The following is a 274785-nucleotide window of genomic DNA, read 5'->3' as shown; positions in this document are numbered from 1 at the left end:
CGGAGAGAGAGGGCGAGACTTCAGTAAAGAGCGCGGAGAGAGAGGACGAGACTTCAGTAAAGAGCACGGAGAGAGAGGGCAAGACTTCAGTAGAGCGCGGAGAGAAAGAGCGCGAGACTTCAGTAAAGAGAGCGGAGAGAGAGGGCGAGACTTCAGTAAAGAGCGCAGAGAAAGAGGGCGAGACTTCAGTAAAGAGCGTAGAATGAGAGGGCGAGACTTCAGTAAAGAGCACGGAGAGAGAGAGGGCGAGACTTCAGTAAAGAGCGCTCTCGGGTAAGGCAGCTGTTTATTTGTTTCAAGAAAAAAAAAATGGTAATGTGATGTCACAGGAGACTGTAACCTGATTGGCTGAAAGTCAGACTGGGCTAAATTTGAATATCTGGAGTTACTGATTTAAATACTAGTTTTGATTTGACTTAGATTACCATTTTTAAGTTAGAACATAGAACAGTACAGCACAGAACAGGCCCTCCGGCCCTCGATGTTGTGCCGAGCAATGATCACCCTACTCAAGTCAACGTATCCACCCTATACCAGTAACCCAACAATTTAAATTAATATTTTTAATTTGATTTAAATTGCTTTTTAAATTTCAATTAAATAGTTATTTTTAAAATTGTTGTCAGATCAAGAGGGATAAATACTCAGTTTAAAAAAAAAATCTAATAGTACACAGGGATTGGAATTAATCTGACACAAAAATATCTTTCTAAAGTTTAATTTCAAAGCTTTAATTTAAAGGAATAATCCAAGGCAGGACAGCTCCAAGGCGTGGTCTGCTCCTCTTGCTCCATGTAGCAGGCTAGTGACAGTTCCAGTCCCCAGGGTCAGCATGTGTGCAGGAAGTGTCTCCAGTTGCAGCCCCTGGAAGCTCGAGTTTCAGAGCTGGAGCAGCGGCTGGAGACACTGTGGAGCATCCGTGAGTCGGAGAGTACCATGGATAGCACGTTTAGAGAGGTGGTCACACCGCAGGCTCAGATTCCGCAGGCAGGAAAGGAATGGGTGACCACCAGACAGAACAAGAGAGCAAGGAAGGTAGTGCAGGAATCTCCTCCTGTGGCCATTCCGCTGCAGAACAGATATACCGTTTTGGATACTGTTCAGGGGAATGGCCTCTCAGGGGAAAACAGTAACAGCTAAACTCATGGCACCATGGTTAGTTCTGCTGCAGAGGGGAGAGGTGATAAGTGTAACAGTGCAATAGTTATAGGGGATTCAATTGTAAGGGCAATAGACAGGCGTTTCTGTGACCGCAAACGAGACTCCAGGATGGTATGTTGCCTCCCTGGTGCTAGGGTCAAGGATGTCTCGGAGCAGGTACAGGACATTCTGGAGGGGGAGGGTGAACAGCCAGTGGCCGTGGTACACATCAGTACAAACGACATAGGTAAAAAAAGGGATGAGGTCCTAAAAGCAGAATACAGGTAGCTAGGAAGGAAGTTAAGAAATCGGAACTCAAAGGTAGTGATCGCAGGATTATTATCGGTGCCTCGGCTAGTCAGAGTAGAAATGACAGGATATATGGGATGAATACGTGGCTGAAGGGATGGTGTGAGGAGGAGGATTTCAGATTCCTGGGGCATTGGGACCGGTTCTGGGGGAGGTGGGACCTGTACAAACTGGACGGGTTACACCTGGGCAGGACTGGAACTGATGTCCGAGGGGGGCTATTTGCTAGAGCGGTTGGGGAGTGTTTAAACTAATGTGGCAGAGGGATGGGAACCAATGCAGGAAGTCGGAAGGTAGTAAAACAGGGACAGAAACAAAAGACAGTAAGGGGGAAAGTGTAAGGCAGAGAGGCCATAGTCAAAAATCAAAAAGGGCGACAGTACAAGGTACAGTGACTGAGGGAATCTCAGTGAATAGGCCCAGTAATACTAAAAGGAATAAAACAGGAAGTAAAAACATAAATGGAAAGCAGCGCGGCAGATTGTTACATGAAGATATGGGTTCAACGACTCGGAAAATTAGGAGAAAAGTTAAGAGGAAAATAACTTACGAGAGGTTACTGATCAAGGTGTTAAGATTCAAAACAGAGGCATAAAGGCCAACATAAGTGAATGCTCGTAGTATTTGGAATAAGATAAATGAATTGATGTTGCAAATCATCGTGAATGACTATGATTTAATGGTCATTACTGAAACATGGTTAAAGGATGGTCACGACTGGGAGTTAAATATCCAAGGGTATCAAACTATATGGAAGGACAGAGTGGATGGTAAAGGAGGTGGTGTAGCTCTGTTATTTGAGGATGACATCCGGGCAATAGTAAGGGATGACATCGGTGCTATGGAGGATAAGGTTGAATCTATTTGGGTGGAAATCAGGAATAGTAAGGCGAAAAAGTCACTGATAGGAGCAGTCTATAGGCCACCAAATAGTAACATTATGGTGGGGCAGGCAATAAACAAAGAAATAACGGATGCATGTAGAAATGGTACAGCAGTTATCATGGGGGATTTTAATCTACATGTCAATTGGTTTAACCAGGTCGGTCAAGGCAGCCTTGAGGGGGAGTTTATAGAATGTATCCGTGATAGTTTCCTAGAACAGTATGTAATGGAACCTACAAGGGAACAAGCGGTCCTAGATCTGGTCCTGTGTAATGAGACAGGATTGATTAATGATCTCATAGTTAGGGATCCTCTCGGAAGGAGCGATCACAATATTGTGGCATTTAAAATACAGATGGAGGGTGAGAATGTAAAATCAAACACTAGTGTTTTGTGCTTAAACAAAGGAGATTACAATGGGATGAGAGAAGAGCTAGCTCAGGTAGACTAAGAGCAAAGACTTTATGGTGGAACAGTTGAGGAACAGTGGAGAACCTTCCAAGCAATTTTTCACAGTGCTCAGCAAAGGTTTATACCAACAAAAAGGAAGGATGGTAGAAAGAGGGAAAATCGACCGTGGATATCGAAGGAAACAAGGGAGAGTATCAAATTGAAAGAAAAAGCATACAAAGAGGCAAAGATTAGTGGGAGACTAGAGGACTGGGAAATCTTTAGGGGGCAACAGAAAGCTACTAAAAAAGCTATAAAGAAGAGTAAGATAGATCATGAAAGTAAATTTGCTCAGAATATAAAAACAGATAGTAAAAGTTTCTACAAATATATAAAACAAAAAAGAGTGGCTCAGGTAAATATTGGTCCTTTAGAGGATGAGAAGGGAGATTTAACAATGGGAGATGAGGAAATGGCTGAGGAACTGAACAGGTTTATTGGGTCGGTCTTCACAGTGGAAGACACAAATAACATGCCAGTGACTGATGGAAATGAGGCTATGACAGGTGAGGACCTTGAGATGATTGTTATCACTAAGGAGGTAGTGATGGGCAAGCTAATGGGGCTAAAGGTAGGGTCTCTTGGTCCTGATGGAATGCATCGCAGAGTGCTAAAAGAGATGGCTAGGGAAATTGCAAATGTACTAGTGATAATTTACCAAAATTCACTAGACTCTGGGGTGGTCCCGGTGGATTGGAAATTAGCAAATGTGACACCACTGTTTAAAAAAGGAAGTAGGCAGAAAGCGGGTAATTATAGGCCAGTTAGCTTAACTTCGGTAGTAGGGAAGATGCTGGAATCTATCATCAAGGAAGAAATAGCGAGGCATCGGGATGGAAATTGTCCCATTGGGCAGATGCAGCGCGGGTTCATAAAGGGCAGGTCGTGCCTAACTAATTTAGTGGAATTTTTTGAGGACATTACCAGTGCGGTAGATAACGGGGAGCCAATGGATGTGGTATATCTGGATTTCCAGAAAGGTTTTGACAAGATGCCACACAAAAGGTTGCTGCATAAGATAAAGATGAATGGCATTAAGGGTAAAGTAGCAGCATGGATAGAGGATTAGTTAATTAATAGAAAGCAAAGAGTGGGGATTAATGAGTGTTTTTCTGGTTGGCAAACAGTAGCTAGTGGTGTCCCTCAGGGATCAGTGTTGAGCCCACAATTGTTCACAATTTACATAGATGATTTGGAGTTGGGGACCAAGGGCAATGTGTCCAAGTTTGCAGACAACACTAAGGTGAGTGGTAAAGCAAAAAGTGCGGAGGATACCGGAAGTCTGCAGAGGGATTTGGATAGGTTAAGTGAATGGCCTAGGGTCTGGCAGATGGAATACAATGTTGACAAATGTGAGGTTATCCATTGTGGTAGGAATAACAGCAAAAGGGATTATTGTTTAAATGATAAAATATCAAAACATCCTGCTGTGCAGAGAGACCTGGGTGTGCTAGTGCATGAGTCACAAAAAGTTGGTTTACAGGTGCAACAGGTGATTAAGAAGGCAAATGGAGTTTTGTCCTTCATTGCTAGAGGGATGGAGTTTAAGACTAGGGAGGTTATGGTACAATTGTATACGGTGTTAGTGAGGCCACACCTGGAATATTGTGTTCAGTTTTGGTCTCCTCACCTGAGAAAGGACGTACTAGCGCTGGAGGGTGTGCGGGTGAAAGCAGAACTAGGGGACATAGCCTCAAAATAAGGGGAAGTAGATTTAGGACTGAGCTAAGGAGGAACTTCTTCACCCAAAGGGTTGTGAATCTATGGAATTCCTTGTCCAGTGACGTAGTTGAGGCTCCTTCATTAAATGTTTTTAAGTTAAAGATAGATAGTTTTTTGAAGAATAAAGGGATTAAGGGTTATGGTGTTCAGGCCGGAAAGTGGAGCTGAGTCCACAAAAGATCAGTCATGATCTCATTGAATGGCGGAGCAGGCTCGAGGGGCCAGATGGCCTACTCCTGCTCCTAGTTCTTATGTAAATTAAGTCATTTCAGAGACAGGTGAACCAGCTGGCGGTTACGTTGTGCATACATTTAAACTAGCTGATGCACAATTCCTACAACTGGCATTGAGCCCCAATTGGTAACAAACTCATGGTGTTTCTGGTGCACTTCCTGGGTGATAAAGACATCCAATCCAGTTTTGTGTGAGGCCCATTTCCAGAGTTAAACAGTGTTGGGAGATTGTTACCAGATCTTGGAATCAAGAAAGCAAATGGTCTCCATGCCCATTTACTCCTCCAAAGATTTTTCAAAGGACTTGGTCAGGTAGCTTAACATTCAAAGTCGAAGCAATGCTAGAATCCCTTGACAATCTGATTTATTCCGTTTCTTTAATTTGTTCTTTGTCAAACAAACCTCTGGTCGGAATCTTCCCAAAAATGAGCAGAGTGTTGGCTCAGGCGAGAAAACTGACGTGTAGCTCACACCCATATTGAACAACACTGTGTAGTTTAAAAGGACAAATGAGGTTCACACAGTCAGCTGGAGGCCAGGGCCAAAAGACGGCGGCAATGCTAACAACCCCGAAATCGGGGAACCCCAATCTCTGACTAAAATAAAGTGCTCCCCCACAACGGATATCCCCCAAAGGATTAGAGCACACCCCAGGAACAAAGTCCTCTCCCCTGCCTACAACGATGCAAAAATCGGGACACCCAGCCCCTATGCAAACATTATCTTCCCACACCTCCCCATCACATAAACATTGGGGCAACCCATACTGTCCACAGACATCAGAGATCTCCCCTTCCCTCCCCCTCACAGGCATCAGGTCTCTCCCCTTCCCTCCCACCACAAGCATCAGGATTCTCCACTTCCCTCCCCCTCACAGGCATCAGGATTCTCCACTTCCCTCCCCCCACAAGCATCAGAGTTCTCCCCTTCCCTCCCCCTCACAGGCATCCGAGTTCTCCCCTTCCCTCCCCCTCACAGGCATCCGAGTTCTCCCCTTCCCTCCCCCTCACAGGCATCCGAGTTCTCCCCTTCCCTCCCCCTCACAGGCATCCGAGTTCTCCCCTTCCCTCCCCCTCACAGGCATCCGAGTTCTCCCCTTCCCTCCCCCTCACAGGCATCCGAGTTCTCCCCTTCCCTCCCCCTCACAGGCATCAGAGTTCTCCCCTTCCCTCCCCCTCACAGGCATCAAGATTCCCCCCTTCCCTCCCCCTCACAGGCATCAGAGTTCTCCCCTTCCCTCCCCCTCACAGGCATCATGATTCTCCCCTTCCCTCCCACCACAAGCATTGTGGGCGCGATTCTCCGCACCCGTGAAAAATCGCGAAGTTGGCCGTTAAAACGGGCGCGTTTTACGACGGTCGGGAAGGGTCCATTTCCCGACGTATTCACGTCCGGGAAATGGGCTAGGAACGCGACCGCGTCAATCACGTGCGCGATGACGACGGAACGCGACGACGATACGACCACGCCCACGTGACGCTGCCCGACGCCGTAAAAAGGCGTGGGCGAGCACAGAATCTGTCGGCCATGATGTCGGAGCTCAGGAGAGCTGCCCCTCGGTTTGTTGAGGCCGATGACGAGATGCTGCTCGATGTCGTCGAGCAGAGGAGGGGCATCATCTGCCCGCGTAGAGGGCATCGCCAACCTGCCAGCGCTGTGCGCCAGGCCTGGCGTGAGGTGGCTGCTGCCGTTAGTGCTGTGGGGCAGACCCCTCGCTCAGCAGAGCAATGTCGGAAAAAGATGCACGACCTCACCAGGGCTGCCAGGGTAAGTGCCAAGAGGGTGCCCCCGGGTCACAACCATCCCTCCCCCCTTAACTTAATCACCCACCTCCCCCCCTGGCACGAGGGGTGGAGGGGGATTGGGGCAGAGTGAGTTGAGGGTGGTTCACAAAGTTGTCACAGACCCAGCGCTCTGGCCCCCGTGGAGAGATGCAATGGTCTTATTACAACTTGACCCCCAAACTGTGCCAGTATCTGAACGGACTGCTGATACCTGCCATATTGTAATGATCTACCTATGTCCCCTCTCCTAACAGGCCAAGACTGCTCACAACACCCGTGAGCGGCACCAGACTGGAGGGGGTTCGCCCAACCTGCACCCCCTCACCACGTTTGAGCAGAGGGCACTGGACCTTGTTGGGGGGTCTGGCACCCGGGAGGTCGCGCTATGCGAGGTTGGCGGAGCTGCAACAAGTGAGACAATCCTCCATGACAAACACCCCCTCCCCCCTCCCACATCCTCTGTCCCTTCACACACCCTGCCCACTTGGACACCTCCCCCATCCTCTGTCCCTTCACACCCTGCCCATTTGGACACCTCCCCCATCCTCTGTCCCTTCACACACCTTGCCCACTGGGATACCTCCCCCATCCTCTGTCCCTTCACACACCCTGCCCACTTGGACACCTCCCCCATCCTCTGTCCCTTCACACACCCTGCCCACTTGGACACCTCCCCCATCCTCTGACCCTTCACACCCTACCCACTGGGACCGTCCAGCGCCCGGCCGAGCGAATCTAAATAACCCGTTTCATTCTCTTCCCTAGGACGTGATGCCGAACGACCAGGGCCGTCTGCCTCCAGGCGGAGACACACATCTGGCCCCACCTCACCCAGGGCTACACAACATTCGGTGCCCGATCAGCAGGGAGTCCCATCCTCCCCAACAGAATCTGTGGAGCAGGACGCCCAGAGGGCGGCGACACAGCAGGAAACAGAAATGGCCCGCCAACGCCCTGCGGCCTTTCACCTGGACGATGACAAGGAGGAGGCGTCAACCCAAGACGGCCTCGAGCTTGTGGCACAGCTATCTCCCACACCATCCACCATCCCAGAGACACTCACCCCGGCTGGCCTATTTAGTGATGAGGCTCCTGGGTCACAGTCTGGGTCGCACATCACAGCTGAGCAGGTACAGCAGGTGGAGGTCGGAGCAGACGAGGGCCCGGACTGGCGGAGGCCAGGCCAGGCCCAGCATGCAGCTGGCTCCCAGACGTTTTCTGAGTTCCTGGAGTTTCTCAACCCACCCGCACAGCCGATGCCTCAAGAAACCCAGGGAAACAACGACGGGATGAGGGCTGTCTTCCTGGCTCTGCAGACGCTGTTAGAGGAGTCGAACCGCGTCCACGAGCAGGGAGTGGTGCCGCTCATGGCAGCGACCCAGTCTGACACCGCACGGATGGCATCCGCGGTGGAGGCAATGGGTCAGGTTATGCAAGGCGTTGGGGTTAATGTGCACGCGTCATCCTCGGACCTGGACAGGGTTGCGCTCTCACAGGCAGCAATATGCCAGAGCCAAAACGACATTGCCGGCGCCCTGCGGGCCTTGGCCCAGTCTCACCAGATCATGGCACAGTCCCAGCAGTCAACCGCCTGACACATGTGCTGGATGGCGTCGTGCACTCACAGGTTGAGGTCGCACAGTCCCTGGCGGGAATGTCTAACTCCCTGGACTCCGTCTCTGCAAACCTTCGGATCCTGGTCGATACCGTCGCAGGCCTCCAGGACCGGCAGCGCCAGGTGTCGGTGGCGCGACGGGGCACCTTCCCGCTCGCACCTCTGTCCCAAAGTGAGGCCCGGGGGCCACCGGGCTCCCCGAGGGAGGAGGAAGTTTCGGGGCCCGTCCCATTAACTCCATCACGGGACGTCCCGGAATTCTCAGCCTCCCCCCGTCCCATCCCTGGTGCATCGGGTGGGCAGCAGGCAGAGCAGGGTGGCACAACATCACCCGAGACGCCCGCAGAGCAGCCTGGCCCATCAAGGCCAGGTCGCCCCAGGAAACGCTTGGCCAAGGAGAAACGAGTCGAAGGGGGCGATTCGCAGCAGTCCTCCACTCCTGCTGTATCATCTGGGGACTCACGTAGACGTAGTGGTAGGGCCCGTAAGGCAACAAAGTGAGACACAGAGTAAGTTGGCACGGGTGAAGGGCACAGTTTAGTTGTAGGGGCTAAGGCACCTGTAAATGTTTGTTCACATTAAACGCACTGTTCCACCTTACTTGTAATACCGTGTGATTGTTCCACAGCCACAGGAATCGTGATGGTGACTGAGTGTCGCTGGGGTTGACGAGTGGTGAAACTTCGGTGCCGGGTGTGCAGTCCCTGCCCCCCCCCCCCCGCCCCCTTCCACAGCTAGCCCACGCGGGCACGTGATGGAGTGTCCGTGACGAACTCAGCGGCCACCAAGGAGGATGGTTCAGCTATTGCCATGGGTCAGACTCTCTCTAACGATTCTGAGCTCACAGCTCTTCGCAGAGCGGGCTGTCATCATTCCACATGGCACTGATCACACCCGCTGACACAGCCATCAATGTTGTGCCATACCGTCTGGACCCAGTGGTAAGGGTGATGTCGAAGTAGAGCACTGTACACTGAGAAGGGGTGGGGGGTTGTGGTGGTGGCAGTTATGTGTTGACCCTCTGCACGACTAGCGACGCAGGTGGTGGTTTGGTGTTCAGCGGGGACGTCACATGCGACGCGTGAACCGTGCTGCCACCAAGGCGTCGCGTGCCCGCCATCCTCGCCGGGTCCGTCATGCCGCCTCCTGGACATCACCAGCACCTGGGTCGTGTCTGCGTGCTGCGCCCGCCACTCCGCCAGCCTCCTCCTCCTCCTCCTCCTCTGTGCTGGCACCACTGCCACTGGCTTCTCCCTCCGCCTCCTGCAGCAGGTCATCTCCCCTCTGCATCGCGATGTTGTGCAGCGCACAGCAGACCACAACAATGCGAGCGACCCAGTCGGGCTGGTACTGCAGGGCCCCTCCGGAGTGGTCCAGGCACCTGAATCTCATCTTCAGGAGGCCAAGGCAGCGCTCCACCACACCCCTGGTTGCTGCATGGGCCTCATTGTATCGTGTTTCCGCATTGGTCTGAGGCCTCCGTATAGGCGTCATCAGCCAAGACCTCAGCGGATAACCCCTGTCGCCTAGCAACCAGCCCCTCAGCCGGGGGGGACGTCCCTCAAACACCGCAGGGATGAATGACTGCGCCAGTATGTAGGAGTCATACACACTCCCTGGGAACCTTGCACAGACATTCATGGTCCTCATGTGGGGGTCGCATACCACCTGGATATTCATGGAGTATGTCCGTCTCCTGTTTGTGAACATGTCCCTGTCCCCTGCAGGCGGGCGCATGGGGACGTGAACACAATCGATTGCCCCCTGCACTATCGGTATCCCGGCCACTCTGGCAAATCCACGAGCTCGTGAGTCTTGAGTTGCTCGGTCCTCGGGAAAGGTGATGTAGCGGTCCGCGATGGCATAGAGGGCGTCGGTCACATCCCGGATGCACCTGTGCACCGATGACTGGGAGATCCCGGAGAGGTCCCCGTTTGGAGACTGGAAGGAGCCGGTCACATAGAAGTTAAGAGCGACCGTCACCTTGATGGCAACCGGGATCGCGTGTCCTCCTCCCGTTCCACGTGGGGCGAGGTGCGCCACGAGGTGACAGATATGTATCACCGTCCGCCTACTCAGCCGGAGTGTCCTCCTGCAGGTGATGTCCGTCATTGTTAGGAAAGAGACCCGGACACGGTACACCCTCGGCCTTGGTCGTCGCCTCTGGCGCTGTGGCTGCACCCTCACTCTCTCCTCTTCCTCCTCCTCCTCCCCATGCTGCTCGACGACTGGCAACTCCTCAGCCCTTCCCTCTGCTGCTGCAGCTGGCCCTGCATCCACTGCGGGTTGTGGCTGTGGATGCTGCTCCATCTCCAAATGCAGTGCAGCGGCGCCAACCACTGCGCAGAACATAGCCGTTCTGTTCACAGACATTGTGCTAACCTACAGAAGGGTGGTGGGGGCAGAGAAACGGGACATGTTAGACGGAGGTTAGTCGACACCTCGGCAGCCGCCTGCCATGGGATACCTGTGTGTCCCGGTGGCCTGGTCGCGCTGCTGACACGCGGGCAGCCTAACCCCTGGTCACTTTCTGCATCCAACGGGCAGTTAACTACGTCCTCTTCACCGGTGCGTCAGTGGCCTGTGGCCGTAAGCCACAGGGCAACCAGCGGCCGTGTACTCGTGACCGGCACGCCATGGCATGGTGGCAGACATTTTGTAACCGGGGTTGGACGGTTCACTCGCTCACTCTCTCCCTACCCCCCCCACTCCCACTCCCCTCCTCCATCCCCCCCTCCGTCTCCCCCACTCCCCCCCTCCAACTCCCCCACTCCATCACCCCACTCCCCCCCTCCATCCCCCCCTCCGTCTCCCCCACTCCCCCCCTCCATCTCCCCCACTCCATCACCCCACTCCCCCCCTCCATCTCCCCCCCCCCGCTCTGGACCCCCCTCCCGTTCTCGGGGATGCCTTCCCCGTTGTGGCCAGACTCCAGCGGTGCGCTGAGCGGTGCGCTCACCTCCTTGAAGCTGTGGTGTGTTTGACGCCGTGTAAACAGTGCGTGATGACGTCGGGACTTCGGCCCATCCGGGCTGGAGAATAGCAGGGGGCCAAAAACTAGCGATTCTGGTCGTATCGGGGGCGCGTTAGAGGCGTTTGGCGGGAATGGCGACTTGGAGTTTGTGCGGGGTTCGGAGAATAGCGGGAGGGTGTCGGACCAGCGTCGCCGTGAAAATTTGCGCCGCCCGCTCTTCTCCGCCCCGTCGTGAGTGCGGAGAATCGCGCCCCAGGTCTCTCCCCTTCCCTCCCCCTCACAGGCATCAGGATTCTCCCCTTCCCTCCCCCTCACAGGCATCAGGTCTCTCCCCTTCCCTCCCCCTCACAGGCATCAGGATTCTCCCCTTCCCTCCCCCTCACAGGCATCAGGATTCTCCCCTTCCCTCCCCCTCACAGGCATCAGGATTCTCCCCTTCCCTCCCCCTCACAGGCATCAGGATTCTCCCCTTCCCTCCCCCTCACAGGCATCAGAGTTCTCCCCTTCCCTCCCCCTCACAGGAATCAGGATTCTCCCCCCTCCCCCCTCACAGGCATCGGTTCTTTCCTTCCCTCCCCCGTCCCAGGCATCAGGGTTCTCCCCTGCCCTCCATCCAGGCATCAGGGTTCTCATCCCCCCCCCCCCCCCCCCCCCCCCCAGGCATCAGACTGGTCCCTGTCATGATATGCAGACATGCACATAATGAGATACAACAGGCAGCTAATGAATACAGTGAACAGGACATAACCAATCAGCAAGCAGAACACTTGGGTGTGGTTACCCACTATAAAAGGCACGAGGCACTCACACTCCGCCTTTCCACTGGTGACATCTACAGTGTGAGTCAGGGTGTACATATCATATAAGTCCTACAGCACGTGGCTAAGAGCTAGTCTGGTTCAGTCAGACAGATTAATCACACTGGGTTAGCAGAGAGTCGAACTCGCAGAGGATTGAGCTAACTGTGTGACAGGTTCAATAAATCATACTGAACTAACTTCAAGGTGTGGAGTATCTCTCAGGGAAAGTTGCATCCAGTTGCAGCCCATGTTATCTTACTGTGCTCAACATAGAACACATAGGCACAGTTCTTAGGATCAGGGGCCAATCATTTAGGGCTGTGATGTGGCGGTATTTGTTCAATGAAAGCGTTGTGAATCTTTGGAATGCTATAGCAGAGGATTGTGGATGCTTCATCATTGAATGTATTTAAGGGCTGAGATAGAGAGAGTTTGGGGGCCTGAAGGAATCAAATGATAAGGGGAGAGGGCAGGAAAGTGGACTTGAAGCCAAATATCAACCATGATTGGACCGAATGTTCATCAATGAAAAGGGCTTTGTGATTCTTGGGTCGGGTGTGTAGACAGTCTGGGTCATGCTGACATTGAAAAGGAGGAGATCGTAGGTCTTTTAAAAGACATTGAGGTAGATAACTCTCCTGGGCCGGATGGGATTTACCCCAGAATACTGAGGGAAGCAAGGGAAGACATTGCTGGGGCCTTAACTGACATCTTTGTATCCTCATTGACTACAGATGAGATCCCAGAGGACTGGAGAATGGCTAATGTGGTACCGCAGTTTAAGAAAGGTAGCGGGGGGGGGGGCGGTATGTGGTGCAGTGTTAGCACTGGGACTGCGGCGCTGAGGACCTGGGTTTGAATCCCGGCCCTGGTCACTGTCTGTGTGGAGTTTGCACATTCTCCCCATGTCTGCATGGGTTTTACCCCCACAACCCTGTGTTGGTTAGGTGGATTGGCCACGCTAAATTGGCCCTTAATTGGAAAAGAAAAATAATTGGCTACTCTAAATTTATTTTTAAAAAAGGAGGCAGGGATAATCCTGGAAAATAAAGGCCGGTGAGCCTCACGTCGATAGTAGGTAAATTATTGGAGTGAATTCTCAGAGATTGGATTTGTACCCAATTGGAAACAAATGGACTCATTAGCGATAGGCATCATGGTTTTGTGAAGGGGAGGTTGTGCCTCACTAACTTGATCAAGTTTTTTGAGGAGGTGACAAAGATGATTGATGAGGGGAGGGCGGTGGGTGTTGTTTACATGGATTTCAGTAAGGTGCCTCATGGCAGACTGATACAAAAGGTGAAGTCACACAGGATCAGAAATGAGGTGGCAAGATGGATAGAGAACTGGCTCGATCACAGAAAGCAAAGGGTAGCAGTACAAGGATGTTTTTCTGAATGGAAGATTGTGACAAGTGGCGTTTCACAGCGATCGGTGCTGGGGCCTCTGTTGTTTGTAGTATACATAAATGATTTGGAGGAAAATGTAGCTGGTCTGTTAGTAAGTTCGGGGATAACACCAACGTTGGTGGAGTGGCAGATAGTGTTGGGGACTGTCAGAGGATAAAGCATGGCTTAGATAGGTTAAAGACTTGGACAGAGAAATGGCAAATGGAGTTTAATCCAGACAAATGCGAGGAAATGCATTTTGTTAGGTCTAACACGGAAGGGAAATATACCGTAAATGGCAAAACTCTTAGGAATACAGAAAGTCAGAGAGGTCTGGCCGTGCAGGTCCACAGATCTTTGAAAGTGGCAACACAAGTGGACAAGTTAGTCAAGAAAGCATACGGAATGCTTGCCTTCATTGGACGGGGCATCGAGTATAAAAACTGGGAAGTCATGCTGCAGTTGTATAGAAACTTGGTACGGCCGCACTTGGAATATTGTGCACAATTCTGGTCGCCATACTACCAGAAGGCTGTGGAGGCTTTGGAGAGGGTGCAGAGGAGGTTTACCAGGATGTTGCCCTGGTCTGCAGGGTGTTAGCTTTGCAGAGAAGCTGAATAGACTCTGACTGTTTTCATTAGAGCGACAGAGGTTGAGGGGTGACCTGATAGAGGTCTACAAGATTATGAGGGGCATAGAGTGGATGGGCAGGCACTCTATCCCAGGGTGGAGGGTCATTCACTAGGTGGCATAGATTTAAAGTCTGTGAGGTAAACTTCAGAGGAGACGTGCGAGGCAGGTTGTTTGCTCAGAGGGTGGAGAGTGTCTGGAACATGTTGCCAGGGGAGGTTGTGGAAGAAGATACATTAACGGCATCTTGACAAATACAGGGTTGGATGGGTATTGAGGGATACAGCACAAGGAAGTGCTGAGGGTTTTGGCCAAGAGTGGTATCATGACCGGTATAGGCTTGGAGGGCTGAAGGGCCTATTCCTGTGCTCTATTGGTCTTTGTTCTTTGAAAGGTGGATCAGTCTCAGTGGACCACATGGTACTCTCCTGCTCCTATTCCTTATGTATGTTCCTAGTTAGTGGTTCCCCCAGCAATAAAATGTTACTCAGCTTCTCTAAAGTTGTGCAATTTTTGTCACCTGTTCAAATGATTTTCTTACCATGAGCAACATTGTTAACACAGTCCAAATATCTTCTTTCCTTTTCATCAAACATATATTGCCCCTGAGCTCTGACAATCTTGATGGGATCATCTGGGAAAAAAAGCTTGGAAGAAGATCTGCAAATAAAAGCACAGAGATCACGATGTGATGAAATAATTTATAGATGTCTGATACTGATATTCTTTTAACCTTTGGTTTACTAATGTTATTTTTTTAGTGGATAGTAAACCAGAATGAGATTTTAGAATATATTGCTGTCATTTGAAATAAAATGGGCAAAATCACATTGAATAAGCCCAAGTTCTGTTCCATTGTCCACATGTTAAAAGTGTGCGATGAAGCGACAAGAGTGTCAAATCAAAAAACAAAGAACTTTATAGACGGAACAGTACAACTGCTACTCAGATCTAGTTCCCTCGATTCCCAAACTTACTCTGATGATGCCCTTACTGTCAGCTCTGAGTCTAGGCTCTCGATAGGCTGAGGTACTCCGTCCCCGTAAGCTCCAGGTGGGTTACGTGGCCCGTGCAGACTCGCCCCCTTAAAGAGGCCTGGCCAGGGCAGCACAGTGGCACAGTGGTTAGCATTGCTGCCTATGGCGCTGAGGACCCAGGTTCGAATCCGGGCTCTGGGTCACTGTCCGTATGGAGTTTGCACATTCTCCCCGTGTCTGCGTGGGTTTCGCCCCCACAACTCAAAAGATGTGCAGGATAGGTGGATTGGCCATGTTAAATTGCCCCTTAATTGGAAAAAATAATTGGGTACTCTAAATTTATATTTTAAAAAAGAGGCCAGGTCACCACACCACAATACAGGATTTCCAATTTGTTGCCTGTTTCCGAGTACTGAATACGTGTATCTCCTGAATTATAGGCCCATATTTGAGGAGAATGGGGCATTTATCCAGAGCTTCAATCCACAACAGTACTTTTCACGGACTTCCGGTTGCGGCTATGACCAGCTAAGTCGCACGTTTGGCTGCTCCTGCTACAAAGGTGTTTTCGGGCCGATTGGAGGGCCCCAACGGCGCTGTAAGGACAAATCCCGGTGGGGGAAGGCTCCCTGAAGAGAACCAGACCAACTTTATGGTCGGTACCCGGAGTGGGGTGGTAAAGAAAGCAACAGCAGCTCCCAAAAAAAAGCGGGGGAAGAAGACCAAAATGGCGGCCGGTGGAGCACCCGAGGAATGGAGGAAATGGGCGGAGGAGCAGCAGGCCGCTCTCCTGCGCTTCTTTACGGAGCTGAAAATGGAGCTCTTGGAGTCAATGAATGCGACGACCACCAGGCTGATGGGAGCCCAGGCGACCCAAGAGGCGTCGATTCGGGAGCTGCAACAGGAGATGACTGTGAGGGAGGAGGAGGCCACGGTCCTCGTGGGAAAGGTAGAGGTGCACGAGGCACTCCACCTGAAATGGCAGAGCCGTTTTGAGGAGCTGGATACCCGAATGAGGCGGAAGAACCTGAGGATCTTGGGCCTGGCAGAAGGCCTGGAGGGGTCAGACCTCCCGGGATATGTAGCAGAAATGCTGAGCTCCCTGATGGGGGCAGGGGCCGTCCCTTCGCCCCTGGAGCTGGAAGAGGCCTACAGGGTCATGGCTAGGAGGCCAAGAGCAAATGAGCCCCCGAGGGCGGTGCTGGTGCGGTTCCAGCGACTCAGCGACCGTGAGAGAGTGCTGGAGTGGGCCAAGAGGGAAAGGAGCAGCAAGTGGGAGAATTCGACGGTGAGGGTCTACCAGGACTGGAGTGCGGAGGTGGCAAAGCGGCGGGCCCGGTACAACCGGACGAAGGCGGTGCTACATGCAAAACGGATCAGGTTCGGAATGCTGCAGCCAGCGCGCTTGTGGGTCACCTACAGGAACCAACACCACTATTTTGAGTCCCCAGAGGAGGCGTGGGCCTTTGTACAGGAAGAGAAACTGGACTCGAATTAGACCCAGGGGATACTTGGCGGCCGTAGCCGCTCGGGTACTTTCAGCTGAATTCTTTGTTTGGATTTTGAACTCTTGCTGTGGTTTTTCTTCTGATGTTTTTTCCCCCTTTGCCAACTTCCCTTAGTTATTGTTATTGTGGTTATTCATGGTTATTTATGGTTATTTATGCTGTTTGGTAGAGGGCGACTGTTAAGTACATTGTTATTTGTTATTTATCTGTTATTTATAATGTTAAGTTGGGGAGGTGGGACGGGGGGAGAGCAGATCGGGGATATGGGCTCCTAGGGGGGGTTCTTTTACAGGCATGGACGGGGACGGGGGTGGAACTGAAGATGGCGGGGTGGGGTGTGGCAGGGCGAAAGCGCGGGCTTTCCTCTGTTTTCCCGCGCGCGGGGCAGAGGAGGGGGGAGGGGAGGAGTGCGGGGCGTGGCTAGCAATGGCGACCTTTCCCGCGCTGGAGCGGGGCCAGGGAGGAGTGGCAAGGGGGGGGGAGGCCCCCCCCCCGAGCCGGGGGGAGTCGGAGTGGGGCAGGAGCAGCCGGGTCAGCGTGAACCAGCTGACTTACGGGAGTACGATGGAGGGTACATCGCGGCTAGGAGGGGTCCTAGCCTGGGGGGGGGGGGGGGGGGGGGTTAGGGAGGGACACCGGGTTGCTGCTGAAAAGACCGGAAACGGGAAGTGGAGGACTGGAGAGGTGGGGGGAGGGGGACATCGCCATGGGGAGCGGGTCAGAAGGGGAGGGTCGACCCCGGGCGAGCAGGGAACAGGACATGGCTAATCGGCAGGGGAAGGGGGCGGGTCGTCCCGCGACCCGGCTGATCACTTGGAACGTGAGGGGGTTGAATGGGCCGGTCAAGAGATCAAGGGTATTCTCACACCTGAAGGGACTGAAGGCTGATGTAGCAATGTTACAGGAGACCCATTTGAAGGTAGTGGACCAGGTTCGCCTGAGAAGGGGGTGGGTGGGACAGGTGTTCCACTCTGGATTGGACGCAAAGAACCGGGGGGTGGCGATTCTGGTGGGAAAGAGGGTGTCGTTCGTGGCGGAGGAGGTGGTGGCGGATAAGGAGGGTAGGTATGTGATGGTGAAGGGTAAGCTGCAGGGGGAGAAAGTGGTGATGGTCAACGTATATGCCCCGAACTGGGATGACGCGGGTTTTATGAGGCGCCTATTGGGCCTCATTCCGGGACTGGAGGCAGGGGGCTTGATCATGGGGGGGGACTTTAACACAGTGCTGGACCCCGGGCTAGACAGATCGAGCGCAAGGACCAATAGGAGGCCGGCAGCGGCAGAAGTGCTGAGGGGGTACATGGAGCAGATGGGAGGAGTAGACCCATGGAGGTTTGGTAGGCCGAGGGCGAGGGAGTATTCCTTTTTCTCCCACGTCCATAGAGTGTACTCCAGAATCGATTTCTTCGTGTTGAGCAGGGGGCTGATCCCGAGGGTACGGGAAGCTGAGTACTCGGCCATTGCGATCTCTGATCATGCACCGCATTGGGTGGATGTGGAAATGGGGGAGGCGCGGGACCAGCGCCCGCTGTGGCGGCTGGATGTGGGGCTGTTAGCGGACGACGAGGTGTGTAAAAGGGTCCGGAAGAGCATTGAGAGCTATCTGGACTTGAATGACACGGGTGAGGTGCAGGTGGGGATGGTCTGGGAGGCCCTGAAGGCAGTGATCAGGGGAGAGCTGATCTCCATAAGGGCGCATAGAGAAAGAAAGGAGAGGCAGGAGAGGGAGAGGCTGGTGGGGGAGCTATTGGAAGTGGATAGGAGATATGCGGAGGCACCAGAGGAGGGGCTGCTGGAAGAACGGCGCAGCCTGCAGGTCAAGTTCGACCTGCTGACCACCAGGAAGGCAGAGATGCAGTGGAGAAGGGCACAGGGCGCGGTCTATGAGTATGGGGAAAAGGCGAGCAGGATGCTGGCACACCAGCTTCGCAAACGAGATGCGGCTAGGGAGATTGGGGGAGTGAAGGAGAGGGGCGGGAAGGTAGTGCAGAAGGGGCAAGAAGTGAACGGGGTCTTCAGGGATTTTTACAAGGAGTTGTATCGGTCTGAGCCGCCGACAAGGAGAGGGGGAATGGAGGACTTCCTAAACAAATTGAGGTTCCCAAGGGTCCAGGAGGGGCTGGTAGAAGGGCTGGGGGCGCCAATAGGGCTAGAGGAGCTAGTCAAGGGAATAGGTCAGATGCAAGCGGGGAAGGCGCCGGGGCCAGATGGGTTCCCGGTGGAATTCTATAAGAAAAATGTGGACTTGGTGGGACCGGTACTGGTACGAGCCCTTAATGAGGCGCGAGAGGGGGGGGTTCTGCCCCCGACAATGTCGCAGGCTCTGATCTCCCTGATATTGAAGCGGGATAAAGACCCCGTGCAGTGCGGGTCCTACAGGCCTATCTCGCTTCTGAACGTGGATGCCAAGTTGCTGGCAAAGATCCTGGCAGCTAGAATAGAGGATTGTGTGCCAGGGGTAATCCATGAGGACCAGACGGGGTTCGTGAAGGGGCGGCAGCTCAACACGAACGTGCGGAGATTGCTGAATGTAATTATGATGCCGGCAGTGGAGGGGGAGGCTGAGATAGTGGTAGCGCTGGACGCGGAGAAGGCATTCGATAGGGTGGAGTGGGAGTACCTGTGGGAGACGTTGAAACGGTTTGGGTTTGGGGAAGGGTTTATTAAGTGGGTGAAGTTGCTCTACTCGGCCCCGACGGCGAGTGTAGTGACAAACGGGAGGAGGTCGGAGTATTTCGGGCTCCACCGAGGGACCAGGCAGGGATGTCCCCTATCCCCCCTACTTTTCGCACTGGCGATTGAACCGTTGGCGATGGCACTGAGGGGTTCAGGGGGGTGGAGAGGACTGACTAGGGGAGGGGAGGAACATCGAGTATCGCTGTATGCGGATGATCTACTGCTGTACGTGGCAGACCCAGAAGGGGGAATGCCAGAGATAATGGAACTATTAGCAGAGTTTGGGGACTTTTCGGGGTACAAATTAAATTTGGGCAAAAGCGAGGTTTTTGTGATACACCCGGGGGACCAGGGAGAGGGTATTGGGAGACTCCCCTTCAAGCGAGCAGGAAAGAGCTTTAGGTACTTAGGGGTGCAGGTGGCAAGGAACTGGGGGACCCTCCACAAGTTGAACTTTTCCAGGCTGGTGGAACAGATGGAGGAGGAGTTTAAGAGGTGGGACATGGTACCGTTGTCGCTGGCGGGGAGGGTGCAGTCAATCAAAATGACGGTCCTCCCAAGGTTCTTGTTTTTATTTCAGTGCTTGCCCATCTTCCTCCCTAGGGCCTTCTTCAAAAAGGTGACGAGTAGCATCATGAGCTACGTGTGGGCGCATGGCACCCCAAGGGTGAGGAGGGTCTTTTTGGAGCGGAGTAGGGTCAGTGGAGGGCTGGCACTGCCCAATCTCTCGGGGTACTACTGGGCGGCAAATGTGTCAATGGTGCGCAAGTGGATGATGGAAGGGGAGGGGGCAGTTTGGAAACGAATGGAGAGGGCGTCCTGTGGCAACACAAGCCTGGGGGCCCTAGTAACGGCACCATGGCCGCTCCCCCCCACGAGGTACACCACGAGCCCGGTGGTGGCGGCCACCCTCAAGATATGGGGGCAGTGGAGGCGACATAGGGGTGAAATGGGAGGTCTGTTGGCGGCGCCAATAAGAGGGAACCATAGATTCATCCCGGGGAACATCGACGGGGGATTTCAGAGCTGGTACAGGGTGGGCATACGGCAGCTGAAGGACCTGTTTATAGAGGGGAGGTTTGCGAGCCTGGGAGGGCTGGAGGAGAAGTTTGAGCTCCCCCCGGGAAACATGTTCAGATATTTACAAGTGAAGGCATTTGCTAGGCGGCAGGTGGAGGGGTTTCCCCTGCTCCCCAGTAAGGGGGCGAGTGATAGGGTGCTCTCGGGGGTCTGGGTCGGAGGGGGGAAGATATCAGACATCTACAAGATAATGCAGGAGGCGGAAGCAGCATCGGGGGAGGAGCTGAAAGCCAAGTGGGAAGGGGAGCTGGGAGAGCAGATAGAAGACGGGACGTGGGCGGATGCACTGGAGAAGGTCAACTCTTCCTCCTCGTGTGTGAGACTGAGCCTCATTCAATTTAAGGTGCTGCATAGAGCTCACATGACGGGGACAAGGATGAGCCGGTTCTTTGGGGGTGAGGACAGGTGTGTCAGATGTCTGGGAAGCCCAGCGAACCATGTGCATATGTTCTGGGCATGTCCGGTGCTGGAAGGGTTCTGGAAGGGGGTGGCAAGGACGGTGTCGAAGGTGGTGGGGTCCAGGGTCAAACCAGGATGGGGGCTTGCGATCTTTGGGGTCGGGGTAGAACCGGGGGTACAGGAGGCTAGGGAGGCCGGAATACTGGCCTTTGCGTCCCTAGTGGCTCGACGAAGGATATTAATTCAATGGAAGGACGCGAGGCCTCCAAGCGTTGAAACTTGGATTAACGATATGGCTAGCTATATTCAGCTAGAAAGGATCAAATTTGCCCTGAGAGGGTCGGTACAGGGATTCGCCAGGCGGTGGCAACCTTTCCTTGACTTTTTAGATCAGAGATAGACGTTCGGGGTCGTGGCAGCAGCAACCCGGGGAGGGGGGGGGGGGGAGGGAGGGGGGGAGGGGGAGGGGGGGGGGCAGCAAGGGTCGTGGGGGGACACGCACGACTGTAACGCGGGCAAGCCTGCTCGCTGCTCATGTCTGAAACTGTAGGCTGCCTTGGTTGTTAAGGTTGCCTGGGGGGGGGGGGGGGGGGGGGGGGGGGAGGACTGGTGCGCGCGAGAGGGCGGGCGAGGGAGGGACATTTGCCTAGAGGGATTGTGTTGTAAATAATTTAAAAATTAGTAGGGGTAAATGTCTGTATGGAAAAACTCTTTCAATAAAAATTATTTAAAAAAAAAACAGTACTTTTCACAGTAATTTCATTGCAGTGTTAATGTAAGCCTACTTGTGACAATGAAGATTATTATTACATAACGACAGAAAACAGGATTCAACAGTGCCACTGAGAGATTATAACCAATTGCAGTTTGCGGGGGAGAGGTGTGTGTGTGCACAGTTTGAGCTTTTTATTTGCAATCTCAAACATGCACTAAATTTGTTCAATTTTGTCACATTCAAGTCAACATTCAGACCTGGGCTGAGAAGCGAAGCAAGTAACGTTTGTGTCATAGAAATGCTGGGTAATGATCATCTCCAATAAGAGAAATTCTAAACATCTCCCTTGGAACAATGGCATTACCCTCAACATCCTTGGGTGACCATTACCCAGAAACTTAACTGGGAAAACCACATAACTACTGTGGCGACAGAAGTAGGCCAGAGGTTGGGGATTCTGCTCATCTCCCGACTGCCAAAGTCTTTCTGCAAACTGCCAGGCACAAGCCAGGCCAGTGACAAGGTCAAGCGCAGCTTTAACAGCAGTCACCACTAGGCCGAAACTATCCCTGACACCCACTCAATATCTAACCGTTAGATACACTTGTCACGCTTACAGGCAAAGCTTCAATATCAGATAAACAACTCCCTGGAAATCCTTCCCATCCAGGTCGGGAACTCCTGATCGGTTCCCCTACGCGGTGTTTATACTTTCAATTCTGCAGGGTCACTGTCACACTTATACCCAGGCGCTGCACCCACACGCTGCAGAGTGAGCATTCTCCCGTCCCACTGACTTTCAGACTTACGCAATGAACTTCTTCCGAAGAGTTAAGGTTTCCCTTTTGTTGTAGAGTTCAGATGCCATATTGTGTGGCAACCTGTTCCGAAACTGCTCCCTGCCCCGTAGGTAACGCAATGCAGCTCCTCCCCCCTCACTCACTCACCCACCCACTCTGCCTCCGCCAGCGTGTCTGCTCATCAGGATCAGAGGGAGGAGAAACAATCCAGAGACAGCCTGTACCCGAGCTCACAGGGGGTATCTGTGCCCGAGCTCTGTGGGCACAGGGGTATCTGTACCCGAGCTCTGTGGGCACAGGGGGTATCTGTAACCGAGCTCTGTGGGCACAGGGGTATCTGTACCCGAGCTCTGTGGGCACAGGGGTATCTGTACCCGAGCTCTGTAGGCACAGGGGGTATCTGTACCCGAGCTCTGTGGGCACAGGGGGTATCTGTACCTGAGCTCTGTAGGCACAGGGGGTATCTGTATCCAAGCCCTGTGGGCATGGGAGGTATCTGTACCCGAGCTCTGTGGGCACAGGGTGTATCTGTCCCTGAGCTCTGTGGGTACAGTTGGTATCTGTACACGAGCTCTGTGGGCACAGGGGGTATCTGTACCCGAGCTCTGTGGGCACAGGGAGTATCTGTACCCGAGCTCTGTGGGCACAGGGGGTATCTGTACCTGAGCTCTGTAGGCACAGGGGTGTATCTGTACCTGAGCTCTGTAGGCACAGGGGTGTATCTGTACCCGAGCTCTGTGGGCACAGGGGGTATCTGTACCCAAGCCCTGTGGGCATGGGAGGTATCTGTACCTGAGCTCTGTGGGCACAGGGGTGTATCTGTACCTGAGCTCTGTAGGCACAGGGGTGTATCTGTACCTGAGCTCTGTGGGCACAGGGGGTATCTGTATCCATGCCCACAGCGCATCAGATAAACAACTCCCTGGAAATCCTTCCCATCCAGGTCGGGAACTCCTGATCTGTTCCCCTACGCGGTGTTTATACTTTAAATTCTTCAGGGTCACTGTCACACTTATACCCAGGCGCTGCACCCACACGCTGCAGAGTGAGCATTCTCCCGTCCCACTGACTTTCAGACTTACGCAATGAACTTCTTCCGAAGAGTTAAGGTTTCCCTTTTGTTGTAGAGTTCAGATGCCATATTGTGTGGAAACCTGTTCCGAAACTGCCCCCTGCCCCGTAGGTAACGCAATGCAGCTCCTCCCCCTTCACTCACTCACACACCCACTCTGCCTCCCCCAGCGTGTCTGCTCATCAGGATCAGAGGGAGGAGAAACAATCCAGAGACAGCCTGTACCTGAGCTCACAGGGGGTATCTGTGCCCGAGCTCTGTGGGCACAGGGGTATCTGTACCCGAGCTCTGTGGGCACAGGGGGTATCTGTACCCGAGCTCTGTGGGCACAGGGGTATCTGTACCCGAGCTCTGTGGGCACAGGGGGTATCTGTAACCGAGCTCTGTGGGCACAGGGGGTATCTGTATCCAAGCCCTGTGGGCATGGGAGGTATCTGTACCCGAGCTCTGTGGGCACAGGGGTGTATCTGTCCCTGAGCTCTGTGGGCACAGGGGGTATCTGTAACCGAGCTCTGTGGGCACAGGGGGTATCTGTACCCAAGCCCTGTGGGCATGGGAGGTATCTGTACCTGAGCTCTGTGGGCACAGGGAGTATCTGTACCCGAGCTCTGTGGGCACAGGGGGTATCTGTACCTGAGCTCTGTAGGCACAGGGGTGTATCTGTACCTGAGCTCTGTGGGCACAGGGGGTATCTGTACCCAAGCCCTGTGGGCACAGGGGGTATCTGTACCCGAGCTCTGTGGGCACAGGGGGTATCTACCTGAGCTCTGTGGGCACAGGGGGTATCTGTACCTGAGCTCTGTGGGCACAGGGGGTATCTGCACCTGAGCCCTGTAGGCATAGGGGGTATCTGTACCTGACCCCTGTGGGCACAGGAAGTATCTGTACCTGAGCTATGTAGGCACAGGGGTGTATCTGTACCTGAGCTCTGTGGGCACAGGGGGTATCTGTACCTGACCCCTGTGGGCACAGGAAGTATCTGTACCTGAGCTCTGTGGGCACAGGGGGTATCTGTATCCATGCCCACAGGGCATCAGATAAACAACTCCCTGGAAATCCTTCCCATCCAGGTCCGGAACTCCTGATCGGTTCCCCTACGCGGTGTTTATACTTTCAATTCTTCAGGGTCACTGTCACACTTATACCCAGGCGCTGCACCCACACGCTGCAGAGTGAGCCAATTCAAAATTCCTCCTCCAGCTCCCTCAGGCTAGTAGAGCTCCCGTCTATAAACGTATCTTCCATCCTCTCAATCCCTGCTCTCTGCCATCTCCGAAACCCCCCATCCATCCTTCCCGGGGCAAACCGGTGATTATTACAGATTGGAGACTAGACCGATGCTCCCTCCGCCCCCACATGCCTACTCCATTGCCTCCAGACCCTCAGGGCCGCCACCACCATGGGGCTGGTGGAGTACCGTGCCGGTGGGAACGGCAGAGGCGCCGTTACCAGCGCTCCCAAACTGGTGCCCTTGCATGAAGCCGCCTCCACACGCTCCCATACCGATCCCCCCCCCCCCCCCCCCCCACCACCACCCACTTCCTGATCATGGCTATTTTTGCTGCCCAATAATAATTACTAAAGTTCGGCAGCTCCAGCCCCACCTCTCCCCGACTCCGCTCAAGCATCCCCTTTTTTACTCGCCCATACAAAGCCAGTGATCACAAACATCTCGCTTTTCCCCATATTTAGTTTATAACCCGAAAACAGGCCAAATTCCCCCAGAATCCTCATAATTTCTTCCATCCCCTTCACTGTGTCCGATACATACAGGAGCAGGTCAGCTGTGTAAAGCGAGATTCTGTTCCACTCCCCCCCCGACCAGCCTCTTCCAGCCACTTGAGGCTCTCAGCGCAGTTGCCAGCGGCTCTACGGCCAACGCAAACAGCAATGGGAAAAGGGGGAATCTCTGCCTTGTCCCACGATGCAGCCTGAAATAGTTTGACGTTGACCTATTCGTCTGTACGCTTGCCACAGGAGCCTGATACAACAACCTGACCCAGTCAATAAAGCCCCGCCCAAATCCGAACCGTCCCAGTATCCCCACAGATATTCCCATTCCACCCGATCAAAAGCCTTCTCTGCGTCCATTGCGACCACTACCTCCACATCATTCTGGGGGAATCATAATCACATTTAACAACCTTCTTACATTGGCCGCCAACTGCCTACCCTAAACAAACCCCATCTGGTCCTCCCCAATCACGTCCGGAACACAGTCTTCAATCCTAGAGGACAAGATTTTGGCCAGCTTGACGTCCACATTCAATGGGGATATCGACCTGTAGGGCCCACATAGCTCCAGGTTCTTGTCCCGTTTCAGGATCAATATGATCCTTTGTGGGCACTTGTAGTCCGCCTCCCCATGCACCGATGTAGGAATCCACTCCACAATTGCATCTACCGTCAATTTACCAAATCAATACCGATAAAAAATCGGGGGAAAAGGTCTAAAGATCCGATCCGAGCGGGAGCCACCAAATGTGCGACCTACTCCTTCATAGCCGCCACCGGAAGTGGCTCTAGAAATATTGGATGCATTAGTCTTTGTCTTCCTAGATTCTATTGATTCTGTTCTACAGTTCTACAGATTTGAGGGTAGCTAATGTAACCTCACAATTTGAATTAGAGATCAGTCAGCCAGACATCGGTAGTGAGGGAAAATGCTTGAGTCCATTATTTTTAATTTTTCCAGTAAGGGGCAATTAAGCGTGGCCAATCCACCTACCCTGCACATCTTTCGGTTGTGGGGGTGAGAGAGTACTTTACAAAAAACATTTAATAGCAGAACACTTGGAAAACAGTGGCAGGATTGGGCAGTCAGCATGGATTTAAAAGGGTAACCATGCTTGACAAATCAACTGGAATTCTTCGAGGACGCAGCCAGTAGAATTGATGAGGGGGAGCCAATGGATGTGATTTATTCGGTCTTTCAGAATGCTTTCACCAAAGTCGCACAGACGAGATTAGCGTGTAAAATCAAAACTCATGGGGTTAGAGGTAGTGTATTGAGGTCGATAGAAAACTGGAGACTGGAAACAAACAGTAGGAATAAATGGGTCTTTTTCCAAGTGCAGGCAGTGACCAGTGGGGTACTGCCGGGATCAGTTCTGGGACCCCAGCTATTCACAATGTAAATTAATGATTTAGATGAGGGAACTAAACGTAATGGGCTGGATACTTCAGACGTGTCCGCAGCAAGATTGCCAAGGACGGGATGTGGACCATGTAAAGGTCCATTGACCTCGGGCAGGAATTTCACCGGGCAGGCGCGGCCGAAGCATCCCGCCCAATCTCTTCAAATTTGCTGATGACACAAAGCTGGGGGGAGGGTGAGCTGCGAGGAGGATGCAGAGATCCTTCAGTGTGATTTGAACAAGTTGAGTTAACGGCAAGCGAATGGCAGATGTGTATAACGTGGATAAATGTGAAGTTATCCACTTTGGCAGCAAAAAGAAGGCAGATTATTATTTGAATGGCTGTAGATTGGGTGAGGGGAATGTGCAATGAGACCTGGATGTCCTCGTACACAGTCGCTGCAGGTAAGCATGCAGGTGCAGCAGGTGGTGAAGAAAGCAAATAGTATATTGGCCTTCATAGCAAGAGGAGTCGAGTACGAGAGTAGGGGTGTCTTGCTGCAATTGTACAGGGCCTTGATAAGACCACACCTGGAATATTGTTGCTGGTTTGGTCTCCTTATCAGGGCAAGGATGTTCTTACTATGGAGGAAGTGCAGTGAAGTTTTACCAGACTGATTCCTGGATGGGGCATCTGGCGTATGAGGAGAGATTGAGTTGGTTAGGATTATATCTGCGGAATTTAGAACAATGAGGGGGGCGGGGTGGTCTCATAGAAACCTGTATAAATCTAACAGGACTAGACATGATAGATGCATGTAGATGGCAGCACGGTAGCACAGTCGTTAGCACTGCTGCTTCACAGCACCAGGGTCCCAGGTTCGATTCCTGGCTTGGGTCACTGTATGGAGTCTGTACGTTCTTCCTGTGTCTGCGTGGGTTTCCTCCAGGTGCTCCAGTTTCTTCCCAAAAGTCCCGAAGATGTGCTGTTAGGTGAATTGGACATTCTGAATTCTCCCTCTGTGTACCCGAACAGGCGCCAGAGGGGCTTTTCACAGTAACTTCATTGCAGTGTTAATGTAAGCCTACTTGTGATAATAAAGATTATTATTATTATGCAGGAAGGATGTTTCCGATGGTGGGGAGTCCAGAACCGGCGGGCACAGTTAAGGTAAACGATTTAGGACTGGAATGAAGAGAAATTTCTTCACCCAGAAAGTGGTGAGCCTGTGGAATCCGTTACCATAGGAAGCAGTTGAGGCTAAACCGTTGTTTTCAAGAAGGAGTTGGATATATCTCTGGGGCTAAAGGGATCAAAGGATATTGGGCGTAAGTGGGAACACGTTACTGAGTTGCATAATCAGTATCATGATCCAGACCAGACCCCAACATTGGCCTGGATACCCAACATATTATTTTGTAAGACTGTGTGGAAAGAATACTTTTCTCCGGGAGGGTTTGCACAAGAAATAGGGATTTTGTATTTTAAAACAAAACTTTATTATTAATACAATATTAAACTCTTTACCACCACACCCGAAAATTGCTTACAATTACTCCTTAAACAATATTGCTCAATACAGTAAATACAATAACATTAATTACTATCTCTATTCCCAATTAAACAACAAGGAAAAATCATACATCTCTCAATCCATCCCACATCCTAATGGCACAGGGTAATATTTGCTTTCCAGAACAGATTTGGCTCCCGTTAGAACCCCTGCAGACTCTGGCTGGATGTCTTCAGAAAGCTGTTTCAACTGGTTTGTTTCAGCTTTCCCTTTGTCCTCAGACAATTCTGTTCTGCTTCAAATACAATTATTCTTTTTTTAAATTTAAATTTGGAGTACCCAATTATTTTTTTCCAATTAAGGGGCAATTTAGCGTTTTCAATCCACCGACCTTGCACATCTTTGGGTTGTGGGGGCGAAATCCACGCAAACACCGGGAGAATGTGCAAACTCCACACAGACAGTGATCCAGAGCCGGGATCGAACCTGGGACCTCGGCGCCGTGAGACTGCAGTGCTACCACAGCGCCACCGTGCTGCCCAGGGCTTTTGTACCTTATATATTATTTGTTGTGAATTATGAATTCCTTAAACATTTGTCATTTCTTCCCTACCATTGTCTTCTAATCTGGTTTCTCAATATACTTTAGCTAACTCACCCCTCATTGTTTGCTCTGTTCAGACTTAAAACCCTAGTTTTGGTCTTAGCTAAGTAATTCTGCAACTCAGTATGAAGTTCTGTCATAGTGTAATCATCCTTCCCCAGACATTCCTTCGCAACAAGTGAATGAATTAACCTTACACATTGCACAATACTGGATCGTGAATATCCTATTCCTTAACTGGCTCCGTGACACACTGTTGTCAAAATGAATGTTCTACGATGTCATCCTCTTTATTATTGCTGAGAATTTGGTTTATCCAGTCTATGAAGAATATAGATCCCCATGATTATATATTGATTCATTTTTATGGGGTGTGGCTCCAGGATTTATTGCCCATCAATAATTGCCCTTGAAAGGGCAGCACGGTGGTACAGTGGGTAGCACTGCGTCCTCACTGCGCCGTGGTCCCAGGTTCGATCCTGGCTCTGGGTCACTGTCTGTGTGGAGTTTGCACATTTTACCCATGTTTGTGTGGGTTTTGCCCCCACAACCCAAAGAGTTGCAGGGTAGGTGGATTGGCCACATTAAATTGCCCCTTAATTGGGAAAAAATTGGGTACTCTAAATTTATTTTTAAAAATGAATTGCCCTTGAGGAGGTGGTGGTGAGCTGCCTTCTTGAACTGCTGCAGTCCATGTTGTATAGGTACCCTTGTTATTGCTTGATTTATACTCTATGTGGCACTAAACTACTCAACCTGCCTATAAACAACTCTAACCAGTATTTTCTTTGCCTTGCTATTTCTTAGCCCCACCCAAACGGATTCTGCATCTTGATTTTTCGAGCTAAGATCATTTCTCTTGATTGTCCTTATCCCAACCTGTAATATTCAATCCCGCCTGCTTTCCAACCTATCAATGAACTTCCCTATTCTTCTTTTCTCCTATCTTGTTTCCCCTGTCCCTGTATTCGCTTAAAATCTGTTACGCCTCGAACATTTTCCAGTTCTGATGAAAGGTCATCAATATGAAAGTTTAACTTGGTCTCCCTCTCTCACAGATGCTGCCTGACTTGCTGAGTATTTGCACATCATTTCCATATTGCCCTTGGGTTTGAGACACAGATGTTGGAACTAAATGGAGGTCACAAGCCTGCAATTGCCTGCAGCGAGACTGGTGCCGCAATCCTCTGGCAGGCAGCCTCCTAACTAGCCAACTATGCGTTCACCATCCTATGAAGGTCAGTGGGTGGGGTCCCGATGTTGTAGTCCAGACAGAGGGCCGGCAGATTTGAAATCTCGGCAATCCCACCGGGAGCATTGGTCTCTGCAGGGACAGGTCATGGATTGTGAGGACACCTCAATATGTCCTCGGAGACATGGATCTAATTTTTAAAAACCATTTTTGAGGGGCAAAACTGCTGAGCACCTTGGGGCAGAAGGGAATCTCCTCTGGATTAATCATTTGGGTAGTAGATTTCTTGTCCATGGCTCCCTCTTAGTGGCATGGAGCCTCTGACGCTGATGGCCTCCGCACAGTGTGCTGTGGCGTGGGGCTTTCATTGAGCTGGTGGCCTCAAGTGGTGGTGGGTGGAGGGGGGGGGCTCCACAAGTCTCCCCCCCCCCACCCCTCCTCACAGGCATAGGTCAGGGAGTGGTCCGGATGTAGCTTGTCACTCTTTTCCCTGCCCCTTCCCACCACCAAGCCCGTTATCACAAGGCCAGGAAAATCAAGTACTACAGTATATGCAAAAGATTGAACTTGTTTACACCAAATAAACCAAAGTGTAGCTTTAAACAAGATCACTTCACAGTGATATTTTATACTAACATAATGGGCGCGATTCTCCGCTCCCCACGCCAGGTGGGAGAATCGCGGGAGGGCCGCTCTGGCACCCCCCACGATTCTCCCACCCCCACTCGGAGAATCGATGCTCGCTGTTTTTCATGGCGACCGGCGATTCTCCGGCCCAATGGGCCGAGCGACCTGACGACTTCGACGGGTTCACGCCGGCCGCAACCACACCTGGTCGCTGCCGGCGTGAACATCGCGTGAAAGATGAGTTTGGGGCCTGTGGGGGGTGGAGAGGGGATTGAGCACCACGGGCATGCTCGGGAGGGGACTGGCCCGTGATCAGTGCCCACGGATCATCGGGCCGGCGTCTCCAAGAGATGCACTCTTTCCCCTCTGCCGCTCCGCAAGATCAAGCCGCCACGTCTTGCGGGGCAGCGGAGGGGTAGACGGCAACCATGCATGCGCGGGCTGGAGCCGGCCAATCTGCGCATGCGCGGCTGACGTCACTAAGGCGCAGCCGGCCGCGTCATTATCGACGTGCCGCCTTGACGCCAGTGACAAGGCCCGGCGGCCGAGCTTCACGAAACACCGCTCCTAGCACCCCCCCCCCCCCCCCCCAGGTGGGGGGAGAGAATAGGGGGCGAGGAGCGGCCTCCGACTCCGTCGTGAAACACTCCGGGTTTCACGACGGCGTCGACCGTTGCGGAGAATTCCGCCCGTTGTATTTGTGTTTCAAAAACTGATAATGGAAAGATGTATTCTAAATGCCAAAATCGGGCAGCATGGCAGCGCAGTGGATCGATCCTGGCCCCCCAGGAATCTACCCGTGTTGTCTTTGTGTTTTCTCCCTGTGCCTGCGTGGGCCACACCCCTACAACCCAAAGATGTACAGGGTAAGTGAATTGGTGACGCTAAAATTGTCCCTTAATTGGAAAAAAAGAAATGGATACTCTCAATTTATTTTTAAAAAAATGCCAAAATCAAAGATATATTTACCATCCAAGTCTGGAAAAATAAAGTGGTTGAATGAATGGATTATGTAATGATTAATAAGTTAAAAATCACAGCTAGCATTCACTACTTCCTTGCTCAAGATAATGAAAACAAAGGAAAACTGCTCTTGTGTTTTAATCTTTTCCACAAAAATCAAGTTACATGGACAAAAATGAATTATTTGTAGATTCAATTCAGATGGATAGCACAGGCTGAAATATTTAGTGTCATTTGCCTTACTTGCATTTTAAAAATAACCTTCAAATATATAAAATATTGAGACAAACAAGAAACAATTTTTATTTTCAATGTAGAAAGCTAAGAAGGTACTAAATGTAACAAAAACATAAACTACCAAACATGTTTATATCAGCATGTTTGTACACTGGATGATCTGTGTGGCTAATGTAAACTTGTGAGTGTAACATCCCTTAAATTGTTTAAGTGACGGGAATATTGTTTGCAAGAATGTCTTTTAATTATACAGCTAAGAGAGCAGAGGCAGTGTACTGGGCATCTGGAGGCATCGTGGAGGTAATTTTCTGAATATCTGCTGATGCGAGTTTCTTTCCCGTAGTTGAATATTGGTAAATTGCGGATATTGGCTCAAAGGTTCCCTGCCACCGGCAGGTACAAAGAAGATGATCCTATTTTGCAAGATAATAGCTGCCAGTAATTGTCACTCTAGTCACCCTTTGATGTCCAAGAAGCCTGTCAAATTTTTTTGGCTGTAAGTTCTTTGGTAACGAATGAGACTGCTAATTTGCAGAGTATGAGTATGGAGACTGAGCAGAGGATCACTGAGTTACCGGATAGGGAATTGTTGTTTTTGAAGTTAGACGTCCTCCGCCATTTTTATTTAGCAGCAGCAATTCAATAGGACTCATAGCATCGGGTGTCTTCACGGGTTGCTTTTCATCATGCTCTCTTTTCTTAAATTGTTACCACTCCTGGACATCTTTTTGAACTGTTTCAGCTCCACCTCGGAGGAGTCTTTACGACTGAGCACAGCAATTAGATTCCCAGTTGTCACTGCACCATAAAAGATTTTCTTTGGGACCTGCTCATCAGTTACATTATCTGACCTTCTTGATCAAGGCATCTATGCTTGGCATGTTAGACCTCACCATCTGATCTGATCTCCATCTGGTGCTCTGGCTACCATCATCTCGGATTCAGTCTTGAGATGGCCGGCTGGACTACCTGCCTGTTTCAAATAGAGGGTAACTTGTAATATGCAAATCAGAGTCCTACAAAATGCACAGGACCCTGACTGTAATTTTAAAGTACACATTAGCAGATCATGCACCACACACACACACATTGTACCAGACTGTGTGCTGCCTAGCCTGTGGTCATTAAAGGGTGCTCAAAATGTGCCCAGGAAAGGATTTCTTTTTAAATTTAAAAACTGAAAATGCTTGTAATGCTCAGCAGGTCAGGCAGCAATCGGAAAGAGAGAAACAGGGTTTTAATGTTTCACGTTGATGGTCTGAATCATGAACACTTTCTCTCTTCACAGTTGCTGCCTGGCCTGCTGAGCGTTTCCAGCATTTTCAGATTCCTAGCATCTGCAGCACTTTACTCTTTTCTTTTTAAAAGATCCTCTTAGACCCACAAAAAAAATCTTTATTCTATCATAGGCCTATTTCCTCCTTCCACAGCTCCAACTGCCAGCTTGTTCAGCATGGGAGTCAGCTGATACCTACCCTCCCACAACTGCAACAGCACCAGGGAGGGTGCCAACATGATGCGCTCACTCACTGATGGCAACGTCAGCTGGGTTCTGGTCTTTAAACACTCAGGGCTCATGCCAGAAAGAACAGCTGCAAAAGCGTGTCCTCTCTGCTTGTCATTGGTCCTTCCTCCACCTTAGCTTAAAGCCCACCCTAGTCATTTCTGCAAATGCCTTGGAATGCTTTGTAGCAAATCCTGGAATATCTATCGAACACTTGTTTTCATTGTTAAGCACTTACTATGACGATACTTAATGCACGGGTTTGGCTATCTCCGAACAGAACAAATACACGTATCCTGGTGAAGTTACCACCGTAGTACCTTGTTCACTTGGAAAGAGCCACCTTCAGAAATGGGATTGTTCAGTTCAGTTCAGTTTTAAACTTGTCAGTAAGTTGTGTTGCTTTCCTCCCCCTTTGACTAAAAGTTTAAAGTTCATTGGAATATTATGCAACTCAAAATAGAACCAGTCCGGCCACGTATGAAATCATCAACTCATGGCTTGGTGAACAAATGGGCCAGTGACAAGGTTGCATCCCAGGTAAAGTACGGCAGCAGAAGTAGCCATCAGTAAAATTCACAACTGTAGCTTATTTTGTTGTATCTGAGTCCGGATATTTAGTCTAAGCTCGAGAGTAATATTTTGTTTCATATACCTCCGTCCTCGTCAGATCCGCAAGGCTTAATATATTATCAGCTGAGTTTCTTTACAAAGTGTTGAAGGACAAAATATATCATCATTATGTACACACTCCTTGCTTGTTTAGTTAGTAATCACTGGAAAGAAAGCACAAAATAATTATTTGATTAAAAATGTTAATTTCAGCAAGATGGCATGTTTAATCATATTAATGGTCATCCAAAATGCCTTAAAAAGTACAAATTTGAAATGAAAAATGTATTATTTCCTCGAGATAATGCCACGAGCAAAACCAGAACTATTTTTGTCTTACTAAGCCAAAAAATCAGGTCCCTTTTGTGATTCCGTGATGCGCTGAACTAATAGCCAGTTGAGAAGTTAGAGCAAGTGCATGCCCCAGTATTCATTCGGCAGGCACAGCAAGTTAAAATTGGGCAGGGGCCCTGCTTGCCAATATAATTAGACTTCATTCTTGTAACAAACCAGAAAAGGGTTGAATGGTATGTTTGTAGGGCATCCAATATAACTGGAATTGTGGAATTACCAGCTGAATAATAGAGAAATACTGGTTAAAACATTGGTAGGAATTCTCCGGCCATTCACTGCTGGTGGGATTCTCTGATCCCGTTGGCAGCGCACCTCTGCCCGCGGGTTTCCCGGTAGTCGGGAGTGGTTTTGAAGGGAATGCCCATCGACAGCAGTGGGATAAGAGATTCCTACCACCAGCGAGTGGCGCACTGCTGCCTGCTGCCGAGAAACACGCGGCTGGGAGGTCAGAGAATCTGCCCTTTATTTCAGTTTCAACTTGAGTGAAAACTGATATTCAAGCTCCCAGAGGATATAATGGAACATTCTTTTGCAGATTATGGCCCGATTTACAGTCGCGCCCCCGACAACCCCAAGTATAATTGGGCTCAAGGATGCAGACACAATACAGCTCCTGTTTATTATGTCCTTAGAACATAGAACATAGAACAGTACAGCACAGAACAGGCCGTTCGGCCCTCGATGTTGTGCCGAGCCATGATCACCCCACTCAAACCCACGTATCCATCCTATACCCGTAACCCAACAACCCCCCCTCCCTTAACCTTACTTTTTAGGACACTACGGGCAATTTAACATGGCCAATCCACCTAACCCACACATCTTTGGACTGTGGGAGGAAACCGGAGCACCCGGAGGAAACCCACGCACACACGGGGAGGACGTGCAGACTCCGCACAAACAGTGACCCAGCCGGGAATCGAACCTGGGACCCTGGAGCTGTGAAGCATTTATGCTAACCACCATGCTACCGTGCTGCCCCTTGTTTCTATATAATACATTGCATGTATTATTATTTCTGGTTACATAGAATTTGCAGCACAGAAAAATGCCTTTTGGTCAATGGCAATGAATCCTGAGCGGAATTCTCTGAGGGAGGTCGGAGAATGGCCCGGGGCTGGCGTAAATCCCACCCTCGCCATGGCCGGAATTCTCTGCCACCCAGGAATCGGTGAGGGTGGGAATTGCGCCCCGCCGGTCGGCGGGCCCCACGCGGCGTTTCTCCGGCTTGCGACGGGCCGAAGTCCCGTCGCTGTCAGGCCTCTCCCGCCGACGTGGTTTAAACCACCTCTGGTGCCGGCGGGAGCAGGCGGCGCGAGCGGGCCCCATGGAGGGGCTCGGGGCGATCTGTCCCCAGGGGATTCCCCCATGGTGGCCTGGCCCGTGATCGGGGCCCACCGATCGGCGGGCGGGCCTGTGCCGTGGGGGCACTCTTTTTCTTCTGCCGCCTCCACGGCCTCCACCATGGCGGAGGCGGAAGAGACCCCCTCCACCACGCATGCGCCGGGGTGACGTCAGCGGCCGATGACGCTCCGGCGCATGCGCGGACTCACGCCGACCGGCGAAGGCCTTTTGGCCAGCCGTGGCGACAGTCGGTGGGGCACCAAAGGCCATTCGCGTCGGTCGGTGGTGCGGGAGCCACTCCGGCGCGGGCCTAGCCCCTAAAGGTGCGGAGAATTCCGCACCTTTGGGGAGGCTCGACGCCGGAGTGGTTCTCGCCACTCCGGTACGCCGGGACCCCCCGCCCCTCTGGGTAGGGGAGAATCCCGGCCGATGTCTCTTCTCAGCTCCTTTATTTCAGTCTTTCCACATGTTCTTCTATTCCTTTCTTCTTGTACTGATCTACATTCTCTTTGTTAGGTATTTCCATCGACCATTCCACGTGATATAGTGCTTCACATTCACAGCTCTCTGAATAAATGGCATAGCTTGTGCTAACTGTAGGAAGGTCTAATTATAGCATGAGCTGTTTTCACTTTTATGGGCCAGGGTTTAGAAAACTCCAAAGTATATCATGGCGTTCACCTGACCTACAACTGTTTATTGATTTTGGTTACGATGAGCACAATAATCTGCCTTTAAGCTGTTATTCAACAGAATAACACTTTTAATCAAAAACAAAGTTTATTCTACGAATTTAGTTAACATTTTTATAAACACCCACAGTTTTTAAAAATAAATTTACAGTACCCAATTCATTTTTTCCAATTAATGGGCAATTTAGCGTGGCCAATCCACCTAGCCTGCATATCTTTGGGTTGTGGGGACGAAACCCATGCAAACACAGGGAGGATGTGCAAACTCCACACGGACAGTGACCCAGAGCCCGGCTTCGAACCCGGGTCCTCAGCGCCATAGGCAGCAATGCTAACCACTGTGCCACTGTGCTGCCCTGAAATTGCTGCTTTTTCAAGTGTCAGAACCTTCTTAGAAATCCCACAACACTTGAAAAGGCTTGAAATCCCTGAGATCTTTTGAAATGCTTAGCATTCATTCAATTTCGCAGAGCAGCACCTATAACATGCATTTCATTGGCAATTTAACGGCTTAAACACAGCTGCCAGGAGGGTTGTTTATTTATCTTTCCCGTCATACTCCAATGCATCTGAGGTACCCTCCATTGATCCTCGTCCCAATCTTTATGAACATTCTTGTTATGATTGATAGCTGCTGACCACTTCAAAGCAGCTAAGTGGTTTCACTTCCTCTTACCTGTGGTAGGGGATGCCACTCCTTGATGAGGGGTTGGAGTCATCTCCTTATGGGAGGGGTGGTCAACATTTGAATTGTGGGGAGGAAGGAGCCCTGTCCCTGGATGCTGGGATCGGCGTGCCCGTTCTAAATGGCAGCCCAACCCCAGTAACTGCAGGGAAACTGCCATGTTCGGCAATATGCATATTTTTGCGTAGTCAAGGCATGAGAATCTGACCCCGGTGACGCTCATAGCAACAGCGGGTCACAGTCCCGATTCACCGCTGGCAGGAGCACTGTAGTGCATGTTCAACCATTGTATTAGATCATGGCTGATCCAAATCAATTTTACATTATAAATATGGCATAGGAAATTATAATGAAAAATAAAAAGATAAGCACAGAATGTATGACTTTAAAATAAAAACGGAATTAATTCTGCGCTGTCTAGTCTAATTCTTATTCTTCTAACCCAGTTTCATCTGAAGATACTTTGTCTTCACTCCCATGTTATAATAATTCTCAAAATCTACTTTCACCTAGGCCTTGTCTTATATAAAATTTTACTTGCGTGCACAGATACTAGACAGGATTTTCCTTCCCCCTCCGCGGTGAGTTCTGCAGTGGCAGAGGGGGACTTGTCAGTAGCCGGCGGTGGGGTCTTCTGGTCTCACCATTGTCAATGGGGTTTCCCATCGAACCCTCGCCACAGCAAAACCTGCAGCGGGGTTGCCCCATCAGTTAGACCGTAAGATCCCGCCAGCCTTAATTAATGGCCAGAAAATCCCGCCCACTGTCTCGGCATCTCCAAACACTGAATTTATTGGTTGAAGAGAACTGGGTTAAATCAATCTTTTTGCTTCGTCTTCTCTTGCACATTTTGAACATATTTAGGGATTAATTTCAAGAACCTTAAGGTCATATAACATTGTGATTGAATGTTCCTGGTTGAATTATGGAAGCATAAGTAGGTTACCTTTTGCCAACATCCTGGAATTGGAAGACCATCTGAACCCTATGATGGAAACAGACACAGGAATGTAATGAATGAATAATCTCTACTTTATCCTCATTCACTCGTACATTATAACACTCCATGCTATACAGTGAGGATTGCCATGCAAAAAGGACAGCCAAAGTTTGAAGAAGAACTGAAAATGCTGGACAAAGCTTATCTTCCAGAAACTGTGGAAAGAACATATAAATTCACCTATCAAATGTGGAACCTTTGGCATAACTGGATGACTATGTCAAGCCTGAAACATTAAATTGTCTGTTTTCTACAGGGATACTACCTGACCTGACTTCCAGAATTTTATATATTTATTTCAGATTTCTAGCATTTTGCTTTTTGCTTATATTGGATGGATTTTGATTTTATTTAATGAGAACATTAATGGCACACTTTTTATGCAGGAATATAGATGGCCAATCCATTTCCGACACAGTGTTAAATAGGTTATGGATGTGATAATAAAGATAAGCCATGGCATCAAGGCTTTCAATTTGCAGCTTAAATACATAAAATAATTCAGAAAGCGTTAAATCATTGAGGGCACAGGCAGAATCTCATTTGATTTCACACTTAAAGAAATTAATCTCTGAAAACGCAGCAATCCAGCTGTATTCCGCTGTGGTACTATTTGACATCAGTAGCACAAACCTAAATGAATCTAAATTTATCAACTGTCTATTTGGCAGCAGGGCACTTGTGGGATTCTGATATACTCAGACATTTTTATATTGAAATATTTATGCCTGGTATGAGGGTGTTGATTGAAGATTAATCCAATGGTTATTTAGAATAGAAAGCAGTGATTGAAATGTTGTTACACTGTGACAAGTTCCACACAATTGGGATATGGAAACAATTACGTTGAACAGAAAACAGCAAAATATCTGTTGTAAGAGCTATGTTACAAGCTGCAATATAGAGAAGTGTATTACAATCAGCTCTGGGTTTACATTGTAAATATGGGTTTAGTTTAAGGTTAGAAAGATTTTCAGTGTTCAGTAACTGAACTCCAGCACAGAAGCCTTGCAGCGCAAAAGGGCCATTCGGCCTGTCGAGTCTGCACTGACCCTCCGAGGATTGTACTGGTCTGATAATGCCGCCGCGCCGTAACCTTTCTATTTCGTCATCTACTTTCTTCCTTAATGCAAAAGGTACCGGCCTGGCCTTACAAAATTTCGGAAGGGCTTCTGGGTCCACGTGCAAAGTTGCTTTGGCGCCTATGATTTCCCCCAAACCTTCCTGGAAGACCTCCGGGTATTTTTGGAGTACTCCACTCAACTGCCCGCTTCCACTCTGGAAAACTTTCATCCAATCTAATTTTAGGTCTTTCAGCCAGTTTCGTCCAATTAAGCTCGGTCCGGAGTCCTCTAATATCGTCAACGGTAATCTGAGCAATTGTTTCTCATATTCCACGGGTACATGTGTCGTGCCTAGAGCTTCCAGGGGTTCCCCCGTGTAGGTTTTAAGTTTCGTCGATATTTTTGTTAGGGTTAGTGGCTGGAGTCCATCTTTGATTTTTCTAAATGCTGCCACTCCCATTACTGATACGGCCGCACCCGTGTCTATTTCCATTATTGTCGGCCGCCCGTTCACCCGTGGGGTAACCTTAATGGGTTCTGCTTTCTTCATTGCAATATTATACAATTGTTCCCCTTCGGAGGAGGATGGGGCATGTAGGTTGTGTACTTCCCTGCGTCCCCACCTGCTATTCCTCTTTTGCCACCTTCTTCTAGGGTTTCTGTCGCTGTTACCCCACTCTGCCTGGTGCCAGACTGTCCTTCTCTGTTAGGGGAGCCTCAGCCGGTACTTCCCTCTGTCTCCAGTTAGTCCTGGCAGACTTGGGGGCAGTTCTGGGGTTTTCCTTTTTCCCTCTATTCCTCAGGCTTTTTCTGAGAGCGGCTATCTGGTAGCAGGACCCATTGTGGTAGTCCCTCTCACAGCTATCTACCTCCATTGGCGTGCCCTGTAGTTCCTGCGCCCCACTTGCTGTCTTTTCTAGGGACAGTGCGAGCTGTAACGCCTGCCTGCAGTCTAGCTCCGTTTCCGCCAACAGGTGTTTCTGTATTGTGAGGTCGTTTATTCCACACACTAACCGGTCCCGAAGCATTTCATTTAGCGTTGAGCCGAACTCACATTTTTCCGCCAAAAAAGAAATTTGTGACGGACTCCCCGTCTTCCCGCTTCGCTGTGTAGAATCTGTACCTACGCAAAATGAGGGGTGGTTTTGGGTCGTAGTGCTCTTTCAACAATTTCGTTAATTCTTGGAAGGTTTTTGTGTCCGGCGCATCGGGATAAGTCAGACTACGTATAATGGCAAAAGCTGAGGGTCCGCACGCCGACAGCAGGATAAGCCGTCTCCTTTCGTCCGTCAGTATATCATTTGCCCGGAAGAAGTAACACATTCTCTCCACATACTGGGACCAGTCCTCAATAGCCGGGTCGAATGCCTCTAACCTCCCAAAAAACGGCATTTTTAAAATGGCAAGGCTTACCCGCCGAGCGCGGCAGCTGGCCTCCGCAAAATTCTTAGTTTACCTCGTTGCCACTGTAGTAATCCACGGGAGGCAGGAGTTCCATCACCACACCAATATTTATTTACAATAACGATATTACAGGAGCAGCTACAAACAGTGCTGCTAGCAGTCCAGTCAACTTAAGACTGGCTCACAAAGCCTACACAGGTGCTTATATGGGCCCCCTCAATGAGCTATCATTGAGGGAGTTCATACTCCAATTGGCCAACCAATAAAGCTAATTGGAGTTCATTACAGTTACTGACATACCCAACAGGTAGATCAGGAAAAATGTTATTATTCTGTGAGTGGTTTGAATAGGAAACCTGTTATGTTAGAAGAAATGGAAATGAGTGCGGGGGATATTCACCAGCAGTGTTAACGGGGCCAAATGTCCTACTGCTGTGCTGTGTGTGTTTGTAAATAAACAGGGAAAAAAACTTTGTCACAAATTGTTTCCTGTATTTTTGCTTGTTATTGAAATGGCTATTTAAAAAAAAATTTAGCGTACCCAATTCATTTTTCCAATTAAGGGGCAATTTAGCGTGGCCAATCCACCTCCCCTGCACATCTTTGGGTTGTGGGGGCGAAACCCACGCAGACACGGGGAGAATGTGCAAACTCCACACGGACAGTGACCCAGGGCCGGGATCGAACCTGGGACCTCAGCGCCGTGAGGCAGCAGGGCTAACCCACTGCGCCACCGTGCTGCCCCTTGAAATCGTTATTGACAGTGTTATTGATATTCTGCAGTACAAACCTTTTGAAAACAATGTGCTCTTTCCTTTTATTATACATTTCTGGACACATTTCTAAGAAAACAAAGCAGAAATCACATACCACTGGACAAGGCTGATCTAATCCAGGGGGACCTTGTTCTCCCTTCTGCCCTTTGCTTCCTTTTTTACCTGGATAACTTCTCTCCCCCTGTGGAAATAATTGATGATGTGTTTTGAGAAAGACTAGCAAATATGTGTGGACCCGATCAAATGTAGCACTTCTGCCTATCCGGTCCCACTGAAAGTCACGTACTTTTGGTTGCCCTGCCACAGCCCCCACAGCAGGATACCCCCTGCTCCCCCGCCCCACAGAGGGGCCAGAAAATTAAAGTAAAACCAGTCAGTAAAAGTTAAAAACATTTTTTAAAAATAAAATAATTTAGAGTACCCAATTCATTTTTTCCAATTAAGGGGCAATTTAGTGTGGCCAATCCGCCTACCCTGCACATCTTTTCGTTGTGGGGGCGAATCCCACGCAGACACAGGGAGAATGTGCAAACTCCACATGCACAGTGACCCAGAGCCGGGATCGAACCTGGGACTTCGGTGGCAACCGTGCTGACCCCAGACAATTAAAGTTATCTCTGCAAAAGATACAAATTTATTTCACTGTATTCATTACAAATGCACCGTAATATCCAGTTATATATGCAGTTATATAAAGCAGGAATAGATTCACAAACTTACCAGACGCTTAAACAAGGCATTATTTTTGCAGTTGAGGGCAGCATTTAGAATGTTTAGAGTCTGCATTTGGTGATGGCGAAGCTGCAACTGCAGAGGGCGCACTTCCTGTACCTGTAGTTGCAGTGTCCTATTCTCTGTAGGTTCCTTCCCTAAGCCTTTTCACCTCCCTGATAGTGAGACCCCAAATATCTAACTGCATCAAAAATGGCAGAAACAAATTCAGCCAGAAAAAAAATTGCACCTTGAATTGGAGACTGCAAATGTTGTGGCATTTTTGCCTGTAACAAACCCAGGTTATATCCTTCCCCAGAATGTGTGATGGGACAATGTACAGGGGAGTGTATTCTGTCAGGAGTGAGGAGGGGGGAGTGAGGTGGAGGGGTTGGGGGAGCAATGAGGGGGGGTGAGTAATGAGGAGGAGGAGAGGCAGTGACGAGGAGTGAGGGGCAGTGATGGGGAGGGGCAATGATGAGGAGGGACAGTGATGGGGAGGGGCAGTGATGAGGAGGGACAGTGATGGGGAGGGACAGTGATGGGGAGGGGCAGTGATGAGGAGGGGGAGTGATGAGGAGGGGGAGTGATGAGGAGGGGCATTGATGGGGAGAGGCAGTGATGAGGAGGGGCAGTGATGGGGAGGGGCAGTGATGAGGAGGGGGCGTGATGAGAGGGGCAGTGATGGGGAGAGGCAGTGATGGGGAGAGGCAGGGATGAGGAGGGGCAGTGATGAGGAGGGGCAGTGGTGGGGAGAGGCTGTGATGAGGACGGCCAGTGATGAGGAGGGGCAGTGATGAGGAGGGGGAGTGATGGGGAGGGGCAGTGATGAGGAGGGGGAGTGATGGGGAGGGGCAGTGATAGGGAGGGGCAGTGATGGGGAGGGGGTGATAGGGAGGGGCAGTGATGAGGAGGGGGAGTGATGGGGAGGGGCAGTGATGGGGAGGGGCAGCGATGGGAGGGGGAGTGATGGGGAGGGGCAGTGATGGGGAGGGGCAGTGATGGGGAGGGGCAGTGATGGGGAGGGGCACTGATGAGGAGGGGGATTGATGGGGAGGGGCAGTGATGAGGAGAGGGAGTGATGGGGAGCGGTAGTGATGGGGAGGGGGAGTGATGGGGAGGGGCAGTGATGAGGAGGGGGAGTGATGGGGAGCGGCAGTGATGGGGAGGGGGAGTAAGGAGCTCCCAGTGGCACAGGCACAAACTGTTAGTGCCGCCAGATGATTAGACATGTGCCGGAGAGCTCTCCGGTCCTGCGGCCAATTCTCTCCCTCCAGACTCCCTGCCACTTCCCTTCCTCCAAACCTGTCAGCAGGTTGGCAGTGCCAGAGTTCCAGGTTGTCAGTGCCAGAGTTCCAGGTTGTCAGTGCCAGGGTTCCAGGTTGTCAGTGCCAGAGTACCAGGTTGGCAGTGCCAGGGTTCCATGTTGGCAGTTCCAGAGTTCCAGGTTGGCAGTTTCAGGGTTCCAGGTTGTCTGTGCCAGAGTTCCAGGTTGTCAGTGCCAGAGTTCCAGGTTGGCAGTGCCAGGGTTCCATGTTGGCAGTTCCAGAGTTCCAGGTTGGCAGTTTCAGGGTTCCAGGTTGGCAGTGCCAGAGTTCCAGGTTGTCAGTGCCAGGGTTCCAGGTTGTCAGTGCCAGGGTTCCAGGTTGGCAGTTCCAGAGTTCCAGGTTGTCAGTGCCAGAGTTCCAGGTTGGCAGTGCCAGGGTTCCAGGTTGGCAGTTCCAGAGTTCCAGGTTGGCAGTGCCAGGGTTCCAGGTTGTCTGTGCCAGAGTTCCAGGTTGGCAGTGCCAGAGTTCCAGGTTGGCAGTGCCAGGGTTCCAGGTTGGCAGTGCCAGAGTTCCAGGTTGGCAGTGCCAGGGTTCCAGGTTGTCTGTGCCAGAGTTCCAGGTTGGCAGTTCCGGAGTTCCAGGTTGGCAGTGCCAGGGTTCCAGGTTGTCAGTTCCAGGGTTCCAGGTTGGCAGTTCCAGAGTTCCAGGTTGGCAGTTTCAGAGTTCCAGATTGGCAGTGTCAGGGTTCCAGGTTGGCAGTGCCAGAGTTCCAGGTTGTCAGTGCCAGGGTTCCAGGTTGGCAGTGCCAGAGTTCCAGGTTGTCAGTGCCAGGGTTCCAGGTTGGCAGTTCCGGAGTTCCAGGTTGTCAGTGCCAGAGTTTCAGGTTGTCAGTTCCAGGGTTCCAGGTTGTCTGTGCCAGAGTTCCAGGTTGTCAGTGCCAGAGTTCCAGGTTGGCAGTTCCAGGGTTCCAGGTTGTCAGTGCCAGAGTTCCAGGTTGTCTGTGCCAGGGTTCCAGGTTGGCAGTGCCAGGGTTCCAGGTTGGCAGTGCCAGAGTTCCAGGTTGTCACTGCCAGAGTTCCAGGTTGGCAGTTCCAGAGTTCCAGGTTGTCAGTGCCAGAGTTCCAGGTTGGCAGTTCCATAGTTCCAGGTTGGCAGTGCCAGAGTTCCAGGCTGTCAGTTCCAGAGTTCCAGGTTGGCAGTTCCAGAGTTCCAGGTTGGCAGTTCCAGAGTTCCAGGTTGGCAGTTCCAGAGTTCCAGGTTGGCAGTTCCAGAGTTCCAGGTTGTCAGTTCCAGAGTTCTAAGTTGTCAATTCCAGAGTTCCAGGTTGTCTGTGCCAGAGTTCCAGGTTGTCAGTGCCAGAGTTCCAGGTTGGCAGTTCCATAGTTCCAGGTTGGCAGTGCCAGAGTTCCAGGCTGTCAGTTCCAGAGTTCCAGGTTGGCAGTTCCAGAGTTCCAGGTTGGCAGTTCCAGAGTTCCAGGTTGGCAGTTCCAGGGTTCCAGGTTGGCAGTTCCAGGGTTCCAGGTTGGCAATTCCAGAGTTCCAGGTTGCAGAGCTAGTGTGCCAGGGGCACTACATGGACATGTCCCTCGCCTCCCCCTATGCGCCCCTCCCTGGTGGATTTCCCTCGACTGCTTCAAGTTTTTAAACGCTGTTGTAAACATCAGGTTGGCAAAGTTTGAATATTCAGTGTGGTGGGGGGGGGGGGGGCACATTTAATTACATTTCCATTTATTAAAATTGATTGAAATGAGGTTCCCTCCATTTCTGGGTTGGAACCTCCACGTCACAGGTGGGGGCCATGGAAGATTGGGAAATGAGATATCGCCGGTGAGAATCTCCGTCATAATTCTGCCCATGGTTTTAGTTTTTTCTTGAATTAAGTATTGATGTCTATTTAACTATTTGATTGATGACTTTATGATTAGAATCGACCTGCGTTATCAATTAGTCTATCGTAAGTCATTATTTTTACTGAGACTAAAGTGAAAACACTTATTATTTATTCTCTATTTTTTGAGGTTATTTAGAAAACAACTGTTATATTTCTTTGTTGCCACTAAGAGAAAAGGTGTGGAGGTATCCACACCCTGGATTCTTGTAAAACACGATGAGCGGTTTATTAAGGATGTTGTTCAATACAATCAAAGATGGTGATCTGCCCAAAGCCCAGGCAAACACTCTGCTGACGTCAGCACACACCATGTGATGCACAGCCAGCAGAAATGTATTTCCAGATACATAACACCCCTCCCCCTTTACTTCATTAGTGCACCAAGAGAATTAACATTTATACAACACATCCATTCTGCATTATTTCTTTACATATATACAATTCAATAAGACAGTCTCTGTGGTGAACGTCTTTTTTTGGGTAGAATTTGGCGTTCTTGAACTTGGCTACTTGCGACCTCAGAAGTGTCTTCATTCCTTTCTATAGATGGTACTTCTTGATTCGTTATTTCAGTGTGTGTCACTATACGTATTGAAAAGTCCTCAGAAACAGCATGTGAACTCGTCACTGTCTCTGGTTTCTGTTCCAACATATAGCTCTCTAGATCTTCTTTTTTTGAAATAAATTCAGAATGCCCAATTTATTTTTTCAAATTAAGGGACAATTTAGAGTGGCCAATCCACCTACCCTGCACATCTTTGGGTTGTGGGGGCGAAACCCACGCAGACACGGGGAGAATGTGCAAACGCCACACGCACAGTGACCCAAGGCCGGGATCGAACCTGGGACCTCGGCGCCGTGAGGCAGCAGTGCTAACCACTGGGTCACCGTGCTGCCCTCTCTAGATCTTCTAATGGTAGAATCTCTTGAGAAGTTTCTGTGAACTCAATTAGTGCAGCAAGCAACTGACCAGCATGAGTCTGTACGGTGTATGATATTGGCCCCCCATCTTCGCTAGGATCATAGCTGCTACCTATTTCTCGCTGGTGGTGTAATTCCTAGCTAACACTCAAGTAGGTTGATAGGTTCATGCCCCACTGCTGCACTCGAGCATAGAATTTCCATGTTAATAAAGAGGCAGCATTGTACTCGTCAGGTACTGTCCTTTGGAAAGGATAACTCAAGTTTCGATCTGCCTTCTCAGAGACCCCATGATACAAGTCATGTTCCCTCAAATGCGTGTTCCCTCAAATGCTAACATTTTTCCCTCAACCACTAAAACAGTTAAAGTCACCATTTATCTCCTGGCTTTGAGGGAGTTCACTGTGCCCAAAATGGCTGCCATGTTTCCCACATCATAAGCTTGGCTGCGTTCTGTTGTCTGTTTTGTTACGCTCTTGAAGTAGCATAAGCTGCTTCCTTGATGTGCATTCTGACAAATGAAAGTTCAGACTTGGAGATAGCTTTAACACATTTATTAAACTGTTAACGACTCTCCTACTTGGATTCGACTGTCCTGTTAATCCTGCTATAGCTACTCAGACTGATGGATCAGTCTGCTACAATCTACGTGGTGGGTGTGATGTGTTCATCAACTCTGTGTACTCACTAAGTGTCTCCACTGGAAAGAGGAAGATCATGTGTGCTGTGTCCTTATATATGTGTTGGTGTAATGCCCCCCTGTGGTAGTGTCACCTCTGTGTGTATCTTGAATGCCCTATCTTACTGGCCTATTGGTTGAAAGTTTGTGTGTCATGTCTCTGGTGCTCCCTCTAGTGTCTAGCTAGTCTATGTGTATTTATATTAACCCCTTGTGTATTTACAGTGATGCATATCACACATTGTCCACTGCATTTTTCGACCGAGGGAGAGGAGAATGTTTGGGAGTGTTTTGTGGCAGGTATTATGAGGCGGCACCAAATGGGAAGAAAGGGGTCTGTCATGAAAGGTTGCAACCTCCGTATGCTTTTCATCTCTATTTTTAACAACTTTTTGGAGCCTGACATAAAAAATTAGCACAGGTTAGGACTGAGTAGGTGGTCTTTAAACTTGTAGCTGTGACCAACTTCTTGTTCGCAACATTACTCCTCTGCCGCATTAAATCCCGGCCTACAGTCCCGATTGGACACAGAGCTTCTCTTTACAACTCTCATTGGTCACCTGCCAGCCAACAGCCAGACACCACTTATCACCCCCCCCCCCCCCCCCCCCCCGTTTGATTTGACAAACTGAGACAGTGCAGACGGGAGTGAGCCTCCCTCTCTCTGCTGAGAAAAATGTAAAATTCAGCCCATTATAACCATATATAAAAATGGTGCATTTAATAAATAATTAATATGTCTCCTACCTTCTCTCCCTTTTCACCTCTATCTCCTTTCAGCCCCCTCAGACCTGGGAAACCCTGCAAATAATAGTATCCCTGAATGCTTTGAACACAATAAATGCAGCATTTTATAGTGTAAACAACATGTTTTTAATAAATGTATGAGCTTTGAAAAGCAGTTAATAGTCTCGAATATTTAGACTCCGAGACTAATAATAAAACTGGCGTGTGAACCAGTTGGCAGTATGCAAATTTTCTCTATTCAGCATCACCAAGATTCTAACATATATCTAAGCTTATACAGCAGTAAATTCTCATTAGAACATCAGAATTATTTCATGCTTTGAGGAACTGGAAGCACAAACGATGAGGAGAAACCTAAAACAAGAAGTTAGTTGCTGGTGTGTTTCCAGCATTTGCTTTTTTTATTTTAGCTTTCCAATACCTGCAGCATTTTGCTTTTCATGGCCTTTGGGTGGAATAATATGGGGGCTCAGATGGGATGCGCCCCCGGAAACCACGTTGGCACAGAGCCAACACACTCTATGTCAACCTCCCTGCAGCATTAATACGCTGTGGGGATCATTAATGAGGGCCGAGTGGGACTGGGGCGGACATTGCACCCTCTGGAGCTGCTGACCAATTGGATTGACTGGCAGCTCCCTCAGTCCCAGCAGCACCAGGAAGGCGTCCATGGCAGCTGCCTACGCTGCAGATGAGGAATGGAACCCAAGGCCTAGGATCCCCGGAACAGGTAAGTCTGGAGTCTTAGCCTGGGAGGGTTTGGGGGAGGGGCAGTGCGGGGGTGGTATAAGGGTGGGAGGGGGTAGGAAGGAAGGGGGTGAGTGGGTTAAATGGTGGGAGTGAGTAGGAAGGAAGGGGGTCTTCAGTCTAAGGGGCCAACCCACGACTGTCAAAGCCCAGCCCCTGAAGAGTGAGCCCCCCCACTTTTCCTGCCCTTTAACCATTATGAGTTTAAAAATGGGGCCTCCTGTTCCCCTGTCCTGGTGCCCAAGCCAAACATATTATAGTGTGAGCAGCACATTATCAGGGTCAATAGGCTTGGTAGCCAGCCTAAATGACACTTCATTGTTGATTTAAGTGTGGCAGGTGGGCGGATAAAGGTGCCACACGTGAGAGTGGCAAGGTGGCGGGTGACTCCATTTTACGTAGCCCCCCCCCCCCCCCGAATCAGGTCCCCTTTTTTTCTGTTGGCCCAGCAATTAACATCAGATGAGGGAATCTTTTAACATTTTGATGAAATACTGTCTTGTTCACGGGCAAAGGAATATATTGTTATTTTGCAAATCTTAAAGGATAATGAAAATTATGTCTCATGCATGCAAAGTATTCTGTATCGCTCATCATGTGTGCTGGCTAAGTGTTCTTTTTAAAATGACATATCTGAACTGAGAAAGGTCAGAGGGTCAGTTAGTGAAATGGAACTGTCTAATCAGATCAAATTGGGCCCTCAGTTCCCATCACGCTCATTGAGCAGCTCTGCAATTTGCATTTTCATTATTAAATTCTCCATTATTGATTTGTTGTCCAGAAATATGGCCTTTTTTTTTAACTATGCATATGGTGACTGAGTAGAAATCTGTAGAATCACAGGCCATTGGGGCATCTACTTAATTGACACTTTTGTTTTCCAATTTAAGAGCATATTTTAAATATTCTGTCAAAAGATACTTACATCTAATCCTAGTTCACCAGGTTTTCCCTGTGTAAAAACAAGAAGGAAAACAGATACTAAATTTCAATGCAAGACATCTGAACTTGACCATTGTCTGAGGAAGCTTTAAAGTAATGCATCCCTATATAGCTAATACCCAAAACTCAACGAAGAGCTGAAATACCCCCCCCTCCCCCCCCCCCCCCCCACCACCACCACCACCCAGCGACCAGTGGAGGGTGCCAATATAATGATGGCTGCCTCTCTGCAGGAATCTGTGGTGGGGCAGAGGGGTGGTGGCATTGGAGCCAGAGGCTCTGATTGGAGATGTCTTCCTGCTTGGTCCTCGAAATAATTTATTTAAATACCACCCATCCGAGCAGTGTTCACATCTCTCAAGCCCGAGACCATTGGTACTCACTAGAAAAATAATGAAGGGAAAATTTTGGTATTGAAAAATGTGGATTGGACTACATGAGAGCGTGGTGCGGTAGTGTGTAGAGAGTTGTGAGAGTGAGGGAAATAATTGTTGGGGGGTGGGAGGAGGGGATGGTTTAAGAGAGTTGTGGGGGGAAAGAGTTGTGTAAGCGGGGATCACAATTGCTCATGGGGTGGTGACCCACAGTTTTAGGAACCCCATGGCAAAGGCTGACAATTCGCCATCATAATACAGTGCAAAAAATAGCACTGGGTGACATAGTAAAAGGGGCTGCAGGTAAGACAAGTGACTGCAACCAAGTAAAATTCCTATCATCCAGTGAGACATTTTTTGAAGGGCAAAAGATATTTAAAGGGACATCACCAACGACCTCTTATTCCAACCATATAAGTCCCTGGCACTGTAGGGACTGGCCGCAGACTGGGTGTAAATCTCCCAGTGGAGGCCAAGGAGCCCATTTCCTGTATGCAAACAAAGCTGGAGCCATTAGTATGGGCCAAATTGGGAGGAAATCCTGGGGCTGGAGGAAGCATTATCTGACCAGAAATGAGCCATAAATTGAAGGGTGGAAGGTGTAGAAAGTCAAGGCCGGTATATAAGCGCAAAGTTGTAGTGTGAATTAAGTTAGCGGACTTTGAGGGCAGCACAGTGGCGCAGTGGCAGCATTGCAGTCTCTCGGCGCAAGGTCCCAGGTTGGATCCCGGCTCTGGGTCACTGTCCGTGTGGAGTTTGCACATTCTCCCTGTGTTTGCGTGGGTTTTGTCCCCACAACCCAAAGATGTGCAGGATAGGTGGATTGAACATGCTAAATTGCCCCTTTATTGGAAAAAATGAATTGGGCACTCTAAAGTTTTTTTTAAAGTTATCGGCTTTGTGCTCAACACTTTGAATTCTTGTTGTGTAAGCAGCAGAGGGGGTGTGAGAAAGATTAAGCAGTGACAAACTTCAAACAGTTAGATGGATGGGAGAAGTAGGGATTGTTTTCCTTGAAGAAAAGGCTGGAGGAGATTTGATAGAGGCATTCAAAATCATGAAGGGCTTGGACCGAGTAGATAGGGAAAACCTGTTCCTATTGGTGGAAACGTCAAGTGAGGGCACCGATTTACAGCGATTGTCAAATTAAGCGATGGAGACACAAGGAGAAACGTTTTAAAGCAGCGAGCAGTGAAGATCTGGAATGTGCTGCCTGAGATGGTTGTGGAGGCAGATTCAATCGAGATATTCAACAAGGAATTAGATTGAAATCCAAAAATGTGCGGGACCATGGGGAGTAGGCAGGGGAATGGCACCAGGTGATTTGCTTATTCGGCGAGCCAGTATAGACATGGCGGGCCGAATGGCCTCCTTCTGGGCTGTAACAATTCTGTGATTCTTACCTTTTCTCCCTTTTGACCAGGTAGACCTGTAAGCCCTATGGAACCAGGATTTCCCTACAAAGGAGAGATGACATGATGTTATTACTTAATCCACCATTCAATTCCGATGAACTGGAGTATGTTTCCATTCACTTCATTGATGTATGTTCATGCTTGCATTGCATTTCTGAAGTGGGGGTCCCACCATATGTGGTTAACTAAAGAAGTTAAGGAAAGTATCAAATCCAAGAAAAGGACAAAGACATATAACTGCACAAAGATGAGTGGCAGGTCAATGATTGGCCAGAATATAAAGAATGGCAGAGAATGACTAAAAAGTTAATCAGGAGAAAGAAATTAGAGTATGAGAGGAAGCTAGCTAGGAAAGTAAAATCAGACGCATTGAAAAAGGCAGAGTGTAAGTAATGTGAGTGTTGGAACTCCTGAGAGTGTGAATGGGGAGTTAATAGTCGATAATAAGGAATTGGTTTCTCGGCATTGCTGCCTACGACGTTGAGGACCGGGGTTCGAATCCCGGCCCCGGGTCACCGTCCGTGTGGAGTTTGCACATTCTTCCCATGTCTGCGTGGGTTTCACCCCCACAACCCAAAGACGTGCAGGGTAGGTGCATTTGAATCATTAACATCTCAATGCTGGGCAAATTGGCTTGGGAGGGGAGGATCCTGTGAATGCACCACTGATGGTACTTCGGCAGTGATTTGAGGTGCCTGCTATAGGTTGTACCCTGTAACTATTGGAAGGCAGCCAGTGACTCAAATCCAACCGCCCGCTCAGTTTGGCTATTGTCATAGAGGAAATTGGTAAAAGTTGACAGGCTGACAAACAACCCATCTGGAACATGGTCTTATATATTTATGGACAGCAAGCTGAGACCCTCAAGATATCCAGTGGTGCACAGGAAGGAGCCAGAGGCAAGGAAACAATGGTGACTGCCACAGTGGTGGGCGAAGCTGTGCAGCCAGGTCCAGCAGCTTCTTTTCATGAAAGAGGCTGCAGATATCAATGATTTTTAAAAAAAATTCAGATTACCCAATTATTTTTTCCAATTAAGGGGCAATTTAGCGTGGCCAATCCACCTACTCTGCACATTTTTGGGTTGTGGGGGTGAAACCCACGCAGACACGGGGAGAATGTGCAAACTCCACACGGACAGTGACCCAGAGCCGGGATCGAACCTGGGACCTCAGCGCCGTGAGGCGGTTGTGCTAACCACCAGGCCAGCGTGCTGCCCGCAGATATCAGTGATGACCCAGTGTGCCAACATGAGCCTGCAATCACACTATTCTTCAGCTAAGCTTTTAATTGTAGTCTCGTCTGTATCTTCTGTGGCCTCAACCCCTCCATTGCTCTCCACTCTGTTACTCTCAATTCCACTGTTGTACAGATCTCCCCTGTACCCCACCCTCTCTGTGAATCTGTAAACCTCATCATAACACACTGTTGCTGCCACAGATGGTGACACACTTCCTCATCCGATGTCACACTGAAAACATTCATGGTGCTCCCGTCATTCTGATGCTGTCCATTTGAGAGCTTCAGACTTCTGTCTGTGACCAGACGGAACTGAGAAAGCAGCTGTAAGCACAGAACCTATTCACATCGAGCAACCAGAACATTAAACACCTGCATGAGAGACAAACGTCCCAAGCTCCCTATGCCGGAGGTGTTAATTACAAATCCCTGTTGAAATCATTTGAAATTTGCCTCATTAGCATGTGATAATTATCGACTCATCTCTGGTGATCAGATTTCTTGCACAAAGTCAAACGAGTTTCTACTCATTCCAGAAGTGGGCACATTGCTGTCAGGTTTGAGAAATGTTACATTTTGATTTCCCACCTGCCTCCTAAAAACCTTATGACCCTGGAGCTGCTCCAGGAGCTATAAAGGCAATTTCTGCAGATAAATGATATGTAGAAACGACTGAAATGTGCACATAAATGTTCAAATAAATCTCAACTCTTTACTCTGATTAAAGACATGGCTGTTTGTTCACATACCTGAATTCCAGGACCACCTCTATCACCTTTTCTACTGGCATCGCCCTTTTCTCCTTTATTGCCATTCAGTCCCGGTTCACCCTAGGTAGAAATTAAGTAATAGCTTCAATAATGTATCACAGATGCCATGGTCTTGAAATTATAGTGTCTACTGTAGCCATGTGGGATGGCCACTTCCAACTAGGTACAGGGAAACTCGCAAAGCCTAGTGGGTAAAATGGACAAGCCAAGACTCAGGCAGCCTCAGAGCCTGAAATGCATATTGTAAGCAAGAAGACCAGACGGTATTGAAACTCCGACAAATTAGCATTTTAATGGGGCCGATTAGCACTTGATGGTCCATCCTCACCAAAACAAAGGACTGGCACTTGAGCAACTGGTACAGTCCCAGACATTTCGGCACCACTCCCTATTCAAGGGAAACGCAAACAACAGGGTCAGTGATCTCTTGGGACACGCCCAGCCATCCAGATCCCCGCCCACTTATTGGCTAAGGAATCGAACGGAGTGATTAGGGATCACCCAATTAGTAGGGCCCAGACTGAAGTAACGCCCAAAAGAGTGCGAAAATCCCTATGTATAAGAAGAAGAGTCCGCCACATGTTCCTCCTCTCTTGGACCTGGTACCCCAGCATGGCCATCTCCAAGCCAAGTGCAGCAACACCAGAAACAAGTATAAGTTCAACGCTCGCTACCAGATGCATGAGCCCAGCTGAACAGCAGTTACTCCTTCGGACCCGTGAAGATCCAGAATCGAACAGCGGCCACTGTTCTCTGACCTAAGCCGGGTGCCCGAAGTTAAGTTCAAGTTGTCTTAGTCGCGAGGTGTAGTTAACTAGTAGTATTTATGTTGCATGACGAATTGTGTGTAAATAAAGTACCCTTGACCTTGAACTAACTAACTGGTGTTTGGCTCTTTGATCGATAGCCGGTTGAACCTTGTGGTGGTATCATTTGATACCTGGCGACTCTAAGCATGCGGCCCGACAAAGGTTTCTGTGCAGCCCGCCAATGAGGTGCCCGGAATCATAACCGGCATTTTTGAAAAGCCGCTGGGGAAAAGCCGCTGAAGTAAATGCGCTTATTCAACAAGCGCATTTACTTCAGTGGCTTTTCCCCAGCGGCTTTTCAAAAATTCCGGTTATGATTCCGGGCACCTCATTGGCGGGCGGCATAAAAACGCGCGTAGTGGGGTGGATGAGTGGGGCTGTCTCATTGGTCGGTTTAGTTGGGTGTGCGACCAATAGGAGTCCAGGTTACAAACAATAAGCCTTATTATTGTTTGTAACCTGGACTCCTATTGGTCGGACACCCAACTAAACCGACCAATAAGGCAGCCCCACTCATCCACCCCACCACGCGCGTTTTATCGTTGACTCGGCCAGGCTGTGCTTCTGTCAGTGTTAAGGATCAGCACAAGCAACTTGGCACCTGATTTCAACAAACTGGTAAATGACTGCAGTCAGATGCATCATTCTCATTGACATTGTTCTGTTACTTACTGAGGTACTTTGTTTTTCAAATAAATGTGTTTTTTTTTCTTTAAATTTTCTTTTATTTTGGTTATTTTAAATATTAATTATTTTACTTAATACACTATGCGGCCCTTTGAAATTGTGAATTTCTGAATGTGGCCCTTGCACGGAAAAGTTTGCCCACCCCTGCTATACCCTGTCCTCTTCAAGCCTTAACCCCACCTAACCTTATGGACACGGGGCAGTTTAGCATGGCCAATCCACCTACCCTTCACATCTTGGACTGTGGGAGGAAACCGGAGCACCCGGAGGAAACCCCCGCAGACACAGGGAGAACGTACAAAGTTCACACAGTGACCCAAGGCTGGAATTGAACCCGGGTCTCTGGTGCAGCGGGGCAGGAGTTAGTCTGGCAAATTCCCGGGACACAACCCTCAAGAATTGGAGAAATATTTTTCGTTCGTATTCCAAAGGAATTTGGAACAAAGGCATAAATCTGAAGGATCCGCGCCAAATTATGTCCCCGATTCTGAGCAATCCTCTTGACTTAGAGCGTTCCTGGATTTTTCTGACGGCCATTTTTAAATGGAGTTCCAGTGAGCGGAGCTTCCCATTGTAAAAAACGGGGCTTTGTGTGGCCTCGGTCGTGCGTTCCCCATTTAGGTCCCTTATTCAAAGCGAGTTGCGTTGAATGGCCATGTGGTTCTCGGCACTGCACTCGCTCGGGGACTTTGTTCCCTTGTGGGTAGACCGCGCCCTAACTTCTCTAAATTTTGATCCAACCTGTGATAAATGCTATGCTGCCTCAGCCCTTCTAATTCATATATACTGGTTATATCCTAAATTGGCTTTGTTTTGGACAAAAGCATTTCAAGCACGCTTATATTTTTAGGAATAACATTGAACCTTCTCCTATTCCAGCACTCTTTGGGGTGGTACAAAATGGCATCCCTCTTATAAGAATTCAGACTGATGCACCACCTTATCAACATTGTTGGCATTATTCTATTGAACTGGAATTAATCTGTCCACCCACCTTTACCAATTGGGGAAGTGATTTTAGCCAGAATCTCAAACTTGAGAAAATAAAGTACACTATAAGAGGCTGCACTGGTAGATTTTATGTAGCTTGGCAACCTTTCCAGATTATTTTGAAGGACTGCAGCTTGCTACTTTCACATAACTAACCCTAATTAGGTTGTATATATTATATTAGGTGAAACTCTATCTGTCCTATGATTCTTCTTATTTATTTTTTCCCTTTTTTGTTCTTTCCTTCTACTTCTCATTTCATTTCTCTTCCAAATATGAGTTTATCAAATTATTGCTGTAATGTAAGCTATTTTCTGTATTGTACATTATGATTGTTGTTAAAACGTAGACACAAGAGACAGGAGTCAGAAGCATTGAGAGTTCAGCGATGTTTTAGCGCTTGCACAGGTTACAGTGATAGGGAGGAGTGAGGCCATGCATGGCTTGAAACACATGTTTGAAACTATAGCACAGTTACTGAATGCCAATAAGATTAGGACTATAGGTGAACAGAACTTGACGCTGTCTTATATTAAGAGCAAAGAATGTCAGATAAACTGAAGTTTATCGAGGGTGGTGTAAAAAAATCTAGAGGTGACAAAAGTATATATGAGGGTTTCAGTGGCAATTTGGTAGACAAGGATGGAGGTGGGCAATGTTACAGAAGTAGAAATAGGCGAAGAAGAGGTTATGAGGTTGAAAACAACTTGGTTGAGCAGCATGTTGAATTTTGCACAAAATAATGTCATCAAATTTGCTTGACCCTGGTAATAGCCAATCTGCCACAATATTAATACTTTAATTGAGAGGAAGATTGAATGGCTTGTTGGGGACTGCAGAATTCGGCGTTGCAAATACCTAGGGCATGGCTTACATATTCTTGGACACAACATTTAGTTTCAGTAATTAAAGTTTTAACTGTAGGCAAATAGGAGTGTGTGATTGAAAAACTGATAAGCAAGTCTGAAATAAATGTAATTCAAACAGGTCTGGAATTTATTACAATTAAAGGTAGCCTGTGTGTGTCACGCAGGGTCAGAGTTGACCTCTAACCTTGCATTGGAGCCAGTGAGTCTGGAGAATTAGTTAGAAGCTTCATTAGCAATATGAATTATTCATATAGGTTACATAATCAAGGAGGAGCCTTGAAGGTAAAATAACTTGGGCAGAATTTTCCTATAGTTTTTCAGAGTGGCAGAATCCTGGCATGTAGCTCTCCAGCTGCACAGCGAGTTTGTAGTGATGCACCATCGATTGCACGTGAGGCGAGTGATTTACCAAAGTCAGGCTTTAATTAACTAGAACACAGCCTGGCGATCGTCTACAGTGGAAAGGGACGATCGTCAGGCTTCTGAGCATTTATACCTCGTTGATAGAGGCGTGGTTAACTCAGCCTCTCGGCCAATCGGTCGAGAGGCACATGACCGACCAGGGCCAATGGTAAGCCGACGTTCTGGCCCCATGGCAGACGAGTATGCAGATCATATCATCACATGTAGTCCACATTTTGAGCCGATCTGAAAAGCAAAATTTAGGGGGTGTGGTTTACTCTACCACTATGGCAGGGCAGGCCCTGAAAGAGCCAGCTAGGAGATTGGGGTGCCGTTTGAAAATGGTAACTTGATCAGCATAGAAAATTACCTTTCCCCAGCACCCCCTACACATCAAGCATTGGGTCTCTCTCCCCCCCCCCCCCACCATCATCATCAGCATTGGGGGTTCCTCCCCCCCAACAAACATAAAGTGAACCCCGTCCCCAGTGGGTCCACATTTGGCAATGTTTATGGGCACAGGTTTGAAGAAATTAGCTGAGTACAGTAAATCTGGTGATGTCTTGAACGCCACCATTAGAAACAGACTAATGTGTAGGTTAAGAAGCGAAGCTATCCAGAAAAGCCAATGAACAGAAATCAACTTAAATCTAAAGAAAGCTTTTGGGAGTCCCAATCACTATAGAATTAGCACCTAAGGAAGCCCAATAATTACGTTTGAGCTCCAGAGTCCATAAAATGTCGGCTGAGACCTGAACACAGATACAAATTTTAAATGGTCACTATCATAATATACATCCAGGTATATGATGGAGTGCAGACAGGCAGTGATTGACACAGAGGATGACCAGTGAGCACACAGAACACAGCAGCCAATCACCAGACAGGCCACGACCACTATAAAGCCAGAGGGCACCAGGTTTCCCGCTCTCTTGGGATCCAGCCTCTGAGACAGTCAGAGCTCGTGAGCAGCAGCTAGAACACACACCATGTGGTAGTCAGTTAGTCTGGTCAGGCTAGCCTCAGGTCTCCAGTCAAGTCAGCATAGTGTCAACCCACAGTTAAGCATGTAATATAGTTAGATGTTAAATAAAATCGTGTTGCATCTCATCAAGTGTTGGGAGCCTGTCTCTACACTGCATGGAACACAGTCCACATAGACCCAGCCTGCCCAACACATCAGTTACTGATGTGCAAAAACTGGGCATGCAGTAGCAGATTGTTGGTGTAAGGGTGTAAAATGCAGGAATTGTGGTAAAAAAGGGCTCACCAAATGTGAGTGTTGGGGACCAAAACAATAAGTTCCAAACAAGAACTAAAAAAAGCATGAACCAAGGGCATCAAATGGAAAACTGAATAGAGGGAAAGGGATCCATGTGATACAGAAAGGTCACAATCAGCTGACGCACTGCCGTTGAATGTACTGGCCATTGTAAGAATCGTAGTATTGACAGTGCAGAAGGGGGCCATTCAGCTCACTGAGTCTGCAATGGCCCTTGGAAAGGGCACCCTACTTAAACCCACCCTATCCCCAGTAACTCCACCTAACCTTAAGGGGCTATTTAGCATGGCCAATCCAGCTAACCTGCGCATCTTTTGACTGTGGGAGGAAACCGGAGCATCTGGAGGAAACCCACGCAGACGCAAGGAGAAAGTGAAAACTCCACACAGACAGTCACCCAAGGCCGGAATTGAACCTGGGACCCTGGAGCTGTGAGGCAGTAGTGCTAACCACTGTGCCACCTGTGCCGTGTGGGTGCAACAAATGCTGCTGGGTCACACCTCTACTGGACAGACAAACCAATTAAAATGAAGGCGGCCCTGAAGCAGCAGTTTTGTTGTACCAGAAACTGTTAACCAAGAGAAACTATGACATACCACCTTAAAACCCTGAAAGATAACACTAAAAACCTAAACTGGGGAAGTGGTCCCATTGTGGGGCCTTATTGATGCAAATGTGCAGCTAAACAGACAGACCACAGACTTGTCCCTGCACGTCGTTAAAGGTAACTATCCAGCCCGAATGGGGAGGATCTGGCTAGAGAGAATCAAGTAAACTGGGCCAAGGTGAATCTCATGTCAGAGTCTGAAACAGGTCGAATGAAGATTCTAAAGAAACATGCCAATGTCTTTAATGGAGAGCTGGGAAGCATTAAAGAGATCTCAGTCAAGCTAAAGATTCAGCAGGAAAGCCAAGCAAGATGTTTAAAGGCTAGGTCAGTGTTGGACGGCATCAGGCCGCAGGTCGAGGCAGATTTAGAGAGGCTGGTTAAGACAGGGCTTCTCAAACTCATTAATCTAAGTGAATGGACTATGCTGATAGTACCTGTGATGAAGAAAGGTGGTGTGGTACGAATACGTGGTGATTTTAAGGTCACTATCAGTCCAGTATAGTGTGCGGAGCAGCGCCCTCTGCCTTTAATTGGCCATGATGTGGAGATGCCGGCGTTGGACTGGGGTGAGCACAGTATGAAGTCTTACAACACCAGGTTAAAGTCCAACAGGTTTGTTTCAAACACGAGCTTTCAGAGCGCAGCTCCTTCCTCAGGTGAATTCCCTTAATTGGCAACTTACTTGCTGGGTTGGCTGGAGTACAGGAGTTCAGTAAAGTTGACCTTAGTCAAACTTATCTCCAGATAAATGTGGATGCAGATTCATAACAATATTTGACAATCGTGACACACAAAGGGCTATTGAGATATAAAAGACTTCCAGGGTGGCACGATGGTGCAGTGGTTGGCACTGCTGCCTCACAGCGCCGAGGACCCCGGTTCCATCCCAGTCCTGGGTCACTGTCGGTGTGGAGTTTGCACATTCTCCCCTTGTCTACATGAGTCTCACCCTCACAGCCCAAAGATGTGCAGGGTTGGTGGATTGGCCATGCTAAACTGCCCCTTAACTGGAAAATAAATGAGTAATTTAAATTTAATAAAGATATAAAAGACTTCCATTTGGCATCATCTCCCCACCTGTGTTGTTCCATTTGAGCCATTGCCATGGATCAAATTCTAAGCAGTCTAGAATGAGTCTAGTGCTACTTAGGTATTATCTTAGTTTTTGGAAAGAATGAAGAATAGCATCTTCAAAATTTAGATGCTACACACCAGAGACTAGAAGATTATGACTACAGAAAAGGAGCCGCATTCAAAGAAAGAATGATTTCCATTGTGGTAGACGTGCTCTCAAAATGCCTGAAGTCACCATTGTGAATACTATGTCCACGGGAAGAATAATTGAAAGACTGGGTGAAATTTCTGCAAGATTCGGTTACCCTGAATAACTTGTTAGTGACCCACTGTCCGTGTGCAGTTTGCATATTCTCTCTGTGTCGATGTGGGTCTCATCCCCACAACCCATAAAGATATGCAGGGTAGGTGAATTGGCCACGTTACATTGCCCCTTAATTGGAAAAATAGAAGAATTGGGTACTCTAAATTTTCTTTAAAACTTGTTACCGACAATGGGCCATAGTTCCTCTCGTATGAATTCACAAATTATCTACTGCAGAACGGAATCCAACACATCCGATCCGGACCTTATCAACCTGCCACGAATGGGCTGGCTGAAAGGTTTGTTCAGATAATTAAACATCCATTGAAGGTAACTCATGAGCAAGGGTCATTGTCAAAACGACTAAGCCAATTTCCGATGAGGTACAGGAATACAACACATTCAGCAATCCAAAGTTCTCCAACATTACACATGATAAAATTTCAGTTAAATGCTGCATTTGATTTGCTGAAGCTGAAATTGTTGAGAGGAAACAGCAAAGTCAGGAATTGTGATGTGAGAACAGGACTAAACGTCATGTTTTTCAGAAAGGTCAGGACCTATTGGCAAGGTGCTATACCACCAGTGAGAGGTGGATACCTACCATTGTCTTAGCACACAGACAGGATGGTCTCCTACATTGCTCAAACGTAGGGCAGTGTAGTGTAGGGAAGACATGCTGATCAACTTTTAGCAATGAAAACTAGATGCTAGACACAGTCCACCAAGAGTCCACAACAAACTGTGCCAAGTGAAGACCTAGACATTCCTTAGAACCTGACAAGACCATAAACAGCTTTGACAAAGGGTCTTCTGGACTCAAAACGTTAGCTCTTTTCTCTCCCTACACATGATGCCAGACATGCTGAGATTTTCCAGTATTTTCTCTTTGGTTTCAGATTCCAGCATCCGCAGTAATTTGCTATTAATACCAGAAGCACCTGTGGAAGACAGTATCCCAGTTGAGGATATTTTAACACCAAGTCAATCTCCAAATCCTACATTGACTCTAGTTGAGGTAAAACAATGGACGATGTCAATAGGCAGCATGGTGGCGCAGTGGTTAGTGCTGCTGCCTCACGGCGCCGATGTCTCAGGTTCGATCCCGTCTCTGGGTCACTGTCCTTGTGGAGTTTGCACATTCTCCCCGTGTTTGCGTGGGTTTCGCCCCCACAACCCAAAAGATGTGCAAGGTAAGTGAATTGGCCACGCTAAATTGCCCCTTAATTGGAAAAAAATAATTTGAAATTTATAAAAAATTTTTAAAAAACAATGGACGATGCCCAAACTACACCAAAACTTACAGACACCATGAAAAAGCAGACGGCTGAGGTTCGCTGACACCCACCTAGAAATTAACATCCTCCAAAACGTCTAACTTACTGACTGTTGTGTTTATTAGTTGCTTATATTGTAAATTTTGATTGTTAATGTTATGTTGTGTTTCATTGCAGGAACCTCTTAATGTAAAGGGGGAGGAAAGTGTTGTGTATTCATGTTTGTTCCTAATTGAAACAACATCACTTTAAGAGTCAGATCATGTGACGCATTGATGACGCATCGGTTATTTGTGCGGGCAATTGGGCAGTCTATCCTAACAGCCTGTAGAGTAAACACCTTTCCAATAAAGCTCTTGTTTGTACTTTCATGATCTGCAAGCCTACCGTTTAAATATACCACCCGTCTGAAGTAAAGGCTTGGGTCAGACCTGAGAAGCGGCACTGAAGAAAAGGGCACTTTCTAGGGCCTCAGGATGTCTCTTTGCAGCTAAGGCGATGTGCAGATACTGTTCTAATGTAGGAAACGTATTTTGGCAAAGCAAAGTCCCACACAAAGCAATGGCAACCAGATAATCTGCTTCTTAGTGATGTGAGGATTGATACCCAGCAGGGGTCAGTTTATTCAGGATAGGAGAGATAAGGGTGGAGAATTCTATAGAAGGACCAAAAACCGAGGAGCAGGAATTATAAACAGCTAGTATATTTCTCAGTAAGTTTTCACGCTTTCCATTTTATTGACATCTGACATCTTATTTATGTATACTGAGGATATGCACTCATTCTTAAGAAATTAAATACATTTAGATTAACACTTACAGGTGGACCAGAGAAACCGATTTCTCCTTTTTCACCTTTTTGTCCTGGAATTCCCGGGACTCCTGGGATTCCTGAGTTCCCTTTCGGACCAGTTATACCCTAAAAAATAATAAACACCAATTGGAAGCTCACATTTTAACGGCATCACTATTAAGACATGTGAATATCAAAAATATTGGGTAGGAATTTACAGTTTGGGCCCAAAATAAATGCACTGTAGGCTGAAACAATATGGCGGCAATTAAGACCCACAATCCAGTTTTAGGTTCAGCCCTCCTTTAAACTTTGCTGGCCAGGTACAGGTTTCGAACAACCCTAACTAATTGGTCACCTTCTGCAGGATTGGTGTGTGCTGGAGGGGGGGGGGGGGGGGGGGGGTACTTAATACAGGGCTGAGGGAATGAGAACAGATGGCAGGATTCTTCGATCCCACTGCAGTGAACATAGATTTGGCCAAATTCTCCAATCTCGCTGGCAGCGGTAGCGAGGCTGACTCGCAATGGACAATCCCGGCCAGAATGTCTGCTGGCCAGAGAATTTCCGTGAAGCTTGGGAGAGCATTCAAAAGACCTCAAAGCGCAGGAGGAATAGGAAGTTGATCCTGGAGGGAAATGATTACCAGCCAGGGATGATCTATTTTTCAAAGAAAAATTTAGTGTACCCAATTCATGTTTTCCAATTAAGGGGCAATTTAGCATGGTCAATCCACCTAGCCTGCACATCTTTGGGTTGTGGGGGCGAAACCCACGCAAACACGTGGAGAATGTACAAACTCCACACGGACAGTGACCCAGAGCCGGGATCGATCCTGGGACCTCAGCGCCGTGAGGCTATAGGGCTAACCCACTGCGCCACCATATTGCCCCGGCCAGGGATGATCTTACAGCTCCTTCAGGAATCAAGCTACTTGGTGTCTTGGAAGGATCTGACGATGCTTCAACTTCCCGGACCTTTGTTAGTACAGGGGCTGCCAATACAGCTTTAATGGTGTCAATGATCCTGCCTCCACAATTTAGAAGGGTCAATCATTGCTGCTCATAGGGGAGACCTGTAGTTCCCTTTCTCTGTCAGTGGAGTAGCCACCTGGAAATTCAAACCATGTATATATATATATAATTTCTTCCATTCACACTCACCTCCAGCTGGGAAACAATCGGCGATCCATATGGTTGGCCCCAGTGTGGTACTGACAATGGCCACTATTCCCACTGACGGTTCCAGAAATGGAGAGCTGCCAGCCTCTGATTGGCCAGTAATTCTCAGGGGTGAGAAATTTTGTAGTGTGGCCCCTTTAAGGGCGATCCTTCTCAGGCCACGTGACCTGCCAGGAGCCAATGGGGATGGAGCGTGCAAACCTCAGCCTATCGGGTGTCCAGGCACAGGCCTAGCTGTTGGGGTATCATCAGAGTAAGCTGGAGTCGAAGGAACAAGATCTGCAATGGTGATGTACTGTTCTGTACCTAAACCTTTTTGTTAAATAGGTCACCGTTGTGATTTGACAATGCCTTACTTTGCCTTGCATTACAACATTGACAATGGCAATGAATTAATCCAGTCAAAAATTGGAAGGGGGTGGAGAGTGACCTCCCAGAGTCCTGAAAAGGTAAAAGGCTGTCAGCAGTCGAATAGCCTTACGACTATTTGGGAAAATTGAACCGTTTGATCTGGAAGTTGAAAATTGGGGCCGATATGTCGAAAGGCTCCGATACTTTTTCGCTGCCAATGAAATCATGGCAGAAGATGAACAGAAAGTAACATTACTTACAGCTTGCGGCCCACGAACATACAACCTCGTGTGAAATCCTTCAGACTTTTAAGTCCTTTGATAAATTGGTGTAACTAGTGAGGGACTATTACAATCCCTGACCCTCCATTATTATGCAGCACCATAAATTTCATACAGCCATTAGAGGTTCTGGAGAAACGGTATCTGCTTTTGTAGCCAGATTTTGACGAATGTCGGAACATTGTAAATTTGGTACTTCTCTCAGTGACATGCTGCATGACCGGTTGGTCTGTGGCTTCAACAACTGAAATATTTAGAAGAGGTTGGCAGCAGAAACAAAGCTATCCTTGGACAGAGCGGTTGAATTGGCTCAAGCGAGTGAAAGCGCTGAACAAAGCACTTTTGAACTATAAGGCGTGCAAAGCGAGGCAAACCAGTTATGGCGGGAAAAAGCAGCCGCTCGAGATTCCTGGAGTGAAGGAGCAGCTGAGACAGAGAAGAAGAAAAGTAACCGGCAGTCACAAGGGTTAGAAGCTTGTTATCGTTGTGGGAAAGAGCGTTGCCAAGACAGATCCAAGTATAAGGAATTCATCTGTTTAAGATGTAATTTAAAAAAAGGCCACATACAAGCCAGATAGACTACTCCAAGTTCTTGAAAAAAAACATTTGGTGACTCCAGTGGACAAGCTTGAAGAAGACCCTGAAGAAAAGTCCAAAGTATATAAGTTCAACATGGTGAGAATAAATAAAATCCCCTTCACATTGAGATTGCCCTTGTTGTCAATGGCCGTCAGCTTAAGATGGAGTTCAATACAGGGGCAGCTGCCACAGGAGTGGGTGGGCAAACGGTTAGGGATCTGCAGGATCGCTGCAGCCTGTGAACCTCAGCAGTACATCGGCCACCTTAACAACCTATACTAGAGATGGCATCAGTACACTTATTGTACCAACACCCGTCAGCCCAGCTGCCTTTAATCATAGTCAGAGGACAAGGCCAAGTCTCATAGCGCAGGATTGACTGAAGAAAATGAAAATAAATTGGCTAGAAATATTCAGCATCACAGATGGGGTTTTCCAGGAACGTTGACAGAAATACAAGGTTTTCCAGAGAGAGTGAAAGCAAAGATCTACAGAGCCAGAAGCAATGCCAAAATTATTTTGCGTCAGACTTATATTTTACACCAAAAAGTGTCAGACTCAACACACCCTTCCACCTGCAGCGAATGTGCTCCCTTGGGTGTGGCTCGGGCGATCGTGGACGAGGTTCCACATTGTTTTTGCAGGTCCTTTTTTGGGAATTATGTTATTAATTGTGGTGGATGCCCACTCGAAGTGGCTGGATGTCCAGCTTATGCTCGACAATGACGGCAACCACTGTTGACAAGCTGCGCCAAACCTTTGCCATAGACGGCGTCTCAGAGGTGATCATCTCAGACAATGGTATCTCCTTCACAGCCGAATCGTTTCAACTCTTCATTAAACCCAATGGGATCCAGTACATAAGGATGGTCCCCGACCACCCCACTTCAAACAGGCTGTCTGAAAGTTGTCCAAACCTTTAAAGGATCAGTGGAAAAACAGTGTAACCAGCCACTGGTGCTTCATTTAGTTGGCTTCTTGCCCTCATACAATACGCCCCTGCACCCCACCACAGGGACCACCCCGACTGAGTTGTTAATGGACAGGCGTCTGCGGACCCGGCTCGACCTCGTTTTTCCAAATTTGTCGGGGAGGGTGGAGGCTAAGCGAGCCTCACAGAAAGGCCGTCATAATGCAACCAAGGGGGACAGGTCTTTTCAAACAGATGATTTAGTTTACCTGTAGAACTTTGGAGGAGGATCAGAGGGGATGCCTGGAAGGGTTGTTGCCAGGACTGGGCCAGTGTCTTATGACATCGAACTATGGAGCCGTGAAGCTAGAAAACACGTTGATCATTTGAGAAGGAGAGAAATTGTCGCCCCTGCCCTGGGTTGTGTAACCAGTCCAGGTAACCAGTGTACCATTGGCTGAGTCAGTCATGGTAGAACCAAAACCTTCTCAAGAGGAACCATGGGCAGCACGGTAGCATGGTGGTTAGCATAAATGCTTCACAGCTCCAGGGTCCCAGGTTCGATTCCCGGCTGGGTCACTGTCTGTGCGGAGTCTGCACGTCCTCCCCCTGTGTGCGTGGGTTTCCTCCGGGTGCTCCGGTTTCCTCCCACAGTCCAAAGATGTGCGGGTTAGGTGGATTGGCTATGCTAAATTGCCCATAGTGTCCTAAAAAGTAAGGTTAAGGGGGGGTTGTTGGGTTGCGGGTATAGGGTGGATACGTGGGTTTGAGTAGGGTGATCATTGCTCGGCACAACATTGAGGGCCGAAGGGCCTGTTCTGTGCTGTACTGTTCTATGAGGGGCCACAGAAGGAGTTGAAGATGTAGTCAGTACTACCCCTTTTCGGAATCTACAGATTTCCCTGCCTCTGCTGAGGACTCAGGTGCCTCAAGGTGGAGAAGCTGGTTGCCAAGTTGAGGCATTCAGCGAGAGTTAGAAAGTCACCCGATAAGACTTATCCTATGAACTTTGCTTGAGCTCTCTTACTGCAACTCTCTTTGTCTGTATATAATTGTAAACAAGAGTCTTTCTTCTTTTGTACTTCAGCGACCTGTAAAGGAACTTTTGAGGGGAGGAATGTGGTTGCCTGGCCCCTTTAAGGGGCGATCCTTCGCCGGCCAAGTGACCTGCCTGGAGCCTATGAGGATGGAGTGCGCGAACCTCAGTCTATTGGGTGTCTAGACATGGACCTGGCTTTGGGGTACGGTCAGTGTCAGCTTTGGAGTCGATGGAATTAGCCCAATGTTGGAGTTGTTCTGTTCTCTACATAAAGTTCTTCTTTGCTACATAAATCGCCGTTGTGATTAAACACTGTCTAGTCACTTTGCCTCGCACTGTAACTGGTATCCACCCTACAGGGGACTTTATCCAACCGGAGGTATGGTGCTGCCCAGATAACTGGCTGATTATCACGGAATAGCATTTGGCCTCCCAGAGAAAAGCTGGGCTGGATTTTACGGCAACGTGCCCAGTATTTGGCAGAGGCACATAAAGTATGTCAGGTCACCAGCCCACTTCCTTCCCCTGACCCTTTCCCTCGGAGGGTGACTGTGCTGCCCAATCGGCCACCTATCCTTAGGCCTAATGAGACCCTGAGCTGCCCAATTTGGTGGGAATTCAGGGCCTCAATCTGCCTTCACTGTCATAAAAGGCTGAACAGTGGCCAGCGAGCCAGTTTGTAAAACTGCAACTTTGAAAAGATGGGGGGGGGGGGGGGGGGGGGGGGGGGAGGCACATAAATTGGGAGGTGCTCTGCACTTTGGGTTGTCATCCCTTTCCTCTTTGTTCCTCCCCACCTTTCCTCCAAAGCCCAGATCTCCCCTCCACCCCAGCATGCCCTATAGATACTCTATAACCCAGGGACTTACCTCACTCCGGTGGCCACTGCTCTTCTTCGTGGAGATGCCTGTAGGCCTGGCAATGCAGACTACTAATTTTGGGCACAGCTGGGACTGCTGGAACTGCAGGCCAATCTGATCAGCTGGCTGCTCTCGAGGGTGGGACTTCCTGTCTGCTGAGGGGGAAAAGTCTGCCCCCCAGACTGTTGTTCCACCCTAGTGTGTGATTGCTGCAGGTTAGGCTTTTTTAAGGTTGGTCCATTTAAAAAGTGGATGAAAGGATGAGCAAGAAATACCGGCCCAGCCAGTGACGTCCACTTGAATGGAAATGCGACGTTGGAAAATTATCTTCATTTCTTGTCTTTTAACACAATTACTTTTCTTATGATAGATGGAGAGAAGCAGCTAGTTGGGGGGTCCAGGCCCAGGACGTATTGTCTAAAGATTAGAGTCAGATCAGAGCTTTCTGCAGTGAAATGAGGAAACACTTCGAACTGTCTTTTAGATGCTAAATCATGCTTTAAATCATTAGATGCTTTAAATCTGAGGGCAGCACGGTGGCACAGTGGGTAAGCCCTGCTGCCTCACGGCGCTGAGGTCCCAGGTTCGATCCCGTCTCTGGGTCACTGTGTGGAGTTTGCACATTCTCCCTGTGTTTGCATGGGTTTTGCCCCCATAACCCAAAGATGTGCAGGCTAGGTGGATTGACCATGCTAAATTGCCCTTAATTGGACAAAAATGAATTGGATAATCTAAATTTATATTTAAAAAAAACTTTAAATCTGAGAGTGATAGATTTCTGTTAACCAAATATATTTAGGCATCTGATTCAAAGGTGAGCATATAGAAATAGTACACAGATCTAATTGACTGGTGAAACAGGCTCAGAGGGTTAAAGACCTTTTCCTGTTCATAAATTCTGACAGTTCAAGAACTGAGTGAAGGTACTATGTGAACAGATAAATGCTGCAATATTGTGAATGCTTTTTGGAAATGCTTGACAATTTTGAGTATTGTAGCTAAAGCCACTATACTCCTCGGTATGTATAATCATACCAGAGCTGTCTTTATTTTCGAGCAGGATGTGAGAGTAATCTGATCTGAATTGCAATATAGAATTTGGGGCCGGATTCTCCAATAATGGGGCTATATCCCAACACCCGCGAAAAAACGGGCCCGAATTTCTGGAAAAAAGTCCAGAGTGATTCTCCGTTTTGAAGCGGCCTAGCAGGGCCCCGGAATGCTCCATGCAGCTCCGGCTGCCGATACGGGGCCCTGCACGTCCGTCCACGGGTCCACGCATGCGTGCGGCGGCCACCTGCAGCGCCAGACCCACGCAACATGGCGGACTCACACAGCGGGCCAGCCCTGAAGAAATAGGCCCCCCCCCCCCCCCCCCCCGAGATCGCGTGTGCTCGCCACCCAGATTGGTGGCCCCCGATGGCGATCCTGGCCGGTAATGGATCCCCTCGCCGCCCACCACAGCTGCGAGCGAGTCTGAGCTCCCACAGGGTGGAACCACGCTGGTGGAACTTGGCTCATTGCCGGCACAGAATCGCCGCGGGGGCCTCTTTCAATGGCCCCCGACCGGCGGCAGGGCAACTGCGCGCACGCAACTGGCGGCAATTCTCCGGGAAGGCGTCGGACCCAATCGGGGGTCTGACGCCACATTCTCCGCCCCCTCGCCGAGCGCGATTTCAGCGCGGAAACTCAGAGAAACCCGGCCTTGGTGTTTTAATTGGGATATTTGGTTCTCAGCTAAGGAGCAACTGGATACAACCATTACATGTACATCTTTTTTAAAAATGTTAACTTGGATTTCAAAGTACCACATTGACCCTGGAGTAACAATGGGAGATAGCTTAAACAGTGATGGGTAACCTAAGCTGGCAAGTGGGCCTCAAAGGTGGCTCTCCTTCATCTAGGTGGGCGGCAAGATTGAATTCAGGTTTGTTCGCTAACCATAACCTCATGAATACGATTGAAGGGCAGCACGGTGGCGCAGTGGGTTAGCTCTGTAGTCTCACGGCGCCGAGGTCCCAGGTTCGATCCCGGCTCTGAGTCACTGCCCATGTGGATTTGCACATCCACCCCGTGTTTGCATGTGTTTCGCCCCCCACAATCCAAAGATGTGCAGGGTAGGTGGATTGGCCATGCTAAATTGCCCCTTAATTGGAAAAAATGAATTGGGTACTCTAAATTTATTTTTAAAAATGAATAAGATTGAATACATTTAATACATGCTGAATATATCTTAACGAGTTATAGAAAATGCTTAATCATTGATATAGTAATCGGTCTATCAACGTCAAATGGTAAAAACAAAATCGACTCATAGTGAATGCTGTGTGCAATCAGCACACAGCTCACTTCACCTGCGTGTCACTTCAGTCATACAGGTAGGAAAAAAAAGCGTGGATATAAATGCCGTGGAATGTGGTAACTCTGCACTTGGGCAATGGTCAACAAAGTGTCTCATGGGCCATCCTCAGAAGCCTGATGGGCTACATATGGTTCCCAGGGTCGCAGGTGCCCAACACTACCTTAGATCGAGCTGAATGAAGACTGCAATAATAAATCCTCTCACCATTCCAAATCCGGATATTGATAAAACCCTTGGGAGTTGATGAAAACATTTGCCTTTTGAGTAAACCAGAATGGTAAATCTTTGGCACTTAGCGTACACGTTTTTGTTACAATCTTTGTGTCAGGTTCCTTTCAATTTTACATTTTCAAATTCTGTGAAATTTGCTGTGAAAACATTACCTGCAGCGCCTCTTGAATTTTTCCATCATAGTCTATTATCCCTGTTGTTCCTTGTTCACCTTTTTGACCCTTCATACAAGTTGATAACATATATAGAGGAGATATTAGTTGAACAGGTTGAGAAAATCAATTCAAATCCTTCAGCTGAAACATGGACTAAGTGACTTCTCTGGTGCCAACCCCAGATACAAACAGTGCTCATCCCATACCTCCCTCACTGCACCTGGATGATATCTCATCTTCCTTCACACCAGGAATGCGCCCAGCACACAAAAGGTAATCAGTAACTTTTCACTGGCTGCTGGCACCAGTGAAAGTGGTCCTAATGCTACGTGTGTTCATTAGAGATGAGCCAGGAGTGCCAAAAGATCATGGGCGGAATTCTCTGTTCCTGAGGCTAAGTGTTGATGCTGGGGCAGGATTTGTCAACTTCCACTACAGCAAAACTGGTACCTAAAATGGACCAATTCAGCGACTGTTAACAGACTCGCCCCATGTGGAACACAATCGATTCCAATAAGGAACAATGAGGGATTTGCTGGATTCGCGATTGGCACTCAGGAGGCTGACAAGCTGCAGCCGCATATACACACTTCACGCCTCCCACACACTGTCCCAGCCAACAAGATGGCAGCAAGGCGAGTGACCCCGAGATTCATGGACACCAAGCTTGAGACTCTCCTGGACGCTGTGGAAGAGAGACGGGTCCCCCTGTACCCCGGCCCGGGAAGGGGGCTGCCAGCCGCCGCCGTTCGCTGTGCCTGGGCGGAAGTTGCAGAGGCCATGAGTGCCACCAGCAACACCGGTCTGCAGTCCAAACTTTAAATAGAATATTAAATGAGAGCAACAAAGACTGCAATTAGTGACATTTTGCAGTGCGCTTCTTTATGTTCCTATTTGAGAATGTAAAGCTTATTGATGAAACTTGGATTTTGCATAGTTTTTTGTGTAAAACAACCGCACAACTGTTGTAAAAAACTGCACCACCTCCTCAAGGCAGCCAGGATGAGTAAGCAGCATTGTGCCTCTAGCACTACACACTCGTTACCCCACACTCCCCAACCCGGACGGAGGCAGGCAGAACTCCCATCCTGCACCAGATGCCGGCATCCATACCGGCCACCATAACCGGCTCCTTGGGCGCTGAAGCCACCAGCTACCCAGCCCCCGGGCTGCATGCGTCGGACTGTCAAACACGTTGCACAGGTGGAGGTGGATTCATTTAACCGCGTCAGGAGCCGGAGGTGTTGCCACCATGCGCGCCACCCAGGCAAATACTGCACAGGTGGCGTCTGCAGTGGAGGCCTTGGGGCTGAGGGTTTCGGTCATGGACCAGCATGTCCAAGGTCTGGGGCAATCTGTTCAGGTGGTGGCCAAGGCCCAGGACAGGGCTGCCCTCTCACAGGCAGCCATGTGCCAGAGCCACCTGGACATTGCCGTGGCGCTACTCAGTGTGGCCTAGTCACAGCGGGCCATGGCTGAGAGCGTCGCTGGCATTTCCCAGGCACTGGCCGATGTGGTACAGATGCAGAGGGAGGTGTCCCAGTCCCAGAGGGAGATGGTACAGTCACTGGGTGATGTGGCACAAACCCAGAAGGTGATGGCACAGTTTCAGCTTGATGTTGCGCAGTCCCAGATGGAGGTGGTCCACTCGCCGTGCTCCAGGTGGTGAGCATGCAGACTCTGGCCAAGACGAGCGCAGACCTCCAGGACTGGCAGCGACAGGCAGTGGGGGAGACCCAGGGGTTAGATCTGCTCGCACCCCAAGCCATGGAGTAGACCAGGGGCCAATGGGCACCCTGACGGAGTATGAGGTGATGGGGCCTGTGCAGGTGACTCCCACAGGGGAGGTGCCAGAACACCGTAGCATCTCAGACTCCCCCACCACCCACCCACTTCCCCCTCCTGTCCCTGGCACATCTCATGGGCAGCGGGCAGAACATGGCAGCGCCATGCCACATGGGACACCTGAGCCACAGCTGTGCCCATCCAGACCCAGGCGCCCCAGAAGTTGTCCGCAAACGGGGAGTCAGGTCGCAGGTTGGGAATCACGGAAGGCCACTTCCCCTCCTGCTGTGCCGTCTGGGGATCCACCTAGATGTAGTGTTAGGACCTGTACGGCCAGAAAGTTAGACACCAATTAAGTTGGCACGGGTGCGGAGTAGAGTTTAGTTATAGGGGCTATGGCATGATGGTATATATTTATTCACATTAAATACCTGTTCAAAATATTACAACTTGCCTCGGTGCTCTGTCAGAAGGGTGTGAGGGGTGGGCTGGTCTGTGCTGGCGCAGGGGTGCGGAATGGGCAGATGTTGGAGGTGGGCTGGGCTCAGAGGCCACAATTCAGCCAGCGCTCACCACTCCAGTGTTCCTCCATCCCGCGCCCCCCCCCCACGCCCCAGGTTCCCCACTTCGCCACTCCAGGGATTCGATGGGACCGTCTGATGAAATGGCCAGCTCGCAAGCAGGGATCACCCAGGTGGAAGGTGGGAAGTGCTAATGTGGGCAGCAGTCTGGTGTTATTATCGGATGTGGAGCAGCAGGGCTCATCGCAGAGCGGGTTGTTATCACCCTCCATGCCATGGCCCATTTTGCTGTTGCTGCCAACCCAGGACCCACACCCCGTAGTGTGGCACGTAGGTATCATGGAGGGGGTTGCAGGCAGGATGTGTGTGTGGCTGAGGGGGTGTGTGGAGGTGGGATGCGGTGTCCGTGCCCCTGGCCAGTGTGTCCATGTGCCAGACTCCTGATCAGAGTGTCCATGTGCGGTGGCCCTGGTGCACACGTTATGGGCCTCCGTAGGCCCCATGTCCTGCCAATCCTTGCCCTCGCCTGTATCCTTCTCGTTGGACAAGGCCTGACGTTCATCCCCCTCCTCCAGCATATCGCCCCTCTGCGATGTTGTGGAGGACTCAGCAGGCCGCAAGATCCCGGCAACCCTTTCAGCATCATACTGGAGGGACCCGCCAGAGCTGTCCAGGCACCTGAACCGCAACTTCAGGAGGCTGAAGCACCGCTCAATCATGCCCCAGTCGCAGCATGAATGTATGAAGGCATCATACACTCTGCCCGGGAATCGGCCGCAGACATGCATGATGCGCATCTGATGGTCAAATATCAGCTGCACATTCTAGTGGAACCCCTTTCGGTTTGTGAAGATCGGCCTGTCATCTGCAGGTGCTCGTAGGGGGACATTCATCCCGTCGATCACCTCCTGGACCCAGGGAACCCTGTCGATGGCGGTGAACCCCTCTGCCTGGGCATCCTGGTGGGTTTGGTCCATATTGAAGTGGATGTGTTTTGCCGATTGGGCATATAGGGCCTCCGTGATGCACAGATGCACCAGTGCATCGAGCTCTGTGAGATCTCGGACAGGTCACCACTCGGCGCCTGGAAAGACACATGGCTTGGAAATTCAGGGCGACCATCACTTTGACGGCCACCAGGCAGGGGTGTCCTCCCCCTTACCCCCGTGGTGCCAGGTGCACTGTGATCTGACAGATATGTCACACTGTCCCCCTGCTCAGCCGGAGTCTTCGACGGCATGCCTGGTCCGATAGGTCCTCGAATGACAGGCGGTGCCAGTACACGCGAGGCGTCATGCGGCGCCTCCTTTGCACCTCCTCCTCTTCGGCCTGTTGGGCAGCCACCTCTCAATCCTCAGCGGCTGCCTCCTGTTCTGCTGCTGCATGTTCCGCTGCTGCAGCTTCATCCTCCTCGAGCAGCTGCAGCTCATACAGCCGCAGTGCATCCCCCAGGGCTGCGGCAACTAGGAGGAAGGTTACCATTGCTGTTTAAATTCCAACATCCAGGGGGTAAAAGGCTGACATGTTAGCATGGTGCGTACCCCTGTGCCTAACCGGGTCCACTGGGCTACATGGTGCCCCCGATTGGCACTGCGGACAATGACCCACATGCCTCCCTCCTCTCTGCACCCCGAGCCCTGTCGGTGGCCGGATCCGTGGGGGCCTCTCGCCCTGGCGCCCGTCCCTGCTGCCAGCGTTACCATTGGCTGGTGCTGTGCTTGCCAGCGGTGTACTCCGCTGCCCCCATCCGCCCTGTAGGGGCTACTGTGGCCGTTGCCCTGGGTAGGCCGCGTGATGCCTTTCCGGCGGGTCGCATCCGTTCAGGAGGATGGTTTGGCGGAGGGTGGGGTGGGGGCACCCAAACGGTTGGTGGCATTCTGCAGAACCATGGGCCAGGGTGGATGTTCAGTGGGGTGCGCAGAATGATGGCTGCCTTGCAGGTCGTTGCAATGGGGGTCCATGCCTGGGCACCACCCAGTCCCGTGGTGGGTCATCCTGACCACACAACCCGTTGAATAGCCATGTGTTTCTGGGCACTGCGAGTGCCGGGAAACACGCAGCTAAACGTGCTTGCTGGGGGACTTTGTTGCCTTTTGATAGAATCGTGCCCCTAGAGTACAGGTGTCTTGGAGAATTCTACTGATGTGGTCACTTCTGAGGGGGCTTCCATTGGGTTGAGAAAGCACAGCTAAAGGGTAATTTGGTCACATTGTTTCAGAAAGAAACAGATATATATGTGGAATATCAGATTTGCCTGATAATCTGTATTATTTATCTCTGTGTAGTATTAAACCTTAACTCCAGAAATGAACATAATCCAACAAAATGACTACTTACATTCAGCCCTGCTTGCCCCTTTTCACCTTTTTCTCCACGTTCTCCCTAAAACAAATTCCATGATATCTTTGTTAAAATCTGATGACTGCAGATTAAAATTCAGTGCAACCATAATTAAATACTGTCGTGTTTTATGATTTAATTAAGTGCATGTTATTCAATAGTAATTAAATCATGTGCCAACCTTTCTACCTTTCAGACTCAAAATGCGAGCCTCCATTGATTTATCCTTATGGATCGTATGTGCAGACATTTTTAATTAAAATAGTATTTACATCTGCTCACAAAATAATTTTAAGCTGCCAAATTAATTTGTCTGGCAGCTTTGGTCTTCGAGAAACTCTTGTTCTACGGAAAACCATCAATCAGATTCACAAGGGTGCAGTTACGACAATTAATTGGGATAGCTGATAGAGAGTTATCATTTATTGTGAGGGGGAATTAATGACAAAAGTAGGGGGGTTATACTTCAGTTGTACAGGGCACTGGTAAGGCCACATCTCGAGCACTGTGTACAGCATGCAGGGCGGCACGGTGGCACAGTGGTTAGCACTGCTGCCCCACAGTGCCAGGGACCGGGGGTTCAATCCCGGCTTTGGGTCACTGTCCGTGTGCAGTTTGCACGTTCTCCCCGTGTCTGCGTGGGTTTCCTCCGGGTGCTCCGGTTTCCTCCCACAGTCCAAAGAGGTGCAGGTTAGGTGGATTGGCCATGATAAATTGTCCCTTAGTGTCCAAAAGATAGGTGTCATGGGGATAGGGTGGGAGCATGGGTCTAGGTAGGGTACTCTTTCTGAGAGTTGGTGCAGACCTGACGGGCTGAATGGCCTCCTTCTGCACTGTAGACATTCTAAGATTCTATGAGTATTGGTCTCTATCTCCAGGGTAAAATGTAAAAGCGTTCAAAGTAATTGAGAAAAGGTTTACTAGGTTAATGCCTGGAATCGGCGGATTGTCTTTTGAGACAAGGTTGGAGTTTAGAAGTAAGGTTGGAGTTTAGAAGCAAGGTTGGAGTTTAGAAGCAATCTTTAAGATCCTGAGTGGTATTGACAGGATGGATGTGGAGTGGATGCTTCCTCGTGTGGGAGAATCTAGGACTAGGAGTCACTGTTCAAAACAAATAGTTGCCCGTTTAAGACAGGCCAAAATCTTTCGCCCTCGTTTGCAGCTGGGATTTTCCGGTGCTGTGAGAGTAAATGGAATTTTATCAGATTTTCTGTCAGAGGATCGTGAGTTCATCGAGCTCTCTTCCTCAAAAAGCGATGGAAGCAGAGTCGTTGAACATTTTTAAGGCAGCGATAGACAGATTCATGATAAGCAATGGGTAAAAGATTATCGGGGGTAGGTGGGAATGCGGGGGTTGAGGTTTCGATCAGATCAGCCATGATCTTACTGAATGGCGGAGCAGGCTCGAGGGGCCGAGTGGCCTATTCTTGTTCCTAATTGGTGTGTTTGTATGTACCTCGAAAGCACATTTAAAATAATGGAACATCCCTCGGTGCTTTGTATCCTGAGAACACCAAGCATAAATCTGAGCCTGAGGTAAGTGAGGTGAGAAAACGTGTGACTGAAGCGGTGAGACCAGCAATGTGGAATCTTCAGAATGTTACTGCATGATGTCTAAAGATTCTGTCACCTTCGGTAAACTATGTTTTGATGGGTGGAGAGTACAAGCTGGGATATTGTTCGAGAGACAGTTGCATAGGCAGGATAGAAAAACCGGAAGGAGATTAATAGATAAGGACAAATATTTTCTACCAAATGCTTTAGGCCTTAGGCATTGGGGAGCTGTTGGAGGTCAGAAACGATGGAGATGAGAGATGAAGTTGACTTTCTGTGGAACGGGAAGTAGAGAGAACTCTGATTCAACTCTTGCTTTTACTTATCTTATCATTAGCAACATTGCTGAAACTATTCAAAAAGGATGGACAGCTTCACATTTCATCCTTCCCCTTCAATTGAATCTGGTTGAATGATGCTGGTTGTTTTAGAGTCTTTCATAAAAATTCTGCCTATCACACTTGACATTGTGGCCTGTCCACTGGCGTCCAATGTGTGGCGACTGCTGAATGTGGTTCTTACCCCAGAGGTCAGGCTGGAGCCAGAGATAATTGTGTCATTGGTTACAGAAAAGGCATTTGATAGGGTGCAGTGGAGGTACCCCTTTGCAGCTTTGGAGAAGTTTGGGTTGGGCCTCAGGATTGTGTCATGGGTACGTTCTGCTGTACAAGGCTCTTTTGGCCAGCGTTCGTAAAAATACCATGGACACGGTCTACCGGCCACATTGCGCCCAAAAGGCAGCACGGCTGGTAGATGCTGGGAAATTTCTCTACCCGGCTCGCCACACCTTACAAGATCGAAAGCGATCGCGCGAGACATTGCGATGGGGGGATCACTATCTGGTAAATCTGAAATGAAATGAAAAATGAAAATGACTTATTGTCACAAGTAGGCTTCAAATGAAGTTACTGTGAAAAGACCCTAGTCACCACATTCCGGCGCCTGTTCGGGGAGGCTGGTATCGGAATTGAACCGTGCTACTGGCCTGCCTTGGTCTGCTTTCAAAGCTAGTGATTTAGCCCTGTGCTAAACCAGCCCTTATGCATATTAGAGTTGAACAGCGAGGAGGAGCCAAGGGAGAGGGTGTCACAAAAGAGGTCATCCCACCCTTGGTCAGCACCACGCTACTCAGCTAAGGTTGCTGGGCTTCAGGCATGACATGAGTTTGCCCTTGCCATTGGTAAAACACCTGATGGACCAGGGCGAGGCCCTCCATGACTGTCACAATAGGTCCAAAGGAGGACATGTCGCCTGATGCCTCTCCCACCAACTCCCCCCCCTCCCCCCATATAATTTAAGACAGCTCGGGGGCAGAGAGTTAGACAAAGGAAAGTCCACTGTCTGTATTTTCTGACCCCCCCCCCCCCACCCCACCCCACAGTATATTTATAAAAAGCAGTAAATTTATACTTTACCTTTAATCCTATCATTCCACGTAATCCATGATGCCCCGCAATGCCCTTTTCTCCCTGCGTAGATGAGGAATGTTCAGGTGCAAATCACAAAATATTCAGCAAAAACACATACATTGGAAAAAAATAAAAATAAAATTCTGCGGCTGTTGGAAATCTGATAATAAAAACAGAAACGCTGGAAAAACTCAGCAGGTCTGGCAGCATCTGTGGAGAGAGAAACAGAGTTGACATTTGGAGTCATCTTCAGAGTCTTTAAAACACATCTGTTTTCATCACTACATTAGCATTCGACATTTCTATTACATTGGACAATGAATGGCAAGTTCTCTAAAAAGAATGAGCAGGGAGCAAAATAAGGGGGGCATTTTCTAATTTTTCTTAACGCCAATGAAAAAAGATTTCAACTCAAATGAGTCTAATCTAATGTCAGGAAAAAACATCATTGTTTGTGGTGCTGCTCTGAGAATTCATACCCTTCCAAAGGTGTGACAAAAGGATATAAAAGCTAATCTTTGCTTGTTAGGGTAATGAACTCTCTGATGCTGACCTGCTGTGTCAAGTGCTTTCTAATCAATGGTGTTTGCAAGAAAATCTAACCTATACTTTACATCCTCTTTTATGTTCAACCAGGAACAGAAGAAAATCATGATATATCTTCCACAATAGTGTATGACTGTCAAAGATCCACAGAAATTAAAATAGAAAGGATGCTCTTCGGCCTAGAGCTACACTTCCTAATGTGCCAGGACATTCAAATTGAAAAATCTGCCTCCTCATAGGATCAAATACAATTGTTAAAACATTTAGGTTTTTGTTAGACTTTAGTTCAGCTACTGAACAAATTTGAATTTGACTGACAGAACAAAGCAAACAAGCATGCAAGATGCAATTAGCATATTGAACACTGGGGTAGATTTTGCCCTGAGCAATGTTCTGCTGGCTGTTTAATAGTCATGGCGGAAAACTGAGCCAGTTTTGAGGAGGGGGAAATTAACATATGGCCAGCAGGCTGTGAATGGAAATGAAGAGGCTCAAAGATAATCTAGGTTGCTGCAAGACCGGGCAGTCTGCCCAGTTTCTGGCCTTGGATAAAGGTATATCCAGGGCATGAGGCTGTTTTCAGGGGTTGGGGACCAAATGCAGCATAGAATAAAACAAGCCTTTCCATTCACCTGAAGAAGGAGCCGTGCTCCGAAAGCTCGTGTTTGAAACAAACCTGTTGGACTTTAACCTGGTGTTGTAAGACTTCTTACTGTGCTCACCCCAGTCCAACGCCGGCATCTCCACATCATAGCATAGAATAAGGTAGTTTTTATGTTTTGCAGGAGCATTCAGATGTACCGTTTTGGTGGATTGGCTATGATAAATTGCCCTTAGTGACCAAAAAAGGTTAGGAGGGTTATTGGGTTACGGGGATAGGGTGGAAATGAGGTCTTAAGTGCAGACTCGATGGGCCGAATGCCCTCCTTCTGCACTGTATGTTCTATGATACTGTTAAGGGGAATGGCCTCTCAGTAGCAGCCAAATTCGTAGCACCACGGTTGAGTCTGCTGCACAGTAGAGAAGCAAAACCTGTAGAAATGCAATAGTCATAGGGGATTCAATTGTGCGGGAAGTAGTCAGACGTTTCTGTGGCTGCAAAAGAGATTCCAGGATGGTACATTGCCTCCCTGGTGCTAGGGTCAAGGGTGTCTCAGAACGCTTGCAGGACATTCTGAAAGGGGAGAGTGAACAGCCAATGTTCATGGTGAACCTTGCTACCAACGACATAGGTGTAAGAAAGGGATAAGGTCTTAAAAGCAGAATGTAGGGAGTTAGGAAGCAAGTTGAAAAGTAGGACCTCAAAGGTAATGATCTCAGTATTACTACCAGTGCCATGTGCTAGTTAGAGAAGAAACACCAGGATATATAGGATAAATACGTGTGGGGAGAGTTTCAGATTCTTGGGGCATTGGGACCGGTTCTGGGGAGGTGCAGAGGGATCAAGAGCCAGATTCAGATAATGACACTGTGAAAAATAGTAGGGATGGGACAGGGGACGTTTCAAGGACGAGCCTTCAGTTTTTGTACCTGAACGTTTGGAGTATTCAAAATAAAATGGATGAATTGGTTGCGCAGATAGATGTAAAGGGGTATGATATAGTTGGAATTACGAAGACTTGGCTCCAAGGTGACCAATGGTGGGAACTAAACATTGAGGGCTATTCAGTTTTTAGGAAGGACAGACAGAAAGGAAAAGGTGGTGGATTTGCATTTTTTTTTTTTTTTTTTAAAAATTAATTTAGAGTACCCAATTATTTTTTGCAATTAAGGGGCAACTTACCGTGGCCAATCCACCTACCCAGCACATCTTTGGGTTGTGGGGGTGAAACCCACGCAAACATGGGGAGAATGTGCAAACTCCATACAGACAGTGACCCAGGGGCAGGATTTGAACCCAGGTCCTCAGCGCCGTAGGCAGCAATGCTAACCACTGTGCCTCCGTGCTGCCCGTGGATTTGCATTGTTGACTAAAGAAGATATTGATACAATATTGAGGAAAGATATTAGTACAGATGATGTGCAATCTGGCTGGGTCGAGTTCAGAAACATCAAGGGGCAAAAAACATTCGTAGGGGTGATATGCAGACCACCAAACTGCAGTGGTTATGTTGGGAATAGCATTTGATAGGAAATCAGAGATGCATGTGGTAAAGGAACATCTGTGATTATGGGTGACTTTAATCTGCAAATAGATTGGGTGAGTCAAATTAGTCACAGTAAAATATAGGAGGAATTTTCTGGAGTGTACACGGGATAGTTTTCTGGACCAATACATTGAGGAACCAACAAGGGAACAGGCCACCTTAGACTGGGTGTTGTGCATTGAGAAAGGATTAGTTGGCAATCTAGTTCTGAGAGAACCCTTGGGGTTGAATGACGATAACATGATAGAATTCTTATCAAGATGAATAGTGAGGTAGTTGCTTCTGAGACCGGAGTCCTGAACCTCAATAATGACAACTATGATGGTATGAAGCATGAACTGGCTATGATGGACTGGTAAACATTTCTGAAAGGAAGGACAGTGGACTGAGAATGACAGGCATTCAAGGAACGAATAGGTCAACTCCAAAAGTGTTTATTCCTATTTGGTGCAAGAAAGAAAGGAACTGTGGCCAAACCATAGCTTACAAGGAAACATAGAGATAGTAATAGGTGCAAAGAAGAAGCATACAAATTAGCAAGAAAAAGCAATAGACCTAAGGATTGGGAACAGTTTTAAAATTCAGCAAAGGCAGACCAAGGGCTGACTAAGAAGGGGAAAATACAATATGAAAGTAAGCTAGTGGGAACACAAAAACTGACTGTAAAAGATTATATAGGAGTGTAAAGAGAAAAAGATTGCCAAAAATGAATGTAGGCCCCTTACAGTCAGAAACGGGGGAATTTACAACGAGGAACAAAGAAATGGCTATTGAACCTAATTTGTACTTTCTTCACAAAGGAAGACATGAATAATATACCAAAAGTTCTGAGAAACAGGTTTTAGTAAGGAGCTGATGGAAATTAGTATTAGTAGAGAAATGGTTTTGGGGAAATTAATGTGATTGTTGGTCGATAAATATCCAGGGCCTGAATTTTTTCATCCCAGAGTACTGAAGGAAGTGGACCTAGAAATAGTAGATCCATTGGTGGCCATTTTCCAAAATTCCTTGGACTCTGGAATAGTTCCTACAGATTGGAGGGTAGCTAATGTAAGCTAACATGGTGTAACGGCAACAATCTCTCTCTCAACTTCAGCAAAACTAAGGAGCTGGTCATTGACTTCAGGAAGCAAAGTATCGTACACATCCCTGTCTGCATCAATGGTGCTCTGGTGGAGATGGTTGATAGCCTGAAACTCCTGGGTGTGCACATCACCAACAATCTGTCCTGGTCCACCCATGTTGATGCTACGACCAAGAAACGCCTATGCTTCCTCAAGAAACTAAGGAAATCCGGCATGTCAACATTGACTCTTACGAATTTTTAGAGATGCACTATAGAAATCATCCTATCTGGCTGCATCACAGCCTGTCTATGGCAACTACTCAGCCCAAGACCGTAAGAAACTACAGAGAGCCATGAATACAACCCAGTCCAACACGCAAAATTACCTCCGATCCATTGATTCTGTCTACACTTACCGCTGCCTTGGGAAAGTGGGCAGCATAATCAAAGACCCCTCCCACCCGGGTTATTCTCTCTTCCAACCTCTTCCATCAGGCAGGAGTACAAAAGTCTGAGAACACGCACTAACTGATTCAAAAACAACTTCTTCCCTGCTGTTACCAGACTCCTCAATGAACCTCTTATGGGCTGAACTGATCTCTTCACGCATCTTCTCTACTGAGTACTGGACACAGTGGTTAGCACTGCTGCCTCACAGCTCCAGGGACCTGGGTTCAATTCTGGCATTGGGTGACTGTGTGGCATTTGCACCTACTCCTCGTGTCTGCGTGGGTTTCCTCTGGTTGCTCAGGTTTCCTCCCACAGTCTAAAGATGTGCAGGTTAGGTGGATTGGATGTGCTAAATTGCCTTAGTGACCGAAAGGTTAGGTGGGGTTACTGGGTTATGGATTTAGGGTGGAGGCGTGGGCTTAAGTAGGGTGCTCTTTCCAAGGGCTGGTGCAGACTTGATGGATAAATCCAATCCAAATCTAATCCAATCCACTATTCAAAAAGGGAGAGAAAACAGAGAACTGTAGACCAATAGGGGCTGGTTTAGCTCACTGGGCTAAATCAAAGGCTTTTAAAGCAGAACAAGCAGACCAGCAGCACGGTTTGATTCCCGTACCAGCCTCCCTGTACAGGCGCCGGAATGTGGCGATTAGGGGCTTTTCACAGTAACTTCATTGAAGCCTACTCGTGACAATAAGCGATTTTCATTTTTCATTCAATGAGCCTAACCTCGGTAGTAGAGAAGTTGCGAGCGTCCACTATCAAGGATTTCATAGCACAGCATTTGGAAAGCAGTGGTATAATCAAAGTCAGCATGGATTTACAAAAGGGAAATCATGCTTGCCAAATCTACTAGAATTATTTGAAGATTATTTAGGGCAGCACGGTAGCATTGTGGATAGCACAAACGCTTCACAGCTCCAGGGTCCCAGGTTCGATTCCAGCTTGGGTCACTGTCTGTGCGGAGTCTGCACTTCCTCCCCGTGTGTGCGTGGGTTTCTTCCAGGTGCTCCGGTTTCCTCCCACAGTCCAAAGAAGTGCAAGTTAGGTGGATTAGACATGATAAATTGCCCTTAGTGTCCAAAATTGCCCTTAGTGTTGGGTGGGGATACTGGGTTATGGGGATAGGGTGGAGGTGTTAACCTTGGGTAGGGTGCTCTTTCCAGGAGCCGGTACAGACTCGATGGGCCGAATGGCCTCCTTCGGCACTGTAAATTCCATGATTCTATGTAACCAATAGAGTTGACCAGGGAGAACCGATGGATGTAGTGTATTTAGACTTTCAGAAGGCTTTCAACAAGGTCACACAGAGCAGAATGTTATGTAATGTTAAAGCGCGTGGGATTGCGGGCACTGTCTTGAGATGGAATAAAAGCCGGTTAGCAGACAGGAAGCAAAAAGTTGGAATAAACAGGTCTTTTTCCGATTGTAAGTCAGTGACTAGTGGGATACCACAGGGATCTGTACTAGGACCCCAACTGTTCACATTATATATGTGACTGTAGAGCAGCACGGTGGTGCAGTGGGTTACCCCTGCTGCCTCACGGCACCTTTCGATCACGGCTCTGGGTCACTGTCCGCGTGGAGTTTGCACATTCTCCCGTGTTTGCATGGGTTTTGCCCCCACAACCCAAAGATGTACAGGATAGGTGAATTGGCCACTCTAAATTGCCGTTTAATTAGAAAAGATTAATTGGGTATGCTAAATCTATTTTAAAAAAAATATATGACTGGGACGAGGGAACTAAATGTATTATCTCCAAATTTGCAGATGATACAAAGTTGGGTGGGAGGGTGAGCTGTGAGGAGGATGCAGAAATGCTTCAGCGCGATTTGGACAGGCTGAGTGAGTGGGCACATGCATGTCAGATGCAGTATAATGTCGATAAATGTGATGTTATCCATTTCGGTAGCAAAAATGGGAAGGAAGATTATTATTTGAATGGGTGTAAATTGAGAGATGTTTATACTCAGCGAGACCTTGGTATCCTCGTGCATCAGTCACTGAAAGTAAGCGTGCAGTAAAGAAGGCAAATGGTATGTTGGCCTTCATGGCAAAAGGATTTGATTATAGGAATGGGGATGTTTTACTGCAATCGTACAGGATGTTGGTGAGGTCACACGTGGAGTATTGTGCGCAGTTCTGGTGTTCTTAACTGAGGAAGGATGTTCTTGCTATGGAGGGAGTGCAGCAAAGGTTTACCAGGCTGATTCCTGGGATGGCGGGACTGACATATGAGGAGAGACTTTGTTGGTTAGGATTATAGTCATTGGAGTTTAGAAGAATGAGAGGGGATCTCATAGAAATTTATAAAATTCTAACAGGATTAATCAGGATAGATTCAGAAAGAATGTTCCCAATGATGGGGAATCCAGAACGAGAGGTCATAGTTTGAGGATAAGGAGTAAATCTTTTCGGACTGAGGTGAGGAGAAATTTCTTCACCCAGAGGGTGGTGAATCTGTGGAATTCACTAGCACAGAAAGTAGTTGAGGCCAAAGCGTTGTGGAATTTCAAGAACAACAAAGAACAAAGAAAATTACAGCACAGGAACAGGCCCTTCGGCCCTCCCAGCCTGCGCCGATCCAGATCCTTTATCTAAACTTGTCTCCTATTTTCCAAGGTCTACTTCCCTCTGTTCCCGCCCGTTCATATACCTGTCTAGATGCCTCTTAAATGATGCTATCGTGCCCGCCTCTACCACCTCCGCTGGTAAAGCGTTCCAGGCACCCACCACCCTCTGCGTAAAAAACTTTCCACGCACATCTCCCTTAAACTTTCCCCCTCTCACCTTGAAATCGTGATCCCTTGTAACTGACACCCCCACTCTTGGGAAAAGCTTGTTGCTATCCACCCTGTCCATACCTCTCATAATTTTGTAGACCTCAATCTGGTCCCCCCTCAATCTCCGTCTTTCCAACGAAAACAATCCTAATCTACTCAACCTTTCTTCATAGCTAGCACCCTCCATACCAGGCAACATCCTGGTGAACCTCCTCTGCACCCTCTCCAAAGCATCCACATCCTTCTGGTAATGTGGCGACCAGAACTGCACGCAGTATTCCAAATGTGGCCGAACCAAAGTCCTATACAACTGTAACATGACCTGCCAACTCTTGTACTCAATACCCCGTCCGATGAAGGCAAGCATGTTGTATGCCTTCTTGACCACTCTATCAACCTGCGTTGCCACCTTCAGGGCACAATGGACCTGAACTCCCAGATCTCTCTGCACATCAATTTTCCCCAAGACCCTTCCATTGGCCATATAGTCCGCTCTTGAATTTGATCTTCCAAAATGCATCACCTCGCATTTGCCTGGATTGAACTCCATCTGCCATTTCTCTGCCCAACTCTCCAATCTATCTATATTTTGTTGTATTCTCTGACAGTCTTCCTCGCTATCTGCAACTCCACCAATCTTAGTATCATCTGCAAACTTGCTCATCAGACCACCTATACCTTCCTCCAGGTCATTTATGTAGATCATAAACAGCAGTGGTCCGAGCACGGATCCCGTGAAGAAGGAATTAAATATAGCTAAAGGAATCATGGAATATGGGGGGAAGGCGGGATCAGGGTATTGAACTTGATGTCCAGCCAAGTTCATAATGAATGGCGGAGCAGGTTTAAAGGGCCAAATGGCCTCCTCCTGCTTCTATTTTCTATGTATGTTTCTGTATAAAACTTATCTACAATTTCCCTTTTTGGACTCCAGTTTTGATGGGCCATCAGCTACTAACCGGAATGTGCACACTTCAGAACTTGCACATTACAAGAATGTGTACATGACAGAATGTGCACATGAAATGTGTACACCACAAAATGTGCACACTACAGAATGTGCACACGAAATGTGTACACTACACAATATGCAGACTACAGAATATGCACACTGCAAGCTCCAAACAATGTGCACACCACAAAATGTGCACACTGCATGCTCCAACCAATGTGCATACTACGGAATGTGCACACTGCATGCTCCAACCAATGTGCACACTACAGAATATGCACACTGCAAGCTCCAAACAATGTGCACACCACAAAATGTGCACACTGCATGCTCCAACCAATGTGCATACTACAGAATGTGCACACTGCAGTGTGAGCATACTACAGTGTGAGCACATTACAAAGTCCACCCAATGTAGACACTACAGAATGTGCACACTACTTAATGTGTACACTACATAATGTGCATACTACAGAATGCGTATACTGAAAGCTCCACTGAACACAACATAATGTACACACTACTTAATGTGTACACTACATAATGTGTACACTACATAATGTGTATACTACAGAATGTGCACACTACAAAATGTGCACACTACAAAATGTGCACACTACAAAATGTGCACACCACAAGCTCTACATAATGTGCACACTACATTTAAAATTGTCTTTTTATGGGACCCAATTCTTTTTTTTTCAATTAAGGGGCAATTTAGTGTGACCAATCCACCTCCCTACACATCTTTGGGCTGTGGGGTGAGACAATGTTGACTCTACAGAACGTGAACGCTGAAAGCTCCACCCAATGTGTACATTACACCATGTGCACACTACGTAATGTATACACTACAGCATGTGCACACTACAGAATGTGCACACTACATAATGTATACACTATATAATCTGCACACTACATAATGTGCACAGTACAGAATGTGCACACTGCAGAATATACACACTACATACTGTACACACTACAGATTGTGCACATGACAGAATGCGCACACGACAGAATGTGCACACTGCAGACTGTGCACTGAAAGGTCCACCCAATGTGCACACTATATAATGTGCACACTACAGAATGTGCACACTACAGAATGTACATGCTACATAATGTGCACACTACAGATTGTGCACACGACAGAATGTGCACACTGCAGAATGTGCACTGAAAGCTCCACCCAATGTGCACACTATATAGTGTGCACGCTACAGGATGTGCACACTACAGGAGGTGTACATTACAGGAGGTGTATATTACAGAATGTGCATACTACACAATGTGCACACGGAAAGCTCCACCCAATGTGCACACTATATAATGTGCACACTATATAATGTGCACACTACAGAATGTACACACTACAGAATGTGCACACTACAGGATGTGTACATTACAGAATGTGCATACTACAGAATGTGCACACTGAAAGCACCATCCAATGTGCACACTACATAATGAGCACACTAATAATGTGTACACCACATAATTTGCACACTACATAATGTGCAGACTACAGAATATGCACACTAAAAGCTCCACCCAATGTGCACACTATATAATTTGCACATCACAGAATATGCACACTACAGAATGTACACACTACATAATGTGCACACTACAGATTGTGCACACTATAGAATGTACACACTGCAGAATGTGCACTGAAAGCTCCATCCACTGTGCACACTACATAATGTGAACACTACATAATGTGTACATTACAGAATGTGCACACTGAAAACCCCACCCAATGTGCACACGATATGTTCACATTACAGAATGTACACTACATGTGTACACTACATAATGTGCACACTACAGAATGTGCACACTATAGAATGTGCACACTACCTAATATGTACACTACCGAAAGTGCACACTTCAGAATGTGCGCACTACAGGCTTCACTCAATGTGCTCACAACAGAATGTGTATATTATAGGTTCCACTGATTGAAGTCCTAAAATGCCAATTGTTATTGAAAACAAATTTGAAGGGCTTGTTGCTGTACTCAGCTGAATGTTCCTTCCACCCATCTCTTGGTCTTTGGGAATACAACGCCTTCCACTCTCTTTGAGGGTAATGTGTGCTAATTTGCACCCCACTATTTTTGGTGTGCTACGATGCCATTTCCACCATGGAAGAGGCTTCAACATCTCTCCCACTAATTCACCACTCCAAAAGTGAATGCACTGGTTTAGTAAAAGGTGCATTCCCTAGATAAAGGGAGGTACTGCTAGCCAGGTGATGTGTAAAAATAAAATGCATCAAGAACAAAACATAGCCATATTGTTCTGTTAGATATGGAGGTTTTATGAAAAATATTTTATCCTCGGCACTGGTAATGTTGAAGCATTTTAAGAAAACATATGCTGTTCTATGAAAGAGTCATGACATATTGGAGATACCTATATATATGCAAACACATGGACACTGCATAGAAGGCAACAGCTGGAAAAGTTTCACCTTTACACATCATGTCATATTAGGTGACAGGCCATGATCATAAACAGCGATGTACTGGCACACGCTGACAGCCTGAACTTTGAAGCCATCATAATCATTACTCAGCTCCAATAAACTGGACATATTATTATGATGGAGACCATATGATCACCAAAGCAGGTACCTTCTGGAGAACTAGTGAATGAGAGAAGGAAGCAGGACAGACAACAAAGGCACCGCGAGTGCGCAGTGCAGATTTATTTGAAGTGGTGCATCTTGATTATTGGCCTTTGGGAAACCCTGATCATTGGCAAATGCAATGCTGAAGTGTGAGATGGAATGAAGGGCTCTGAGCAACAACACCATCCAGTGTGGATGTAAGACACAAGAGATGGCAGGAATAGGATTGGCACCATTAGAAACATAAATAGAAGCAGGAGGAGGTCATTCGACCCTTCAATCCTGTTCCGTCATTCATTATGATCATGACTGATCATCAAGTTCAATACCCTGATCCCGCCGTCCCCCCATATCCCTTGATCCCTTAAGCCCCAAGAGCTATATCTAATTCCTTCTTGAAATTACACAACGTTTTGGCCTTACCTACTTTCTGTGGTAGTGAATCCCACAGGTTCACCACTCTCTGGGTGAAGAAATTTCTCCTCACCTCCGTCCTAAAAGGTTTACCCCTTATCCTCAAACTATGACCCCTAGTTCTGAACTCCCCCACCATTGGGAACATTCTTTCTGAATCTACCCTGATTAATCCTGTTAGAATTTTATGAGATTTCTATGAGATCCCCTCTCACTCTTCTAATCCCCAATGAACATAATCCTAACCAATTTAGTCTCTGCTTGTATGGTACTCCCGCCATCCCAGGAATCAGCCTGGTAAAGCTTTGCTGCGCTTTCTCCACAGCGAGAACATCCTTCCTCAGATAAGGACACCAAAACTGCACACAATACTCCAGGTGTGGCCTCACCAATATCCTATACAATTGCAATAAAACATCCCTATTTCTAAACTCAAAGCCTCTCGCTATGAAGCCCAACATACCAATTTGCCTTATTTGCTGCCCACTGTACCTGCACATTTTTAGCGACTGATAGGAGGACAGAGGGAGAAACTCCCAGGACTGTAGCAATGTAAGGCTTGTGGTCGACAACAATTGCCATGTATCAGTTGTACAGTTATCAATGCACTCATCTACCCTGAACTTATGTTCCTTTCTACTTTAGTATAATCAGTCTTGTGTACAAGAGACGCACTGATGTTGTGACTATTTCTACATATCGAAAAATAGAATCATAAATCAAATGTACAAATGTCAGCCAACTGAAATTAAGTCAGATAAAGACATATGGGCTAAATTATCAGTTACTTCATGGTCAATAGGCAGAAAGTTTAGCCCATGGCTATGCTAACAGAAGTAATAAAAATCAGATTTATATTTATATTTCCCAAAATTCAAATGTACGTGAGATTTGTAGCAACATTTGTACAGTTTTCACTGCACAATGATATTAAAAATGATGCTATAATCCTGGGGTTATGTATGTTTCTGACTCTGAAGCATAGCAATGCGAGTTCCCCTCAGGGAAATCATATCCCAGCACTTGGGCTCATCACCAGTGTGCTGTCAAACAACATTTTGGAAGTACCCTGGGGAACTATACCTTGCAGACACTTTCTGAGGTCAGGCAGAGTGCTTTCTACTGTTTTGAGAGTACAGACAAAAAGTTCTCGACTCATCCTCAAACATATAAGGGGTTAAGTTGGTTAGCTCCTGAAGATGGGCATTGGGATTGCAGTGTGCTCTTAACCCATGCCCATTGATTGCAATACCAGACGCACATCAATTTTGTGTGCCTGTTCATTTTAATAATTTCTGCCCTCAGGCACGGGGTGACCCTTAACGGAGACCAAGAATACTGGACAGCAGACCAGCAGCCACTGCACTGCACACAGAGATGAGGTGATCATGGGCCTCCCATCTACCATGCCCATGTGTGGCCCTGAAAATGACTGCAAAATAATGAGGAAAAGAACGTGAACAGGCCCCTTGTGGTCCTTCACGGTGACCCTCTTAACACACAGTCAAAAAAGCAACAGGGGCAGTTAGCCGTGGTAGTCAAGGCCAGGGGTCAAGTCCCAAGGATCAGGAAGTAGAGCCAGGAGAAGTTCATTGAGCTCACACGAGATTCAACATTCCACCAATGGCACCACCAGCCGCACACACTGCTCAATGCACCACAACCCCACCGTGCACCAACAATTAGGCTGCATACCTATAATTTAAATGCTTCATCTCACCTTCATTCACTTGTCACTTTGCTGCAAACTCCACACCAACGTCTCATGGATTGCATACACTGCCAGCTATTCAACCATGACAGCCACATCAGTTAAACGCACCTCATGATAATCATTGTCACACTTGAATCTCTCTTCCAGGCAAGGTACTGGAGCCAACAGGAGCTAACTGGAGGGGCACAAGTGCTGTCCTGACCCCATGGTGGAAATGGTGTGGGTCATCATTGGGCTGGCCATGGCTGCAGCCTTGGCCAATTATGAGGCTGAAAACATCAAGGATAATGGAATTCTCATACCTAATCTTCCTTCTCACGTTCTACACATTCTTCCGAGTTACAAGCTGATCATGGAAGTGTGCATCTCTCCTTTCCTCCCCTTTTCACATTACAACCTCACTCTGATGTCTTTATCCTTTCATACACCCAAGAGGTGCAACCTAGCCATGCAGTGTAGGAAGGGTAAGGCGAGCGGTGATGAGCACATGACTGACAATCGCAGTCACTTGAGGATACTGACACCGAGCGTAATTTAGATGATAGCAGAGGAACAGGATCTGTGTGTGGTGAGATACAAGGCATGCATGAGCTGCAATCAGGAAAGTGCAGGTTTCAGGATGTTGGAGATCGAGGTGGAACAACAGTCGGGGCTTCAGAAGAGCACTTCAATGGGGCAGCTTACAGAAGAATGCACAATAAAATGCAGGCCTGTCAGAAATGCCAAGAGGAAATGGAAGAGTCCAGCACCAACACCTCTTTGTGTGGAGCTTGGAGTCCCTTATTTCCAAAACGGAGGTAGTGCCCAACCCTATTCGCACACTTGCGCACCCAGCTATAATGTGGCGTTTAATGATTGATGTCTCAGCTTTCATTGCAGCACAAGCAGTGGCCACCCAATGTCCAAGTGTAACAGGAGAAGCTCAGGCTGAAGCCATGTATGCTCAGTTTGCTGCAATGCATATTCAGGCTGCTGCATCATGATTGTGAACTAACATTGAGTAAAGAGGCTTGCAGGCAGCTCAAGCTACCTGTCCTCCAATAGATTACTTGGATAACTGAGGTGTCATCTTTGGGTCAAGAAGACAACATTTGTCCATCCCTGCCACTCTGCCAGTGCCAGCTAGCTGCCATCCATGCCGAAATGGTGCAGCCCACGCCGTCAGGCATTCTGGGTGCAGAGCTGTTCGAGGCTGACCTCCAAGGCTCTCTGCAGTCCCCTCCACAGAAAGCTGGCAGTTTTCCCATGAGCCATGCTTCAGACTCTGGGGTGGCACTACATAGAAGTACGGAGATAGACAACGGCATATGGAAGACATGGAATCAGGGATTCATGATTCCATTTATGCATTTGATTTAGAATGTTTATTTTATGCTGACTTGTTTTATTGCATTGTGGCAATTAGAAGCTGTGATGGTGAGTGGCAGAAGGGAGGGAATTTAAAACTGTTGATGAACGGGGGAACTGGGGTCATGATTACCGATATTACACTTGAATAAGTTGCTCATGGAGAGCCCAACCAGAAAGGCGCCTTTCCCTTCCTTTTCCTCCTCCTTAAATAGGTCTGATGAAATCCTAGCTTTAGTCATTTAGCACCCCACTGACCTGCAGGAAAGTGCTCCCAGGTTATTACTTATGAGGAAGCATGAGCAGGCTGTGGAAAAGACAACGGTGAAAGGGACATAGACATGAGGGATACCATTCAAAGTGCTCCACCTTGGTCAATACCCAACGTGCTGCCCAATATCCCGATGGCCAAATCTGCCCCTGCTCAGGTGCAGGTGAAATAGTTTTTAACGGGGCCCTTACGAGTTCCAAAACTCAGAGGATGTCAGTCAAGAGCAGGGCACGGGTCTAAGCGGCCTGCTGGAGCCACAGGGGTTATATCACCTCGGACCAGCAGAAAAGGAAGAACAGAGATTTGTGATGGCACAAAGTTATGATCATGGGTGTGTCACAAAATGTTAGATGGGTTCATGTTTCATTTATGAGCCACGGAAGTGCTATTTATTTGGACCACTTTCCTGTCTTGACCATTCGTACCTGCTGCCTGGCAAGTGGCCATTTCACTTGTGAAGGTTCAGTCCAGACGTAATGCTGTGGATGGCTGTGAAAATGACACAAGGATGATTGCAGGACTGATTCTTGCTCCGAGAAGGGTGGGTTGGGTTTAGCATGTGGCTACCAGATGATTGCACTAGCACAAGTTAAAGAAATAGTGCCATTCCAAGGATATTCTGGGTAGCCCAAGCAGCTGTTGATGCACTGGCCGCATTGTATCCTCCATCCTCCTCTAAAGAGGCTCTGTGCTCCTCCTGAAAGTCTGAACTCTGCTACTGTGTGAGCACAGCACACCATGATTATTCTGGAGATGCTCGATGGTGCATTTGATGGGCATCTCCAGATCTATGGAAGCATCTGAGGCAGTTCTTTGACATGCCAATTAACTGTTTAATGACATTTGCAGTTGTCATACGAATTTCATTATAGAGTTCCTGGGTCCCATTGCTTGTGTATCTCCTGGATGTCATCAATCCTGCTTTAAGTGGGTGTCCTGCAAGCAGCCAGTCGGTCAGTCTGCTTTGAAGTGAGAATGGATGAGCGAGGGTGAACTCGTGCGAGGGTGAAAGCAAGGTGGTAGTTGTCTGCGAATCCTCTACACACCTGTAGAAATTTTCTGTTATGGTTTCACACCAGCTGTACATTGAGTGGAAACCCATGGAGTTCACAAACACTCCTGGGTGAAGTACACACAGTGAGTGCACTGAACAATGTCCTGCACCCGTGGAAAACCAGCCAAATCCACAAACCTGCGTGTCTGCTGATTCTAACTGCATCATCAGTGGCGATGTGCGTAGAATTGCTTGTCCTGGCAAACATGGCATTAGCCACCAGTCTGCTGCATTATTGGGTGGTCAACTGCAAAATCCAACATGATGCCTGGATGTAGCTTGAGGTAAAGGAGTCAAGCAATATGGTGACTTTGACAACATGGTTCGCAGGTTCACTTCTTGCCAGTAGCTCTGCTTTCAGCAAATATCTGTCATGATCCGACATGAAACCCAGAGCCTCTTAATGCCCTAATGTTTAGACATTGCCTGGGAGCTGATCGTCTGCTTGTAAACCCTATGACCGGGATCTTCCCATCCACCTCACCAGTGGGATCTGCTGGTTCTGCCAAAGTCAATCCCCCGCGATAGGTTCCCTGGCGGCATGGCCGGCGAGTAACACAAATGGCCATTGACTTTGGGGCGAACCGATGATCGCACCAGTGGGCAATGTCAAGCTGCCCCCGCCACGCGAGGGGTACAGGGTGGAAATCCCAGCCTACGTTGCAGTGTTGTAAGTGTGGCCTCCTGTGAATGCCATGGCATGTGCTCGCTCACCTCCCCTGTGGAGTGGCAGCTCGGTGAGGAGAAGGCTGCTGCAGCTGCTGCTTTTCAAACTGCTCCCGGTGATCCTGCTGCTGGCTCAGTTGCTCGGCTGTTTCTGCTGCTGTTGGTCAACTTGCACCTTGCTGGAAGTTCAAGCTTAGATTGCATAATTGGCACCCATGCTGATCTGATAGATCATGGAATCAAAATGAAGCAGTGAAAGTAAAGTCGCAGGACAAGCACTCTGAGCAAAAGCCTTTCATAAAATTAGCAAAAGAAGCAGCTAAGAGTTTTCAGCACTTATGGGGAATTTTTGCTGGTCATTTCCTGAGTCCCCTCAAACCCTGCGGAGTTCAACTTCTTGGAAAATTAGGAAACCTGTGCACCTACAATTAAATCCCCAAACCTCGATGAGGGTAGCTCTTTATTGTCTATTAACATATTTAAATTGGCAACCCATCTCTCCTTGAGGGGGTTTCTCATACCCAATTAAACAAGTGCAAGCCAGTAAGTTGGAGGCAATTTCCAGATGCTTTAACTTTGTTTTTATCTCCCACCCCCTCCCAAACTCACTTTAGTTTCCCCCATTATTTCTCAATGATCCCCTATTCTGTAACTCAAATCCTTGTGTGTAAATTTTAGAAAGCTATGGGGCAGAATTTTCAGTTCCCCGATGTAATCAGCGATCGGGCGGAGAATCCCTTTTTACCACCGAATCGGGGGGGGGGGGGGGCAGCGCCTGTTTTCGGATGCTCCGCCACTCCAAAACGCCACACGCCATTGGGACGGCCTCGGGTCGTTAACTGAAGGACCCCGCCCCCCCCATGCTCCAACCCCCCATGAGCCGATTTCCCGATGGCGCGGGACACGTGTGCTCTCAGTTTTTGTGAACCGGACGTGGCGGCTGTGGATTGTGTCCAGCACCGCCACAGTCAGAGCTGGGTGGGGGGGGGGGGGGGGGGGGGGGGGGGGGGGGGGGGAGCCCTGCTGCAGGTCGGGGGGGGGGGGGGCTTCAGCGAGGGCTGGGGGGCCTGGCGGAGGGTGGTCCGGGAGTGGCGAGGGGTGTCCAGGGGGCACTATCTGGCAGGTCGGGTCCGCACCTGGCCGGCACCATATTGTGCGGCACGACCGCTGCAGGTTGTCGCCGGGCTCATGCACGGCCACAGACCCGCCAATTCTCCGGCTGTTTATCTCGTAAAGGCCGTGTGTTTTACGTGGCGCAGCTGCTTGCCCCTCACCTGTCGGAGGGTCGGTGCTGGAGTAGCGCCGATTAATTCATCGTAGAACAGGAAACTTCCTCCGGACATAGCCTCAAAATCATAGAATCCAGCCCATGATTTCCCCTGAAAATATGGATGTCACTCTACTGCTGACCACATGGTGGCAGTATAAAGACTCAAATGACTGGCACTGGCAAAGGAAGGCTTGTGAGAAACAATTGCCAGCAGCGGAAAAGCAGATTTGTATTCGCATGCTTAAAGTATCAGTGGATATTATTAACATAATCACCAAAAACATCCTTCAAATTCAATAATGTCAGTCTGGGTCGCGTGAAACTCTAGCCTTCACATTTAGATGCATGTTTTGGGAGCAGGCAGTCAGGTAAGACACATGGCTATAATTTTTAAATTATTTGAACCTTTAGGATATATCCCCAATTTGAAGGGGCTCAAGTGAATAATTTTATCAATGAAAATGTCTGCACATTTTCACAATTTTGGTCGACAATAATCAAATTTCCCTTTCTGATGGGGAGCTAAGATGTTGACCATATGTAGAAGATGATGCAGAAATATGATTTTGAAATACTGTGGTAAAAATTACAGCATAAGAAATGCATTTATAAGTTACGTAATTTAAGGGTTCCATTTATGCCATTCAAAATGTAAAGGAACTAAGCTTGTCTGTATGATTTAACGTGATCAAAGTGTGAGGCAAACACAATAAGGGACATATTCTGATTGCTGGTAATTTTAATGGTGACCTACTATCCATGAGTCTATGTGTTAAGATGGATTTTTCTGTGTTATCAATATGCATGAAAATTAAGACAAATTTAACATGGCTCAATGGTGTCCTGCCAGGCATGTTCTTCAGGGTTCACCATCTTCTGACCCCCTTCGCCAGTTTCCATTCTATGATCCAGCCTCCATTTCTCAATGAGGTCTCATAGTGAAAACTATGGATTTTTTTATAGGGCAGTTTGGCGAGAGTTTCTAAGAGGAGTGATGAACCAAGTGTGTGGCAGAAAGCCCTTAGCCCCAAGTTGTTGTGCAGAGGCAAGAGGAGGGCAATAGAGAAGCTGCAATATCAAAAAGATCGGAGCAGATACATAGACTGTAAGCACTGACCTACATAATCCATGGCTGATGATCAATCATCTGTTACACATTAATGGAAGGAAGCCATTGCAATTCACAAAGACACTGGGGTTACAGGGCAATCCTCCACACCAAACTCTTAGCTCCTGCAAGTCTATAGATTGGAGAGATTCTCCTTGGAGAGAAGAAGGCTGTGAGAAGATTTGACAGAGATGTTCAAAATCATGAGGGGACTGGACAGAGTAGATAGGGAGAAACTGTTCCAGCTCGCAAACGGATGCAGAACGAGAGGGCACAGGTTTAAACTGATTTGTAAAAGAAGTAAATATGATGTGAGAACAACATTTTCGCACAACGAATAGCTCGGGTCTGGAATGCGCTGCCTGGAAATGTGGTGGAAGTCAGTTCAATTGAGGCTTTCAAGATGATTACTTGAATAGAAACAATATGCAGGGGTACGGGGAAAAAAGAGAAGGGCACTAAGTCATAATGCTTTTTTGAGGGGCGGCACGGTGGTGCAGTGGTTATCATTGCTGCCTCACGGCGCCGAGGACCTGGGTACGATCCCGGCCCGGGCAACTGTCCGTGTAGAGTTTGCACATTCTCCCCGAGTCTGCGTGGGTCTCATCCCTACAACCCAAAGATATGTAGGGTAGGTGGACTGGTCATGCAAAATTGCCCCTTAATTGGAAAAAAAAATTATGCTGGTTTGGAGAGCTGGTACCCACACGATGGGCCAAATGGCCTTTTCTGCGATGTGACAATTCCGTGATTCTGTCGTGCTGACTACATTTGTTCCCGAGAAAGTGATTAAATACGTTTGCTTAACAAACACGATATCATTCTCCTGCTCAATGCAAGAAGAGATTGCGGACTGGCTGATGTTATAGAAGGGAGTTCGACAAAGAAATTGAGGATTGCAGTGGCCCGAACTGTAACTGACAATACTATTGGCTGCAAGTCTTCATGAAGGAAGCATCTCTGTGACAGCCTCCCTGCAGAAATGCTTCTCTGAGAATTGCAGGTATTTTGTGCAAATCTTTTAACTCTGTTAGGGGGATAAGGATTCTTGCAGGAACATTTTCTTCTGTTGATCTCCCTCGTGTCATCTCTCCAGCTCCAGTCTCGGTCGAATTGCAAGAACCATTTCCATCAAGATATAACTGCGTTGCCAGAGGTCTCCTGAAGAATGTTCTGCAACCGCTATTACCATTTTATAAACAGTTTAAGTAGAGTGGAACTAATATGTAATGCAAGGAAAATACCTCCCAAAGCTTTTTAGTGTTGTACTTTGAGAGGAACTGAGGATCCCTTCCAATATCATTGGAAATTGCAATCTCCTAACTTGTACCACCCATAGTATTTGGGGAGGATTAAGAACTAGGCAGTAGCAGGGGCAAAACTAGTATTAGGACTACACTGTCTGACCCATATTTAAATTATTTTAAATTTTTAAATTAGGGGGTTCCAATATGAGCTCTCGCTGCCTCATCTAGGTTGGGCTAAGATGCAGAGGGGGCAGAAATTCTGTTTCCTGCCCGGTTTTTCTGTGCAAAAAAAGCTGGTTATGGCGTGCAAATTTCTCCCATAAACGTTTAACGGGCAGGCATCACTTCCTCCATAATTGCAAGTTTTGTCTTTTTAAGTAGAAAGAAGCATATCCAGGTTAGATTTGTGAAGTTTGCGACTCTTCTCCCAAATGTCCCCACCATCTTGGCCCTCCAGCCATTACACCTTGAAGCAGCAAGAGCAGCAGGGTGTAATAGATTTTTTAAATAAATGTTTTTATTGGGTTTTTTTGAACAAAGTATAATTACCGTTATGTACACAGAATATGAAACACATATATACATACACACATTTAGAGAAGAAGGGCACACCCCAACATTAAAAAAAAATACAATAACATATGAAATGGAATAACTGGTGGGGTATTGTGCACCAGCTCGACAGCGGCATCTCTGTACATCTGGCAAAATTACCCACACCACAGAAGTAGGCGACTGCCTACGGGGGGGGGGGGGGGGGGGGGGGGGGGGGGTCTGGGGAGGGCAAGCACACTTTTGGGTGCCGGGGAGAAATCACAGCGTGCGATATTTGGCTGTGCTGTGTGCTGCTGTCGCCCGCCTTTCCCGGACGGGTCTCGCTGCCGACCCACGCTCGCCCCCGCTTCTGCCGCTCCTCCCGTCCTCCATCTCCAGTTTCCTCGTTCCCCGCTCCTGAAGATGTCATGCACGTTTTGGCATCCCGTGTCCTCCCTCCGGCTCCCGCTTTCCTGCCGCCCCCTCCACGGTTCGCCTCCCTCTCCCCAGGTTTAGCTGTCTTCCCCCTCCCCATCCCATGGTTCGCCCCTCCCTCCTCAGGTTTAGCCGTTACCCCCCCCCCCCCCCCCCCCCCCCCAGTCCATCTCTCCCCTCCATGCCCCGGCTACTTTCCCCCGACACCCGACCATTTTCCCCTGATTCTTGGCCACCCGGCTATGCTTCCTCTTGTTCGTTGGCCACAAACAGGTCCCGGAACAGTTGCATGAATGGCTCCCACGTTCTGTGGAAGCCGTCATCTGACCCTCGGATGGCGAATTTGATTTTCTCCATTTGGAGAGATTCCGAGAGGTCGGACAGCCAGTCTACAGCTCTGGGTGGTGCTGCTGACCGCCAGCCGAACAGGATTCTACGGCGGGTGATCAGGGAGGCAAAGGCAAGGGCGTCCGCCGTCCTCCCCAGGGATAGATCTGGCTGGTCTGAAACCCCGAAGGCCGCCACTATCGGGCATGGCTCCACCCTCACCCCCACCACTTTGGACATGGCCTCGAAGAAGGCTGTCCAGTACTCCACAAGTCTGGGGCAAGACCAGAACATGTGGGCATGGATGGCCGGGCCTCTTTGGCACCGTTCACATCTGTCCTCCACCTCCGGGAAGAACCTACTCATACGGGTTAGGATGTAATAGTTAATTTATGTTTTGAAACCAGTCCTGCTGCCCTCATCTTAGAACATAGAACATTACAGCGCAGTACGGACCCTTCGGCCCTCGATGTTGCGCCGACCCGTGAAACCATCTGAAGCCTATCTGACCCATATGTCTATCCAGTGACCACTTAAATGCCCCTAAATTTGGCAAGTCTACTACTGTTGCAGGCAGGGCGTTCCACACCCCTACTACTCTCTGAGTAAAGAAACTGCCTCTGACATCTGTCCTATATCTACCACCCCTCAATTTAAAGCTATGTCCCCTCGTGTTGGTCATCATCATCCGAGGAAAAAGACTCTCACTGTCCACCCTATCTAACCCTCTGACTATCTTATATGTCTCTATTATGTCACCTCTCAGCCTTCTCCTCTCTAACGAAAACAACCTCAAGTCCCTGAGCCTTTCCTCGTAAGACCTTCCCTCCATACCAGGCAACATCCTAGTAAATCTCCTCTGAACCCTTTCCAAAGCTTCCACATCCTTCCTATAATGTGGTGACCAGAACTGCACGCAGTACTCCAGGTGCGGCCGCACCAGAGTTTTGTACAGCTGCAGCATGACCTCGTGGCTCCGAAACTCAATCCGCCTATTGATAAAGGCTAGCACACCATATGCCTTCTTAACAGCCCTATTAACCTGGGTGGCAACTTTCAGGGATTTATGTACCTGGATGCCGAGATCTCTCTGTTCATCTACACTACCAAGAATCTTGCCATTAGCCCAGTACTCTGCATTCCTGTTACTCCTTCCAAAGTGAACCACCTCACACTTTTCCGTATTAAACTCCATCTGCCACCTCTCAGCCCAGCTCTGCAGCTTATCTATGTCCCTCTGTAACCTATAACATCCTTCAGCACTATCCACAACTCCACCGACCTTTGTGTCATCTGCAAATTTACTAACCCATCCTTCTACACCCTCTTCCAGGTCATTTATAAAAATGACAAACAACAGTGGCCCCAAAACTGATCCTTGCGGTACACCACTAGTAACTGAACTCCAGGATGAACATTTGCCATCAACCACCACCCTCTGTCTTCTTTCAGCTAGCCAATTACTGATCCAAACCGCTAAATCACCTTTAATCCCAGCGACACTCACACACCATGAGAGAATTAAAAAAAGGGACACAACTTAATTCCTGTCTCGCACAGATTTTCCACCGCCATCCAAGCATAACTCTCAACATAAACTGAACTTAACAGTTCCACATGCGGAAAAATGGTTTTCATGTGCTCAAAACATGACTGTTAGTGACTGTAGCAAAATGGCAGATGGAAGTTTCGCTCCAAGGAACTTTTTTTAAAAAAAACTATTTTTATTGGATTTTTTCATATTTATAAACAGTTACTGTGTATATACATTACATTTTTCTTGCCCGCGTTAATTTATTTTATTTTTAAATTAAAAATAAATAAATTTAGAGTACCCAATTTTTTTTTCCAATTAAGGGGCAATTTAGTGTGTTCAATCCACCTACCTTGCACATCTTTGGGTTGTGGGGGCGAAACACACGCAAACACAGGGAGAATGTGCAAATTTACTTTATTTTACAGAGGTCTGTTTTGTCCTTCATTTAACTAACTCTATGTACATTTAAAAAATTTTCTTTTAGTGTACCCAATTCATTTTTTCCAATTATAGGGGGCAATTTAGCGTGGCCAATCCACCTACCCTGCGCATCTTTTGGGTTGTGGGGGCGAAACCCACGCAAACACGGGGAGAATGTGCAAACTCCACACCGTCAGTGACCCAGAGCCGGGATCGAACCTGTGACCTCAGCGCTGTGAGGCAACAATGCTAACCACTGCGCCACCGTGCTGCTTACTCTATGTACATTTTGTTGCCCTCTGGATCAGTCTATGATTCCCCCCACTTCCTCTCCCCCTTCCTCCCCCCCCTACCCCCTCCCCCCCGCCCCCCATTGGCTTCAGCACCCTTCCTCTCTTGTGGTTTCCCCACCTTCCTTCCGCCCCCTCGCCCCTCGGGTTGCGCAGTCCTTTGGTTCCCCATCTATTCTTTCCCCCCCCCTTAGCTTACTCCTCGCTGCTGACCTCAAACAGATTTTGGAACAGGCCGACGAACTGCCCCCAAGTATCCAGGAAGCCTTCTCTGACCCTTGGATGGCGTACTTAATCTTCTCCAGGTGGAGAAATTCCGAGGTCAGTGAGCCAGTCTGCAGCTTTGGGCGGTGCTGCCGATCGCCAGCCAAGCAGGATTCTCCGGTGTGCGATTAGGGAAGCAAAAGCAAGGGCATTGGCCCCCTTCCCCATGTGTAGCTCTGGCTGCTCCGATACCCTGAAGATTGCCACTATTGGGCATGGCTTCACCCTCACCCCCACAGCCTTAGACACTGCCTCGGAGAAGGGCTTCAATGTACTTCTAGTGGCACATTGGCACAGTCAGTGTTTGAACAAGGCCCTTGGAATTTGAAAATAATGATTGTTAATAATGGAATATTTTATTTTTCTCTGTATCATTCCTGTAGTAATCTAGGAGACACGAAGATAAAGGTCAAAACCTGATTTATTTTAACCCAAAAGTGGAGACCCACCCTTGACATACAACACTAGTGTGCCTACCCAAGACTAACAGGAACTCCCGGTCCAGGTCTAAGACAGTATTTAAAGGCCTCGATACAAGTCCTGCTGGACGGACATGGGACTATCATGCTGGACTATCATGGGAATTTGTACTCCACGAGCCCCACAGGGAGATCAATGCGTGATCCCTTATGGTCCTCCTGAGGGTTATCACAGGCTTCCTCACCCCCCCCCCCCCCCCCCCCCCCCAAGTCCAGATTCTCCCCCTCGCCCCCATGACCATGAGGCTTTGTATGCCACTTTGCACACTGCCTTGAGTCCATTGTCAGTGAAGTCGGATCTGGGGGCATAATGCGGATGGGGGAATGTTTCTTCATCGCTGAGGATTGAAGGGCCACTAATAGGGGTCCTACCCGAACATTGATTTCCGGCTGAGGGTCCGTCACTTTAGTTTCGATGTCAGAGTCTGAGTCTTCATCCTCTTGGGGATGACTCTTCGGTGTACCATGGGTTGAGTCCCCTGCCCACTGGTAGGTTCCAAGGACGTTGAGGAAATCACCTCACCTGGAGTAGTATCTGCAGTCGAGGATACCCTGCTCTGAAGACGGTCCATGTGTCTTTTTACGGTCCAGTCCCTGATCTTGACCTTGTATGACACTGGGTCAGTCTTCTCAACTACCACTCCCAGGGACCCATCTCCGAAATTGCAAATATAGATGGTATCTCCTGGCCTGAAAGTCCTATCGGGCCATCAGGTGTCATAATTTCTTTCCTGAGCCTCCTGTTTGACTCAATTTTCCCCAATTAAGTTCAGAAACAGTAGACTGAATGTGGTCCTGTAGTTGAAAAGGGACCGAGTCAGTTTGGTGTTGAGTGAGCCGGTGGTCTGATTCTTCATATCACTTTTTGGACTGCCTGTTCGGCCAAGCCATTAGAAGATGGGTGGTAGGGCATCGTCTGAATGTGCTTCGTTCCATTGGACTTCACAAATGCCTGGAATTCTCCACTGGTGAAGGAAGCCCCACTGCTAGGCATGAGGCCCTCCGGGATCCCAAGAGTGTAAAATGATTGGCTAAAGTCCGCATGTATCCGTACCCAAGGCCTTCCTGGCCATATCCATGGCTGTAGCGAGACGAATGGCTGGGGCTTCTGGTTCTCCTGACACGACGGGCACTGTTTTATCAAACCTTTAATGTCGGAATCAAGCCCGGGCCACCAGACATAGCTCCTAGCGAGCATCTTCACCTTGGAGACTCCAGGGTGACCATGGAGGAGCACCTTCAAGATTGGGCTCTGGCCAGGGTGAGGGACAAGCACTCTGGCTCTCCACAGGATGATGTCATCTTCCATGCTGAATTCTTGGCGTTTGAAAAATGAAATGAAATGAAAATTGCTTATTGTCACAAGTAGGCTTCAAATGAAGTTACTGTGAAAAGCCCCTAGTAGCCACATTCCGGCACCTGTTCGGGGAGGCTGATAACGGGAATTGAATCAGCACTGCTGGCCTGCCTTGGTCTGCTTTCAAAGCCAGCGGTTTAGCCCTGTGCTAAACCAGCCCATTTGGATAGGAAGGGATCCAGGTCCTTGGACTCCACCCCGTAGGATCATGTGGTGTAGTTTCATCAGCATGCTGTCTTTCTGGGTTCACATCTGGGTCTGCCTGGTGGGCACAGGCAGGGTTTCCATAAAATTTTAATTCATGGTGACTTCGTCCATTCTTGGGGGGAGGGGGGTGGTGCGGGGGAGCTTGTGGGTGATGGGAGGCAACTCAGGGCGTCAGCACGTGCGTTCCTGGGTAATGTTCAAAGGAGTATTTGCATACCGCCACCAAGAATGCCCAGCACAGAAGCCGAGTAGAGGCCTCGTCCTCCTTAAAAAGGCCCCTCAAGGATTTATGGTCCGTGATTATTTGCTTATCTTAAAGTGTTGGCCGTGGACATGTGGATGGAATTTCTTTATCAAGGCCAGACCCTCTTTTTTGATTTGCATAGCATCTCTCTGCATCTGCCAGGGTGCGAAACGCATTTGAAATCGGCCACTCGCTGCCACCGTCACACTAATGGAAGAAGACTCCCCCAATCCATCGGGAGAGGCGTCGCATATACTTACCAGCGATCTTGTGGGATCATAGTGCGCCAAGATGTTGGATATCAGCAGCTGGTGCTTCACTTTCATGAATGATTCATCCTGTGGCGCCTGCCATGACGACTTCGGTATTTTCTTCAGCAATGCATGTAGGAGTTCCAGTAAGGTGGCCAGGTTGGGGATAAATTTCCCATAATAATTGATGAGGTCTAGGAACGACTTCAATTCTGTCGTGTTCCACGGGGTCGGTGGCCCGTTTATGACCTTCACTTTGTCCTCTACGGGATGCAGGCCGTCTTTGTCGACGCGGTAACCGAGGTATTCCACCTTCATCACCAGTGGCATACAACACTAGAGTCATGACCCAGGATTAAAAGGAACTCCCAGTCTGGGTCTGGAACGGTATTTAAAGGGCTCGATAACGAGTCCCAGCTGGTCACCCGCTGCCATGGGAACTTGTACGCCATGAGCCCTACGAGGAGATCAATGAGTGCCCCTCATGGTCCTCGTGAGGGTTATCACAATTCCCTACATGTAAATTCATATTTTCCCCAAATGAAATGGAATCCAAACGTTTTTCAAGTAAACGTTTCAGAGACAGGCTAATTATGGACAGCTGTGTTTTATTTACCTGAAAGTCTCTGTATTGGATCTGAAAATACAAACATAAAGACACAGGCTAACTACAGGCAGCTGTCCGTTGTTTATATTTTTTCAATCAAAAACACTCTTATAAATGCAGTTGGGTGGAAAATGGATCAGCAAGGGGAATTTAAGAACCCATTTTTCAGCAAATATGGTGGAGAGATTGCTGCAACATAAAAATGTATTTAAAAAGAAAAAGAATGGATAAATAAGTAAAGGAACTTTCCTAATGTGAGCGGTGTGATGACATGCATAAGGCAAGTTTGTACATAATGTTATGCACGACCTCCGACCACTAGGTGGCATTGTAAACCCATCACGTGACCCTGTGATCTGGGAGTTGGGAGTTGGTCGTGCTTGGAGATAGACGTATTTGCAGTAGTTTAGTGTTCGTTGTTTATTATTTTATTTGCCCTAGTTATCTTACCACGTAGTTGTTCTACAATAAATTATTTTAAACTACATGTTCTGTAGTTCATTGTTAACTTCTACCAGTCTACAGAACATGACAAGCGGAGGCAGGAGAAAAGTGGATTTTGCCTTCATTGAGCAAGATGCACTAGTCTGCGGGTTCTGCTCTTTGTAATTTTTTGCAAGTTCTCAACCTTAAATACACTTTATGTCAGCAGCTTGTGCACTGAAGGAGTCAAATTCTGTTTACTGCTACAGCGATACCAAGGGTTGCAGCTTCTCGGCCTTTTTGCTAAGATCAAGGGCACGATTCAGATGTTAGGACAAGGCCTCTCATGAAATTCACAATGCTTCAAACGGAATCTCGTGAGTTGTCGCAATCTGGATCTCACCCTCACTGACCGTGATCCAGAACAGCATTTTTAAATGCACTATTAGGCTCATTTAAATATACATTTGCCAGATTCACCTGGTGGCCCAGACTCAACCCCAGTGCCTGGGAGACCTCGCCAGGGTGTTGTTTAGTACTGGTCTACACAATCGTAGACCAGGTGTAACGGCACCTGGAGGGGGTTCCCAGGCTATTGGAGACTTGGGTGGTCATGGACAGGGTGGCATCCTGGCAGTGCCAAGGCTGGGCCTGGGAAACTTTGCCAGGTAGAGGGGGTGGAGGTTAGGCGGAGGTTCTCAGGGGATTCTCCAAGATTGGGGGTCGGGGGAATGCGGGGGCCTAAAAGGGATGGGGGGGAGATTGAGGCAGCCAGACAAAATGGTGCCCTGATCTTAGCTCACCAGCAGGAAATCACTTTGTGTGGCTTCGGCAGAGAGAATCTTCCCGAGGCCATAAAAAACGGCAACGTGCCGTTGAATAACGAGACGTGTCTTGGCGCTGCTGCCTGTTGAATCATGCCCCAAATGTCAGATCGAGCCCACGATGAGGTACAATGCCTTTTCGTGTCAGCTTGGATCTTGTATATCTCTCTTGTGGAGACCATGAATTGGATTCAATTTGAATTTGAAATGGTTTTTGGAACAAGCAAGGCGATGGATTAAGGGCTTTTCCAGTCCACTCTGCACATTGGCTGTGTAACTCTGAGAAAGGGAGGCAATCAACCACGTTTATGGAGCTAGTATAATTAGTTGAATAGTATCATTAGATTGCAAAAATTGTAATACAACACAAAATTCCTGGGAAACACAAAAGTCTCAAAATTCAGCTGTGTCATGCCATATTTTTGGCGCCATAGAAACATAAAAAATGCCACACTCCCATTCTATTGCCTTCATAAATAGATTCAGTGGTTTGGCCTCCACAGCCAATTCCAGTGAATACAGGTGCGCGCGCACACACACACACACACACACACATACACACACATTGCTTGACCCTCCACCAGCGTTGCTTAAAAGGATCATCAACTACTCTTAGCTTATTTGCTGGATAATTCCTGTTAGCTTTGTTTCATTTTGTAGGAATACTGTGAGTTTTCAGCTGCTATTTAAAGCAGGTGAAGTTTTTTTATAAATGTTTTTTTATTGAGTTTTCATATTTTATATATGACAAATTACAAGTTATTAGAGAGAGAGAAAAAAAAAAAGGAAAACACAAAAATTTAACATGAATATTTACAGGTAAGCATCTTCATAACAATAATTGTGGCCGCCCCCTTTAGCCAGCATACATATTTTACATTCCCCAATATGGCCGAGGCACATGTTTATAGGCATTTATTTATAGTTTGGTTTTGGGCCTTGGCTTGCCATCAAACCCCCATACCGAGCCCATAGCCCCCCCCCCCCCCCCCCCCCTCCCCCCGGCTACCTTCCCTCGATTCCCGTCCATTTTCCCCTGGTTCTTGGCCACCCGACTATTCTTCCTCATGTACGTTGGCCACAAACAGGTCCCGGAACAGTTGCATGAATGGCTCCCACGTTCTGTGGAAGCCGTCGTCCGACCCTCGGATGGCGATTTTGATTTTCTCCATTTGGAGAGATTCCGAGAGGTCGGACAGCCAGTCTGCAGCTCTGGGTGGTGCTGCTGACCGCCAGCCAAACAGGATTCTACGGCGGGCGATCAGGGAGGCAAAGGCAAGGGCGTCCGCCCTCCTCCCCAGGAATAGATCTGGCTGTTCTGAAACCCCGAAGACCGCCACTATCGGGCATGGCTCCACCCTCACCCCCACCACTTTGGACATAGCCTCGAAGAAGGCTGAAGCAGGTGAAGTTGACAGGGAACAATGATGCACAGGCCTAAGGTATGGTAACATTTCCTGAGGCAGTCTTTCCACACCTTACCTTCCCTAAATCACTGAACATCACAGCAATTTCTTGTCTAGAATGACAAAATAAAACCCCCCACAAAAAAACCATTTCAAACTAACTTTATCACACAAGCCATTCAATATTCCATACTAAAGTCAATGGGCGCGATTCTCCGACCCCCACGCCGGGTGGGAGAATCGCAGGAGGGCCGGCGAATCACGCCACGCTGCCCTGGCACCCCCATGCGATTCTCCCACCACCCCCCAAAATGGTTCGTCGCGTTTTGAGACAGACCGCTCGGAGAATCGGCGCTTGCCGTTTCTAACAGCGACCGGCGATTCTCCGGCCCGGATGGGCCGAGCGGCCTGCCGAACCCGACCGGTTCACGCCGGCGCCAACCACACCTGGTTGCTGCCGGCGTGAACATCACGTGACAGCTGCATGTGCGGCCTGTGGGGGGCGGGGGGAGGATCGAGCACCATGGGCGTGCTCAGGAGGTGTCTGGCCGTGATCGGTGCCCACCGATCGTCGGGCCGGCATCTCTAAAAGATGCACTCTTTTCCCTCCGCTGCCCCGCAAGATCAAGCCGCCATGTCTTGGAGGGCCGCGGACGGGAAGACGACAACCACGCATGTGCGGGTTGGAGCCGGCCAACCTGTGCATGCGTGGCTGACATCACTTAGGCGCCACCGGCCGCGGCATTCCAGGCGCGCCGCTTTGTCGCAAGCGTCAAGGCCCGGCACGGGAAATTCACGTGCAGCCGCTCCTAGTCCCCTGGGGGGGGGGGGGGGAGAGAGAGAGAGAGAGAGAGAGAGAGAGAGAGAGAGAGAGAGAGAATGGGGGCGAGGAGCGGCCTCCGACACCGGAGTGAAACACTCCGGGTTTCACTCCGGCGTCGGCTGTTTGTCTCCCCTTGGGAGAATTGCGCCCAATAATTAACTTGTGCTTCCCCTTCATGCCTGTCTTCCATGTGCGGCATGGTACCACATGGGTGACACAGTAACACATTGGCGACACAGTAGCACAGTGGTTAACACTGTTGCTTCACAGCTCCAGGATCCCAGGTTCGATTCCCGGCTTGGGTCACTGTGTGCGGGAGTCTGCATGTTCTTAATGTGTCTGCGTGGGTTTCCTCCGGGTGCAATGGTTTCCTCCCACAGTCCAAAGATGCGCAGGTTAGGTGGATTGGCCAGGCTAAACAATTGCCCTTAGTGTCCAAAAAGGTTAGATGGGGTTACTGGGTGACGGGGATAGGGTGGAGGTGTGTGCTTAAGTAGGGTGCTCTTTCCAAGGGCCAGTGCGGACTCGATGGGCCGAATGGCCTCCTTGTGCACTGTGGATTCTATGATTCTATGATGTACCTTTGCCTGTCCTGTTATCCCAGTCGCTGCAGCACAGCTAGTGGAAGGATGCTGACTTTCACTAGAGAGACTGCAGATGGCCTTGCAGGACAACCCCAAGAAGGTCTGGACCTAGAAAACCTGACCTTGAACAACACTCACTTTGCATGGGAGGCAGCAGTCGGTGCTGACTGGCCCAAAGGGGATAGTATGGGCACTGGCTGTGGAGCGAGGGCAAATTGTTATCCACTGCGTGGACGGTAGATTTGTACTCCACAAAGTCGCTGCCACTCTCTGCAACAGTCCCTCAGCAATCTTAACAATCTTTTGGAGTACAAACTACAGACTGCTCTGTGAGCCTGCAAGCCTCTTAGAGCATGAGTACCCACAGCCATGATAGCAGTAGGATGAGTTTCCTAAGCTACAAGCTGAGGTTGCATGAATTCAGTCTGTGCTTTCACTGCAGCACTCTGAAATTGGAGCACACTCTTTACCCTTTTGTGCCATAGTCACTCTTCTGGCAGTTCAAATACTCTTCCTCATCCACTTCCAGCAGACCAGACCACATCTTCCCTTTAAGAGGCACAGGTTATAGCTTCAAGTACTGTAAGCTTGTTTCACATGATGGCAACGTAACATGAACCTTAGTAGTCTGCTAAGGTGTGCGCCACTCAAAAGCACACTTAGTTCTGGCTGCACACTACTATAACTTAAACCAGCAAGCAGCATGATGTTTGAGTGCCATTTGCTTTGGCAGGGTCAATCACATTTCATGATTCCCACACCCATTTTTGAGCCTAATCTAATTCTTTCCCCCAATACCTGGCTGAGAGCAAGGCCCAGTGGGGGCCATTGGAGGCATGAATGGATTTTCTCAGGCAGCACGGTGGCGCAATGGATAGCATTGCTGCCTACGGCGCTGAGGTCCCAGGTTCGATCCCGGCCCTGGGTCACTGTCCGTGTGAAGTTTGCACATTCTCCCCGTGTCTGCGTGGGTTTCGCCCCCACAACCCAAAAGATGTGCAGGTTAGGTGGATTGGCCACGCTAAATTGCCCCTTAATTGGAAATAATAATTGGGTACACTAAATTTATTTTTTTTTAAAAAGGAAAAGAAAAAAAAAGAATGGATTTTCTGAGGAACTGATGCAGTTATTCAGAATCAGGAAGTAGGCATGATGGAGCTTACTCCAGAGCTATTCTGTAATCCACCACAAGGGAGTATAAAGTTATCGAATGTGCTTAGAATTACGCTTGGAAACAATCACCTTAATACTCCGACCAAGAAAGTAATGTGATGGTTAAGATGCAGGTTGAACAGACTAGATTGGGAGTTCAAATTTCACCATGGGAAGTTGTGAAACATGAATTCTATCACGCCAGTAATTTATGGTCACCTCAAATATGACTTTGAAAGCTGCTGATTTGTTGTAAAAAGCCAATTGGTGTTTTTCAGTGAAAAAAGCCCACCGCCCTTACTTGGTCCAGCTTACCGATGACTATGTGTTGTAGCTGACGCTTAATGTTGCTGAATTAGAACATGGAACATACAGTGTAGAAGGAGGCCATTCAGCCCATCGAGTCTGCACCGACCCACTTAAACCCTCACTTCCACCCTATCCCCGTAACCCAATAACCCCTCCTAACCTTTTTGGTAACTAAGGGTAATTTATCATGGCCAATCCACCTAACCTGCATGTCTTTGGACTGTGGGAGGATACCGGAGCACCCGGAGGAAACCCACGCAGACACGGGGAGAACGTGCAGACTCCACACAGACAGTGACCCAGCAGGGAATCGAACCTGGGAGCCTGGCGCTGTGAAGCCACAGTGCTAGCCACTTGTGCTACCGTGCTGCCAAGTTGTAAAATAAATGACTACAAAACAGAATAGGAAGAGAAATATTAGCTAAACATCATGCCAGGGCAGGCACTCAAAACCCTAATTTCTAACATGTAGTGACAGCTCTACTTGAACAACAAACTGAATCCCACCTATCAGTCAATAACCCAGAACGTTCTGACACCATCCCTGGGTACCAGTCACACCAGCAGAACACAAGCACAATGATGTACAGTCAGATGAGTACCCAAGCTCTGGCTTCAGATCAAAAAGACGGCTCACTGCTCCTTTTCAGCTGATAAACGAGTATTCCTCGATGGTGCACAATCTCCTGTGTGGCTGCTGCCCAGACAAAGGGAAATATCGATTCTGAATGACCGTGGTGATAGGTGGGCTCTCAAACTCGGCAGGTTGCTTCTGCCCTTGGTATGTCCAGCTGACCAAGGGAAAGAACAAATGAGGGAAATAATTTGCTTTTACTGGTTCGCATTGAATGGAGAAAGATACATCAGAGAACATTTCAGAGTAAGAACCGACCAACAGAGGTGCTCTACTTCAGAAATGTTCCAAGTATATCAAGGCATCAAATATCTTCTATTTATATCACCACAAATAACATGCTCTAAATCCAATTTATGAGGAATTTCAGATGGTTCCTGGACAATATCTTGATGTAGCTAGAGGATTATCAAATTGTAACATTATTCTTATTAAAGCCAGAACCACTGATAAAATGTTCTTCGGGAAACAGCGTCTTGAATTTTGTGGTCAATGATGAAGGAATGCGCTCACTGCCCATTTCGCTGACAGTGACTCACAATGTTTTTCTGAACATTTGGATGGTTACTTGTTCTAATTTTGGGCTGAATTCTCCGCACCCCGACGGCGAAATCGCGTTTGGCGATGGGGCGGAGAATCCGTTTTCCCGTGCGAAACCGGGACCGGCACCGATTCCGCTATTCTCTGCCCCCAAAAAAGCGGTGTCCTTGGGGAGTACGCCGCGGCAAGTATCCAACACCTCAGGCCACTGCCTGAGACCCGCCCCGATATTCTCCGTCACCGACCGGCCAAATTCCCGATGGCGTGGTTCTAATATGGTCCTGCCGTTCGGGAACCTCGGGTGCCGGCTGTGGACACAGTCCTGGGCTGCCACAGTCGGGGGAGGGCCGATCGCGGGGCAGAGGGGCCCCATTCGGTACTGGGGGCTATGTGTGCGGGCGGTCCGGGTCGGGGGAGCAGCCGATGTGGGGCACTATTTCGATGGTCCATGTGCGTGGGCTAAGTCTCTGCCATGGAGCACAGGGCGACCGCTGGAGGCCGCCGCCATATGCATGCTCCTCCTCTGACCTGAAGTGCGGGGGACCGTATCGGCAGCTGGAGCTGCGAACTCTATGATTGCTGCCTGGTAGCCCCCTGCAAAACGGTGAATCTGTAATAATCTTTATTATTCTGTCGCCTTTTAACGGCAGTTTTCCTGGCGTAAAGGTTTTCATGACAGCGTGGGGACATAGTTCCAAAAGTGGAACATCCAGCCCCTAGTCTGTGCTTACGCATGGTGCCTTCCACAGGGTGCCTGTGGTATCTGTCAGCAGAGCAAGTAACTGCAAGGCTCTTCAATCAGTCAGATGAAGCAATCCTCACTAAGATAAGCAGGAGTTGAGGGACGTCTCAGGAGATGGTACAAAATAGGTTGCATTAGTTCAGCCATCCCTTCTCTGCACCGCCTGCTATTTATATTAATTGACAGCAACGTAATAGAACTGAATATCAAGCGCTGTGTATAACGTGCAGCCAAATCGATACCAACAGTTTTGTGTCTCTACCCAAGATGAATTCCTACCCTGCAGAGTCGAAGCCCAGAGGTATAAAGCAGCAAATGTTTCAGAATTCCACAAGTACACAAGAGTTTGAAAGTCAATGGGAGTAACCGAGAGGGTAAGACATAAGAAAAAGTAAAAATACATTTATTTTAGCTTTTTCTTTATATCTCCAACATTGAATAAAGTCAAAGAAATCAGACTCCCCATTTTGAAGTGTTCAGGGACAGAGAGGTTGTTTGGTAATAATTTGGTAATAATTGTTCGGCACGGTAGCACAATAATTAGCACTGTGGCTTCACAGTGCCAGGGACCTGGGTTCGATTCCCGGCTTGGGTCACTGTCTGTGTGGGTCTGCACGTTATCCCCGTGTCTACGTGGGTTTCCTCCGGGTGCTCCGGTTTCCTCCCACAAGTCCCAAAAGATGTGCTGTTCGGTGAATTGGACATTCTGAATTCTCCCTCTGTGTACCCAAACAGGCGCTGGACTGTGGCGACTAGGGGCTTCTCACAGTAACTTCATTGAAGTGTTAATGTAAGCCTACTTGTGACAATAATAAAGTTTATTATTATCATTTATTACGGTATTAAAAATGTACTTTTTTCAGATTGAATCAGCCCTAACTTTTCGTGGTTTCTTTTATGGGCAACTAACCCACCTTAAAGCTGTTAATTAGATTTAGGGAGTGAGACCATAACTCAGGACTGTTAAAGATCACCCTATAAAGGAATGATAACGCCCATCAGCAATGTCTGAATTATTGCATTTAACTGGGCATGAACAGATACCAGAAATCGCTGTCTGATGTACTTCATAGCAACAGTGAGTGCTGTTAGCCAATTGTCTTTGACAGAAGTTTGCCTGTACACTTCTAATTTTATATTATTTTCGCTGCTTTTCAGAGTAAATAATCAACACCAAATATACAAATTTAAAGAACTGGATTTTCACTGAATCAGATGACTCGGGAGCCCTTTAATAATGGTGGACGGGTCCCAATTACTCGATTCCTGACCTCATTCCTGAGGTTTTCAATTCTTGGGAATGCCTTTTAAGGCTGCTGGCTTGTTTGGGATGCGAACCAAAGGAGGTGGGTGGGGGGCCATGCCTTGGCATGAGGGGCTATAGGGGTTGTTTGGGACACACCTTGGCATAGGGGACATGAGGGGCCATGGGGTGTGACTGAACCTTTACCTGGTTGGGTAGCCTAACTGAAGCTGCAGCTTGCACTTACCACCGCACCGCCCCCCCTCCCTCCCCACAAACACTCCATCCACCTCTAACAATGAAAATTCCACCCTTGCGGGCACTTTCTCCTGAGCCGGGAACTTTCTTGACTCCTGTCACCTGCCTTGGGGATGAAAATCCAACCCAAAATATCTATATTTAAAAAAAAAGTAATTTGAGAATTCTCTCTGCAAGTGCCACTTATACAGTTTGAAATAAAAAAGCCACTTCGTTCTGTTCTTTGTGGTGATATTCCTGTGCACAGTTCTCCATATGGTTAGCAATGTAACCTCCAAACTGCTGATGGTGAGAGAGATCTATCACGTGACTCAACACCCCGCCAGTTGGTAGTAGGACGGCCAGGAAGATAGTTGCACTTAGAGAATTCCCTGAATTCATTTAGTAGCCATTGTCTGTATTCTAGTTCCATAGTTATCTTTTCCACATGTTTATTAATAAATCATCTTTATAGTTAAACAACCATATGTTCTGTGTACATCCTTACAATGGTTACATCGCAAAACACAACATTCACGACTATAGGCAGGAGTCAGCAATTACCCCGCCTTCTCTCACCACTCCGATTTCCTTCTATTTCTGTCTCTTGAGGACATTAACTCTTGTTGAATTTGTTTTTGCGGACAACTAGTTACTGGTGACCCAACTTTTCCTGACATAAACAGTTGTATGGCCACTTTCATGTGATCAATCAAGATTTCAACAATTGTGACGTGATCAATTCTTCAGGAATACATGAAAACACATCTGGCAGCCTTATGCATGATCTTGATTCGGACAAATATCACCATTTTCTTGGAGTACCCTAGCCTACACCATTGTGGGAGTATAATCAGCATAAATATTGCAGTGGTCCTTCACAACTTTATCACAGCTACTGAAATGGACAATAAATGTAGCCCTGCTCGCATTGCCCTGATCCTGAACATCACTAAAAAGCAATCTAGGGCAGCATGGTGGCGCACTGGTTAGCCCTGCTGTCTCACAGCGCCGAGGTCCCATGTTCGATCCCGGCTCTGGGTCACTGTCCGTGTGGAGCTTCCACATTCTCCCCGTGTTTGCCTGGGTTTCGCCCCCAAAGATGTGCAGGGTGGGTGGATCGGCCACATTAAATTGCCCCTTAATTGGAAAAAATGAATTGGGTACTCTAAATTAATATTTTTAAAAAAGCAATCTAGTAAAAGTAAGTCCGCTGAAGCAACTGATCCCTCTACAATGTCTCTATGCTGATCCCACCAAAAATTGGGAGCTAACTTTCATGGGGCTTTTATATTTAAGCCCCAGAAAATATTACAAAGAAAAAATATTTTTTTGAATGTAAAAGAGTCAAAGCGATGATCAAAGGAACTGGTTGCGACAAATTTTTTAAAAAGACACAATATTCAAATTAATCTTTTAGTGAGATTTCAATCATTTGAAAAAATAAACTTCAACCGTCTTCAGTTTCTCGAAAAATACAATTTCAGTAAATTGGAAATTTGTTTTTGCGCTCTGAATGTTGAGTAAAGACACCACAGGTTCTGTTGTGTTTTCTCAAGTAGGAATTGGGTAGTCCTCCATCGGGCTGAAGCAGTTATTCATATTTCATATCTCAAACTTAAAAATCGATTTTCTAGATTGATTCAAAACCTTTTGGTAAGTAAAATAACTCAATATACTTTCAGGATAAATGGTGAAACCTTTTAGAAATCTATTGATGCAGGTTGGAAAATTCTGCATGCTTCACACACTCAAATCCTACAGATGTGACTGGACACTATCTTCAACTATTCTGGGCAAAAAACATCAAATTAAAGCCTCGGCTTTGAAACATTTTGACGTCTTGAAGTAAAGCCTTTAATGAAGGCATTACATGACACATACACAAAAAAAAAAACATTTAACTGAGAGCACATTACCATTATGTTGTGAAATATGATTTTTTTGATGTTTTTCATCTGGTTTCAAAGAATGTACTGGAGCTTTAAAATTCCAGTTACTAACCAAAACATAGGGTTGAACTTTATAGCTCCCAGTTGACGTATTTGAACACGGTGGGAAACATAGCATAAATAGAGTGGGCAGCCTACAGTTTTCTACATCTGACCCGACTCCCAGTGAGGCATCAGGATGTCTCCTCACTCTTATGCGTATTGATGCTATGAAGTGGCCAATTAATGGACAATTAAGGTGCCTCTGCTGTCATAATACATGTGGCTGGGGAAGACAGAAGAAAGGTAGCCAACCTGACAAATTTCAAAGAATGGGTAAAGATGGGAAAAAAGATGGCATCCCCTTTCGGGGATTCCCTGTGTCCATCAGGGATACCACTCCTTGTGCCATCCTCCTTTCTCCTCACCTCTAAAATCCAAACCCCCCCCCCCCGCCACTTTGTTCCTTGATCCCTCCCTGCCCAAAACCCCCTTTAGGTCCAGGAGACATCTTCCTTCTTGGGACAGCTTGTAGTCTCCGCAGTGGTCACTACTTGCTTCTGGTGCTGTTGGGACTACAAGAGCTGTCGGATAATCAGCATGGCAAGCAGGCTCTTGAGGGTAAGACTTCCTGACTTTCTGTACGAGGGGCGGAAGTACCACTCTCCGGTAATTAAAGCTCCCCTCACCCCACTGTATTATCACTGTGGAACAACCAGATTTAAAGGGCGCGATTTAATGGCTGCAATAATTTTCTTAAAATATAAATTTAGAGTACCCAATTCATTTTGTCCAATTAAGGGGCAATTTAGTGTGGCCAATCCACCTACCCTACACACCTTTGGGTTGGGGGGGTGAAACCCACGCAAACACGGGGAGAATGTACAAACTCCACACGGACAGTGACCCAGAGCTGGGATCGAACCTGGGATCTCGGCGCCGTGAGGCAGCAGTGCTACTCACTGCGCCACCGTACTGCCCAAACGGCCGCAATAATACTAATAAGCGCTTATTGTCGCAAGTAGGCTTCAATGGCGTAACTGTGAAAAGCCCCTGTGTATTACTGTGTATTATTGTGTATTACTGTGAAAAGCAATGCGCCAGCCGCGGATCTGGGCACATCTGTTAAATAGCGGGAGAGGCCAAAATTGGTATGCGTGCCGGGCATGAATTGGTTTGTGATCTAACCGGCCCACTCCCAGTCACGGGTTTCGGATCTTGCCTAGCCGTGGCGAGATACCAATTGACACTAATTAAGACCAATCTCCTCTCCATCTTATTAGCAAGTCCAATAGTAAGTTGAATCTGATGGCCTCCCGGGAACTACCTGGCTCCCTCGTGACTGATCGGGCAGATGCCATTTAGTATTCCTTTTTAAAAATGGGAGATTGGCGCAATGCCTGCTGAGGGGAGCCAAGAAGGTGAGTAGCCATTTCCACTCCCTAGCATGCGGCCCAAGGGCTTTGGGGTTGCTGCCCCAGTGCTCAAGGGGGATGTGCTTGGTTGGGAGGGTGAATATCATAGGTCGGGTGCTGGGAACATAGGGTCTTTTTTAAAAATATATTTTTATTGGCATTTTCCGTCTTCATTGCAATTCGTGTTTGTTATTGTACAGTACAGAAGATTTTATTGTACCTATTTACAATTTGTCACCGTCTGTTTTGGTGCGCTTTCCTCCTCCCTCCCCTCCCCCTTCCTCCCGTGCCCAGCACCCCCCCCTTGATACCCTTCCTGCTCGCTTGGGGGGGGGGGGGGGGGGGGTGTCCCCCCCACCTCTACCTCGGCCCTCCCCCCTCTTCTTTCCTGTGGGTTTCCGCCACGTCCGCATTGTGGGTGGGGGAGAGGGGTTCTTCCACCCCCTCCCTCTGTGCTGTTCCTTTTAGTCCCCTCAGGTTCCCTCCTCCCCCCCCCCCCCCCCCCCCCCCCCCCCCACTCCCCCTGGGTTATTCCTGTCATTCCTCTTTTATGTTTTCAATTTTCCTCTCTGCTGTTATTGTTGGCTTTGAACAGGCTGACAAATTGCCCCCATGCTTTAAGGAAGCCTTCTTCCGACCCCCAGATGGTGTTAGTTCAAATTTGACCTTCTCAAGAGTCAAGAATTCCAGCAGGTCCCCCCCCCCCCACTGCCACGCCAGGGCACAGGGTGGAGAGGGGTTGATCTCCACCCTAACAAGATCTGCTTTCGGGCGATCAACGAGGCGAAGGCTAGAACATCTGCCTCCGCACCCGTTTCCAACCCCGGCTGGTCCGACACCCCGAATGTGGCCTCCCGAGGGCCCGGGTCCAGTTTCACGTGCACCACTTTAGAGATTATCCTAAACACCTCCTTCCAGTAATCCTCCAGGTTTGGACAGGACCAAAACATATGAACGTGATTTGCGGGGCCCCCTCCCCCCGCATCGTTCCCATACATCTTCTACCCTCTCAAAGAGCCGGCTCATCCACGCCTTTGGAAGGTGTGCTCTATATACCACCTTCAGTTGTATCAGCCCCAACCTCGCACACGAGGCATTCACTCTCTGGAGCACCTCACACCAGAACCCATCCTCCATATCCTCTCCCAACTTTTCCTCCCACTTTGCCTTGTTCCCTTCCAGCTGTGCCTTTTCCTGTTCCAAAATAGCCACGTAAACCGCCGACACTACCCCCTTCTCCCATCAGCACCTCCTCCAGCAGTTGAAAGCCGGCTCCACGCGGAAGCTCTGTATCTCCTTTCTGACAAAGTGTCGAACCTGCATGTATCTAAATATTTCCCGCTGCTCCAACCCATACTTCGCTCCCAGCTCCTTCAATCCTGCAAACTGACCCCCAAGAAACAAATCTTTTAGTGTCCTAATTCCTTTCTGCTCCCATCTCCGATAATTTCCATCCCACTTCCCTGGCTCAAATCTATGGTTCCCCCAAATCCGCATTTCCCTTGACCCTGCTCCCAACCCGAAGTGCTGGCGAAACTGCCTCCAAGTTCTCAACAAAGCTATTAGCACCAGACTCCCTGAGTATCTCCCCGGGGCCGTGGGAGCGGCGCTGTTGCTAGCGCCTTCAATCCCGGCCCCCTACCCATCTCTCCTCCATTCTGACCCACTGGGAGTCAACCTCTCTGTCCCAGCTCCGCACTTTATCCACATTCGCCGCCCAGTAATAATACATCAGATTCGGAAGACCCAAACCCCCTGCCTGCCTTCCTCTCTGTAGCAGCACCTTTCCAATTCTGTCCACCTTTCCTCCCCATATGAACGAGGTAATCATCCCTTCAACCTTTCTAAAAAATGCTTTTGGCAGGAAAATCAGCAGGCATTGGAAAATTAACAGGAATCGCTGCAGCACATTGATTTTAACCGCTTGTACCTGACTCGCCAGCGACAGAGACCACAGATCAAGGATAGGTCAATTTTGCTGTCATAATAATCGTATGGCAACAGTGTTCATTGTCATTATATTGTAATCTGGAGTGTAACATCCAGCTACTGGAAATGCACATTTAAACGCAAAAACTTGCCAGTTGCTATTTAAGATGCGTTGCTTCTCCAAATTCCTCCAGCAACAATATCTTGCAAAAAGACCTGGCATTGAAATACATGTACACTGTGAAGTTGCTGAATATCCATTAATCTCATCAGAAAAGGTTGGGACTGGTCCAATGCACCATGTTATTGGCCAGGGTTTAGAGAACCCCCACGTTTATCATGGAGTTCACCTGACCCACAACATTAAATAGATTGTGGTATGGGGAGCACACAGCCCACTCTGCAGGAGTGGTACAGCAGAAATGGAAAAGTATTTTTTAAAGCAAAACAATGTGTATTCTATGAACTCAAGTTAACCTTTTTAAAACATACAGTGAACATCTTAGCAACCATTAATTCAAATACAACTCCGAAAGAATACAACACTAAATAATCCTTTAAGCTTTCCTTTTAACATCCATAAGACTTAAAACACCTTTTACCAGAAGCACATCAGGTTAAAGTCACCACTGTTATTAGTTTTAAATCACCAGGATCAATTTACAGCCTTTAGATTACAGAGACTTCTGGCTGTGACTGCAGCTATCCAGCTCTGAAAACGAAACTAAAACACAGCCTGCAGCAAACAGCCTAAAATGAAAGTAAAAAGCTGACAGACAGCGCAGCTCCACCCACTCTCTGACATCACTGCAGTAATAAACACGCATTTCTTAAAGGTACTCTCACTACAGATACTTATGTACACATCCATTTAGAAACACCCATTTCTTAAAGGTATTCTTACACGATACCTCCCCGCAAGAAAAAAGACAAACCATCAACTTCAAGATGGTTTCATTTTACACCTTTTCACTATCCTTTAAGAAATGCACACAGTAAATATACTTTTTCGTTTCAAAAAACAATACACCTCAAACAGGTATAATAATTTAGTCTATTTTTTTTTTGTTTTTCTTCCTCCAACTGAAATCCTTCTCGATTGACAGTCTCTTTGAACAAGAAGGTCTCTGCACGATCCATCCATTTCTCTACGCTTCGGTATTTCCCTTTAAAGTCAGATACTTTAGTTCAATCTGATCGCAGAGTCCCCTGTAATTCTCCAACACAGCAGCATTGGTTATCACAGCTTTCAGGCAGTCAAATGCCTGTTGAAACTCCGCTGTCCACTGAAATTTACGATGTTTCTTCAGCAAGTCCATCAGTGGAGCAATCACGCTACAAAACTTTTTCACAAATGTTCAATCAATCCACTCATGCCAAGAAATCGCATTATTTCCCTTCATCTTGAGGGTATCGGAAACTCCTCCATAACTGTTGGTTTCACATCCCGTGTGACCATTCGACCTTGTCCGATTGGCCAAGGAAAGTGACTTGGGCTTTTCCAAATTCACTTTTGGCTAGATTTATCACCAAACCCGCCTCCTGAAGTCGATCGACTAACTCCATCAGATGTTTTAAATGCTCTTTCCATGTCTGGCTGAAAATGACCAGATCGTCGATGTATACCGCACAATTGGGCAATCCTGAAACAACTTTGTTTGTTAAGCGTTGAAATGTGGCTGGAGCGTTTTTCATGCCAAATGGCATAACTTTGAATTGGTATATACCATCTGGAGTCACAAAAGCTGAAATCTCCTTCACCTCTTTGGATAAAGGTACCTGCCAGTAACCATTAAGTAGATCCAGTTTGGAAATAAAAGCTGATTGTCCCACTTTCTCAATGCAATCCTCCAAATGTGGGATAGGATAAGAGTCCGTTCTTGTAACTGCATTAACCTTTCTATAGTCCACACACAACCGTTGGGTACCATCTGGTTTTGGTACCATCACTATGGGTGAGCTCCATTGGCTGCAACCCACTTCAATTATGCCATTTTTAAGCACACTCTCAATCTCTTTGTTCACCTGTGCCAATTTTAAAGGGTTAAGTCTATACGGATCTTGTTTGATTGGAACAGCATATCTCACATCTACATCATGTATAGCCATTTTAGTACTTCCCAATTTATCTCTACAAACTTGCCCATGTGATGTCAACAACTCTTTCAGGTCAGTCCGTTTTTCCTCTGGAAAGTAACTCAACAATTCATCCCAATTTTTATGAACATCCTCATTTGAGGTATGTCAAATTCGCAGTCATCTGGATTTGGTTTGTCACTTTGAGTTAGAATCATTAAAACCTCCTCCTTTTCCTCTCCTTCCCTTTCAAAGTACCTTTTAAGCCTATTCACTTGACACACTCGGTGAGTTTTCCTTCTATCTGACGTTTTTAACCACATAATTCTCCTCACTTAATTTCCTTTCAATCTGATAAGGTCCACAAAACCTTGTGTTTAAAGGTTCACCTACCACTGGTAACAACACTAAAACTTTATCTCCACTGGCAAAACTACAAACTTTGGATTTTTTGTCCGTTACCCCTTTCGTCACATTTTGTGCAACTTCTAAATGTTGTCTAGCCAATTCACCTACTCTATTTAATCGTTCCCTAAAATTTGACATGTCATCCAATAATGTAATTTCCGATTTCTCACTCACCAATTTTTCCTTAATCAATTTAAGTGGTCCTCTTACCTCATGACCAAAAATTAGTTCAAAAGGACTACATTTGGTTGACTCATTAGGTGCATCCCTAATTGTAAACAGTACGAATGGAATTCCGTTATCCCAATCCTGTGGATAATCTTGACAATAAGCCCTCAACATTATCTTTAATGTCTGATGCCACCTTTCTAACTCTCCCTGCGATTCTGGATGGTGAGCAGTTGATTTAAATTGTTTTATTCCTAAGCTATACATAATTTCTTTGAGTAACCTTGAGGTAAAATTCAATCCTTGATCCGATTTTATTTCTGTGGGTAGTCCATATCTAGTAAAGAATTTAAATAACTCCTCCACAATATTTTTAGCTGTAATATTACGTACTGCAATGGCCTCTGGAAACCTAGTAGACACATCCATTATAGTCAAAAGATATTGATTCCCACTTTTTGTTTGAGGAAGCTGTCCTACGCAATCAATTAAGACCCTTGTAAAAGGTTCCTCAAATGCTGGAATGGGTACGAAGGGCGCTGGTTTTTATCACTGCTTGAGGTGTTCCTATCACTTGACATGTGTGACATGATTGACAAAATTTAACTACATCTTTATGTAGTCCAGACCAATAAAAATGTTTCTGGATTTTAGCTTGAGTTTTCCTTATTCCCAAATGACCTCCCACTGATACCTCATGTGCAACTCACAACACCACCTTTCAATACCCCACCGGCAATACTACTTGATGAACTTCTGGCCACTTTTCATCTGCCTGCATATGTAAAGGTCTCCATTTTCTCATCAAAACATCACTTTTACGGTAATAACACTCTGCTATACATGCAGATTCCTCTTCCGTGTATGCTTTATGATACATCCGTTTTACTTCTACATCTTTCTGTTTGATCTCTGGCAATTTTCCTGAACTAAAAATATCCGCTTCATCCTCCACCTGTTCTTGTTCTTTTTCAACCATCTGATCAAAAATCGTTTCTGATAATTGCACTTCAACTTCATCTTCACTCTTTGATTTCTCCTCTTGTCTTAACCTGTGACTTTGCGACCTTGTTACGACACAATCCGGAAAAATCCTAGGATATTCATCCTTCAACACTTCAGTTGTCTGATTTTCCACTGGCTTATCAACCACAGTAGGCATCACTTCCACCTGTGATCCAGCTATATCATTACCCAAGATAAACTGTATTCCTGGACAAGATAGTTTCTCTATTACTCCTACCACCACTTCACCACTCTTCACTGGACTTTCCAACCTTACCTTATATAATGGAACGCTACTCCTCTCACCCCGAATTCCACATATTACCACCTTTTCTGGCAACATTCTTCCCAAGCTACATAACTCCTCATCTCTTACCATTAAAGATTGACTAGCTCCCGTATTTCTTAAAATTGTGACTTCTTTACCTGCTCCTCCTGATGCACATGAGTAAACTTTACCCACACAAGTAAATTCTCAAAGAGATCTGGCACCTTCTTATCAATCACCTCTTGATCAGGCTGTACAATCTTTTGCACCTCCTTGGCTTCACTTGGGCTTTCCTTTACCACTCTAACAAACCCCACTGTCTTATCCTGTTTTACCACATCAGCCTTCCCAGTGCTTTTCTTCAACCACCAACACTGTGACTTCACATGGCCTAGTTCAGTGCTACTCAAAGTGTGGTACGTGTACCGGTGCCGGTACGCAAGCCATCGTCTGCCGGTACGTGGAGTGTTTCCAGAAAAGAAAGAGACAGTAGTGATATTCAACGCCACGGGAGACTGCCGATCCCTAGCACATTGAAAAAAAAAACTGCCGGTCCGCCACATCAGATAGTTTGAGATGCACTGGCCTAGTTTATTACAGTGAAAACATTTGAAACTTTTCATGTCTCTTCCACCCTCCTGGATTTCTTTTTAAATCTGAGGTACACTCTCCTTATTATCTCCCATCAGATCACCCTTACTTTTACCACTTGAGTATTTCTCATGTCCCCAGTTTCTATCCCTCACAGGCTGAAACTGATGTCGGAAACCAAGCTTTGATTCATGAACTAATTCATAATCATCTGCCATTTCTGCTGCCAATCTTGCAGTTTTAACCCTCTGCTCTTCCACATGAATTCTCACTACATCAGGAATTGAAGTTTTAGACTCCTCCAAAAGTATAATTTCTCTAAGAGCTTCATACGTTTGGTCTATTTTCAAAGCCCTTATCCACCTATCAAAATTACTGTTTGATCCTTTCAAATTCCATGTATGTTTGACCAAATTCTTTCCCTAAATTTCAAAACCTTTGTCTGTAGGCTTCAAGCACTAGTACATAAGCACCTAAGATGGATTTTTCACCTCCTCATACGTCTCAGATACCTCCTCCGGTAGTGATGCAAACACTTCTTTAGCCCTACCTACCAGCTTTGTTTGAATCAGTAATACCCACATGTCCTGTGGCCATTTCATTTGTTTAGCTATCTTCTCAAATGAAATGAAAAAGGCTTCTACCTCCTTCTCGTCAAACCTTGGCAATGCTTGGACATATTTAAATAGATTCCAACCAAGCCTTCGACTTTGACACTCTTTCTCACTATACTCATCACTATCAACCAACTGTACGTTTCCCTTTAAGTCTGCCAATTTTAACTGACTGTCATGTTTCATGGCCATTTTCTGAAGTTCAAACTCTTTCTCCTTATCTTTTTCCCTGATCTGTATCTCCCTTTCTCTTTATTTTTGTTCTGCTAGGGCTTGTCTTTCTGTTTTCCTTTCTTCTCTCTCTTTTTCCTCTCTCTCTCTTGCTCTTTCTTTTTCCTCTCTCTCTCATATTTAAGCTGCTTAAAGTCTTTCTCATGTTCCATTTGTTTAATTTGTAACTGAATTTTTGCCATTTACAATGAGTCAAACTGTATCTCAGGCAACTTTAAATGCTTAGTCACCGCCATAATGACCTCATTTTTTCACATTTTGTCAGGTAACGTTAACTGCAATGTTTTTGCCAAATCTAACGGTCTGCTTTTAGTCTCTGTCTGTAAGGTACTGCGTGTGACCGTCTCCACCCTCAAAAACCTCAGAGCCTTTGAAAGAGCCATTGTCCACAACACACTCCCTACTTAAACTAAAATACCACACCTCAAAAGCAACCACAATATGCTCACCCCTCACTGTCTTTAAGTTCACAAAGCCAATCCAATAGATAGACTTATATCCCCCCTCGAGCCCCCAATTTGTTATGGGCAATGGTTTAGAGAACCCCAGAGTGTATCATGGAGTACACCTGACCCACAACTTTTAATAGATTGTGGTATGGGGAGCACACGGCCCACTCTACAGGTGTGGTACAGCAGAAATGGAAAAGTATTTTTTAAAGCAAAACAATGTTTATTCTATGAACTTTTAAAAACATACAGTGAACATCTTAGCAACCATGAATTCAAATACAACTCCGAAAGAATGCAACACTAAGTAATCCTTTAAGCTTTCCTTTTAACATCCATGAGACTTAAAACACCTTTTACCAGAAGCACATCAGGTTAAAGTCACCACTGTTATTAGTTTTAAATCACCAGGATCGATTTACAGTGTTTAGATTACAGAGACTCTAATGCCCCTTCTGGCTGTGACTGCAGCTATCCAGCTTTGAAAACAAAACTAAAACACACCCGGTAGCAAACAGCCTAAAACGAAAGTACAAAGCTGATAGACAGCCCAGCTCCACCCACTCTCTGACATCACTGCAGTAATAAACATGCATTTCTTAAAGGTACTCTCACAACAGATGCTTCTATACAGACCCATTTATAAGGTACTCACATGACAAACATGAGCATTTTAGTGATGTTTTAATTATTGCCGCCCAGCTCTCTGAAACTGAAAAATAGCTTTCATAAATGTTGAATCTCATTCCATCAGATTGTAAATATTACTGGGGATTTTGAAACTAAAATGTAAGTTTTGTTAACTTCAGTTTTTTTCTGTCTCTCCCTGAATCCTATCTTTTTTTCAACATTAAATTAGATATCCTGACTGACAATTGGTGGTTCCAATTCCAGGCTCTGTGCCATTCATTATTTTATTTATTTATTTATTTTAGAAATTTAGAGTACCCAATTAATTTTTTCCAATTAAGGGGCAATTTAGAGTGGCCAATCCACCTACCCTGCACATCCTTAGGCTGTGGGGGTGATACCCACGCAACACGGGGAGAATGTGTAAACTCCACACGGACAGTGACCCAGAGCCAGGATCGAACCTTGGACCTCGAGGCCGTGAGGCAGCAATGCTAACCACTGCACCATTCATTAATAACATTTCAATAATGATATCGGGCGGCACGGTGGTACAGTGGTTAGCACTGCTGCCGCACAGCACCAGAGACCCAGGTTCAATTCCGGCCTTGGGTGACTTTCTGTGTGGAGTTTGCACTTTCTCCCTGTGTCTGCGTGGGTTTCTTCCGCGTGTTCAGGTTTTCTTCCACAGTCCAAAAATGTGCAGGTTAGGTGGATTGGCCATGATAAATTGCCCCTTCGCTTCCAAAGATGTTCAGTAAGAAGTCTTACAACACCAGGTAACACCAAAGATGTTAGGTGGGGTTCTGGGATTAAGGGGATAGGGTGGGGGATAGGCCTAGGTAGGGTTCTCTTTCAGAGGGTTGGTGTGGACTCAATGGGCCGAATGGCCTCCTTCTGCACTGTTGGAATTCTATGATTCAATCTGATTGGTGTAGGAGGTAACACAATTGCTTCCCCTGGTCACACAGGAGTGTAGATATCGCCCCATCATTTTAGCTCTCTAATTGGTCTCTAAGACCCGGTGCAAAATGCCACAGAAAATCTGTGGAATAATGCAAGCGCAATAAATGTGTAGTTATTAGTTTGTTTTTGAAAGCAAAATCTGGCCAGAATTTTGAAAGTGGTATTAGTTATATGATGACTTGAGAGCTGCTGTAAAAGTAGTTTTGGGATTAAGGATGTCAGACGTAATGCAGCTGTTACAAATTTTAGGTTCGGGCTCGGTGTTTTCTTGGGAACCACATTGTTGGTCACTCAAGTAAATAGACCTTGTGGCCTCTGTCATCTGGATTCTATAATCTCACACATGCCACCATATGGACTGAAAACCATTCCAGGGAGGTGATGCCAATTGTAAACCAACAATCGGCTTATTTTACATGAAAGATTTGAATCCTAAAAGCGCAATCTTATCCTTTTATGTAGTTCTAATTCATTTCCCAAGACATCAGTCTGACTGGTACTAACCTTACTCTTACAGGACAGATGCATTCATGCCTCCGGCTACAGCTTCCAAGCCTCCTGCACTAGTTGGCAAGACCTTTCTGAATTTCTTGGTGTTCCAGACTGAAACCGCAGACTCATTTGTCCAAACAGAGATCTACAAACAAAGCTGAACTCCCTTCTATGTTGCCAATTGATTTGCTGATCTACTTATTAAATATACCATCTTAAATTCATCATCTCTTACCACTGATTTCACAGCCAGAGGACATAGTGTTTCCCTGTTTACTCTTATCAAATATTTATTTTTTTAAACTAAATTTGAATTAAATATTCTATTATCATTTTTCTCGGGTGGAAATAATCCCTGTAACTCACATCTCTCCTCCAAACTACAGTTGCCCATCTCTGGCACTTTGCTGAAGAATCTCTGCTGTATGTTTTCCATTACTTTAATGTCCTTTCTTATTGGCGCCTAACTAATGCTTTGTGTGAGTCTATTATTACTTATTCATTCTGGTGGGATCTCACGCAACCCTAAATATTTTTATGGTGTTGCTATCTTTCAGTGACTATAAATATGGCGGTTAATAAGGTCGCCTTTCTTAATCTTAATTATGAATATGCTTTTCAGAGTCGCCAGGTATCTCTCGATACCGCCACAAGGTTCAACCCGAATACCGATCAAAGAGCCAATACACCAGTTAGTTAGTTCAAAGTCAATGCTACTTTATTTACATACAGTATGGTTTACTCATGCACAATAACACTACAGGCTAAACGATGTCTATCACTAACTCCTATACTTAACTTCGAGTGCCTGCTTAGGTCAGAGGAACAATGGCCGTTGTTCGGATCTGAGGCTGTTGGGTTCGAAGAGGTAGCAGGAGAATAGCTATGGTCGTCTGTCTGGTAGCGAGCGTTGAGCTTGAACTTACTGCTTCTGGTGGTGCAGGTGGAGGGGTCTCTCCAGTTGAGAGCCGATTCCAAGAGAGCGAACACATGGCGGGGTTCCTTTTTATACTCGCGGGGGGGGAGGGGGGGGGGGGGGGGTCAAAAACTAACAGAGCTTTATTTACAAGGTGTGTTCACTACAGGCTGCTTCTTCACTCTGGCAGTTTCCAGCTCTAGCAACCTGTGATGTCACTTCCGGTGATGACATGCATATATTAAGACACAGGGCGCGATTCTCCGCACCCCACGGCGAGCACTAGTCTTTTGTTTATCGGAGATGGGCCATCAATGTGCAAATCGGCCAAGAGTTTTGGTTCTGTCTGCAGTCTGTCGTTTAAATACACATTCAGGCTCTGTGCCTGTTTGTTACTTTGCATTGTCCATTTTTCCCTGTATGCTCTGCGAGTGTCCATTTTATATGCTGAAAGTGGCCATCCCCCCGGCCCCGCCCCCCCCAGCCCCGCCCCCCGGCACTGCCCCCGGCCCCCCCCCCCCGCCCCCCCCCCCCCCCCCCCCCCCTCCCCCCACCAAGGGCACCGAAGTTCAGCTCGCCCGGGGCGCCAGCAACCCTAGGGCCGGCGCTGGGTGTGACACGGCCATTAGATCGCACCCAAGATTAAACTTTTTAACCTAACACCTGAAAAGAACAGTTTACAATTACCACGTGACACTACTACTCAATTCCGCATTAAACAACAAGAAAAGAAACATACAGCTCTCAATCCAGCTTAAAATCAGCAGGGCGTAGAGTAATACTTGCTTTGTAGAACAGGTTTGGATCCCAGTTAGATCCCGGAAGACTCTGACTGAATGTATTAAAATTTCTGCTTCAACTAAGTTGTTTCAGCCTCTTCCTTGTCTTCAGGCAAGGCTGCGCTGCTTTAAAATATGACTTTTTAAAAAACTTTTCCATTGAGAGAAACTAGGGAACAAGGTTTGCTGATCAAATGCCTTAATCAATTCCTAATGATGTGGAGGAATACTGCTCATTCAATTACTAAAATCTCTCCTGCATTATTAATGATGAAGTGACAACTACATTCAGCATTCGACTTGTTGAATCCTCCAAAATCAAAATAAATCGTTCAACAGAAAGAACAAGGACAGATAGAACTGCAGGGAAGCAAAGCTAAACATCATGCGTTGGCCAGGAATTGCTCCACAGGGGAAAAATGGGTTCCTGCCATGTTTCTTACACAGACTGGCTTGTCTCATGTGGACCAGCTGTTTGTGGGAGAACTGAGCCACCGGAAATGGAACCAGCTGAAAATTCGGTTTCAACTGAACAAAGTCCTGACCTGAACCCTCCTACAACCCTGACACCGACAGACAAGGCAACACCTCACCTTCAGACCAAACACAGAGTCAACCTCTATTGTTACAATGTCAACACCGGTCAAAACAACCGCTGATGACATTTGTACAAACGCGAAAACATCAGAGATTACAGTTAGTGCAAAGAAGCAGATGCCAGAGGTTCATCGTCCAACCTTCCCGAGAATGACAACCTCCGAACCGTCTGACTTATTGATTATTGTTATTTGATTATTGTTCATGTTACACTTGTTATAAATTGTTAGGGACGTTTGACTTAAAGGAGGAGGAATGTTATGTATTTATATTGAGTCTTAGTAGCTGCAGTAAACACTGTGTCTTAATATATGCTTGTCATCACCGGAAGTGACATCACAGGTTGCTAGAGTTGGAAACTGCCAGAGTGAAGAAGCAGCCTGTAGTGAACACACCTTGTAAATAAAGCTCTGTTAGTTTTTGACCCTCCTACTTCCAAGCATCAGTTCTCCACAATACATAATTATATCAATCCCTAAGATCCTTTAACAAGGTAGCTACCATTTCTAGTGCTGTAATGGTGGCTGTGCTATTGTACATGAGATTTCACAGTTAAGCAATGGTTGCTCCCCAGGCAGCTACAGGAAATCCACTGGAAGCCACCAAGCATAGCAGATAAACCCCAACCCAGGAAGCATCATGTCCTGTGCTCTGTTTAGAATGCATTCACACCTCTGCAATTGCTAATTTACTCAATCAAGCATTACAACCTCCTCCTGAATTCTCTGTTCCTCTAATTAAGGATCCTTGTGTATCCACCCTCCCTTCTCCCTTCTCTTCATCCCTGGTTGCTGTGTTTTAGCTGGTTACGCTTACTCTAGAACCCTCCACCTAAACTCCTCTGTCTCCCCACCGCCCTAAAACCCGTCTCTACGATAGATTGCAAAATCTTGCCAGCTCCCATTTTCTTTTCTTACACTTCAGTGGAGCACCTTGATGCTTTTTTCCATATTAAAGGTGCTACTAAAATGCAAGTTGTTGTAGTAGGCATTGAATTTTTGCAAAATTTGTAAAGAATATAAAAAGCATAGACTACCTCTTAATGTGCATATTGCATGACACAAATTTGTGCAAGTGTGTGTTCCTGGTTTGAGTCAGCTGTTTATACTATACAACTTGGAGTAAACTTGCAGTATCTCTGCATGTACTTTACGAGAAATCAACTTGAATGTTGGCAGGGGAACAATCCAGAAAACAAACAAAGCTGTGTTCAATTTAACCATGACTGTGACCAGTCAACAAGTCCTTCTGAAACAGACTGTTTGATTCAGTTAACAAACTTATGATGATAATTACATTATGACATTTCTTCAGGATGCCTCTGTAAAATATGATTCAGATGTGTGGGATTACTGAAACACAAGTTCAGGAAAACAAGCACAGCAACGGCACGCAAGACTTACAATTATGTCATTTACATTCGGCCTGATTTTAACCCTACCCACCAAATGGGAATGGGGTAGATGGGTCAGTACCGCAGCGTTCACGTACTTACTGCTGTCTTCCAGGCATGTTTCTGCCTGCCGGCAATCTAATCACACAATTTCTCTGATTCAGGACAGGAGCCTGTCACAGGCCGGTCGTGTCATCGGGAATAAGTTCAAAGTGGGTCCGAGGTGCAATTTGGATCCCAAAGCTATTTTAATTAATAACTGTGGATGTCTCACCCAGCGCCTGACCAGCCAATAATTCCGGTGGGATTGGTGTCTCTGAGCCGTTACTTGGAAAGGGACACTCAGCTGCACATTAATGGATCATGGGGGGGGTTTTTTGTCTGTCTTATTTTCCAGGAGTTTCCAACTTCCAGATCACTTCTTCCACATTTGTTTTGATCTTATCATCCTAAGTAAGCTTTATCATGGATACTATCATTTTTATGTTTATTTTGGGTGGAGGAAGCATTTGCAGGCTGAGGAACAGCATAAGTAGCAACAGCAGACTCAGTATCGAACCACAGTGGGCCTATTAGAGGACAGCAGGTGAGAGTGGCTATTTATATCCCGCACACGGGTGTACAGGCCATGTCATTTCTTAGATCTGTTTTAAGTGCTTTGCCTCATGAGGTTGCGCTTTACCAGGCACGATGCTGGAGGCCTCTGCAGCTTCTTGCAAGAGGACCCGCTGCCTGCTGCAACAAACTCAACAGGTTTGTCAAACATGATTTCCCTATCCTACCATTATTTTAGAAGTGTCCTGTTATCACATCCTTTATAATAAATTCTAGAAAATTTCCTCCTACTGACATTAGGCAAACAGGCCTGCAGTTTCCCGTTTTCTCTCTCGCTCATTTTTTTTAAAGAGTGGGGCTATATTTGATACTTCCTAATCAGGAACTGTTCCAGATTCTATAGATTTTTGGAAGATGTCCACCAATGCATCCACTATCTCTACAGCCACCTCTTTCAACACTCTGGGATGCTAATGATCAAGTCCAGGAGATTTATCAACATTTAGTCTCATTCATTTCTTCAGTACTACGTTTTTACAAACTTTAATTTATTTCCGATTCTCATTCTTGTTTGACTCTTGGTTATCTAGTATTTTGGGAGGATTTTTGTATCTTCCTTTGTGTAGGCAGACGCACAAAGTATCTGTTTAGCCTCTACCAATTTCTTATTTCCCATCTTCCGACTCTACCTATAATGGGTCCACATTTGTCTTTGTTAATCTTTTCCTTTTCCAATACTTAGATAAATTTTTACAGTCCATTTTTATGTTCCTTGATAGTTTCTCATTTTCCATTTTTTATCAGCTTCTCCTTTGCTGAATTCTTTTTTAAAATAAATTTAGAGTACCCAATTATTTTTTGCAATTAAGGGGCAATTTAGCGTGGCCAATCCACCTATCCTGCACATCTTTGGGTTGTGGGGGTGAAACCCACGCAGACACGGGGAGAATGTGCAAACTCCTCACGGACAGTGACCCAGAGCCGGGATTCGAACCCGGGTCCTCAGTGCCGTAGGCAGCAATGCTAACCACTGTGCCACCGTGCTGCCCTTCCTTTGCTGAATTCTGATGACAGGTCGCAGACCTGAAATGCTAACTCTGTTTTCGCCTTCACAGTTACTGCCTGACCTGCCGAGTATTTCCAGTCTTTTCTGTTATTATTTCAGATTTCCAGCATCTGCAGTATTTTGCTTTTGTTTTACCTTAGAAAAGTTGATGAGGGCAATTACTTAAAATTCATTGCTTTATGATAACTATGAGATTCAATATACGCACAAGCATATGCACCCGCTTCAATCCTTTTAATAACACCAGTTTTAGAGTACTTAAAGAAAAGATTTTGATTAAAAATACCTATTACATAATAGCAACTGTTCTTTTAACCCTAGCCCTTCGAAAAGCACCGTCATTGCAAACATTCTGTTATATGGGCCTGGTGACTGTAATGTTCTTGTCGGATGGCCTGATTTATATTACAAGAACATTGTAGCTAAATTTATTAACATTAACTGTTTGTCAAGTATTTACAAACAACAGATGAATAATAATATGAACATGCACAAGCAAACTCTCTCCCAGCTCCCTAGTCAATCTGAGGTCACCTGACTCTAACATTCACTGTGATACTAGTGAGACACCTAGTGGTCAGTCAGTGAATTACAACACAATCATGGTATCACTACAGTGACTTTAGCTATCGGGTAATGCAATTAGAAGCCCAAAACATACAGCACTAGCTGCAATTTATTTGTTTGTTTCAGTCATTGGTTCAACTAATTTTGCTTATGGTTATGATCTCTCCACGTGGGAGTTGCACCATTTTCTGGCTCGGCAGCACTGAGTATTTTGAACTGGTACAGCATTTGATCTTGACTGAGGAGAGGATGTCCACAATCTTTGCCTGCACTGTACAGCATACTAATTACAATGGATGAATGTCCCCCACTACTTGTTGATGCAGACTGTGTGGTTATGTAAGACTAAAATTAGGCAATTAATTCAACTTAAATAAACAAATAGAAAAGCAAGCTTTAGTTGGACAAATTAACCACTAGAGGCATCATTTTGCAAGACAAAGCTATCTGAGTCAACATTGATGGGCAGAACTGCTCGCTGCAGAATCAACTGCGTTAAGAGCTTCTTGCACAATTGTATTTAAACTCATTATTGAATGATTGTGGACTTATGAAGAAGGCTGGGACTGAAATTGGCTTTCAGCAATAGCACAAAATGGGTGACAAAGAATCTGGCTAATTTTACCCACTGAAAATTGGGAGGGTGCCAGATACCTGCATTTCTTTGCCACCCATTTCATTTTACTACCAAAGACCAATTCATTCCATGTTAGTCACTGCAAAACATGCTAAATTAAAACTGAAGAGTAAGGAAATTATTTATACAAAATGTACTTTGTAGTCTGCGCATGCTATGTGTTTGAACAGGTAATAAATATCCTTACAGTTGCACCTGGAAATCCACGAGCACCATCCTTTCCTGGGTCTCCTGGGGGACCTGTTGGGCCTGCAGGACCTGCTGGACCAGGTGGCCCAGAATGACCTTGATCACCCTATACATTGAAGCATAAAATAAAGGGTAAGTATTGAACAAGGCATATGTTTTGGTAGGAAGAATGAGGATAGGCAATATGAAACTAAATGCTACGGGAACAGAGGGACCTGGGCCTGTAGGTAAATGAATTTTTGAATGTGCCAGGATAAGATGAGAAGACCATCATAAAAATCATCTAGATTTTACTCATGGAGGCAAAGCATATAAAATGAAGGAAGTTATATGAACCCTTTATATAACACTTGTTAGGCCTCAGGCTGTGTTCAATCTTTCACATCACACTTTGGGAAGAATGTAAAGCCTCAGAGAGGATAGAGAAGTGATTAACTAGGCTGGTATTGAGGATGAGAAACCTCAGTTAAATGGAGAAACTGGGGTTTTCTCCTTAAAGCAGAAATGGTTAAGTGGATACTTGATGGAGGTGTTCAGAATCATGCAGTTTTGTTAGAGTCATTAAGGAGAAACTGAGGGCAGCACGGTGCCGCATTGGTTAGCACTGCTGCCTCACAGCGCCGTGGTCCCAGGTTCGAACGCGGCTCTGGGTCACTGTCCGTGTGGAGTTTGCACATTCTCCCCGTGTTTGCGTGGGTTTTGCCCCCACAACCCAAAAGATGTGAAGGGTAGGTGAATTGGCCATGCTAAATTGCCCCTTAATTGGAAAAAATGAATTGGGTACTCTAAACTTAAAAAAAAATTAAGGAGAAACTGGTTCCAGTGACAGAAATGTTGACATTCAGTGATATTATCATCACAGAATTCCCCACCATCAACATTGTGGAGATCATCATTGACAAGAAACTTAACCTCCAGCCACATAAATACCGTGGCTACAGGAGCAGGTCTGCAGCAAGATATTATGGGGAAAGTATCTCATGTTCTGGCTCCCCAAACCTTGTGCACTGTTTACAAGGCACACATTAGACGTGTGATGAAATAACCCTCACGAGCCTAGATGAGTGCAGCTCCAACAGCACTCAAGGAGCTCAACACAATTTAAGACAAAGCAGCCTGATTGATCGGAACTCCATCCACCACCTTAAACTCCACTAATGGTGCACTGTGGTAGCAGTGTACGCCATAAACGTGATGCACTGCAGTAATTTGCTGAAACCTCTTCAAGAGCATCTTAAAAATGCACAATCACAGGGCAACACGGTGGCGCAGTGGGTTAGCCCTGCTGCCACCTGCGCTGAGGTCCCAGGTTCGAAACCGGTTCTGGGTCACTGTCCGTGTGGAGTTTGCACATTCTCCCCGTGTCTGCGTGGGTTTCGCCCCCACAACCCAAAAGATGTGCAGGGTGGGTGGATTGGCGATGCTAAATTGCCCCTTAATTGTAAAAAAAAAATGAATTGGGTACTTTAAATTTATATTAAAAAAAAGAAAAAAAAATGCACAACCTCTACCACGTAGAAGATCAAGGACAGCAGGCACGGGAACACTACTTAGAATTTCCCCTCCAAGTCGCATACAATTCTGACTTGGAAATGTGTCACTGTTCCTTCACTGAATCTGGAATAAAACCGTGGAACTCCCTAACAGTGCTGTGGGTGTGTCATATTGACTGCAGAGATTCGAGAAGGCAACCTATTTCAGGAATGGACAATAAATGCTCACCTTATCAACAACGCCCACATTCCATAAACAAATTTAAAAATATATACAGATTTATATCTGTATATGGCCAAAGTGATTGGCCAAAGAATTAGTGATGACATGAGGAAACCATTCTTTACTCAGCAAGTTTTAAAAAAAATCATTTTTATGGGATGTGGGCTTCGCTGGCTAGGCCAGCATTAATTGCCCATCCCTAATTGCCCTTGAGAAGGTGGTGGTGAGCTGCCATCTTGAATCACTGCAGCTCATGTGACGTAGGTACATCTTCAGTGCTATTAGGGAGGGAGTTCCAGGATTTTTACCCAGCAACAGAGAAGGAACGGCGATATATTTCCAGTCAGGATGGTGAGTGACTTGGAAGGGAACCTTCAGGTGGTGGGGTTCCCAGGTATCTGCTGCTCTTGTCCTTCTAGATGATAGTGGTCATGGATTTGGAAGGTGCTGCCTCAGGAACCTTGGCGAGTTCCTGCAGTGCATCTTGTAGATGGAACACGCGGCTGCCACTGTGCTTTGGTGGTGGAGGGAGTGAATGTTTGCAGAAGGGGTAGCAATGAAGTGGGCTGCTTTGCCCTGGATGGTGTTGAGCCTCTTGAGTTGGAGCTGCACTCAGCCAGGCAAGTGGGGAGTATTCCATTACACTCCTGATTTGTGCCTTGCAGGCGGTGGACAGGCTTTGTGGGGTCAAGAGTTGAGTTAGTCGCCGCAAGATTCCTAGCCTCTGACCTGCTCTTGTCACCACTGCATTACTGGACAGTACCCTGGCAGTACCAGGGGGCAGTGCTGGGAGGTGGGTGCTTCCAGTCGGGTGGTCTGTGGGGGCAGGGTTCCCCATGACCATGGGGAGTGAGATTCCCTTGGGATGGGGCCCTTGTGCATGGGGAGGGGTTCCCTGTGTCTATGGGGTGGACTCTTCCTTATTTATATTATGTTTGAAGGTTGTCGTTGCTTGCGGGGCAGGTCATAGGACCTGCCTCCATGTATCAAAATGTATGGCAGGCAAAGCCAACAGGGGAGCCTGTGGGGGCACACCGCTTCGCTCGCCTGAGTTGGCATTTAGTCAAAAAAAGAGAATTCTCCCCTTAGTGTGCTTCTTCGCATCAATCCATATCTGTGTCTGCCTGCACACCACACATGTCACTCCTACAGACTAATAGCAACTGTGAAAATGTGACAAAGCAATTTGGATTTGGATGCTGACCCACCACTGGTGGTGCTGCTTGCTGCAGTAAGTCAACCTGCACCAAGTCTTTGGAACACTGTTATTTGTTGCTTTTCTTCCCACTGCTCTGACGGCCAAAATCCAAGTGTGCCCACTCTTCCCAAATTTATAAGCTGCTTTTCAGTATGGATTTATATCTCGTTAATTCTAAAACATCAGAAACTCATCATCAGAAATGACAGAGGAAATCAGTATTTTGCAGGAATAAGCCCTTAAGATGCTAACATAGCCTTTAGTACCTTGGAATGTTCCACCCCTCTTAAGATGCTAGAGAAAAGCAAGTTGCTGATAGTAATGCTGCTTTTTTCCAAGTTTTTAAAAAAACTTTCAGAACATAATGTAAAGGTATCAAAGGGCATTTGATACAGTGCCGCACAACAGACTTGTGAGCAAAGTTATAGTTCATGGGACAAAAGGGACAGTGGCCACATGGATATGAAATTGACTGAATGACAGGAAACAGGGAGTAGTGGTGAATGGATGTTTTTTGGGCTGGAGGAAGGTCCATAAGGGAATTCCACAGGGGTTTATGTTGGGACCCTTGCTCCTCCTAATATATATTAATATCCTACGCCTGACATACAGGGAACAATTCCCAAATTTACAGATGATGTCCTGTGAAGGAGGGCAACATCGAACCTCACAGCAGTACGAACAGTGTTAGTGCCTTGATCAAGTATGTGCAGACTTGTCAGAATTAACAATCGCAATACAAAAGGTTGTCCTGTGTCACCTGATATCCAGACCTCGGCTAATGTTATCCTAAAATGATATGTAGATCTGAAACAGCTAGTCCCACTGTTTTGCTTGCTTGTTTGATGTGGGTTTGAAACAGGGAACGTGGCAGAATAGGAACTGGCTGTGTTTTACATGGTGCCTCATGTACGACATAAATTACTTGCCATTGCCATTTTTGAGTGGTGTGCTCTCCTTCAATCGTCAGATTAACACCATATTCAATGGCAGGCTTTCCAATATATTCTATTTGTTTTATCATCTGCATAATGAAATTGCTGAAAATTTGTAGGACCAAGTATATTAAACCGTTTGAATATTTAAATAATGCTACAAGTCCAATATATTTAAATTGACATAAAACAAGGTTACTTTTATGTTTCTAAATGCTTATAGAAGCCGCATGCAACAATACCCATAATTAAAATATGACTCTGAGAAATCATTTATTTTTGACTTACATAAAATTCTTTTAAGTAAGAAAAAGTTATTCACACACTTTGGGAGGGTCATCCATTTGCATCATTAAACATTTTTTTAATGCAGCACATTTTTATTCAAAGGAAAAATTGACCCAATAGTGAAAGGAAGCATTTCAATGATAACCTTCATTTTAACTCACTTAATTAGTTTCATTAAAACATGCACAGCTTACTTAACGAAGGAACAGTTAATTGAGTTTTGTAGCAGTTTTTTGGTGGGGGGATCTGGGGGCAGTAACTGCACTGGGGAACTCAGCAATAAGCAACTGACAATTGGAAAGTTGGAAAGACAAGTAGAACTAATACAACTTTACTAATAAAATAAACAGTTCCCTACCTTTTCGCCTTTTGCTCCAGGTTGACCCTGGAAAATGAAGTAATGGAAGATTGTTTTGTAACTAAAGCATATTTTATCACAGAATCGCAGAATGATACAGTGCAGAAGAGACCCTTCGGACCATCGAGTCTGCACCAACACGTGAAAACACCAGACCTACCTACCTAATTTCATTGAGCTACTGCTTTTAAATTTCCTCTATGAAAAGTTTACAGTAATTACCTGTGCTCTGCACAAGATAAGGCGTATCAGTACTGAGAAACAAAATACATTTTCCAATTTACCTACCAGTGTTCACATTAAGTATCATTAGGTACGTCATTGTCAGGGGCACAGTAAACCTTCTACCGGTTGGAGCCAAATGTAGCCTTTCGCCCGTTCCTTAGAAGAGTAGTCCTTACTTCATGACTGTTAATTTTTCTACAGACTGCTAATTTTTCTACAGCCGTCCGTAAGGATTACCATTCGCGAACCAATTGCCAGAAATGCCGATCCCTGGGATGGAGCCAGCAAGATTGGGAATACTGCGGGCAGGCTCACAAACTCGCACTGTTATCCTCCACCAGCAATAATTACGGGAAACAAGTGTGTGATGGGAATCTCAGAATCAGGCCTGGTCTACTGTTTTTCCTGCCCTTCTGCTTCCTTTCTGACTTGGAAAGAGGCATGAAAATCTCTGGCAAGATATATTGGTCTTGGAGAGAGTACTGTGAAGCTGCACCAGAATAGTGTCCAACATTGACCTTAGTGTTGGGTGGGGTTACTGGTTTATGGGGATAGGGTAGAGGTGTTGACCTTAGGTCGGGTGCTCTTTCCAAGAGCCGGTGCAGACTCGATGGGCCGAATGGCCTCCTTCTGCGCTGTAAATTCTATGAAAAAGAATAGTATCAGGGCCAGAAGGGTTAAATTATGAGGACAGGTCGTATAAAGTTGTCTTCCAATCCCCTGAGTTCAGAAGAGGGGGTGATCTAATTAAAGTCTTTAACGTGATGAAGGGATTCAATTGGGTTGATGAAACTATTTCTCATGTGGGGGAATGCAGAATGAGGGATGATAATCTTAAAATCAGGGCTTGGCCACTGAGGGGTGAAATTGGGAAGCATTTCATACAATTTAAAGAAAGGCAATGAAAATTTGAAACTCTTCATCAGGAGGCTGTCAATGCAGCATCAATGTTCAAAACTGAGATGAATAATTCTTGTTGGATAAAGGTATCAAGGGATTTGCAGCAACGGTGGGTATTTAGTGTCGAGATACAGATCACCGACAAACAAACTGAAATAAGCTCCCCGTGTCTGCATGGATTTCCTCCGGGTGCTCCGGTTTCCTCCCACAGTCCAATGATATGCAGGTTAGGTGGATTGGCCATGCTAAATTGCCCCTTAGTATCCAAAAAGGTAGGTGGGGTTACTGGGTTACGGGAATAGGGTGGAGGAGTAGGCTTAGGTAGGGTGCTCTTTCCAAGGGCCGGTGCAGACTCGATTGGTCAAGTGGTCTCCTTCTGCACTGTAAGGATTCTATAAATCCCAAGGGTTGCAACCTGCTTAAGCGGTAGATTAGATGCTGTTCTTCCAGCTTGCGTGGGCTTCACTGGAGCATTGCGGCAGGCCAAACATGTGGGCATGAGAGCATGGTGCCGAGTTAAAATGGCAAATAAGAGGAAGATTGAGGTTGTGTGTGCGGACTGCAAAGCGGTCACCCAGTCTGCGTTTAAAGGTGGACAATGTTTGTGACCGTGTTTGAGGAGCTGTTCGTCGCAGGGGATGGGGAGGAGGGGGCGGGGGGGGGGGGGGGGGGGGGGGGGGTGAAAAAGGGGAAAAATCTGTACAGACTATGATGCGACCATCAATTCACACGAGACGATGAGTAGAAGTGAACAGTGGTTTTAATAAGCTAGATCTGTGCCTGCCTGCGACTGCTCTGTACTGAGTGCCGCCTACAGGCTTACAGGTTTATATACCACCCCCGAGGGGGCGGAGCTACAGGCGGAGCCCACAAGGGCATCAACATAATACAACACAGTACAGTGGTGAATTGTAATAGCATACGTTCACCACATTCACCCCCTGTTAAAAAATTGAAGTCCAGCGGGGGTGAAGTGGGCTCACAGATTGAGCCTGTTCGGCACCTTGATCGTTCTCTGTGATTTCCTCAGCTCCGGCTTTGCTGCGGGTACGGGTGTTGAACTCGTCGCTGCGGGCACGGGTGTTGGGCTCGTTGACTCCAGGAGCGTGTCGTCTGGAGCTTTATCACTGTAGGTCAGCGATGGGGGGAGGGGGGGTGTAGGCCATGTAGGGACAGGGGCGGTGTTTGGTGTTGGGGGGGGAGGTAGGTGATGGTCGCAGGGGTACCGGCGGGTGCCAGATCCCGGAGGAAGGCTGTCTTGTCGGCCGTCCTGGTGCGCCACGTAGGAGTACTGAGGATTGGCGTGTAGGAGCTGGACCCTCACGACCAGGGGGTCGGACTTATGGCTCCTCACGTGCTTTTGGAGAAGGACAGGCCCCGGTGTTGTCAGCCAGGACGGAAGCGAGAACCCGGAGGTGGATTTCCTGGGGAAGACAAATAGGCGGTTGTGAAGGGTTTCACACATGGCGGTGCAGAGGAGCGTCCTAATGGAGTGGAGCGCGTCGGGGAGGACCTCCTGCCAGTGGGAAACTGGGAGACCTCTAGACTGTAGGGCCAGGAGGACGGCCTTCCATACCGTCACGTTCTCCCTCTCCACCTGTCCATTTCCCCGGAGGTAGTCCTGCTCGAGGCAATGCCCTTACCGAGCAGGTACTGACGCAGCTCGTCGCTCATAAACGAGGAGCCCCGGTCACTGTGGACACAAGTGGGGAAACTGAACAGGGTGAAGATGCTATGCAGGGCCTTAATGACAGTGGCCGCGGTCATGTGGGGGCATGGGATGGCAAAGGGGAAACAGGAGTGCTCGTCAACGACGTTGAGAAAGTACACGTTGCGGTCAGTGGAGGGGAGTGGCCCTTTGAAATCGACGCTGAGGCGCTCAAAGGGGCGGGATGCCTTTACCAGGTGGGCCTTGTCTGGCCGATAGAAGTGTGGCTTGCACTCCGCGCAGACTTGGCAATCCCTGGTCATGGCCCTGACCTCCTTGGTGGAGGAAGGCAGATTGCGGGCCTTGATGAAGTGGAGAAGCCGGGTGACCCCCGGGTGACAGAGGTCATCGTGGATGGCCCGAAGTCAGACATCTTGCGCGTTGGCACATGTGCCGCGGGACAGAGCATCTGGGGGCTCGTTCAGCTTTCCCGGACGATACACAATATCGTAATTATAGGTGGAGAGTTCTATTCTCCACCACAAGATTTTATCATTCTTTTTTTAAAAAATTTAGACTACCCAATTATTTTTTCCAATTAAGGGGCAATTTAGCATGGCTAATCCACCTAGGGTTGGGTTGTGGGGGTGAAACCCACTCAGACACGGGGAGAATGTGCAAACTCCACACGGACAGTGACTCAGGGCCGGTATTCGAACCCGGGTCCTCAGCGCCGTAGGCAGCAGTGCTAACCACTGTGCCACCGTGCTGCCCTGATTTTATCATTCTTGATCTTGCCTCGTTTTGTGTTGATGAACAGAAAGGCTACCGACTGTTGGTCGGTGATGAGGGTGAACCTCCTACCAGCCAGGTAGTGCCTCAAATGCCGCACAGCATCCACAATGGCTTGAGCTTCCTTTTCGACCGAGGAGTGTCGAATCTCAGAGGCGTTGAGGGTATGGGAAAAAAGGCCACGGGACTGCCTGCCTCGTTAATGGTCGCGGCTAGGGCGACATCTGACGCGTCGCTCTCCACCTGGAAGGGGATGGACTTGTCCACCGTGTGCATCGCGGCCCTGGTAATGTCTGCCTTGATGCGGCTGAAGGCCAGGCGGACCTCAGTCGTCAGGGGGAAGATGGTGGCTTTGATAAGTGGCCGGGCTTTGTCCGCATAGTTGTCGACCCATTGAGCATTATATGAAAAGAACCCGAGGCATCTCTTCAGGACCTTGAGGCAGTGGGGAAGGGGGAGTTGCAGGAGGGGGCACATGCGGTCGGGGTCGGGCCCAGGACTCCGTTTTCCACAACATAGCCGAGGATGGCTAGTCGGGTTGTGCGCAAAACGCATTTCTCCTCGTTGTCGGTGAGATTGAGGATTTGGACGGTTTGGAGGAACTTCTGAAGGTTAGCGTCGTGGTCCTGCTGATCATGGCCGGAGATGGTGACGTTATCCAAGTACGGGAACGTGGCCGCAGTTCATACTGGTCCACCATTCGGTCCATCGTTCTTTGGAAGACCGAGACCCCGTTGGTGACACCGAAGGGAACACTGAGGAAGTGGAAGAGGTGGCCGTCTGCCTCAAAGACCGTGTAGTGGCGGTCTTCCGGGCGAATTGGAAGCTGGTGGTATGCGGACTTCAGATTTACTGTGGAGAAAACATGTGCAATCTGATTCACCATGTCCGCTATACGGGGAAGGGGTTACGCATCAAGTTGCATGTACCGGTTTAAAGTTTGGCTGTAGTCTACAACCATCCGGTTCTTTTCCACGGTCCTGACGACTACCTCCAGGGGCTATTACTGGCCTTGATGATCCCCTCCCTCAAAAGCCGCTGGACCTCTGACTTGATAAAAGTCCTGTCCTGGGCAGAGTACCGCCTGCTCCTGGTGACGACGGGTTTACATTCGGCGGTGAGGTTCGCGAAGAGCGAGGGAGGGGCGACCTTCAGGATCGCGAGGCTACATACAGTGAGAGGGGGTAGGGGGCCGCCGAACTTCTGGGTCAGGCTCCTGAGGTTGCACTGGAAGTCTAGTCCTAACAGGAGAGGAACACAGAGATGGGGGAGGACATAGAGTTTAAAATTGGTGTATTCGGCGCCCTGTATCGCGAGGTTCGTGACACAGTACCCCCGGATCTGTACTGAATGTGATCCAGAAGCAAGATTGTGTGGGATGCGGGGGAAATCTGGAGAGAACAGCGCCTTATCATGTCTGGATGTATGAAGCTCTCCGTGCTCCCAGAGTCAAACAGACAGGGTGTTTTCGTGCCCATTGACCCGGACGGTCATCACTGAGTTCTTAAGGTGCTTGGGCCGTGACTGGTCGAGGGTGACAGCGCCGAGCTGCGGGTAGCCAGCGTGGTCGGAGGTAGGGGGTGGTCCCAAGATGGCGGCCCCCATCGGGCGCACGTGTCGGGCAGCGTTGAAGAACGTGGCCAAGATGGCGGCCCCCATGAGTCACACGTCGGGTAGGGTTAAAGATGGCGGCCCCCACAGATAGCACGAGGCGGATGACGCATCAGAAGGGGGCGGTACCAGCAGGCACGCAGCCACGCTGCGGGGTCTGCGGGCCTGTGAGTCTGTGAGTTGGGCCTGCGATTTAGGAGCTCTGGGTCGGGCCAAGCAGACTTTGGCAAAATGTCCTTTCTTGCCGCAGTCGCTGCAGGTCACGTTCCGAGCCGGGGAATGCTGCCTGAGGTGCTGATTCTGACCGCAGAAATAGCAGGGCGGCCCCCCGGGTTGGGAGGGTAGCCGCAAAAACAGGTCTGGGGCACCCTTGGGTCAGGTGATGATTGCGTCTCCAGCGAGGGGATTGCGTGGTCGGAGGGGAAAGCATTTAGGCTCTGGAAAGCTACCTCTAATGAATAACAGAAAAAGGGATTATTATTTAAATGATAAAATATTAAAACATGCTGCTGTGCAGAGAGACCAGGGTGTGCTAGTGCATGAGTCCCAAAAAGTTGGTTTACAGGTGCAACAGGGGATTAAGAAGGCATATGGAATTTTGTCCTTCATTGCTAGAGGGATGGAGTTTAAGACTAGGGAGGTTATGCTGCAATTGTATAAGGTGTTAGTGAGGCCACACCTGGAGTACTGTGTTCAGTTTTGGTCTCCTTACCTGAGAAAGGACGGACTGGCGCTGGAGGGTGTGCAGAGGAGATTCACTAGGTTAATCCCAGAGTTGAAGGGGTTGGATTACGAGGAGAGGTTGAGTAGACTGGGACTGTACTTGTTGGAATTTAGAAGGATGCGGGGGGGATCTTATAGAAACATATAAAATTATGAAGGGAATAGATAGGATTGTTGCGGGCAGGTTGTTTCCACTGGCGGGTGAAAGCAGAACTAGGGGGCATAGCCTCAAAATAAGGGGAAGTAGATTTAGGACTGAGTTTAGGAGGAACTTCTTCACCCAAAGGGTTGTGAATCTATGGAATTAGTTGCCCAGTGAAGCAGTTGAGGTTCCTTCATTAAATGTTTTTAAGATAGAGATAGATAGTTTTTTGAATAAAGGGATTAAGGGTTATGGTGTTCGGGCTGGAAAGTGGAGCTGAGTCCACAAAAGATCAGCCATGATCTCATTGAATGGTGGAGCAGGCTCGAGGGGCCAGATGGCCTACTCCTGCTCCTAGTTCTTATGTGCTTATGTTCTAACGAGGTGGATAGTTTTACCATCTCTTCTAGGGTTTAGGGCAGCACGGTAGCATTGTGGATAGCACAATCGCTTCACAGCTTCAGGGTCCCAGGTTCGATTCCGGCTGGGGTCACTGTCTGTGCGGAGTCTGCATATCCTCACCGTGTGTGCGTGGGTTTCCTCCGGGTACTCCGGTTTCCTCCCACAGTCCAAAGATGTGCAAGTTAGGTTGATTGGACATGATATATTGCCCTTAGTGTCCAAAATTCCCCTTAGTGTTGGGTGGGGTTACTGGGTTATGGGGATAGGGTGGAGGTGTTAACCTTGGGTAGGGTGCTCTTTCCAGGAGCCGGTGCAGACCCGATGGGCCGAATGGCCTCCTTCTGCTCTGTAAATTCTATGATGAGGTCGAGGGTGCCCTTTTCGAGCAGGCGCTGTCTGACATAGTTGGACCGGACTGCAGCCACATAGGTGTCCCGGATGGCGAGTTCCATATGCTGCGAGGCTGTGACGTCCTTGTAATTGCAGTTTTGAGCGAGTACCCTCGGGTTGCGTAGGTATTCCTCCAGTGATTCCCCGGGGCGTTGACGACGAGTGGCGAGGAGATGCCGCGTGAACATTTTGTTTACCAGCCACACGTAATGTCTCTTCAGGACCGCGACCACATCTGCGTACGTGGTCGCTTCTTCGATTAGTACGGAGATTCTGTGGCTCACCCGGGCGTGGAGGAGACTCAGCTTCTGTGCCTCGGTGACGGCAGGCGAGGAGGAGGTGGTGAGGTGGGCCTCAAAGCAGCGGAGCCAGTGTGAAAAGATCCCCTTAGCTTCAGCTGCCTGTGGGTCGAGTTCCAGTTGGTCAGGTTGGAGGGCGGCTTCCATTGCGATATCTTAGCTGATTAAATTGATGCGACCATCAATTCACACGAGACAATAGGGCAGCACGGTGGCCTAGTGGTTAGCACAACTGCCTCACGGCGATGAGATCCCAGGTTCGATCCTGGCTCTGGGTCACTGTCCGTGTGTGTTGTATTTAATCGGAGCGGTAATACAGTGCATTGATGATGGTATGTTTATAGAACTGTCTCAAATACGAGGTCACCAGCTGCAGAATTTAATAACTTCTGTGCCTGCGCCTAATTGCTCTGTGTTCTATGCTGGCAGTTAACGTTAACCCTGAGTACCACTGTTTAAAACACCCGATAGAGTCCAGATGAGAGAATATAGTGACCCAAGCCTTGATAACGGCATTACCATATCACCTATCCCGCAGGCCCAGCTTCGAAACTTTCCCCTATTCACTACTCCACAGTGGTGGTCGATTGATTTTGATCCCTCACATGTGGAGTTTGCATATTCTCCCCGTGTCTGCGTGGGTTTCGCCCCCGCAACCCTAAAATGTGCAGAGTAGGTGGATTGGCCACGCTAAATTGCCCCTTAATTGGAAAAAATAATTGGGTAATCTAAATTTATATAACATTTTTTTTTTTTAATTCACACGAGACGAAGAGTAGAAGTGAACAGTGGTTTTAATAAGCTAGATCTGTGCCTGCCTGCGACTGTTCTGTACTGAGTGCCACCTACAGACTGCAGATTTATATACCACCCCCGAGGGGGCGGAGCTACAGGCGGAGCCCACAAGGGCATCAACATAATACAACACAGTACAGTGGTGAATTGTAATAGCATACGTTCACCACAGACTGTATAGTTGATTGTTGGGAAGTACGTTTCCCGGGGTGTTTATTTGCTGTAACCTGTTTTGATACATGTTTGTAATAAAATACATTAAATAAAAAGGGGAAAGAAAATAATCTCCCCGATGTAGAAGAAATGGCATTGGGAGCAGTGAATGCAATAAATCAAATTGAAGGAAATGAGGCAGCACGGTGGCGCAGTGGTTAGCACTGCTGCCTCACGGCGCCGAGGTCCCAGGTTCGATCCCGGCTCTGGGTCACTGTCCGTGTGGAGTTTGCACGTTCTCCCCGTGTTTGCGTGGGTTTCACCCCCACAACCCAAAAGATGTGCGGGGTAGGTGGATTGGCCACGCTAAATTGCCCCTTAATTGAAAAAAACTAATTGGGTACTCTAAATTTAAAAATAAAAATAAAAAATTGAAGGAAATGCAAGTGAAGCACTCCTTAACCTGAAAGGAATATTTGGAGCCTGAATAGTGAGGAGGGAGGAGGTGAATGGGCAGGTGTTCAATTCCAGCCTCTGGTTGCATCCAGTGGATGGGGAGTTGGGAGCATGATGGATAAACAGTCAAGGAGGCAGTGGTCCCCGTGGAATTCTGACAGGAGGGGCGGAAGTGAGGGGAAGATGTCTTTCATGATAGCATTGTTCTGGAATTGGCAGAAATGGCGGAGGATAATCCTTGCAATACAGAGGCTAGTGGGGTGAAAAGTGCTGACAAGGGAGGGCTCTGAGAGAGAGCGGAGCAGGTGAGGGCAGACACGTGGGAGATGTGTCGAACCCACTTAACCAGAGGTGGGGGGAACCTCAGTTACGGAAAAAAAGCAGACATGTCAGCAGCATCATTTTCGAAGGCGACATCATCGGAACAGGTGCAACGGAGGCATAGAAAATGGGAGAATGAGAGCGGGGTGTGAGGAGCCATAATGGAGGTAGCTGTAGTCGAAGGTGAGAGAGGGGTGACACTTGGAAGCAAAATTGATAAATTTTTCAATGGAAAAAAAAAACTCCTAAAATACCCGAATTGTGATACAAGCTCAATGGCCTGAATGGCCTACAAGTGTTCCTGTTTTCATTTATTCCTAAAGGTGGTCAGAAAACTGACAGAAAATTATTTGGTGCTGCATAACATCTTGCAACAAATCTTACAAAAGTCTAGCTTTCCTGCATGTCACGTGATTTTCTACATATACAAAATACTACAATTTTCCATAAACTGGGCAATAAATTATCAGTCAATATAAGTGATGACAGATCACTATATTAAAAAAAAATCACTAGTTAATGGGCAAAATACCTTTGTCCAAATAAGCCGACTTATGTGTAAACAGATGTTTGGGCCCCCAGCAAGTGTGCAGAGAATTACTACATATTAATTAATGCACATTTAAAATGTAAACGCACTTCCAGCTCCCAGAACAATTTCTCCCACTAGAGTTTTCCCATATGGTACCCACAAAATTGTTTCCTTTATTATGTGACTCGATATGCATTGGGGTGTGGGGCTGGTGGGGGCCATTCAATATGAAACCAGTTTTTGAGAAATTATTCCACTTAACGTCCTGTGTCGTTTGAGTCTTTATGCTTTTTTAAGTGAATCTTGTGAACCTGATTTAATATTTTCTATTTGTGGTATTTTGACAGTTTGGGGATTGGGGACAAAATCGTACCTCCCATATGGTTCTAAATTAGCACCAACAAACAATGTAAATGCACACTGTTTTGGTGATATCTCTATTAAAACTTTAACTTTAACCCACCGTGGTGATTTTCAGGTGCCAACTCACTGCTGTTGTTGGCCAGCATTTTTGGTTTTTCATCATTGTTCTGACATTATGTTGATCTATAACAATCACTATGAAACTTTAGGGATATGATGCAAAATATTTTCACAGGCCCTGAGCCTATCGAGAATGAGTTTCCAGCAAGAATGGGTTAGAAAATATAGGGTTTAACACTGTCGCTGCAACTCCACTTGGAAAGGTGTGTAGGTGGTGGGCATGGGAATATTCAGAGCGTTCAAAATCTGAATTTCCCTTTTTTTAATGAGATCACTCCTACTTTCTCACAAATGTTCCTTGGTAGGGCACAGAAACAATGAACTGTCTCCTAGAGCTAGACAGAAGTCAACGTCATCGTTGAAAAGAAGACGGGCGGCACGTGGCACAGTGGTTAGCACTGCTGTCTACGGCGCTGAGGACCCGGGTTCAAATTCCGTCTCTGGGTCACTGTCCGTGTGGAGTTTGCACATTCTCCCCGTGTCTGCGTGGGTTTCACCCCCACAACCCAAAGATGTGCAGAGTAGGTGGATTGGCCACGCTAAATTGCCCCTTAATTGGAAAAAAATTATTGGTACTAAATTTATTTTTGAAAAGTGATTCAAAAAATTGAAAAGAAGACAAGCAGTTAACTCAACCACTCAGCCCTCAAGGCAGCATTAAGTCTGGAACATTGCTAACCATCATATGTCCATGAGACTGGCTATCCAATGCTAACTTATCAGCAATCTAGGGAATCAAGCCTAAAATTCTTCAAAGCTAATTATATCAATCTGACAATGACCTTAATGGAAATTTTATAATCAGTCATAGATTTAATTCTGAAATATGATAATATCACTGAACTGCCTTTATAATTTGCCTAATATTTCTGTTTAGATAATCCTTTCCAACTACATCTATCTCGTTATTGACATATTCAATGTTTAAGCTTGGTTACTGGTGATCATGATTTTGGAGTTAATAAACAATTACTAGTGCATAAAATGTCTGTATTCTTTGAAGATTTGGTAAGTAAGAGTTAATTCACTCACTGAGCAGCTTGTGGATATCCTAATTGAAGGTGAATAAAGTAAACTCTTATTCTAACTGAATTGGGTAATTTAAGAATTAAGAAAGGAAGAGAAAGAGGCTTGAGATGGGAGGTAAATTAGAGGGGTGAATTTCATGTCAAATCAGGGGATAAAGAGGGGGAGAGAATAACTGAATTAAGAGAGTGAGGAAAAGACACAAAGTAAAAGTAAGGGATTGGATTCTCTGCACTACGCTGTCAGCAATGCCGATCCTGATCGGGCAGAGAAGCGGGCATCCAGCCGAAATGGAGGTTCGCACCAGGCACTGAAACAACTGCTATACTCCAGCCCCCCTGCTGGTGGTGGGATTGCCCACGTGCCAGCGGGAGGATACCTAATGATCCATTTGCATCCATTTAGCGGGCCTGGCACAAGAGTCTCCGGGACCTCATGATTCCTCCGGGTCGGGAATCACAGGGATGCAGACTACTGGTATTTACCAGCGTGGCCCTGATATGCTGGGCCTCACCGTGGGCCAAGGGGGTAAGGGAGTTGCCCCCAAGGGCCATCCAACCCCCAAAATGTATGACCTTCCCTCACCCCCTAAAACAACGTGAATCGCGTTGAATTGCCATGTGTTTCTCTGCGCTTTGAATGCCGGGAAACATGTGGCTATACACGCTCGCTTTAGGATTTTATTCCCATTTGGGTGAATCGCGCCCTGTGTTTAATCTGTTAATTACTGGACTTGACTTTCTCCGGTGAGTTTAAAAGGAGATTGAGGTGCAGCAACTTCATGAAAACCAAAGTGAGAATAAGATGCCACTTGCATGAAGCCAACAACAGAGCTACACAAATCCGTCTACAACTTGTAATGATTCAGAATTCATGGGGTGCCTCTTCCTCGCTACAAATTGCTGACCGATTTGTACATTCGTAACACACATGTTATCATTCAGACACTGTCATTTGTTTAGTATCATTTGACCTAATATTGAGATAAAGGACTGGGTAATCTTAGAAGTAGGGAGAGAAGGAAGAGTCAGAAAACATAAAATCAAGTTTGCAACAGTTCCACATGCATTCAGTAGTCTGAAATGGTCAAATCCGGATGGAATTACTTTTCACTTTGAGAATATCAGACCGAAACTCATTTCAAATGGAAAATTTGGAATTCTGCAGTTCAAAATTTACCATTCCAGGACAACTAGAGATGACAGATAATTGAGCAAGAAATTGGAAACCATTCCAAGAGAAATTGGGACTTAATGGCATTGCATCACGCCTCAATAAATAGCCAAACAATAGTGGAACTGCCACATGGAAAAGCACTGGATTAGAGGCAATCTCTGCTGATAACTAGTAAAAGTCCAACAGGTTTGTTTCAAACACTAGCTTTCGGAGCACTGCTCCTTCCTCGGGTGAATTCCTCAGGAAAGAGCAGCGCTCCGAAAGCTAGCGATTGAAACAAACCTGTTGGATTTTAACCTGGTGTTGTAAGACTTCTTACTGTGCTCACCCCAGTCCAACGCCAGCATCTCCACATGATAACTAGTAAAACATCAGTGGCCACCTTTCAGTAAAACCTGAGGCATTGAGTACAAGAACAAATGTAGAAAGGCACAGTTTCTCAGCATTGACATTCCTCATATTTTTAAAATATTTAGAGTACCTAATTATTTTTTTCCGATTAAGGGGTAATTTTGTGTGGCCAATCCACCTACCCTGCGCATCTTTGGGTTTTGGGGGTGAAACCCACGCAGATACGGGGAGAATGTGCAAACTCCACACGGACAGTGACCTGGGGCCGGGTCCTCAGCGCCATAGGCAGCAGTACTAACTACTGCGCCATAACATTCCTCATATTGCCGTTCATGAATCAGAAGAGAAATAAAATTAGTAGGCAAAATAGAAGAGGCAGACCTACTCAAGATTAGTGAGCAGCTACAGTTGTTTTTGTCTGAAATAAACAGATCACTCATAATGCTACAACTGGCAACTTTGAAATGGATGTTCATGCAAACGACCAATGGTTATCATATTTTGACAGCTATAAGCAACCAGTGATTTTAAATATGGACATTGAAGCATCACTACCCCCCCCCCCCCCCCCCCCCCCCTCCCGGCCCCGAAGAAATCTAACACAACAAGGATAGGAATAAGTTTAGCGAATGAGAAGTAAAATGTTTGGCCGGCCGACTAACTCTGAAAATAAATTAAAACGGGCTCCCGCTGAAGTTGAAACACTGAGTAAGATGCCTTCTATCATTAATAAACAAGAGGGGAAATCTCTCCCTTCTGTGCATGAACATTACTCCACACGCTGTAAAATCCATTCCATTTTCATGAAATTGTCGTTAATTTACAACAAAATAATTAAATTAACTGAGGGCAAATTAACCTCAAACACTGCTTGGAATTATTAACCAAAGAATTTCAGGGTCATATATAATATGACCTGATGGCTCCATGAGTTGACTAATGAGCTTGTACCTGTGCACTAGCTTTCAGTGACTAGTGCACATGGACAGCGAAGCTCTTTTGCTCCTCTACGGCTTCTCGTCTCTCACCATAAAGCATACACCGGGATTTGTCTTTCTCAGATCCAAAATGGATGACTTCATACTTCTCAACACCGAACTCAATTTTTCGTGTAATCTGTTTTTGTCCCATACATTACTTCCTGCTCACATTCACACTGTGCCTCTTAACTTGCTGTCGTTTGTAAACTTGGAGATACAACTCTCTATTTCTTCATCCGAGGAATATATATATACACCAGAAAGCTAAAGCCCAGCACACAGCCCTGAAAATCAAATTTGTCACCAAAAACCAAATTGTTATTCATTTCTGGGAGCGGGAGAGGGAGAGCCGCAGTGCAGCTTGGGAATCCGGTAGGTGATATCTATTCCAGCGTTCCGGCTGGGCAAAAAAAACAAACTGAAAAGTGATGGCAAAGGAAAGCTGTGACCTGATTGGCTGGTAGGGAATCTGCACAAAATTTTAAAATTAAACATTGGTAAACTAATTAAACATAATTAATTAATTACTTAATCATAATTAAAAGGGGTATCTGAGCCAGAGACAGGAGAGTACTGTATTCAGCATTTACATTTATAGTAGAACTCTAGTGTGAGGAAACAGTAACTTTTAAAAATTTATTTTCGATTTTAATTTATTAATTAGTTAACGCAATGTTAATTAGAGGGGTGCAGTGCTCTGACTGTGACTTGTGGCAGGTCCGGGAGGCTTCCAGCGTCCCGGATAGCTACATCGTCAGAAAGTACACCCAACTGGATCTTCTCACAGACCGCATGGTTCGGTTTGGGCAGCAGTTGTATGCACTTAGGAGCATGCAGGTGGCAGAAAGCATCATAGACAGCAGTTATATAGATATGGTCACACCCAAGGTGCAGGAATCCCCTGTGGTTGCCCCCCTCTCTAACAGGTAAACTGTTTTGGATACTGTTGGGGGGAATAGCCTATCAGGGGAAAACAGCAGCAGCCAGAATAGTGGCACCACGGCTGGCTCTGATGTTCAGCAGGGAGGGTCAAAGCGCAGAAGAGCAATAGTCATAAGGGACTCTATAGTCAGGGGCACAGATAGGCACTTCTGTGGGCGTGAAAGAGACTCCAGGAGGTATGTTGCCTCCCTGGTGCCAGGGTCCAGGATGTCTCCGAACAGGTAGCGTTCTGAAGGGGGTGGGCAAACACGCAGAGGTCGTGGTACATATTGGTACTAACGACATAGGCAGGAAATGGGGTGAGGCTCTGCAGCAGAAGTTCAGGGAGCTAGGCAGAAAGTTAAAAGACAGGACCTCTAGGGTTGTTACCTCGGGATTACTCCCTGTGGCATGTGCCAGTGAGGCTAGAAATAGGAAGATAGAGCAGATAAACACGTGGCTAAACAGCTGGTGTAGGAGGGAGGGTTTCCGTTATCTGGACCACTGGGAGCTCTTCCGGGGCAGGTGTGACCTGTATAAGAAGGACGGGTTGCATCTAAACCAGAGAGGCATAAATATCCTGGCCGCGAGGTTTGCTAGTGTCACATGGGAGGTTTTAAACTAGTATGGCAGGGGGATGGGTACCGGAGCAATAGGTCGGAAGGTGAAAGCATTGAGGGAGGATTAGGGAATAGGGCCAGTATGGCTCTGAGGAAGAGCAGACAGGGGGATGTTGCTGGTTTAGCATAGGGCTAAATCACTGGCTTTGAAAGCAGACCAAGGCCATTTTTCATTTCAAAACAGTGGGACTGGTGGCCTGAAGTGCATATGTTTTAATGCAAGAAGTATAACAGGTAAAGCAGATGGACTTAGAGCTTGGATTAGTACTTGGAACTATGATGTTGTTGCCATGGAAAGGAGTAAAAGCACCAGGGTTGTTGTGATGGGAGACTTTAACTTCCCCAATATTCAATGGGACTCACTTAGTGCGAGGGGCTTAGATGAGGCAGAGTTTGTAAGGGGCATCCAAGAGGGCTTCTTAAAACAATATGTAGATAGTCCAACTAGGGAAGGGGCTATACTGGACCTGGTATTGGGGAATGAGCCCGGCCAGGTGGTAGAAGTGTCTGTCGGGGAGCATTTCGGGAACAGTGACCACAATTCAGTAAGTTTTAAAGTGTTGGTGGACAAGGATAAGAGTGGACCTAGGGTGAATGTGCTAAATTGGGGGAAGGCTAATTCTAACAATATTAGGCGGGAACTGAAGAACCTAGACTGGGGGCGGATGTTTGAGGGTAAATCAACATCTGACATGTCGGAGGCTTTCAAATGTCAGTTGAAAGGAATTCAGGACTATCTAGGGAAGGATGTGCTGGCCTAGGAAAGGGTCTAGAGGAGGTTCATAAGAAAGATCCCTGGAATGAAGAGCTTGCTATATGAGGAGCGGTTGAGGACTCTGGGTGTGTACTTGTTGGAGTTCAGAAGGATGAGGGGGGATCTTATTGAAACTTACAGGATACTGAGAGGCCGAGATAGAGTAGACGTGGAGAAGATGTTTCCACTAGTAGGAAAAACTAGAACCAGAGGGCACAATCTCAGATTGAAGGGACCATCCTTTAAAACTGAGATTATGAGGAATTTCTTCAGACAGCGGAATCTGTGGAACTCTTTGCTGCAGAAGGCTGTGGAAGCAAAATCACTGAGCGTCTTTAAGACAGAGATGGATATGTTCTTGATTAATAAGGGCATCAGAGGTTATGGAGAGAAGGCAGGAGAATGGCGATGAGAAACATATCAGCCATGATTGAATGGTGGAGCAGACCTGATGGGCTGAATGGCCTAATTCTGCTCCTATATCTTATGGTCTTATAGTTTAGAATGTATTGCCCATCCCTAATTGTCCTTGAGAAGGTGGGTGGTGAGCTGCCTTCTTCAACCACTGCAGTTCTTGTGGAGTAGGTACACTCATTTCTTTTTTTTTTTTACATTTTTTTTTGTAAATTTAGATTACCCAATTATTTTTTCCAATTAAGGGGCAATTTAGTGTGACCAATCCACCTACTCTGCACATTTTTGGGTTGTGGGGGTGAAACCCACGCAGACACGGGGAGAATGTGCAAACTCCACACGGACAGTGACCCAGAGCCGGGATCGAACCTGGGACCTCAGCGCCGTGAGGCAGCTGTGCTAACCACTAGGCCACCGTGCTGCCCTGAGTAGGTACACTCATAGTGCTGTTAGGGATAGAGTTCCAAGATTTTGAACCAGTGACGGTGAAGGAACTGTGACGATTGGAAATTTTAGGAATCTTGGCTTCCAAATTTTAGGACAATCGTGAGGGTTAAAAACTTGAGGTCAGAGTGTATGCAATGGATCATGTTTTTTAAAGAGGCGAGCTGTGTTCTGCAGGGTAGCTTTAGCAGCCAGCAGGTAAAATTGACCAAGGAAAATGTTTTTTCAGTCTGGGCTAATGCACAGTGTTTGCCTGGGGAACACCCTGGCGAGTTAACGTACTTGTAGTCCCTGGAAAGGTTAATTTGTCTCTTTAGGTCGGGGAGATGAGGTCACTGCTGTGTCGAGACAAGGAATGCAGAGAGACATTTTGAGAAGCTATGGAGAGAGTCAGGGTTTTGGAGAAAAGGCTTTTGGAAGTGAAAGTCTGATTGGGCAACCCTTGTGTTTTTAGACCATTTAAAAAGGCAGTTTTCTTTCCCAGTAGGATAGGGGAAAAAAGAGTAATAACATTTTAAAAGCAGAGCATTCATGTCTGAAGACAAGGAAGAGGCTGAAACAACCAAGTTGAAGCAGCAATTTGAAGACATTCAGCCAGAGTCTGAAGAGGTTCTATCAAGAATCACAGAATAATTCAGTGCAGAAAAGGCCCTTCGGCCCATCGAGTCTGCACCGCCGCCTGAAAGGCACTTGATCTGCCAATCCTAATCCCATTTGCCAGCACTTGGCCCATAGCCTTGAATGTTAAGGCGTGCCAAGTGCTCATCCAGATACCTTTTAAAGGATGTGAGGCAACCCGCCTCTACCACCCTCCCAGGCAGTGCGTTCCAGACTGTCACCACCCTCTGGGTAAAAATGCTTTTCCTCACATCCCCGTGAACCTCCTGCTCCTCACCTTGAACCTGTGAACCCTCGTAACTGACCCTTCAACTAAGGGGAACAGCTGTTCCCTGTCCACCTGTCCATTCCCCTCATAATTTTGTACACCTCAATCTGGCCTCCCCTCAGTTTCTCTGCTCCAGCGAAAACAACCCAAGCCAGGGTTCTGTGCTGCAAGTATTACTCTATGAACTGCTAACTTTAAGCTGGATCAAAGGCTGTAAATTTATTTTCTTGTTGTTTAATGAGAAATTGTATAGTTGTGTTCAGGGGTAAATGTAAGCTGTTCTTTTCAGGTGTGAACTTTAATATAGTATTTATAATAAAGTTTTGTTTTAAAAATAACCAAGCCCTATTTCTTCCTGCAATCACTCCTGGAGCCTTATTCTGGATGCTGTTGAGTTTTCTGAGTGTTGTTAGAGATGCACTCATCCAGTCATGTGGAGAGTATTACATCACATCCTTGACTTGTGCCTTGTAAATGGTGGACAGGCTTTGGGGAGTCAGGAGGTGAGTTACTAGCCACAGGATTCCTAGCCTCTGACTGCTCTTGTAGCCACAGTATTTATATGGTCAGTCCAGTTTCTGGTCAATGGTAACCCCCAGGATGTTGATCGTGGGGGTTCAGTGATGGTAATACTATTGAATGTCAAGGGCGATGGATTGATTCTATCATATTGGAGATGGACATTGCCTGGCACTTGTGTGGTGTGAATATTATTTGCCACTTGTCAGCCCAAGCCTGGATATTGTCCAGGTCTTGCTGAATTTGGACATGGACTGCTTCAGTACCTGAGGAGTTGCAAATGGTGCTAAACTTAGTGCAATCATCAGCAAACACCCTGGGCGGGATTCTCCGAGTCTCCACGCCGAAATCGCGATCGGCGTGGGGGCGGAGAATGGATGTCAAACCCGAAATTCGGTCCGACTTCTCTCCCGCGACACTGAATTCCCAACGGTGTGGTTCTAACCACGTTTCCCTTGTCAGGAACAGCCAGTGGCAGCTGCAGAGTCAGTCTGTGGCTGCCCTGGTGGGGGGCGTGGTGATCCTTTATCGAGGGGGGCTTCACAGATGGCCAGGTTATTGATGGGGGGGCCACCGATCTGCAGACGCGCGCGATCCCGGGGAGCCTATTTTTTTGGTGCCGGTCCGCAGTGTGCGTACGCCATGTTGCGCGGGGCGGCTGCCGCAGTGCGCCGCAGTGCGCCGCAGTGCGCATGCGCGGACCCCCGACCAGAAGTGCAGGGCCCCGTATCAGCAGCAGTAGTTGCGAGGACTACTCTGGGGCCCTGCTAACCCCCTTCAGGTGGGAGAATCACTCTGGACTTTCTTCAGGAAAATCCAGAAGGATTCGCCAGCGTTTTGACGCTGGCGTGGGAACATAGCCCCATCATTGGAGAATCCCGCCCCCTGTCCACTGACCTTATAATGGAAGGAAGGTCATTGATAAAGTAGTGAAGATGGTTGGACCTAGGACACTACCTTGATGAGCTTCTGCAGTGATGTTCTGGAACTGAGATGGTTGAGCTCCAAACAACAACAACCATCTTCCTTTGTGCAAAATACAACTCCAATCAGCAGAGAATTCTCCCCCTTATTCCCACTGACACCAGTTTTGCTAGGGCTCCTTGATGCCATACTCAATCAAGTGCTGCTTTGATGTCAGGGGTGGCATGGTGGCGCAGTGGTTAGCACTGCTGCCACACAGCACTGAGGACCCGGGTTCGATCCCAGCCCCGGGTCACTGGCCATGTGGAGTTTGCATATTCTCCTCGTGTCTGCGTGGGTCTCACCCCCACAACCCAAAGGTATGCAGGGTACATTGATTGGCCACATTAAAATTGTTTAGCACATAAGTAGTCCTGAGTTGTAGCTTCACCAGGTTGACACCTCATTTGTCAGTATGCCTGATGTTGTTCCCAGGATGCTCTCCTGCACTCTTCATTGAACCAGGGCTCATCCCCTAGCTTGGTAGCATTGATAAAGTGGGGAATATACCAGGTCACAAGGTTACAGATTGCGGCTGAGTACAATTCTGCTGCTGCTGATTGCACACAGTGCCTCATGTATGACCAGTCTTGAGTTGCTAAATCTGTTTGAAATCTATCCCATTTAGCGGTAGTACCACACAACATGATGGAGGGTCCCCTCAGTGTGAAGCCTCTGTGGTGATAACACCTGCTGATACTGTCATGGACAGATGTATCTGCAGCAGGCAGGGTGGTGAGGATGGGGTCAAGTATGCTTTTCCCTCTTGTTGATAACCTCGCCACCAGCTGCAGTCCCAGTCTAGAAGCTGTGTCCTTTAGGACCCAGCAAACACAGTCAGTATTGGTCCTATTGGGCACTATTGGTGATGGACCTTGAAGTCTCCCCCATCTAGATTACATTTTGAACCCTTGCCATCCTCAGTGCTTCCTCCAAGTGGCGTCCAACATGGAGGAGTACTGATTCACCCTCAATGCATGGTAATCAGCAGGAGGTTTCCTTGCTCATGTTTGACCTGGTAGCATGAGATTTAATGGGGTCCGGAAACAATGGTGAGGACTTCCAGGGCAACACCCTCCCGACTGTGTACCATTGTACCACCACAGCTAATGAGAACACTCTTCTACCAGCTCACTAAATACTCTTTTCTTCCTCCAAAGCTTGCAAGACATTGCCCCTCTGTGGCTCAGAAGGAATCCTCCTCTGCCCAGTATGTAAGAAATTCCCATCCCTCCCCAGATCACAAACTCTCGCTCCTTACTTTCACAAACACTTCGCCCCCGCCTTGATTCACAAGCTACTTTGAATCATTCTTCAAATTCTTATAGACTCTTTATTCCTTCCTTAACACATAGAGGGAGAAATGAAATATCCTCACCTGAGGGACATTTGGAAGTGGCGAGGGGCAGTTAATTGGGTGGTGGGTAGGTACCCTACCATCTTCCCACCTCCGTCCCAATTGAATCCAGGGCAGAATGGCTCATGGACAACTCTCCTGCTCTGCCACCAATTAAGGCCCTTAAGTGGGCCTTATCCCACCACTGTTGGTATTCAATCAGCGAAGGTCAAGGGAGTCACTGGGAGGGAACCCATTTCGGGCTCACAGGGGCTTCCTTGTTCAAAGGCACTTGGTGCCTGATCGAGAAATCTGGCAACGGGAATGGGGAGTTTACTTAGAGCCACCCTTCCTCCCACAACCCTCCACCCCTCCCTTCCTCCCCACAACCCTTCACCCCTCCCTCACTCGTCTTTGGCCTGGGTCCCTTAGTGATCATGGGCCTCTGGTGGGTGCATTTCTGGCAGTGGCCAACACTTCTGCAATTTCACATTCCACAATTTAGCTTGTTTTTTTCTGGGATAACTGAAGCTCAGTGGTCTCACCTATGACATGAAAAGCGGCAGAGCAAGAATTTATGACAGCTGCAATCACGGTCAATATTCCTTCAGCTGGATTATATACAGGGGGAAGGTGATGAGGAGAGAACGATTCTGAGGGTAGGTGAAGGGAGGGTGGTGAGGTAAAGTTCTGGATAAATGGTCCGAGGAAGTTTTACTGTTTTTCCATTTTCCAACACTTTGAAGCGAACAAAATGTTCAGCGTTAACTACGGCGAGAGACCCAGAAAAGGCTTGGGGAACATAAAAGAAAAGCAAATCCAGGGAGACGGCTCAGCCACATCAGGGATTGTCACCCAGTTCTGTCTGGCCTGCCCCCATGTCACTGGAGTCTGAACAATGACCAAAACCTGCTAATCGTGATTTACACTTAGTTGGGAAGCTGTAGATTGAAAAAAATGTTTTAAACATTCCCTGAGGTAGCAAAGGAAAATTCTCCATTAAGTTAAAGAAACATAGCAGAGAAACTAAGGCGTCTTAATATAAATCTCAGTTAAATTTTAGTCAAGATTTTCCTGTCCTGTGACAAATCACTATTGATTTTCACATTGTTTTTTAGTCACTCAATTTAAACTGTGTTGTTCTGTTCTTCCTACAGCAGGTAATGAGAAAGTAATGCAAGCTTCTTTTGAACATTTATAGACCAGAAAATACCTACTGGCTTTCCATCCAATCCAAGAGGGCCCTAGAATCCAAAACCAAAACAACATTTTAGAATCACAGAATGTTTTAATGAGCAGAAACATATCAGCATGGCTGTGTACATAAGATGCTGGGGAGTAGAACTTTGTTTCAGTCAGTGGTACAGTGCAGTCAATAGGACTGAATATCAGACACTCTGGTTACCAGGCGGGGGATTTGATATCACCCGTTTTGGCCACTGTCTCAGACCAATTTCTATCCCTCACAATCTGATGTAGAATAATAGAGCTGTGAATGTGAATGCATAATTTCAATTTTGTACTTTGCTATGTATTATAATGAAATTAAGTAGAACATAGGTGGAGGCTGAAAAATGCCTTCATGTTGTGCGTTTAGCAAAACGTCTTGTTGCAGACCCATTTCACAGCAGCATTACTTAAAAAGCAACACTTGCATCGAAAGTTATTATTGTCATCTGTGACAAGCAATGTAATGTTAATTGTAGACTGTAACTATATTTTCCTTAAAATGGGGCTGGTTTAGCGCAGGGCTAAATCGCTGGCTTTGAAAGCAGACCAAGCCAGGCCAGCAGCACGGTTCAATTCCCGTATCAGCCTCCCCAAACAGGCGCCGGAATGTGGCGACTAGGGGCTTTTCACACTAACTTCATTTGAAGCCGACTTGTGACAATGAGCGATTTTCATTTCATTTTTCATTTCAAATGTTTAACAGACAGAATTTTAGAATGAGCAAATACAAATGATCAAGAAAAAAAAGCAATGCAGGGATATATGCTCGCCAACCCTCTGCAATTTTTCAGTGGCCAGTTCCCACTTGGAGAACTGGCTTGTCCATGAGAGCTTGAGCACACTAGAAGTATTAGCATATGTCAAGTTACTCATCATTTTCACTCCTTCACTTCAGCTGCAGAGGTTGTCGGTTATGCACCAATAGTAAATGTGCAGAGATGGATGGAGGGAGAACAAAGGGCAAAAAAATCAAAGAGGAGCCTGTGTCAGTGCCCCAACGAGTGTAGCTATGCACAGATCTCATAAGTTAAATGATGTTTTGGGAAAACACTCACGAGCCAACCTCTTCTGCCTCCTACTGCATGTAGCAAGCCCTTAACTAGCTTCTTCAACAGTACATTGTGAACATGCTGCGATTCCTGTATTAATAAAACTTTCTGAAAACTATTGGAGCAATCTTCCACTCAATCTCTCTATTTGACTTTGACAGTTCCCTCTGGACATCCACCAACAGGAGGATGTGCATGTTCCTGCCCTGACTGTTGAATCAGCATACAACTCACAAATAGCTTTACAAATATTACATATAATTTGTAATACTTCTGCATGATACAAATCTCTGAAAAACTTGCAATGCCTATTAGACATCAGAGCATTATCGCTAAAACCTGCCAATCATACTTGGATTGTAATTCTGTGGCACCAGTAATTGTAAAAGTGCACAAACATAAATATTTCTTAAAAATGTGATGGCTGTGCAAGAGTTTTTACATTGCGATAACTCTTTGCTGACTACTCCAGTAGCTCACTCGAGTGGCTATTATTCATGCTTCAGCCTTTATATGAGAGCTGTATGTGACCTTGGGGGTATTACAGCTGAATACAATCCCACCCCACCTGATATCCACACACATTTCCAGTAGAGATAATTGAATAACAATCAGGGACAGGAAACATGGGCAGTTTTCCTTTTGTAACCCAGGCCCCTGCAGCAATTATATGAAATTAGCAAATTCAGCACAAGTCAGAAATTGAACCTGGGACCTTCCTGGTCTGTTTGGCTAATCTACTCACTGGAGAAACTCATGAATGAGTCAAGGGAATCGGTGAAAATGTTTTAAATGGGAACACTGCACCTGACTTTCAACTCCTGGTGCTAACTATGTAGCTTATGCATTATTGAACCAGAAGGCATACAGCAATAAAAGTTAAACTGGCTTCTCGTCATAGGAATAGAGGCAGATGGTAAGAAATTAGGAATTGAAGGCTCTACCCCTGAAGGTTTATTTGCAGTATAAATAACTGTCTATAATTTAATATAAAGATCTCATATCTTACCCCGTTCACGATTAGCGTCTAGTTCACACAATCAAAATTGATTTTTTACGGTAAGGAAAATACCACAGGTATAATTTAAGAAATAGCCATCATTGACAATTGTAACAAGCAACTACAACAAAACAACTATTTCAAAGTTGAACCCCCTTAATCTGGTGTGTGCTGGCAGGAGGAGAGTTAAGATTGTGGGGGAATGGGGTTACATCATATTGCTGCCCCTATAATTTAAACTTGCATGAAAGGAGATATGGGAAGGTGGCCTGCCTCAGAGGAAGGGGTCCAAGTTGTCATAATATACACACAGGTATATGATGGTGCACAGACAGGCAGTGATTGATACACAGGATGACCAGTGAACACACAGATCACAGCAGCCAATCACCAGACAGGGCATGCCCACTATAAAGCCAGAGGGCACTAGTTTTCCCGCTCTCTTTGGATCCAGCCTCTGCAACAGTCAGAGCCCATGAGCAGCAGCTAGAGCATACGCCATGTGGTAGTAAGATAGTCTGGTCAGGTTAGCCTCAGGTCTCCAGTCAAGTCAGCATAGTGTCAACCCACAGTTAAAGTATGTATGATAGTTAAGAGATCAATAAAATCGAGTTGCATTTCTTCAAGTGTTGGAAGCCTGTCTCTCTCACTACTGCAGTAAACGCAGTCCTCGCAGACCCAGCTTACCCAACACATCACAAGTAAAATGGCAAAGTCACAGGCCTAGATAGAGGATGGATAAATTCCTGAAAGAGGCCAATATATTTACTTGTAGAATCTACGTAGATCACCAAGGAACCGTGCCACCCAGTGACTGAGGTCTGTTGGTGCTTGTCTTCATGAGTTGGAAGTGAATTTCCAGCGATTTTTACCAAATTGGCCATGGGCTTTTTCCTGCCTCTTGGAAGAGCTCTGGTGAGAGCGGGAGTGTTTTTACATTAGACTAGGATAAGACATGTTTTATAGATCAGGTGGTGTTTAGGCGTACTTCCAGTTTATAGTTTTGGATGCCTGTGAGTGTCTTTCTCTCCCTCGCTCTCTCATTGCTATGTTTCTATCTCACTGGTGTACAGTAATTATAATCTCAACAGAATACCGAGGATAATCACATGATAATTAGATGCTTTGTTTGCCTTCAATATAAGATTTAAAAACATCCAACTAAAAATCAGTAAACTTAAATTCGGGAGGTTAACAGCCAAACAGATAAAAGTATTAAGGGGGGAGAAATTGGGTTTTTGAGTGCTTGTTTTCTTAGTACTACATGGCCTAACAGTATATCTGCGATGTGGGCAAACATTTCCGATAGGACCTGCATCGGATGCTATCTTGGTGAACGATTTGTTCACATGAACTCCCAAAGTTTGTTGTTGACTGTTGTTTTGTGTCACATTCTTCTGCAAGAAAGAGGGATATGTGCCAGTGTGTACTATGCAATACCTTTTGGTGATGTGTGTTATGATTGAATAGCTGACAGTGCAAGCAGGTTGTGAAATGTAACTGTGTGGCTTGCAACAGTTCTAAGTGTGAGAGTGAGATAATGCAAATGAATTAAAGGTTTGAGACTGATTGATAGATGTTGGGAATATGGTGAGTTCAGCAGTGGATGAGGCTGGTGGTACCATTGTTAGGATATGTCACTTAACGATTAACTCACTGACCTTGACAATTTGTGTGAGATTAAGAACCATCTTGCACTGCACCCAGATTCTTGGAGGAACATTCCTGCCATTGACTTCCACCACTGCGACTTTGCACTACCTCCTGAGCATATGTCTGCGGGGCCTCCTGTACCCTACAGAGGCAAGACATCTCCGACTTTTCGACTTTTTCCACCAAGACCTCCAGTGTCTGAAACTTTCCTGCGCACTCTCTCGCATGTTGGCCATTCTTTAATGTATCAGATTCAGTTTTCAAATCAACACGCACCAGCCCCTCCATGTTGATGTGGTCAATGTTTACAAACATTGGGGTTTCACCACTTAGGGATATGAATGAATCAAAGCTGCAGATGGTTTTATGGGCTGTCAATCACAGCCCACCACTCCAAAGCTATGAATGGCTTACAGATAATGGATCTGCGAGAACCAGACGTATGCACAGCTGCTCTCATAGAACATAGAACATACAGTGCAGAAGGAGGCCCATCGAGTCTGCACCGACCCACATAAGCCCTCACTTCCACCCTATCCCCGCAACCCAATAACCCCTCGTAACTTTTTTGGTCACTAAGGGCAATTTAGCATGGCCAATCCACCTAACCTGCGCGTCTTTGGACTGTGGGAGGAAACCGGACCTCCCGGGGGGTCCCTGTAGGGGGTCCCTCTAATACAAGGGGCTCTATCGAGGGGTCCCCCTATTTCAGGGGTCCCTATTCGGGGTCCCCCTATTACAGGGTTCCCTATCTGGGGTCCGCCTATTACCTACCTTCTGGGGGTGGGAGGGTTTATTACAGGGTCCCCTGGGTGGGGGCATGTCGGGTCACTCTGTACTTTGGGGTGGAGGTCACAGGAAATCCAGAGGGCTGCTGTGTGTGGTGGTGGGGGTGGGGGTCAGGCCCAACTTGTGATGCAGGAGGCTGGCCGGCCATGGGATCTCACTATTGGGTGCCTGCTCAAGATGGCGGCTGATAACAGGATTCTCTGGAAATCCCTCGAATTCCACACCATGCATAAATTTGCATAGCCTGGAATACTGACTTCCATCCTGCTTTACGACTGCAAGGGGATCGTAAAACTCAATTCAGCTCTGGCGGGAGAACATAGGTCGAAATTCTCCAAAACAATTTCTAAGTGTTGTAGCGAGTGGGAATAGTCGCGAGCTTCCGAGTTCTCGGCCCAGTGAAGCTGGCAACGCTATTCAATGTTAATTGGTCCACTTAACGAGGCCCCATGGGCTTCTCATCGCAAATGAAGGATAACCAGCTGATTGGCTGGGACCGTGCCGCCTGTCCCCTGCTAACAAGGTCAAGCAGCACTTAAGCTTCACTTACTCAGCCAACCCCAGCCAGCTCACAACAATGGCGCCGAGGTGACCAGCCCCAAGATTCGGAGATGCTAACCTGGGGAGACTCCTGGACGCGGTGGAGGCCAGGAGGGATGTCCTGTTCCCCCGAGTGTCCTGGAGAGTCAGCCACAAGGCAGCCAATACTGCCTGGGATGAGGTGAATGCAGCTGTCAGCTCAGGGAGTGTGACCAGGAGGACTGGCCCCAGTGCCGAAAAAAGATCAACGACCTACACCGGGCAGCACGAGTGAGTAGATACCCAATGTTCTCCCCCCCCCCCCCCCATGGGAGCATCCACCCCCCCCAACGCCCCATGCAACCCTTCCTCCACTCCCTTCCCCCCTCAACCCCTCCTTCACATACCCTCTCCGACCACTGTGAACCACACATGTGGCTAACGATGCCCTGTCTGTGTCTCGATGGGAGAGGGCTCTGACTGGCGGAGGGGTGCCGGACATAAGAATCCTCACCTCCTTTGAAGAACGGACCCTTGAGGTTTGGCGCAGGCGTGGAAAATTGATGTTTACGCCCGAATCGGGCCCGGCACCGCTCCTGCGCGAATTACGTGCGCGAATTCATGGCATGGCTGGGGGGCCCTTACCAGTGGCCCTCCGAGCGAGACCCCGGTCCCGCCTGGCTGAAATCCCGATGGCGTAGTTTGCACCATGTCTGGCCGGTCGGGCCTCACGCGCAGCGGCTACGGACTCAGTCCGCGGCCGCCCTGGTGGGGGGCGGGGGGATCAAGCACTGGGGGTGGGGGGGCCTTATGGGCAGCCGGGGTGACGATCGGGCGGGTCATATGGAGTGGTGGGCAGAGCGTTGGGACCTTGTTTGTTGGTCCAGGTGCACAGTCTGAGTCCGCCATCACGTTCGGCACGGCCGCTGGAGGCTGCCTCAATGCGCAGGCGCGAACCTGGAACCAGAGCTCATATCCGCAGCCAAAGCTGTGAGATGCACACCGGGGCCCTGCCAGCCCCCTGCATGTTAAGTGAATTGGTCTTTATTTTTTTTTAGGAAAGTCTGCAGTGAAACGCCAGCGTGGGGACATGCCCCATTTCTGGAAAATCCAGCCTATGGATTGCCTATATTTTTGAAAAATTTGAGCAACAATGTTTGTTATTAGCTAACCTACTTTTTTTCGCTGTTCAGGTCAGATTCTTTGCCAGAAGAAATACCAACATTGGTGTCATATTTTGAAGTGCAAGAAAGTAGCCCATTAATCACAAGGCAGCCTTTAGTATGAATTCCAGCCAAATGGTTGAAATGAAATATGTAACTCCCAGCCAATGGACTGTGAAATTATATCTTCCTATTATATTTCTTATAATATTTATCAAATTCATTGGATGAAATTTCCATCAGTATGTTTAAAGACCCCAATTAAACCGTAACTGCCCAAACAATGGAAAGTTTTAATTAGCATTACATTTTAAGTTTTGGTACAGTTGAATATTGTAACTCCAAGTATAAGCATTTATACTTCCTTAAAATCCATTAAAAGCTATTGTTTTTTAAATGAATCGTATCAAATGAATCGATGTTAGCCAATACCAAGTAATCCTGAAAAAGCTTCTCGTGACAGCAAGATGTAATTTCACCTCTGCACCATGAATTATAATCAAATTCTGGTATTTCCATCTGCCATTAACCATTTTGGAAATCATGAGATTATTTCTCAATGTCAAATAATGAGCTGTTAGTGAACTTGACATTCAGGGAAAGTAATCCTCAGTTCAAAAAGTGATTTGATCTGGATAAATTCCCAGTTTCTGACTTGAGGTCAAATTATGGCAACAGTTGCCTGAAGTCAGAGGGGAAATCCACCCACAAAATAGTTGCAGAGACCTTGGAGACCTGCCTGTGTGCCTTTACTCATAGGTGACTCAGTCCTGGAACTTGCTCAGGTTGAGCTGCATTGAAACATTCTTGTCCTATCCTGCTTCTCTAGCGGAGGATACTGAACAAGAATCTTTCTTCCTTCGTGTGTGTCTCTTTCTCCTCCTCCATTTCTGCTATTCATTTTTTCTTGCTTCCCCTTTCTTTACTGTCGCTCTCTTTCCTTACTTTCATCTCTCTCCATTCTCACTTTCATTTCTGCCTTTTCCCTTCGCATTTTTTCTTTGCTGCCTCTGTCCCTTTTTTGCCTTCTGGGCTGGAAGGTTACTTACTCGTGGCTGGTTCCACTAGAAATCTCCCTTTCTGGATCCACTGCTGGGCACCTAGGCTGCTCTTTGAGTATTTTATTTCTTCTGTGTGTTATTCTCAACCTTAATCACCTCTCTCTTACCTTTGTTCAGGCTCTCCATTCTGGTCCCAGTTCTGCTTTTCAGCCTCTGTTATGCTTTATTTTCTGGTTGTCCCTCTCCTGCACTCAATGTTCTTTCCTGACTCTCTTTATTACTTTTTCCTTCTCGTCTTTCAGCCTTTGCTGCCGCTCTTTCTTTCATTATCTTCACTGGACTTGCTTTCCTGCTCTTGATTTGCTACATTACGAAATACATGTGTGCGTACCAGTTGACTGTAAACACTGCACCCCACTCCACACTTCTTCCCTTGGCAGGTTTGTCTCACAAACGTTATAAACAATTGTTGCAGCTTGGAACTGGTATTCATCTCTTAAGGCCCAGCTTTTCACCCCGCGTCACGCGCAGAGACGGGGAAATTCCGGTTCTGCAGTTTTGATTTTAGTTTTATTTTGGGGGGGGGGGGGGGGGGTGAAGGCTGGATTAGCTCACAAGGCTAAATCGCTGGCTTTTAAAGCAGACCAAGCAGGCCAGCAGCACGGTTCGATTCCCGTACCAGCCTCCCCGGACAGGCGCCGGAATGTGGCGACTAGGGGCTTTTCACAGTAATTTCATTGAAGCCTACTCGTGACAATAAGCGATTTTCATTTTCATTTCATTTTTCATTATAAATCGGGTCCGTCACCCCTGGTTTTCCGGAGGTTGCCGGCTGTGGGGGAAGGGGCTGGGCTCTGTGATTCGGCAATTTGTTGAATTAAATTTTTAAAAAGCTAATTCAAAAAACACCTCCAGCCCTCACCCCTCTCAGCTGCCCACACACTCCTCATTCCAACCTATGCCACCTCACTCCCACCACCCCATGCCCCTCTCCCCAGTACCAGAACCTCTCATATCTTTTATGCTAATTCATAACCCTCTATTCACCACCCCATGGTTCCTTATAACCCCAATGGCCCCCACATCCCCATGGCCCCATGGCCAACTTAGCGCCAACTCACACCAATCCATGCCACACACTTCCATTACCCCATTCATATCAACTCATCTGGTGTCCTTTGACAGTTCTTTGACAGTGTCATGACGATGTGAAATGATCATGTGGAATATTAATCTTTAATTTAATTGGCTGGTCAAACACATATATTGAGCTTCTTTATACGGGCATTTTAAAGGAAGCAAAGACATTTACTTAAAATGGCTGCTGCAGGTCAGCTGAGACATCTGGGGTGGGATTCTTTAATCCCGCGGCAGCGTGTCCATGCCGTCGCGTTTTACGATGGCGTGAACGGGCCAACCCGATGACTAATTCTGGCCCCTACAGGGGGCCAGCGTGGCACTGGAGCGGTTCATGCTGCTCCAGCTACTGATCCCGGCATGAACTGGGCGCCGCAGGATCTGCGCATGTGCAGTGGTTTCCTTCAACGCACCGACCCCGACGCAACATGGCGCAGGACTACAGGGGCCAGCGCGAGGGAAAGGAGGCCCCCAGACAGAGAGGCCGGCCCACCAATCAGTGGGCCCCGATTGCGGGCCAGGCCACATCGGAGCCCCCCCCCCCAGGACCGGACACCCCCTCCCCCCCCCCCACAGACCACTTCCTCACCCGACTGGGGGTTGAAGGAAGCCACTGCGCATGCGCGCGTTGGCACCGGCGCCACTGTGCATGCGCGGATCCCGTGCCGCCCAGTTCACAGCGGGATCAGCAGCCAGAGCGGCATGAACCGCTCCAATGCCGTGCTGGCTCTCTGTAGGGGCCAGAATTAGTCGTCGGGTTGGCCCGTTCACGCCGTCGTAAAACGCGACGACGTGGACACTCTGCCGTAGGATTAGATAATCCCGCCCCAGTGATACAGGTTTTCCAATTCCTGGAAGTTTCCAATGTGGTCATGACAGGTCAAGGCAAACCACATCGGGAATTTAACATCCGTTGATGTCGAGAATTATTTCAAAGATGAACTGAAACTTATAAGCAATTTGCATTCCTATAAACCTACCTTGCAGGCAGAGACAGAAAGTCTAGCGCGGTGATTCTCAAAGTTTTTTTCCTGGGACCCATTTTTGCCAATCGCCCGATGTTCAGGACCAATGCTGGCTGACCCTCGCAACCAAAGCCACATTGGCTTACCTTTAATGTGACAGGTGAGTCTGCTTGGTGCTCACAGAAGGAGATGGCAATGCACGTTTCAAGTGCAGAGTTCAGCAGAATCCTTTATGCCGTTTTCATCTTTATGAGAACGGAAAATCCAACCTCATACATGTAGGTCGTCGTGAAGGGCAATGGCAGCAAAATGCTAATTTTATGCAGCACTGGATACTCCTCGGAGATGCTACTCCAGAATGCTGACAGCCTCATGGACTTGCGGTGTTTTTTTAATCGGCTGTCACAGGTCAGGTGCAGCAGCTCATTCTCCTCATTTGGAGTCAGCTGCAAGTTAATAACTGACTCTGGGGTCTTAAACTCAAAAGGACTTTTCACCCACCACTTCTCCTCTGGAACGTAGCGTAAAAAACTGTTGATCAGCGATGCGTGATGCGGCTGAATAAGGCTTGCCAGTCTATTGACAGTTCCCTTACTAACACTGTTTTCTTTGATGTGTCATTGCAGTGTGGGGAACATGTAGTTTTTGGCTTTGTACTCGCATTTGCCAAACTTTCAATTACTTTTGGAAAGCATCTATTTCTTCATAGTTCCAAAAGCAATCATCCTTCCCTTGCAATTTGAAGTTAAGTTCATTTTGAATTGAAAAGATGTCTGCAGGGTAAGACATAGTTAGCATCCAAGTTTCCTCACCAAAGATTTCAGAAAATGATGTAGGCGTGGATTTCATACCTCTGTTCATAAACTCTGCCAAGCACCTGACACCTTGATAGCCAACGTACCTCTGTGTGGAACAATAAATCTGTGTGCTTGACCCCCATTTGGAACACAGAGTCTCGAAAAGCTTGGTATTCAGTGCACTGTGTTTAATTAAATTCATGACTTTACACAATTCCTTTCAACATCACTTCAAGATCCGATGGAATTCCTTTGGATGCCAATGCCTCACAGTAAATAAGCAATGATTCCAAACAATGTCCTGCTCTGTTTTTCCGTGGATTCTCCAGAGCATCTCTCTCCTGCAGATTCCGATGTGAGATTCTGGCCAGTAGGTACGCTGCCTATTTGTGTCTCTGGCCTCCTCTTTCTTGTAACAAAACGATCCATGTTCACAGTCCTCGTGCCTTGCTTGAAAGTGAAAGAAGCTGACCTCCAAGAAATTTCGCACTAAAAGCACGTACAGAATGCTTGGCAGAAAGTGTTGTGCAGGGTGTGCTGACTTGATCATTGTTGCCTCTTCTGGTCGGAAGACTGCATGGCTGATTATGCAGTGGTTTGGCACAGTAAGAATAAATATTTTTTTCGAAAACACTGCGACCCTTAGCTCTACGACCCTTCTGACACGTGCCTGTGACCCACACGTGGGTCATGACCCCCACTTTGAAAAACCCTGGTCTAGCAAGAGAATGATGTGGAGATGCCGGCGTTGGACTGGGGTGAGCACAGTAAGAAGTCTTACAACACCAGGTTAAAGTCCAACAGGTTTGTTTCAAACACGAGCTTTCGGAGCACGGCTCCTTCTTCAAGAGAATGACTATATAGAAGGCGTTCTTTCCAGCTCAATGCAGGGAAGAATGATCTACTCAGAAGTGATGGCTGCGATATTTAAAAAAATAATTGGCTAGGCCTTAACACAATAGCCAAAGTCTGTAAGGTCATGAGCAAATGAATTATCTTCTGTGGAATACTCATAATTAAGGGAAGCAAAGTTATATGACCAGAATCTGAGTCTGAAGTAAAAGTCTGCAAATGGACAAGCAACACCATCCCCCTCTCTGCTGTCCTCAAGTTCAAGATCCTGGGCGGGATTCTCCGTTGGCCGATCCAGGAATCGGGAAATGCGATTGGGAGGAGAATCGATTCCGATGCCAAAATCGCAGGTGCTGGTTTCACACCAAATCACAATTCTCCGTCGACTCGACAGCGTGACAATGAGTTCCAGAACGCACGTACAGTAAACGCCATTGGCACATCATTAGCGGGCACGGCCCAGTATTGTCCGGGACCTCCGTGATACTCCACTTCCACTGGGGCGAATTCCTGATGCCAATGTTCACTTGTGCTTTTAAAAATCGTGAACCAGGCGCCATGGCTGCTGAGGGAGAGAAAGGGGGTACGGAAAGTGTCCAACATCACCATCATTTACTGACGGTCGTGCCGCTGGCCGGGGGGTTTCTGCCAGGGCCGGGGGGAGGACTGTGAGTAGCAGGGGGTGGCCAGGAAGTGGGCTGTGGGGTCAGGGTGGATGGGCACGGAACACCATTGCTGCTGCCTGCAAGGTAGCCATGCAGCTGTACACGCCGCTGACTGCCCACTGTGAACTTAGGGCCTTAGGGCCACAGGTAGTATGGATCTCCCCCCGGGCACCCCCTAGGTAACCTCTGGCCCCAACCGGCCCATCAGCGGGATGGGCACGCTCAAGCACAACCAGTGCCATCTTGATGGCTGGGATGAGTGTGAGTGTGTGTGTGTGGAGTAAGGTGTGTACATTTGGCTGCAGCTTGTCATCCGCCTCAGTGTCAATCACAAATCCGGCGAATCCCGCACCATTTCTCATTGGAATCGATTGCTTTCCACGTTGCGCCAGTGCTAGCCCCTCAATGGACGTTGAATCAGTCCGGGTGCGGCGCCAGTTTTACTGCCGTGGAGGTCCATGAATCCTGCATCGGTTTCAACACTTAGACTCAGGAAAGGAGAATCGAGCTGCCCACCTTTGTTACATTTTGGAATCCATCACAGAGATTGAGAATTTCAATTGAAAAGCACCTCAGGTACAGAACATCCACCTCATAAGAGACAGATTTCAGTTGAAAAGAGGTTGGGTTGGATTCTCCGCCCTGCCGCACCACATTTCAGATTCATCCTGCCGGCGGGATGTTCCGTTACGCCGGCCGGTCAATGGGGTTTCCGATTGTGGGGAAACCCCCGGGCTGCCGGCAAAACGGAGCATCCTGCCGGCGGAGAATCCAGCCGATTGACTCCAGAATTTGTAGTTTACATTGGCCGCAACCCCATTAGAATTTCAAGGCAACTGTGAGAGAAATCTGCCGCAGCCACAGTTAGCAGGGAGGGTTTCAAAAACAATGAACTCTCTATTTTTTGCCTTTTGTCATTAAATCTTTATTTGTCCAAAAATTAACCTCCACTGTGTAACTTTTAATTTTGCATTCCTGTGTATGTGTGTGGGAGTATTGCGAACATTGTGATGTGTATTCACTTTTTAAAATATCTTTACAACTTTGCATGGTTGGTTTTTAGCACAATAAAAACTAACCACCTTTGCATTTAAATTCAGGAAAGCCTGTCAGACTGAGTTCATTGTACTCAGCATGTAAATGGTTAATACAGACACTGAGGGCGCAATTCTCCACACTCACGACGGTGCGGAGAATAGCGAGGCTCGTAAAATTTTACGGCCACGTTCGTCCGACGCCCTCCCGCTATTCTCCCCCCCCCCCCCCCCCCCCCCCCCACGCCCGACTCCCGATACGAATCGCTGCCGCCGTTTTTTTACGGCCAGCAGCGATTCTCAGCTGGCCGATGGGCTGAGTTCCCAGCCCTTTACGGCTGTTTTTACGAACGGCAAACACACCTGGTCTGGCCGTTCGTAAAAACGGCCGTAAAGTGCCGATTTTTAAAACCATGGCACCGATTGGCACGGCAGTACCACGGCCGTGCCAAGGGTGCCATGGGCCCGCGATCGGTGCCCACCGATCGCGGGCAGCGGGCCCGATGCCCACGCACTCTTTGTCCCTCCGCCGCCCCGCTGTATCACTTCGCGGGGCGGCTGAGGGGCATCCCGGCCCGCGCATGCGCGGGTTTCGCGCAAATGCACGATGACGTCATCCGCGCATGCGCGGGTTGGAGTCTTCCAATCCGCGCATGCGCGGCTGACGTCATATGATGCGTCAGCCGGCGCAAACTCTGGCAAGCGGGCTTAACGAAATTCGTTAAGCCCGCGATGCCGGCGTTTACGGCGGCGGCATGCTAGCCCCGACCGGGGACCAGAATCGGTTCCCGGTCGGGGAGGGGGGGGGGCTGGCGTCAAACCCGCCCGGATTTGACGCCAGCCTTACGATTTCTCCCCCTCTGGGAGAATCGCGCCCTGAATCTTCATCCTTATTACCAACATCTCTGTTACGAGCAATCAAGGAGTGGGAAATAAATGCTGAGTCCTGCCACTTGTCCTCGCCAGTTATAATAACAGCTTTGAAGAGATGAACACTTTTGTGACAGGTTTGACAGTTCTTTGACAGCTCTTACCTGGTCTAACCTGCACACTCCCGGTTTCACATCCCTGGCCTATCAAAATTCCACTTCAGTGGAGGCAACTGGTGATTTTAATGGGCAGCAGCCTCTGTAAACCATGCATGTGTGGAACCGGACCCAGCTCCTGTCCCACTTCCATGAAAATAGGAAGTGCCATGTTTGGGAACAAGACTGAGGATTCTTGGCCATTTCTGCAGTGACGGGGAGGCTGTCCATTGTAATGAAAATCTGGGCCTCAGAACCAGGACAAGAGAACCGGTTTTAACTCCCAAGTGGGAATCCAGTAGCGCAAGGGTGCGGCACATGACAAGACTCCACAATGTTGTGGGTTTGAGGCCTGGGTCTCATTGGCAGAATTACAGAAAGGGGCATTTCACACTGTGCCCCATTTGTTAGATTTTTTTTTCCCTCCCCCTTCAGCTCGAAACATTTTGTGCTATAAATTGCTGGTATGAGTGAACATCTGGGATCTTGCTGAATGACACGGCTAACTGTCCGTCTCCTAAACCAATGATATCTAAGGATAAAGAAAGAAACAGCAGAGAAGGGAAAAGGTGAATTCGAGCCAAGTAAAAAAAAAGAAATAAAATTGTACTGAGAGAGAACTGTAAAAACTTTGGGCTGGATTCTCGCGAAATGGGACTATGTCCCCACGCTAAGGTAAAAGGCTGGAGTAGGCGAAGGATTTTGTTACAATGGAAGGATGCGAGGCCCCCAAGCGTGGAGACCCGGATCAATGACATGGCGGGTTTTATTAAGCTAGAGAAGGTCAAATTCACCCTGAGAGGATCGGTACAAGGGTTCTTTAGGTGATGGCAACCTTTCCTCGACTTTCTGGCTCAACGATAGGGTACGGGGACAGCAGCATCAGCAACCCGGGGGGGAAAGGGGGGGGGGGGGGGGAAGGGGGGGGGGGGGGGAACAATGACTATGTTTGTTTATTTAATTTTAATTTATTTTTAAGTTCTCTTGTTGGGGTTGGGTGGTGGGGGGATATGATACATGCGTTGATACGGTCTGGGGGGTGTTACAGTTGTTATGGGTTATTTTGTTGCATTTCATTGTTTGTTGTTATATTTTCTGTAAAAAATTCCAATAAAAATTATTTTTTAAAAAGGCTGGAGTTTTACTCTGGAGTTTCTGGCAGAAACGATGAGCTGATTCAGTGACCTGCAGGGGGCTGACAGGGGCCCAGAGTAATTCACACAGCTTTAGCTGCAGATATGGGCCCCCATACATCCGGTTTTGAGTCCGCGAATGCACACAGCGGCGAGTGCCATGGCGGACTCGGACTGCGGAGACAGATTGAAAATATAGACCCCCACGATCGGCCATGCGCCTGAGCATCCGACTGCGTGGATCTGTCCCCCAGCTGCATATAAGGCCCCCCCCCCCCCCCCCCCCCCCCCCCGCTCCCCATCAGGGCAGCCGCGGACTGAGTCTGTAGCCGCCACATGAGCATCCCGACCGGCAATACCAGGTTAGTTACACGCCGTCGGAAACTCGGCCGGTCGGGAGCGGAGGATCACTGGGCTGGCCTCTGTCAATGGGCCCCCAGCCGCGCGACGTACTCCTCGATCACGCCGATTCTCGGGTCTTCTGTGAGGCCTTGGCGTTGTGGGAGGGTTGCTGAGACAGCTGCTTCCCATCCTCCGTCCTGCTCCATTGGGAAGAAAGTAATGACACCCACAGCAAGTATAGAAAGTTTCCTGATGATTGCAAGTCAATAAAGGTAAAGGTATTTCCTTAATAATGAGATGTATGTTTCCTCCAATGCCACTCTACCTGCCTTGCTCAGAATTGGAACAATTATAACTGTGGAGTCTCATGCTTCCAGGTAGTAAAATGTTCTTGCAGGTTGTTTAAATATAAAGGGCTGGATTCTCCGCAGTCCCACGGCGAAATCGCGTTCGGTGCGGGGGGCGGAGAATCCAATTTCACGCCGAAATCCAGGACTGCATACAGGAGGCTGGATTTGGTTGGAAGACATCAAAGGAGCAGTAGTAGCAATCTAGAATGAGGGACTCTTCTAACAAATAGAGCCATAGAAGCATGAAAACAGGCCCTTCAGCCCAACTTGTCCATGCCGCCCAGTTTTTACCACTAAAACAGCTAATCATCCCATGATCCTGAGCTCCATCTTTACACTCCTTCAGGTGGCTACAGACACCAATCCTGCTAGATTTTGCTGGGTGGTTAAGGACTGGGTGGGGCAGCTGACATTTTGGGTTAAGATATAATGAGGGGTGTCTATGACATAGTGAGATTACTATCATGCCTGGGGTAGGCCTCTAAGCCTGAACCAAAAGCTGGTGTTAACATGGCAGTGGTGGGAGAGAATAGAAGTGCAAGAAGGCAGAAATCCGCAGCCAAGTCCCTTTGTTGCCTGGAAGGGTGGTTCGAAATTGATCTTATTGTGTTCTGGCTCACTTTAAGCCCTGTCCTAAGTGCTGATAGGGATTTTTCTAGACTGTCCTGGGTGGTGGCTGCACCAGTATCAGAAATATGGAGATGGATATTAATTTCATTATGGATAGACTGATTAAACTAATCATAACCATTCTATAGCCTTTGAACGTAGAAATGGCCTGCACATGTTACCTGGATGTCAAGCTCAGACTGTTGTAAACATGCCATATAATTTGGCAAACCGTGAAAGCACATAGCAGCAAGGTATTAGCTCCATGAGACTGGAGAACATCTGACTGTGACTCACTACAATCTCCACTGCCTGGCTGAGAAACAATGGAAAGTCTTGTTCGTACAAAAATGAGATCTGCCATATCAGCTTTGGGCCCATATTTCAGATTATGTAAAATCATAGACCGGAATGATACTGCCAATAAGGTGACCATTCAGCCTAGTCCGGCTCTCCTACACTTTTCTTGTAGTCCTGTAAATATTTCCTTTACAAGTATGGATCCAATTTTCTTTTGAAAGTTACTGGTGGATCTGCTTTCACCACCTTTTCAGGTCGTCCAACCTAGATTAATAATAAGAATGATCTTTATTGTCACAAGTAGGCTTACATTAACACTGCAATGAAGTTACTGTGAAAAACCCCTAGTCGCCACATTCCGGTGCCTGTTCGGGTACACAGAGGGAGAATTCAAAATGTCCAAATTACCTAACAGCATGTCTTTTGGGATTTGTGGGAGGAAACCGGAGCCCTCGGGAGAAACCCACGCAGACACAGGGAGAACGTGCAGACACCGCACAGGCAGTGACCCAAGCCAGGGATTGAACCTTGGGACTCTGGTGCTGTGAAGCAACAGTGCTAGCCACTGTGCTACTGTGGCACAGAACAATTTACTACATAAAACTAACTCTCACCTCTTCTCGGAGTCATTTGTCAATTATCCTAATCTGGATCTATTAATCTGCTACCAGAACTATTTGAAAGGTGTTTGACAATATGAATGACAATGTAGATATCTTACCCGGATGTACAAAGGATAAATGCAATGAGAAAGTAAAGGCCACCAGTTTCATACTGAGTAAAATTACAAGTTCATTGGTTCTGGGAGGGAGGGTTTGTAAGACTCGAAAGTTCACTAGCTAGCCTTGACAATCTGCAAACTTCCCTAATCATCAACAACTAATCTATAACAACCAGGCTCTGGAGCCCTGAGTATTCAACAATGCAACAGACAATTGATTATTTTAGAACACATCACTTGGGGTAATCCATTTTTTTTTTCTTAAAGTTGCATCTGACAGAAACTAGGCAGGAATGGAATTAAATTCAAGGATAATATGGGGAGCAATGTGCGAGGCTGTTATATCAACTTCCACAGTGTTCCAAACAAGAACAGAGGCTTCCCTAGATATGGGATAAATTCAATGCTCATCATCCAATAAACTTATAGACAGGGCATGCTGGTGCAATGTATTTGTGTCCTGGATAGGCAGGAGGTGTATTTATGCTTAATATTCTCAATGTAATTAACTAATTGCCCATCTGAGCCACATTAATTTTTTTTTTTTTTTCCTTTTTTTTTATAAATTTAGATTATCCAATTATTTTTTCCAATTAAGGGGGCAATTTAGCTTGGCCAATCCACCTACTCTGCACATTTTTGGGTTGTGGGGGCGAAACCCACGCAGACATGGGGAGAATGTGCAAACTCCACACGGACAGTGACCCAGAGCCGGGATCGAACCTGGGACCTCAGCGCCGTGAGGCGGTTGTGCTAACCACTAGGCCACCGTGCGGCCCCTGAGCCACATTATTGAGGAAAAATGCTAAGAGGGAACTACAAGACAAGGGAAAGGGAAATGAAATTCACAAATTTCATGCCTCCATTCATGGCTGAAAAATGGTGCATGGCCCGAGGCCACATCAGACAGAAAGACCAATAAATGAAATCCAAAAGGTGGACATAAAAAAACAAGTAGCTTTCATACTTTCCATTATTTTATACCAAATATATGGCTGTCAAGAAAATAGTTTTCCCTCATCTTGTGATTATTTTATTAACATTTGTGCGTTTCTATTAATTTCAATTGACTTTGTTAGAAAAGGGAAAAGGTCTGACAAATACCCGACAAGGTTAATTCTGATCCTGCATTTCTCACAGAATTTCATGTTTCTTCTTTGCCGTTTAATGCGCTATATCATAGGAAGCAACAAATTAAATTCCCCAAAGGTAAGAATCCAATTTAATAGAATGTAGAACATAATTAATCCTATATTAAATGTTCAGTGAAAAGTCATCCTCCGCCAACTGCTTTGAATAATTTGCTACTGTGACACTGTCCAGCTTGTAACAAAACACTATTTCTTCCAGTGCAGTTTGCGAAACATTTCCAAAATGTCTCAGAACGCCATGTTTTGATTTCCAATTTTGGCAGCAGTGATATATTACAGCAAACAAGATAGTAGTACAGAGATTTCAAGAAATATAGAATGGGTAGCCATTTTCTAATGTGGAACTAAGCCCATTGTTTCGATTTCTGCCTTTAGGCACTGTATATGCGTTATTTCCCTGTTGCCCACTGATAATGTTTTATTATAGACAAAGTGCCAAGAATTCTGAAGCATGTTAGACCTAAATTTGGTGACAAGCCAAATCAAATTTTATAGAATCAGAAAATGAATCCTACCGCAGGTCGATTCAGTTACTCTGAGAGATTATAAGTGTTCTAACTAGATTTCAACGTTAATTTTCTAATTAAGGGAACAGTTACAGCTACTGTCATGGATCTGAGAATGGTCACGACAGTTCCAGTTATGACCACTTTTTGTCTCCTGCCTCATTCTGATTTTTAAAAAAAATTTAGAGTACCCAATTCATTTTTTCCAATTAAGGGGCAATTTAGAGGGGCCAATTCACCTACCCTGCACATCTTTGGTTTGTGTGGGCGAAACCCACACAGACACGCGAGGCAGCAGGGCTAACCTGTGGGTCGCCATCTTGTGGACCTCCAATCATTTCAAATGAGCATTAATTAAGAGGAGGAACATTGAACCTGAAATGGGCTGGCAAAGTCGGCATGCAATTGTACCCATGGCTGTCTTGGCCAATCCCAAAGGTGATGGGGCACAGCCGGTGGGAGCTTCTGATGCTCTTGACAGATGGAGCATTGCTGGGTCATGTTCTCAACATCCGCACCCAGGCCTGACCACTCGATGTAACTGTGCGGCAACATCTCAATTTTGGACACACAAACCTTTGACCAAATAGTAGTTCTCATGGGGCAGTACTTTAACCCAACTCCATCCGTTCTTGTACAGTGGTATCATTTTAATATGGAGGAACTTTACGCCAAGCTGGCGGGTGGACCTTTGTTCATTAAACTTGATACGAGTCACGCGTATTTACAACTTGAGTTGGACGCGGCCTCCGAAAATATGTTACGCAGAGAAGACCTTACAAATAAACCTGGTTGCCTTTCGGTATGTCCTCTGCCTGTGCTATATTTCAACAAGTAATTGAGAACACGGTAGCACAAGTGGATAGCACTATGGCTTCACAGCGCCAGGGTCCCAGGTTCGATTCCCCGCTGGGTCACTGTCTGTGCGGAGTCTGCACGTTCTCCCCGTGTCTGCGTGGGTTTCCTCCGGGTGATCCAGTTTCCTCCCACAGTCCAAAGACGTGCAGGTTAGGTGGACTGGACATGCTAAATTGCCCTTGGTATCCAAAAAGGTGGGGGGGTTATTGGGTTAGGGTGGAAGTGAGGGCTTAAGTGGGTCAGTGCAGACTCGATGGGCCGAATGGCCTCCTTCTGCACTGTATGTTCTATGTTCTAACATCCTGAGGGAATTGCCGTGCGTGTCGGTCTATTTAGTCGTTCATCATCACTGTAAATTCTTTAATCTATGATCCGCATGTGTATTATAAGTTATATGTTTTACTGTTGTATTTCTACCATCCAACCAGCAGGTGGGGCGAAGACAGAGTCCCAGGATGCGGATGCACCATTTGCTCCTTCAGAAGGTGTTTGCAAGGAGTTGATAGCAGTCGCAGATTAGGACGCTCTGTTGTATCTTAGTGTAAGTTAATGTTGGACATTTATTTCCAACTATATTCATCTTAGACAATTTAGTTATTTGTTAATGTATAGTAAGTAATAAATAGTTTTGTTTAGAAAACAAAGGGCGGAATTCTCCGCTCCTGTGGAAAATCGAGAAGGCCATTGTGAACTCGGCCGAATTTCACGACGGCCTCGGAGGCCGCTCCTCTCACCTTATTCACCCCCACCCGGGGGGGGGGGCTAGGAATGGCGCTCCGTTATTCTCGGCTGCCGGGCCTTGTCGCTGGTGTCAAGGCCCGGCGCGCGAGAATGACGTGGCCGGCGCGCCTAATGACATCAGACGCGCATGCGTGGTTGCCGTCTTCCCCTCTGCCGCCCCGCAAGACGTGGCGGCTTGATCTTGCGGGGCGGCGGAGGGGAAAGAGTGCGTCCCTTCGAGACGCCGGCCCAACGATCGGTGGGCACCGATCGCGGGCCAGTCCCCTCCCGAGCACGGCCGTGGTGCTCACTCCCCTCTCCGCCCCCCACAAGCGTCAAACCAGCGTTTGGCGCCATGTTCACGACGGCAGCGACCAGGTATGAGTCGCCCGGCCCTCCCGGGATTCTCCCACCCGGCGTGGGGAGCGGAGAATCGCGCCCAAAGTCTAATGTTCTTTGTTCACATCAGCCCAATCAAAGAACATAACAGTGAGCTTACCACAATGGGCGTGATATACAGCACAACGCCTCGCGAGATCTAACACGATCCCGTGAGGCGTTGCGAGCCGGGTAAGTCCTGGGAGCGGGGGCTCCCGACTTTTATTGGCCATGCTGCTTTTCGGGCGCAATGTGGCCATTAAATTGCGCTCAAGATGTTGGTAAAATTTAAATTGTCCCCTTAGCATTCTTGATTGTCTCGATCGCAACCATTTTAACATCGGCTTTTTGCTTTGCAATGAGTACTCATCTGAATCAGTCAGCAGCCTCAATAATACATGTAAATCAGGCTCTTCTGATGTTATTAGGGCCTCAGTGCAGATTTAGTGATCTAAGCAAAGTATCTATAATGGTGCAGTCAGACCTGGCAGTCAGACCTGGCAGGCACCCAGCAGGCAAACAAGTTTAAACTGAACCGCCTGTTCGCAGGCTACAAGCTGATAAGCTGCCCCTGGACACCAGTTTTGGGAGGCAACTGGCCAGAGGAATGTTAATAAGGCTCAAGTATTAACAGGATTGGGGCTTTTGCTGGAGTCCTCAGGCAGGGGGCCAAGTGTGTCCCATCAGATTTTTATCCAGGAGTTACAATTTCCCTTTGAATGTACAGAGAGTCAGGAGTGGAGAATTCTTGTTCCCTAACTAGGTAAATTGAAGTTGTGCCATTTTCCCAAAGAGTTGACAAGATCCAACAGCTACCTGAGCATTTTGCATCCATGGGCGGAATTTTCCCACAAAATGGCTTGGCACGAAAGCTGGTGTAATTCCTGCCGGTCCCCGCATGAAAAATGCTGCACCTGAGAAATGAAGCATCTGATTCGGCCGTCCCCGGGGTATATGGGCACTTTAATCAAGGGGGCTTTTTCTCATTCGAGCCAGGAGGATAGCTGTGAGAAAACCAGCTCCTCGATTAGTGGACGGGGCCCTCACCCGTATGCTGGATGCCATGGTGGTGAGACGGGCAGCAATATACCCTCGGGCTGGCAGGAGACCCTCCAGCAAGATAACGAATCTCACCTGGGAGACGGTCGCGGCACTGGTCAGTGCCAGTAGCCTGCACAAGAGGAAAGGGGGTGCAATGCCATGAGAAGAAGAACAACTTACTTTGTTCCGGCAGGGTATGTGCTGCCTGTCTCCTCCCTGAACTCCACCTTGCTGTTACCTGTTGAAATGTCACCTCGATCCCACATGCTGCTACCCCACTGGGCCCCAGCACCTGACCTCTCACAAGCTTCCTCACATTGTCGCCACTCCTCTTAAGAACCTCTCCCGGCTTATGCGCAGTGCTCACACATGTCAGGTATCATCGATATCTGACTTACCTGGTGGCCAGCATCATTTCCATTTGTGTTTCTGCCGGATAAGCTCACCCACAACCACTGAGAACAAGGGACAACGGGCCATGGGATGCCCGAGCTGAAGATCCTGACTCCTTTTGAGGAGAGGGCCCTAGAACTCATAGGGGTGGAGCAGGAGTGGGCCTGTACAGGAGGTGGTGGCCCTGCGAGAGCAAAGCGAGGAGTCACTGCAGGTTCATCCAGATGACCAAACTCAAGTCAGTTCTGTGTATCCCAGACCATTGCCCTGGGCATGTATTAATACCAAGTCCCTTTCCTTGCAGGAACATCACCCGATCAGTCTGGCCCATCCACCAGCAGAGTCCCACTACCCACCCTCGACACAGCCTAGGAGGAGATGTCCGAGGAGGACATCAAAAAAGTGTCATGGTTGTCACCCACAGCATCCACCAGTACAGAGACGCGCACCTAAGTGGACGATCTTAGCAGTCAGGTTTCTTGTTAACCGCACAGCTTCTGATGCAGATCAAATGGAGGCAGGAATATCCCAAGGATCGGACAGTCAGAGGCCTGCTGTAGCCCTGGATTCAGCTGTGCCCAGCGCCGGCCCTAGGGTTGCTGGCGCCCCGGGCAAGCTGAACTTCGGCGCCCTTTGGGGGGGGGGGGGGGGGGGGGGGGCGGCGAGGAGGGGCGGGGGGGCGGGGCCAAGGGGGGGGCGAGGGGGTGGGCGGGGCCGAGGAGGGCGGGGCCGAGGAGGGGCGGGGGGGCGGACCCGAGGGGGAGGCGGGTGGGGGCGGACCCAAGGGGGGGCGGACCCGAGGAGGGGGCGGGGGGGGGGGACCTGAAGTGGGGGCGGACCCGGGGGGGCGGACCCGAGGGGGGCGGACCCGGGGGGGGGGGGCGGACCTGAAGGGGGCGGACCCGAATGGGGGCCTGGGGGGGCGGACCCGAGGGGGGGGCGGACCCAAGGGCAATACCAGCCAGGTATCGTGCCTCTGGACACGTTTGTCCCTTAGCTGCATGAGATGCAAAGGCAGAGCGGGGAATACCAGGAAGGGGTGTCAGTGACATTTCTGCGACTGCAAGTTTGATTGGCGGAGTCCCAAAGCCTTCTGTCGCATGAGATGGTGCTGGCAATGCATGGCACCCATGCCAAAACTGCAAGGGTGCCTTCCGCAGTGGAAAGCCTGGGGCTTGGGGTCAGATCCGTGGCAGGAGAACCCCTGAGGGCCATGGCTAAGGGGTTCAACTGCATGGTGCAGACAATGGGTGCTGGCAGCACCAGATGACAATAAGGCTTCTGGAGCTCACTCCAGCTGTCCCTCCAGTCCCGACATCGTTTCCAGTGTGGAAGCTGTGACCAAATCCAGAAGAATAATTGTGGCCCTAACAATGATGTAGTGCCTGGGGCCAAAATCTCACTTCCACTGCAACACAGGTAGAAGCCAACCCGGTCTCAGTGTGGCAGTGGGAGCTCAGATTGAAGTCATGCAACCCATGCTTGTTACCATAGAGACTCTATCTGCTGCCATCATGGCCGTGGATACCAGTGTGGCTACAGCAATCCAACAATCTGTTCTTCAACACATTACTAGTCTGCTCAGGCACCAACCCAGGATACTGGCAGTGGCTCCATGGAGGAAGGCTCTGCTGTGCATTGTCAGGATAACAACATTTGTCTTCCCCACACTGCCGCTCCACCAGTGTCCTTGTTGTTGCCTGACACCCAGCCAGCCCAGGCTGCTGCTACCCATGCTGAGGTGGTGCAGTTCAAAGCTGGGCTTTCGAGAGCTGGAGATGCTTGACGTCATTCCGGAAGGCCATGCAGTCTTATGCACACAGCAGATTGGAAACGTAAGAGGTGGCATGCTGTTGCAAGATTTAAACCGTGCAGTGGCTTAAGGAGCCAAATTTCTCTGAAAACCTTACTTTGCAGTATGGAGTAAGAGCGAAGAACAATCTCAGGCCAATAGCCTGAATTGTAGACACATGGGGGCGCTGTTGTACTCCCTGTGTGGTCGAGGACAGGGCAGGGTAGAACCCTGGCACTTCCCCAGCACCTGGGTACCTGGGTACCTTTGCATTGCCAGCCTGGCACCTTGGCAGTGTCACCTGGGCACCCTAGCAGTGCCAGGCACTGCCAAGGTTGGGCCTGGTGGGAGCCATGACCATGAATGGAGTAGGGTAAGATTGGGGGGGGGGGGATCCTGAAAGCGGGAGTCCTGAAAGTGAGCGAGGAGGGGCGGGGATAGAGATCGGGGCAGCCTTTCAAAATGGTTTCCCAATCTGTGAGGAGCTGGCAAGTGTGGCCTCAAGAGGGAGAGACTCCCCAAGGCCCCAAAAAATGGCAAAGTGCCATTGAATAGCAGTGTCAATCTCAGCATTGCAACCATCATGAAACACCCCACCAAATGCACCCCAAACCGGACTTTGAAATGATTCCGGTGTATCATGCCCAGGAGCTGAAGTGTTGCGACAAAAGGTGCTGTTTGGAAAGACATTTTGGGATGCATGGGAAGAAGTCAAGGAAAAGAGGAGGTCAGGCTAAGTGGAAGGAGTTGGCGTTGGTTATTAGTACTATTTCCATGATTCTCCCTGCACAGCTCCTCAGTGCTGCATGATGTTTAATGACTTACGGCCAGTTTGGCAAATGAAGAGGAGCCAGCTACACCGTAAAAGAATGCAGTGTCTCAAGCATTCAATATCACCTTCCCTTTACTGTGATTAAGTGGCAGCTCTACCCTGCACAATACACACTTTTCAGTGCAAGACATTTTCCTTTCATACCTATACGTGTGCTTCTCCTCTCACTATCCAAAGCCTCAGATGGTAGGAAATAGATTGATTCAGAGATCCATGTTCTGCTTATTTACTCTTAAGCTGGAGGGCATCTCATGACAACCTCAGGCCAATTATAGTCTGGGTTGTTCAGGAAAAGCAATAAGGAGAGATTGGTCACAGGTAATGACCTCCAAATGAAGAGGAAGCCTGGACTACTGGGAAGGTCAACAGTGAAAAGTTTCTGAAATGGAAAAGCAGCATAAATGGAACAAGCTACACACTTGTTTTAGCCTCCAGTTCTTGCCGCTGACAGATCAATTTGCATGCTACACATATCATGATCCCACGATTACTCATTAAACTGCAAGTTTCAAACTGACTTGAATTGTGGGGAAGGCAGTAGCCATGCTTGTTTCTCTTCACCTCTCCTCCTCTTGAGCAAATCAGGAGTATCTTGTCCTTTGGGCTCAGGAACTGGGTCAATACTCAATTCATTTTAAGTACGCTCGAGAAATAAATAAACAGAGAATGGGTTGAATTTGAACCCAGGACGACCTGGCGAGAGGCTTGTGTCTGGAACTTGTACCACCTAGTCTACGGATTGATTTTCCTCTTCTTTGAAAAACTGTTCACCCCCATGGTGGGGAGAGGGAGAGAATAACAACTATGATATGCAGGAATTCTAGTGCATTCTTGAGGTCTTGAGGCACATCAAGGTACAAATGTCCCAGAAGTAGTTTCAAATGCGTGGTATGTCACCATGCTGTGGGAATGGTGCTGGATGTGATCCCTATTCTGTATCGAACTAATAAATATCTGTCAGGCTGGCAATGTGAGCAACATAACAGTCCTGAGTTGTTGGGGTAACAAACAAATCACTCAAAGTTCCTGGAGGGGGATTTTCCGTCTCGCAGCACCCGTTTTCTGGTGCGGCGCGCCTTGGCTGGCTGCGGATCCTCCGTCCCGGCAGACAGCCAATGAGGTTTCCCATTGTGGGCACCCCCCACGCCGTCGCCATCCGTGGGAGTGAATGCGCTGCCAGCAAAGTTAGAGGATCCTGCTGACGGAGAATCCAGCCCCCGGCCTTTGATGGTTACCAATGGCGGGGATTTTCCGTGCTGCGGTGGGGTGCGCCGGGGAAGGGAGGGTGGCGCCGGGTCAAAGGGGGGGTTGTGTGTGGAACCAGCTGGTGCCAGGTCCCTGAGGGAGACTGTGTCTTGGCGGCCGTCGGGGTACGCTACGTACCACAAGTCTGGGGCAAGACCAGAACATGTGGGCGTGGTTGGCCGGGCCTCCTTGGCACCATTCACATCTATCCTCCACCTCCAGGAAGAACCTGCTCATACGAGTTCTTGTCAAACGGGCTTTATGTACCACTTTTAGTTGCGTCAGACTGAGCCTTGCGCACGTGGAGGTGGAGTTCATCCTATGCAGTGCTTCGCTCCAGAATCCCCACCCTATTTAAATCCCCAGATCCTTCTCCTATTTCTTTCTTGTTGCCTCCAGTATGGTGTCGGCCCTTTCAACAGTCGGTCATACATGTCGCTACAGTTCCCTGTATCTAGGATGCTTGCGTCCAGTAACTCTTCCAGTAATGTCTGTCGTGCCGGTTGTGGGTACGTCCTTGTCTCCTTTCGTAGGAAGTTTTTGAGTTGCAGGTACCTCAGCTCGTTCCCCCTGGCTAGCTGGAATTTCTCTGTTAGTTCATCCATTGTTGCGACCCTGCCGTCCGTGTATAGGTCCCTGACTGTCAGTGCCCCTCCGTCCTGTCCCCACCTTTTGAAGGTGGCGTCAGTCAGTGCTGGTGCGAACTTATGGTTGTTGCAGATGGGAGCCTTGTCCGACATTTTGGTCAGGCCACATTGCTGCCGTATAGGAGAGGAAATTCACCTTTAAATTCTCACAGTGATGTAAAATGAGTAGCTGATATGCTACTAGTCTGTTTTATTTTTAAATTTTTTTGAGGAGTTCAGAATTAATGTTTAATAACTATTATCACTTGGAGCGGGGTAGAGATGGGGGGGGGGCGGGCGTTACCCAATCTCTCGGGGTATTATTGGGCGGCCAATGTGTCGATGGTGCGCAAGTGGGTAATGGAGGGGGAGGGGGCAGCATGGAAACGGATGGAGAGGGCGTCCTGTGGAGATACAAGCCTGGGGGCCCTGGTAACGGCGCCGTTGCCGCTCCCTCCTACGAGGTATACCACGAGTCCGGTGGTGGCGGCTACCCTCAAGATTTGGGGGCAGTGGAGGCGACATAGGGGAGAAGTGGGGGGCTCGATGGAGGCTCCGTTAAGGGGGAACCATAGGTTCGTCCCCGGGAACATTGATGGGGGGTTCCAGGGTTGGCACAGAGCGGGCATCAGACAGCTGAGGGACCTTTTTATTGATGGGAGGTGTGCGAGCCTGGGGGAGTTGGAGGAGAAATTTGGGCTCCCCCCGGGGAACATGTTCAGGTATCTGCAGGTAAAGGCATTTGCTAGGCGGCAGGTGGAGGGATTCCCTTCGCTTCCCGCGAGTGGGGTGAGCGACAGGGTGCTTTCGGGGGTCTGGGTCGGAGAGGGGAAGATATCTGATATCTACAAGGTTATGCAGGAGGCGGAGGAGGCGTCAGTAGAGGAGCTGAAAGCTAAGTGGGAGGGGCAACTGGGGGAACAGATCGAAGACGGGACATGGGCTGATGCCCTGGAGAGGGTTAATTCTTCCTCCTCGTGTGCGCGGCTTAGCCTCATCCAATTCAAGGTGCTGCACCGGGCCCACATGACTGGGACAAGGATGAGTAGGTTCTTTGGGGGTGAAGACAGGTGTGTCAGGTGCTCGGGGAGTCCAGCGAACCATGCCCATATGATCTGGGCATGCCCGGCGCTTGAGGAGTTCTGGAAAGGGGTGGCGAGGACAGTGTCGAGGGTGGTGGGATCCAGGGTCAAGCCAGGATGGGGACTCGCGATTTTTGGGGTTGGGGTGGAGCCGGGAGTGCAGGAGGCGAAAGAGGCCGGTGTGCTGGCCTTTGCGTCCCTAGTAGCCCGGCGAAGGATCTTGCTACAATGGAAGGATGCGAGGCCCCCAAGCGTGGAGACCTGGATCAATGACATGGTGGGTTTCATTAAGCTAGAGAAGGTCAAATTCGCCCTGAGAGGGTCGGTACAAGGGTTCTTTAGGCGGTGGCAACCTTTTCTCGACTTTCTGGCTCAACGATAGGGTACGGGGACAGTAGCAGCAGCAACCCGGGGGGGGGGGGGGGGGGGGGGGGAGGGGGAGGGAAAAGGGGGGGGGGGGAGGGAAAAGGGGGGGGGGGCGGACGATGACTATGTTTGTTTATTTAATTTAAATTTATTTTGAAGTTCTTTTGTTGTTCATTGGGGTTGGGGGGGGTGGGGGAATGGGATACATACGTCGATATGGTCTGGGGGTGGTACGGTTATTATGGGTTATTTTGTTGCATTGCATTGTTTGTCGTTATGTTTTATATTTTCTGTAAAAAATTCCAATAAAAATTATATTTAAAAAAAAATAACTATTATCATTTTAATATGTTTTTTCATCAATAAAGGTTACACTGTAAGCAACCAACAAGATATATAGAGTCATTCAAGAAGACTGCTTGAGCAATATTGTGTCACAGAATGCCTGATGGACCCATTACAATTGAATATGCAACACCCTGCCAGCCATCCATCATCAGCAGTCGGGAATTTTAAATGAGACAGCATCCAAATAACTGTTCAGTGATATGAGGTCTCTATAAGACGGTGGTGCCGTCTTATTTTTATACCAAAGATATTGGTCAGGCAATTGGATGCAGGGTGTGTCAGGTGCATGCAGTCTGCGTTTCTTGATTCTGTTCAAGCCCGGCTAGTTACTGCAATAAGCCTCTGAAATTAAGTTCATTTCAACACATATGAATTTTTTATTTTGTTTTGATTGTCTGAGAGAGGTACTAAGTGGAAGTCAGGTACTTTTCTACGATTAAAAAGAGCAAGAGGTAAGTTATTCCAGATGGCTTTCTCAAATTGAACTGAGCTACAGAACAGCACTGGTAGAGGCCACAGGGCAGATTGCTTCCCTTCATGCCCCATTTGATGTTGACGGTACACAGTGTTAGCAACGCTTCACTCTTTTTAGAAATGCTGTCAGTGTGGATTCAAAATTGCATCTATAAGTTTTTCGGACCGAGTACGTAAACAATCACCAAAACAACAACATGAAGGTATAAGAGAAAATGCTACAAATACGCAAGTCAATGCACGATTAAATAGTTTGGGGCTCAAAACAAGTGGAAAGCCAACGCCATTATTGCTACTCTCGCCGATGCAAGGCATGATTGAAATTCAGCAGCCTGCATGCCAATTGCAGACCTGTTAAATAAGTATGTTGTGTCCATTTGCACAGTGGAGGAAGGGAGACAAAAATCAGCAGTATAAGGACATTTTCAAAAAATTGTTTTAAATCCCAAAGCATTTTACTTTGCTTTCTAAATCTTTGTGTAAATACATTGGCAATCTGCCACAATATCGAGGATATTCAATGTACGTTTTTGAAGTATCTGTGAGTGTAATCTCGTTTTACATTTCCTATTGGGAAATTCTGAGCCAAAGCACATGGGCAGACACCGTACGAGCAGCGGTGAGTCTCAATAATCACGCTGAATCGATTTTCGTTTACTGCTAAAAATGATATATTTTTAGAGTGCGACAGGATTACTCTTCAATTAGATGATTATGGGGAAATATTGCGCAATGTCGTTTACACTTTATTAGGAATGTTATTCCTATTATTTTGATGCACCACCTGAAAATGAAGAGTGTGACACCTTTAATTACATTGGAAATGCAGAGGAAATATAAAACTTAATTGCCATTTACCGGGTAACCATCTCTTCCTGGAGCCCCCTGTGGATGTGGAATGAATGAAACAACAAAACAGAAAATATTATCACAAAGCCATATTTTCTGAATCTCAAAAAGAATCATTCTCTCTAGCTGCATGGCAAATAATGAACGTTAAAACTTATTAAATATAACTTGCACAAACTGCTAGACAGTAGTGCTGCAAAAACAGCGCATGAAACAGAAAACCCCATCTGTGCTTCGCATCCCCGTTATTCAACATTGATCAAAACACACTGAAATTTGCTGACTAACATTTATTTAAAGAGGGATTTATGATTTATCCCATTTTTGGACTGGGGTGCCCCACCTTGTGTCTTTGAGACTGCACAATTGCATCCCCCTGAGCCTGAGGGTGACATCTCTGAAGTTGAACTCAGTACTCCTGCTAAATTGCAGATGTTAATGGATCATGAAGCCCAGATTTAGAAAGTATCCACCAGTGAGGAAACGTTTGCTAATAAAAAAGCCCTTTCAAGAACTCCAGGTATTAAAATTCAAACAGCAAGTAAATGATATAAGCATAAATAGGAATGAGTAGCCGAAATTTTAAGAGCCAGATCGCTAGGACTCAGGGGTGCATGTGGCCCTCAGGGTGCAGATTGAATAACCCTGTTTTAGGATACTTGCATGAGAGGTTTAGTCACAGAATAGACACAATCAATTATCCAGTGATAATCTATATGCAGAGATAAACAGCTGTTTCTAATTTTCTAACCAAAATATACCATTAAATATAAAATAAAACATTCTGAGATTAAATGCAAAAGTCAAAAGAAAAGAAAAGTAGACAAAGAAAAAAAAAGAAATAAGTCTCCTTAACTCAGTGGACCCAATCAGCTTTGTGGTATTCACAATACTTACAGGGAATCCTGTAAAAGAAGAGATGGAGAAAACGATCAGCTAAAATATCATGATTTGTTTATGATATTTATTCATCCTAGTCTATAAGACACAAGTCTGTGTTATAAAGACTTATATTTTACAAAACATACATGATGCTCATGGAAGACATTTTTATAGCCGCCCAAATTTCAACGCATAACCCAGCATGGTCACTCACATTTACCAAAGTCCTGTCAGCGTGTTTATGGTAGGCAGTAATAATAATTACATTTTCCAATATTTGCTTATTTTATTAAAGAAAGGAGATAATATTCACAATGGGGACTATTTAAATGTGCAGTAAAATGTTAAACAGTTAAAATCTTGTAATTTTAAGTTGTACAATGATATCAAAAATGGCTAAGCTAGGTTTAGCTGTAAATCTAATGTCACTGCACATTTTATGGATCAAATCAAAACTGGAAATTATAAAATGTAGAGGCAGGGCAGCATGGTAGCGCAGTGGGTCAGCCCGGCTGCCTCATGGCGCCGAAGTCCCAGGTTTGATCCCGGTTCTGGGTCACTCTCTGTGTGGAGTTTGCACATTCTCCCCGTATTTGCGTTGTTTTCACCCCCACAACCCAAAGATGTGCAGGGTAGGTGGATTGGCCACGCTAAATTGTCCCTTAATTGGAAAAATGAATTGGGTACTCTAAATTGAGAGAAAAAAAAATACTGTTTAAAAAAAAATAAATAAAAAAATAAAATGTAGAGGCCAGGTTTGAACAAAAAAAATTATCCTGGAACTTCCTGCTATGCTTCCCTGCTGGTAGTGTACATTCTCATCGAGGATGCAAATGCAAATCTGCTAACACATATCACTAAAGGGCAGGCGTACAATTTCCTGTCTGACAGACAGAAAGTACAGAGAACTAATCTCTCCCATTTCAAATGGATGCTAAATGTCATCAAAGTTATTGATTGTCTCTTAAGCAATAACATTAACTTCCTCTTCCAGCCACAGACATTTTAAGTTATGGGTGTTACGTTCAGTGCCACTGACCTTATCTAACATCAGAGGTGAACTTGGCACATTCACCAGCATACCACCTAACATAGTTACGAACCCAGCACTGTTGCCTGCCAGTAAGTGAGGAGAATAATCCCTTCAGACTGAGCTTCAGTGTGGTGGCTATCACAGAATTATGAAGATCTGCCTCAAGTAATCCTCTGAGTGGACGTTCAGAGACTATTTCCTCGGGTGGATTTAGCTGTTACAAGGGGGCATAACTATAAGGTTCAGGGTGGGAGATATAGGAGGGATGTCCGAGGTAGGTTCTTTACTCAGAGAGTGGTTAGGGTGGGGAATGGCCTGCAGTGATAGTGGAGTCGGACACTTTAGGAACTTTCAAGCGGTTATTGGATAGGCACATGGAGCACACCAGAATGACAGGGAGTGGGATAGCTTGATCTTGGTTTCGGACAATGCTCGGCACAACATCGAGGGCCAAAGGGTCTGTTCTGTGCTGTACTGTTCTATGTTCTACCCACTCTCACAATAGGGGCAGTACTCCCAATAACAATAAACCTGTTGGGCCCTATCGAATGGCCTCGCTGTGCCCGACCCAGTGCCGTGGAGTGGCCGTTAATTCTCGCGACAGGCCTCTTGCAAGATTTGCAACGCTCTGAACACCTCGCAAGATCTAACGAGCAGTTAGGCTCACCTAAATATGTCTGTGCCGGATTCCCCCAGTGCCCAGAAACAAACACCCGGGAGACCTCGGCATGGCACCGTTTAACACTGGTCCACACAAAGATGGACCAGATGTAACGGCACTGGATGCGGTCTCCCAGGCCATTAGTAGCCCCTCGGTGGTCGGGTTCTGGGCAGGTGACACCCTGCACTCCAGTTTCCACCCGGGCACCTTGGCACTGCCATATTGGCACCTTGGAACTGCCACATGGGCACCCTAGCATTGCCACCTGGACACCTTGGCAGTACCAGTGTGGCACTCCAAGGTTTAACTTGTGTTGAAAAGTGATTGTGAAACTGGGCCACCTGTTTCAAAGACGTGAAGCACAATACAAAACTTTTCGTACAGAAGGAAGTTTGGGCTGTAGGAGAGCATGGCCGGGATTCTCTAAATTCGCGGGTGGGTGTTGACGCCGGTGTAATCACCCAAGTGTCAACAGGCCTCCCGGCCCAGCGATTCCGTGGCCCACAGGGGGCCAGCACGGCGCCGCACTGCTGCACGTAGCGCCGATACGCGGATCTGCACTGCCGGCCGTGGGTCCGCGCATGCGCTCGGTGGCCGCTTCCGCGCCGGGCTCGCACAACATGGCGGAGCCACACAGCAGCCGGCGCGGAAGAAGGTACGCTCCCCCTGGATCACGCACGCCCGCCAATTGGTGGCCCCCGAGCACGGGCCTGGCCGTCGTGGAGGCCCCCCCCCCAGAGTCTGATCCCCCCCCGCCCCCCACCAGGACGGCCACCGTGACCGCGGGTCCGAGCTCCCGCCGGCTGGAACCATGTTAGAACCACATCGGCGGCAACTCGTCTGGCTGATCGCGGAGAATTGCTTCGTGGGCCGATCCGGCGCCGCGTCGACTGCACACGTGAATCGGAGAATCCCGGCCCATGTACTTCATTATAGGCATCACAATTATTCACATGGGGGAGTTTTGGTTGATTTCACATTTGTAGCTTGTCCTGCACCTGGTGCTACCCCCTCAAATAGATAAATGACAGATCCACTGAAATTGGATTCTTAAAATGAGGTCACCGTTGTAAAATATCATTGCCTATTTTTCTATTTAGCAATGAGACTTTGGCCTCTTTCATTTGTGCTTGTTCCAACATCTGAAAATTTTTATTTGCTTTCTTTTGACAATGCTTCCCTTTCATGTTTAGTTGCTAAAATTGAAACAAGGTTTGAATGGAATGGAAATTAGTCATTGCAGGCTGCATGTTGAAACAGTGCTGTCCCAATTCTCCTTGCTCCATGGATCCTCCCCATCATGTTTTCCACTGTGCTCCCTGCCTAGGTGATGCCTAAAATTTAGAAAGCTAGGCCATATTGTGAAAATGTTACATCTCTTGTGTCTCTTAATTTTCTGATTCCGCCCACAGAGACCGAAAATTCCCATCCAAGATCGATGGACATTCCAATGGTCTGTGAAATTGCCCATCCCCACCCGTGATGATCCTCACGGCAGGTGGGACCAGAAGGTTTACCCATGATTTTTGCTGACAATTTTCAGCACTGGAGTGCTGAACTTGGTGCATTTGAGTGCTGCAGTGAGAGTTTGGTGACTGAGGGAGTTAGCTGAGGAGGGAGCAAGGTGCTCCTTTCATTTAATTTCTGCAAAGAGCGAGAAGGGAGCCAGGAGTTTACAGAGTGCAGCTGACTGGAAGCAGAGTCGGAGGGCAGAGGTCCAGTTGGTCTACAGGGCAGCTATATTCTGTAAAGTAAGAGGGGATGGAGGCTAGTGCAGTTGCATGCTCCTCCTGTAGGATGTGGGTGGTGAGGGATACCAGCAGTGTCCCTGCTCACTATACCTGCAGGAAGTGCACCCAACTCCAGCTCCTCCGAGACCGTGTTAGGGAACTGGAGCTGGAGCTGGATGAACTTTGGATCATCCAGGAGGCAGAGGGGGTTATCGAGAAGAGTTACAGGGAGGTAGGCACACCCAAGATACTGGACAAGAGTAGCTGGGTTACAGTCAGGGGAAAGAAAACTAACAAGCAGACAGTGCAGGGATCCCTCGTGGCCGTTCGCCTTCAAAACAAGTATACCGTTTTGGATGCTGTCGGGGGGGGATGACCTACCGGGGGAAGGCCCGAGCGGCCAGGTCTCTGGCACTGAGTCTGGCTCTCGGGCTCAGAAGGGAAGGGGGGAGAATAGAAAAGCAATAGTAATAGGAGATTCAATGGTTAGGGGAATAGATAGGAGATTCTGTGGTCGCGACGAGACTCCCGGAATGTATGTTGCCTCCCGGGTGCCAGGGCCAGGGATGTCTCGGATCGTGTCTTCAGGATCCTGAAGGGGGAGGGTGAGCAGCCAGAAGTCCCCGTGTGTGCGTGGGTTTCCTCCGGGTGCTCCGGTTTCCTCCCACAGTCCAAAGATGTGCAGGTTAGGTGGATTGGCCATGCTAAATTGCCCATAGTGTAAGGTTAATGGGGGGATTGTTGGGTTACGGGTATGTGGGTTTAAGTAGGGTGATCATTGCTCGGCACAACATCGAGGGCCGAAGGGCCTGTTCTGTGCTGTACTGTTCTATGTTCTATGTTCTATGCACATTGGTACCAACGACGTAGGTAGGAAAAGGGGTGTGGAGGTAATAAACAAGTTTAGGGAGTTAGGCTGGAAGTTAAAGGCCAGGACAGACAGAGTTGTCATCTCTGGTTTGTTGCCGGTGCCACGTGATAGCGAGGCTAGGAATAGGGAGAGAGTGCAGTTGAACACGTGGCTGCAGGAATGGTGTAGGAGGGAGGGCTTCAGGTATTTGGATAATTGGAGCACATTCTGGGGAAGATGAGACCTGTACAAGCAGGACGGGTTGCATCTGAACCAGAGGGGCACCAATATCCTGGGAGGGAGGTTTTCTAGTAGTCTTTGGGAGGGTTTAAACTAATTTGGCAGCTGAATGGGAACCGGATTTGTAGTCCAGCAACTAAGGAAGCCGATATTCAGGATGCCAAAGCGTGTAGTGACGCAGTGGGGAAGGTAACACTGACAAAGGAGAGTACTTGTAGGCAAGGAGATGGGTTGAAGTGTATATACTTCAACGCAAGAAGCATCAGGAATAAGGTGGGTGAACTTAAGGCATGGATCGGTACTTGGGACTACGATGTGGTGGCCATCACAGAAACTTGGATAGAAGAGGGGCAGAAATGGTTGTTGGAGGTTCCTGGTTATAGATGTTTCAACAATATTAGGGAGGATGGTAAAAGAGGTGGGGGGGGGGGGGGGGGTGGCATTGTTAATTAGAGATAGTATAACAGCTGCAGAAAGGCAGTTCGAGGAGGATCTGCCTACTGAGGTAATAAGGGTTGAAGTCAGAAATAGGAAAGGAGCAGTCACCTTGTTGGGAGTTTTCTTTAGGCCCCCCAATAGCAGCAGAGATGTGGAGGAACAGATTGGGAAACAGATTTTGGAAAAGTGCAGAAGTCACAGGGTAGTAGTCATGGGTGACTTCAACGTCCCAAACATTGAGTGGAAACTCTTTAGATCAAATAGTTTGAATGGCGTGGTGTTTGTGCAGTATGTCCAGGAAGCTTTTCTAACACAGTATGTAGATTGTCCGACCAGAGGGGAGGGCGTATTGGATTTGGTACTTGGTAATGAACCAGGGCAGGTGATAGATTTGTTAGTGGGGGAGCATTTTGGAGGTAGTGACCACAATTCTGTGACTTTCACTTTAGTAATGGAGAGGGATAGGTGTGTGCAACAGGGCAAGGTTTACAATTGGGGGAAGGGTAAATACAATGCTGTCAGACAAGAATTGAAGTGCATCAGTTGGGAACATAGGCTGTCAGGGAAGGACACAAGTGAGATGTGGAACTTGTTCAAGGAACAGGTACTGCGTGTCTTTGATATGTATGTCCCTGTCAGGCGGGGAAGAGATGGTCGAGTGAGGGAACCATGGTTGACAAGAGAGGTTGAATGTCTTGTTAAGAGGACAGTAAGAAGTCTTACAACACCAGGTTAAAGTCCAACAGGTTTGATTCAAACACGAGCTTTCGGAGCGCAGCTCCGAAATTAAGGAGCTGTGCTCCGAAAGCTCGTGTTTGAATCAAACCTGTTGGACTTTAACCTGGTGTTGTAAGACTTCTTACTGTGCTCACCCCAGTCCAACGCCGGCATCTCCACATCTGTGTTAAGAGGAAGAATGATACTTATGTAAGGCTGAGGAAACAAGGTTCAGACAGGGCACTGGAGGGATACAAGATAGCCAGGAGGGAACTGAAGAAAGGGATTAGGAGAGCTAAGAGAGGGCATGAAAAATCTTTTGTGGGTAGGATCAAGGAAAACCCCAAGGCCTTTTACACATATGTGAGAAATATGAGAATGAGTAGAGCAAGGGTAGGTCCGATCAAGGACAGTAGCGGGAGATTGTGTATTGAGTCTGAAGAGATAGGAGAGGTCTTGAACAAGTATTTTTCTTCAGTATTTACAAACGAGAGGGGCCATATTGTTGGAGAGGACAGTGTGAAACAGACTGGTAAGCTCGAGGAGGTACTTCTCAGGAAGGAAGATGTGTTGGGGGTTTTGAAAAACTTGAGGATTGACAAGTCCCCCGGGCCTGACGGGATATATCCAAGGATTCTATGGGAAGCAAGAAATGAAATTGCAGAGCCGTTGGCAATGATCTTTCCGTCCTCACTGTCAATAGGGGTGGTACCAGGGGATTGGAGAGTGGCGAATGTCGTGCCCCTGTTCAAAAAAGGGAATAGGGATAACCCTGGGAATTACAGGGCAGTTAATCCTACTTCAGTGGTAGGCAAAGTAATGGAAAGGGTACTGAGGGATAGGATTTCTGAGCATCTGGAAAGACACTGCTTGATTAGGGATAGTCAGCACGGATTTGTGAGGGCTAGGTCTTGCCTTACAAGTCTTATTGACTTCTTTGAGGAGGTGACCAAGCATGTGGATGAAGGTAAAGCAGTGGATGTAGTGTACATGGATTTTAGTAAGGCATTTGATAAGGTTCCCCATGGTAGGCTTATGCAGAAAGTAAGGAGGCATGGGATAGTGGGAAATTTGGCCAGTTGGATAACGAACTGGCTAACCGATAGAAGTCAGAGAGTGGTGGTGGATGGCAAATATTCAGCCTGGAGCCCAGTTACCAGTGACCGCAGGGATCAGTTCTGGGTCCTCTGCTGTTTGTGATTTTCATTAATGGCTTGGATGAGGGAGTTGAAGGGTGGGTCAGTAAATTTGCAGATGATACGAAGATTGGTGGAGTTGTTGATAGTGAGGAGGCCTGTTGTCGGCTGCAAAGATACATAGATAGAATACAGAGCTGGGCTGAGAAGTGGCAGATGGAGTTTAACCCTGACAAGTGTGAGGTTGTCCATTTTGGAAGGACAAATATGAATGCGGAATACAGGGTTAACAGTAGGGTTCTTGGCATTGTGGAGGAGCAGAGAGATCTTGGGGTCTATGTTCATAGATCTTTGAAAGTTGCCACTCAAGTGGATAGAGGGATAGAGCTGTGAAGAAGGCCTATGGTGTGCTAGCGTTCATTAGAAGAGGGATTGAATTTAAGAGCCGTGAGGTGATGATGCAGCTGTACAAAACCTTGGTAAGGCCACATTTGGAGTACTGTGTGCAGTTCTGGTAACCTCATTTTAGGAAGGATGTGGAAGCTTTGGAAAAGGTCCAAAGGAGATTTACCAGGATGTTGCCTGGAATGGAGAGTAGGTCTTACGAGGAAAGGTTGAGGATGCTAGGCCTTTTCTCATTAGAACGGAGAAGGATGAGGGGTGACTTGATAGAGGTTTATAAGATGATCAGGGGAATAGATAGACAGTCAGACTTTTCCCCCGGGTGCAACAAACCATTACAAGGGGACATAAATTTAAGGTGAATGGTGGAAGATATCGGGGGATGTCAGAGGTAGGTTCTTTACCCAGAGGATACTGGGGGCATGGAATGCACTGCCTGTGGAAGTAGTTGAGTCGGAAACGTTAGGGACCTTCAAGCGGCTATTGGGCAGGTACATGGATTATGGTAGAATAATGGAGCGTAGATTAATTTGTTCTTAAGGGCAGCACGGTAGCATTGTGGATAGCACAATTGCTTCACAACTCCAGGGTCCCAGGTTCGATGCCGACTTGGGTCACTGTCTGTGCGGAGTCTGCACATCCTCCCCGTGTCTGCGTGGGTTTCCTCCGGCTGCTCTGGTTTCCTCCCACAGTCCAAAGATGTGCAGGTTGGGTGGATTGGCCATGATAAATTGCCCTTAGTGTCCAAAATTCTATGATCTATGATTAACCTAGGATAAATCGGCACAACATCGTGGGCCGAAGGGCCTGTTCTGTGCTGCATTTCTCTATCTTCTAATTCCGATGTCTGTTGATTTTTGCACAGTGTCAAGCATGAAATGCTGGGCGAAGTTTTCATCTTTACCCCCAGGCATAAAGCATTGCCAGGACAGAGAATAAAGAGCAAAAGTAGACCATGAGGAGGCAGAAGAAGGGCATGTCAGTCTCCCGCCCAAACTTTCCACTTTACGCCTTGTACAATGGGCAAAAAAGATCCACGACAGAAAGGCGAATGGAATAACGTGATTCGATCCAGGTGCTGCTTTATAAAGTAAGTAAAGTCACCATAGTACCAGATGACCATAGGCTACTTTCCCTTTTGAGGGGGAGAGCTGACGGGTGGTGATTTAACCTGAGGATCACCCTCACCTCAGGCAAGGTTGAGAAGGTGGAGCCTTCATGAATAGCTTCAGCCACTGTAGGAATTGAACCCATGCTGTTGGTCCTGCTCTGTATCATGAACTAGCTGTCCAGGCAACTGAGCTAAACCAGCTTTATATGCAGGCAGGGAAAACATAAATCTATCCCACCGATCCCATGTAAAATGTTTTCATCATGATTAGTAACTGAATGACTAAACTGGTAGGCAGGTCTTCTGGGAGCTGTCCTTGATTGGACATCTGTTATGAATTAACTTGGAAACAAAGTAGAAATATCTTCAAAAATGGAATTGTAACACTGTATAGACATCTATTGTGCTTGATATTAAATTAAATTTATCAAATCTCACTTTGGAAGAATATTTCAGGAATGCAATGTTGATTACATAAAGAATTTGTTTTTAGAGCATGTCTTTGAGCTCCCTTTTGTTAGAACCATAGAAGTGATACAGCACAGAAGGGGGTCATTTAGCCCACCTTGTCCATGCCGACCCTAAGACCCTTTTTCTAATCTCATCTTCCTACTCATGGCCCATAGCTCTGCAGCTTACAGCACTGAAGGTGCAGATCCAAATACTCTCGTCTCTGCCTCCACCACCATCCCAGGCAACAAATTCCAGACACCCACCACCCTCATGTCCCCTCTGTCACTTCCTTTTTTAATTTAGAGTACCCAATTCATTTTTTCCAATTAAGGGGCAATGTCGCGTGGACAGTCCAACCACCCTGCACATCATTTTGGGTTGTGGGGGTGAAACTCACGCAGACATGGAGAGAATATGGAAACTCCACGCGGACAGTTACCCAGGCCGGGATCGAACCCGGGTCTTCAGCACCGTGAGGCAGCAATGCCAGCCACTGCATCACCGTACTGCCCTGGCCCTTCTGCCACTTAGCTTTAATCTATGACCCCTGGTTTTTGAACTCTCTGCCAAGGGAAACAGGTTCCTCCTGTAAACTCTATCTCTGCCCCGAACAATTTTGTGCACCTCAATCATGTCATCCCCTCAGCCTTCTCTTTTCCAAGGAAAACAACCCAATCTCTCCTCATTGCTACAATTCTCCAGCCCTGGCGACATTCTAGTAAATCTTCTCGGCACTCTCACCAGAGCGATTACATCCTTCCTGTAATGTGGTGACCAGAACTCCACACAATACTCCGGTTGTGACCTAACCAGTGTCTCATACAGTTCTATCATTATATCCCTTCTTTTGTACTCTATCCCCCTGCCGATGAAAGAGAGCATTCCATATGCCTTCTGAACAACCTTATCTTCCTGTACTGCTACCTTTAGGGACCTGTGCACGTGCACGTCAAGTTCTCTCACTCCATCTACCCCTCTCAGTATATTCCCTTTTATTGTGTAACCATTTACCTCACTGTTTAGTATCCTTATGGCCAGCACTTACCATCAGCACACTTGCATAGTTAATCACAAAATGCTGTCTGGGTTGCCTGACTCCTTCAGAAGCTGCGATACCTCATTGAGAGACCCAACATTGAAATGCTTGGAATGACATGAACTAATGTGTTAGCAAAGTGTCAGAAAATGTGAGGGCTTTCCCCTGAATAAATAAACCTCAATCATTTCTCCGTGGATGATTTCTTATTAATGAGTGGCAATGTGCAGGATCTGAGCACCTTATTTTGAATTGGTACGCTAACCGGACAATCCAAAATAAAAGTTCTCACAAAATTCCATTTAGAATTTGTGAAGTTTTCTTTGCTCGTGCCTTTCAAATATTTCCAATTGCTGCAAAACAAAATAGTAATACACAGCAGTGTTAAAGGCTTGGCTTTAAAATGGACAGAACTCACTGCATAAATGGGATAAAAAGGTGAGTAGAATAGGGTTACGAAATTACTTCAAGAATGAAAGACTTACTTTAGCAGTTTAAATATTAATAGCAATGATTACATATAAATGTAAAGGAAAGTCCAAGGGAAGCCCTGGGCGGGATTCTCCCATGCAGCCCTGTGCTAAACCAGCCCCAGCTAACAGTACCCCACTGTCAAATGGTCAAAATGTTAAAATCCAGCCTCCTAGGTCTCCATTCTTCTTGAGTCACTCTCAGGATGCCAATTATGTATAGTTATCAGAGTGCAATCAGCGGCGACTTTAAATCGACTGGTCTTAGAAAATTATGCTAGAAAATAGTGGGATGTATTTTACACTCCTACATCAGCAGCTTTGAAGGTGCACTGGCGCATAAATTTCAGCAAGTGGCCTTCCCACCACCTATTCATCCACCTCTGACCTGTCTGAAATTTTACAGCGGTGCGGAAAAGGAGTGGGGGATTTGTTGAGGGTTCTGCCAGTCCATTGACCTATTAAGACCCTTGAGTGGCCAGCAAATGAATATTTAAGGGCTTCTTCCTACCACTGCCAGTATTTTGCCTGTAGCAGAGAGAGGCTCACATTGTGCAGGAAGCGAGTAGCAGGACTGGCACGTGCTTATTTTGGGCGGGGATAGGGGGAACCTCCTTTGTGGAGGCACCCCTCCACGGTCATCTCTCTCTCCCCCACCATGGGCACGGTCATCCCCCCCCCCCCCCCCCCCCCCCCCCCCCCGGTTAACCCTCCGCAACCTTGAACCTGGCCTCCCATCCTCTCATTCAGGCTACTTAGTAGACTCCTGGTGAGACCCCAGTTCCCCTCAAGATCCTTGGCATGGTGGGACTGCCTATCGTCCCAATAATGACCATCACTCTTCCTGGTGCTGTTGGGACTACAGAGGTATAGGCCATTTGGTTGGAATTCCTACTGAGTAAGGGGAGGATGTCCTACCTTAAAGCAATTAGCACTACTCCCAGTGTTAATACGCTGTGTTAATAAGATTCAAGCCAGTTGGTGATGTTGAAACCAAAACACAGAGCTCTTAATTATAGAGAAAGTGACTATCTGGACTGGCTTTGTTCTGTCGCATAGCTCTCCGACCCACACATACCCAATGACCCAGTTGTCACCTATTTATATGTGCTCAGTGTGCTTAATTAAGCAATGCCTTTACCTGTGTAGCCTAACAATATAACTAACATACCATTGACATGCTGCAAGGCAGCTGTCGGGACCATGGCCAGGTTCCCCACCGACATGTTAGCAAGGGTTTCCTTGGCTTCCTTTTGCCTTTACCAGAGTATTTATCATTCAACATTGTTGAACAGGATACTAGGTATTGAAGCTGGGAAAAATTAGGAGCACTATGCAATTCATTGCAATGGGAGAGTTGTCAAGCTGTGTAATTGATGGCATAAATTCACAGGATAATTATAAGGTAAATAATTCATCCCACCTTCTTCAAACCAAAGAGATTCCAGTGGCCACCCACTTGCAGCCCTATTATAGCACCCAAGATTTCATTTAATGATTCCAGGAGCTTTCCTCCTTATTCTTCCTGGAAGCGTATTTCATATATTTAATTGCTCTTTGTATGAGGAAGGATCTGCTGATATCATTCTGAAATGATCCATTTGAGGGGTGGCACAGTAGCGTAGTGGCTAGCACTGCTGCCTCACGTCGCTAAGGACCCGGGTTCGATCCCGGCCCCAGGTCATTGTCCGTGTGGAGCTTGCACAGTCTCCCTGTGTCCGCATGGGTCTCACCCCAACAATCCAAAGATGTGCAGGCTAGGTGCATTGGCCACGCTAAATTGCCCCTCAATTGGAAAAAAAAGAATTGGTTACTCTACAACTATTTTTAAAAATGATCCATTGCCGGTTTGAACCTGAGTTCGCTGAGTTCAACTCTTGGGAGCTCCATTCAGAGCAATATTCTGGATTAATCTTTTCTAAAGCTATAACACTCATATATCTTTATGATATAATCTCACAAATTATTATTTTCCAACTTAAATGCCCATGCATATCCATTCTTTCCTCATAACCTAACCCCTTGACACAGAGAATCGGGTTCATGTCTCTTCAGAGAACTACGGAAACCCACAGTTTCTGTAGTGTAGTGATTCTCACATTCGCCTCACACGCGAAATGTCCCCGGTTCAAAACCGGGCAGAAACATTTTTCATTAGAACGACGGAGGTTGAGGGATGACCTGATAGAGGTTTACAAGATTATGAGGGGCATGGATAGAGTGGATGGGCAGGCACTCTTTCCCAGGGTGGAGGGGTCAATCACCAGGGGGCATAGATTTAAGGTCAGTGGGGCAAAGTTTAGAGGAATCATGCAATGTAGGGTCAGTCACCAGGGGGCATAGGTTTAAGGTCCGTGGGTCAAAGTTTAGAGGAGACGTGCGAGGAGGTAGGTTTTTTACATAGAGGGTGGTGAATGCCTGGAACGCGTTGCCAGGGGAGGTTGTGGAAGCAGATACATTAATGGCATTCAAAAGGCATTTCGACAAATACATGGATAGGATGAAGAGAGAGGTATACGGCACCAGGGAATGCTGAGGGTTTTGGCCAAGTGTGGTATCATGACTGGTACAGGCTTGGAGGGCCAAAGGGCCTGTTCCTGTGCTGTATTGTTGTTTTTTGTTTGTTCTTCTCTGCACTGTGTTCAGAACTTGCATGCCCATCTTGTTTGTTGGTGATCACAACTGGAGATCAGAGCACTATGTAGTTTGATTATTATTTCTTCTGACTTATATTCGACACTTCTGCCTATGTAGTTCAACACCCATTAGCTTTGATGATTGCTGCCCTGATTTGCTACATACACAACATATAGTCAGTGAAATTCTCTCAATCTCATTCAATTTCCCAACACATTCATGAAGTATGTGTATTGTCTATTTTCCTCCCTACTTATGTCATTTTTTCCTTGCCTGCATTAAATTTAATCTGACGTTGCTCTGACCACTTATTCATTCCCTCATTTCTGAGCTGCTTTATCCGTTTGCACTGCTTGAGTGAATTGATTGTGGGCAAGCATGAGGTTATCCACTTTTGATAGAGAAACACAAACCTTTTTATTTTCTGAAAAAATAGGAGACTAGTAGCTGTGGAAGAGCAAAGTAAGTGCCAATTACACAAATCACTAAAGCTAGTGCACAGGTACAGTAATACTTTGCTTAACGTTGATCCATTCAGCATTTTTTCATTATGATTGTGAGGCTTAATCTCGTTGACACATTTGCGTAATTAATAAGTTTAAGTTATCAATTATGTTGTTCAATGATGAAAAGCCTTAATTTGTATGTATGTTAAGAAGACTTTAAAGTGAACCATGCCCATATGTTCTGGGCATGCCCGGCATTGGAGGAGTTCTGGAAGGGGGTGGCGAGGACAAGCCAGGATGGGGACTCGCGATTTTTGGGGTTGGGGTGGAGCAGGGAGTGCAGGAGGCGAAAGAGGCCAGTGTGCTGGCCTTTGCGTCCCTAGTAGCCCGGCGAAGGATTTTGCTACAGTGGAAGGACGCGAGGCCCCCAAGCGTGGAGACCTGGATCAATGACATGGCGGGCTTCATTAAGCTTGAGAAGGTTAAATTCGCCCTGAGAGGATCGGTGCAAGGGTTCTTTAAATGGTGGCAACCTTTCCTCGACTTTCTGGCTCAACGATAGGGTACTGGGACAGTAGCAGCAGTAACCCGGGGGGGGGGGGTGGGGGGGGGGGGGGGGGGGTGGGAGACGTTGATTATGTTTGCTTATTTTATTTAAATTTGATTTATTTAATTTTAATTTATGGTTAAGTTCTCTTGTTGGGGGGGGGGAGGGGTGGGGGGAGTGTGATACATGTGATGTTACGGTATGGGGGGAATTGTGGGTGTTATGGGGGCTGTTAGTTGCATATTACTGCTTGTTGCTATACTTGTTATATTTTTATATTTTCTGTAAAAAATTCCAATAAAAATTATTTTTAAAAAAAAGAAGACTTTAAAGTTGACATCTCTTTTAAGTGCCAAAATACTGTACTGTAGATTTATGAAAAAACATGTAGAATTACAGCTGAGACACATTTGCACATTTGGGCTGCAGTGAATCTAGCATTAGCAGTAAACAGAAGCTAAGACTACAATACAGACTGGCTAGAAGGGCGGCCTGATGGTTGGATGTGCCAGGTTCTTCGGTCAAAAAGGCACAGGTTAGTTTATTGTTAGTTTGTTGTAGGAAATCCAGAAGCACTCTTCGCATTGGGTAGCAATTGCAACTATTTGGTTTTAAGTTATTAGCTATGTTAACACGGGTGCATAGACTTAGAGTGAATGTTGCAAAAGCCACTTGCAAGAAGGGTATAAAAATAAGGAAACATGACTAGGGACTTTGTACTTGCCAAGGAATAGCATTCGTCTCAGGACACATATTGGAGAGAAAGTGAGGTGATAGTATTTGCATAAGATATTGCTAGTCAGCAGGTAATTGTCATCGGTTAGGGGTTGCCATAAGATATTGCTAGTCAGCAGGTAATTGTCATAGGTTAGGGGTTGCCATAAGATATTGCTAGTCAGCAGGTAATTGTCATCGGTTAGGGGTTGCCATAAGAACCCAAAAGTGACTAATGTAATCGTCACAGGTTGAGGGTTGCTGTAAGAATCCAATATTAGGCTCAGTACTGTGAATAATGTAACTGTAACCAAGTTGGGGATTGCCATTGAAATCCAGTTGAGAGATCAGTATTAGAATCCAGTATAGAGTTTAATATTAGAATGCAGTATTAGGGCTCAAGGTAATGGGCTTAAGAAAGTGAATAGTCTTTGTTAGAAAACTGCTTTCAGCTTGAGAGAGAAAGAAACAGAAAGACTCAACAGCAGCTGTGACATGTGTAGTTTGAAAGAGAGAGAATGGGAAATGTCAGCAAGCAGCTGTGTGGTGGCCGACACCGAAATCGGGAAATGCGTTTGGGCGGAGAATAGCTTCCGAGGCCAAAATCGCGGCAGGCGCCGATTTGACAACAAATCACAATTTTCCGTCACCTCGAAAGCAGCGTCAATGCGTTTCACTCCGCACGTACAGTAGACACCTTCGTTTGTATATCATTAGCGGGCCCGGCCCGGTACTCTCCAGGGCCTCCGTGTTTCTCCGGCTCCGATGGGCCGAGTTCCTGACGGCGTGGTTCACTTCTGCTTTTAAAAATCGTGAAAGCGGCATGGCGGATGCCGAGGGAGAGAGAGGGGGTAAGGTGCCCAACATCGCCATAGTTTGCTGACAGTTGCGCTGCTGGCCTGGGGGCTTCTGCCAGGGCCGGAGGGGGAACAGTATCTTTGCGCTGATAAGTGAATATTAAAACTGCTCAGTTGAATTTTAACATCCACACATAATTCCTCATTGGACTCGGACATTTGACTTGGAACTCATAGAGACAAATATTCATTTTTCTGTGATTCATGTATCGTAAGACTCCTTTTCTCTGTCCCCCACCTTTACTGTGTGTGTGTGTGTGCAGACTGGGACATTCCTAACACTCCTTTTTCCATGCTTTGAATGTGTAAAACAAACAAACTTTCTGAGTTAATCTTAATCCAATTTTGCTGGGGATTATTGCTCAAATTGGAGCACAAAAAACCCCTAGTTAGCTATGAAGGAGAATCATAAAAACTGAAAACATTGGGTGTGATTCAGCGGCCTTATTGTGCTTGGCACAAATCCGGGCGCAATGGGTGAATCGTGCACAAGCCCCACATCGGGCTCTGTACCGGGTACCAGGCCAATCATGAGTCACCCGACTCGCTATGCCTGGCGCAATCTGGATCTCACCCTAACTGGACAAGATCCAGATCTGAATATTTAAGTTAGCCTAACAGCTTATTTAAATACCTGGACACTGGATTCACCTGGAGCCCAGGATTCAGCGGCTGCACCTGGGAGACCTCGCTAGGGCGCCGTTTAGTACTGGTGCACACAAACGGCACCTGGAGCGGAGAGTTCTCCCAGCTCATTGGAGAACCCCCGGTGATCGGGCACTGGGCAGGGTGGCATCCTGGCACTCCCCAGGGCACCTTGGCATGGCCATCCTGACACTTTGGCAGTGCCACTGTGGTACTGCCAGGGTGTCCAGGTTCCACTGCCAGGGGCACCGCCAAGGTGTTAGGGTGCCCAGGTGGCGCCAGTTGGCACTGCCAGGGGGTCAGGCTCAGGGGTGGCCTGGCCAAGTAGATGGGGTGGTTTCCAGGGGCTTCCCTAAGGTTGGAGGTGTCGTCATAAAAGTGGAGTGGGGGGGGGGGGGGGGGGGGGCGGGGGTGGCTGAAAGTATGGTGGGAAACAGATCAGGGTTGCTGGACCAAATGGCACCCCGATCTGTGAGGAACCTTTAAGAAATTCCACTAAGTGCGGCCTCAGCGGGGAGATGCTCCCTGAGGTCAAAAAGAAGGCAAAGTGCCCTTGGATATCGGGATGTTCCTTGGCGCTGCGCCGTACAGTGAACTTCAACCTCAGTCCGCTGAATCGTGTCCATTAACTCTGTTTTCTCGCCATAGATGCAGCCGGACCAGCTGAGTTTATCCAGCATTTTCTGTTTTTATTTCAGATTGTTTTACATCCGCAGTATTTTGCATTTACCATTCGTGTTTGGTTGTGGCAGGACTGTAGATCTCAGATCTGAGCTGTCGGTTCGATTTGATTCAGCCAGTCTTTTGGGGGAGACAGTTCCAGAGGACACTAACCTTTAAGAGAAAAAAATCTTCCCTGACTTCACTCCCAACTAGCTCTGGATTTCGTGCCAGAGGAAATCGTTTCCACATACGCACTGTTTCAATTTATCATTTTAAACCCTTCAATCCTTACTTGGTCTTCTGAACTCAAGGGAATATAAACCAAGTTTATGCATCTGTTCTCATAATTTAACATTTTATGCCTGCTATCAATCTGGTGAATCTGTGCTATATCTCGCCAACGCCAATATATCTTCACAGTCTGCTACACAAACCTGAACACATGATTTAATGGCTTAGGCCCATATCATTTCTTCATGTGGACGCAAAGGTATTGGCGAAGGTACTGGTGGGTAGGCTGGAGGGGTGGCTCCCAAAGATGACAGGTGAGGATCAGACAGGGTTCGTGAAAGTGAGGCAGCTGTTTTTGAAAATTAGGAGGGATTTGAACGTCGTTATGGCACCGGCGTAAGGGAAGGAAACAGAGGTGGTGGTGGCACTGGATGCCGAGAAGGCGTTTGATCGGGTGGAATGGGGGTACCTGATGGCAGTTCTGGGGCGGTTTGGGATTGCACCAAGATTTGTGAACTGGGTAAAGTTATTATATATGGAGCCAAAGGCGAGTGTCCACATGAACAAAATCAGTCTCTCCACCGTGGGACGAGGCAGGGATGTCCTATGCCCCCCCTGATGTTTACGCTTCCGATTGAGCCGTTGGCCATCGCATTAAGAAGTTTGGGAGCATGGAAAGGAATAGTGAGGGGGGGATAGAGCATAGGGTGTCCTTGTATGCCGACGACTTGCTGCTGTATGTGTCGGAGCCGAGTGCGTCGATAGGAGGAATATTGGAGTTGCTGCAGGTATTTGGGTCTTTCTCGGGGTACAAGCTGAACTTGGACAAGAGTGAGTATTTTGTGGTGTCTCAACCGGGAGCGGGGGCAGGGGTGGGGGGGGGGGGGCTGCCATTCCGTAGGGCAGGGACCCACTTTAGGTATTTGGGGGTACAGGTTGCCCGGGAGTGGGGGAGGCTTCGCAGATACAACATCACTAGTTTGGTGGGGAGAGTGAAAGCTGACCTGGCGAGGTGGGATAGTCTCCCTCTGTCACTGGCGGGTCTGGTGCAAGCGGTTAAAATGAATGTGTTGCCGCGATTTCTGTTTATTTTTCAATGCCTACCGATTTTCCTGCCAAAGTCTTTTTTCAGGGAGTTGAGGGGAGGATTACCTCGTTTATATGGGGAGGGAAGGTGGCCAGAGTGAGGAAGGTGCTGCTACAGAGGGGAAGGCAGGCAGGGGGTTTGGGTCTCCCGAACCTGATGTACTACTACTGGGCAGCGAATGTGGAGAAGGTGCGGAGCTGGGTCAGAGGGGTTGATTCCCAGTGGGTCAGAATGGAGGAGAGGTTAGGGGGCTATGTATGTTAAAGATGGCTATGGGTAATCCCTGATTCCTTTTTTTCTTTGTCATTTGTTTATGTTAACATGCGGGCTGATGTCTGGGCATGGTGGGAGGATGGGATCGTTGTTACTGTTATGGGGTTTGAGATATTTGTTGTTGGTTATTGATTGTTGTTGGGTGTAAATTCGGGAGAAAAATTGTGAAAAAGGAGGAGAATAAAAATATATTAAAAAAAAAGATTTAATGGCCATGCTACACCCGAAAAGCATGACCGATAAAAGCTGGGAGACCCCGCTCCCAGGATTTACCCATCTTGCAACGCCTCGCGAGATCTGACATGATCTCACGAGACGTTGCGATGTGAATTCTGCCCATTGTGGGCGGGGTCACCATTTAGCAAATCTGCATATTAAAGCGAGACAGCTAGTTTCACTTTGATGTGCAGATTCCTGAGTTACCCAAGCCGTGGGATCAACCACCTTTGCCTTGGAGCTGTCAGGTGAGCTCTGTTCAGTACTGGTCTCCACAAATGGTGTTTTTCTTCAAAACCTTTTCCACGAGGGATAGGTGGTACGGCACGGTCCAACTACTTGGAGCGTTCCGCGGCAATGAGGCCAGGCCCATCCTTCGTAACACTGGGGACAGGTAGAACCTCAGTATGTAGTGACACTTGGTGTTTGCATACTGGGGGTCCACGCACAGCTTGATGCAGCTGCACACAAAGGTGGCCATCAGGATGAGGGAGACATTGTGCACTTTCCTCCCTTCTTTATCCAGAGATTTGTACATGGTGTCACTTCGGACACGGTCTGCGTGGAGTTTTCACTTTCTCCTTGCGTCTGCGTGGGTTCCCTCCAGATGCTCCGGTTTCCTCCACAGTCCAAAGATGTGCAGTTTAGGTGGATTGGCCATGTTAAATTGCTCCTTAGTGTCCAAAAAGTTAGGTAGGGTTACTGGGTTTTGGGGATAGAGTGGAGGCGTGAGCTTAAGTAGGGTGCTCTTTCCGAGGGCCGGTGCAGACTCGATAGGCTGAATGGCCTCCCTCTGCACTGCAAATTCTATGATCCACCCCAGACTGTCTGACCCAAATCCAAATGGATAATTATCTCCCATTTATTGTATTCCTCGGTATATTTATATTTTCCACTCTTTTTTGCCGACAACGTTTTGGAGTTTTGTGTTATTTTACTTCTGCAATGCTTCCTGTTGGCTTAGCAGATTCAGTAGTCTGGGTAACAGATGTCTTCCTGGTACCTTCCAGAAAAGCTGCAGAACCTGCCAGTGGGAGTGCGAAGGTCTGCCCCCTGTTAGTTTGGCCTTTCATCCTTTGTTCCTCTCCGAATAGAGTTTGATTGTTCCACGGCCTTGTTGATCTGACAGCATTCTTACAAACGAGTTCTAAGTACATGAAGTTAGATGCCCATCATAGCTGGGATTTAGTTGTAACCATTGCTCTACTAACATTAAAGGTTGTTGCTGAAGCAAGCAATGCGTCTGAGGAAATTCTGAGGGTAAAACTCTCCTTACTCCAGCTGTGCTTTTCTCCCTTTGAAAAGGGTGAGCCCATTGACCCTGCCGAGTATGCCTTGTGATGATGTAATAAAAATTGTCAGTGGAAACATTGCATGCAAGTCTCTTAGTGCAGTGCAAATCATCTTTGGCAGAACTTCTGTCATCACTAATACAGTTCGGCACTGCAGATTTATTGGACCAATTGCTCAGTTCCAACCTGTTTTATTTAGTTCTAACCTGTTCTATTTAGACCTCAAGCTATCTTTCTCATCCGTAATTGTTTTGCTGTGTCTGTGTGAGAGCTCCTCCAGTATAAACTGCTGTATCCAATTGGAAAAAGTAACATTACACAGCGTTTACAATGACTTTCCTGTGACATATTATGGTACATATGGTTCGCAGGTTTTAGTGTTAACCACAAAAACTGGGTACAAAGGTACCAGGAGTTAATGACATTATTCACAAGGAAGTCCTCTGAGTAAGTTGTTTGAGGATATCTATTAGTTATATGCGATACCAATTACCAAAAGAAATTAGGTTATTTAGCTTTGTTTTAATTCACATCAGGTAAAACATTGTGTTGCTTAAAAGATCATAGAATCATAGAATTTACAGCGCAGAAGGAGGCCATTCGGCCCATCGAGTCTGCATCGGCTCTTGGAAAGAGCACCCTACTTAAGACCGTGCCTCCACCCTATCCCCATAGCCAAGTAACCCTGTATCACCTTTTTGGACACTAAGGGCAATTTATCATGGCCAATCCACCTAACCTGCACGTCTTTGGACTGTGGAAGGAAACCGGAGCACCCGGAGGAAACTCACTCAGACACGGGGAGAATGTGCAGACTCCACATAGACAATGACCCAAGATGGCAGATATTTGGCCGTAACTGAGTAACCAGGGTAAATGCAATTTGGAAAAGTCTCTTCCATCTTTTACATTCAACCATCAAACTCTCAGCCCTCAAAGCTGACTATGTTTCAACTCTCAGATTGTGGTAGTCACTGCCCCAAAGCCCTCAAACGATGCCTGGGGTTCTTTTTGTACTACGCCCAGTGGGTGCCAAACTATGCAGACAAGGCCCGCCCAATCATCCACTCCACCGCTTTCCCACTGACAGCCGAGGCTCACCAGGCCTTCAACCGTATCAAGGCCGACATCGCCAAGGCCGTGATGCGCGAAATTGACGAGACGCTCCCCTTCCAAGTCGAGAGAGATGCATCAGACGTCTCTCTGGCCGCCACTCTCAACCTGGCAGGCAGACCCGTGGCATTCTTTTCCCGCACCCTCCATGCCTCCGAAATTCGGCCCTCCTCTGTCAAAAAGGAGGCCCAAGCGATCGTTGAAGCTGTGCGACATTGGAGGCATTACCTGACCGGCAGGAGATTCACTCTCCTCACTGACCATCGGTCGGTTGCCTTCATGTTTAACAACACACAGCGGGGTAAGATCAAAAATGATAAAAGCTTGAGGTGGAGGATCGGGCTCTCCACCTAAAATTACGAGATTTTGTATCGCCTCGGTAAGCTCAACGAACCCCCCGATGCCCTGTCCCAAGGTACATGTGCCAGCGCACAAGTGGACTGACTCCGGACCCTGCACGACGATCACTGTCCCCCAGGAGTCTTCCGCTTTTACCACTTCATTAAGGCCCGCAATCTGCCGTACTCCATCGAGGAAGTCAGGGCTATCACCAGAGACTGCCAGGTCTGCGTGGAGTGTAAACCGCACTTCTACTGTCCAGACCGTGCACGCCTGGTGAAGGCTTCCCGCCCCTTTGAACACCTCAACATGGACTTCAAAGGACCCCTCCCCTCCACCGACCGCAACACATATTTTCTTACTGTGGTCGACGAGTATTCCCGATTTCCCTTCGCCGCCCCATGCCCCGATATGACGTCTGCCACCGTCATCAAAGCCCTCAACACCATCTTCACTCTGTTCGGTTTCCCCACCTACGCCACAGCGACCGGGGATCCTCATTCATGTGCGATGAGCTGCGCCAGTACCTGCTCAACAGGGCCATTGCCTGGAGCAGGACAACCAGCTACAACCCCAGGGGAACCAGGCAGGTGGAGCAGGAGAATGGGACGGTCTGGAAGGCCGCCCAGCTGGCCGTACGGTCCAGAAATCTCCCGGCCTCCCGCTGGCAGGAGGTCCACCCCGACGCACTTCACTCCATTCGGTCGCTCCTGTGCACCGGGACTAACGAAACCCCCCATGAACGTCTCTTTGCCTTCTCCAGGACGTCCACCTCCGGGGTTTCGCTCCCAACGTGGCTGGCAGCTCCAGGACCCGTTCTCCTCTGCAAGCACGTGCGGCTCCACAAGGTTGGTTGAGAGGGTACAGCTACTCCACGCAAACCCGCAGTACGCCTACGTAGCGTACCCCACTCAATTTGGGCCATCTGTTCCCTGTTCCAGGTTGTCTCTGACACATTGCTTACCTCTGTTTTGCCATTAACACATTCTGATCTCGTAAGGTGCCACTATCAGCATCCTCTTAGCCTTAACCACCCCCATTTACATTCCTTTGTCTTTCTGTCCACGAATTCTTTGTCAATCTCCACCTATTGCTGGCCCTCTATCCAGCTTCATTGCTCCCAGTCCCAGACTGCAATCACCAATCCAAGTTATGGCCAAATTGCGTTAGCTATGAGAAGGACATCTCCCCCCCCCAAGTTTCCAATCAACATATTTACATATCATCAATTGCAAAAGCTGCCATGAGGCAATTGGACATTGTGTAAGAATTTAATTTTTAAAAATTGATTTAAAAATGTTCCTTGATATGTTTAAAGTGGTAACCTGCAGTGTTATGAATACAGTCAAATAAGGGTTCAGAACAAAAATAAGCATTTAATCTAGTTCACCAGCTGTGAGCAGCCCATGCTTAAAGCAAATGGCTTTAACGAAATCTGTGTCGAACATTAAAGATTGAAAATTGGGTACGTTCACTAACAATGGCCCATAAATAAGATTAAAAACATTTAGTACAATCCATAAGCCAAAAACCATTATTAGTTATAGAAAATGCTGAATCATTATTAGTTATAGAAAATGCTGAATCATTATTAGTTATAGAAAATGCTGAATCATTCACATATTAATCTAATTGTCATCAATTCTAAATGGTAAATCAAAAAGATTTATGCTTTGATTGGTTGCAGAGGGAGCATCTCACTTCATGTGCCCTTTCTTGGTGTGTGTATCAATTTAGTCGTACCGGTACGGAACAAAGCTACTGGATAAAAACCAGTGCAATCTGGCAACCCTACATGTAGTCAATGGTCAATGAAATGCATCACGGGCTGCGTTCAGTATTCTGGGCTGCATGTGGTCCACAGGCCACACATTTCCTACCACTGGTTTGGAAGGTGCTGCCAAAGAAGCCTTGGTGAGTTCCTGCAGTGCATCTTGTAGATGGTACAAACGGCTAATTTTGCACATCAGTGATGGAGGGAGTCAATGTTTGTGGATGTAGTGCCATTCAAGTGGTCTGCTTTGTCCTGGATGCTGCTGAACTTGAGTGTTGTTGGAACTGCTTTCATCCAGGAAACTAGAGAGTATCATCACACTCCTGACTTGTGCCTTGTTGATGATGAACAGGGTTTAGGGAGTCAGGAGGTGGGTTACTCATCACAGGATACGTAGCCTCTGATCTGCTCTCGTAGCCACATGGCTAGTCTAGTTCAATTTCTGGTCAATGGTAACCCCAGGATTTTGATAGTGGGGGATTCAGAGATGATAATGCCATGGAATGTCAAGGGGCGATGGTTAGATTCTCTCTTGTTGGAGATGGTCATTGCCTGGCACTTGTTTGGCACGCATATAACTTGCCACTTGTCAGCCCAAGCCTGGACATTGTCCAGTTCATGCTGCATTCGGACATGGACTGCTTCAGATTCTGAGGAGTCATGAATGGTGGTGAACATTGTGGAATCATCAGTGCACATCCCAACATCTAACCTTATGATGGAGGGAAGGTCATTGATAAGACCATAATACCACAAGAAATAGAACAGGAGTAGGGCATTTGGCCCCTTGAGCCAAATATTAATTCAATAGGGTCGTGATTGATCCAGCATTCCTCATGTCCACTTTCCTGCCCTTTCCCCTTCACCCTCGATTCCCTTACTGATCAAGAATTTATCTATCCTAGCTGTAAATATACAAAAGGACTTTTTCCCTAAAGCTCTCTATGGCAAGAAGTTCCAAAAACTCATAACCCTCTGAGAAGAAATTCCTTCTCATCTCAGTCATAAATTGGCACCCCTTTATTCTGAGATTATGCCCTCTGGTCCTAGACTCTCCCATGAGGGGAAACATCCTCTCAGAATTGACTTTGCCAAGCCCCTTAAGAATCCTGGGCGGGATTCTCTCAGCCCACGCCGGGTCGGAGAATCGCCAGGCTGGGCGCAAATCGCGCGACACCGGTCCGCTGATTTTCCGGTGTGTGGAGAATCGGCACCATTGGCGCCGGTGTGGTCGGCGCAGCGTCGGTCTGGGGCTGCTCTACGTGACCCCCCCTTGATGAATCTCTGTCCAGGATGGGCCGAGTGGCCGCGTAAAAAATCCGAGTCCCGCTGGCACCGTCCACGTGTGGTCTTACCCAACGGGACCTCGGCGTGCATCCTTTCGGGGGCGACATGGTTGTGGGGGGAGTCCGACCCCGGGGGGGGGGGTGCCTCCGCTTGGGTGTGGCCCACCAATTTGCGGGCCGGCCACTCGGGCTGGGGGTCTCTTTTGCTCCGTGCCGGCCCCTGTAGCCCTACGCCATGTTGTGTCAGGGCTGATGCAGAGAAGGAAGGCACCACACATGCGCGCAATCGCGCCAGTCACAGTGCGCATGCACAGACCCGCGGCACCGATTTGAGGCCGGTATTGGCAGCTGGACTGGCGTGGGTCGCTCCAGTGCCGTGCTGGCCTCCTGTAGGGCTCAGAATCACTGCTCCTAGGGGCCTGTTCACGCCATCATAAAACGCGACGCCGTTTACGACAGCGTCAACACTTAGCCTCAGGATCAGAGAATCCTGCCCCCTATATGTTTCAATGAGATCACCTCTCATTGTTCCAAATTCCAATGAGTAGAATCCCAACCTGTATAACCTTTGCTCATAAAACAATTACTCCATAAGGGGATCACCCTTATGGCCATCTAAAATGGCCGCCTGCAAAGATCAATGAGAAATTTGGCCAAGCCTGAGCAAATATACAAAAGCTGCAGCTTAGACTTATGCAGAAACTAACACAGGAGAAAGACCATTAAAATGTCTTCCTGGGACAATGGACTTCAGGTAGAAACTGACAATAAATGGCAGACTCAGCGGCGCCTGCTTTCCTTATTTGGGAGGGCCTACATGCCTCGGACACTAACGGCCATGGCCGACCGGGACCCGCCTAGCCATCAAGGTGTCCGCCCCAATTGGTCAGGATCGATCAGGGTGATCGAGACCCTGTCAATCCATTGGACCTTCACCTGGGAACGCCGAAAAGGGCGCGAAAGCTGGAAGGATAAAAGGTACGTACTGCATATCCCACCACTCGCGCTCTCGATTACAGCTTTCGACAGCCAACAACAACAGTGAACCCATCACCAGCCAAGAAGACGACCATCCACGCCAGCCACAGCGGGACCAGAACAGAGAACGGACAACCAGCTACAAGAACTCCTGCACTGCCAGATTACCAGATCCCAGCTGAGGCCATATCTGTTCTGTACTTGCCAGTCACCTGGAAGTTACGTTAAGATCTTTTTAAGTGTATTAGTTTATAGGCCAATGTGCATGAACATGTGATTAAGTATTTAACTTTGTGTGTATTAATAAACAATTTTTGTACTGAACAACTTGTGTGATCATTTTTTCACCGTTAAACACGCACTGTGGTTTATAATGACATGACACACTAGATAACGTTCTCTGAACCGCCTCCAATGAAATAATATTGTTCCTTAATTAAGAGGATGAAAACTTCCCAGCTGAAGCAGCTGAAGATGGTTGGGCCTCAGACACTACCCAATGTAGTGGCCAATCCACCTACCCTGCACATCTTTGGGTTGTGGTGATGAGATACGGGGAGAATGTGCAAACTCCACACGGATAGTGACCCAGGGCCTTGATCGAACCCGGGTCCTCGGTGCCGTGAGATAGCAGTGCTAACTACAGCGCCACCATGCCATCAGCATCAATGCAGTCATGTCAGGAGGGGTCTGGTGCGGGGTGGGGAGGAGCACCGGGTATCGCTGTATGCGGACGACCTGCTGTTATATGTGGCGGACCCAGAGGGCGGAATGCCGGGGGTGATGGAGCTGTTAGCGGAATTTGGGGGCTTCTCGGGCTATAAGCTAAACTTAGGAAAGAGCGAGGTATTTGTAGTGCACCCGGGAGATCAGGAGGAGGGAATTGGGAGGCTCCCCTTCAGGAGGGCAGTGAAGAGTTTCAGGTACCTGGGGGTGCAGGTGGCCAGGAGTTGGGGGGGCTCTTCATAAGCTTAACTTCACCAGACTAGTGGAACAGATGGAGGAGGAATTTAAAAGGTGGGACATGGTGCCGCTATCGCTGGCGGGCAGAGTGCAACCGTCAAAATGACGGTTCTCCCGAGGTTCTTGTTCCTCTTCCAGTGCTTGCCCATCTTTATCCCTAGGGCCTTTTTTAAAAGGGTGACCAGCAGCATCATGGGATTTGTTTGGGTGCATGGCACCCCGAGGGTGAAGAGGGTCTTCTTGGAGCGGAGTAGAGATGGGGGTGGCTGGCGTTGCCCAACCTCTCGGGGTACTACTGGGCAGCCAACGTGTCGATGGTGCGTAAGTGGGTGATGGAGGGGGAGGGGGCAGCATGGAAACAGATGGAGAGAGCGTCCTGTGGGGATACAAGCCTGGGGGCCCTGGTAACGGTGCCGTGGCCGCTCCCTCCCACGAGGTATACCACGAGTCCGGTGGTGGCGGCTACCCTCAAGATTTGAGGGCAGTGGAGGCGACATAGGGGAGAAGTGGAGGGTTCGATGGAGGCTCCGTTAAGGGGGAACCATAGGTTCGTCCCGGGGAACATGGATGGGGGATTTCAGGGATGGTATAGAGCGGGCATTAGACAGCTGAGGGACCTGTTTATCGACGGAAGGTTTGCGAGCCTGGGGGAGTTGGAAGAGAAATTTGGGCTCCCGCCGGGAAACATGTTTAGATATCTGCAGGTAAAGGCATTTGCTAGACGGCAGGTGGAGGGATTCCCTGCGCTCCCCACGAGGGGGGTGAGTGACAGGGTGCTCTCGGGGGTCTGGGTCGGGGAGGGGAAGATATCCGATATCTACAAGCTTATGCAGGAGGTGGAAGAGGCGTCAGTAGAGGAGCTGAAAACGAAGTGGGAGGGGGAACTGGGGGAACAGATCGAAGACGGGACATGGGCTGATGCCCTGGAGAGGGTAAATTCTTCCTCCTCGTATGCGCGGCTTAGCCTCATTCAATTCAAGGTGCTGCATAGGGCCCACATGACGAGGATGAGTAGGTTCTTTGGGGGTGAAGCCAGGTGTGTCAGGTGCTCGGGGAGTCCAGTGAACCATGCCCATATGTTCTGGGCATGCCCGGCACTGGAGGAGTTCTGGAAGGGGGTGGCAAGGACGGTGTCGAGGGTGGTGGGATCCAGGGTCAAGCCAGGATGGGGACTCGCGATTTTTGGGGTTGGGGTAGAGCCGGGAGTGCAGGAGGCGAAAGAAGCCGGTGTGCTGGCCTTTGCGTCCCTAGTAGCCCGGCGAAGGATCTTGCTACAATGGAAGGACGCGAGGCTCCCAAGCGTGGAGACCTGGATCAATGACATGGCGGGCTTCATTAAGCTAGAGAAGGCAAATTTGCCCTGAGAGGATCGGTACAAGGGTTCTTTAGGCGGTGGCAACCTTTCCTCGACTTTCTGGCTCAACGATAGGGTACTGGGACAGTAGCAGCAGCAACCCGGGGGGGGGGGGGGGGGGGGGCGCGTTGATTATGTTTGTTTATTTTATCTAAATTTGATTTATTTAATTTTAATTTATGGTTAAGTTCTCTTGTTGGGGGGGGGGGGATGGGGGGGGGGGGAGTCTGATACATGTGATGTTACGGTTTGGGGGGAATTGTGGGTGTTATGGGGCTGTTAGTTGCATATTACTGCTTGTTGCTATACTTGTTATATTTTTATATTTTCTGTAAAAAATTCCAATAAAAATTATTTTTTTTAAAAAATGAAGCATGTCAGTACATTTGGCTATTTGACCAAGCAACAAGAGGTCAATCTAATATGAAATATTTACAAGTGAAGTTTAATTTTGAAAAACACCCTTGCCATCTTTGCACTCCTGAGTCCGATGTTAATGGCACTGGAGTTGGGCAGGAAAGTGGTTGTCATGATGCAGAGCCTCCATGTTTGACCAAGAGGTTATTTTGTAGCACACCTGTAGCTGCAGCAATGCCAAGCGGGTTTCACCTCTGAGAAGAATCCCCAGCTGAGTGTTTGCCCATGTCTCACGTGATCACGGCCAGAACTTAAATTTTAACTGGAATCGCGTGGGAAATGGTAAAAAGAAAGGGAGAGGAAGTAGTGCACACTTCCCGTAATATCATCAGTCATGGCAGGCAGTTGACGAAATTCCAGCCTTCCCAGCATAAGTTTTTTCTGGCGATGATGAATGAATAAGTGGGTAACCAGGAAAGAATTCCCTGTTTCTGACATTTCAAGGACATGCTGCACAATCTGGCTCAAAGATGTTTACATGAGAGAACAGCAATAGGAGTCATTTGTCTCACCATATGTCAAAAGGTCACTTCCAAGGAATTTTGCTGTTCAGCCGCCTGTGTAAAAATATGCGCCTGATTTTGGCAGATAAGACAAGACTCACCAATGATTCCTCTTCTTCCTGCTTTTCCTCGTTTTCCAGGTGGACCTATATATAACAGAAAGAGAGAATTATTTGTTTGTTGTCGGATTTAAAGATGCTTTTTAAAATCCGACTATAGGAAGCGACACCATTTCTCCCTGCAGAATTGAGAAACTTCATTCAGTACTACATACCATCTGGCCTCTACATGCTACAGTGCAGGTGTTCTGTTCCTTACACATTCCTGGGAATTATGGCTGGTATTTGTTGTTACAAGTTAGTTTGAACCATTTGTAAACTTAAAATTATAATTGAAGTGATTTTCATGAAGGCAATATTTGTTTTCTGCTTCATCTTCCAGCAGCATAGGCTGCGATATTCCTCAGAGCTTCTCCCAAACCACTGCAATTCAGACAAACTGATACTGCAAGGTTGAGAGAACAGTTCCACCAAATCGCCTGGCCATGATAAGGAGACGTTAGGGAAACCTTTAGTCACCAAAAATTCCATCTTGTTCCCAGCTGAGGCCAATTCTTCAAATTACTCATACTCTGGCTCTGCTGAACTTCTTTTAATCAATCAGTCATTTTCTTTGCTAAATGTGACAGGGTCATACGGAAGAATCCTATTCTTAGCCAAGTGACTGTTCATGGCCAAATTAATCTATTTGTTAACATATGGTGATCATCTAAAAACTATTATTGAACTCCTATGCAGAATCCAATAAATTCACCGGCCGGTGATGGGTGTTGATTCCATATTGAAGCTTGCTCGCTGAATTATTTTTCCCCTACTGGTGGGTCGCAGAGCTGCTCACTGGAAGTAATTTCCCATTCGGTGAGTAATGATGGGAGCTAACAAAAATGTGTGGTGCCAATTTTCCTGACCGTTACCTCTCAGAGTAAGAAGGGATGTATCAAATCTGGCCTGCAGTGGGCACAGGTCTGTCACAAACATGAAAATAACACAGCGCAAATTCCACGTTCTCACCATTCTCTGGGTAAAAATGTTTATTCGGAATTCCCGATTTGATTTCTTGCCGACTATCTTATATCTTTCCTCCTCCCCACAAGTAGAAACATTATCTCTTGTGCACAGCCCACGAAAACCTTTCACAATTTTAAAGACCTCTGTTAGGTCACTTAACCGTTGTAGCATTTAACCTTTATGTTTCTGGCTGTTTACTCTATTATTGCAGACAGGGGCCGGAGTTGTCCGGCTGTTGCCATTTATTTTTTACCACCGGCAGCGGGCCCCCGTCAGTGGGTTTCCCAGAGATGTGGGGTGGTTTCAATGGGAAATCCCATTGCCAAGCAGCGGGAAGACAGAATTCCTCCGCCAGAAAACGGCGTGCGGCCGAGTAAACACGCGGCTGGGGGACAGGAAAATTCCGCCCGTGATTTTGTACAAGTTCCTTTTTGCAGCCTCATTTATCACAGTGTAGCATCTTTCATCATACTTGTTATTTGATTTTTCAATTTATTTCAGAGGTAGGAATTATGTTTTTTTTAATATTTGATATGTGTCGGGGAATACTTTGTACTAATTTTTAAATATGTATGCCAAAATTAATAATTAAATTATTTTATGTTTTCATCCGAGCAATTGAGTCTATCTAACCAAAAGGAAAAAAGAAACTAACAAGGCACAGGATTTTGCTCTTTGGATCAGGGGCCCCAACATCGGGGCCAAATGGGCGGTCACAACGCACACTGTGTCAGGAACAATCAGTGATTTTCCCCTAATTGGCCAATTGGTGGCCAGAGGATGGTCTTAATTAAGGATAGTAAGAAGTCTTACAACACCAGGTTAAAGTCCAACAGGTTTGTTTCAAACACGAGCTTTCGGAGCACGGCTCCTTCTTCAGGTGAATGGAAAGGCTTGTTCCAGAAATGTTTATATAGACACAGTAAGAAGTCTTACAACACCAGGTTAAAGTCCAACAGGTTTGTTTCAAACACGAGCTTTCGGAGCACGGCTCCTTCTTCACCTGAAGAAGGAGCCGTGCTCCGAAAGCTCGTGTTTGAAACAAACCTGTTGGACTTTAACCTGGTGTTGTAAGACTTCTTACTGTGCTCACCCCAGTCCAACGCCGGCATCTCCACATCATATATAGACACAGTCAGAGATGCCCCGGAATGCGAGCACCTGCAGGCAATCAAATCATCAAAGACGCAGAGAGAGAGGTAACTCCAGGTTAAAGAGGTGTGAATTGTCCCAAGCCAGTTCAGTCGGTAGGCCTCTGCAAGTCCAGGCTTGTTGGTGGGGGCCGAATGTAATGCGACATGAATCCCAGATCCCGGTTGAGTCCGTCAACCGGCATCTCCACATCTTAATTAAGGATGGCAGTCGGACTCTGAGCTGGAGGGCAAAATCAGGCTCCTTGAGTGTGAAAGAAACAGCTATCTACTTTTTCAGGGGAGAGGGAGAGGGCTCCTTAAGAAGCCAACACCCTCTCTCCAACTCTTGGAATGAAAAATAGATTCAGGCCTCCATTGTGGAGGTACAGCTGGAACCAGACAGGCTTTGAGGGTTATGAGAGGTGCCTGCCTAGAGTGCTGGCTCCCAGTCTGCCACCAGGTGGCTACTTCCAGAAAGTTGGCCCTGACACCTCAGGGGTCCCAGAGGCCGACGGAAAAATTCCTGTTGGCCACAGATAATTGGCTTTAATAATTAAAAAAAAAAATAATCTTTACTGTCACAAGTAGGCTTACATTAACACTGCAGTGAAGTTACCGTGAAAAGTCTCTAGTCGCCACATTCCGGCGCCTGTTCGGGTACACAGGGAGAATTCAGAATATCCAATTCACCTAACAAACACATCATTTGGGACTTGTGGGAGGAAACCGGAACACCTGCAGGAAACCCACGCAGACACAGGGAGAACGTGCAGACTCCGCACAGACACTGACCCAAGTCGGGAATTGAACCTGGGTCCCTGGCGCGGTGAAGCAACGGTGCTAACCACTGTGCTACCATGCCGAATAGGCTTTTAAAGAGCTTAATTGGCTACCCGCTGTCCACTCGCCTCCATGCTATCTTCCAAAGGAGGTTGATTAATAATCCAGTTCTAACTTGGAAAGAATTCCTTCCTGATTGTTCAAGCGCACTCTTGACATTGACAAAAGCTTGGCTGGCTCCTGTGATCAAGGAAGATGAAATGGATGTGGCAAGGTAACCAATTAAATAAACAGCCATTTGCCTGTGCTTGAGGCTCCGGGACCTGAACAGAGGGGCGATGGGGTGTCGGTGTAGAGGCGGGGTGGAAGGCTGGTAGAGGGAGCTCCTGAAGGGGTGAGGTATTTTTGGGTGGGAGGGGGTTTGGGGGATTAAAGATGTGGGAGGGGCACACACAATGTTAAAGGAGGCCGCTAATGGAGGCCCCCCCCCCCCCCCCACACTTCCCACCTGAGGCCTGAACAGGGCCAACTGAGGCAAGGTTTCTGGGACAGCCTGGGCCTCACCCAACCCAGTGTAAAACTGCAGCGATGTCAGGGCGAATGGGAGCCTGGTGAGAAGGCCCTCTGAAAAATGCAAACCCGCAGGTGGGGGAATGTAAGGTTCTGCCCCAAGTCTTTTTGATCAAACAACTAAGCATTAGAGAAAATTATCAATATTCCTAACTGTATCTTGGAAATAAAACAGCGTTGAATTTTTAGAACAATTCGCAAAGATGTTACAGCAATCACGAACAACATTTTACTCAACATGTGTGACTGGTATCTGTAATTTTCTAGTGTATCATGGTCAATAATTTGCTTTTTGAAAATTATTTCAAGTAGACAATTGGATTTATAATTATAAACAGGATTGGCCCTGAACTCTTACAAATTGCTTGCACCTGCTAAGATAGTTTGACAATGAAACAAGAGAAGGAAAAATGTCTTTAGCAAGTTGAAAGCAAAGTCATTTCTTAGTTTGAGTCAGTGAGTCGAGAATTGATTCAGAATGTAACTATTTAGTAATACCTGAAAACTCAATTCAGAGACAATATTGGGAAGCTTGTGGAAAGATAATTTGTTGGGGGGGGGGGGGGGTAATAGAGGTGATATATAAGGTGCAAAGCGAGAAATTGGTTTTGGCAATTCCATGGTTAGATGAAAATCAGCACCTAATTGTGTGAGCAGAAGAAGAAATACATTTCCAATTAATATTGGTAATCATAATGAAGCGTAAAATTGGCAGTATGGCTGATTAAATGAGCTGGCCTCAGGGTTATCAAATATTGATGAGAGTAAAACCTCTTTGATATCTTTGTCTTACTCTTTTCTCCGTCTTATTTAGTGTTCTATTATTCTTGATACATTCGCTCTCACACATATTCAATGCCAATGATAATAATCACAAGTGACCTAATATTCTTGAGTGATATTGTACGAAGGTGTTTCTTGAAAACTGGATTAGTAGAAGTGCTGAACAGGAGGAAGCTTAGGTACAAGTACAGTAATTACATACAGCGGGGGCCATTCTCCGCTCCCCACTTCCCAGTGAAATCGGAAATCCCAGTCGGGCGGAAACTCTTGCGTTGATCCAAAAACAGGATCGGCGCTGGCCATACCAGGCTACCTGCCCCGCAAGAGCAGGAACACGCAAACACATAATATGTATACATTTGAAAGCGATTAACAGGCTGGAAGCCCAATTCACACCCCTCCTGTTATGCTCCATCCCCTGCAGCCAGGGGTCACAAGGGTGTGATTAGGTGCAAGTATTTAAAAATGGGTTCCTGGTGTTATGGCCTTTGAGGGGGTGTAAGGAGGTAAGTGTTTTTATTTTTATTTTTTGGGGTTGCTGGGGGAGGTGAATGTCTGGTAACCTGGGTGAGTGGAGTCCGATTTAATGGACTCGAGGGGATTCCCATTTGGTATCAGGGTGCGGTGCTTGAGCCTCCTGTTGCTGCTGTGAAAGATTAACAACTCACTCCTTCGGTGTTAGTTTCAGGCCCCTGACTGTTTGAACTGTTGAATGGCATCAGTTTCCTTGAAATGCACTGAGGTCTCCTGATCAGCAACTCAAGACTGGGCATCCATGAACAGGGCCGGCTCAAGGCACCGGCAACTCGGGCAGTCGCCCGGGACGCCATGTGCTAGGGGGCACCAGAGACTCGGGTCCCGCGCATGCGCAGTTGGGCCGGTGCCAACCAGCGCATGCGCGGTGGCCGCCCTCCCCCAGGGCGGCCCCGCCCCCCTCGGTCCGCCCCCCCGCTCGGTCTGCTCCCCCCGCCCCCCCCCCCTCGTCCCCCCCCCCCCCCCGCCCCCCCCCTCGGCCCCCGCCCCCCGCGGTCCGCCCCCCCACCCCGCCCCGCCCTCGGGTCCGCACCCCCTTCGGGTCTGCCCCCCCCGCCCCCCCCCCACGGGTCCGCCCCCCCCGCCCCCCCCTCGGGTCCGCCCCCCCTCGGGTCCGCCCCCCACCCCCCATCGGTCCGCCCCCCCCCTCGGGTCCGCCCTCCCCCGCCCCCCCTCGGGTCTGCCCCCCCCCCCCCCCGCCCCCCCCCCCCATGGGTCCGCCCCCCCTGCCCCCCCCTCGGGTCCGCCCCCCCCTCGGGTCCACCCCCCCGCCCCCATCGGGTCCGCCCCCCCTCGGGTCCGCCCCCCCCCCCCCCCCCCCTCGGGTCCGTCCCCCCTTGGCCCCACCCCCCCCTCAGCCCCCCCCCTCGGCCCCGCCCCCCCCCAAGGGCGCCGAAGTTCAGCTTGCCCGGGGCGCCAGCAACCCTAGGGCCGGCGCTGTCCATGAAGCGCTGTGAGCTGTCAGCAGCAGCAGAATTGTATTCAACCACAATCTACAACCTCATGGCCCGGCATATCCCACACTCTACCATTACCACCAAGCCAGGGGATCAAGCCTGGTTCAATGAAGAGTGCAGGAGGGCATGCCAGGAGCAACATTAGGCATACTGAAAAATGAGGTGTCAACCTGGTGAAGTTACAGCACAAGGCTATTTGTGTGCCAAACAGCATAAGCAGCAAGTAATAGACAGAGCTAAGCGATTCCACAACAAACACATCAGATCTAAGCTCTGTAGTCCTGCCACATCCAGCCATGAATGGTGGTGGAAAATTAAACAACTCACTATAGGGGGAGGCTCCACGAATATCTCCATCCTCAATGATGGAGGAACCCAGCACATATATGCAAAAGACAAGGCTGAGGCATTCGCAACAATCTTTAGCCAGACGTGCCGAGTGGATGATCTAACAGTCTACTCCGCAGGTCCCCAGCATCACAGATGTCAGTCTTCAACCAATACGATTCACTCCATGTGATATCAAGAAACGGCTGAAGGCAGTGGATACTCCAAATGCTATGGGCCTTTACAATATCCCAGCAATAGTACTGAAGACTTGTGTTCCAGAACTTGCCACACCCCTAGCCAAGCTGTTCCAGTACAGCCATAACACCGGCACCTACCCAGCAATGTGGAAAATTGCCCAGGTGTGTCCTGTACACATGAACAGGACAAATCCAAGCCAGCCAATTACCGCCCTATCAGTCTACTCTCCATCATCAGCAAAATGATGGAAGGAGTCATCAACAGTGCTATCAAGCAGCACTTACTCAGCAATAACCTGCTCACGGACACTCAGTTTGGGTTCCGTCAGGGTCACTCAGCTTCTGACCTCATTACAGCCTTGGTTCAAGCATGGACAAAAGAACTGAATGCGGAGGTGAGGTGAGAGTGACTGCCCTTGATATCAAGGTAGCATTTGACTGAGTATGACATCAAGGAGCCCTGGCTAAACTGGAGTCAATGGAATCAGGGGGGAAACTTTCCAATGGTTGGAGTCATACCTGGCACAAAGGAAGATGGTTGAGTGGGTGGAGGTCAATCCTCTCAGCTCCAGGAAATCACTGCAGGAGATCCTCAGGGTAGCGTCCTAGGCCCAACCATCTTCAGCTGCTTTATCAATGACCTCCCTTCCATGATAAGGTCAGAATTGGGGATGTTTGCAGATGTCTGCACAATGGTCAGCACCATTCGCGACTCCTCAGAAAATGAAGCAGCCCAGGTCCAAATGCAGCAAGATCTGGACAATATCCTGGCTTGGGCTGACAAGTGGCAAGTTACATTCATGCCACACAAGTGCCAGGCAATGACCAGCTCCTACAAGAGAGGATCTAACACCCGCCCCATGACATTCAATGACATTACCATTGTTGAATCCCCCCACAATCAACTGAACACGACTAGCCACATTAATCCTGTAGCCAATCAAAGGCTAGGAATCCTACAGCGAGTAACTCACCTCGTGACCCCCCCCCCCCCCCCCCCCCCCCCTCTCCCTACCCCCCGCCGAAAGCCAGTCCACCATCTACAAAGAGTGTAATGGAATACTCTCCACTTGTCTGGATATGTGCAGCTCCAACAACGTTCAAGACGCTCAGCACCATGCAGGACAAAGCAGCCCGTTTGTTTTTGGGTCGATTTCACAGTTAGTGTCCTGTAATAATTCCAGGAGGTGTGGCAGGAAAGGTCAAACAGGTTTATTTTAAACTGAAGACAAAGCCGCTATTGTGGCTCACAAAACAAACATCCCAGCCCAGGACTCTCCGGGTCTGGGAGCTACATTTAAAGGTCCCAGTAACGAGCCCCAGCTGAGCAACCTTCACCTGCTCACCAGGGGAACCCATATTGTACAAAGCCAATGGGGAGATCAATTAGCGATTCCCTCATCGTCCTTGTGAGGGATATCGCCTCCTCCCCCCAAAAGTACGAACATCCCCCTCACTCCCGCGGCAATGAGGCCGCTTTCGGCACTTGGCACAAGTTGGTGGCAGGTGCAACCAGATCGGCGATCATCGCTTCCTTGTTGAGTGCCGAAGGGTCACAGATGGATGTTTGGTACTTACCAGAGGATGACAGTGGTAGCCTGGCCCCTTCAAGGGACAATATTTCATGGACTAAGTAATGGGCCCTGAACCTATGGGAACGGATTGCGTGAATATTATCCTATCAGGAGTGTCCTAACGCTCACTTCAATTATGTCCTGTTTTATCCTTGGGGACACAGAAAGGACATTATGAGATTCCGGCAGGCCAGTTTGGGGGCTTTCCAGCTGGTGGCATATGTGAGCAAGGCCAAAGAGGGTAGGTTCTGAGGTACATGCTGGAGTGTTAGAGGCATATAAACATCTTGGGGCTGATGGCTGTGGCAAGTGACAGAAGTGATGCCACGGTCAAAGAGGTGTTTACTTACCCTAGCAGCTCGAAGAAGGTTGTTCATCTTTCTAAATTGCATTCTGGTTCACCTGGAGCGGCTGCTTGCAATCACAGCATCCAGGATTGGTTTAGGAGAGTCGGCACGCTGCGCAGTGGTTAGCACGGGACGACGGCGCAGAGGACCCGGGTTCAAATCCCGGCCCTGGGTCACTGTCCATGTGGCGTGTGTACATTCTCCCCGTGTCTGCCTGGGTTTCACCCCCCCCCCCCCATAACCCAAAGATCTGCAGGTTAGGTGGATTGGCCACACTAAATTCCCCCTTCATTGGGAAAATAAATAATTGGGTACTCTAAATTTATTTTAAAAAAGGATTGGTTTATGACTGCTGACTCGTGTCTTCACCCCACCTTGGGGAAGAGTGTGCTCCTCCTCTCCTTAATGACATCGAGCATTTGGTCAATATCTGCATCCAGTTTGGTTTTCGTGCAGCCATCTTCTTGGCTGGAATGACAGTCGGTGGTGAGTGGAGCACTTAAAAACTCCTGCAGCTTGTCAGGTTAACAAGATGATTCCCGACAACAGTGAATCACTCGCCTCGGGAATCGGATGAGATTTATTGGGCTGAGTGATAGCCCATTTGCATGCTGTGAATCTCACCTCTCCAGCGCTCCTAGCGCCAGGGGGAGCCACTCTGGTTTACCTGCTGGCAGATTTGAAACCGGAGATTTGTGCCCAGAATCTTTCACTCTACTTCACACTATTCCGTTTTGTGTACGTGAAGGATATCAAATAAAAGGTCTCAAATCTGGAAAATGGAATATAAAAAGTTAGGCATTAATTTGAACAACAGGGTCGCAAGGATAATAATTTTGGAATTAATTCCCATGCTAGACATTGGGAAGGTTAAGATATTGAAATTGACATAGATGAAGAGTTGTAATAGGTCGAATAGAGAAACACTATTTCCTCTGGTTGAGGAATCAACGACAGGAGGTCATTAAGTGAAAGTTTACACTAATGGAGTGAATAGAGAGGTTAGCAGAAAAATCCTAATACCTCATTTTCAGAAAGCATGGAATGTTATGTTACAGGAAGTAATTAAGGCATTGCGTCTGCTAAATGTGGCTAATGGGATTTGCATCCTAAATCATTTTGCACATTATTAGAAATAACAGAACCAGTGGAGAAGAAAGAAAGAACAAAAATACAGGAGAATTTGATCGAAGAAGCAGGAGGAAGGCCTTCAGTAATTGAGCAGAGAACTGTAACTTCAAGAAGTACCAGGTGGAAACAGTTTACTTTGAACAGCTTCAATATGGAAATCAGGAGGTAGAACAGGAACATCAGCTGGATGAAAGCCAGGAACATCACCTTCACAGGCCAATGTTTACCCAGGAAAATTGCCATTATAAATGATTACATAGCATTTTGATATTGTGACTTAAAAGTGTTCCCCAGAATCATGCAACAAGAGATTACATTTTCTGATACAGGAGGCACGACCGTTCGGGAGATTTTTAATACTTTCAAACTCGTCAATTCCTTGTGGTGATGCACACAAACTGTCACAACCTGCACAGCAATGGAAAGTTTACCATGATGTTCTCAAATAAATGTCAGTAAACCCTAAAACAATGCACAAATGAAAAGCTGACTATAATAACGGAGATCAAAAATGTGTCATGGCACGGCTGATGGTAAATGTTAAGCTGCCCATATCCCAAAGGGAAACTTGAAACGGAGGCCAAAACGGTGTTTGCGGTTTTGATGTTATAAGGAGCGGTTCTGAAATCAGGAAATTATGTCCCTGACTACGAGTGATGATTTTATATTAAACTTTTTTTTTAAATGAAAAGAATTATACTTAAATATAAGAATGACTTCACATAGTAAACAATACTTTAAATGGTTCCAAAATATCTTACCCTAAACTACCCTCAGAGGTAACCTCCGCCTTTTCTGTTTAGCAACAATCCTTAAAGATTTTAAATCTATAGGATTTTACCACGTCGTGCCCATTTTCTCTTTGGGTGTCCTCAAAAGGCTGATAGCAACTGGTTCTCCAAGTCTGGCCTTGTTCACACTGTCTTCTGGGACATCTGAGGAGCTACCCCACTGCCTTCTGGGAAATCTAAGCGGCTAACCCATCACAAATGTTCCAGTATTTCCTTAAATGCATTTCGACTGGGGCTGGCTTAGCACAGGGCTAGATCACTGGCTTTGAAAGCAGACCAAGGCCAGCAGCACAGTTCAATTCCTGTACCAGCCTCCCCGAACAGGCGCTGGAATGTGGTGACCAGGGGCTTTTCACAGTAACTTCATTTGAAGCCTACTTGTGACAATAAGCGATTTTCATTTCATTTCTTCGCTTTGATCTCACTATTTTTCAACGAGTCTCTTCAGAAATATTATCTTCCCAGAAACTTCTATGCCTACTTTAGCTCTTATGTCTTAAAAGTAATGAACCTATCTTTTTTAAAATAAATTTGGAGTAACTCTTTATTTTTCCAATTAGGTGGCAATTTAGCGCGACCAATCTACCTACCATGCAAATCTTTTGGGTTGTGGGGGTGAGATCTGTAGTGATCTCTGTATGTGCATGTACATAAGGGGTTAATGTGTAATCAGTAGCATCAGATGATCACTAGAGGGCAGTACCAACAGGGGTATAAAAGCAATCACATTGTGCCTCTCTCTCTCTCTTTTGGGTGTACTGTGACAAGAGCAGGATTAGCTCAGAGTGTTAGTGTAGTTAAACATAGTTACTGTATTTAGATCTTGTTAACCTATTGCTAGTATTAATATTAAACTATTGTTTTAGTTACTCAATAAATCTTTGGTTACCAGTGGACGACTTCGAGTCTTTTTCATCAAGATTCAGAAAACTCCATCAGCAGCAGCATTGAGCAACATATGTTAATTTCAGTATATCATGACATACTACAGAAGAATAATAAAATAAGACCCATGCAGACACGGGGAGAATGTGCAAACTCCACACAGACAGTGACCCGGGGCCAGGATCGAACCCAGGTCCTTTGCGCTGTGAGGCAGCAGTGCTAACCACTGCGCCACCGTGCTGCCCCTTCCTATCTTTACCTTACTTACTTACACCATTTCCAACTTGCACATATCCTTTAGAACTTTTTCTTTTTTTCTTTTTTTTATAAATTTAGAGTACCCAATTCATTTCTTCCAATTAAGGGGCAATTTTGCGTGTTCAATCCACCTAGCCTGCACATCTTTGGGTTGTGGGGACGAACCCACACAAACACGGGGAGAATGTGCAAACTCCACACGGACAGTGACCCAGAGCTGGGATCGAACCTGGGACCTCGGCGCCGTGAGACTGCAGTGTTACCACTGCGCCACCGCGCTGCCCTCCTTTAGAATTTTAACAACCCAATTCAAAATTACTCCTGTGTTGCCTTACATAAAATTCGGATTGAAGTTCCTTTTGATTCATTAGCGTTTCAAAACCACTTCTCACTGTTGCCTTAGACTCTTGCAGTCACGCTGTCTCTTTCTCCAATTGCCATACTTACAACCCCCAACAGCCTGTCTTCCACATATAAGAAATGTGACTACAAAAAAAATCACAATTCCTTGTTTTCTTGACAAATGACAGGGCAACTAGAAGAACAGGAATTAAAATAATCTCTGCTGTTGATTTGTTATTGAATTCACAGATTATTGGGCACACCAAAACATCGATACTACACTTCAAATCAGTGGACCAGCAAAGAACAGCCATACAAACTCCCATAGCAAAGCCTACAGAAACCAATACAAATCACATGCATCACTATAGGATATGTTTGAACATTTTCCACATAGGTACCAATTAATTAACACAATACATAGAACTGGAAGAGCACCAACAAATAGATTTATCGCTCACGCATGTCACAAAATCAATACATGAATGCAAGAGTGAACATCAGCCAATTAATAAAGTCACAGATTAGTGGGTGTATTAACACATGAAGAAGGTAATGGCACAGTAACTGATCACTACATTGTGGGGTATATAATATCCCCAACCTAACTTGGTCCTTGCAGGATGTAAACTGATTTTTGGTACTTTCACCAGCAGTTTTTGTTTCAAAAGTGCTGCAAGTGATTAACGAGTATTTTCTGAATGCAAGAGTCAAAACTGCTAAACGGTCCTCTAGTTAAAAACAGATGTTTACTTTGATTAGAAACGCAAGCAGTTAATACACAGTATTTGTTTAGTATTGCTTCTAAAGCAAGATTCTGGACTTCAGATGCAATGTTGGCATAGCCGCCATGAAGAAAGCCTACTGACAGATAAAAGATTGGTTAAAGATAAATAGGTGATGGAAAGAGGGAGAAGGATGGGAGAGTATTATGAGAGTCATGGGTCATAGTGAGTTAGAGGTTAAAGTGTGATCAAAGGTCGTAAGTTGTTATATGGGAGCCCAAGGCCTGAGAACAAGCAGTCAAAGAGGGCTGGGCGGCTGAACCTTCTTCAGGTGGTCAACACAAAGGAATGCCTGAATTCAGGTTGGCCTCAGAGTGAACTCTGGATGTAGCCAATGGCTGGCAATAGTGTAAGAAGGCTTGAAAATATGCAAAATGGCCAAGGGTCTTAAGTATCAATTGAAAAATTCAAAAGCTATTTTTTAATATCAAATAAGCTCAAGCTACATGGTCCAGGCAATTATGCGTTCTGTAATTGGAAAAAGTCTTCAATCTGGGTGAAGACTTGTCTTCCTGACAAGAAGGCTTGTCTTCCTGCTTGCCCTCTAAGGAAGGCTATTGTTTAGAGTGTATCTGTGTCCTACTTGACCACAACTTGACTAACATTGCATATACCACCACTGTTAGCCTTGAATAAACATGAGATATAAAATTCAGGGTCACAGTCACCTTGAGAATCACATGCGAGGGCCTAACTCTGTAACCACCCTCCTTGATGAAGCAGAGCCACCAGAAACAAAGTGGTTCACTGAACAGGACTGAGATATAATGTTCCTGTCCTCTAAACCAGAGTGGAATAAAGCCTCTCACGATCTCTGCTCCTTCGCCCTCTGCTGAGGTCTCTTTTCTCTTTGTTTGCTAATGTTTCTCCTCTAGCTCCTCCAGCCGCAGTGACAGGCTATGCAGCACACGTTGCCAAAGAAGTTTGTCCAGAGGGCCAGCTCAAAAAAAAAACATTTGTCACAAATGTTAAAGGCATCTAGAGCAACCAACATAGCTAACACGAGACATAACAAGTCCACCAGCAGTCTAAGATCTACCTAGTATTTATCTAACTGTATTTAAGGATGCTTTCTGACACAGCATGAATCCTAACTATCCAATTTAGGATTTTGGGTGGGTTTTCGCATGCACGAATCCAGTGCTAAGGATATTTAAACTGGCCACAGAGTCCTGAAGCAGGTACCAGGACCTTCACTTATATATACAGAGAATGGACTTCCGGTGGCGGCTATGAAGGAATAGGTCGTACATTTGGTGGCTCCCTCTCGGGTCGCAGCTTTGGGCCTTTTCCCCCGATTGTTTGTCGGATCTGAAGTAGAAAATTGATGTTGGATGAAATTGTGAAGAGGAATCCTACATCAGTGCAAGGAGAAACGGACCAGGAGTGCTCGCAAAGGAAGAAATAGGCGAACGGAGAAGGCTTGGGCTGAGGCTGCAACGGGAGTCGTGGGTCTCCTGGAAGGATTCGAAGGTACGGATGCAGGGGCATACATAGCGGCTATGTTTGAGAAGCTACTGGGAGAGGGACATTCTCCCGACCCTTGGAGGTGGACAAGGCGCTAGCGAGGAAGCCATGTGTTGGTGACCCCCCGAGACCAATGGTGGTGAGATTTCACAGGTACCTGAACAAGGAGTGCATTCTACGGTGGGCCAGGCAGACACGGAGCTGCAAATGGGAGAACAGCGTCCTGCATATATATCAGGATCTGAGCGTGGACATGGCCAGGAGAAGAGAAGGGTTCAACCAGATAAAATCGACTCTTTTAAAGAAGAAGGTAAAGTTTGGACTACTGTACCCGACCCGTCTTAAGGTTATGCACGAAGAGCAACATTTCTACTTTGAGTTGCCCGAGGAAGCGATGGACTTCGCGAGAAGGAAAGGGCTAGTAGCAGACTGAGGTGTTTGGACTGGACTTTGCTGCAGAGCTCATGTGTTTTTTTTACTCTTCTCTTCAGTTATTTAAAAAAAAAAGAAAAGCTTTTGTCTTTAGATGTTACTTGTAATGCCTTTTGTAATGAGTTGGGGTCTGCGGACGAGCTGCTTGAGCTCAAATTTGCATTTGCACTGATGGGGGATGGAGGTGTGAATGTTAGATTTTAGATGTTCAATGTTTGATCTTCATTTTGATTTTCTTAGTGTGTTTCTTTTGGGCAATTGGGTTGGGATTGTTTACGTTTGCATATGTGTGTCCGAACGGGGGGCGGTGGCCGGGAGACAATAGGTGGGAAAATGTCTGGCGCCATGGGAGGGGGCCACCAAGCTAGCTGGGCGGGCTCGCTCACTGAAGTGCAGTGGGAGGTGAGCAGATGGTATGCTTGTTGGTGGGGGCTATGTGTATAGTGCTGTTACTGGGGGGGGGGGGGAAATGTTCTGCTGACAAGGGAGGGACTTTTGCTGTGGGACAGTAGGTAGGTTGGGGACGGAGGCTGCCTGGGGGCGGGCCTGTGAATGCGTGGGGCGCGGGCTGGAGACTGGCCCAAGAAAGGTAATAGCTGATTGGCGGAGGGGGGGGGGGTGGCAAAAGCCCCCCAACCAGGCTGATCACATGGAATGTAAGAGGGCTAAATGGGCCGGTTAAGAGGGTACGCGTGTTCGCGCATTTGAGGGGACTGAGGGCGGACGTAGCAATATTGCAGGAGACGCACCTTAGAGTAACTGACCAGGTCAGAGGAAGGAAGAGATGAGTCAGACAGGTGTTCCACTCGGGGCTGGACTCTAAGACTAGAGGGGTCGCGATCCTGATTAATAAGCAAGTATCTTTCGAAGTGGGAAGAATAGTTGCGGACGTGGGGGGTCGGTACATAATGGTGAGTGGAAAGCTGGAGGGGCTGCCGGTGGTAATCGTGAATGTGTACGCGCTGAATTGGATAATGTGGAGTTCATAAGGAGGATGTTGGGGAAGATCCCGGACCTGGATTTGCATAAGCTGGTTATGTGGGGGACTTCAACACAGTCATGAACCCAGGGCTAGACCGATCTAGCTCATGGACAGGCAGGGTGCCAGCAATGGCAAAGGAGCTAAAGGGGTTTATGGAGCAGATGGGGGGGTGGACCCATGGAGATTTGGGCGGCAGAGAGTGAAGGAGTTTTCCTTCTACTCGCACGTGCATAAAGTGTACTCCCGGACTGACTTTTTAAATCCTGAACAGGGGTAGTGGACACTGAGTTCTCAGCGATCACGATCTCGGATCATGCCCCGCACTGGGTTGACCTACAGGTGAGCAAGGAGTGTAGCCAGCGCCCACGCTGGAGGCTGGACATGGGATGTTTAGCTGATGAGGAAGTGTGTGGGCGACTGACGAAACGTATCCAGAACTATCTGGAAGTCAACGACACGGGGGAGGTTTTGGCTGCGGTGGTCTGGGAGGCGCTGAAGGCAGTGGTAGAGGGGAGCTGATCTCAATTCGGGCCCACAGGGAGAAGGCAGACAGAGCAGAGATGGACCGACTGATAAAGGAAATACTACAGGTCGACAGGAGGTATGCGGAGACCCCAGAGGCAGGGTTTCTAAGGGAATGATGGAGGCTACAGGTGGAGTTTGGCTCGTTAACTACAGGGAAGGCGTTAGAGCAGCTGAGGAAGGCGAGGGGGGTGATCTATGAATATGGGGAGAAGGCCAGTAGAATGCTTGCGTAGCAGCTTAGAAAGCGGGAGGCGGCCAGGGAGATTGGGAAAGTAAGGGACAGAGATGGGAACCTGGTCGGAGATTCAGCTGGGGTCAATAAGGCGTTCGAGGAATTCTACAGCAGGCTGTATGAGTCGGAACCCCCACTGGGCCGGAGGGGATGAGGCAATTCTTAGGGGGGCTGAATTTCCCGAAGGCTGATGAAGACTTGGTAGAAGGGCTGGGAGCCCCGATCGGGTTGGAAGAGATGGCAGATGGGATGAAGGCCATGGGAGGCAGATGGGATGAAGGAAGAAAGGGGGTGGGGGGGTGGGGGGGACTGCCCCCAACGATGTCACAGGCCACTATCTCATTCATCCTGAAGCGGGATAAGGACCTGGAGTTATGCGGGTCCCACAGACCAATCTCCCTATTAAATGTAGATGCCAAATTGTTGGCTAAGATTTTGTCCTCAAGGATTGAGGACTGTGCCCGGATGTGATTGGGGAGGACCAGACGGGATTTGTTAAGGGGAGACAGTTGGCATCCAACGTAAGGAGGCAGTTGAATGTTATCATAATGCCCACCAGAGGGTAGGGACGTAGAGGTAGTGGTCGCAATGGATGCAGAGAAGGCATTTGACTGGGTGGATTGGGATTATCTGTGGGAGGTACTGGGGAGGTTTGGATTTGGGTGGGGCTTCATTGACTGGGTCAGGCTGCTGTATCAGGCGCCCGTGGCAAGTGTTAGGATGAACAGGCTGACATCGGGCTGTCTTAGGCTGCACTGGGGGACGAGGCAGGGATGCCCCCTCTCCCCGCTGTTGTTCGCACTGGCCATAGAACCGCTGGAAATTGCGTTGAAAGCCTCAAAGGGTTGGAAGGGACTGGGGGGGGTGGAACACAGAGTCTCGCTATACGTGGACGATCTGATCCTATATGTGCCGGACCTATTGGAAGGGATGGAAGAAATTATGGGGATTCTGGGGGATTTTAGTCAGTTTTTCAGTTTGTAAATTGAACATAGGGAAATGTGAGATGTTCGCGATCCAGGCAAGAGGGTAGGAGAGGCGATTGGGGGAGCTGCCGTTTACAGTGCTCGGGGGAAGCTTTCGGTGCCTAGGCATCCACGTGGCGCGGGAATGGGAACAGCTGCACAAGCTGGGGCTGGTTTAGCACAGTGGGCTAAATAGCTGACTTGCAATGCAGAACAAGGCCAGCAGCGCGGGTTCAATTGCTGTACTGGCCTCCCCGAACAGGCGTCGGAATGTGGCGACTAGGGGCTTTTCACAGTAACTTCATTGAAGCCTACTTGTAACAAGAAGCGATTATTATTATTATTAGCTTAATCTGGCCCAACTAGTAGACCAAATGAAGGAGGTTTTTCAGAGGTGGGACGTGCTCCCGCTGTCACTGGCTGGGAGGGTAATGACAGTGAAAATGACGGTTCTCCCGAGATTCCTGTTTGTGTATCAGTGTCTCCCCATCTTTATTCCTCGGTCCTTTTTTAAACAGGTCTACAAGGTGATCTCGGGCTTTGTATGAGGGGGTAAGACCCCGCGAGTTAAAAAGGGGATGTTGGAGCGCAGTCGGTGGGGGGGGGAGAGGGCGGGCGGGCACTTCCGAACTTTAGTAATTATTACTGGGCGACGAATATAGACATGATTAGGAAGTGGATGGGGGGGGGGGGGGGGGGGGGGTGGGGGGGGGGGGGGGGCGTCGGTGTGGGAGTGATTAGAGGCGGCATCTTGTAAGGGCACTAGTTTGGGGCCTCTGCCGTTCCCGCCGCCATGGTACTCCACCAGCCCCGAGGTGGTCGCAGCCCTGAGAGTCTGGAGGCAATGGAGGAGACATGTGGGAGCAGAGGGTCTGGTCCCCAATTTGCAATAATTACTGGTTTGCCCCGGGGAGGTTAGATGGAGGGTTCCAGAGGTGGCAGAGAGCAGGGATCGAGAGGATGGGTGTTATGTTTATAGAAAGGAGCTTTCCCAGCTTGAGGAACTGGAGATGAAATTTGAACTGGCGGGAGGGAATGAATTTAGGTACCTGCAGGCGCGAAACTTCCTACGCAGGCAGGTCTCAACCATCCCACTCCTACCACCAAGGAGGATACAGGACAGGGTAGTTTCCAGAGTGTGCGTGGGAGAAGGGAGGGTTTTGGACATTTATAAGGAGTTTATGGGGTCAGAGGAAACACAGACCGAGGAGCTGAAACACAAATGGGACGAGGAGTTAGGTGGAGAGATAGAGGATGGTCTCCGGGTGGATGCATTGAGCAGAAGTCAACCCGTCCACAACATGTGCCAGGCTCAGCCTGATACAGTTTAACACTGTTCACTGGGCTCACATGACAGTGGCTGTAGAGTTAGGAGACCCCAGTGCACCTCTTTCCAAGAAGGCCAGCCACATCTTCTACCAATCAGGCAATTAACAGTCTAACAGTGAGTGGGTTGACCCACAGGGTCTGAGAGAGGGGAGGTAGTGGCTGCTGCAGGTACAGTTCCCACCCTTAGCCTCAGATCAAGGAGGGATCCAGGCACAGATGAGTGATAGCGGGAGTGGGGAGGGGGAAGGGGTCATCTGATGGGGCTCAAAGGGAGGGGATGAGGAGTCTCGACAGCTAGGGTACACACCATTACCTTTTGATACTGTCTCCTTCAATCAGGCACCGAGTGCCTTTGAATGAGGAACCCTCCTGGGAGTTTGCGAGAGCTAGGGTTTGCTTGTCCTGCTCCCAACATGGTGAGGCTCCCATCCACCGCTGGGTGAATCCCAGAAGCAGTGGGCTTTAATTAGTGGCCATCCATGGGCCTTACCACCCCAGGCTTAATCGGGTTGGAGGTGGGAAGGTCCAGGTTCCTCACTCACCACCCTAATGTCTGATTAAATGTCTCTCCACCACTAAACGCGCAAAGAGAGGGGCAGAGGATTCCGCCCCCAGCTCCATAGCCAAACATAAATAAAAATAAAGTTCCTTGCAGCCCACTTCGGTAGATGTACCAAAGTATTGCAATGATCAATAGAACACAATGACAGTCTGCAGAGTCGTCAAGTGACCTCCTGACACCCCAAAGCCTGTCCATCAGTTACAAGGCACAAGTCAGGAGTCTGATGGAATGCCCTCCACTTGTCTGGATGACAACAACACTCAGGAAGCTCGACACCATCTAGGACAAAGCAGCCCACTTGATTGGCACCCCTTCCACAAACATTCACTCCCTCCACCACCAACATACATCTACAAGGTGCACTCCAGGAACTTACCAAGACTCCTTAGACAGCACCTTCCAACCCCACGATCGCTACCACCTAGAAGGACAAGGGCAGCAGGCACATGGAAACACCACCAACTAGAAGTTTCCCTCCAAGCCACATACCATCCTGACTTGGAAACATATTGCCTACAGTGCTGTTAGGGAGGGAATTCCAGGAGGTGACCCAATGACAATGAGTTAGGCAGTATGCTAAAAATCAGGACCTCCACGGTTGTAATCTCAGGATTACTCCCTGTACCACGTGCCAGTGAGGGTAGAAATAAGATAGTGCAGTTAAACACGTGGCTAAACTAGTGGGGGGAGGGAGGGTTTCAGATTTCTGGACCATTGGGATCTCTTCCGGGGCAGGTGGGACCTCTACAAGAAGGATGGGTTGTATCTAAACTGGAAGGGCATCGATATCCTGGTTGGGAGGTTTGCTAGAGTCACTCAGGAGGATTTAAACTAGTATGGCAAGGGGATGGGAACCAGAGTGTGTGCTTAGAAGGTGTCATAACTGAAGGGGAAATAGAGAACCAAAATTAAAGAACATCACCCTCAGGCAGAGCAAGAAAGGTGACTAGTGTTAGAAGGGAGGTGGTCAATGCAGGATTGAGGGTGTTGTATCTAAATCCGCACAGTATACGGAACAAGGTAAATGAGTTTGTTGCTCACACTGAAATTGGCCGGTACGATGTTGTGGGCATCACAGAGACGTGGCTGCAAGGGGATCAGGGCTGGGATCTAAATATCCAAGAATATGTGTCCTTTCGAAAGGACAGGCAGATGGGCAAAGGGGGTGGGGTTGCATTGTTAGTAAGGAATGAAGTAAAATCGATAGCTAGGAGCGATATAGGATCGGAAGACATAGAATCTCTGTGGGTAGATTTGAGGAATTGCAAAGGTAAAAAGACCCTGATGGGAGTTATGTACAAGCCCCCTAGCAGTAGTCAGGATGTGGGCTAGAAAATAAACCAGGAGATAGAAAAGGCATGTAAAAAAGACAATATTACAATAATTATGGGGGACTTCAATATGCAGGTGAACTGGGAAAATCAGGTTGGTAGTGGATCCGAAGAAAAGGAATTTGCGGAATGTCTAAGATGTTTTTTTGGAGCAGCTTGTGACAGAGCCAGTAGGGTACAGGCAATTCTGGATTTGGTGATGTGTAATGAGGCAGGAGAATGGAGATGAGAAAAATATCAGCCATGATTGAATGGCGGAGCAGACTCGATGGGCCGAGTGGCCTAATTCTGCTCCTATGTCTTATGGTCTTATGGACCCAGATTGGTCTCTTCGGTCACGAAGAGTCATTGGAAGATGACAAAATCACTTACAGCTTGGGCATATTCGAGCAAAAAAGAGTAGACTAAATTAATGATTTCCCTGGCTGAGACTTACAAATCCACATGTATATGGAAGATTTTTATTCTTTAGGAACTGCAGTCTGGTTGAAATTACTTGGATTCAACTCGCTCCCTGCCAGTGAGTAATTCATATAATCGGTGTTTCAATCCACTGCCAACAAATGCACTTTTAAATCTTGACAGATACTAACAATAATCACTCCATTTCAATAATAATTAATTCCATAAAAGATTTTGCACCATTCCACGTTGGAAAGCATTATACAACTGCAACAATTATCATCACTGTATTATCTGTCTGCCTCACGTTTATATTAAAATTACAGCTCCTATGAGATTTCTTTTAGAGGCATCGACAGATTCATTTTAATTGCTACAGTTTTCCATTCACTCTCCAGACATCAAATTTGCATCATAGAAATTTCCAACACAGAAGGAGGCCATTTGTCGAATCAGGACCGTGCTGGTCAACCAGTAGCCATCCAGTCCAATCCCATGTTCTAGCTCTTATAGGTTACAGCACTTCGAGTGCATATCTAAGTATTTTTTGGGATGATATGAGGGTTTCTGCCTCTTCCTTTCAGTCAGTGAGTTCCAGATCCCCGACACCGTCTAGGTAAAAATGAAATTGTCCCAAATTCCATCTAAACCATCTCTAACCTTTAATCTCTGTTCCTGGTTACGCACAACTCAAAAAAGGGAAATAGGGCCTTTCTACCCACTGCCAAAATATTACCCAATTGTGAAGAAAGTTTAACATTTGAACACAAATTAAATCCATTTTGACAACTGCTGTAAACATTGTGCAATTATTTAAAAAAAAATAAATTTAGATTACCCAATTATTTTTTTCCAATTAAGGGGCAATTTAGCGTGGCCAATCCGCCTACCCTGCACATTTTTGGGTTGTGGGGGCGAAACCCACGCAGACACGGGGAGAATGTGCAAACTCCACACGGACAGTGACCCAGAGCCGGGATCAAACCTGGGACCTCAGCGCCGTGAGGCGGTTGTGCTAACCACTAGGCCACCGTGCTGCCCTAACATTGTGCAATTATAAGACCATAAGACATAGGAGCAGAATATAGGCCACTTGGCCCATCAAGTCTGCTCTGCCATTCAATTAACGGTTGATATTTTCTAATCCCCATTCTCCTACCTTCTCCCCATAACCCTTGATCCCCTTATTAATCAAGAATCTATCTCTGTCTTGAAGACACTCAGTGAATTGGCCTCCACAGCCTTCTGCGGCAAAGAGTTCCACAGATTCACCACCCCCTGGCTGAAGAAATTCCTCCTCATCTCTGTTTTAAAGGATCGTCCCTTTTGTCTGAGAATGTGTCCTCTGGTTCTAGTTTTTCCTACAAGTGGAAACATCCTCTCCACGTCCACTCTATCCAGGTCGCAGTATCTTGCAAGTTTAAATATGATCCCCTCTAATCCTTATAAACTCCAACAAGTACAGACCCAGAGTCCTCAAATGTTCCTCATACGACAAGTTCTTCATTCCAGGGATCATACTTGTGAACCACCTCTGGACCCTTTCCAAGGCCAGCACATCCTTCCTTAGATAGGGGCCCCAAAACTGCTCACAATACTCCAAATGGAGTCTGACCAGAGCCTTATACAGCCTCAGAAGTACATCCCTGGTCTTGTATTTTAGCCCTGTGGTGATATGATGTACATAGCTGTCTGCCATTGGGGCAGAACACCGGCTTACCATTGGCCCTGGTCGGTCATGTGCCTCTCGATCGATTGGTTGAGACCAGTCATGTGACAGCTCTGCGATTGGTCGAGAGGCTGAATTAACCACGCCTCCTTGCCGAGGTATAAATAGTCAAACGCCCGGCGGTCGCCATTTTATTGTAGACAACCGCAGGGCTAAGTTCTAGTTTATTAAAGCCTAACTTTTGTAAAGCAACTTGTCTCTCGTGCAATTGATGGCTCATCAAGCCCTCTTGACATGAATGCAAACATAGCATTTGCCTTCTTAACTGCCTACTGAACCTGCACATTAACCTTAAGAGATTCGTGAACAAGGACTCCCAAGTCTCTTTGTGCTTCTGTTTTCCGAAGCATTTCCCCATTTAAAAAATAGTCTCTGCCTAAATTCCTCCTTCCAAAGTGCATAACCTCACACTTTTCCACATTGTATTTCATTTGTATGGCTATAAGTTTTTGCTCGGCAATTCTGCGTTGTCGTGTGTCCTGGCAGTCAAGGGCATTCAGCCTCTGATCTCCGGGTAAGCGTTCTCCAAGGCGGCCTTCAGGACACGCGACAACGCAGAATTGCCAAGCAAAAACTTATAGCTAAATTCCTCACGCATGAGTGTGGCCTCAACCGGGATCTTGGATTCATGCTGCATTACATTCACCCCCCACCATCTGGCCTGCACTTGCAAAATCCTACCAACTGTCCTGCCTTGAGACAATTCACACCTCTTTAACCTGGGATTACCCCTCTCTCTGTATCTGTAACGATTTGATTACCTGCTAATGCTCGCATTCCAAGCATTGTCCGGCATCTCTGACTTTGTCTATATAAATGTTTCTGGAACATACCTCTCCATTCACCTGAGGAAGGAGCAGTGCTCCGAAAGCTCATGTTTGAAACAAACCTGTTGGACTTTAACCTGGTGTTGTAAGACTTCTTACTGTGCTCACCCCAGTCCAACGCCGGCATCTCCACATCATGCCTCACTTCTTAAACAGTGGTGTTACATTAGCCACCTTCCAGTCCTCTGGGTCCCTTCCTACCTCCAGTGATTCCTGAAAGCTCACCACTGATGCCTCCACAATTTCCTCAGCTATCTCTTTTAGGACCCTGGGGTGTAGTCCACCCGGTCCAGGTGGCTTATCCACCTTCAGATCTTTCAGTTTCCCCAGAACCTTCCCCTTAGTAATGGTCACTGCACTCACCTCTGCCCCCTGGTTCTCCTGGAGCTCTGGCATCCTCTGGTGTCTTCCACCTTGAAGACTGATGCAAAGTAACCATTCAGTTAATCTGCCATTTCTTTGTTTCCTATTATTACTTCTCCAGCTACACTTTCTAGGGGTCCAATGTCTATGTTTACCTCTCTCTTACCTTTTATATATTGAAAAAAATCTCTTCCTATCTTCCTTTATATTACTAGCTAGCTTGCACTCATACTTCATCTTCTCCCCTCTTATTGCTTTTTATGTCCTCTGCTCGCTTTTAAAGGCTTCCCAATTCTCTAGTTATGGTTTACAAGGTATTACATTCATTCTGTGTTGTATTATAATGGAACAGTTGTTGCTTATTTAAGATAGTACACCTCCAGATGAAAGAATGAGTACTAAGGGTTCAGTCAATAATTGTTCTAAGAAGGGGCAGCACGGTGGCCTAGTGGTTAGCACAACCGCCTCACGGCGCTGAGGTCCCAGGTTCGATCCCGGCTCTGGGTCACTGTCCGTGTGGAGTTTGCACATTCTCCCCGTGTCTGCGAGGGTTTCGCCCCCACAACCCAAAAATGTGCAGAGTAGGTGGATTGGCCACGCTAAATTGCCCCTTAATTGGAAAAAATAATTGGCTAATCTAAATTTAAAAAAAAAAAAAAAAAAATAATTGTTCTAAGAATATGGAGCAAATGAAACAAAAATTATTTATCTCACTCAGTCTAGAAAAACAATAACCATTCTTACTGTAGTGTCGCGTATGGTAGTACACGATAGTGACATTTAAGGAGCATCTTGACAAATACATGAATAGGATGGGAATAGAGGGATACGGGCCCAGGAAGTGTAGAAGATTTTAGTTTAGTTGGGCAGCATGGTCGGCACGGGCTTGGAGGGCCGAAGGGCCTGTTCCTGTGCTGTACTTTTCTTTGTTCTTTGTAGCAAATATGTGATATCATAAGATAATGTTTTAACTTATTGTTGAAATAGATGACAAGGGTTTGAATTTTGTAGGGTGCTGTGGACCCTGCCTCCGCGGTTAAAAGGTCAGAGGAGAACCTGCCAATGATCCCAACAGCTGCCTTGCAGCTGGGGACTGCATTAATTACTTTAAGATGAAGGTTTCTGTTGTTTTCTTGGGAGGAAGTCCTCCCTGAGAGAGCTGCTGGTGAATTAGATTGATTGACAGCTCTGTAGCATAAACAGCGCCAGATGGGAGTACTGGTCATTGTTGGAACTGCAGGCAATCCCACAACCCTGAAAAGCCCAGGTAAATCTGGGATCAGGGATCTCGATGAAGGGGAAGGGGGGGGGGGGGGGGAGTTGGGCGGTCAGGTACATTTGGCCAGAAGGAAGAGTTTAAGAGGGTAAAAAGTCTTGTGGTTGGAGGGGTGTTGCGCTCTTCCAATGGGCCCAGGGGCCTCCGTGAGGTTCACCCACCCTGTCATGCTGGAGGGACGGCATCTTTAGCTGCACAAGCTGGTTGTTGGCATGAACTTCCTAATGCTATGGGTAGAATACTGCTGGCAAGGGAGATTAGGCTCTTAACTGGCATTAATTGACCACTTAAGGGCTTCATCGGCCCATGAGCAGGCTGGTCACCTGATGCTTCACCTGGCCGCCCCTGTAATATTTCAGATTGGTCAGGGATGGGTGGATAGGCAGTGGGCAGGCAGTTCACTGAATGTTACATACCCCCCTTGCTTTCAAACTCACCGCTCGGGAGCTAAACATTCACTTCATTTTCTTTTTGATGTTTTTATTGCTATTTTCAAGTTTACATAGCGAGACTTGTGTGTTCGATATTTACAATTTATACAGTTTCTTATGTACATCCATTTTTCTTGAAATGTCTTCTCCCCCCCCCCTTCTCCCCTCCCTACTCCCCCTCCCCCATCGGGCGATCTATACAGTGGAGGAGGCGCATGAGCAGCAGCTCGCCTCATTGGTGGCGGAGATGGGGGTGATGGGGGAGTCCCAAAAGTAGCTGAAAGAGGTGGAGGATATGGAGAACCGCTCTAGGGGACAAAACCTGCGCATCATGGGGATGCCCGAAGGCATTGAAGGATTGGCTCCGGCACGTATGTAGCCAAGATGCTGGAAAAGTTTATAGGGGAGGGGGCCTTCGACTGGCCCCTAGAGATTAACCAAGCACACAGGGCACTGATGAGGAGGCCGCAGGCAGACGAGCCGTCGAGGGCAATAGTGGTGCAGTTGCACTGCTTCCCGGACAAGGAAAAGATTTTGCGATGGGCGAGGCAGTCCAAAGATGTGCGGGTTAGGTGGATTGGCCATGATAAATTGCCCGTAGTGTAAGGTTAATGGGGGGATTGTTGGGTTACGGGTATACGGGTTACGTGGGTTTAAGTAGGGTGATCATTGCTCGGCACAACATCGAGGGCCGAAGGGCCTGTTCTGTGCTGTACTGTTCTATGTTCTATGAGGCAGACGAGGAGGTGCACCTGGGAAGGGGATGAGCTGCGGGTGTACCAGGACCTGGGTGCAGAGCTGGTGATGAGGAGGGCCGGGTTTAATGGGGTCAAGGCTGTCCTCTTTAAGAAGGGGGTGAATTTCGGGATGTTGTACCCGGCCCACCTCTGGGTGACCTTCCAGAACCGGGAACATTATTTTGGAACGCCAGAGGAGGTGAAGGAATTTCTGATGGACAATGTGCTGGCAGGAGAAGGAGGACATTGAACTTTGGAGGAGGTCTGAGGAAGGGCTTGTTTTTTTCTCTTGATGGTTATTGGAGAACGTTTCTCCGTTGAGATGTTTTGTGGGGTCATGTACCATCAATTCACTAAACGACGAGGAGAACGAGTGAACATAGGCTTTATTAACCAAGAACTTGCCTGCCTGTGACTGCTGTAACAATGAGCGCCACCCACAGGCGGCAGGGCTATATACCACCCGGGGGGGGGGGGGGGGGGGGGGCAGCCAGAGGCAGAGCCCACCAGGGTTCCAGTACAATACATGGAAGGAGATCACATTACCATTCCCTGGCCATAGGCCACAGTACTATACAGACAACTTATATTATGGTGAATACGTTCACCACATGGGGCTTGGTGACGGGGTTCTTGGGGAGTGACAGATTGGATTGGATTGGATTTGTTTATTGTCACGTGTACCGAGGTACAGTGAAAAGTATTTTTCTGCAAGCAGCTCAACAGATCATTCAGTACATGGAAGAAAAGGGGATTAAACAAAATTCAAGAAAATACATGAGAATACATAATAGGTGAGTGCACCTTTTTTCCTGTTTCTTTGAACAAGAGATTAACACTTGCACAGAAAATTAACTGATGATAATTACCCAAATTCTACTCAATTAGCATGAAAAGATAAACGCAGGTTTTCTAAAAGGTCAAATGTTAATGAGAGAAACCACATTAACTAAGAAGTATTAATTATTCTTTTCTTTCATTATTTTTGAACTTTGGTCAATTCAGTGCAACAACTCCTCAGTAGAACTCTACAACAGCTTTTAAATTCAGTTTACTTACAATAATATTCTGCACTTCTGCTGTATGTTACTTATAGTATTTCTAATATTTTACATGCATTTTACTTAATCTTGAGAATGACTGATGCACAACGGTTGAACCATCTATCACAAGATCTGGCTTGAGTACATCAAGCACTTATTGTGCCTTTGTCTCTGTCAAAACCGTCCCCTGCTCCAGGGTCATCCGGAAAAGCAAAAAATGACCCCAGCTTTGTTAAATTTTAAAATAAATTATGCACTTTTGTACTGCTTTGTTATTTATGAAGATTAGAATCGTACAGAAAAGGGTACATCAATTTCCTGTTATCTAGTCAATCGGATGTTACTGTACTTATTGATCTGGTTTGATAGAAAATAAAGCTGGAGTATTGTCATGTTCTGGATTCGAACTGAATTGAGTGATTGGTCGTTTACTTGAACATTATGGAGAATGAGATAGTGGTAGTAAAGTTAAACTGTTCAACAGAGCAAGAGATTCAATGATAAGCTGTGCTTTGATATGCCTTCCAAGAGTCCTCTGAGTGATGGTTATTGTGATGCTCTCTTATACATCCACCTCGTCAGGAATGTCCTTCGATGAACCAGTGAAACAACACACATGGGGCAGGATTCTCCCTTCTGGGGACTAAGTCCCCACACCCGCCGGAAAACGGGCGAGAATCACTCTGGACGTTTTCCTAGAAAGTCCAGGGTGATTCTCCGTCTTCAAGGAGGCTAGCAGGGCCCCGGCGTGCATCCAGTAGCTCCGGCTTCCGGTGGAGCCCTGCAGTTACGCCCGCGCACGCGCACAGTGGCCGGCCGTGGGTCCACGCATGCGCACGGCGCCCAACTTTGTGCCGGCCCCCGTGCAACATGGTGGAGCCCGACAGGTGACCGGAGGAACATAGCAGCCCTCTACCCCCTCCCCGAAAGAGAGCACCCGCCAATCGGTAGCCACCAATCACGGGCTTGGCCACAATGGAGGCCCCCACCCCCGTAGTCGGAAACCCCCCCGTCCGCCCCCCCACCAGGATGGCCCCCCGCAGCCAGAATGCTGAGGTCCCGCTGGGTGGGACCACATGTGAACCATGCCTGCAGGACTCGGCGGCACTTGGTTCGTCGAGCGCTTTCAACGGCCCCCCGACCAGCGCCGCGTCGAACACGCACGGGTGACTGGTGGTGATTTTCCGGTTGCCAGAGAATCGCGTGCTGGGGTGGGAGCCTATTTTGGGTAATTCTCTGCGCCGATAGCGATTTCAGCGCGGAGGGTCAGAGAATCCCGTCCATGGTAGTGGACACAAATAGTCAGGGAATTGTCAGTACATTCCCACCATAATTTTGGTTACATTCAATAATGTCAAATAATGGAATTGGATAATGGATTGTTAGGAGTAAATCTAAGGGTCCTATGGGGGTCACGGTAGCACAGTTGTTTCACAGCTCCAGGGTCCCAGGTTCGATTCCCGCCTTGGGTCACTGCCTGTGCGGAGTTTGCACTTTCTCCCCGTGTCTGCGTGGGTTTCCTCCGGGTGCTCCGGTTTCCTCCCACAGTACAAAGATTAGCAGGTTAGGTGGATTGGCCATGCTAAATTGCCCTTAGTGTCCAAAAAAAAAGGTTGGGTTCGGTGGGGTTATTGAAATAGGATTGGGGTGTGGGCTTAGGTAGGGTGCTCTTTCCAGGGGTTGGTGCAGACTCGATGGACCGAATGGCCTCCTTCCGCACTGTAAATTCTATGATTCTATGTAGGACAACAATTTAATTAACATATTCAGAAAAGCAAGGCACACCTCAAGCAAGGCACACCTCCTTGACCTCTTTGTGGAAGCAATTACCCAAGTTCATCTTGATTTCCAAAAGTCATTTTTGATAATGTTCCACAAAAAGTCAAAAGCTTCGAAATTCCTGGATAGATCCTGAGAATGGATAACAAACAGTGTTTTGTAGTCAAAGAGGAGTCCTAAATGGACAGTAAAATGAAGTTTATTTCCTACTCGTAGTGAGGCAAAGAGCAGCTCTAGTCTCAGCCGGGACCATCCGAAGATGCCGGCTCCCTTTTGGGCCGGTTTAATCTCAGGGAGTTTTTTTGTTATAAATGTTTTTTATTGGGTTTGTGAACAAGGTATATTTACCGATATGTACACAGAATAATATATAATATATAGAAGAGAAGGGCACACAGAAACATATCAAAAAATAAAATAAAAAATAAAATGAAGTAACTGGTAAGGTATTATGCAACAGCTTAACAGCAACAACTCTGTACAATTGGCAATATTATTGTAGGCATCTGTTTTGTGTGTTTGTGTGTGTTGGGAGGGGGTTGAAGGCTGGGGAGGTAGATATACATTTGGGTGCCGGAGAAACGATTACAGAGGGCAATACTGGAATAGGTCTGGTGTTGGTGTTGCCAATCTCAGGGAGTTAACGCGCCTGCTGTTGGGCCACCCGGACCCCCAGATAACGAAAGCTAGTCTTGGCAAGGTGAAAACTTAACATCCCCAGTCGGCCTCTCCTCCCCGGGAGGGGGCTTGACCGGGAAACATTCACTCTTGTAATCAGAGAAGGAGCCAAATATACTAAGCAGCTTCATTGTCTCGTCCATGGGGGGAACTGGTCCGTAATATAGAGAAGTAGGTCATCCGCATGAACGGATGCTCCACCACTCCCTGATTTATCCCACTCCATTTAATACAGGACCTCAGCGTTATAGAGAGCAGTTCTAATGCCAAAGCAAACATGAGTGGAGACAGTGGACACCCCTAACTCATGCCCCTATTCAACGGAAAGTAACCAGAGTTCAGAGCATTCGTATGAACACTAGCAGTGAGGGCCCTATACAGCAGCCAAATCCAGGAAATTAACTTGTGGCCAAATACAAACCTCCCAAGAAACTCAAACAGACACTCCCATCCCACTCTATCAAATGCCTTTTCGGTATCCAGGGAAACAATTTTTATTTTACTACACTTTTCAGGACTACTCTGGTTCAGGAGGAGAAAAGGACAACGTTTAGCAGGTGACGTATATTGGCCGACAATTGTCAACCCTTAACGTAGCCAGTCTGATCTTCTGAAATTATCTCTGGAAGGTAGGGTTCCATCCACAGTGCCAGCACCTTGGAAAGTAACTTAACATCAGCGTTCAAGAGTGAGGTATATTGATACAATCCACACTCTGTTGGGTCTCTGTCTTTTCTGAGAATCAAGGAGACAGAAGCCTGTGTGAGGATAGAGGGCAACAAACTTGGGAAAAGGAATCATTAAATATATCCAGAATTAAAGGCAAAATTAACTGCTCGGCGAGCCTCTTATAAAATTCAATGGGAAAGCTGTCTGGGCCAGGGGCCCTGTCAGTCTGCATCAAACCGATGCATTTTATAATTTCCTCTGGGCCCAACGGGGATTCTAACTCATCGCTCCTCGCCACCTCTACCGCTGGGATTGATAAACTGTCCAAAAAGCCAGTAATGACCGATCCCTCCGCCAGAGGCTCCGATCTATGAAGACCCCGATAGAACGATTCAAAAGCCGCATTAACCTGAGGAGAGGCGGAAACCAGGCTACCACTCAAGTTGTGTGTCTGTACGATTTCCCAGGAAACGCCTGCCACCTAAGCCGGTGAGTCAAATGGTGACTGGTCTTCTCCCCATATTTATAAATGTACCCTTCAAGTGCCTCAGCTGGTCCATGATGGAACCATCAATTTACCAGACACGTGTTTCCGATGTGAATCTAGGCTTTAATCGACTTGCTTCAGAGCCAGCCTGTTACCTGTTGATGAACTTGTAGTGACCCAGGCTGACTCTGGACACGGATACTTATACAGCTGAACTAGGGGGAGGAGTCGTGGGCGGAACCAAGGGAGGAGCCTAGTACAAGTTCCTAAGTGCTCCCTATATTACATTCACCACAGTCCACCACTCTGTCCAGTGACAATACCTTGAATTATGTTTGCAGCTTTTTTCCTAGTTGCCAGCAGCTCTGGGGTTGGGGCTTGTGAGCACTGGTGGTCCACCTCAAGAATGGAGTCCACCAGCCTCTGCTGCTACAACTTCGCTCTCCTCATCATGTGCATTTTATAATCTCCCCCCTGAGGACCACCTTAAAGGATTCCCACAGCGTGGAAGGCAAGATTGACTCACTTTCACTTTGTGCCATACAGTCCCAAATGGCAGTGGACATGCATTCACAAAATGTCTTGTCCGCTAATAATGTTATGTCCAACCTCCAATGCGGACGTTGGGAGGGACCTGACTCTCGTGTCGAATCAACAAAGTGTGGGACATAGTCTGAAATCATGATCGCTGAGTACTCAGCCATCACCAGTGAAGGGAGGAAAGACCGAGCTACCACAAAATAATCAATCCGCGAGCATACCTGGTGAACATGTGAGAAAAACTAAAAATCTTTGACTGCTGGCTGCAAAAAACACCAAGGATCTCTGGACCATTCATCTTGGCCTTCAATTACTTATTCTCTTTGACTACCAAAGACATTTCCACTTCCAGTGAGGCAATCTGATTGCTGTCTGTACCTTGAAAGGGCCACTTCCATATCTTTTATCATGGTTCCATGGGCTTTCACGGTTTCATTGGTCTTCCCCAGAACCGCTCAGATGGGGGACAAGGCTTCCTCCATTGATTTACACAGGTCCTCCATCACAATCTGCTAGGGTTTATCAAATTCCTTCACCATGGTAAAATAAAGCACCTGAGCCGTTAGTGGACTGCCAGAGCCCCAGAGGCTGCTTCCACCATTTTATCTGTCGACAAACTCAGAGGCCTCCGACTCTGTCGACGAACTTCTCCTATCCACCACCTCTCCCCTGACTTTTCTGGGTATTTCAATCATGGAGGACTCTTATCCCATTAATCATATGGGATTTCTAAAGACAATACTCCCTGCCACTGAGAGAAAAGGGTAAAATGTGCAGTACTCTAGTTGGAGCCACCTTGTGTGCGTCTTCCCTCTACATTACGCCATCAGACGTCCAAAATAAGGATTTGAAGCATCACTTGTCCTCAGGGACCAACAACCCTCGTGTATTTTACTGCTGGAGATGTTGCGTTTCTCTATTGCCCCCCCCCTCCCCCTTAATGCTGAGGGAGAAATCCAAAGCTGAATACAGTACTTACACATTTTGGCCTAAAACGCTAACATCTCTTCCCATAGTGAGACTGCAAATCTTTCCCATTGCCAGTATTTATACAGCTACTGTCATCATGTGCAGGAAATGCCTTCTAGTGGCGAAGTGTGGTGATGTAAGTTTAAACTCTCTATTAGATGGACTTCACCACTTATAATAATCCAACCAAACAAAATAGCCTGCAACTTTTATTGCTAGAATCAATAAATTTTTGTGGCAGCACGGTAGCACAGTGGTTAGCACAGTTGCTTCACAGCTCCAAGGTCCCAGGTTCGATTCCCAGCTTGGGTCACTGTCTGTGAGGAGTCTGCACATCCTCTCAGTGTCTGCGTGGGTTTCCTCCCACAGTCCAAAGATGTGCAGGTTAGGTGGATTGACTGTGTTAAATTGCCCTTCGTGTCCAAAAAAGGTTAGGTGCAGTTACGGGGATAGGGTGGAGGTGTGGGGATAGGATGGAGGTGTGGGCTTGGGTAGGGTGCTCTTTCCAAGGGCCGGTGCAGACTCGATGGGCCAAATGGCCTCCTTCTGCACTGTAACTTCTATGAAATACACCAAGAAAGTAAAGTGTCCATTTGAGACAATATGGGGATGAAGTGTAATTGTGATGTAAATCGAATGAGCTATGACAAATGGTAGTGTGGAAGGAGTGGCGTCAGCTTATACCTCCCCAATAGTACTAGCAGGAGGCCCAAACCATTCTTACAGTGAGGCCTCACCTGTCTTATAATCAATGAGTTACCATCAATCAAGGAGTGCCAATAGTCAACTTGTCAATTATGAGGCAGGAACAGTCCACATGTCCTGTAGCAGTTACAAATAGTTCAGTGGAACCAGCATTTTGTGCTATTTAGAGGTTGATCTGAAGTCATTAGGATAGAGAGAAATCATTACCAGCTGAGTAGTACTGCTTACTTATAATATCCCATCTGAATACTACCATATTACTAAGATACCGTTTTCATTTTTAGAAAATTAATAGATGTGGGAACCCTTCCCAAGAAAGCACACCCTGTAACATTTTATTCCTCTTTTACTGATGTAACGCAGTATGGACATTGTGGTAAATCTTCTCATTATTTAAAAGAACCAAACAAACTTTATTAGCAAAGGACAAAACCTATCCCATTATTCTCTCCGTTTACAAATAAGCTATTAATACACCCTCAGGCTCTCATTATGTGATTAAATGTCATTGAACAATTGGTTTCAGACTTGGCGTAAAGTGAAATCATTCACATCAACCAAGCTGGAGAGAGCTAAAATCTGAAAATGTGCTGATGGCCAGAAATTAAATCCTGGTTTTGCTCAAACACAAGTCATACCATTCTCATTACAGATTATCACAATAAATCACCATCAATGTCAGAATTAAACAGCATCTGGATTGCAATTGGTTCCACCTTTGGTTTGTACATCAAGTTCACAAAAAGGATAGTGCAAACATTCTCTATGCTTCAGAAATCATTCCTTTACTTTGGACTATTCTTTTCATTCATTTATTCAATCTTTTAAGGTATATATAAGCAATTATAAGAAAAAAAACAATAGGCACACACATTAACAAACAGTTGTGCTAAAATATAGTTGATCCACCAACAATTTTCTATTTGATCACGGCATTTTTTAAAAAAGCATTCCGTAATACTGTCCAATCAAACTCAATTGAAGATCGTCTTGAAATATCAGAGTAATTCATAGCATTACTATCTTAATATCTTAAGCAAGTACATTTCTTAGTTTTAAGAAAACCGACATTTCTGTAAAAGGATAAAAATGTATTTGATCTATTTCCCATTGACGACAACAGAAAATCAGACTGCATAGAAGGTCAGTGTTCAGCGGAATCATGATTTCAAAGCTCCCCGCATTACACCCAACAGTTGTGCGCTAATGTGCTCTGGGCTGTTGAGCTTTGCCGATCTGCAGTTTGAAAATCGTATTCTGATCCTCTCCAACACATTAATAAAAATAAATTTAAAAAATAAGTAATCTTTTTTTGTCACCAGTAGGCTTACATTAACACTGCAATGAAGTTACTGTGAAAAGCCCCTCGTGGCCACATTCTGGCGCCTGTTCGGGTACACGGAGGGAGAGTTCAGAATTCTCAGCTGGTACAGGAATTGAACCCGCGCTGCTTGGCCCTGTTCTGCATCACAAACCAGCTGTCTAGCCCACTGAGCTAAACAAGCCCCTAACAAGCCCCTAAAGAAGCTTAACAGGCTGTTAATTGGAGATGAGCGGGCGGCTGGCTCCCCTGCACCCTGTCCTCACTTTGAAAATGGTGGCAGGCCCCTGACAACACATCCGGGAGAATAAATTTCAAAGCATGCCCGTACCAGATTCTCCCCAACGGGTGACTGAAAATCAATCTCCACATATTTCATTTGTATTTCTACTTTTTTTTTGATCTTACACTCGTCACCCATTCCCTCTTAGAATTAAAATATACGCTATAGAAACAAAAATATACTTTGAACTAAAAGTTGAATTAAAAGATTGCTTCTGGGATAACTTATCCTTTGAAAAACATCATGTATCAATATGAATTAGCTATATGGGTGCTTCTGGATTTGTTCAAATCTGATTGATTATCTCATTTCTGAATATCATGTTCCTAACCACGTAACTACATCCCAAACGGAATTCTCTCACAATTACGATGCCTACCTCACCGAACAACTTAAACAAGTGCTCCGAAAGCAGCAATGCAACAGAACTGATTGTATAAAACAAATATGGGATAGATTTTCCACGACAATCCTCACCACAAACTGCCCTAATATTGATTTTTCAACCACTTCCCTGAGGTATCAGTGGGAAGGCCCCCAAAATGGTAATGGACAACGAAAACCTGCTATGGATCTTCTTTTCCTCCGTTTTTGCCCCCAAATCTCACGTGTTTAGGAGCCACCTATTGGAAGGCACCTGCTGTACAGAGCAAATGACGGGTTGTGGAGAATTTTGAGAGATGGTGGAAACCTTGCTCTGCCACAACTACGTCTCAAGGAATATCAATCCACTTCAGACATATAAAAGGGATGTGTGGTAGTTTGAGGAAAAGTATCAAACGTAAATGCTACAAATGTACTCACCTGGCGGGCAGAGACATTCAGATGTAGCTTCTCTAACTGTCCTGATTTTTGCCACTCCGTCAGTTAATTCCTACAAAAATAAGGCAATTTATCAATAAGACAGCAAAATTCATTTTCAGTGATTATAACTTGTGGGGATCATATGAATATAGTGCTTAAATCACAACTTCCTGAATAAAATTGCCAAAGGTCTTGCTTTTTCACATTTGAATTTTAATGTGCTAATCAGTACCAGTTGGTTATGGCGATCAGTTCAAATGTCTTACACTATTTAGTTTAGGCCTGTTATTTATTATGTATTGTTTAGGCATCGGAAACCTTTTACACATCTCTTTGCACTTAATTTGCAGCTTAGTTATTCACCTTCACCTAGTTTTATTTACTACACAGTTTTTTTTTAATAAATGTTTTTTATTCAGTTTTCATGTTTTATATTGAACAAATTACAAATTGTTAGAGAGAGAGAAAAAAAAACACGCAAAAAGTAACATATATATTTACAGGTGAGCATCTTCGTAATAATAACTGTGGCCTCCCCCCTTTAGCCGGCATACATATTTTACATTCCCCAACATGGCCGAGGCACATGTTTATTGGCATTTATTTACAGTTTGGGCCTTAGCTAGCCATCAAACCCCCATAACGAACCCATAGACCCCCCCCCCCCCCCCCCCCCCCCCCCCGCCCGCAACCTTCCCCCGATTCCTATTTTACTACACAGTTGATCTGTCAGCATGGCAAAGCAACTGGGAGCAATGATAAAGTGGGAGAAATAGCAAGAATAAGTTTTAATGTGTAACAAATTCACAAGTACCAAGCCAGCACTTTAAGAGAATACTGTTCAGTGCTCAGTTGTAGGTATGCGGTATTGTTGAGCAGCCTGAGAAGCAAATGAAACAGCTGATGGGGTAAACTGTGTAAAATCAACTCAGTTGACATGTGGACACTCACCATCCATGTTTTAAAAGTTCAATCTGCAGCACATCAGGGTTTTACTTAGTTTATCGATCAGATTTTTAAATTGCTGGTTAGCAATGTTCCGCTTTTCACTGTACTCTTTAAACAGCTCGGCAGTGTTCCAATCATGGTTTTGTATAACTAAAATGTTTATGTTGGCTCAGATATCACAGTCAGTGACAATCTGAAAGCGCTTGCTTCTGATTTGAAGAAAGCTTCTATCTAACAAACGTAAAAATTGAAGAGTCATCAACACCTGCAATTATATATATTATATTATATTTATTATATTATATTACATGTTCAGCATAAGGACCATCATAGAAAGTAATGTCTAAGCAAAGAACAACAACTCTCTAATGTCGAAAAAGCAACTCAAAAGGCTTTGCAAAGGCTTACAAACAGATGCTAAGACAAAGCAGGAGCTAAAGGAAGTGTGACCAAAGGGTTGTTCAAAGAGGTGGGTTGTAAGGACCACCTTAAACAAAGTGGGATAAATGGAAAGGCAATTGTGTTTTGGCAATGAATTCCAGAGGGAAGGTCTGGACAGGTAGAAGTCATGGGCCACCAGTGAGGGAATAGAGAGTTATAGGGCTGTAGAAAGTAAGTGTGAGACCACAAGATGATTTAGCTTCTCAGGCATCTCTTTTCTGGGTGGGCTTCCTGACAGGTTTCTCTATTCTAGGGCCTTAGAACATAGAACATAGAACAGTACAGCACAGAACAGGCCCTTCGGCCCTCAATGTTGTGCCGAGCCATGATCACCCTACTCAAACCACGTATCCACCCTATACCTGTAACCCAACAACATAACCCAATTAACCTTACTTTTATTAGGACACTACGGGCAATTTAGCATGGCCAATCCACCTAACCCGCAGCACGGTAGCATGGTGGTTAGCATAAATGCTTCACAGCTCCAGGGTCCCAGGTTCGATTCCCGGCTGGGTCACTGTCTGTGCGGAGTCTGCACATCCTCCCCGTGTGTGCGTGGGTTTCCTCCGGGTGCTCCGGTTTCCTCCCACAGTCAAAGATGTGCGGGTTAGGTGGATTGGCCAGGCTAAATTGCCCTTAGTGTCCTAAAAAATAAGGTTATTGGGGGTTGTTGGGTTACGGGTATAGGTATACGTGGGCTTGAGTAGGGTGATCATTGCTCGGCACAACATCGAGGGCCGAAGGGCCTGTTCTGTGCTGTACTGTTCTAATTCTAAAAAAAAATCTTTGGACTGTGGGAGGAAACCGGAGCACCCGGAGGAAACCCACGCACACAGAGGGAGGACGTGCAGACTCCACACAGACAGTGACCCAGCCGGGAATCGAACCTGGGACCCTGGAGCTGTGAAGCATTTATGCTAACCACCATGCTACCCTGCTGCCTTCCTAATACGGATCTCTGGTGTGGTGGGATCCGTGAGCCCGCTCCTATTTAGGGCATCTCTGTGGCTGTCTCCCTATTGTTCTTGAAAATAGAGAAAAATGTGTCATTTGAAACATGGAAGTCTGGCAATATCTGATTTGAGAGGGTACAGGGAAAGATCCCACAAAAGTTTCATAGCAGCTTCAAAGAGCAGGGTTGTAAAATGCAGATTCTTGCTCACAAACAGGCTTAGCAAGCACACCGGTCTCATCTGGTAAGCTAAAACAATGGCTCACACCTTCATGGAATGTAACTATCTCAGGAAGCATCTGAAAAAGCATGGATGAGAGTTTCAATTGCATTAAGTGACGAATGTTTAAAACAGGCAAGTCTTTCAAGTCATAACCAAGTTAAATTTTAGCATACAGCTAAAAGCAAAGTTTCACACCTTAATTGAAATAAACTCTCTTAGTAAACAGCTGGAAAGGATGGAAGATGCCCAGTCGAATTTGGTGTCAATTTTAAAGTGTAAAATTCTATGAACATCAGGACAATTAAAAGAAAATTGGAGACGACCTGTCTACGAGAAACATCATTTAAGTCAAAATCAAAGGCAAAGTTATGAGCTGGGGACAATTGGAAAATTAAACGATTCGAAATCACAGAAATAAAAGTTAACTATTGAAACCAAAGCATTTTTTAATCAGATCTGAGAGGAGACGATATGCCCAAAATGAATAATTAGTTGTAGTAAGATGTTTACATCAAGATACTTTTAAACTATCAAAGTGAAACAAGCCCATTTACAATAAAGTCGTTAAAACTTAATAACTCTCAGAAAGAGAATATAAACCCAGGGAGCAGCAGCAACAAGCACAGAGGACAGAGGACACCAGCAACAGGAGAGAAGGGGAGGAGAACTCAGAGAGAGAGAGAGAGAGAGAGAGAGAGCTCGGTCATGGGAAAGACAAGGCAAGCAGCCGAGTTTAAACAGTTATACATCTAAGGAAGACTAGAATTTAAACAGGAGTCAGAGTCAGCTTAGAGATAGCTAGCAGAGCCAGCTCTCACAGCTCGGTGCATGGGAAGAACAGGACACAGCAACCGAGTTCACCAGCGAATACAACTCAAGAAGACCAGATTTTAAGAAGATCGATTGCCAAGGTGGGCCTGAAGCAACCAGCAGCAGCCAGAAGCAAGATCTTTTTTCCTTTCTGTAAAGAAAGTGTTTGCAGCTTTTAAAAGAAAAAATATAATAATAAAAATAACTTAACCTGAAAAAGTGGTTATTAGCTTACTTCACTTCCTTAATAACGCAGGACCCAGGACATCAATGCTATTAAGGGGTAAGTAGGTAAGTGGGCTGGTGGGGGTGGGCAGGTCTGGCACTGTGGGGGGAGGGGAGAGTGGCCCTCGGATGGACTTTGGGGGCAACTCCCTTAAGGGGTTACCCCTTTGGCCCACCACGAGGTCCAACACATCAGGGCCACGCTGGTAAATACCAGTAGTAACCTGCACCCACATGACTCCCAGCCCAGAGGACTGGAGAATCGCAAGGACACGGAGAATATGGTGCCCAGCCCCCTAAGTGGATTGAGACGTGTTTGCATCTATTTTATCCTCTCAATGACATGTGGGCACAAGCCCCAATCCCACCACCGGTCTCCCTATCTAGGGGGTCTCTGTGGGTGATCTCCCTATCTAGGGGATCTAGGTGAGGGAGCTCCCTATTTAGGGGGTCTCTGTGAGGGGTCCCCCTATTTAAGGGGTCTCTGTGGGGCTGGTCTCTCTATCTAGGGGATCTCTGTGGGTGTTTCTCTATTTAGGTGGCCTCTGGGGGGCTTGGGCTTGGATCCCGACTTTTCCCTGGACGTCCGATTTTCCGGCGCATCAGGAACCCAGCTACTGGCGGCGGACAATGGAGAAATTTGCCCTTTAGTGTGAAAGTGACAGAAGCATGAATGAGGATTTCATCCCTAATTGGGTTAAGGTATGGCAAAGGTGAGGATTGGTATCAAGTGGTCCTTAGGATGGAGAAGACTGAGGTCAGAATCACACTTCAGGTCAAAATATGTAGTGTGATACAATCTGAAAGGGAAACTGGGGAGAGATGGAGTTTGTGGCAGAAACCAAAACTAACGGCGTTACAAAGTTTATCTGGGAAAATTGCTGCTTTCCAAGACTAAAAGTTTTAGGGAAGCGGTCAGAAAATCTAAGGGCAGTGGAGGGATCAAGAGGGATGCAGATGAAGATGAGAAGGACCAAGGATGGATCTTTAGGAACTCTTGATAGGCATGGAAGGGAAAAGAAGCCATTCCTGGAGATTTCCCAGCTATAACCCAAATAGGGGCGATCCCAGTGAGATGATGGCAATGGAGGATAATGGTCTGTTCAGACTTGTCAATGATTCCAGGAGGACAGGAATGGTGTTACAACATTGTGGAAAAATAAATGTCTTTGTGGCTTTATTTGGAGTTATTTAGGTACTGTGGGAGGGTTGGGGCCCTGACTTATCGTGGTTCAAAAGGTAGATGCAAGAGGGGCTTAATTTAATTCAATCTTAATTGCAACCAGATTTTAAAAATGTAATTCCTTTCTGAGATTAGGTAATTTAAAGCAGCTGAGGGATGGAACCTGAAACTATATTGACTTTGGGCTAAATACCATGCAGGTAGCATATTTATCCACCGATCCTTATTCTTCCCAATAGCTCACTTCAGATACTCGCAGGGGAATGGCACAGGCTGCTCTACGATATTGTTCCTCCAAATACCCAGACAAATAAATGGGTGCAGGGAAAGGAACTGCTACGCAATATTTTAATATTTACTTTACGTTATTCAACCACAGCCTTCCCTTGTAATTTTTGTTACTTAACAGGATTTTTAATAAGCCTTGTTTAACGTTTATACTAAAGAACAGAAATTCCTTTGTTGCAATTTGAATAATTATCTCCAGGGTAAATGCAGTGTCCTGTGTGATACTGAAAAATGCAGGTCAATCACTGCCTGCTGAATTAACTGATCTCATTCAAGACAGCAGCAGGGCCAAAAAAACTAATGGGCCGAATTCTCCCATCTCGGACTGAGACCCGTGATGGTGGCAGGAACGTGGAGTGCTTCCCATTGCGCAGGTCGCCGGGAAACCACACCATATCTTCCTGCCCAACCTCATTAATTGTGCAACCGGGTGTTTTGCACCATATTTGATGGTGGAGCAAGCCTGAAGGCAAGTAGCCCGCCCCTGTAACCGGGCGCCATATTGGAAAGGCGTCCAACATCACTGACCCACTATTGAAGAATAAAGAGGGACCTCCTGAAAATGAAGATGCATCTCCCGGAGCACTCTGAAGCTTGAAGATGGAGCTCCTGAGAAAGAAGATGGATCTCCAGGAACATTCTGAGGCTAAAAGATGGACCTCCTCGATAACTCGGATTCTGGAAAATTCACCTGTAGATGCTTCCCGCCCGCTCCCACTGCTATGGTATTCCGGGGCCGAGGGTTGCTGGCTGCCTTCATTCCAAACTCCGGAATCACCCCCAGGCATTGTTCAGGTGAGTCCCAACATCTGCACACCACGTTATTCCAGATGTGTTTTACACCGGTGTGTTTTCACTCTTGCCTCGTGGATATTTGGGCAAGGGTGGAAGATTCTGGTCAGGCCTTCATCTGTATCAGTACACAGGTCAAATAAGGAGAAACCAGTTCAGGTTCCAAATCCTACTCACTCCTGTGTATAGGCAAGGTGGTAGGATTGGGCTCAACTGTGGTGCTTGTTGCAGTTACACTATCTAGATTCTCATGAAGATTTACCATTTGAGTGAGGTAGAGAGGAGTTTGTTCTTGCAAGCTGCAACCCCGCCAAAGGTTTCGCCTCCAGAAGTAGTGAGAGAAACACAGTAAAGAAATAAACAGCATCAAAACAGCTCTGAATAAGGGTCTGTTTTTATTTTATATTAGTATCAAAAAAGTACTTTTGTTAAGTACCAGACTGGCACTGTCATAATCACAGAATCATACTTATTAGGCAAGACTCCCACTGGCATGAAAGACAAACCAGGGGCGGAATTCTCCCCTACCCGGCGGGGCGGGGGGTCCCGGCGGGTCGGAGTGGCGTGAACCACTCCGGCATCGGGCCACCCGAAAGGTGCAGAATTCTCCGCACCTTTAGGGGCCAAGCCCTCACATTGAGGGTGGCGTGAGCCGGCTGGCGTGAACAGCCTTTGGCGCCACGCCAGCCGGGGCCGAAAGGGCTTCGCCGGCCGGCGTAAGCCCACGCATGCGCGGGAGCACAGCGGCTGCTGACCTTATACTGATGCATGTGCAGGGGAGGGGCTCTTTTCCACCTCCGCCATGGTGCGGGCGGAAGAAAAAGAGTGCCCCCATGGCGCAGGCCTGCCCGCCGATCGGTGGGCCCTGATCGCGGGCCAGGCCACCGTGGGGGCACCCCCTGGGGTCAGATCGCCCCGTGCCCCTCAGGACCCCAGAGCCGCCCGCACCGCCAATCCCGCCGGTCAGGTAGGTGGTTTAAACCAAGCCGGTGGGAGAGGCCTGTCAGCCGCGGGACTTCGGCCCATCGCAGGCTGGAGAATCGCCGCGGGGGGCCCGCCGACTGGTGCGGCGCGATTCCCACCCCCGCCGAATCTCGGGGGGCAGAGAATTCGGGACACGGCGGGGGCGGGATTGACGCCGGCCCTGGGCGACTCTCCGACCCCCCTAATTCCGCCCCAGAGCTGAGAGCACAGTAGCATTCAGTCGAGTGACAGTAACCTTGAGTATCCTCAACATGATTTTGGACCCCGGTGGGATCTCATGGCTTCTTGTCAAACATGGGCACGGTTAACTGCTATTCATTACCATCCCCATGCCAATTAGTACTCCTTCCATAGTGAACCCAAATTAGAGGATAGACTGAGGGCTACAAGGACATAGAATGCACTGTGGATTCAACATTCATCAGCAAGAATAGCACCATCGCTCACCAAGTTTTCTCAGTCTGTAAGACATGCCAGACAGAATTGGTTTTGATGAGAGAATAGTTTTTTTTTAAATTTAGAGTACCCAATTATTATTTTTTTTCCAATTAAGGGGCAGTTTAGTGTGGCTAATCCACCTAATCTGCACATCTTTTTAAAAAATAAATTTAGTGTACCCAATTATTTTTTTTCCAATTAAGGGGCAATTTAGAGTGTTCAATCCACCTAACCTGCACATCTTTGGGTTGTGGGAGCGAATCCCACGCAAACACGGGGAGAATGTGCAAACTCCACACGGACAGTGACCCAGAGCCAGGATCGAACCTGGGACCTTGAAACCTGTACATCTTTGGGTTGTGGGGGTGAAACCTACGCAGACATTTTAAAAATTAAATTTAGAGTACCCAATTATTTTTTTTTCCAATTAAGGGACTACTTAGTGTGGCCAATCCACCTAACCTGCACATCCTTGGGTTGTGGGGGTGAATCTCATGCAGACATGGGGAGAATGTGTAAACTCCACAACAGTGACCCAGTGCCGGGATTCGAACACGGGTCCTCAGCGCCGCAGTCCCAGTGCTAACCACTGCGCCACATGCCGTCCTTGTGAGGGAATAGTTAAGCTCATCATTACCAATTTACCTGTGTCAGATGTATTTGGCCATGACAGTAATGTTAGGGGTGGCTGCTCTTCAGTCCTTGTGCAGATCTTGACACCAAATTGAGGACACCCTGTGTTGTGTGACATCAGCGCTACGCTAACTGGGATTGATTGAGAACAGATCCTGCAGTCCAAAACTGCTCACCCAATGGGCCATCAACAGCTGCAGAACTGCATTTCAGAACCACATTGCCCAGCATATTCCTCAGAGAATAAATCAGAGAAACAATTAGGTTCAATGAAGGCGGACATTTCCGGCCTCCATGTGGGGACCTTTCTGGTAGGGGAGACGGCTCACCATTGGTCACTGACAGGACCTTCCGGCCATGCCGACGTCAATGGCCATTTGCATGTTGACTATGGGACCAGTAACTTTTATATTTCTCGCTGTGTGTTTAACATCCATCTGACCAGTTTGAGGGGATGCCGGTTGTTAATCAGAAATTAAAATGAAACTGGAAGATTAGCCTAGCTTGCCTAGAGGAATAATCTCCAGGGAAGAAATATCTCACTTTGAATAACAGTTCTTCGGTTAAAAGTTCCCAGGTTGAGAAAGGAAAATAACAGGAGTAAACACTTGGGAACTACAAATCACAGTGAACTGGTTCTGTCTACTTAAAGGACAGTGTGAGGTATATCTGTGAAATGTGTTTTCAGTTGTGCTAAAAGAAAAATAGGAATGTTCTTTTTGTTGATTGAAAGTATAAGTTGCCTTCAAAAACAGTGGGTGCAATTCTCCCAAAATATTTCTTGGTGTGGTCTCAGGCGGAAAATGAGGTGTGATTCCTACCGGGTGGATTAGTGCAACCCAGATCGCAATCCACCCTCAATTAGATATTTTATTAGGAGTCCGGGGTGATTTGCGCTGTGGGACCTGGAGAAGTCGGCAAGGCTGGATCTTCAGAGATCATGGCGCAGTTTTAAAAGGGCACCCAGATCTCAGAATAACCCTACAGCACCCCACCCTCTCCCTTTCGCTGGAAAGCCTCCCCCCATTCCACAAATCACTGGCAAGGCCCCCCCTCTAAGTGAGCAGCACTCTGCTATAGGTAGTCAAAACCTTCCCTTCAGTGTTCCACTCTAGGCCCCTCCCACTCCAGCCCCCCTCCCCCCCCACCCCGAGTCCCCCTTCAGGCCCCTCTTCTTGGCTGTGCTTGGTTGGCACTACCAGGGGGCAGCACTCAGACAGAGCACCTGGTCTTCTGAGGGAAGTCTTCAGGATAGAGGAAACTCCCCACAGAAAAAAATTGCAGTTAGAAACATCACCCGCTCTTTCTAGAAAGAAAAAGCTTCTATGAAAAAACTGTGGTTAGAAAATACACCTGCTCAGAAGAGGAGACACTTTGGAGTTAGTGGTCCGTAAAGAACTATAAAACGAACGCACTTATGCCTCCCTTGAAATTCCTAGACCTGTCAATTAAGAGACTTGTAAACTGTAATAGTCCGTGAAATTGACTGCAGACATTGCAGTTCAAAGCTTTTAGGCTTCTCAGCAAGCCCAGAGGCTTGAAAAAGTTAACGGGGAATGAAATTTAATGAGAAACAAAACATCAAAGTTTCCAACACATCAAAGGGAAGACGTTTACCTTCATTTGACAGATCATTAAAATTCACATGCAGGGTTAGAGTTTAAAGGACCCGGTTCAATGGTTGACAGCCTTGGTTGACTGTCTGTGGGGAGTTTTCCAGCAGGAAATCCCTCTAACTATGGCCTCAGATACTTGGCAATTGCAGTGTCAGATCATGCTCCGCATTGGGTGGATATGGTACTGGAGAAGGGGGTAGCACAGAGGCCGGGGTGGAAATTAGATGTGGGACTTTTGGGGGACTAAGTGTTCTGTGACAAAATTGAAAAGGTAATTAAGGAATATGTAGGTTTCAACTGTACGGGTGAGGTGTCGAAGGCAGTTGTCTGGGAGGCTCTAAAGACGGTGGTGAGGGGGGAGGTGATTTTGTTTAAGGCCAGGGTGGACCAAGAGGAGAGGTTGGAGCGGCAGAGGGTAATAGATGAGATGTTGGAGGTAGATAGGAGTTGTGCAGAAGATGGGGACCCAGCGAAGCTGGAAAAGAGGAAGGAACCACAGACGAGCTTTGACCGGCTATCTACCAGGAAGACGGTGCGCCAACTGAGACGAGCAAGGAGTGCAGTTTACGAACATGGAGATAAGGCTGATATGTTAGCAGGTCAGCTCCGGAGGGAAGTAGCAGCAAGAGAAATTGTTCAGGTGAGGGATAGGGCAGGGAAGTTGGTGGCGGTTCTGGATCTGATTAACAAGGTCTTTGAGGAATTTTATGAGAGGTTGTACAGGTCAGAGCCACCTGGGGGAGACCATGAGATGCAGGAATTTCTAGATGGGTTGGAGTACCTGAGGTTAGGGGAGGCGGGACAGGGCGACAGTAGAAAGAGCAATAGTGGAGCTGGAGATAATGGATGCGATTGGGAGAATGCAGCGGAGAAGGTGGCAGGGCCGGATGAGTTTCCGGTGGAATATTATAAAAAATTCAAGGATAAGCTGGCACCCCTGATGTTGGATATGTTTGAAGAGGCGATAGGGAAGGGGGTGTTGCCACAAACTTTGGAGCAGGCATCGATTTCCCTATTGCTAAAAAAAGATAAAGATCCAACAGAGTGCGAGTCGTAAACGCCCATATCACTTCTAAATGTGGATGCAAAAGTATTGGCGAAGGTACAGGCGGGTAGGCTGGAGGAGTACCTCCTGAAGGTGATAGGTGAAGATCAGATGGGCTTCGTGAGAGGGAGGCAGCTCTTTTCGAACTTTAGAAGGTATTGAACATCGTTATGGCACCGGCAGAGGGGAAGGAAACAGAGGTGGTTGTGGCATTGGACGCTGAGAAGGCATTTGACCGGGTACTTGATGGCAGTTCTGGAGCGGTTTGGGATTGGACCAAGATTTGTAAACTGGGTAAAGCTATTATATAAGGAGCCAAAGGCCAGTGTCCGCACAAACAACATCAGCTCAAGATACTTTTCTCTCCACCGTGGGACTAGGCGAAGATGTCTTATGTCCCCCCTGCTGTTTGCACTCGCAATTGAGCCATTGGCCATCACATTAAGAAGTTCGGAGGTGTGGAAAGGAATAGTTGGGGGGGGGGGGGGGGGGGGGGAATGGAGCATAGTGGGAGAAGAGTTGGGAGAGGATATGGAGGAGGGCTTCTGGTGTGAGGTGCTCCGGAGCATGAATGCTTCCACCTCGTGCGCGAGGTTGGGGCTGATACAGCTGAAGGTGGTATACAGAACACACCTCACGAGGGCGAGGATGACCCGATTCTTTGAAGGAGTAGAAGATGTGTGTGAACGTTGTTGGGGGAGGGGGACACTAATCACGTTCATATGTTTTGGTCCTGTCCAAAGCTAGAGGATTACTGGAAGGAGGTTTTTAGGGTAATTTCTAAAGTGGTGCGCGTGAAACCGGACCCCCGGGTGGCCATATTCGGGGTGTCGGACCAGCCAGGGTTGGAAACGGATGCGGAGGCAGATGTTGTAGCCTTCGCCTCATTGATCGCCCAAAGGCGGATCCTGATAGGATGAAGAGCAACCTCTCCACCCTGTGCCCTGACGTGGCGGGGGGACCTGTTGGAATTCTTGACTCTTGGGGTGGTTAAGTTTGAACTGAGGGGAAGGATGGAGGGGTTCTACAATTCATGGGCATTATTCATTATGCACTTTCAGGAACTGGATAACGTCGAACATTAGTTGCGGGGGGGGGGGGGGGGGGGGGGGAGGAGAGAGATAGAACGTCGAACATTAGTTGCGGGGGGGGGGGGGGGAGAGACAGTATACATTAATAGTGACTATGGGTAATCCCTGATTCCTTTTTGTCATTTGTTTGTGTGAAAATGCGGGCTAATGTTTGGGGTTTGGTGGGAGGATGGGATCGTTGTTATTGATATGGGGATTGACATATTTGTTACTGATTATTGTTTGTTGTTGGTGGGTGTAAACTTGGAAGAAAATGTGAAAAAGGAGGAGAATCAAAGATATTTTTTAAAAACTGCGGCCTCAGCAGAGAGAACCTCCCCAAGGCCAAAAAAGGCAAGGGCTGTTGGATAGCGGTATGTTTCACGGCGCTGCAGCCGCCAAGAAGCACCCTGCTAACTGCACCATTCAGTGGACTTTAACTGGAGTCCTACTCCAGTCAAAGTTAATCTTGCCCTATGAATTTATGATCAAGCAATTCTGGGGCCTAATATCCTAATCCTTTAGTATGCACTGTAAAGGTTGGACTGCAAATCAGTATTAGTCTTTCTAGTAAATATTTCTCAAAAATGTTTCATATTTCAAATATTTATTTTATCAGTTAAGGTTTCTCACTTAAAATAATATTTTATTTGTAACCTGGTATTAGAACTTCTTCAGCATGGTGCGCAACATCTTTAGCTCCACTTATCTATTCCCCTTTCTCGTATTCTATTTGACCATTAAAAAATTCTTATACTCACCTCCTTTTCCTATATTCGGGTTTGTATAATTACCCTTCATTTTTCTTTTTAGTTGAAAAAACTCATTCATTTTGCGGTTGCTTGTTTCGTTTTTTCGCCCTTAGGCATATATTTTGTATATTCATGTTATGGAAAGTTTCTTGTTTTAGTATTGGCATTAGACAATGCCAACTCTCTTTTCTCCATGGCAGCCTGAACTGTTGACTGCATACTGCCAGCATTTGACACCAGAAAACTGCTGACTGCATTATTTGATGTGTTTCATTGTAAACAAAAAGTGCAATATCAAAATTATTTTACTTGCTTTTCAGTTCCAATAATGTTTGTGTTGTGGTGAGAATAGAGGCGCCTTTGTGGTGTGCTGATAATCAGTTACCCATTGGAAACGTAGAAATTCTAGAGTGCAGCAGGAGGCCATTCAGCCGATTGAGTCTGTACCGACCGTCTGAAAGAGCGTCCCATTTCGGCACACACCCCCCGCCCTATCCCCATAACCCCAGCAAACCTGCACATCTTTGGACACTAAGGGGCAATTTATAGCATGGCCAGGCCACCTACCTGCACACCTTTGAACAGTGAGAGGAAACTCGCGGGGCACCTGGAGGAAACCCACGCAGACATGGGGAGAATGTGTAACTCCACAGATAGAAACCCAAGGCTGGAATCAAACCTGGGTCCCGGGCACTGTGATTTAGCAGTGCTAGCCACTATGCCACCGTACTGCCCACTGCATCTGAGGAGTGCTGTTGTTAAAAGTAGCTTCTAGTGAAAAGATTTCTGAGCTGAAGTGGTTCCAATATTGTTAATGTACCTGTTTGAATGAAATCTTAGGGCAGAATGTTCTCGCCCAATTGTGGTGGTGGTGTGTGTGTGTGTGTGCTGGGGCCGGGGGTGGGTGGGGGGGTTTGGTCGGGAGCGGTAGGGACCGTAAATTTTGCCCTTATTCACATAGCTGATGCTTAAAATTGTTTAAAATCCTCAGGTCTGAAAGATGCATTATGAGGAAAGAGACATGAACAGAGTCCTGCCTTAGGAATCTGTCAATTTCTGAACTTCTGGGATTGAGTCCATATTTATTATGCTCAGCAAATATCATCTGTTGTGTGTTGAATTCTGCTAGTTAAAAACAGATGAGGTCTCACCATAATTCCCATGTAATACTTTGTATTTCATTAAATACCTAACTATCTCTAATGAGTATATTTGATACATATGTCAATTAGAGTACATTGTGAGGTTTTAGTGCATTTGGTTCCAAAAACATTCTTCACTTTATAAATACAAAGTCTTCAGTAATTTCAAACAAATGGTTTTTAACTGAGGGAACATTTGAAACTATCAACTAAAAGTTATTTCCCAGAAAATGTGGTGGTTTGAATTAACTAATGCTTTTTTTCTGAAGAACAATATTATCCTGATTACTGTATTGGGATTTGACACATATTTGCCAAGACTTGGCACCACATTACACAGTATTACATAGTATTTACGCACAGGGCATTCAACTCAACAGATTTATGACCCTGGTATGTTCTACATGAATATTCTCCCAGCTTATTTCCTATCACTCCATCAACGTACCCTTCTATTCCTTTCCCCCCATATACATGTTTAGATTCCCCTTGCATGCTCTGTGCTCATCTTTTCAATCATTCCATGTTGTGACAAGCTCCACAATCTAAATCACTCTCAGAGCAAAAACTTTTCTTCTGAATCCCTTACTGGATGTATTAGTGGCCATCTTATCCTTCTGGCCTCGAGTTCTGGACTACCCACAATAGGAAACATTGAGGATCAAATGGATCAGCTCAGCAACCCAAAATGGACTTGTACCCAATTGACTGCTGATTTTTCAACGTGGCTGTTTTTGATTCCCATCAACTTGGAAAATATTGCCAAGATTTTTAAATAAAACCAAGTAAAAGTGAAAGTGAGACAAGGATACAAAAATCCAACAAGAGTTTGAACTACCATTCTGTGACCTTCAGTGGAAGATCAGGGTTGCTGTTTCACCCCACTTTGTTACATTTGTCCTCTAGAATCCCTTCAAAATTTTAAAGACCTTTATTGGCTCGTCCTCTCAGCCTTCTGTTTTCTAGCGCAAAGTGCTCCAAATTGTTCAGTCTTTTCTGATAATTGCAATCTTTCAGTTTTGATATGGTATTTGTATTTCATTTGAGCACCTTGTACCAAGCTTCTTTTGACAGCACCTGCCAATCCCACAACCTCTATCATCGAAAAGGACCAGAGCAGATGCATAGGAACACCACCACTCCGGGTCACACACAATTCTGACTGGGAAACACATCACTGTACCTTCACTATTGCTGAATCAAAATCCTGGAACTCTCCCTAACAACACTGTGGGTGTAGCTGTACCAAATGGGCTGAATGACAGCTTACCACCTTCTCAGGGGCAACATGCCAAGAATGAATTAAAAAGTAAACCCTTTTTCAATATGGAAACCAGAACTGGACAGTTACTCAAATCTGGTCTCACCAAAATTCTACTCAAGCCGAACAGAACCTCAGATTTTATTACTCCAGAAATTAACAAAATTGTCATTTTGTATCACTTTGCTAACCTGCCTTGCTAATTCTACTGATTTGTGAATCACTTCCCCAGGGTACTTTGTTTCATCACCCCATTTAGATTCTTACTTTCCAAAGTTTAAGTGTCCTCTATTCCCCCCTCCCCCTCCGGCAAAATGCATTACTTCATGCTTATCTACTTTGAAATTAATTTTCCATTTACACGGCCGTTCTGCAAATTTATTAACATCTTTTTGTTGTCGTTCCAGTCTTCCTCAGTATTAACTGTATTCCCAAATCTGGACATTATACTACCAATTAGAGACTAAGCTACCAGGTTGAGATGTGGTAGATTTAAAACTGACAAAAGGAGGAACTACTTCTCGGTGAATTTGTGGAACTCGCGCCCCATAGTGGTGGATGCGGAATCATTAAATTGTTTCAAGAAGGAGGTAAATATATTTCTTAATTAAAAAGGGTTAAAGGGATATGGGGGACAGGCAGGGAGGTGGATTTGAGACCAGGAAGAAATCAGCCATGATCTGTTTGTATGGCACAGCAGGCTCCGAGGGCTGAATTGCCTGCTTCTGCTCCCAATACCGATGTACACATTCCCAAGTCTGAATCATTTACAGAAATGCCGAACAACATTGGTCCCAGCACCCAGCCTGTGGGATACCACATCCCACCTTTCACCAGTCTGAATAAATAGTCTTGAACTATAGTCCCTGTTTTGTAGCTGATGTGCTATCCATTTGCCACTTGCTCCTCACCTCTACATGCTGGGACCTTCGTCACCAGCCTGCTATGACTGGAAAAGTAATCGTTTGTTTTCATAAGATAGCAAATGATGACGGTTAGTTTCCTCCTCATCTAGATGCTGTAAAATGTCAATGTGTTTGCTAATAATGCTTTCTGGGGAATGATTAAGCGAAATGCAGATTGAAACAAAGAATAAAAGTGGAAAATTCACGTTTGTTTATTTTAAATATTCAGTCTTACATTTTGTTGTGAGTTATTTTCAGATAATGAAAATTGCTGCGCGAATTAGATACAAATGCGATTGTCACAGTATTGGCACTTAACCAGGTTAGCATTGCAAAGGCAACAGGTACAAGGACGAACTCAGCACGTGTTTTTGTTTTCAATTTGCGGTCAATAGAAAGCACTGGGCAATGGGTATCAATTTGAAATGTAATCGACGTGCAAAGGTAACAGGGTACAAAACAGAACATTATGGAAATTAGTTATTTTATGGCTGTAAGATTTAAGTCCCAGTTACCAACTATGTCTGCTACACGGTCAGTTGCATTTCATGCATTAGTCATTTACCTTTTGAAGTCGGTCCATTCTCTTTTGCAGCACGGGCAATAAAGTTGCATCGTCCCATAAAAACTCCCCTATCGCTTGCGGTGAAATGCTTCCCTTCTGGTCTTCCAGCAGCTTTACCCTATCTTGCAGCACCGCCGTTTTGACATTGAGCAGCAGGCAATACACAACAGAAGTGATTGATAACAGCAAGCTGATTACTGTGGGCAGCGTCCTGAGGTACTCCAAAGGGGTTGACGTTGTCATCATCTCCTTCTTACTTTGCCCAGTCTTGGGCGGCTGATAGTTCTTGCCCATCTCTCAGCACCAATTGCAAAAGTCAAAACCAAACAAATTCTGTTGGGGGGGAGGGGGGGGGACCCCAATCAGAGGTAGAAATAATTTTGCAAAATTATAGTTTTCTGACACCCTGTGCAACTTTCTCAGGGACACTGTTTTGAGGTTGTTTGATCGCCTGCCCCTGGTTTTGCTGCGGACTGGGGATTCCCTCTGCTCATTGAATCCAAATGTGGTCTTGTTTGAAACAGAAGGTTTGGAAAGTGCGAGTCAAGTCCTGACAGTAGACGACACGCCCGCCATCAGCCAATGTTTGGGAGAAATGCTGCGACCGATTACCCACCTCTCAGTCCCTCTGGCCAGATTTAGCATACTTACTGGCGCAAAGCCAACTCCCAGAACTTGAACCGTTACCACGCCCACATGGCACAAACCGGGGAACCGCATGAAAAAACCCATCCCAGTTGGAGAAACGTGAACAACTTTATTGTGGAAAGCAGGACAGAAAACAGTGCGCGAAGTGAGGTGATTCACAAGCACCATAAACTGCGGAGCCCAAAGTCTATTTTATTGTCCCAAGTAAAGGCAACACAAATGATTAACGGTTGAGAGGTTGCAACATTCCGAAAATCACCAGAATACAGAACATTTCTCACATTGCGATTGAATTAATTAAATTGACAGCGATTAAAATAAAGGAGCTTTGCGGGCTTCGGCTGTATGAGTCTCTGGGTATGTTCAATTATTTATTTGTACCACCGCATACTCAGTAATAAACTCCCCAGTAGTGAGTCGCTTCAATGCTGATTTAAGCGGCACCCAGAGCTGGATGGAACTCAATGTACTTGGAGGGATTTGCTCTCCCGCTTGTTTGATGTCCCTCTGGCTCTCTCTAGCGGCCAGTCGGTGAGCGCCAAGAGAGACGTTTTACGCTGTACTGTCCACAAGAACACACAGCAGTCAGTCAGTGTCTCCGGGAGAGCACAGGGGAGGTAAAGTTACCGTCAATTCATCTTGTTTTCTCTCCATAGACACTCGTATGTCTGCTGAACATTTTGGGCATTTCCTGCTTTTTCCTTCTGATTCCCAGGGTGAGTATTGTGGAGCATTGTAGAGGGTGAGAGTGCATGTGGGGTATTGTAGAGGGTGTGTCGAATATTGTCGAGAATGCGTGTGGGGTGGTGAGGGTGGGGTGGTGAGGGTATGTGTCGAGTATTGAGGGTGGGAGTGTGCATGGGTTATTATAAAAGCTGAGTGTGTGGAATATTGGAAATGGTTGGTGATGGGTTATGTTGTGAAGGGAGAGGGTTGTGAAGATGAAACTGAGCGTGCAGTGGTAGAAAAGGATGAGGCACTTGGGAAAAGTGGTTTCACAGTGACTCATGAGAAATTGAAGAAACTGTGAGATTAGAGTAAGAGGCATATGTTGTTGCCAAAAGAGTAATAAACCTGAAGGTTTGGAGAGTTTTACAACTCCTAGTTTCACTACAGGGTGGAAAAAGGCCACTCAGGCCACCAAGTAGACTCTGACCCTCTGAAAGAGCACCTACTTAGGTCCACTCCCCCACCCTATTCTGTAACCCCATTACCCACCTAACCTTTTGGACATTAAGGGTCAATTTATCATAGCCAATCCATCTAACCTGCACATCTTTGGACCATGGGAGGAAACCGGAGCACCCGGAGGAAATCCACGCACACACGGGGAGGATGTGCAGACTCCGCACAGACAGTGACCCAAGCCGGAATCGAACCTGGGACCCTGGAGCATGGGACCCTATCCACAATGCTACCACGATGCCCACAATTGCCAAGTTCCAATTCCCACTCTGGCTGTGTCTTCTTCACCTGCGCAAAACTTACTGAGATTGGATTGCCAATCCACTATTTACTTACGCTACACCGAAGCTCCACATTTCTTACCCAGACGTCCGACTTGGACTTGCTGAGAAATTGAGGATACCTGCTCCTGGGGCTATCCCTTCTCGCGTAGAATCATCAGGGTAAATCAAACGATGCTCCTCCCTTTCTACGGCAAACGTACCAGAATACCGCAGCTAAAATGTCCTAGACACTTTGACAACCTGGGAAAGAAGTTAAGTGGGTGAGGAGATAGGGTGATCAGGGATGTATTCAGGTGATTTTGGGAGGGAGGGGGGTGGGTGGTAGCAAGTAATGGAGTCGAGGTGTGGTCTTCTGCTGAAGAGTTGGGGGGTGGTCAGGAGGGAAGGGTGATAATCAAGGACTGGTGGTGGGGAGGGCAGTAAGGAAGGAGAGAAAGGAAAGAGATTGGTGATCAGGCTGGTTCAGGTTCAGTAATCAAGGGGTTGGGAGGCTAGTTGGATGATCCAGTGGGAGGTTGCAAATCAGTACAATAGTTACAAGGGTCAGTTAACTGGCTCATGTGCAGTGATGCCAACAACATGGGTTCAATTCCCATACTGGCTGAGCTGGTTGTTTGTGGACTAAGTATTGTTGAATACAGCGAGAGAACTTCCTTGCTCCTCTTTTGAATAGTGTGATGGGATCTTTTATCTCCATTTTGGTTTATTTATATTATCTGAAAGGTAGCACCTGACAATGCAGCGCTCCTCAACACTTCATTTAAATGGCAGCTTACATTTTGTGCTTCTATCTTTGGAGTTAGACTTTAACACACAGCCTTCTAATGAGGTCAAAGTGCTATCACGGAGCCAAAGCTGTATGCAATTCTCATTGCCATAATTCAAGAAGGACAGAAATTAATTTGAAAAGATGAAGATTAAAGATTGAATTAGAACCATTCTAATTGTAAAGGGGGTAAGCACTGAACACAATCAGAGGTTTAAATTCTGAAGTCTAAAGAGGTTAAGAAATGGAGTATCAAAGTATAAAGTACTAAATTATATGTAGATTGTCAGTGGAAATGAATGAAATTTAAACTTAAATGTATATTTTTTTAAAATTTAGAGTACCCAATTTTTTTTTACAATTAAGTGTAGCCAATTCACCTACCCTGCACATCTTTGACTTGCATGGGTGGGACCCATGCAGAAACCCGGCGTCAGGATCAAACCCGGGTCCTCGGCCCCGTGAGGCAGCAGTGCTAACCACTGTGCCACTGTGTTGCCCTTACTTAAAAATTTAAATTATCTTTAAAAATGAAATTTTATTAAAGGCAGTGAGGAGACAGGAGACCGAATGAGTAGTGAATTAGGTTCATGTGTGATTTTGGTGAACATGGGAAAGAGGTGCTTTAAAGTAAGGCTTATTGCAACTTGTAAAGTGTGTTAAGTATTAGTTGGGCTTGGTCGTCTGGGAGGCTCTAAAGGCGGTGGTGAGGGGATTTCGTTTAAGGCCAGGGTGGACAAAGAGGAGAGGTTGGAGCGGCAGAGGCTAATAGACGTTGGAGGTAGATGGGAGTTATACAGAGGATGGGGACCCAGCAAAGCTGGAAAAAGGGGAAGGAACGACAGGCAAGCTTTGACCGACTACCTACCAGGAAGGCAGTGGGCCAACTGAGACGAGCAAGGAGTGCAGTTTACGAACGTGGAGATAAGGCTGATATGGTAGCAGGTCAGCTCCGGAGGGAAGCAGCGGCAAGGGAAATTGTTCAGGTGAGGGATAGGGCAGGGAATTTGGTGGTGGCTCCAGATCTGATTAACAAGCTTTTTGAGGAATTTTATGAGAGGTTGTACAGGTCAGAGCCACCTGGGGGAGACGACAAGATGCAGGAATTTCTAGATGTGTTGGAGTACCCGAGGTTAAGGGAGGGGTCAGGGCTACATTAGAAGGAGCGATAGTGGAGCAGGAGATAAAGGATGCAATTGGGAGGATGCAGTCGGGGAAGGTGGCAGGGCCAAATGGGTTTCCGGTGGAATATTATAAATATAATTCAAGGATAAGCTGGCACCCCTGATGAGGGGGATTTTTGAAGAGGCGATAGGGAAGGGGGTGTTGCCACAAACCTTGGGGCAGGCATAGATTTCACTGTTGCTAAAAAAAGTGCGGGTCGTATAGGCCCATATCACTTCTGAATGTGGACGTAAAAGTATTGGCAAAGGTACTGGTGGGTAGGCTGGAGGAGTGCCTCCCAAAGGTGATAGGTGAAGATCAGACGGGGTTCGCGAGAGGGAGGCAGCTCTTTTCAAGCATTAGAAGGGTATTGAACATCATTATGGGACGCCGCGGCGGAAGGGAAGGAAACAGAGGTGATTGTGGCATTGGATGTCGAGGAGTTCGACCGGGTAGAATGTGGGTATTTGATGGCAGTTCTGGAGCGATTTGGGATCGGACCAAGATTTGTGAATTGGGTAAAGCTACTATATAAGGAGTCGAGGGCGAGTGTCCGCACAAACAACATCAGCTCAAGATACTTTTCTCTTCACCGTGGGACTAGGCAGGGATGTCCTATATCCCCCACCCTGCTGTTTGCACTCGCGATTGAGCCGTTGGCCATCGCATTAAGGAGTTCAGGGGTATGGAAATAAATATTGCGGGGGGGGGGGGGGGGGGGGGGGGGGAGAAATAGAGCATAGGAACGTCCTTGTATGCCAATGGCTAGCTGTTATACGTGTCGGAACCGAGTGTGTTGATAGGGAGAATATTGGAGCTGCTTCGAGTGTTTGGGTCTTTCTCGGGGTACAAGCTGAACCTAGACAAGAGTGAGTATTTTGTGGTGTCTCGGCCAGGGGTGGGGGAGCTGCCATTCCGTAGGGCAGGGACTCACTTTAGGTATGTGGGGGTGAGGTTGCCCAGGAATGGGGGAGGCTTCGCAGGTACATCTCTAGTTTGGTAGGGAGAGTGAAAGCCGACCTGGCAAGGTGGGATGGTCTCCCTCTGTCACTGGCGGGTCAGGTACAGGCAGTTAAAATGAATGTGTTGCCACAATTTGCTTATTTTTCGATGCCTACCAATTTTCCTGCCAAAGGCTTTTTTCAGGGAAATTGAGGGAAGGATTACCTCGTTCATATGGGGATGGAAGGTGGCCAGAGTGCGAAAGGTGCTGCTACAGAGGGGAAGGCAGGCAGGGGTTTGGGTCTCCCAAACCTGATGTATTACTACTGGGCAGCGATTGTGGAGAAGGTGCAGAGCTGGGCCAA

General features: G+C 47.4%; 2 protein-coding genes and 1 non-coding gene across 5 annotated transcripts in view; 1 reads left to right on the top strand and 2 right to left on the bottom strand.

Annotated features, from left to right (window-relative positions):
* Window positions 1-23267, bottom strand: part of phykpl (5-phosphohydroxy-L-lysine phospho-lyase) — a 116304-nt gene extending 93037 nt beyond the window's left edge. Inside the window, exons 1-2 of one of the 3 annotated variants that reach the window (XM_038795756.1) lie at window positions 23168-23267; window positions 14472-14590 (exon numbers count right to left, since the gene is read on the bottom strand). In XM_038795756.1, the coding sequence (XP_038651684.1) occupies window positions 14472-14590; window positions 23168-23226 (178 nt within the window). In that variant the 5' untranslated portion in view covers window positions 23227-23267. Of the gene's footprint in view, window positions 1-14471; window positions 14591-21902; window positions 21973-22094; window positions 22214-23167 lie in introns of those variants that run through there. The other 2 variants (XM_038795755.1, XM_038795757.1) reach the window with 2 other exon arrangements.
* Window positions 23268-31304: 8037 nt separating this feature from the next.
* Window positions 31305-272487, bottom strand: LOC119965257 (collagen alpha-1(XXIII) chain-like). Its single transcript, XM_038795758.1, has 20 exons — window positions 271628-272487; window positions 269432-269764; window positions 253156-253225; window positions 217926-217970; window positions 189228-189235; window positions 188340-188366; window positions 158553-158579; window positions 137074-137100; window positions 132577-132684; window positions 77171-77224; window positions 74199-74243; window positions 69553-69621; window positions 61634-61732; window positions 52490-52570; window positions 50490-50543; window positions 48696-48722; window positions 47024-47077; window positions 40901-40987; window positions 37509-37547; window positions 31305-33651 (listed from the first exon to the last, which is right to left on the bottom strand). The coding sequence occupies exons 2-20, from the start codon at window positions 269723-269725 to the stop codon at window positions 33649-33651; spliced, it is 1218 nt and encodes a 405-aa protein (XP_038651686.1). The 5' UTR covers window positions 269726-269764; window positions 271628-272487; the 3' UTR covers window positions 31305-33648.
* trnav-cac lies at window positions 201564-201636 on the top strand. Its single transcript has one exon. It is a non-coding gene; the product is annotated as a tRNA-Val (tRNA).
* Window positions 272488-274785: the final 2298 nt, after the last annotated feature.

Source organism: Scyliorhinus canicula, chromosome 4 (genome assembly GCF_902713615.1).
Source record: "Scyliorhinus canicula chromosome 4, sScyCan1.1, whole genome shotgun sequence".
NCBI lineage: Eukaryota > Metazoa > Chordata > Chondrichthyes > Carcharhiniformes > Scyliorhinidae > Scyliorhinus > Scyliorhinus canicula.
Note: the sequence above shows the minus strand (reverse complement) of the source record. Positions and strands in the feature narration are given on the sequence as shown.

Bases quoted from the DNA above. Each gene is read 5' to 3' on its own strand.
- LOC119965257 (XM_038795758.1), bottom strand. From the start codon at position 269,725: ATGGGCAAGAACTATCAGCCGCCCAAGACTGGGCAAAGTAAGAAGGAG. The intron at 253,226-269,431 runs GTAAATGACTAA...TTATTTTTGTAG, and splicing joins GAATGGACCGACTTCAAAAG to GAATTAACTGACGGAGTGGC. The intron at 52,571-61,633 runs GTAAGTGTTAAT...ATTTCTACCTAG, and splicing joins TCGGTTTCTCTGGTCCACCT to GGTGAACCGGGACTGAATGG.